This window comes from Vidua macroura, chromosome 2, assembly GCF_024509145.1.
Source record: "Vidua macroura isolate BioBank_ID:100142 chromosome 2, ASM2450914v1, whole genome shotgun sequence".
NCBI classification, from domain to species: domain Eukaryota; kingdom Metazoa; phylum Chordata; class Aves; order Passeriformes; family Viduidae; genus Vidua; species Vidua macroura.
Window position 1 is genome coordinate 49,223,137 of NC_071572.1, and position 288,358 is coordinate 49,511,494.

At 38.2% G+C, this 288,358-nt stretch overlaps 6 protein-coding genes across 27 annotated transcripts; 4 read left to right on the top strand and 2 right to left on the bottom strand.

Moving 5' to 3' along the window:
• The first annotated feature begins 23,261 nt into the window (after positions 1-23,261).
• MYCBP2 (MYC binding protein 2) lies at positions 23,262-196,984 on the top strand. 17 transcript variants are annotated; one of them, XM_054001515.1, is made up of 85 exons: positions 23,262-23,316; positions 46,856-46,931; positions 54,686-54,901; positions 59,712-59,865; positions 61,146-61,342; positions 61,564-61,806; positions 62,071-62,142; positions 63,960-64,056; positions 68,326-68,399; positions 69,547-69,685; positions 70,281-70,357; positions 71,877-72,081; positions 72,990-73,154; positions 73,851-74,009; positions 74,471-74,675; positions 75,365-75,510; positions 76,234-76,335; positions 85,491-85,598; positions 93,464-93,583; positions 94,229-94,310; positions 100,110-100,227; positions 102,091-102,295; positions 102,648-102,801; positions 105,759-105,931; positions 107,019-107,144; positions 107,240-107,367; positions 108,978-109,069; positions 109,937-110,071; positions 110,153-110,236; positions 111,533-111,629; positions 112,430-112,622; positions 113,255-113,529; positions 114,498-114,719; positions 116,372-116,563; positions 117,410-117,616; positions 118,340-118,471; positions 119,008-119,186; positions 119,792-119,934; positions 120,707-120,807; positions 121,978-122,196; positions 123,303-123,528; positions 123,830-123,948; positions 125,232-125,319; positions 128,287-128,339; positions 129,017-129,189; positions 129,427-129,571; positions 131,438-131,650; positions 134,050-134,105; positions 134,522-134,637; positions 136,721-136,818; positions 140,703-140,819; positions 141,586-141,726; positions 147,646-147,720; positions 149,644-149,868; positions 150,795-150,927; positions 153,617-153,742; positions 157,082-157,267; positions 166,723-168,366; positions 169,270-169,439; positions 170,162-170,406; positions 171,076-171,243; positions 172,909-173,066; positions 173,481-173,680; positions 173,961-174,110; positions 175,250-175,410; positions 175,999-176,155; positions 176,775-176,999; positions 177,624-177,689; positions 178,894-179,133; positions 179,274-179,372; positions 179,974-180,054; positions 180,663-180,929; positions 182,279-182,562; positions 182,693-182,789; positions 184,607-184,726; positions 186,316-186,417; positions 188,082-188,210; positions 190,749-190,881; positions 191,110-191,213; positions 192,330-192,518; positions 193,023-193,130; positions 194,170-194,379; positions 194,958-195,065; positions 195,271-195,436; positions 196,197-196,984. In XM_054001515.1, the coding sequence occupies exons 1-85, from the start codon at positions 23,291-23,293 to the stop codon at positions 196,310-196,312; spliced, it is 14,025 nt and encodes a 4,674-aa protein (XP_053857490.1). In that variant the 5' UTR covers positions 23,262-23,290; the 3' UTR covers positions 196,313-196,984. The 17 variants fall into 17 exon arrangements, with proteins under 17 accessions (XP_053857490.1, XP_053857513.1, XP_053857521.1 ...); XM_054001538.1 differs by having other exon boundaries at positions 179,274-179,363; XM_054001546.1 differs by having other exon boundaries at positions 157,106-157,267.
• Positions 196,985-204,692: 7,708 nt separating this feature from the next.
• Positions 204,693-223,466, top strand: FBXL3 (F-box and leucine rich repeat protein 3). 3 transcript variants are annotated; one of them, XM_053972072.1, is made up of 5 exons: positions 204,693-206,234; positions 210,407-210,770; positions 212,842-212,964; positions 216,024-216,195; positions 221,037-223,466. In XM_053972072.1, exons 2-5 carry the CDS (start codon positions 210,408-210,410, stop codon positions 221,678-221,680), a joined length of 1,302 nt encoding a protein of 433 aa, XP_053828047.1. In that variant the 5' UTR covers positions 204,693-206,234; position 210,407; the 3' UTR covers positions 221,681-223,466. The 3 variants fall into 3 exon arrangements, with proteins under 3 accessions (XP_053828047.1, XP_053828049.1, XP_053828048.1); XM_053972074.1 differs by lacking the exon at positions 204,693-206,234 and adding an exon at positions 208,788-208,909; XM_053972073.1 differs by lacking the exons at positions 204,693-206,234; positions 212,842-212,964 and adding an exon at positions 208,870-208,909.
• A 3,127-nt stretch (positions 223,467-226,593) lies between these two features.
• Positions 226,594-235,677, bottom strand: CLN5 (CLN5 intracellular trafficking protein). 2 transcript variants are annotated; one of them, XM_053972075.1, is made up of 4 exons: positions 233,994-235,677; positions 230,926-231,091; positions 229,533-229,758; positions 226,594-227,770 (listed from the first exon to the last, which is right to left on the bottom strand). In XM_053972075.1, exons 1-4 carry the CDS (start codon positions 234,104-234,106, stop codon positions 227,259-227,261), a joined length of 1,017 nt encoding a protein of 338 aa, XP_053828050.1. In that variant the 5' UTR covers positions 234,107-235,677; the 3' UTR covers positions 226,594-227,258. The 2 variants fall into 2 exon arrangements, with proteins under 2 accessions (XP_053828050.1, XP_053828051.1); XM_053972076.1 differs by lacking the exon at positions 233,994-235,677 and adding an exon at positions 233,867-233,976.
• Positions 235,678-240,153: 4,476 nt separating this feature from the next.
• On the top strand, positions 240,154-246,091 carry LOC128804378 (glutamine amidotransferase-like class 1 domain-containing protein 3, mitochondrial). Of its 2 annotated transcripts, none has more exons than XM_053972078.1 (4): positions 240,154-240,328; positions 242,286-242,457; positions 244,697-244,901; positions 245,798-246,091. In XM_053972078.1, the coding sequence occupies exons 1-4, from the start codon at positions 240,221-240,223 to the stop codon at positions 245,988-245,990; spliced, it is 678 nt and encodes a 225-aa protein (XP_053828053.1). In that variant the 5' UTR covers positions 240,154-240,220; the 3' UTR covers positions 245,991-246,091. The 2 variants fall into 2 exon arrangements, with proteins under 2 accessions (XP_053828053.1, XP_053828054.1); XM_053972079.1 differs by lacking the exon at positions 245,798-246,091 and adding an exon at positions 245,400-245,755.
• ACOD1 (aconitate decarboxylase 1) lies at positions 245,619-254,195 on the bottom strand. Of its 2 annotated transcripts, XM_053972071.1 has the most exons (6): positions 254,147-254,195; positions 252,579-252,740; positions 251,401-251,490; positions 249,198-249,403; positions 247,721-248,662; positions 245,619-245,631 (listed from the first exon to the last, which is right to left on the bottom strand). In XM_053972071.1, the coding sequence occupies exons 1-6, from the start codon at positions 254,174-254,176 to the stop codon at positions 245,619-245,621; spliced, it is 1,443 nt and encodes a 480-aa protein (XP_053828046.1). In that variant the 5' UTR covers positions 254,177-254,195. The 2 variants fall into 2 exon arrangements, with proteins under 2 accessions (XP_053828046.1, XP_053828045.1); XM_053972070.1 differs by lacking the exon at positions 245,619-245,631 and having other exon boundaries at positions 247,708-248,662.
• A 27,252-nt stretch (positions 254,196-281,447) lies between these two features.
• Positions 281,448-286,133, top strand: KCTD12 (potassium channel tetramerization domain containing 12). The gene has a single exon (XM_053971104.1). It carries the CDS (start codon positions 281,673-281,675, stop codon positions 282,669-282,671), a length of 999 nt encoding a protein of 332 aa, XP_053827079.1. The 5' UTR covers positions 281,448-281,672; the 3' UTR covers positions 282,672-286,133.
• Positions 286,134-288,358: the final 2,225 nt, after the last annotated feature.

Here is a 288,358-nt window from a genome sequence, read left to right on the forward strand (position 1 = left end):
TGTAGCCTTCAAAATGCCAGGTACAGAGGAATAAATACTTTCTTTAACAGATTTGACCTGCTACCTACACTCTAATCTGGTGATTTACATTCAATTCTTTGAATTCTTTCTTTACCACCAACACCCCAAGGTACTTTTTGTAGTACTGCTGCCTCAGCAGCATGTATTGCTGCATGCATTTGTTCTATCTCAGATGCAGGACTTTGCATTTGCTTTTTGCTAAACTCCATGATGTTCATCTCATGAAAGTATTAAGTAGAATCATCCCAATACTGGCCCCTGATTGTGCTGGTTTTGTCTGGGGTGATCTTTGTTGTAGCTGATTTGGGTTTATGTTTTGGATTTCTGATGGAAACAGTGTTGATAACACAGGGATGTTTCAGTTTTTGCTGAGCAGTGCTTACAGAGTGTCAAGGTTTTTTCTGCTCCTCACCCCACAAACCAGTGAGGAGGCTGGGGGTGCACAAGTTGGGAGAGGACACAGTTGGGACAGCTGACCCCAGCTGACCAAAGGGATACCCCACACCATACAGTGTCATGCTTAGCATATAAAGCTAGGGGAAGGAGAAGGAAGGGGGGGATGTTTGGCATAATTGTGTCTTCCCAAGTCACCATAATGCATATTGGGGCCCTGCTTTCCTGGGGATGAATGCCTGCCTGCCCATGGGAGGTGGTGAATGCATTCCTTGTTGTGCTTTGCTTGCATGTGAAGTTTTTTCCTTTGTCTTTATCTCAATCCATGAGTTTTGTCACTTTTACCCTTCCAGTTCTCTCCAGAATCCCAGCACAGGGGGAAGTGAGTGAGCAGTTGCGTGGCACTGAGCTGCCAGCTGGGGTTAAATCACAATACTGAGGAATATCACTACCAGTTAGAGTTCAATTTGTTGACCACTACCCTAAAGCCTGTTTCAGACAGTTTTCTATCCAGTTTGTGCTCCATCCAGTCTGCATCTCCTCTTCTAGACAACACGTTTGTTATGGGATGCTATTGTCAAAGGCCTTGCTTGTTCCAAGGCAAATGACGCACACCACTCCCTCCAGCCTGTACAAAGAGTCACTAGCATCTAAGAAGGAAATCAGTCAAGCATACTTTGGCCTTGGTAAATCGATGCTGTCTGTTCCCAAACACATTCTTGTCACATGCTTGAAAACAATTTCCATGAGGTCTTTCTCTGTAATCCTCTGAGAGAGTGAAGGGAGACTGAGTGACCTATTGTTCACTTTATCATTTTTCCTGCCATTTTGAAAAGCATGTAACATCTACTTTTTCCCAGGCATCAGGGACCTCCTTCAATCACTATGAACATTCACATTTAACCAACAGTGGTCTCACAGTGGTAGCTGTTCTCTTCAATCTTTCCTCATAGTTAAACTTTTCCAACCCTCTTATAATCCTTTTGATTTTCTCTGAACCCTTTCCAGTTCATTTAAGTTTTAGAAGAACACACTGACCAACACAGGACATGGTGTTCCTACTATTACATACCACTACCATTTAAAATTAAGAGCATCATTGCATTGTTGTCAAATGCTCCATTTTTGATTTGTGATAGATTCCCACACTGACTAAGTGAAAAGCACTGAAGTCCAGTAAGGCAAAACAAAGACATTTCTGATTCATAATAAAAAGCTTATATTACCAGGCAATGCCTTTCTCTCGGGAGAGATTCAGGTTTCTAATATATTGAGTTCAGTGAGATTTCATAATTTATAGCACCCAACATGATCAGAATGATAAGATTCAGTGTCCTTGATCAAGAATTTTGTGACACAGAATTACTACAGATGAGCTAATAAAAATAATTCCATTGTTATATTAGACTCATTATATATGTCTGCCCTACCATAAAATGTGGAAATATTCTATTTCTTCCCCAAACTAGGTCGCAAATGTATTTTAGTAGCTGTTTCAGTTAGTTTTGCATTCAATGTTAAATGCTTATTCTGAACTTCAGAGTGTCTACATTTATTAAATACAAATTTTAAATGTTGAATGCAAAACAAAAAAAAGGAAGGAAGGAATTTATAATTCACTCTGAAGCTGACTGCTTCAGATGCTCATTTCACCATCTAATTAAAACATCATTTCAATTTCACACAGAAACATATTATCAGTTACAAGATACCTGGAAATAATTTGACTTGATGTTTATACAAGACAACTAAATAAGCAGACTGTCACACTCTGCAGGAAGGGAACATGAAATATTACCTGATCCAGCCTTTCATAGGAAAGGGAGCCTAGAATTTGTGGGAGGCAGACCAGCAGGGATGAACAGTGACTTGGCCTTGACTGAGTACACAGGAGGCATCAATCTGAGACCATGGGAAACAGGATGCTAAGGAGGGTAACATCTAGCTAACTTATGGAGAGATGCCTGGAATCATGGGAAAGGTTATGCTAATATGTTCATGCCAAATAAGGTGATGCTCTGATTTCTTGTTAGTGAATGGTTAGTTATGTTCTCCACATAAGGTAATGTTTGTAGTTCTTGTTGTTCATTGGTTCCCTGACCTCAGTATATATTGTCATGTTTTCCCCATTTTGAGGTCTTCGAAACAACCATATATTGTATGCAGCCTATCCCTTTATTTGTACATTATTAAAGTTTTACTTTCCAGGTTTACTTCATCGTTCCTGCTTCTTCGTCATCAACATTAGCTGATGATCTCACAGGCAGGGACATCATGAGTCCTTGTCGCCAAGGATCCATTGCCGCTCCCGGGGCTGGACCGGGCAGTGACAGATATTGTCTAGAATCCTGTCACATTGTATGTTGTAAAAAACCTCCTGTGATAAGGACTCTACTGCATCCCTGCGGAGATTGTTCCAGTGACTGACTGGTCTCATTGGAAACATTTCTTCCTTATATGAAAATGAAACCTCTCTGGGTGTTACTTGTACCCATTGCCCCTGGTCTTCTCCATGTGACTCTGTCCTCTTTGTAGCCACTCTTTAAGTACTGGAATACTATGATGAGGTCCCTCCTATGTCTTCTCTAGGGTGAAAAGACCTAATTCCTTCAATCTTTCCCAACAGGACAGGTTCTCCAGCCTTTTGATCATCTTCCTGGCCCTTCCTTGGACCCTCTCCAGCCTGTCTGCACCTTTCCTGAATGGTGAGTACCAGGCCTGGACACAGTACTCCAAGTGTGGCCTACGACATGCTGAATATAGTGGACGACCAGATCTTTATCTCTGCTAGTAAAGCTCTCATGGATGCAGCCCAGGACTTGATTTGCTTTTGTTGCTGCAGCTTGACTCATGTTCATATTGTTGTCCACCAGGACCCCCAGGTCTCTCACAGAAAGGTTGCTCCCAGCCACATAGATCCCAGCCTGCACTGAGTTTTTTGGTTATGTCATCCCAGGTGCAGGGCCTTGCACTTGCCTTCGTAAGACTTCATACAGTTCTTGCTGGCTCACTCTTCCTGCTTGTCTCTGTCTCTGACAAAAGGCTCTCCCTTCTGACAAGTCCACCTCACCATCCAGTTTGGCATCATCAGCAAACTTGGTGAGCATGTTTTCACTCTCTTCATCCACATAATTTATGAAGATGTTTACCAGTCTGGAGCCCAATATTGATCCCTAAGGGACCCTGCTGGTAAGCCTGGGTAAAAAGCATTGATCACCACCGTCTGAGTGCAGCCTGTCAGCCACTTTGCTACACATCTCACAGATCACACATCCAGTCTGTATCTTGCCAGTTTGCCTAGGAGAAAACAATGGGAAGCAGTGTCAAATGCTTTGTTGAAGTCCAGGCAAACAACATTCAATGCACTTCCCATGTCGACAGAAGATGTTATGTTCTTGTAGAAGGTGTTCAGGTTAATCTGGCGTGATTCACCTTTAGTAAATCTGTGCTGATTTTTCCCAGTCACCTGCTTCATTTGGAGGATAGTAGTTTCTGGGAGGACTAATCCCATTATTTTTCCAAAAATTGAAGTAAGACTAATGAGTGTGTAGTTTCCTAGGTCTTCACTTTGGCCCTTCTTATAGATGGGTTTGACAATGCATTTTAAAATGCTTACACGAAAATCAAACTTATACTGATAAATAAATGCTAATATTATTGATTCTTCCATGATTATGCTACTGCTAACTAGTTTTTCATTGAATTCTTCTCTGCCTCAAATATTAAATTTGGGGAATTAGGTTTTGACTGTGTTTAGAAATTGTTTTATGAGTATTTATGAAGAAATATCAGTGCTTTGAAAGCTATTAGAAAGTATAATCTACAGTGTATTTTAATGAGGTAATGTAAAATTCAGATATTAATACTTTCATGTTTACTTCTAAATAATTAATTTCTTAATGCACTATCAGATGCAAACCAAAATGATATTCAAATTGATCTTAATTTTCAATAAAATGATCTTTAGAATTTTCTTTATTTAAGATGTAGAAGCAAACTCTACAGTGGTTTATTCCTCCAACCTTCTATTCTTATACAATTTCAAAGGAAAACATATGAGAAAAAGTCGGAATCATATTTTACATTATAATGAAATGGACTCATACAAGATCACCACTTTTTATCTATTCTCCTTTTTGCAGGTGAGAGAAACTTGATATAGAACTGCCATCTGAAGGATTTTCTGCATTTTTGAAATATCATGGGTCCATGTCCTCCATAATGATATAAAAGCCCATGTAGAATTTTCAAAATGGTCTAATAGTTCAGAGTCTAAATGACTCTGAAAAATGTCAAACTTTAATTCTAAACAGAATTTCCAACTATATACCATCATATTTTATCTGTCTTTGATCAAACATCAAAAAGACCACTAGTATCATTTTCCTAGAAATTAGCAGGAACAAGGAATATTTTTTTCCTCTGACTATTCAACAAACAGCGAATTGGCAGTCGTTTTGCATAAGACTGGAAAGTCTACAGGTAGATCAGTTTCTGAGGCAATTTAAAAATATTAAAATAATTAAATTTTTTTTAAAAATTTGCCTTTTCTTTTCTTTTCTTTTCTTTTCTTTTCTTTTCTTTTCTTTTCTTTTCTTTTCTTTTCTTTTCTTTTCTTTTCTTTTCTTTTCTTTTCTTTTCTTTTCTTTTCTTTTCTTTTCTTTTCTTTTCTTTTCTTTTCTTTCTTTTCTTTTCTTTCCCTCCTTTTTTTCTTTCTTGTTTTTCACAGGGTGTTCTCCCTTTATATTAAGTAATTTTCAGCCATAGGTTTACAGTGGGAAGATTCAGGAGCAGAAGCACCAATCTCGATAGCCACTGAGTTAACAATTTGCACATACCCTTTCCTGTACAGCACAGAAATGTCTCTCTGACTTTGGCAAAGATGAGAAATAATAAAAAAAGCCCAGAAACTATTGCTACACAGCTGTCAAGAACATATTTGTGGCAAACACACATATCCTAGGCCTCTCTGTGTCACAGTGGTTTTTCATTACTTCGATATGAGATGGAAACAGGCCTGATGAGGAAGGTGGAGAGCAGCTGAGTTCCCATTTACACAATGGTTACTTCTTCCCTGATACATTTGTCTTTTTTAAAGTATTTTTCTCCTGAGATCACAATGAATTATCTGCATCATAAACCAATTTATTATCTTTTCTTTTTTTTTATTTCTGAACAATGACTCACAGTGGAACCTGAAAATTTAAATGATATTTTCTACTGCTTCATTATTCACAGCTATTCTTGGCCTTAATATTTAAAATTGTTAGTAATACTGTTTTCTTTGCTCGTGACCCAACTTTTTTTGGGTTGAAAACAAAAATATAACTATGGCTGTTTCTGGAAGCCTTTCCTGCCAGGGACTGAATGCACCAGTCTCAGGTAAGCAGTAAAAAATTGCATCTTTTTCAGACATTGGAGGGATTCCATTTCTTTGCTCTGTGAGAAAAAGTCAATATGTTATCACCATAGCAATGCTCACTCTGAGCGTAACAGTTTCTGTGAGGAAAGGAAATGCAGGCAGTGTTTTTTTGCAGACAGAAAAATATTTCAAATGGGTACCCTAAGAAATATATGCTTCATCCCTGTTCTTCATTATATTAACAAGGGAACAGCAGATTGTTGAAACTTCCCAGGGTGCTAAAATTCACTGAAATCTTGTGCATTATTGAAATACCTAAATATTATCATTGATACCTTTCTCCTTCATATATTTTGTTTCTTCTTTAACACAGATGGAGAGAAAAATATCTCCCAATGAATTCACTGAAGAACCTATTCTTTAGGAATTTTTGTGTTCTTTTGTACTGAATGGGAAAGACACAATTATTTTAGCAAAGACAACCATTTTCTTGATTCCACTACTATCCTCCAAAAGGGCAAAGACCTGCCATTTTACCTACGAACAAGTTTCCGTTTTGTGCCCTTGAAACTATGGAAAGGGAAAAGCCTTTTCAAAGGCAGCATTCCTTCATGAAATTTTCTCAAAAACACTCACTGCAATCTTTAGATGTTCTGTTTAATTAAAACTCACTAAAGTCTAAGGCATATTGTGCATGCAAATAGAAGTGGACTGTAATTAAGTAAAGTTTGTAATAAACACTCTACTCCCATTGCTCGTAATTATTTGGATTATGAAAACACTCTGAAAACATGTTGTTGTTAACTGCTAATATTGCAGCATCATCTGTGTTGTCTTTTCTAGTTATCAGACAATTTTCTTTGTAACTGTTGGCAAGTAGTATAGGATAGATACTACTCACCCAGTCTTCTATCTATTTTGAACCCAAGTTACGGAGTTCTGGACACAGTGTACAGCTTCACAATTGAAACAAAGACTGAAAAGGCTCTGATATTCTGTGACATTATGTAACTCATCACTATATAGTGAATTTTATGTGAGGAAGGCCAGAGCTTTTCGAGCTCTAAGAATGAGAGTTGAATTCCCAAAGCAACTGAGATCCACCAAAGTTCTCCTCACTTATTACCCAAGACATGAGACAAAGAGGAAGAAATCAAGAACTATCACAGCAAGGGAAATGATACATCATGGGATTTTGAGGCTTAAGCCATATATGCAAAACTCAAAGAATAAATTTTTAGTTAACTAAACTGTTTCAGTAGTTTAATATATTCTAGGAAAAAATTTGAAAAAAAACCCAACAAAATGGCATTTCTATTTCAAGACATGCATTTTCAGTGAAACATTCATTAAAGAAAATACAGAAAATATCCTATGACTTGAACTGTGGTATTCTGCCATACCAGAGGGTGCCTTACACCTTAGGCTTCAAAAGTAAATATCCTTCAGCTATTTTCATGTGGCTCTTGAGAAAAAGGAAGCTAAAGAAAAAAAGATAGATTTGAAGATGTCCAGTCTTTTGGTATATTCTCCCAGGAAGTTTTGGTTTACAGCTCTTTCAGCTAGAGGAGGTAATGGGATATGGGTCTCTCATTTCCTTGGCAACTGTGCTAATCATTAGGTTATTCTGTGAAAGAAAAACGTGAGTCCAGCAGAGTTCTCTATGGAAAAGACTGCTGGTGCCTACTTTCAAGTAAAAGCTTTCTCAGGTACTCTCTTCTGCTCTGTAAGTTTTCAGTCTGCTAAATACATTTTACTGTGAGTTGGTAAGATGATAAAGGAAACCACAAAAGCAGCCACAAAATATATATTATGCATTTGGCCTGGTCACTAACAGAAGAGTATTTAACACTGCTATTAACGGCATTTAAATAAATCTATTTAAACAATAACTTGGCCTATACTGTTCACCTACCTACAGGGGTGGGAAGCCAAGGGCAAATGGCACTAACCACCTTGAATCTGCACTGCTTAGTGCTGGCCCCTTGATGAACAGATATGTCTGATGTGGAGGCAATACCACACAGAGACAGTGACTGAGTTAACATTTAAGTACCATGCTCAAGATTATTGCAGCCCTCTTCTATTTCATCACAGATGTACGAGAACACACATAAGTTACTATCTATGTTTTCTCAAAGTTTTAAAAAATCTTACAAAGGCTCCAAAAGTATTTAGAGAAGAGTTAATGTTAGAAATTGTTTAGATTTTATTTTATTCCTTATCTTTTCTCTCTCTTTTTTTTTTTTTTTTTTTTTTTAGTTCTATTTTAAAACCAGCAGTCAGAGCCTTCTGGTTCATAAAAGTGCTTTGCAGTCAAAGGATGACCTTGTAACCGAATGCAGCTACTCCAAAGACAGGATCAGTTCAAATGTTCCCACAATGGTGAGCTAATGTAATAGAGATGTCATTTTCAACCTTTTCTACTTTTGGAAACTTAAACATTTTCCAGTAGTATATAGAACAATGTAAGCTCACTGGGAAATAATCATCCTACATTTCTTAATTACCTTGGGGTTTTTATTATTTAGAAGGAATTTACAGTCCTAGAAGTCTGTGTGCCATGGGTTAAAGCCCTTTATGCTGGACAAACATCTCATTCTGCAGTCCTGCCATGCAAAATTTTCATTTGTCTTTCTTTTCTATTTAAGTGAGAGGTCTTGATGTGATTTTTGGAATCAGTTGACCTCCTGTTTCCTAATTATTATTTTTTTGTGGAGAAGGTGCTTTCTCACAGCTTGTTTCCAGATAGTGGCTGAATGTCTTTTCTTTCCAAGGCAAATACTTCTCTAAACTCTGTAACAGGGAAGGCAACTGGCAGATGTGTGTACAAACACAGAAAATTAAAATTACACTGAAACCTATATTCACCTAGGCTCATTTCACCTTGAAAATATTCTGGTTTGCATTTGATTTAGTCTCAAGGTAACATAAAAATTAATTACATTTATTCTGAAAAGCAACTGAATAATGAGCCAGTGTGAGCTACATTGAACTACCTCATGAAATTTATACCATCATGTTCACTAGTTTTAAATCTAATGCAATCTTTAGCATAGCAATCTCTTCCCAGTCATCTTTTAAGAGCAAAAGCTGAGATTTTTCTATGGCTAAGGGATGTCACTTTTGCAAAGAAAAAAATGTAGTAGGCATAATAGAACATGAAATCTACCTGACAGCTCTCTCAGGAAACAAAGCTGTAGAGAAATGTAAAATATATGACCTGTTCTTAAAAACAAAAAAAAGTGACAAGAGTTGTTTATTTGTCTTTCTTGGAGGTAGTACCCAGGAATCCAGTCATGAGGAAGATACACTCAGCAGCAGTGAATTAATGAATCCCAAAGGGAAATGAGAAAAGCTCAAATTCCAAAGAACCTACCACCCTGAAAACTTGTCCTAAATAAGTTTATCTCCTAATGAAAAAAGGAAACTTGTAGGACATTTCCAATGTCCTTTTTATTATAGAACAGACTTTTAAAAAATATTACAACCTATTAACTTATAAAGATATTGAAATGCTATTTGGTTTCTAGAGTTTAGACAAAATCAGAAGTATAGAGTCAACATCTGACTCCTCACTAGAGAAAGAAAAGCTACCCACCATGCTTCTACCCACAATCTTCACACACCCTCTAAATTAATACCTGAGTTTAGGTTCAGGTTCTGAACAGAGCTAAGGCTGAACTAAACCACAGTGACTGGTCTCAGAAGGTGTTACTTTCACAGACATTGACATTAGCCTCCCCGCTGTTTCCCATTTATGTTCTTATGAAGAAATAGCAATTTGCTCCCAGCTGTCTTCCAGATATCTGGTGCTACTTCTGCCTTCCATGTGGGGTGCAAAGAACAAGCACATTGCAAAACAACACTATTTTTAGTAGTCTTCTGTAGTCTCTTTGCTCTTAACATTACGTGTAGCACTCCTTGCCCTCCTGTTTGAAATGCCCATATAGTCTGACAGCTCTCTCTAATTGAATGTGCAGTGGTACACACAATACTTGGTATGCTTCCAGGAACCCTCCTAATACTGCTTATTAGTCTTGTTATTAATGTCTTAATTGCACTTGTTAATTTCAGGAAAGAGAGCAGTTATTTTGGACAAGAGTTTACATCTTCAGCAAAAATATTTTACCAATTTTTTTTGCACTTAATATCTAAACACTCATTCAGCAAGTATTCTCCCATGGGAACAACCTCTGATTCACAAATAGACCAGGTGCCCTTCTCCATTAACCTTCTGTGATAATGTGCTATTCCTATCTCTGCAGCAACAGCCTGTAAGAGAAACTCCTTTGGAAAGCTCTATGTAGCTGTGGACAGAAAAGCTTTTTAAAGATTTCTAAAGCTCTAACACAGTCTTTCTTGTTTATTACTTTCCTGAAACCATCCAGGTCAGTCAAAGAAGCAACAAGTGTGTAGGTAATACTAATTCTTTTACTAAGAGGTTAGTTGTGTACTTTTCAAGTCTTTCAGCAGGACGTCCCTTAAGATATGGATAGATTTAAAAATTTCAGAGAGATAGTTTGAACTTTATCCCTGAGCTGAGCTCCACACTGTTTGTCTGGGTTAAAGAGCAATGCAGATAATTGCCAAGCCAGGAAGGAGCTGGCTTGCAGCAGTTGCAAGATGCATGGCTTGCACTGAGCTTCCTGACTCAGCAGGCAAGGTGCATCCACATGACCAAACACATGCATCCACATGACCAAATTCAACCTTAAGTTCTGTGGGTATATGGAATGAGAAGACAGTGGTTCCCTCTTCTTTGCACTCCTGGACAATTGTTGCATAATTTGGCTGTGGTAAAAGAGATAGATTGACATTTTATCAGACTGACATTTTCAGCCCACTAAATGGAAAAAAAATCTTGAGTAAACTGCTTTTGGATTACTAAATCCCGTCCTGAGCTGTGCTGAAGTGACTAGTTTCACACAGACCCTGCAGTTTCAGAAACACTATGTTAAACTTGCCTGGGACTAGACAAAGGGATTCCCCACAAAGGACTATCATGAGATAATTTTTAACTGACCCAAATTCATTAAAGCAGTCTGTTCTGTATCTTCATTGCCAAATTGCAGTTTTCTCCCAATTATGGAGCAACCTGCACAGAATAAGGTTCATAGATGCACTCACAATATTAAATCCTCTTATCTCACAGTCTTCCATCATCTTTCAGATAAGAGTTGCAGCAAGAATCACGTGAAGTGTGGTTTTCTCAATGCCAACAACTCAGCACTCCTTCAGCTTCCCTATCTCTGATGTATGCTGAGTGATCCGCTAGCTGTGGAAAGAGTTTCCAGATGTTGTCTATGACAGAATTCTGCATATCATGTCCACTGACTTGAGATCCATCTGGAATATGTTAACTTCAGTGGTCAACAAGGGTCTGATTCACCTCTACAAAGGCACCAAAGGTGCAAGTCTCTCATAGGACTTATGTCATACCTGCAGATCCTCTGTATTGAATAACAAAGACATCCTGAACTCTCTAGGACATCTCAAGTGATGCTCATCAGTTATGTTGGGCAACAACTCTGCCCTTCTGCTATGAGACCATTCACTCCTAGCAAAGACTGTCAGTTCTTTCAGTACTTTTGCAACAGAAGGGATTGTGTCCAGTCAGATCTTGAGCCAGTAGCACCTCAGGTTTTCACTTACAACATTTAAATTAATATTAAAACTTAAAACATAACAAAATTGTGGAGAATATATTATGAACAGAATATAGGACAGTATGAGGAGCCAAAAACATTCATGGTTTTATGGTTTTGCTGTTTCCTCTCATGCATCTTACAGGGGGGCACGGCTAGATGAACTCATCCTCTCCCCTCCAAATGGAGCAACAGTCAAAAATGGTGCTAAGGAGAATCTGGTCCTTACATCTCTATATGAGACTACAGAGTCCAGACCACAAGCGTTTTAGTGACATAGATGAATAATTTTATATAAAGTCATACATATACAAAAGTATATATATATATATATATATATATATATATATTTATATATATATATAGATTAGATATAGATATAAGGTATGAGAAGCTGGATACAGTTGCAAGAAGTGCAACTTCTTGTGTATTTAAGCTAGAATTCCCCATGTATATCACTGATTTTGAAGAACAGATTCATCATGCAAATTTCCTCATCAACTCAAACTCTGACGGGAAAGAGAAGTCTTCTTTCATGGGAAATATTCAAGCAAGATGACTTTTGTTGTGATACTAATTAAAAGGCCTCTCTTATCAAAGATTTTATCTTGCTAGTGTTGAAACCAAGCTAAGGTCCTGTAGCTTGAATGGCACTGTAAAAGTCTATGAATTTTTTGTATCTATTACCAGGCTTCCAATTTATGCCATCATGGCTTCTGTTTAAAGATATGGAAGAAGAGAGAAGACTCAAGTACAATCCATAGCACCTCCAGATGGCAAAAGCTAGCTGTCCTTGCAGCTGAGTCAGCCAGTGAAAGCTGAGTCAAGGCAATTACATTCCCAATACTAGATCTTTTGGTCATTTGCCTAAAATTAGTTTGGAAAAATTTGGACTCCAAAATGTTTCAACACACTGGCTGATTAAACTACTGCTGACTCTCACAGAATGAACTGTAATTTGCAGAGCAGAAAGCAGAGTTAGGAAAAGCAGAAATACCTCTATTTCTTCCACATAAGTAAACCAAATAATCAGATGAAGCACAGTTTCAAGTTCGGCAGTCCTCCTAACAGTTTTGCTATCACCATCAATCTTAAAATTAGGATGTCAAGTTTTTTTGTTTTTTTTTAAACATAATTGCTTTCAGTTTTGCCCAAAGAAGATGAGTTAATCACGTTTGCAACTATATTTCTTTGGTTAATTGTATGAGACTGATTGGCTGCTCTCTCTTTAATTTGCTGGTATTCTTAACATTTTACTGATCCATTTCTCTGCCTGTTCTTAATCGTTATTTCTTATGGCGTGTCCTTGGTTCTTGTTACTGCCTGATAAATTGCAAGGCATGTTTTCATAGTTTCTAAAAAAATTCCTGCATGTCAGAATTTTTGAGCACTCTCTGTGTGGTTGATAGACAAATAAGTCATCTCTTATTCCCTATGCTTTTGTAAACAAGAACGGGAGAGGGATGAAGAGTAGAAATTTGTTTTTCTCCTGAGGCTACCTTCCCAGAGTGTAGCGATGGCTGATCACTTCTTTCCAGGACCAATGTTTAAAGCTCAAAAATTTTGGCTGTCAGTTCCAACATTGACTACTCATTGACTCAGTCAACGCTTGTTTCTTTGTTGCATTCAGTTTGGACTACTCACTGCAGGATTCTTAGAGGATATTATAGGTTTCATTCAGTGGAAATCAAAAAGCAATCTTAAATTTATTTAACTACTAGAATCAAAGTTCCAGCCTGATTGCTTGTTTACCTCTAAAATGCCCTAGCAGAAAGCATAGCTTCATGCTAATAAACAAATTATGGAGAAACATATTTCTTAAGAGAAATATGTTTCTCTCCTCTTCATACATTTTAGACTTCCTAAACTACCAAACATACTAAATTTTATGGCATATCTAAAACATTAGATTATCTGCTATTAGCTACACTCATTTAAACTGGATTTGTATTAGCTTTTATTACCAAGTCCCCATAGATAATTTACTAATATAACTTAACTTCAATCCTGGCTGCTTTCAAAAACAAAGCACTAAGCATCCAAGACATTCCAATTTCATAAAGATATAGCTTTCATTTTCTTACTAGACATTGAGTAAGATTTTAAAATAACAACTAGTGCCCTTTTGCTAGAAAACTTTTATTTATCAGCATACATATAATTCAGTTAATTTTATTCAAATAAAGTAAATTTCTTATACTTAAATTTTAACTCATTTCACTTCTCCAAAGTCAGATAGCCTTTGGCAGCTTCATCATAAATTTTATACAAAAATGTTGCTAATGAAAAAAATCAATTAATTAGGCCTTGAATTTTTAAAAGTTATTCCTACACTGTTGTTTAATGTTAGGGAAAAATTGACTCCAGGAGAGGGCTTACCTTATCTATGCATATATCTAAAAATTGCATGGGACTAGATGCCCAACAGCCTCCTATAAACATGAAAACTGAGGTTCGGATTCACACAATAATAAATTAAATACTAGCTTTTCTATTTTTGTCAGAACATAGCAGAAGTAAAACTCTGGATATTCATGAGGTAAAAAAGACCTAGCAGAAACAAACTGTAAATTTTAAAAGCAAAGAAAACCTGTTCCAGAACTTACTAAAACTGGGAAAAGTTAGAGGAGCAGCTGACACAGCACCTTAAGCACCAGTCAAAAGGAGTTCCTATGAAAAAAAGAAACCAAACCAAAAAACCAGAAAAACCAAGAACCACAAACCAAAACAGGAAAAAAAAAACAAAAAAAAAACAAAAAAACAACAACCCAAAATATACCTTGTTTCAGTGCAATGAGAAAATTAACTAGATGAGCTGCAGCCAAAAGCATTCCAACAACTAAAGTCTCAGGACTACAGTGGGATATAGCTTTAGCTAAAGGCGACTTGGTGTGGAAAATAAAATGACAGTAGCTGATTGGCAAAACTCTCGAACTCTGAAAAACAATTTTTTCCATTGTCAAGGTCAAGGAATGAGATTAGTAAGGCCTGTTGGAATACTTTTGGTAAAAAAGAATATGAGTTTAGGGGCTAAAGAGGATAAATATATTTTGAATTTACTTTCTCTTAAAACAGAATACAGCTATAGTCAAAGGTAAATGGCATTCAATGCTCACCTGTAATCAAAGCAAATTACTTTCTAACACATTTTAGAAAGATTTGCACCATAAGACATATCTGCTTTCTTATTTTGCTGCTTTACATTGCATTAAGATGAGTAAAGGAACTGGAAAACACATCCATAACTGCCTGATTTAAGGTTTTATGTGCTTTTTATCTTTTTCAAGCTCTAATTAAAATATGGTGGGCACATCTGAAGGGCAATTCTTTCCACCATAAAAACAAGCAGAGTGAAGTGCTATTTGGAGATACTCATGTCTTTTCATTTACAATGGAAAGAGCTTGTCTAGTGTAGGCAACACACCTAATACACACATAGGTGGTTAAAATTAGGGTATCCTGTCTGAAGGATATTATTAGCTGCTTGTGACAGACTGAGATATGTACTTTGTTAGATTTTAAACCAGATCGGTGCGAGATGCCTAACCTTTAGATGACTACTATTAAGTAAAGTAAGTTTTCCCTTTTTATGGCAAGAATGACTATTCTAAAGAAGGGGTTATAGGTCATCATTCCAAGGTGTGACTGTTGCAAGCAGAAAATAATTGAAACTGTCATCAAAATGTAACTAACTAAATCTATATCACAATTCATTGCTTTAAAATAATTATTCCAATTGCTGTTTTGAATGGAGTGAGGTGTTAAGAAGGTTGTCAGGTTGTCCTAGGTTCAACAGTTACACATGGTGCTTCCAGATGTCTGAGCACTACACTGCAAGCAGTCCTAGTCTCACAACACCTGTAAATTGGGTCTGGAAGAAAGTGGTGGGAATAGTACACCCACATGCAACTATTTATTTTGTATGTTGCTCCAAATGCCCATACCTATATGGACTTATACAAATATAGGACTCACAAAGCTGATGATTGATTTCTGGATAAAGCCTCACTGAATATTATTCTGGGATTTCTGTTCCTTGGGTGTTTTTAATTTTTGAGTTAGTAAATGTGTTATACCAGTTTTAAAAAAGGAGAACATTCAAAATTAAAAATTAAATAAATCAGCTAAGAATCCACCTGCTCTATAAGCACCCAGTAGTCAGTCAATCATAAAATAAGTTCTAATATTCATTCTAGTTTTCTGCTCTGTAGACTATAAAAATGTAAGGTATGTAAACAGATACAGATGTAATCCAAAGAGATAAGTCTCTACTAAAAAAAGCACAGCAGCTCCTTTCCTGATGTCTAATGATTTCTACAAGACAGAATATTAGCCTGGCATTAAATTTATATAACAAGTATGCAATTTGGTGAACACTCTTTCCACAAAATATTTGATTCCTACTGCACCATCAGAACAATAATGTAGTTTGTTTACACTGTTGCTACTTTGAAAGTTGCTATTTTTAAAACCTTAAATTTTGTGACCTCATAGATGTCCATGTCAATGCTTGCTGATGAGTCAGTTGTTTCTAAATACTACTTTAATGTCTTCATGAAACATACAAAATACATATATGAATAGTGGTTTTGATATACTGACAAATAAACAGTATTGTAAGAACCTGCATTTCTTCACTGGCTCTTGGGCCATGGACAGTGGATAGGGTCAGGTGTAATCCTTGCTCCATCTTTGTATTGCAACTTGAAGGGTGTTTCTATCCAAGCTTTTTTATGGCAATTTAAACTCATTTAGGAGTACTTTTACTCAGTGCAATGGCAGAAGGAATAGGTGGTGAGCAGATGAAGGAAAGAAAGGTGAGAGGTGGTGTGTGAACTGAAGGCTAGCAGGAGGATTTTGTCTGCTTGGCAACTGAATGAACTGCACAGCACTTTTTTTGAGTTTGTAAAATAAAGCCTGTCTGTTTAACAGCAGTAGTAGTACAGAGCTGGAAGCTGTCACAGCTAGGCTACTTTTGTGGTCTTGTTTATTTAAAAAAAAAGAAAAAAAAAGAAAAAAAAAAAAAGAAAAAAAGAAAAACAAAAAAAGTGTAACAGAATTAATAATAATACAATTATTATTGTACAATAATAATAATAACAATAATGGTAATGAAAAGGAGACAGAGAGAAATAAATCCCAAAAGGGACAAGTCATGTACAATACAATTGCTCACCATCTGCTGACCAATGCCCAGCCCATCCTTGAACAGTGACCAGCAGCTCCTGGCCAGCTCCCCCAGTTCATATACTGATCATGCTGTTCTGAGCATGGAATATCCCCTTGGACTGTTTGGGTCAGCTGTCCGGACTATGCTCCTCCCAGCTTCTTGTGCACCTGCTCATTGGCAAAACATGAGACACTGAAAGGTCCTTGACTTTGGGTAAACATCACTCAGGAACTCAAACATTAATGTGCTATCAACATTATTCTCATACTGAATTCAAAACTGTACCAGCTACCAAGAAGACAATTAACTCTATCCCAGCTGAAACCAGGACGTTGTGCCACTACTCTGGTGTGGCTTACTTTTTCTTGGTTGTCATAACTCTGGTTACTCTAGTACCATTTATTCCTTGGGAATTTTTTTATCCATTTTCAGGAATTTTAGGTTTTCCTTTGATGTGTTACCCCTCTTTCGGTAAATTTCTTGATTTTTCTATCTTTAGGTGGAAATCAGAGCAGATGGGAGAGCAACAAGTGAGGAAGCCATTTGACCTAGTCTTACCAGGTCAGTCACAAGTGTTCAGGACAAAGACCCAATTCTCAATGTTACTAAAGCATGCTACTAAACTGTATGATAAACTTCAATACATCAAAATACATACTTTCAGATGCAGAGTCTAGCACAGGAAACAGTAGAGATGTAGACTCTCCCACAAATAATGGCCAAATATGTTTTGCCCAAGTGCTTTGAAAATCTAAAAACTTCAAAATGTAAGGAAAATAATAAACTGTGTGTTGGGTGCTTGCCTCTTGGTCTGACTGTTTAATATATAGAAATACTAGAAATACTATAGAAATACTCCTAGAAATACTGGAAACAGTGCTTGTTCTCAGGACCAGTTGAAATGGAAAGTTCCTTTTGGCTGCCTTACTGATACAAATTTGTAAAAAAATTACCTGTTAAGGGACTAATGTAGTAGTCCCTAGTAATTATAAGATTACAGGAAAAAGAAATCCCACAGGGAATAATGTGGCTAGTGCAGCAACAGGTATATGCACATACCTCAGAGTTCAGTAAATCCAATGTGATGATTCATGTGTAGAAATTTTCTGGGTGTTTTAATTCAAGAGCTGAGAAAGTTTACTGAGGTGTTAATTTAACTGAACCCCTAGACTCTGCATTTAATAAACAACACAAAGCCTGAAAGGTATTCATGTAGTTTACAGTTGCTCAAAAAAACTGTTTTAAGTGACTTACAGTTACTAAAACTATGCCCATGGATAACTGTGTGAAGTTTTAAGCAGTTGCATCCTAGACTGTTTTTTTTTTCTTTCCTGTGATCACAGCACCATCCCTTTAGTTTCTTAGCTAGACTTCCAAAGCTTTCACTGACAATGTGCTTGTTCTAAATATATCCCCAGCATTCTGCTCTGAGCCTGGAATTTGAATTTAAAATTGACCTGCTTTATCCATTTGAGACGACTCAATAAAATTATTTTGGTCTTGTGTGGAAATAAGGAAATAGGAAAAAAAAATAGAAATATAATCTGATTCCATTTTTGGTTTGGGGATACCCAAGATTATTGCTTGCAGATTAACATGTTCAAACTGCTAGGGGATTTTTTCCCCTGACAAACTAATTTAGTTTACAATAGATTTCAGGTGTTCGCTGTCTTGTAAAGGATGCAGGATTTATTGTTTCTCACGTACATTGCATCATTTCAGGTAGAAGACTCATCTTGATAATCCAAGTGGATTTTTGCAGTCTTGTGTTTCTATGATAGAACTTTTCAATGGCTTTACATCCTAGTCTTTGTTTCTTCATCCTATATGACAATCCAGTAAACATTATTCCATACGTTATATTCAAGAAGACTTGAAATTTCCAGGTTTCAGAACAGTTTCAGCCCAGGGTCCACTTTCAAAGCTTTCTGACATACAGATTTGAATGTCAAGCCATACTAGCCCTTCCTTTTGATCTATATTATATTTTCAAAGCAATAATACATTATAAAACAGTGCTAGTATGTATTTTTGTGGGTTTTTAATACTTTTGTTTGTTTTTTGACTTTTTGCCACTTCATTCACAAACTTCAGTACTGTTGGCTAAAAAGTTCTGCATAAATTTTCTTGCTCTTCAGGGTGATTGAAGATAATATCCTAGTAATATTTCTTCAACTGTGTTTGTCTTCATATAGTGCCTAGCTGGTTCAGACATTTTTGTATGTATATATATATATATTCTGGATTTCTGTATAAGGGGAAATCTGATGGAATACTGTTAAATAATAATTACTGAAATTTTGAAAGGAAAAAGTTATTCATTAATACTCTCTTTTACTTCAGTGTGTACCTATTTTTATTCAGATTAATGCCAATTATATTACTATGGCAGCAGTAAGTTGTTGGGTTTTCTTTGTTGGTCTCCCCACCTAAAAGAAGTAATTTTCTTAACTGAAGAGCTTATATATTTGTCAGCATTAAACTCTAAGCTTTTACTCCACACTATTTTTTTTTTGGTGCATACTAAATAAATTTTAAACAAAGCATTTAAAGGAAAAGACAGGGCTTTTCTAAGGTGGAAATAAAGTCTAAATATTGGCACAATAAGTAATATAAAGACAAAAGTGGGTTCAAGTGTGCGTGGAAGTACCTTTTGACTGTCCAACTCTGGTATTTGTGACAGCTGGCATAAAAAATGAAGTGGCATTTGTTTGTTTGATTGCTTTTCTTTAGTATGTCTCTACAATTTAGAATGGAAAAACTTGACTTGAAAAAAAAACCATGACAATGCAAATAAATTTGGTGAGTTGCATTTTAAAAATTATTTTTATTTTTTAAATATGTGCATTTTGTTTTCCTTCATTTGTTCTGCGTACCAAAAGTATGCATAACATAAGTTAGTGACACTGGGTAAGCATAACTTAGTGACACTATTTGACCTGGTAAACAAATGTATAGCAAGGAATAAGTGCCTCCATTGTAGCATGGAGAAAAAAGCCTTGTCTCCAATATGGAGGCAGTACAGTTCCTGTCCTGTGCTTTCTATCAGTAAAGAGCTCGTTATAACAGAAAAACACATGACAAGAATTGTGCTGTGAAATTTTGTGGTTTTGGTGCTTGTATGTGTGTATGTCCCCAAAAATAATGAAGCCTCAAAATAAATGCTGACAACTTAAATAATGATAGATTTCCATTACAGAGTAATAATGCCAAAACAGATGCCAGCTTGGTGGAACTATGTGGTGAAAAATGGTCCTTTTAACTAATCATGTTAACAGCCTCACATCTTGACAGCAACATAAGCTTAATGATTAAAAGATTATTTTTTTTTTTTAAATTACTGATTTAAGTCCTATTTCTGGAGCAAATGTGTTGGTAAGAGCTAGTTCCTTCAGGCAAACAAAGAATTCTAACATCACCTGACTGTAGTAAAATACAAGTTTTACTGCAGAAGTACTAAATTCTATGGTTCATAACTTCCTGGCTTCAATGTGATATGTAAACTGCCTAGTTTACAAATTTTAAAGTTGTCTAACTCTAGGTTCACTGCTTGCTCGTGAAAAAATTACTACTCTGGTTTACATAGTATTTTGAAAGCTTAAAAAAAAAGAGCCCAGAAATACAATCTAATAGTGTAAGAGTTAGGTTATGAAATCATGGAACTTTCCACTTTACATTCTGTCATGCAGGATACGGGAATTACCTGGTGGAAATTCTAGGTCTGCTGTGTTGAAACTCACATTTGTACAATGTTGATCCATGTGAGCCATAACAGTGAATAAGATAGACTGTCAGATTCTGATTCTTGATGACATGTAAACAATTTGTTCTGCTAAAACTTACCTATAAAGGTGCCAAGTGAATGAACACAACTGCTGTAAGCCCCACCTTAAAGTAAAAGGGAGAGGCCGATGGACAAAGCACTTCTTTCTGTGTCAGCAGGAAGATGTTTGCAAACAGGAAAAGAGCTGAGTGCTGTCAGAAGTAAGACATATTCTGCACAAAGTAGCTTTGCTCAGTGGACTGAGTTTGTTCTGATGGTATAATAAATCCATCTTTAAAACATGTACTGCTAGACCTCTGCAGCCACAGAAAGCAAAGGGCTAATCTGGTGCAAACAGTCTCCAAAATTACACTATCCCTAAAGGGAAAAACAAAATAAAAACAAAAAAAAAAACCCAAAAAAACAAAACAAAACAAAACAAAAAAAAAAAAAAAAAAAAAAAAAAAAAGAAACAAACAACAGAAAACACCACCAACCAAGAAGCAAGAAAATAGATTTGAACTGGTAATGATTTTATCCCAGAACTGCAGAACACACATTATGCTAACTACAAGAGTATAGTCAATATATCAGATCTAGCATAAGGTTGGACCAAATGAAATGTGTACTTCTGAATGTTCTTACATGGCACAGTAGTGATATTGTTGTTCAGAATCAGTGTCAGAATATGAAACAAGAGTACCACAGTCCAAATAAATAACTAAATAAAGGAAAAAGAAAAGATGGCTTCCTTGGAGGACAAAGCAAGAAGTGAAAATATGGCTGTGAATGAGGACTGAACACCCACCTCCCACTTTGTGCCATTAAGAGTCTCACAAGTTTGTATTGTATTTTGAGTGAAGAGAGATTAGAGATGGACTAGAAGAAGATACAGTGTTATCCTGGCCTGGCAAATCCTGGTTACCTTGTCAAACTCCATTGCTCATCACAAACTGCAGCTTATGGAAGGTGCATTCTGCACTCCAGGCACTTTGCAAGATTCACCCAAATTGAAAAACACTTGAGATAAAAACAGATGTGGAGTAGAAGTTGCAGTTTGCAAATAATGCTCACCCCACTGTGAGTGGCTCTGTAAACACAAGCCCAGACAAATTCTAGAGTTTGCAGCAATATGCAAGAATTGCAATAAATTGCATCACTTTCATAAAAGTTTGCCAGAACTTATTGCCCATGCAGTAAGATGGCTACAGTGGCAATGGTGCAGAATAATTTTGAGATGAGACAGAATGTTATATCAGAACACAATCTTTTTGTTGGACACTGTGTGTTTGGTGAAGGAAAAATCACTATTTGGATATAAAGTAACAGCTTACAATAAAACAAAAATATGAGTTAAAGGGGGTGGATTAGCCATTTTTGCTTTATTCATGTTTGTTTTCTCTGTGTGTGTTTGTTTATTTGAGGTGCATTTGTTTTCTTGCTTATTTGGGTTTTTTTTTTGGTTTTTTTTTTTTTTTGGTTTTTTTTTTTGTTTTGTTTTGTTTTGTTTTGTTTTTTTTTTGTTTGTTTCTTTGTTTTTATGGATCTTGCCTGTAGGAATGATTCTAGGTAATTCCTAGAAGGGAGCTAGAAAGACTTATCACTGATTCTAATAGGGAATGTGCTTTGGTGGTGCTTAACACCATAAGACATGGTACTTGTTTTCTCATGGCTCCTTTTAATCACTGCTGGAGTGTTATTTTCCTTTTCTTTTTTTTTTTTTTCCTCCCACCCACTACAGTATAAGAATTATAATTGAAAGCTTTTTATGTAGTTAATGCTTTAAATATTTCTGGAATGGTCTCTAGTTGTGTCTAAATGCATCATAAGGTAGCCTTTCTTCAGTGGCAGCACTACTCTGGCTGAGTACCTGAACAGTTATCTTTGTGAAAACCTGCATGAATTTACTGGTTTCAACATCTCTAGTTCTCTGTTATAAAAAAGTACCTGAAATTTAGCTTGAAGCTTAAGCATTCATGGGCATCACACAAGCTTAAGAAAGATGGCAATTGCATAGTTCTGTTATATTTGCTATTATTTGATCTCAGGCACATGTTGTGCTTCTGGTTGTCCTGAGCAGGTCAAGAGGCTTCATGATCCTTATGGGTTGCATCCATTCCAGGTATTCCGTGACTCCTTGATTATGCAGAAATTGTTTGCAAAAATATTTATCTGTAGTTACAAACAGGGGAATTCCAGGCTTTGTTTAGGGTCTTTTTTTGAATGTAGAATTATAAATAAGAAAATATGTCAGTACATACCTTCTTTGGATGACAGCTTTCTGCAGACTGTGATCCAAACCACATTTGGCATGAAGGCTTTTTTAAATTATTTATTACATATTCTGGCCTATACACTTTAAGTTTGCAACTGTATAAAGTGGTAGAAAGCGTGGCAAAACTGCAGGACTACAACTCCAACAGATAAAAAGCTATAACGTAAGTGACCTGATGATAAGAAAGCGCCTGCTGCCATGCCTCCCTTATCCTCTAAAAGCTGCTAAGTTGTCCTGAAGATAGTGAAGGCAGCTTAAGGAAAATTTTGCCTGATGTGGCAACTCGATTTAGCGGACTCTGCCTCAAGTCAGGGAGGATATTGCTCCTGGGAAAAGATCCTTCCTAGGTTGCAGTACATAGCACAGAAACAAGGTGTGAGGCATTGGACACCTCAATAAAATACGATGGACAGACACTCTACAAATACCCGAAAGGAGGTTGAAATCAACTGGCACTAGGGTCAGAACAACAGTCTTAAGTCTTAAACTGCGCCAGGGGAGGTTTAGGTTGTATATTAGGGGAATTTGTTCACAAAAAGGGTGAGCAGACATTGGAACGGACTGCCCGGGGAGGTGGTGGAGTCACCGTCGCTGGAGGTCTGTAGCGAAAGACTGGGCATTAATGCCATGGTGTAATTGACAGGGAGACGGTTCGGTCATGCGTTGGGCTCGACGATGTCTGAGGTATTTTCCAACCCAACTGATCCTGTGATACGCACTCCCAACAGGGCGCAGAAGCAGCTCCGTGCGAATACCCGCCTCCCGGGCCCACGCAGCCCGACCTCGCTCGGGCGTGACCGCGGGGATGGGAGACTGTCCCCTCGGCCACACTCGGTGCTCCAACCCCGCGGTGCTCCAGCCGCACGCAGCAGGTGCCCCCTCCAGCCCGCCTATCCCGGATTTCCCGGGGACCGCGCGGAGCGGGCGGGGCAGCGCATGCGCCCGGCGGCCGCGCTGCCCGCGGGAGGGAGGCGGGGCCGGGGCGGCCGTGCGGGGAGAGGGCGGCGGCAGCGCCGAGCACAAACTCCGGAGGGGAAGCGGTACCGCCGGCCTCCGCCCCCCACCCCCACACACACACCCTGTAGCGGGAAGGGGGAAGCAAGCAGCCCGGCCCCCCCCGCCCCCCCAAGTCCCAGCGGTGCACGGTCCTTCCCGGGACTTGGTGGCGGCGGGCGCTGTGCCCGGGGCGGAAGGCGAGCGGCGGGTAGCTGGGGCCTGGAGCCGCCGCTGGAGGAGGGGAAGAGCGGGGTGTTCCCGCAGCGCGGGTGGATGCGCAGCCTGAAGGGCGGCTCCTGCGGCGCCTCCTGCGGCCTCGCCATGGCCGGGCCCCGACGGTGAAGGCAGCGGGAGCCGCCTGTGTCCGCGCCGCGCCAGGAGGCGGCGCCGCCGCAAGCAGGGGGCGGGCGGGGAGGGGGATGAGCAGCGCCGCAGCCGCCGCCGCCTCTGCGGGAGCCGCCACCGCCTGCACCGGGGCCGAACGCGGCTACTCCTTCTCCTCCGGCGGCGCCGCTCCGGCTATGGGGCCCGAGGAGGGCTCGGCCGGCGGGCTGGGAGCCCTGCCCGCGCCGCCGCTGGGCTGCCGGAGCCGCTACCAGCTGCTGCTCTCCGGGAAGGCCCTGGCCGACAGATACCGGAGGATTTACACGGCGGCGCTGAGCGACCGTGAGCTGGGGAGCCACCCGGGCAGGTAACGCGCGCCGCGCTGGGCCAGACGCGCAGCCCCCACCACCCCTCCCATCGCCGGCTGGGAGCGGCCCGGCGCGTGCACCTTCCTCCCTCCCGGCAGCCGCCCTCCTCATCCTCTTCCCCGCCCCCGTGCCGGGCAGCGCGGGTGTCCCCGCTGCCATGTGGCCGCGCCGCCGCGCCCCGGGGGACGGACGGAGGGAAGGGGCGGTGATGTAACCCGGCGGCTGCCCAGGTGCCGCCCGGGCCCCGCCGCTCGTTTGGCCGGCGATACCGCGCAGATGGCGCTGCCTCCCCCTCTCCCGGGGCCCTCCGGGGCAGAGTTACCTGTGCCCGCCCCAGTGTGCGGCCCAGCTCCCTCGAGGGGATGGAGAATTCAAGTGCTGGGACCCCGGGCAGATGTCGCTCCGGCCAGGCTTGCCGGAACGGGCTGAATCCCGTGGTCTCTCCCGCGACAGGCTCCGCAGGGCACCCGCGGCTCCCGCTGGCCGTGTTACCCGAGCGAGAGACCGTGGCGCTCCTTCCATGTACAGGGGCTGCCTTTAGCTACCCTGCCTTATTTTTCCTCCTCCTCTTCAGGTCATGTTCCCCCTTTGCCACCGCCGTGTAGGCGGCCTCGGTGTCTGGACGGAGGCAGCGCCTTGCAGGGGGGAGCCGGGGCGTTGCGGGGTGCGGTGTGGCCCCAGCTGGTTCCCGAGCACCCCTCCCCCGGCGATGATGCCCCTCAGGGCTCCCATTCCCGGCCGTGCCAGCCGGCTCTGGGGCCGCAGCAGGGTGCCTGTTGCTCCTCCGGCCGGGAATGCCGCCCTGCCTTGCTCCCGGGCGGGGAGGGGGCTGCGGGCTGTAGCGGTGCGGAGCCGCGGGGGACGAGAGTGGAGGCCTCCCTTACCCCGCAGCCCCCGGCCCTGCCTGGGCGGACCCTCCCGGCCCTGCAGGCCGTGGCGGGGTGCTCGGTCTCGCTGTGTGAAGGGCTCCCCCGTGGTGCCCGGGCGCTCCCCATTGTTTCCCTCCGGAGGTCGCTGAGGATGTGGATGATATGAAACCGGCACCTTCCTGTGTTCTCAGCCTGGGTTGCTCCTGAGGCTGTGATGTGGGTGGCCGGGTCGTATGGAGAGCTTTGAGTCACCGCTGTGTCAAGTTTGCAAACGGTTGTAAAGCACGAGGAGGTTGCCTGCTTGGCTTCTTCAGGTTTTTGTCGGACTTGACAGCAGGGTTTACCCCCCACCCCCCTCACCCCAGAAAGCTGTGTCTAGGAATGAAATTAATGTAAGACACATACCTTTCCCAATTTGTTTATGGTAAATGCTGGAAACGTGGACTGATAATATGGGTACTTGACATCTTTGCAACTACTGGCTTCTTTTCAGTGTATGATAGGGGAACTGTAGTTCTTCTTTCCCCCATGAAGACCAGCAAGTGTTTTCTTACTCCACATATTCCTTAGTCCAGTGCTTATACTTTTTCCATTAAATCTCTTCCTGCTTTTGAGCTTTGTATCATTTAATCCCGGGATTGCGAGTGCTAAGTGTAAGGATACTACTAAATGCAAGGAAGTCAGCAGTGCAATGCTCCTCAGTGCTCAAATACCTGTCTGAATTTTGCCCAAAGGGGTCTGTATTTTTTAAAGCTGTAGTTTTGCATTAGTCGTGTCCTCCATCTCTTTTGGTTTCAGGATGATTCAACTGCTGTCCCTTATACTTAAAATTGTAGAAAATACTAGCTTTAGGTGGGTGTAAATGTTAATGCTTCTTTTAATTAATGTTTTTGAGGTCAAGTCAAAGAAGACATATTCCTTGTACAGAGTAAACAGGTTATATTAAGCTTTGGCAAGTAAATGGCAGGTAGTTAATACTGGTGAATACAGCCAATGTGTATTGGACTTTGAGAGGAGGAATATTTAGTAATTATCTAGTTTCCTGCTATCACTACCCCCACTATCTTATGTGGCAGACTGTGGCAGACTGATGGCAGCCAAGATACTGCTTGTGGTCTCCACCTTTTCTCCATATTCGTGTCAAAATACTGCAAAATACTTCAGCTGCCTGGTAGACTTAAACAGAAATGGCTTTTCTTCAAAAATATGCCTTTTTACGAAACTAAAACAAATTCCAAATATTTTCTAAAGAGAGCTTTAAATTTAAGTGTGGCTGCATCTAGTTGCTATGGTAGAAAACAGTGCTAGATAAATTAAATGGAGCTTAAGATAATATAGGTTATGACATAAGTCCTAACTTGATTTTTATATCTATGGAAAATCTGAAGCCTCTTAATCAGTAAGATTGTCAACAAGAGTGTTTGTGACTAGAAAAATTACTTGAAGTAGCTGAAAAAAAGCTAAACTAATTGGCTTATCAACAGTAATAAAATTCTTGTTGTGTTTCAAGAAGACTAATGTGAAGAACGATAGTGCAACCTATTTGCCATAAGTTGATGTGGAATTTTTGCTTCAAGTCTGCAAAATTATACTCTGCACTTCATGGGCCATGACCAATGCCTGTCTCAGTAAGTGCTTCTATTCCAAACCTAACTTTAATGTTTATGAAGAACTGGCAAGCAGTATGAAAATGCTTTTGTATAGACAAGGAGTTCAAACGTTGTGGAGATTATCTGAAAGTCACAAGATTAGTATCACATTTACAAGGTGTTTGTGCTGACTGTCATCAGAAGGGATGAATATCACGTGTTGAGTAGGATGCAGTAATTGGCTGTGAAGCAGAACCAGCAGTGCTTTGCATTTCCTCCCGTGATATGGGCTGTAGAGTCATGAACACTGGTCTCCACAGGAGATGGGTTGGTCAGTGTGCTTGCTCCCCTTGCCATGCTGACATAATACTTCTATAGTGTCTTGCAGTAACAGATTAGAGACTCACTCTGGGTTAAAATTAACTTGGCAAAACTGGTTTGTTGTAATCCGGACTAATTCCCTGATCTGGCTCACCTTGTGATTGCACTTGTGACAGCATGAGGTGAAGGGTTACACAAAGATTTTTGTGTACAGAGAGGCAGGAGCAAGAAACTTATTTTTGTCACTCGTATCAGCCTAATAATTTTATGAAAGGAAACAGAAAAAAAGTATCTAATTCTGCAATGTAACATGCCATTATCTTTGTGGAGATAAGTGTTAAGGATCTGCTGCAGTACTACGAGCAATGGGAAATATAGTTGTCAATTCAAGATTGGTTTGGAAGAAAAATCTGCTCTGAGCATGCCTCAGTTTATAGTCTCTGCTTTGTAGCCACTGAAGTATTTGAAAATAACTGCATAATGTCTGTCTAGTGTAACCATTGAAGTGTGTAAAACACTAGTAGGAAGTATTGACCTCTTCAGAGGGCAACTAAAAATCCATGTTAAACTGTTGTCTTGTATGCTGGGTTCTGGGTGGACAAAACTGCAAGTGGGTACTGGTTTTAGTGCTGTACCAAAGCTCTGTATTTGCAAAGTAAGGGATTTCTGATTTTCACATTTTTGCTGTCTTCAAATGCACTTTTTCTGTAGTATTAATTAATCTTAACAAACATCCCTATCCATCTGAATTGCTGCTATTATTGCTTGTGCATCTTGGGGTTTTTTTCCCTGAGTTGCCAGTCCCTTTACTGTCCTTTCACCTATTTATGTACTACCAGAATTATCAGTTAGGCTCAGCATGTTCTTTGAGACTTCTTGTCAAATATGGATAGCTATATAAATTCATAATGGCTTTAGTGCGACCTGTTTTGTAGTGGAAATGTTCACTACATTATTTGGACTAATTTGAAATTGTTATATTATAATGGCAATGTACTCTAAAATGACAGTAAGTTCACACTCATGCCAAAATGACCATTACTTTGTTTGTAAAGTTGCCTCTTGGATCCTTCAAAGAAAGAAAGCTTCTCTTCGTGTTGTGAACTCTAGTGTTGTGGTCTCACTGAGGCCAGGAAAATTTCAATGATGATGGGAATGTAAGATTTCTCATATTAACCAGAAATTATATGGCTGTTTTTAATAGCTATTTTGGCTGAAGAAGAGCCAGCCAACTTTATTTCATGTTGATGGTTTCAGCTGGATGAATACAGCAAATTTTGAAAGCAGGCCACTCATTCACACTTGTAATTGTAAATTATACATCCTCTGGATATTAGGTCAGTCTTTAGGCTTTTAAAATTGACAGTCTTCCCTTATACCCTTACTTATACTCAGTAAAGCAGTGCTTATTTGGAATGTTTCAAGTATATATACTTGAACATTTAGTGCAGAAATATTACTGGAGCTTCAGCTTTGCCTTGCAAGGATTTAAAGATTTTGTGTAAACTATTTTTAAGTAAATTTTACTATATGAGTTTGTGTTAATTTGATTGTTGGTACACAAAAAAAGCCTTAATTTCTTCAGATCTAAAGCCTTTACAAAAGCTCTTAGCTTTTTTGGTTTGGGACTTGTTGCTCTTTTAATATGGAATAATAATTGCAAAGAGTTAGGAAGCATTTATTTAGTTAAAAAAATAAATGTTATGTATACAAAGACTAGTAAAATGGTAGTGGTGTTACATTACCTACTACATTTTCCTGCTTATTCCTGTGCAAAGGTTTGCTCCATAGGTCCTTTGCAACTGAAATATTCTAGTCTAGTTTGTTTTCTGTTTTTCAGTTCTTATGTTTTGTAGGTATATTTTTACAAAACAAAGTTCAAATCTTGTGCAAACTAAAACTGTTTAATTGGGAAATTGATGTGCTGTTGAGTCTTAGATTAAGCTGTCCATTAGAAGACCTGATGAGAGTTGCTGTCTGCCCTATGCTTTTTAGCTGCAGTGTAGTAATGTTTTAATACTGTATTGCCCTATTGGTTAATGGGGATTAGCAAATTACTAAAATAGTGTATTTTTACTTATTTACCTTATATTCTGTTAAGGAAAACAGTTTTATGTAGTAGTTTTTTTAAAAACCTCAAGTCATCTCTTAGTCTAACGTGGTTGTATTTGTTCAGTGTTGGTGTAGGAAACATAATAGAAGCTGGAAAGACCCCAATAATATTACATTGAGAGGCTTAAGATGGGCATCTTCTTTGTGTATATTTATAAAAATTAATTGTCATAATTTAGATACGTAACAGGACAATTAAAACACAAATCCATGGTTTGCGGTGGTTTTTTTGGATCTTGTATTTTTTAGTTTAGATTGAGAGGACATGCTAGTTAAAGTTTCAGTTTGTTACACAATCTGCTCTGGCACACTGATGGTTTGTTGGGTAGCAAGTTGAGGCAGTTAAGGTTGGGCTGGAGCAAAATAATAAGTTACCATTCCTCACTGCTAGCCATGTTAAATGTAGTAAATGTGTTTTCTGCATACTTAAAAACTTGATGTTGAATTTGTTTTTCTGCTATGTTAACTATCAGCTGTCAGGGTTTAGTTTTGGTTTTCCTCCCATATTATGATCTTCCTTCTGGCCAAAATATTTTGAAGATTTTTTTTTTTTTTTTAGTAATTTTTCCTCCTGACATATGACTATGTATGTTTTGCCAAACCCATGATTTAAAGATAAAGACTATTTATGTCTTTATAGAAAGCACATGGGATGTATGAATAACACAGTTTTTGGTACTTCATGCAAACTGTTTTCCTAATCCTTCATTCCCTTTGAAAACTTGATCTTTTGCAGCATTATTTGAACACATGGTTACATTTTTATCTTTTTCTTTCTTACCTTGCTTGCTGTGAACACAGCTTTGTGCTCAGGTGCTAAGTGGAATAGTACTCCTATAATTAACTTTATGTTATAAATACATTTTAAAGCTGATCTATTCCTTTGGTTTTTCACAGTCAGTTCCTACCATTGTGCCCCTTCGAAGGATGAGTACTAGAAATTAACACAGGATAATAGGCTCCTTATGCTGTAAGTGACAGCATTAAGGCAGATGGTTTCTGTACTTTTAGGTTTAGTGTTTCATATGTATCAAAGCATATTGATAAGCTTTTTATGATTTTTTTTAGTTATAGCTATATACTATGATATAGCATGTTATAGCTCATTCCCTTCAGACTGATGAATGTGTTGATGAACTTAATTAGATGGACTTAAGCTGAATGATAGTTATTTCTTTGCATCTAGTATATCTATGACTACTTGGGCCTGAGAAAATTTTTGTTGTTATTAGTGTAATAAATCTAAATTTATGCCTGTTGTACACATTATAAAAAAATAAACTGAGTTTCCTTGTCCCCACTTGAAACTGGAGATGTGTGGTTAGATTACTGCTGTTCCTTGCTTTCATTTTCTTCCCTTAACTGTTTTAGGCTTGTGTTCCAAGCATTACTGTCATATGTAATGGGCTTTAAACTCTTGGAAAATGCTTTATAGTTGCTATGAAAGGGTGTATGTGGTGCAACCTCAGTGGGCAGCTGAGCACTGCATGGCTCCTTGGTTATTTCCCCCTGTAGTGGGGTGGGGGACAGCTGGAAGGATAAAAGTGGGAAAACTCAGGGGCTGAGGTAAAGACTGTTAATGTAGGTAAAGCAAAAGCTTTGTACAAGCAAAGCAAAACAAGGAATTAATTCCTTCCTTACCATCACCAGGCTGATACTCAGCCATCTCCAGGAAAGCAAGGCTTCATCATTCCCAGTAACTTGGGAAGACAAACACCGTAACTCTGAATGTATTGTCCCCCCACTTCTTTCTTTCTCCCTGTTTTATATACTGAGCATGATGTCATATGGTAGGGAATAACCTTTTCGTCAGTTGGATTCAGCTGTCCCAGTTATATCCCCTCCCATCTTCTTTTACAGCCCCACCTTACTTGCTGGCAGGGCAGTGTGAGAAACTGGAAAGGCCTTGACCCTGTCTAAGTGTTAGTCAGCAACAGATAAAGCACAGGTGTGCTACCAACACTGTTCCTATCATAAATCCAAAATATACAAGCAAGACACAAGCTGCTTGGAAGAAAATTTTTATTGTAACCAAAGCCAGATAAGGTCAAAAAGTAGAAGTCTGTTGCTTGTAGTTTAAATTCACAGATGCCATGGTATTTAGATTATTTTGGCCATGATCTCTGTCAGTCTAGAAAAGTTTGTTGCTAAGAGGTTTAACCTCAATGGGATTAAAATGGAAGTCTCCCTCTTACTTCTCTACTGTGCTCCTTGTTGCACTTGGTAACATTGCTCATCTTTTTTATTGCTGTATCTATACAGATCTGCAGCCAGTCATTTATGTTACACTGAGATGAGCTTGTTGTTAAATAAATACCTTATTCTATTTTTATTTTTTCATCCTCTTCTTTATTTTGTTTCACCATGTTACATTGTAGTCACTTGCGACTTTCCTATCTGATTTGGCCTTGCTTTTCTCTCCCACTAGCCAATGCATAATTCTTTCAAACAGATATGCTCATAGGTCTTCATTATGCTTGTATGTTTTCAGAGTAGTCATTCTATTCCTTTTCTCTTCAAACAGATTGATTCTCTATCCACTTTTATTTCTAGAATATACTGCTATACAGGGTAGACCACTGACAGCTATAAAACTGGTGAGTTTTCAATTGTTTGCACTTGGCAGTTGTCTTCTGCTATTTGTTGCAGACTAAGTTAGAATTTCTTTGGTTTGCTTTTGATAGTAATCACTTTAAAGATTTTACGCAGTCATTAACCACTAGTAATGGGCTTGTTCTTAATAAGTACAGATTTTTCTTGACTCCATGGAGCATATTTGCTAAATTAAAATTCTGCTGATATGATTCTGTGTAAGATAGCTTTGTATATACAGTTTAATTTTGGTGGTTGTGTTTAGATAGGAGAGTGACCAAAGGTGCAGATCTTGTCATCTTTGCTGTGGTTGAATGACTTTCCAAATGTAAAAAAAAACCAAAAAGTCGTAGAAATGTTTAAGGATAAATACTTTTGTCTGAATTGACTAACTTGAGGAATCAGAATTTCCTTGCATATGTTCTTGCAGATCTAATTTCATAGATAGCATTGAAGTGAATAATGAAAAATCAGATAATTACAGAAAAGAAACTCCAATTGTCAGTGGTTATACTGAGGAACATTTTCTTTGTGTGGAGAACACTTTGGAGGGATGCTTTCTTTTAAGTTACTTTTCTTTATCTGAGACAGACTTACGTTGTTTTGGAAACCTTTTCAGTTACAAAAGGGATCGGATACTATTTTGCACTTTTGTCATGGTCAAATGAAAATCAGTTTCATTTTACTTGTGTGGTTGGGTTTTAATTTCATTTTTAGAACCTGTAGTATTTGTTTCCATAATTATTGGAGAGGCCTTAGGATATTCCAGCAGCTGGAAAAGCAGCTCCTTTCTTAAGCCTCCAGAGTTTTGGCTTTCAGAAAAATGGTAGTTGTTAAGAAAGTTATTGTCATAGTGAAATAGTCCTCAGTTATGAAATTAAAATAACTATTAAAAATATGTGCAATTTCAGCTCACCAACAATAGCACATAAAAATCCCAACTGGAAAATCAATGAGTACGGTGACCTTTTTCTGTTCTGAGTTTTTTTAACCTTTTCAGGTGCCTTAGAAACCTGGAGTAAACCTGTCCTACTAGTCTGCCTGTGTTTTTCTCTAAGCCTGTGGTAAGGGGATTGCAGCTGATGTTCCTTACTCTGATTTACGGATTTAGGGGGCAGGATTTTGATGATTTTTCCATTTGTATATATACTGCTTAAGCCCTGACTTTCCTTTTATTATTGGCATGGATGAAAATTCACGTCAGAATGCTTGATTAATTATTTAAAAGAGATAGTATGTAAGCTGGTAATGGCTTGGAGAGCATACACGTGGCTCTTTGAATGACAGTTGACTTATTGTCCATTTCACTAAAAATGTTAAATTTTAGGCTTACTAAATAAAAATACCAATCATTTAAAATATTTGAGGTAATCTGATATAATATTGTCAGCAATCAAAAAATACTAAGCTTTTATTATTTAGGGAAAATATTGGTTGTGCTCTCAGTGCTGTTTTGAGGTCCACCTATCGAGCTGAACAGTTTCCCACGCTAATGATTCTCACAGCTTAAATTCCTTAAAAATCTGTAGGCCTTGGTGAAAAATAACTGTAGGCAATCTACAGATACCTTCCAGGCAGGGAGAGCAGTGGGTATGCTATACCTCAGCTAGAGTAAAGCTTTTGACACTGCCTCCCACAGCATGCACAGGCTGACAATGGGATGGGTTACATAAGTGGACAGTGAAGTAGATTGAGAACGGGCTGAGTGATTAGGCCTAGAGGTTTGCGATCTGTGACACGAAGGCCAGCTGGAGTAAAGTCATCAGTCATGTACCCTAGAAGCTGATACTGGGGCAAATGCTGTCTAGCATCTTCATTAATGACCTGGATGCTGAGACAGTGTCCCCCCCAGCAAGTTCTCAGATGGTACAAAAGAGAGTTCCTCATATACCACATGGTTGTGTTTGTGTTTTGAGGGATGTGGCCAGGCTGGAGATTTGGGCTGAGTGGAATTTTAAAGTGCAACAAGGGGAATTGCAGAATCATTCATCAGGGATGAAATAACACTGGGGAGCTGGCCAGGTGGGAGACAGCTCTGCAGAGAAGTAACTTGATGTACTGGTTGGCAACCATCTGTGTGCCAGTAATGCACTGCCATGGCAAAGGTGGCAGACAGCCTCCTGGGCTATGTTAGGAAGAGTGGTGTTGCCAGCTGGTTGAAGGAGGTGCTCTCTGCTCTCCCTGCTCTGGTGAGGGTGCGTCTGGAGTGTCCAGTTCTGGGCTTCCCAGTAGAGGAGAGCTATACTGCAAAGAGTTAAGTGCAGAATCATGTTGGTGATTAAGGATCTGGAGCTTTTCTTCAGTAAGGAAAGGCTTAGAGGGCTGGGACTATTACCCTGGAGAAGAGGAGGTTCAGGAGTGACTTTTTAATGCAGTGAGAGAATGAAGAAGGGAGAGTCAGTTGCTTCTCAGTATTGTCCCCCACCCTGACATGGCAGTGACGTGGCACAAATAAAAATTCACGAAATTCCAGTGCATTCCAAGAAAGCAATTCTTCACTATGAGAAAGGTCAAGCATCGTCAGGTGTTGTCCAGAGAGGTTTGTATCTCTTTGGTAGTACTAAAAGTGCAACTGCACGTGGTAGTGGGCAACTTACTTTCTCTGACACTGCTTGAGCAGGAAGTTTGACAGAATCAGACACAGAATCACAAAATGGTTGAGATTGGAAGTGACCTCTGAAGTTCATCTGGTCCACCTTCCTCAACAGGGCCATCTGGAGCCAGCTGCCAGATGGCTTTGAATATGGATGGAGACTCCACAGCCTTGCTTGCAACCTGTGCCAGTGCTCAGTCACCCTCACAGTAAAAAAAAAAAAGTTACCTTAACATGTCCCTTCTAACCTGAATGATGTGATTCTATAATCCTTAAGAAAATAGACCAGAAGGAGGTGGGATCAATATGAAGTTTATTTGTCCTCTGAGAGGATGTGTCACAGGGAGCAAACATGGTGCTGAACAATGAGGTCTTCCAGCAGAGCTGTGTTTTAACATGGTGGTTGTTGTGGTACTAGAAATAGAACTATTAAATAGTCTAGGTTGGAAAAGACCTTTAATATCACAGGGTTCCACTTCTAACCCAGCACTACCAAGTTGACTTCACCACTCAACTGTGTCCCTGAGTGCCACATCTACACACCTATTAAATACTTCTGGTGGTGGAGATTCTACCACTCCCAGGGCAGTGTGTTCCAGTTCCTGAAAACCCTTGTGCTGAATAATTTTCTCTCAGTACCCAATCTATACCTTCCCTGGTCCAACTTGAGGCCATTTCTTCTTGTGCTGTTGCTGGTTACTTGAGAAGAGACTGACCCCCACCTGATTACAACCTGTTTTCAGAGAGTTTTGTAGAGGGATAAGGTCTCCCCTGAGCCTTCCTTTTTCCAGGCTGAACAAACCTGAGGTGTCTCAGCCCTTCCTCATACGACTGAATACTTCAGACACATAAACAGCTTTTCTGCCTTTCTCTGGGCACACTCCAGCACTTTTTGGAGTGAGGAGTCCAAAACCGAACACAAGATGTGACCTTGACAGTGCATGTTACAGGGGGTGATCACTGCCCTGGCCTGCTGGCCACACTATTTCTGATACAGGCCAAGATGTCATTGGCCTTCTTGGCCACCTGGGCACTCTGCTGGCTCATGTTCAGTAGCTGTTAACCAGCACCCCCAGACCCTTTTCTGATTGGCAGCTTTCCAGCACTTCCCCAGCCTGTCGTGCTCCAAGTGGTTGTCAAGACCCAAGTGCAGGATTCAGCACTTGGCCTTGTTGAACCTCACACATCTGGCCTCAGCCTAGCAAAGAGTTCCCTCCCAAGCCATGAGCCACCAGTTTCTCAAAAAAAATGTTGTGAGAAACAGTGTCTAAAGGCTTTATAAAGGCCAGGTAGACAACATCCACAGCCTTTCCCACATCCACTAAGTGGGTCACCTGGTGATAAGTCCTGCTTGTGATCTCCTTCTGCTTTTCATAAACCCATGTTGGCAGCCCTGGTCACCTGGTTGTCCTGTATGTGCCATGTGATGGTACTCAGTATGATCTGCTCCATGACCTTCCCCAGCACTGAGGTCAGGCTCACAGGGCTGTAGTTCCCTGAATTCTCCTTCCAGAATTTCTTGTAATTGGGTGACACATTCACTGACTTTCAGTTAGGCAGAGCTGCTGGCAAATGATGATGGAAGGTGGTTCAGTGAGCATTTCTGCCAGCTCCTGCAGTACTATTTGGTGGATCCCACTGAGCCTGTAGACTTGTGTGTGTCTAAGTGGTGTAGCAAGTCACTGATCATTTCCCCTTGGATGACGAGAACACAGCTGGACTGAGACAGAAGGGATTAAGTGCCTCCACATTCCACGTCCGTTACAGGATGGAGGTTGTCCTAGCCCTTCTTTTTGTTGTAAACATATTTTTAGAAACATGTATCAGATCTTCATGCTATATAGCTTGATATGAGTAAAGGGAATATGAGAAGAACTGAAAAGGTCCACTTGCAGTTTCAGATAAGACAAAGCAGCATATTTGTCCAACCATTCTTGTAGGAGGAACTGCATGGTAACAAAATCCAAATGTAAGTAATTTATTATTTAGAGTATTTTTGAATGTAAGGTGTTTTTTGTGTTGAAGTCATGCTGGGTGTTGTCTAGTGGCAAGTTAGTCCCCAGTTTGGAAATGGTACTACAAAAATCTTAGCTTTTCTCTTTGCAGGCTTCCACTTTTTTTTTTTTTTTTTTTCTTTTGGGACCAAATGTCATATTCAAATTGTAACAACAGGCAAAAATATGACTTGTGAGCCAACTGTCTTGCAACTGAGCTACTTTGGCTGTGATTTTGGCAGAAGCAGTATCCTATTTTCCTATCCTGCTTGCAACTGTGCAAAGAGGAAGGGAGGGTCAAGCAGCTGCTTCATGGAGGTATTTTTCATGAAGTATTTTACAAAGCAATAGTTCTCTTTTCAAAGATACTCTAAAATCCAGGGATACAAACCAGGTTTTGCAAAAAGCATATTTTTCCTCAGGTGTTCTGTAGATTTTGTTGCCAAATTGAAGTGAAAAGATTTAGTGTATTTATTTCTTCAGAAATCAATATTCTTGGGTTTTTCTATTTGTGATTTGTAAAATTTTGGTTCAGTTTGTGATATAAGTATATGATATAGTATATACTTGGTGCATGTTTATTTTATAACGCTTGCCAATACTTAGTTTGGCATTACACCAAGAGTTTATATATTTGTATGATAGGTATTTGTGTGCCAGGTTTCAGTTTATATGTATGTATTTTGTTCCCTGTCAACTGTTTTATGGCCAGTTCTTTTGGAAACTGGATAGGTATTACTGTAGGTGATATGAAAAATGACACATTAAAAAGCTCTCGTAGCTGTTGTTTGTAAGCAGACATTTTGTTTATCAAGACAAGAGCAGATTGGAGGTTTTGAGTGATGTTTATTTTCCTTCTTTATTCTTGCAACCTACTGACACTGTTCCTCCCCATGGTTGAAAGTGTCCTGGATGTTCCAGCAGTAGATTGATGGATAACTGTGTTGGCTACTTAGTTCTCAGTGGAAGGTATCTGCAAGGAAGGAAAGTTAACCATGGAAAGCTTTAGGAAAGTTCAGTTGCAGGATGCTTCAACAACCCCTAAATGTCATGGAACATTTGCTGGGTCCTCTTGACTTGAACCACTTTGACACTAATTGGTGGATTTGTGTTGGTGTGAGTTAGATGGAGAAACACAAAATTGAGGACAGAATCAGATGTTTGGTGTAGGCTGGGCCTAATATTAGAGCCATTTTCTGAGCATCTCCCATTTTACAGTTAAAGATGCAATGCTAAAGCACATACCTTAAAGTGATGCATTCTGTATGCCAGCTTTGTAGAAGGTGGATAGCATTTTGTTTAGGTGAGTTATTTACTTTGGGTTACTTTATGGGGCTTTTTGTAAGGCTGTTTCTCATTACAGATGGTAGAATTCTTGGCAGCCAAAGTAACAGTGCTGAGATTACATTGACATAGAAGAAATCAAAGTATTTTATTTGCAAGAGCACAGTACATACCTTAATATGGGAGATGTTGTATGTAGAGGCTCTTAAAAGAAGTAGTTGCTCTCAAAAAAAAGTAACCGTCCAGTTCATAGAAATAAAGAGTGCTGAACACTGAAGCTTAGGTACATGTGGAGTGGTACCAAAGTAGGGCATATGCAAGCACTAACTCCGATATGTTTTACAGCAAGGTTTGTTGGTTGCATTTTGTCACATGGTACCTCTTCATCTCCTTGCCAACATGCAGCCTCTGTGTAGTTTTATTGATACTCAGTTCTCTGGTCATAAAACCTCTTCTCTGTCTATAGGTTAGGCCATTGAAGTTCTGTCCACTTCCTTTGTTCTGCTTCTTATCATTGTCAACTCCTTCATGTGAGCAGTTGCTTGTATGTTCCAAACTTCTCTTGAACAACTTTTCTTTGTTTCCCTTTGGCTGTTTGTCAGATGCTTCTCAGTTATTGACAGCAAGTCAGGATGTCTTTTAAAGTAAGATAGTCCCACAATTTTGAGATCTACTCAGATCTTCTGAGCAGCCTTGATAACTGTTTTTTTCTTTAGTATCCCTTTTCCTTTGTTTTGAAGCTCTTATAGTTGAACTTATATGGCGATGAGATGAATGTATCGTAAGTTTCTTGCTGACAAGTGAACTGATACTTTTTAGCTATAGTTGTCTGTGTTTGTTATTAAGTTGCCTTGAAGCTAGACTACAAATTTAGGAGCTATTTTGGAGCGATTCAGAGGATGGAGTAAATGGCTTGGGAAATATGGAAGTCCAGCAGAGGCTGCAGTTGCTTTTAAGTGGTATTGTTCTTTGTGTGATCAAGTGTCAGCTAGATTACTTGTTTACAGAAGAGAAGGGGAAAAAAGCTTAAAAATGCACATTGTTGTACTTCGTCAGAAGAATACCTTCTGGTTTTCTGTACAACAGGGAAGTCTGATGCAGATCTGATGTATCTTATTATAACAGATCAATGAGTATATCAGAGCTTTCACTCCAGCCTTGGGCCTGCACGAGGAAGCATGCAGTCAAGAAGTGGGCCCATGGGAATCTCATAAGATTTATCAAGGCCAAGTGCAATGTGCTTCACCTGGGTTAGGGCAGCCCTCTCTATTAACACAGGCTGGGGGATGAACAGATGGAGTAGCCCCCCACCAAGAGGGATTTGGGAGTGCTGGTGGGTGAGAGGCTGGACATGATCCAGGTAAATCCCCATTACAGGAAGGAACGGACTTGTGGGAGCCCAAGGGAGGGCCCCCAAGATGCCTAGAGGGATGGAGCACCTCTCCCATGAGGAAAGGCTGAGAGATTTGGGATTATTCAGCCTGCAAAAGGAAAGGCTTTGGAGTGACTTCATTGGGGCCTATCAGGCATTTTATAATTCTATGATTTTCAAGCAAGTGCAAGTAAGAAAAGCAACATCTGTTACTCCTGTTGTGTCATTGTCTAGACTATATCCTTCCTCAACTAGAATTTTTAGGTGTGTTGCCTTCAGCCTGATGATTTGGCTGCCTCTGTTCTAGATAGAACAACTGTAAAGTAGATTTAAAACTACACAGGAGCCCACCCTGGAGAGATGCTGTGGAATGGCTGTCAAGGGGGAAACCTGTGAGAACAGGTAATAGCTGTTGTTCTGCATCTGGCTCTGTCCTAGGTCCTGATCTGTATAGTCTCTCTCTGACAATTTCAGAGTTGGAATTGAGATTGTAGATGAAAAAGTTAACAGAGGATGCAAAACTGTAGAAGATTAGATATACTTAAGACTGTAAATGTTTAGCTTCAGAAAATCCCACTACCAAACCAGTAAGCAAAAATGTAAAACCAGCAATGAATAAAAAGTACCTCATAAGAGATTATACATATTCTGTAAAATTATAAAGTGATTGTGATTCAGAAGTAGCCATGCTACTGCTGTAGTGTTGCAAAATTTTATTTAAAATTATGGAGAGATTATTTTGTGTAGGAAACCTGAAGTAATTCTTGACCTTTTCTTTGTATTGCAGGATTGTAAGACTCCTTTTTTTTTTCCACTTCATTTTTTTTTCCTCACTGTTTGCTGAAAAAGGACTGGTTACTATGAGAGAATAGTGAAATTAGATAGTAGTGAGGTAAATGAGCTATGACTTAGGCACTGAGCTGAGACTGCTTAATTGTCAGAAGACTCATTTTTCCTCAGACCTGAAAAAAATCAAGCAGATGGTGGAAAAAGAGAAAAATAAACTGAGTTTTCTGTAATAAAGATATGAAAAATAGCATTTAATTGCCATAAAGACAATTTAGAAAAGACCTCAAAAAGAATTCTCTAGTAGGATTTCATAGGACATGGTTGGGAGTGTGATCATTGGCATATTTCTCCAGGGAAAAGATGTTTGGAACGCGGTGGAATTTAGCTAGAATCATAGAATATGCTGTGTTGGAAGGAAAGCACAAGGATCAGTGTCCACCTCCTGGCCCTGCACAGGACCACCCCCAGAGTCACACCATTTGCCGGAGAGCATTGTCCAAACACTCCTTGAACTGTCAGGCTTGGTGCTGTGACCACTTCCCTGGGGAGCCTGTTTCAGTGCTCAGGCACCCTTTTGGATGAACCACATTTTCCTGATAGCCAGCTTAAACTTTCCCTCACTCAGCTTCATGCCATCTCCTCAAGTCCTGTCCTGGTCACCAGAGTGAATAGATGTGAACCAGCCCCTCCTCTTCCCCTCATGAGGAAGTTGTAACTGCATTGAGGTCTCCCCTCAGTCTCCTCCAGGCTGAACAGTGACCTCAGCTGCTCCTCAAGCGGCTTCACCTCCAGACCCTTCACCATCCTTGTGGCCCTCCTTTGGATGCTAACAGCTTAATGTCTTTCTTACATTGTGGTGCCCAAACCTGCACACAGCACTTGAGGTGAGACTGCCTCAGTGCAGGGCAGAGTGGGACAATCCCCTCCCTTGCCTGGGTGGTGATGCTGTGCCTGATGCACCCCAGGACACGGTTGACCCTCCTGGCTGCCAAGGCACTGCTGGCTCACAATTAGCCTGTCATTGACCAGGACCCTCAATTCTATGATAGACCAGGAAATAGAAATGCTGATCTTTTGGGGTTCTTTCCAGACACTCTTTTTACTGATTCTAGAGTACCTTCCATTTGACAAGTTATGTTTTAGTTTTCCAGGTGACATGCCATGTGCACAGGCTTTCTTTTAAAAAGTCTTTTGAAAGGTCCTGTATAGTGCCTGTGTTGTTTCATCTACACAGAGAAGCTCTTGATTGTTGTGTGTAAGCATGTTCTCTGTTCCCTTCTTAATGTACCTGTGGGTGTTGGTTATAGCCAAGAAAGTGTGGATCAATTCAAGTGACTGGATTGTCTTAATGCAGGCGTATATTTTAAGTGTGATAAAGTAGTTTTCATCCCTCATTCTCTTGTTAGCTTTATGTACTATTGTAGGTTTGATTATGCTGACTAATTCCCATAGAAATTGCTCTTATGCCTGATTTTGATGTCTGTTTGCTGATCCAGATGGTGAACAGATGAGAAGCTCAGTATGTCTCTACTTGGAAGCATAATCAGAAACATGGCATGGCACCAGGAAAAATGCAAAACTCAGAATAAGAAAAAATACACTCTTTACACAACACAGAAGCATGTGTATTGTACAGTAAAATTTTACTTTGTTTTAGAAGCAAATGGTGAAGATCACAGAATAGTTGAAATTAGAAGGGGCTTCTGGAGACTATTGAGCACTCAAAGTAGGGTCAACCAAAGCAGGTTGCTCTGAACATTGTCCAATTGTATTTTCAGTATCTTAAAGGAAGGAGAATGTGTAGCCTCTCAGGGCAACCTGTTCCAGTCTTTGACCATTTTTACAGTTCTTAGGTGTAATTGGAACTTCCTGTTTTTTTTTTTTTTCCCTCCATTCTCTCTTGGCCTGTCACTGGATATTGCTTAGAAGAGTATGTTTCCATCATCTTTGCTCTCTCCTGTCAGATGGAGGTGGAGATATTCATGTGGAGGCTATTCCACCCCCATCCTCTCAGGTTTTCTAAAAAATCTCTGCTTGCTTGGTTTCTCCTCATATGACAGAACCTGCAGTTCTTTAAGCATCTTAGTGACCTTTCTCAGGACTCACCCCAGTCAACAAGTGTGTTGTTCTTGGGCACTCAGAGCTGGCGGTGATATTCTAGATACAGTATTGCAAGTTGTGTGTAGAGCATGAGTCAAATCCCCCAAGCGGCTGGCCTTGGAGAGCTCTTCTGCACCCTTTTCTCTCCTGAGAACTGTAACCAGTGGATTTGTCAAAGACTCATGAGCAACAGGCTGTTCTTGACTGATGAAGTCTGCTCTTAGGAAGTCTAGGGTTGTGATCCTGCTTTTGTCTTGCTTCCTTCTTTCAGGTTACTGAACTTTACCTGCACTGCCACTGCATCCAGTAAAATGATGCTGTGATGAAGCACCCTCAAACTTGATGATGAGTAGTAGTGATGAGTGATAATAAGTTGCTGTTGTGGTGTCCTTGACAATCTGACCTTGGTGTTTCACTTTGGGATGTTCAGAAGCAAATGCTTCCTGCATCTTGTCTAACCAAGCTGATCACCAGCAGCAGTAGTTCACCTAATGGAGGAAACAAAAGAATTGTTTGATACCACAAACCTGACTGTTTCATTTTCAGTATTTACTGAGTGGCTGCTGCCTGGTAAGCAAATTTCCACAAGCCTTTGAATCCTTAAGCTGACTGTGTTCAGTAAGTACTTATGGAAACAGAGTAACAGAGATATACTTTTCATTTATCTGAACACAGCAACTCTTGGCTAGGCCTGTCCTGTCAACAGTATACTTCTTCCCAAAAATGGGTAACCCTTAAACCAGAGCAAGCAAGTTTAGACAAATGCACTGAGTTAAAGTCACTTGGAAGTCTTAAAAAATTGAGCATGTGTTAGCATGTGGTTTACTAAACTCATAAATTTTTCAAAAGTGTATTCAAAGATTCAACAGCAGAATGACTGTGTCTAATACTGTACTACCTACCATAGTCTTTGGTACCATGTTTCAGAAGCAAAGATTTTAGGTCAGACAGACATAAAGGCGGCTTTTGTTGTTCCTTTTCTGCTTCAGCAGCAGAGATGGAATAATATTTTTCCACTCATTATACACGCACTTTCTATAACATAGTCTAGAAGATCTTATGCAGGTGTAATGCTAATATAATGTTAGTCCATGTTGAGTAATTCAGTAACAGCATTGAGGGGAGGAACACACACTCAACATGTAAAGCTTCCCTCTTAAATTTAAGTTTATCAATTACAGCTCAAGACTGTTGCACCTTGAGGGAAGATGCACTGTTTGCATTTCTTCATCTCTTTTAAACAGAATAAGAGCAGTGGTATAGAGACAACTGAACAATGTTCTCCTAATAAGGCATAAAATTGTCCAAGTATTAGCTATTGGTACATCTGGTTTAGAACAAATAAATGAAAGCATGCTTTTACTCCTCCTACTAGAGATGCTACAAGTTTGATTAGAAGTTGTAATCATGTCATTTAAACAGCTGTTTCACCTATATTAAATTGTCAAGCAACTGGTTATAGTCCACCTTCCCCTTTCCCCTCCTTTTTTTTATTTCTGCCTGTGATTTGATGTAATTATTTCATATCCCAGGTTTGAAGATTTTTGGTATTTATTTTATTCTCAACAGATTTTTTCTGTAAAGGCTGTAAAAGCACCATTCGCTCTTTCTTTGTGTCCATTTGTCGCAAGTATTTTTTTGTCAAGGTGTCTTTATGTTTTGTGCTCATTTGATTTGCACTTGCTTTGTGGTCCAGTTCAAAACTTAGTTGCCAGTATTTTGAAGCAGTTTGCAGAAAGCCTGCCTGAGATTTGCTGAAAATGAGTGTTTGTTTTCTGTGAGCTATCAGTGGAAGCTGATTGTCAGGGCAGAGTACCAAGATTTTACAAATGACAGCTAGCAGCAGCTTACAATTGTTAACCAGCAATATGATTAATAATTTAGCTGAAAAATCCAGCTGAGCCATATCAGATCTTGTTAATCTTCAGGTAGCAGAGGAGTTGTGGTTATAATTAACACATGGTTTCCAACAGGAAATTACTCATAATCTGCTTAGCATTGTTTTCCATTAATATATTTGCCCATGTTTTTCTGCATATTAAAACATCTTAGTGTTTTGGTATATGGTTTTACTGTCTCTTTTCTGAATATTAAAACATCTTAGTGTTATGGTATATAACAGTAGAACTGTGAACAATCATATGTATCTTTGTTACATGCAGATACATTATGCATACATTAGTCTTAGTTGTAGTTATTGTAGGTTGCTCAGAACTATTTATAAAATTAGTGTGATGAGGTATTTTTATTAATTAATTGCTTACATAGTTCTGAAGATTTGTTTGGACATGGAAGTAAGTATACCTCCCAACTCTGTGAGGTTTCATTTTTAGAAAATATAGGGACATAATTGTGGATTTGTACTGTGGCATTTCTATCCCAAACTGTTTCCATGTAAAATTATTCAAGCCCAAAACTTGCTGAAGATAAAGACTGCCACAGTGGAGCAGTAAGACTGTGCTGCTGTTTGCAGCATCTTTAATGGTTGTTGTATGAATGAGGGAGATCTTAGCACCATCAGTAAACCCATTGCTGATCTTTCCTGTTTGCTAATTTGAAAAAACATTGTGTAAGTGTCATGACAAATGAAGGTAATCTGCCAAATGGCAGAGGCTTTGTTACTGTGGAAATGAGCCCAATCTTGGGAGGGAAAAGGTTTAATTTGGGGTTTTTTCAGACGTATGTGTAAACTCGAAGAAATACTTGCAAAAATTACGGGGACTGGTCTGGTGAAATATTTACAAGATGAAAAAGTGTTTTTAGTGTTTGCAGAGTGTAACAAATTTGGAGAATTTTCAAGGATTTTGGCAGGAAGGATTAAATTTGAAATGTCTTGACAACTTGAGTTAATATCTTTTAAAAGAAAAAGAAAAAAGCTATGCTTATCAAGTTGTCTGTGGTAAGTGCAAATCATACTCTTTTTAAAAGGTATAATTATTAGCACAGATAGAAAAAGTGTATTGGAAACTCAATTTCAAGGTTTGCAGGGAAATGTTTTCATGCTATTCTGCAATAAGTAGGTCTGTTATGCCATATTGCTGTGGAGCTGCCAAATAATACCTGGAATGCAGTTAAAATGTGACCTTGGAGGTATATGAGACATTCTTCTTCCTCTTCCTAAAAGCAAACAACAAGTACTGTTTTCAGCTTTGGTCAACACGGTTTACATGTGGTATGGACTGAGAGAGCCCAGAAGATACTGTCATCAGGACTTTTAAACTGAAAGTTAGAGTGCAAGTTTCATAAAAAGTCATTAGGTCCAGAGCAGAAGATTGAGTAGCTACAGAATGGAACGGTTGCACTGTTCTTCAGGTTTGACAGCAGAATAAGAATTAACTGCATTAAATGCTAATAAGAAAATGTGTCTAATTAAAGAAAAACTAAATAGTGAGTTAGACTATGGAGTTTGATTGCTGAAATTTGTGGAGTAAAGGTTATGTGAAGTTTTTTTTTTTCCTTCTTAAATAGCTTATATACTGTTACCTATTAAAACTTTACTGTTGGGGGAACCTTGAGCAGTCATCTCCATTCTCTTTGTAAGCTTTAACTTTCTGGGGATTCTGAGGGAATTCCTGCTCACTGAATAAGTTCTTTTAACTCCACGATAATGGTGTTTGTTCCTTATAAGCAAAGTGGTGAGCTGGTTTGTTTCTGCAGGAAGTGTCTTGAGGAACATACCTTCCTCTTAATATATGTCAAGAGGGGGAAAGCGGTGAAAATTCTAGGAGGCAGCTTTCTTGGCATACTCTGCAGGAATTCTTTGAGCTTGTATTCTCACTGCTGTTTGTTGGTCAGGCTTCAGTTTTTCTAGCTTTCAACTACTGGACCATGAGGCTTCTATATTCTTGCAGTCTGAATGCTGTACACGACAGTAACCACTATGCTTTTAGAACCTCAACATTTTTATTTAGAACAAAGTTGTTTGAATAAAATATTAGGATTCTTCTGATTCTCAATCTGTTACTGAAAATGTAACTTCTCACTGCCTGTGATTTTCAGATATAATAGTTTATTTTTCAATTAATCTGAACTGTAAACTATTTGAGTAAAGTTTGTGGTACAGAGGAATGTTAGTAGTTTTGCTTGAAATCCTATAAGCTGTATGCTGCGCAGGTAACATATGACACTTTTCCCTTTTTTTTTGGAGGACTTACAACCTGAAAAACCAGTAGGTTAAAAAGCATGCATTTTAGAGTAATCTCAGTGGTGGTGACCGAACAAGCGTGTATGCATATGATGTCTTTCTTGTATGATATATATATATTTTTTCCCCTGGGTAATAAAATGGAGGAGTGAGTGTGGTAGGAATGAGGTGTGGGCAGGAGAGGATTAAATGAGCTTAGAGAAGTGTGTGTTAGCTAGATCTGTAATGTAAAGGGATGGACATTAAGTCTATAAAGTGAGGGTGAAAAAAGTCCAAACAAGAGGTAAAGAAACTGCAGTTTCTTCCATCAGCTGAATCTTCTGCTAAATGATACATTTTTAAAGCTTACTTTTTGTCTTGGAAGGCTTGAATCTTTGTGTGATCAAGACTTCACAAATCAGTGTTCTGTACTAACAGATTGTTTTACTGAGAATTGTCAATAATTCTAGCTTCTAGCATTGCTCTGGCACTACGAACTTGTAATAGAAACAATAGGGCAAGCCAATAGAAAGCTCAGGGACTTGTTTCTCTCCTAGCATATATTCTGCTTAAATTTATGAGAGTAAAGACCCACAATTCAGTGGAACATTAGGAAAGCATAATTTTAAGTGCATTGTATTCTGATTTATACTCTGAAATTCTACCTGCAATTATTTCCTTTGCCTATGAGAAAAAAAAAATTAGAGCACCTCTGACAATTTTTCCCTCTGTGCTTTTTACCATTGAGTATGGAAGGGAGTTTATTTTGTTCTCATTGCTTTTTTTCTCTTTTTCAGAAGTAAGAAACTTTTTAGCAAGAAAAAGTTGAAAAGAAAACAGAAGACTAAATTGAAAGTAAAAACACGCAACAAGGTAAGCCTTTAACTAACCTGACAAAGTTCTGGCTCAAAAATGACAGTACCTTCAGCTGAGAGAAATGCAAGAACACCAAAGCGTGACTAACAATGTGTTTCTTTAGAGGAGTTAATAGTAGACCAGTATTGTCTGTTTACTGTATCCTGTGTGACTGTGATACCAATTTTAACCTTATTCAATTGCTTTTGGTACTAATGTTCAACAGGAAATAGTATGAACAGTGGTTTTAGTTCTCCAGTTCCTAAATCCTAAATGTAGCTAAACATATTGGTCTCAGAGGTAAATTTTGAGATCTGTCTAGCAAGCAGAGACCAGTGCTGCAAAGATTTGGCCATATTGGCTAAAGGAGAAAGGGAGCATTCTAGCGACTCCAAAGTTACCTCTGAAAATGACTCCATAATGGAAAATGTAATAAGTGACACCTAAGTGTTTCTATTAATGTTTTCTCCCCATGTAACTCCTGCCTTCAATCACTGTAAATGCATGGGAACCATACAGTGAACTTAATAAAATGTTTACATCTTTACTCTTTAGAGAGAATAAATTTATGCAGAAGCAGTGCTATTTTAAAATACTGCTGTGCTGCATTCTTTCTCTATTAGAGAGCTATTATTTCTCTATTTAAGGTACAGTCTTGGAGGGATTTTCATGAAGGCTTACTGCAGGCATGAAGGCTTGTAGTCAGTAAAGAGCTCATTTTTGGAATGGTTCTGAAGGACAGAACCACTGAAACATCCAGTGAAAACACTTTCTAGTCAGCTGAATGTCCTTATAATACAAATGCACTGTAGAACCACTTGGCCATCTTATCCCTATTTGCCAAACCTTGTGTAGTTACTGTATCTCAAGACAGATGGCTTTGGGAGGGTGAAGCAAACCCTCTATCTATTCATTTGGTATTGACTTTTTGGAGACATACCAGATTATTCTGCTTATCTCAAGTAGTGCAGCTTCAGATTATGGTATAGAAAAAGCTTATCTTCATTTCTGTTCTCAGCACTGTACAGTAAAATATTTGTGGTCCAAACTGAATTTCTCGCTATAAGAAGTTTTGGCTCTGTCTTCTCCATGACTTTATCAACCCACTGTCAGCAAAGAAAACCAAGTTAGAGATTTGAAGAAATATCACAGAATGTAGTTAGTTTGCGTGTTCTGTCTGGTGACAGAAACTTGTGCTTTTGAAATAAGATAACTCTTTGTCTTTGATCATTGTTACACTATAAAGGGACCCTTGTCTATCTGGTTAGTGGGGCTCTAGTTTTACTGCCAAGTAGAAAGCTAAATACAGAATGGCTGTTCACAAGCTTAGCAGTTGAATGTAATTCTTAAATTTAGTTTTGTTGGATAAATGGAGTGGAAGGATCCTTGGCTAAGACAATGTGAACATACTAAAGGCTTAGTTCTTGTGAGTAGTTATGGATATGGCACTAACTGATAATCTCCTCACCTCCTCCCTATGGAAGGTTGTTCTCAAGATTTTTCTTGGGTTTAAGTAATGGGTTTAAGTAATTTTCTATTTAAGGCATTGAGATTTATATCTCTGAAAATCATAATGGGTTTTTGTATGTCTTTTACTGATGCTATTATTCTGGACAGTGTCTGAGGCAGACCACGGCTGACCATTAGAACATTGGTCTTCATTCTGAGTGACTTGGGTATAGAAAGGCACTCCAGTTTATTTCAGCGTGATAGCAAAAAATTGTGTATTTACTGAAAAATGTAGCAGAGAAGGGAAAGCTAAAACCAGCTTCATAACTTGAGATTATGAAACTGACAAAGTGGGGTGGTTTTGTTTATTGGTGTTTTTGTAGTGGTTTTTTTGTGGGAGATTTTTTTGGTTTTGTTTTTTTTATATACTTTTCAATTCATCCCAATGCTGCTATGGCAGAATCAGCACAGAGATTATTTTTGCACTGGAATGTCTGAAAATGGATGTGTCTATTGTCAGGAAAGTGTGAGCTTCCATTTGGAAGCTTTAAAATCAAGCAGATTGAAAAGTCTTTCACTACTGGACATTCTGAACATTAGAGTTTCTGTGCATTAGTTTATTTTTTGGAGAAACAGGGTTTTTTAGTCTGAACAGTAATGGAAGCTTTCTCTTAATATACTTAGTAGAGACAGAGAGGACCTTAAATCAAGAATAACATGAAGGAACCCAAAAAAATTGTTATTTATATCCTGTGCTTACTAAAAATGATTGAGTAATGGAAGAGGAGATAACTTTAGAAGAGAAGTAATTGTTGAGCAACTGGAAGAAAATTATTTCCACCATTTAAGCATTAAATGTTAGAACATTTTAGGTATAAAACTAGTTGGTGTTTAAACAGCTCAGTAGTTTGAGCCTTATTCTGTTTCTAAGCTGGGCCATACTATGATTACTGGTCTTTGAACCATCACTAATTTTTGGGATTGTGGTTTAGTATCTATTTTTAAATGGAGGTATAAAGGTTTTCTGTGTGGTGCAGTCTGCTTTGGCTTTAGAATTTCACTGTTGACATAAGTGACTTTTACATAGAAAACAAGTGTCTAATTGTTAGACATGGGTGTAGCACCTTGGATTCCAGTCCCTACCTGCCTCTTCCCCCTGTTTTTTTTTTCTTTTGGCAAAGAATATTGCCAGAAAATTGTAAGGCCATGTTACTTTTACTTTTCCCAACTCTACGAATATTGCTGCTAACCCCCCCCCTCCCCCCTTGAGACACCCTGGATATTTTCCACCTTTGCTGTTAATTCATGCAAGTGCTGCTTAGGACACTTGGATTGAGAGAGACTTACACAGAAAACCACAGTTCACCATCTTTTGTTTTCATAATGTTATTTGAAGAATACCAAAAAATTGGAGTCCACCAAACACAGCTTGTACTGGAAATGATTGACATCTACCTGTTTAGTTTATGCAGAAGTTTTAAGCTATGACTTTTTTAGCTTTTTACAAATGGGAGGAATAAAACTTTAAGGGGGAGGTTCATGTAGCAGACAAATTCATTTTAAGCTAATTAATAGATGTATAAAACAGATTGACTAGGATGAATATTGTCTCACTAGAAACACATGTAGGTTCTCAAATAGGCCAGATCTCAAATAATTTGGCATTGTTTTCAATGGCTTTTGTATTATTTGCTCTTTCAACCTCAAGAGGGCATCCCTTTCTAAGAGATCTTTTGACTGTCTGAAGAAAAATTGGGTGAGCTTCTCTTCTCAGTGTTACACTGAGATCAGATGGTTATTATAACCTGACCCATCTTGAACAGCAAATTAACTTTCCTCTTCTAGATCATAGTCTATTTCCATCATATTTAAGAATAAACCATTACTGCAGTATTCTGATTCAAGAGGAAGAAAACAAATAGGTTAGAAAATAAGCTGTGTATGGGTTTCATGTTTAGGGAAAACAGTTTCTTTATGTGTGAGGCGTGTAAAGGAGACCAGAGGGTTTTGGTTTTTCCCACTCCTTTCCTTGAGTGTAACAGAACATTACAAAAGGCTGACTGAGAAGAGCAATTAGGAGTAGGTTGCTCTTATCTTTTGAACCAAGCCTGTGCTGTTCACCTCTCCTACATAATTCATTCTTTCAGTTAGCAGGGCCTATATGTTTACAAGGACAAGCCAGGCATCAAGGCGTGAGCATCTGCACTTAGATCTCTCTGTCATAAGAGTCTTACCTTTCAGAAAATAAAAAGTAACACACAAGAAATAAAATCTTCACATATTAAAACTGTCTTCACCAATCATGGATATGTAAGTTTTACAATGTATGTTTCACCGTGTATCTTCATTTAATAAGGTGAACATTTAATTTTTGGTGACACACCAAGTGAAATAGCAAAGATGAAGATTCAGAACATCCCACTGTTGCTCATATGAAAACTACTGAATCAAACAGCATAATCCTGTTTTCCAGTCTAAGCCCTTCTTTTTGACACTGGTAGCAATTTCATTTCCCAAGAAACCAGATGCTTTAGGAGGAAAGCTAGTATAGAAGCTATCATCTCATCTTCTGCTTAGGCACTCTGGGAGCTGAGTTTGTAGTCAAATTTAATGAGCGCTTTGGATTGCAATATTCCAGCAGCCATTAAAAATTGGACATTCAGAGGCAGAGAAAGCGATTGCTGCTCTTCGCCTTATTCACAAGTGTCACATGAATCTTGGTACTCTTAACACTATGACAACAAGGTGTAAGGCATTGTTTCTTTCTGAAATAATTTATCCTATAGCTCAAGAGCAGTCTGTTTGGATTATTAATTCTAGATCTGTGCAAAATTAGTATATTGCTTTAGTGAGTTCTTAGAAGTTTATTAAAATTTTGGTTTAATGTTCTGCTGTTTTGGCAATGTAGATGTGTTTTGTGCCAACTTGAAATGCAGTATCATTAAGAGAATTGTAAGTTAAAGTAGACTTTATTAATTTGATAAAAGAATTAGTAAGTGAGGTTCTGTAGGTACAGGTATTGGTTAGATTTTCTTATTGATCTATTTGACCTCAAAATTTTGAGTCCACAGCAAGATTGTACAGGTGGTATCATGAGTCTCATAATATTGGAGAAGTTTTTATGACTGTGTAAAATGTATTGATTAGCTGCAGAAAAGTAAACTTTCAGGTGATGATGGGATGAACTTAAATCCCAGTTTTCTGACTTGTTCAGTGTATCTGACCTTAGTGAAGCTAGGAATCTTATCTGGAAATGAAGAATACTTGTTTCATATGGAAAAAACTTCTGATGTCTGTTTTGAATACTTTCCTCTACCACTGTTGAAGAAAAGAAAAAACAACAAAATAAGCTGTTCACTGAATGAGCATTTGTATTAGAGGGGCAGGAAGTTTTACTGTTTTTTTTTGTTGTTGTTGTCAGCCCCGTTCTTGCCTTATGTAAAGGAGATCTAAGAATGTGATGTTTGTACAACCTGCTTATTATATACAACCACTTTTGAACAGATGTTTGTTTGGAAGACCTAACAACTATAAGTATTAAACCCCTTAGACTTAGGCAAATCCATCACAAATCACATCAGTGTTTTTTACCTTATGATGAAGTTTCTTGAGGATGTTGTGCTTTACTGAAGTCTCAGTAGGAGATAAGTGTATGCAAGTATTGCTTATGCACTTTTGTAGAAAACAAAACACCGAATGCAGAGATAGAATAGTTAAAGTTCTTACTGGTTAATAGTTATGAAGTATTGGGAATAAGGAGTTTATTTCTGAAAATTAGTCAGCTTGTTATTAATAGGCAAGAAAACACATTGATTTTATCTTGCACTGTAATGTCTAAAATTATCTGTGCTGGTTTAACAGTTTGGCCAATCTGTTTCAAATGAGATTATATGAGCTACAGAACTTAGCCTCTTCTGGATCAAAGACTTAGCTGAGCTGACAAGAAAGAATTAGAATGGAAACTCTTCACAGAAGTTACAATTACAATATGTGATATTAACTAGATAAGTGAAATTTCAGATAAATATCTGGAGCCTCTGAAATATCTTTCTCTTCCTGTAACTGTCAGTAAAAAACTTTAGTAAACTAAGTTTACTGAGGAATTTAACCTGTGCCATTCAACTGAGCTAGCTTTAAAGCTGAAAGGTTGTGCTGTGTATTTGCCATTACAGGAGCTGCAAAAACTTTTGGGGTAATGTGTGTGGATACTTGATGAACAGAAGAGTTACATCTTGTAACAATCCAGTTTTCTGGTGTCAAACTTCAAAGTATGTAGGAGCTCATTATCAGTGGGGTCAATCCAAATTTATTTTGATACAATTTGATGCTGGAATAACATATGATGTTGTACCTTGCCTTCTTTCACTGATTAATATTGTGGGGTTTTTAACCGGAGCTTTACTGTTTCAAAGATACTAATATTGAACAAGGACTAAACTTTGTTGTCTTTCAATCCCTAATGGCAGAAGTTCTGTTGAGCTAAAAAAAACCTGCCAAACTTGAGTATGCGTGTAGGGAACTTTTCCCAGCCTTTTCTTTTTCCTCCTTCATTATCTTGATATTTTTGTGTTTACTGCTACCACTGATGTAGGTGAGAAAAAGTAACACACTTTTGAAAAAATAGGTTGCATAGTAAAGCATTGTTTCTTAATGTTCTAGCTTGCAGTAACTTTAGTAATAATGGAAAGGAAGGATAGGCAAATATATACCAGTACAGTCAGAATAATATTATAGTAAAAAATGGGGAATATGTGAACGATGAAATATTTTAAAACAATTTTGAACTTTTTTGTTACGTTTTGTAACATACGGTATTAGAAGGTCTAGCTTAGAGTCTTGTGTTATTTCTGGTATTAATAAGAATGTATGTGCAGATAAAAGTGTTTTTGATGTAGACAATTGTGGCAACCATATTGTAGAAAAATAAATCACCCCATTAAAATGTTACCCACTTCACTGGTTCTCAAATCTTTTATCTCTCCTCTGCTAGTTTAATGTTCTCTTTCTCATCACTGCTCTCAGTGATGTTTCACATCACTGTAGTATAATTCACTGCGTAATTTCATGCCAGATGAATGTGGCAATGCACAGTATTAATACTCTATAAATAAAACAAAGAAAAAAGACAAAAAGCCTTCATTCTCACTGTGCCCTTCCTCCCCTTATCCCTCAAGAATACAAGAAAGAAATAAAAAATGACCTTTGAAGTTAGTCATGACCCTGAGTCTCTCTGGCCTAATAACCCCCCACATTTTGCCTTGCATGGTCACGCATATTTGTCCTGCACTCTTAATCTGGGCGTTCTCTCCTTACATGGTCCTTGTGCCCTCTGTCTGCGGCAAGCTGTTACAGAGAATTGTTTCCTCCCATATGCCTGAAATCCAGTTTTCAAAGCCTGTGCTGATACCAGCCTGGTCTTTGCTACTACAGAACCAAGTAGAAGATGTAATCCTGTCTGGGAATTAATTGTTGTGGAGTTTTGTTTTCTCAAGTCAGTCATACCTCCTCTCCCATCTTAAAAATATTTTTTTAAAAATGTTTTCTCTTATTATTTTTCCAAGTGACAGCCTTATGAAGGCTCCTTTGTGTCTTGGCCAAGGCTGACAGTAATACACCAGTAGTAGGTACCAAGGTGGGCCATGGTAGTGGTAGTTTCTCAGAACAATTTCCCAGCTCATACTTTGTGGTTCAGGGCTTCTGAAAACAGAATGGTGTCCTGTTAAGCCATAGGCCTTGATTTCTTTATTTAGTATTTAGTCCATTCGATTATTATTCTCAAAACTATTATCTGCAGTATCCTGACAGGAGTTTTTAAACTTGTCATCAGTTTTCATGTAATGACAAAATAAGTGGGTTTCCTTAATTTCTAGTATGTGTTTAACAAACATCTTAATTTTTTAGTATTTCCCAGCAGGTTAAAACAAATAACTAGAATGACAAGGCATGCATTTAAAAATTCAATTATAATTAAAACCTCTAAACCAGACTGCTGTTGAGGAGATAAAACTTGATTCTGCTATTCTTACTGCTGTAGCACAGGTTTGGACCATTCTGTAGCCTAAGCTGCTGTCATGTTTAGTCCCAGTGTTCTCATCAGGGTATAAGAGGTAGAGGCTAAAGCTAGACAGAATCTATTGAAATGTCTTCCTCTTCTCCCTTTCTTCCCTGCCTGAAATAAACCTGGTACTTCAGCAGGAAAGTTGTCTCTAGTTTGGAAATAATTTGATCTGTCAAAATTGAGACTATTGAGATTATTTATATTTAGCAAAGCTTGAAACTTTATTAAACTAATAAACTAAATTAAAACCCATCTTGTTTTTCAGACTGAAAACCTAGAGAGTACAATAACCATACCAGATATCAGATTACATAGCAATCCTTCAGCTTTTAATGTTTACTGCAATGTCCGCCATTGTGTGTTGGAGTGGCAGAAAAAGGAAGCGTCTGTGTCTTTGGCCTCAAAGAACAGTGTCCAGAGTGGGGATTCGGACAGTGATGAAGAAGAGGAGCCCAAAGAGCCACCTATTAAACTTCCAAAGGCAAGTAACTGATACCACTTAAAAGTGTGCCATGAATGTCATTTAAGGCTGGTATGTTCTTTTTGGAGATTAAAAAGCAGCAGTATAAGCCAGCTACTTAAAACACTGCTGTAGTTTTATTTGTAGTCCATGTAGTTCAGAATCACTTGATGAAATAGGATGATCTATGTACCTGTCCAAATTAAAGTCAATTAAGCATCAGGTAAACACTCAAGTTGCACTCCTTTAAAAGTGTTGGTACCTGAACACCCATAGCCTCGAAATCTCGTAAATAAGGCAGCTCTGTGGGGCTACCAGCTCATAATGGTAAAGGGTGCTTTTTTTTTTTTTTGCTTTACCCTCCAAAAAGAATAAGTCTAATAATGGAAATAATTTGGTGGAATGGTTCCTAAAATGTTTTGCCAGGTATGCATGTAATTGCAGTAACTCTCAATTATTCTTTCATTTTTTTGGCTTTAATGCCCTTAGTGGTACTGACAGCTCCAGATTCTAATGCATGTTAAGATTTTGACGCTATAGTTGAACAGTTAGTGGTTTTTTTTTATTGATTGCTTCTGTGCTTATAGTAGGATTAATGGTAGAAAGTCAGAAATAAAGGACTTAATGATTTTTTTCTTATTTTTTTCCAGTTTGTTTGTTCACCTGTTTTTTACTATGTATTGCAAAACCATGCATTTAGTTTTGTTCATTGCTACCTTATCAATGCTATGGATCGTGCTTTGTTTTGTTGTTCTTCTAAATCTAAAAGGCATATTCAGGTTAACTTCCCTTGTTTATATTTGGTCTGAAACCAATACAAATGCTGAATTAAAAAAAGGTGGTTGCAGCTGTAGCTCTGTAGAATGTTTGAGTGGCTTAGAAACTTATGATTTTATAGATGATTGCATTTAGATGTTGTTATCTGAGGGGCAAAGTTGGAACTCCGGAGAATAGTGGTGGCGAATTGCAGAGAAGCATAACCAAGTCAGCCAATTGAAATTTCACAGTTGATGATTGCAGACTATGTGGTCACTAGAAGTAGGGTCAGCATTGTTGATGAACTGCTTCTGAGTACTCGTGGATTGTATCAAATGAATCAGCAAGTGCTTGTAGATGCTTAATTTTAAGTAAAAGGCAATGTAGCTATTAGCATTTATGGAGAGTGGAATGACATTTTAAAACTTGAAATTAAAAGAGGGTCCAAGAAGGATGAGATATATCGGTGATACGGATAGAAGATTTGCATGTGGAAACCAAAACATTGGTATTGGACAGTTTATTACAAAGATGGTAGCTTAGAAAAAATGATAGGGAAACTGTATATAACAAACTTCTCTCAAAATAGAAAAATATTGAGATATTTTTTACATTCAGTACAGCAAATAAAAAATATGTGAAAATCAGTATGTTTTCACACTGCTAATTTTTAGTAAAGAATCTATGAAATTTGAGAATTTTTGGTTCAAAAATATGTTTAGATGCTTGATACAACCTCAGTATTTTTCATAACTATCTAGGTAATACAGGGCTGTTTAGGTCACTTGGAGGTACACAACTGGGCTTGGATTCATGCTTTTGAAAAAAAAACATCTGCTTGGAACTGTCTCACATGTAGTAAAACTTCTAGGGACTGACTGTAAATGTCTTGGTATCCTGGATACAGGTGTCTGTCTCATGATAATGAACAGTATTGTGTTGGGCTTAGTTTGTTAACTGTAAAGAAGAAAGTAAATTACTATCAGAAATTCATAATTGTTTATTAAAAAGAATACTGAGGTATTTTGAATTTGACAGTGAGATGAAAGATTAAAAAAAAGTGTGGCTAGGTTTTGTGCTTTTACAGATTCTCCAGAGTATAGTCCTTGGTGTGTTGGTGGTTTTTTAGCTATTGAGAGTAAGTTGAAAACATTCTACATTTTTGTAGCTTAAGGTGACTTTGAGTGTTCTATTGAAGTATCTTTCTTTCAGATCTTAAACTTGAGGAAGTCAGGTTTGTTAGAGCCTTTAAGTAGAATGTATTTTGGAATCGGAAGTTGTCCTATATGATTTCTATAATAAGATTGAGAATAGTTGTTTTTAACATTAAGACACAGACTTTGCTGCTCTTCAGATACTGGCACAACAAAAAATGTGTGTTTTGGCTGTGTTCAGATAGTTTAGTAACTTGCTTTGATAGCTTTATATTTTTGATTTCTCAGGAAATACTTGTATGTCTGACATACTTATTTGCTACCTTATTTATTTAGTATCTTAGCTAATGATGAGGAATACTCTCTACCTAAAATGAAGTAGGTTCAGTTCTGTTGATAAGACTTTTAATTTGCAGAGTAAAGAAGAGGTATTTCCCATACTGTTCACCCTCACCCCCCCGGCCCCCCCAAATTTTAAACTTGAGGCTGAGTAATGAATGATCCACAAAAGTTCTGTACTAAAAGTGACGAATACTGGATTAAAGTGATTAAGGTGGAATTAACTGACTTAAATATTCTTTGTTCCTGCACTGACATACATTTTGTTAATAAGCTTAAGCAAAAATTTAAATTTTTAAGTTGCAACAAAAAATAAAAGACAAATAATTACTTTCTTTAGAGACTGACTTTAAGTCTTCTAAAATTCATTAGGAAAATGTTACCGTGGTAAAGGTTCTTCTTTTTTGTGTATCTATATAATATAAATTAACTCAGATTAGTGTGTAATTTTAATTATAGAAATGTGAGCATTTGGGATAATGCTTACAATGGGAGGAAACATAAAGGAAATAAAACAAGAGAACAGATAAGACATCAAGATGAAATAGGAGAGGTTTTAGGAATTAATTAGGAGTCACAATGTCTGCATCCAGGCTAGAATTTTGGGTACCTTTTGTTAAGCAGTCTTAAACTTTTGATCTGAAGTCTCAAAGGTGTTGCAAAGGGAACAGGAGAATGGTTGCACAGAGAACATGAGTAAGAGCAGTCAGGCTGTGACAAGCTGAGGCAGAGCAGTGCTTGTTTTGGCTCAAAAGCCCTTCAGAGAGCAGTGAGAACAAGCTTCAGATATCTTGAAAAGAACTATTTGCTTATTCTGTCCTCCAGAGCACAGTTTGGAGGAGAGAGATACACATATATATATATATATATATATATATATATATACACACAGACACACATATCTACATATATATACATGCACACATATATATACACACAAGATAGACATATGTGAGGTATGATCTATATATATGTGTGTATATATATGTGTTAAACATATGTAGTATGTGTGTACATATTACATATGTGTGTCTGTGTATGTATATATGTGTATAGATCTATATATTTGTGAGTAGATCTATTTTATGTAGCCTACCCAGACTCTTGATCTCAGTTATTTAAAAACTAACCCAAAACCTATGCAGAATTGACAGCATCCCAGCAGAACTCTGTTACTGATGCCTACTGTAGTGGAAGTTCACCAAACATTTTCCACTGTCTTATGTTCTACTTTCTCTAGCTGCCTCTGTCAGCTCCTAGATGAGGTCTTCTGAGTGAAGGTTGTGAAGAATAAACTTAGTTTTTCTCAAAGACACTATAACTGAACAGGAAGAGCATTTCTAAAAATGTACTTACAATGTATTTTGTTTTTTAGCCTTTAGGATGGTGGTGGGGTTTAGATCCTGGAAAAAACATCATGCCATTATTATGTTGACAGTTTTTTTCACTGTAGATTCCATGCATGTGTTTTCCTCCTACTCCATTGCCAATGTGAAATGTAAGGTGTAATTAGTAGGAAAATTCCTGTTGTGCTTTGAAGACTTGACTTGGTTATGTTTTTATCCTTCCTTCAAGAATAAAATAGATGGTTAAATAACTTCTGAAGGATGGGAATCAAATTACAGGTCAGCAAAGATGGTTACAAGCCATGCAGTAGAACGTAGAGTTGACTGCCAGAATATATATGTTTTAAGCATGGGTGGCAGTTGCATTAACAATGTTATTTATTTTCACATTTGTCTTTTTCCTTAGATTTTACTCAGGGGTGAGTCTCTGTTATACACTCTGTGGTGGCTCTCCTCCTGACCAAAACACATAGTGAAGTTTTTAAGATACAGTTGCTTATTTGTAATGTGCTAACCCTCCTCTCTTTTCTTTCATCTTCATCATTATTAAATACAGAGTTTGAGAAGGAAGTGCAAGGGAGCAGTCAGTGGAGAGAAGCACAACTGTAATCTCAGAATAGTCAGGAATTCTAAAAGGGAAAATTAGAGATGTCTAGAACAGGGCTTTTAAACATGTTCTATTAAATGGCTTAATGCATGTCTGTGATGAGTACATATGAAGTTTTAGTGATTAGCAATTAATCTGTTTTTGTCACAATATAAAAAATAATCTCAGAGGCTTTTAAGGGGAAAGTTCTAGAGCTGCCAGTATCAGCTGTCAAACGTATTGTTATTCAGGATGTGAAGCCAGGTTGCAAGACCATTCTAGTTTCCTGGCTCACGTTAATGAGCAAGGAAAAAGAAGACTGTCAAAGTGTGAACTGGATGGAAATTAGAAGGGCTATAGAGGTATAGTTTGCCTCTTATTGTGTGAAAATTTTTAAGCTTCCTTATTCTTTCAAGAAATTTACTCTGCTTAGATATGCTCTTTCATGTGGTGGCTACTTACGTGTAATATTTGCTGGTATAGTTGTATTGGTGGATTCTTGATTTTGATTCTGGTTTAACACTGTATTTTATATTACGACTTTTTATTTGAGTAATTGTCTTGTTCAGTGAACACTGGTATATACTTTTTTGATGAAGATCTAAAAATATTATATTGGCATCTGTTCTGAAAAATCTGTATTTCTTTAGATCATTGAAGTTGGATTGTGTGAAGTCTTTGAATTGATAAAGGAGACAAGATTTTCTCATCCATCCTTGTGTCTCAGGAGCTTACAAGCCCTACTTAATGTGCTCCAAGGTCAGCAACCAGAAGGCCTGCAATCAGAGCCTCCTGAAGTCCTAGGTAATATCTCATCTTTTACTGTATTTTAATTAACATACATCTGTTATTGTGTTGGACAGAAGAAAATGGTTCTTGGCAAGTATTTGTGAGATAGTAACATGCTTATTCTCAACTGACGGACTGTTCTGGCATGTTAACTCCTTAGAGTGCGTGTATGCAGTACTTCCTCACTGAAACAAAGTAATAAACATCTCAGACTAAAAAATTGGATTTCACTTTCTTACTGAAACATAAAATACTTGGTCTTATTGGAAATAATACAGTTTTAGGGTTAATTTCTCTTGTAATCTGCTGTTGTGGTCTATAGCTTAGATGTTTAATTTTGTAATTTATGTGGAGCTGCTAATCAGTGTCAAAATTCTTGGTTTTATTTTCTCTGGCCATCCAAAAGCTTCCCTGAAAATTAATTTTCTTTTTAATGATATTGAAAATAAAAGTTGAACTTCTGATGCCTTTGAGAGCATGACTGACTATATCCTTTAAGTTAAAATCCCATTATCTTTTGTGTTTATAGAACTGCAGAGAAGTCTGTAGGCTGTAGCCTACTCAGCCTACTCAGGCTGTAGCCTGATTTCTTTAAAGACTTTTTAAAAATTGTCTTTAGACTTCATGTATTTTTTCATGTTTTATGACTTAACACTATTACATTTCCAAAGATTGTAATTTGCTACAGAAAACTTATTTTGTATTGATACATGGAGTATTAAGAAGCTACAAAGAAGACTTTTTGATTACTGCCGTAGCGATTAATTGTATCAGTGCTCAAGAAAAATTAGATGGATTTCTGTTCACACCTGGATTGTTACAGAAGTTCAGCCACCAGACAGAGTTTGGAAAGAGGCTTATCAAAATAATTTTCAAGCCTCGATTTGAAATGCTTGTTTCTATGAAGTGGATTGTGCTTCAACATGGGTAATGGTCATAAAGAGTAGACAAGTGATCTGCACATCATCTCAGTGATGGGGTAGACTGAATAGTGTCTACTATAATAACACTTTCTGGCCCATTTCCTGTTAATGTGTTCCACTGTGACAGAAGGACTTGTAGTTTTTCTTCTTCAGCCATGGTGATTATCCAGACTTGATGTTTTCTGGCTGAAAAGAAGAAAAGTTAAGGATAATTCAGGTTAATTTAAGATGCTTTTCTGTCTGAAATTAGCTCTAAACATAATAGATGAGGAAAGATACAATGTGTTTTCCTGTTTTAATTTCCCATTGATACTTTAATTGTTTTGTATGAGCTTGTGACTGATCTGTGTAATGACTGTGTTCTATCTGCAGAATCCCTGTTCCAGCTGCTTTTGGAAATAACTGTCCGTAGCACAGGAATGAATGACAGTACAGGACAGTCCTTGACAGCACTTTCCTGCGCTTGCCTCTTCAGTTTGGTAGCTGCCTGGGGAGAGACAGGAAGGACGTTACAAGCAATCTCTGCAATCCTCACCAATAATGGCAGCCATGCTTGTCAGACTATTCAGGTCTTGTATTAAAACTTCTCTGTTTCTGGGAATTTATATAAATGAGTACCTCTCATGAGTTCTGAGAAGATGTATTGTTTTCCTGTTACCTTTTCCCCCCACTTGCTATTTTTGAGATGAGTTGGTATTTCTTTGTCTCTCTTGAGCTGGAGTTAGAACAGAAAATGTAACATGTAAAAAAATTGTCATCTCTTTCACTCACTATTTCTTTTATTGTTTAGGTGCCAACCATTTTAAACTCTCTTCAGCGGAGTGTACAGGCAGTTCTGGTGGGCAAAATCCAAATCCAGGACTGGTTCAGTAATGGGATAAAGAAGGCAGCTTTGATGCACAAATGGCCATTGAAAGAAATATCTGTAGATGAAGATGACCAGTGCCTACTTCAGAGTGATGGTTTTTTCCTCTATCTCTTATGTAAAGATGGACTTTACAAAATTGGCTCTGGATATAGCGGGACAGTGAGGGTAATGTGGCTGCTTCTTGTCTGATGAATGATACTTAGCATTTTAACTTCTATGATGTCCTATATCCATGGACAATCTTACATAGGTTACTAATCATCAGTTCTATTACAGTTTGTGTAATTTTTTCTGATTATTTCTGTGACAATTTGACAACATTTTCTTAGAATTTTCACTTGGCAGTATGTTTGAAGGAAGATGCTGAATGATTGTGATGAGTTTTCACTCTGGTATTTGTTAAATGATTGAAGTTTTTTTGCTTTTCAGGGCCATATATACAATTCTACATCCCGCATCAAAAACAGAAAAGAAAAAAAGTCTTGGTTAGGTTATGCTCAGGTAGGTGAATACTTAAAATACAAAATGTGTGGCCCTCCTCATCCCTTATGAGTAGTTTAAGTAGACCCTGGCTTAGAGTAAGCTTACATGGATATTTTATCATTCCTTTGGCTTTTTTTATAAAAAGCAAAATTTTTGATACTGGCTTCTAAATTATGGAGAATGATGGACGTGTGGTTGTACTGGCCTGTGGAAAGGAATAATGGAGCGTCTTTGCTTTGTGTTGTCACTGTAAAAACTTTTGCAAAATATGATGGTTTAGCACATTAGTTTATGAACTGTACAGTCAGTTGATGTGTGTTTCTAAGTGCATGTCAGTGGATGTAAAAAAGTGCTGTTGCAATAAACATGTAAAAATATTTGAAATACCTGTTTATGAAAATAAATTGATGTTAAAACATCTGCACTAAAATAAGGAAAGGCTGTTTTGGTTGGGAAGGATTGACCATGTGTAAACAATACATAGAGATAATTGTTGGTATTGTCTTTACAGAGTTAATTATATTTCTATGGTTTGTGTTTTTTAGAGTTAGTTTCTGGAATATCAACCACTCTTTCTTACACCTTTATTATTCATTATAAAAAAACCCTCAAAACATAAAAATATTTCAGAGAACAATTAATTTACTGAATTTATTGTGTATTTACTATTAACTGAGTCATCTCATTGTACCAGAGTGGTTTTTAGTACACTCCATGCCACGCTTTTGAGATGAAATTGTTCATTACAAATATATGTTCTTTTATTGCAGTTATTGTGTTTTGTGTAAACACAAATACATGAGATCTAGTTTTATTTAATGTAAAAGCAGATCACCAAAAGGTACAGTGGCACAAAACAAATAGGTGTGGATGTATTCATTCTGGAGCCTGTTTTATCAGTTTGGGAAGGAACAGGATTCATATGGTTTCATTATATAGTGTTACATGTTTGAACATTCTCTACATAATTATAAATATGTGATGCTTTTTGAGTGCTTGTACAGGTGTGTGTACTCACACAGTGTCTGTAGCCAAAGGCACTGCAGTTTGGATAAGTGTCATTCTGTGGCTATACTTATAGAAAGGCGTGTAACCTGCACTTATTGCTAGTTATGTGTCCATAAGAGGTAAGAGTGTCCTTAGTGTCATTTCCCTTCAGGTGCATGGTCAACTTAAATTCAGGTGATTTTTCTTACTTCATCATATTAGTTACTTTTAGATGGAAGCTTTTCTATCTACTTTAATGCTCTTTGCTTAATTTATGTGGGCTGGTTTTCCTCATTTTGTCAAGATTTTTTTATCCAGTAGTTTCAATGGAAGAAAACGTCTTAGTGTAGGAGTCAAAGTAGTTAATTAATACTTTTTTTATTCTAGGTTTTAATGCATGTATTAATATGCATTAATGATTGCTCCTCTATATAGGACAACATTATCTGTAGCCTTCCTGGTATTCCTGTGACTATTCTGTTGATTTGAAAAATGGATACAGAAACACAGTTTTTTACTGTGGCTGCGGCTTTTAAGTCTAATTGTATATGTATATAAATAACAGAATGAATATGTGGGGCTTCAAAAGTTACATACAAGCTTCAGCATGCTAATCTATAGCATGTAGAAAGTGGAGGAAGGGAGTCAAATTTCCATTTTTTAATATGGAATTTAGTTATAATTTGCATTAGTAGAAAAAAGATCATCATTTGATGTGTAAAAGGCTTCCAATATTTTAAAGCAATATCTAAAATAATCATTGCATTTTTTCCCATTTAACATCTATTAATGTATTTAAGAGTATTTTCATACCTCCACTTTTTTTTTTTTTTTTTTGTTCTTACTAGGGCTATTTATTATACAGAGATGCGAATAATCACAGTATGACAGCCATAAGAATAAACCCTGAAACTTTGGAACAAGACGGTACAGTTGCTTTGCCAGGTGAGAACCTCCAGATGAGAGAAATGTGGTCTAGTTGGTTTTTACATCTTAGTATTTTCAGGCAAGCAGAAGAGAAACTGAGAGATTTTGAGGTCACAAATAGATTGCTTTATGACTTTGCTTCACATCAGACCAGCTTCAGTATTTCACTTAAAGGCCTTGCATCTTACTCCAGTTGCTGGAAGAATATTGCAACATTTTAGAATATGTGAACATCTTAATTTAAAGACTACAAGAGCTTAAATTCCTTCCTAAAATTTTTTTCTTTCTCCTTTGAACTTTGAATGTTTGGCTCATGTGTGACTTCATTTCCAGGATTTCTTACATGTAGGCAATTATAAACTATGAACAAAACCATTTTTTTTTATTAATAGGATAAAAATATATCCAAAAAGCAAAGGCAACTAATGAACACTGATGGACCATGCTTCTGATGTTTATATTGGTGGTGGATTTTGGCTTATTTGTTTGGGGAACTTTTTTTCAGTTTTGAGGGGTTTTGGGTGGGGTTTGTTTGTTTTGTGGGGGTCGTTTGTTTTCATTTTGTTGTCTTTTTTCTGAGGAGCCTCGTAACTTCAGTCTGTTTAGAGAATAAGGATGTTCCTGGAACATGCTTTAATGGCTTCTAGTGAAATACATCTGTTCTTAGCTACACAGATAAATAGCAGAAGGACACAAGAATATTTTTAATCGGACAATGACAGGCTTATTTTGTAGATCAGAAGATAGATTTTGTTTCATTCTGACATAAATGAGAAACCACTGAAGCCTCAGGAAAGTTCTCTAGGATTTTTGTCTTTAAAATGCAAACAGCATTTTTTTAAACAGGTTCTGAATGTTGAATCTAGTCCAGCAACCTTCTGCACATCCTTAAAGTATGGATGACTTTTTAAGCTGCTCTTGCTCTTTGTGGGGCTGTATGAGATATTTCAGTGCGAGCACATTCAAGGACCTGAAAAACTGCCTTTCTGAGTGGTTTTTCAGCATTGTTCACCTTAGGGCAGCTCCTTACACAGTAGGGTTCATTGATGTCTTTAATTATGTTACTATTTGTAAACAAACCAGTGTTCTTCATGCAAGTCTTGAGAGAGATATGAGCACATTTAAAGTCTACCCTTTGGAGCTGTTAGCTTGTTTTTGCAAATCTCAGTGACAAGTGTCGTTCTGCAAGACTGCCTTGTATTTATACTGTAAAAAAGAACAGATTAAATGCGTGTGCCTTCTCAACAAATTGCAAAAGCAAATCTGAATGGGAATACCCTTTCAGAAATTTCTCAAACTATCTGCACAGTTGCATTTTGTGTGGTTTGGGATGGTGTTAAAGTAGATGTTAGATGTTCTTTGTAACTCCAGTCCTTTGTATTTCAGTCCTTGAACTTTGCTGTTTTGCTTTGTGCACTTCTACACATTTATTAAAGTGTGTTATTGTGAGAAGATATGATCTTGTTCTTTTGCCTAGGATAAATTCCAGGGGTTCCACTTCTGGTTATTTTCCTTTCCCCTTAGAAAAAATGAAATGAAGGTAGGAGGAAGGTGTCTGACCTGAGGAAAACTGAGTAGGTACTTAACTCTGAATAGTAGTGGCTGCCCCACTGCTATCTTATGGTGACGTACCAGTTGTTCTAGTCCTGAAAAGCCATGCTGGATAGAACTAGAAGCCAGTGACCTTGCCAACAGCTGAACACAGCAAATATTTGCTCCTATTTGGGATGATATTCAGACATGGCTCTATCTCTTATTAATTAATCTATCTCTTTCAAATTAATCTCTTTCAAATGCCTGGGCTGGTGATAGTGCATTAAAAAAAAGTTTTAGAATTTATTCATACAAATGATGCCTAGGAGGTTAGGAGATGTGATTAGAAGTTGATCCTAGGTAGAACTCACAAGACCTTAGAAAAATCAGAGAACAATGGAACATTATTTTCTCCTTTCTCAGACAGTAGGATCCAGCAGCTTCTTGAAACCATAAACTTCTATTTTTGAAGGGCAGTCTTTCCACTCTGAAAGATGATCTTGCAAATCCAGCCTTATATCTGGAACTACCAGGCTATGTGTCACCATTCTTGTGTCTAAGGCCTTTGCCAAGATTTATACACTGTACCTGAGTTGTGTATGTTTTTATCTGACTGTGTATCAGTCCATGTATCATAAAAGAATGTCTGAATTCCGTGAGAATTTACTAGGTGACTAGACCTTAATTTACAGAGGTTTTCATCTTTGCCATTTCTTTCAACAGTGGTGCTCACTGCATACCTTAAAACAGTTTCTGTTTTCAGATGGAGAAATTGAAGTCACATTGTATATGGTTTTACTGTTCTTTGAAATTGCAAATTAGTATCTTAGGCTCAGGACTGTTCCCTTAGTGCAGAAAGTGCTGCTAACTGGGGGTAACCTGGATGACCTCAAGGCCTGCATTTTTAGCAGGTGCAGAATGCTCAAGATGAATGTCAAAGGTGATGCTTCACAGTCATCTTCCTTTGAAGCCTCTGAGGAGGCTGTGATTAACAGATGTCTGTAGTTATGTGATTTTAGTGAAATATAAACCCTTTCTCTTATAGCAATCTCCAGACAGAAAGCTTGGTTATCCTCACCCCTGTAAATATATAGTAATATACAAAGATTGGATAAGATTTAGGATTGATCGGACAAGTTCCTTCCTAGCTAGGAGACTATACTAGTTTTCCAAATGCTCCATTTGCCTTCCATTTTTTAGTCTTCCCAATGATTTGATTTTTAATACTGGGCCTGCTTGTTAGCTAAGCAAGTGCTAATTTTTAGGAAGTCTTCTGGAGAGCATGTATTAAAAAACCCCCAAAATATCCCTGTTCCAGATTTCCTCCTTGAACAGATCTACCAAGCACAGGAGCAACCCCCAGAAATGTTTACCAGGAGATTCACCTTTCTTGGAGTGACTCAAGCAATAGGCTAAACAGTGCAATGTGGACCCACTGGTGGGCAGAATGTGCTGTTTCCTTGGCTGTTCTGCTTGTGTGAGCATGTAATTTTCAGTCATTCAAGGAAACTTCATGCATACCAGCTTCCTGTAACCTTTGGAGAAACGTGATTTAGATTTGTTTTGGAACTTCCCATCCAGTTACTGATACTTCTTTTATCACCAACATGACTTTGCAGCATAGAGAATTAGTAGTATGGACTGCCTTTGGTTGTTAAAACTGAGATTGTTTTTGCCAGAGCAGTATTTCAAACTTCAGTGTTTCTGCTGCCATTCTCCATCATGCTTGCTGCATACCTTCTGTGATTCATACCTGGTTGTGCTCTAAGGGAAAGGAAGGTTGTTGTTGTCTATTTTTGGTATTTTGCTTCCAGATGTGAAAGTTACAGAAGGCTTTCTAATGCATATTCTATTCCTGGTAAGGCACTGTATTGGACTGGACAGTGTATCAGGAAAAAGTAAACAATAGGTTTCTATGGGGTGTTTTCAGCTGTATTGTTTTTAATGCTTTGGCTAGGTAGCAAAAAAAACAGTGAACTTGCTGATTATGCTAGAAGGACATTATCTGTGCTTCATGTAGCGTTACATTTATTTGATAAAATGTTAATACTGGATCTTTGTTCGGATTATGAAGCAAATATTTGGAGTGTAAAGTGGCTGTCCTGTAATATTTTTGGAAGAGATCTTTTTCCTGTGTGTAATCAATGAGACAAACACAAGCCATATGGTATCAATCTCTTTGCCAGTAGCTCCATCAACAGTGCAAACCCCCCCTAGATTTTCAGTTAATAGTTTGGTGAAATTCATAAATTGTGAAAAAATGAGATAAATAATGAGAACCATGATTCATTTACTTCTGTAGGTTTTATATGCTGGACTGAGGAAATGTTTCTTTGAAGATAATGTCCAAAGACAAAAAAGTCTTTGGGAAAGGAGAAAGATTTAATAGTCCTGGAAAATTTGAATTTGTGTTGTAATAGTTTGAAATATGCTTCACAGGTGATTACCTGTGAAAGGCAAATGCTTTTTTTTTTTTTTTTTGCAGTTACAATTTGGGGTGTAACCACTCACATTTCATACAGTGGAAAGTGATGTAATAACTGTTACAGGAACTAAGGAGAATTACATGGTTTTGGTGAGACAGGACATCTTAGTGTAAAATAACACATTATAAGAATGGTATTATTTCACTTGAGATAAAATAGAACTCTCATGCTCTGATTGGAGTGAGAATGAATTAGACAGAAGCAGAGATTAGTGTGTGTATGCATGCTAATATAAACTGATGCAGTGCACTTCATTTTTCTCTCACAGATTGTCATACTGAAGGGCAGAATATCCTTTTCACGGATGGAGAATATATTAATCAAATAGCAGCATCTAGAGATGTAAGTTTTACAAATGATGGGTAAACTATTTTTCTCTCAACTGAGTTTTATTTTACAATATTTATAGCTTCCTTTTTGCTTTGTGTTTGGCTTTTTCTTCACTAACACAATTAAGGAAGAAATCCATGCAACTAGAAATAATGGGGAACGTTCGTATTATTGCATAAAGATGCAGTATTTTGGTATTAATTCACAAAACTTTGATTTGTGATTGATTTGTTTATTTTTCAGGTAAGTTTTAAGAAAAACTCCATTGCTCTTTCAGGAAAAAAAAATCTTATATGTTGAATAATGTCTTTTTAACATGTTCTACAGGTTCTTTTTGGGATAAGTTTTGTAGAGCTTAAAGATAATTTTTTTTCTTGATTTAATTTCCTGTAATTGCTTTGGAACTTATTGGTGCATTTCAGACAGTTTTATTAGAAGAGATAGGAAATATACCACATACCAGTTGATTTTTGTGTGAAAATTGCCTGTTGGGCAAAGCTGTAGAAGCTCAAAGAAGTGCTCCTACTGGGGACAAAACCGTAGTGGTAGTTGCATTTTTTTTTTTCAGCAGACAGTTACAATGCTTTTAGTTCTGGTGGGGTTTTTGGTAGTGAGAAATCCGTAAAATAGGGATGGGGTGAAACTGGGTTGTCAACAGATGCTAAACATCAACTGTAGAAAAACCAGGGTTAACCCATTCCCCTCCTAACAGAATCAACTGTTGTTTTTTTTTTTAACATGGCGAGATGAAGATACTCTGCACTTCTAAACAGAAAATTGTTCTAGCTACTCTTTACAGCAGTCACTCTGCATGCAGAATTTTGGGTTCTGAATCAGGAGAAATTCAGGGCTTAAACATAGGTGCAAATAGTTACAAGAGTAACATTTCTACAGCAGTTCACTATTTTTACAGTGTTCATAGCATTTTCATAGAACTCAATATATGTTTAAGGAGTCAGATACTTACTTCAGCTTGTCCTGATGGCCAATTTATTCTTTTCTCCTCTATAGTAAATGTTATGTTATAATAAATGTTACTTTATCAATGTGTCCTCTGACATTTACTCTGAAATAGTACTATGTTGATGCACTTAGGACTTGAAAAGCAAAATAATTCATTTCTTTTACAGTATAAAGTGGATTTTTGTATTTATTGCAGGATGGCTTTGTAGTGCGAATATTTGCCACGAGTACTGAGCCAGTATTGCAACAAGAACTGCAGCTTAAGCTTGCAAGAAAATGCTTACATGCCTGTGGCATCTCATTGTTTGATCTGGAGAAAGATTTGCACATTATCAGTAAGTTCTCTTCTTTGAAGGTTAATAACAAAGCTGGTAATTCAAACAGTAGAGCTGAAACACTGTGCTTTCCTTTGGCTCTACTATGTGCAGGAAGGTATAGCTCCAGAATAAACACATGGAGAGGGGTTTGAAGCCATTCAAGCATTACTTGACTCAGAGTCAAATCCATATACCCATTCTGTCTCTAGTACTGTTCATGGTTTTCCAGTATTTTCTGTCAGTTATATAATAAAATTGTTTGAAGCTTGGACTTTATAAAACATAGAAGCTGTGGAACTCCATGCTGTGGGTCAAAGTTAGCAAGTTACAAGGACCACTGACTGGATTAAAGGGAGAGAATTACATTGAAAAATACATTTGCATCAGAATCTGAGGTGAAGAATTGTTAGTATCTATGAAGGTATTTTGAAAAAATATCACTTGGCCTTTACTTTGGGATGTTTTTGCTCTATTGAGCTTGCTTTTGGCTCTATTAGAACAACAAAAAAAGCATATTTGGCTCTATGGACCACCTCCAGCAGAGGTGGATAGGTGACTGGTCTGTGAAGCTGCCTGGTTAAACTGTTCAGTTAACACAATCTTACTTGCACAGGTACAGGGTTTGATGAGGAATCAGCTGTCCTTGGTGCTGGGAGAGAGTTTGCACTGATGAAAACTGCTAGTGGAAAGGTACTGAAAATATTCTGTAGTAAATAGCAAATTGCGCCAATAGATTTCTGTTTTTTAATTTAATCATTATTTTCCATAATTACTTTTTGCCTTTTCAGTATGTTAAAATGTATGTCTATAACAGTATTCAAATATATTTTTCAGAGCCTGCTTTAAAACATAAAAGGCAAATAGTTGTTTAAAAGCATAAACAGATAGTTGGAACCCCTTAGAAATACATGACTTGAATTTATAGGAATTTCTAAAGTCAGTCTTGCAATGAAGGGCTTTGTTTAAATTTGGGAAACAAAACTGTCTTCTGTATACAAATGATGTATTAGCACCTTTGCAAATTTCACCACCTCATAACTTTCCACAGTCTGACCACAGTAATTTATTTAAATCCCATCCTGATATTTTTTTCTGATCTTTTAGAAAATTATTGATTCCCTTATGCAAATTCTTCAATTGATTTCTTTGAACCTATTCTTAATGATTTGATATGTTGTTCTGTTCAGTGGAGACTTTTTGAGGCATTTGCCATAATCATGGAAATTTAGAAATAATACTGTCACTGACTCTTTACATTACTTACTGTGGTTCTATTTCAGTGCGAAAGACTAATGCTATTTATCTTGTAGAAACATAGTTCTTAATTACATGTTCAAAATTGTATTTCTTTGTTGGAATGAAGGCCTTGCTCTGCTGCTGTCACAACAGTGAGATTGTTGAAAATGTTAGAGTAAATATTTTTAAAGAAAATTTAATGGTGTGTACCAGAATTTGATCAAATAGAACTCTTCAGCATTGAGGGAGACAGAGTAACTTTATCATTCAACTAACAAAAGTGCCTGTTCAGTATAAAATCAACAAATTTTCTGGGTTTGGTCTATAAAGTTGTCTGTTAAGGTAGGAAATACAGTATGTAAGGCAATGTAAAATGGCTTCATATATGCCCCAGAGGTTGACATACCAGTTTTACAGAGCTGTTGAGTTGCATGTTTCTAAAGGAAACTTTTTATTTCATGTCAGTATTTTTCTGTTTGTTCACGTGAAATATCCTACTCTGTTATTTATGTAGTCAGTGGCTACTGTGCATTTACTAAACATGTTTTACAAATGTGTTGAAGCATATTAAAATATGTAGTAATGTTATTTTAAATTGATTTTATTATTATAATACCATCTTGTTATTACACAGACCAGACATTTTTGTAAGGTGTTTTAAATGCTTCCTCTGAGTACTTTCTATGGTTCTTTCTTGTGTGTTCAACTCATCTAGCCAAACAATTATATATGAAAACTCACTCAGTGGCTCAGTAGAAAGCACATTTCAAAACAATCTAATCTAAGAATCTAATCAGAATGTTTCCCCCATTAAGTCAAAATTGATGGGTTTGGGACAGAGATACTGTAATGGCATAAACAAAGTCAAGAAGAGTGCAGTGTGCTTTGAAATGAAAGGAATTAAAAACAATGCAACTTCGAGAATTATGTAAGCTTGAAGTGCTGTGGCATAACTAAAACGTTTTTCTCCTAGATTTATTATACTGGCAAATATCAGAGCCTTGGAATCAAACAAGGTGGCCCTTCAGCTGGCAAATGGGTTGAACTCCCAATCACAAAATCTCCAAAGATTATTCAATTTTCTGTTGGACATGATGGCTCACATGCCTTACTCGTTGCTGAAGATGGAAGCATATTCTTCACAGGTTCTGCTAGTAAAGGAGAGGATGGTGAATCAAGTATGTATCATTGCTTGCTTGACCAGTGGTTGGTAAAAGCCTCTTAAAGAGTTTTTAATTTGAAAATAAGAGTTTCAGCATTTTCCAGGAACATGTAAGCATGCCGTTTGTGCTGGAGATTATGCTGGCCACAAGTCCTTAAAAACAGTGCCAAAAGCTCTCCCAGCTACAGAATCCGATCTGTGTTTTACCACAGTTTGGGTTATGTGGTGGAAGTACTATTTTAGACTTGTCCCATGAAAAGACAGCAGTAAATTTGGTCAGGAGGCCATGCTGTCTGCTCGGGATTTTGAAAAACTGTGGAGCCAAACTTTTGCCTCTTTGCTTTTGTTTTATTGAGCCTTGGAAATGGGTGTTTTGCTGGCTGGTGGAGGTGCATTGATGAGAACTTGTAGAAGCAGATCTTCTGTGCTTGATCAAGCAGGATTCTTCAGACATTAAAGAAGACAGATTAATTTGATCTTTGGACTGACAAATGCCTCATCAATAGAAAATTAACACATTTCCTAGTCTTGATTTCTGTAGGTTGAAATAGACTTTGTAAGACAATTGAAGAGATCTTTAAGTGTCCTGAAGCTGTGATCTGCTGTAATATTGAATTAAATACTTCACTTTAGGAAACAAATGGTAGATGATGATGTGGTAGATTAATAAGAATAATTGAAGTGATTTGAAATACTTGAAGAATCATTTCTAAAAGATACTGATCTAATCATGTCTTGGCTTGCCATTGAATTTTTTGAGAAGAACCAGTATAATGCAATTAAAATTAGACCAGGAGATTGTACATATAGTTAGTTGTTTGTTTGGGTTTTTTTCATTAGTGGTCTGAAAACTAGTGATTATGCCTGTGATGGTTTGGGGATTTTTTTGGTAGATTTACTTTTAATTTATTTCTTTATTTAAAGCTAAAAGCAGACGGCAATCAAAACCATATAAGCCTAAAAAAATTATTAAAATGGAAGGAAAGATCGTCATATCTACAGCATGCAATAATGGAAGCAGTTCTGTAATTTCCAAAGATGGAGAACTCTACATGTTTGGAAAAGATGCCATTTACTCTGATAGTACAAGTAAGTTAATATTGGTCTTTTAAATTATTTTTCAACTGAAGTAATTGAAATTAATATGAAAGTTTTTAGCTCATGAAAATATTGTTTGTGTGTTTCTTACCTTCCTAATGTATTTCTGACATTCTGGTGATTCAGACAAATATGACAGAAGAATTGAAAAAGATAGTTTCCAAAAGTTCTGTAAAATAATTTAGCATCAATGGTGACAAATATCCAAAGTAATTCTTCCACTAAGGACAAGAAAAAAAAATTAACTTGTGTTAATCTGACATAAGAATGCCACATAGGAAAAAGTCACAGAAATAAGATGTGCTTTGGTATGAACAAAGGCTGCTGGAAACTAGGCCTTGTGTGCTTCTCTGCTCATAAAGTAGCAGGGGATCCTGTACACCACAGTTAAAGTAAAATATTAATGAAATAAATTCTAATGGCTTTATGACTCCTTCAGAATTCTTTTTCAAAACAAGTGATTTGCAGCATTTTTAGGTTTGCTTTTGGCTTTTCATTTTTTGCAGGACAAGTGGCCTAGGCCTAGTTCTCCTTTCACTTTTTATTCTAGCACTTGTTTTTTATATCTGTTTTTCTGTCTTGCTGTAAATTTTTATATTGTCCATATCCACTAACAGTTTTGTTACATCGAGTTTACTTCTTAGCTAGAAAGTGCAATTTTTCACTCAAGTGTTTTATGTCTTGCAGGTTTAGTAACAGACTTGAAAGGCCATTTTGTGACTCAAGTAGCCATGGGCAAAGCTCACACCTGTGTGTTAATGAAGAATGGAGAAGTTTGGACCTTTGGCGTAAATAATAAAGGACAGTGTGGACGAGACACAGGCTCTATGAGCCAGGGAGGAAAAGGTATGGGACCTTCAGGGCTTTTTTTCCCTTTTCATTTGCATGCTGGCAAATATCAGAAGTGAAAAAAAATTAAACATTTTGTTGTAAAATGTAATTCCAACACTAAAGCTTGAATACATGCAACATGATGTAAAAAATCAAGCATGTCCATGCACAGAGATTTCAAAAAAGTCACTATGCTGGCTGAGCAGGCAAATCAGGCATTCCTAGTCATTCCTTTTAAAACCTGATCTGTGAGTGCTCTTCAGAGCTTCAGCAGTTCATAGACACATGGAATAGTTGGAGGTGGAAGTGATCTTTTAAAGGTTATTTAGTGCAACCCCCGGCAATGAGCAGGGACATCTTCAACTAGATCAGGTTGCTCAGAGCCCTGTCCAACCTGTCCTTACCTCTGTGGATAACCAGAACCCTCTCTGTTGGCCTCAGAAAGCAAGTACTTCTTATTTCAATATCTTAATTAGGTTTTGGAGTTGAAAACATGGCAACAGCAATGGATGAAGATCTGGAAGAGGAACTGGATGAAAAAGATGAGAAGTCCATGATGTGTCCTCCAGGCATGCATAAATGGAAGCTGGAGCAGTGTATGGTGTGCACTGTATGTGGAGATTGCACAGGCTATGGGGCCAGCTGTGTTAGTAGTGGGCGTCCTGATAGAGTTCCTGGAGGGTAAGCACACGTGGGAATGTGGGTGGTACAGTGAGATGGATGGCTAAAGCACTTTCTGAATGTGAACTGAGTTAAAGTTTCTAAAGTAAATTTATAGCTAAATATGTAGTAGTACATGCTATTAAAATCAGAAATGGCTTTACATTTCTGTAAATAGCTTGTGATTGCAGGAGATTTAGTTTTACAAACTGGTTTTTGTGCTTTAGCATGTAGTTCTTTACTAGAAGCTGTTGGATGTGAACACCAATATAATTTCTGTCTCTTGACAGAGCTGCTGGCTCAGGATAACTTTTCTTCATCCTGTGATGGATGCTTATCTTGCTATTCAAGTTGCCTTTATCTGTTACTTCTTATTTGAGCTGCAGAGGGCCACTGCATCATGATTACTATTTCTTCAGCATTTTGTGTGCTCATTGTTTCCTTGTTCATGTTTTCATATGGTGTACATTAAATTGAAGAAAGAAAATTAATTCTGAGAAGTCAATTCATTGGAAGGTCAGTGTATGGTCCTGGCACCGTGCAGCAGCGGCTAGGATTTAAACCAGCTGTCCTTCCTGTCTATCTCAGGAAAACTTGCATGCCACAGACAGAACAAAGTAATAATCTTTTTAATTAATCATTTTAATTACGAAGGCATCAGTAAAGCATAAAAATAAAAGATAGTGACAAAGCAATTCTGTTTCCTGCAGAATCTGTGGCTGTGGCTCAGGTGAGTCAGGCTGTGCTGTGTGTGGCTGCTGCAAGGCATGTGCTAGAGAACTGGATGGCCAGGAAGCAAGGCAAAGAGGAATCCTTGATGCTGTAAAAGAGATGATACCTTTAGATCTCTTGCTGGGTAAGTAATATGAAATTAGCAAAAAGACTTTCAATTCTCATTTTTACTGCACCTCTTTTTTCCCCTATTGTTGTCCAGTACATTTGTTTACACACTTTGTTACAGGATAGTTTTAGTGTAATATTGTTAAAATGGTGCTTAATAGTCAGATTTATTTATTGGTGATACAGCAAATTGGGATCATTCTGTTAAGTGAACTGTTCTAAGATTACCCTTACTACAGTCACCTGTGCCACTTATGACCTGTGCAATTACGATACTAATGTTGATACTACAAAGTTCTTCTTGTCATTTTGATATCCTGAAAAGTTTTCTATAATGTTTTTATCAGGATTTAAGCATTCTTAAGCTAAAACATGGCTAATTTGTGTAAAACCTCTTAAAAATATAAACAATTGTAGACTTGGTTTAATAATACCGTCTGAAACTTTTTAGGGGAGAATGGAGATAACCATGACAACACATAACTACATATATGTATCTGCCTCAATACTACTTAGTGATGTAGGAATAGTCAGATTCATGAAAACCAGGAAATTAGGAGATAAAGCTTAGAACTCCTCCAAATTTACTCAAATCCTTTTTATTTATTGTCAGGGCCATGTAAAAAGCAGTTAGTAAATAGATTTTCAGTTTTCATTTACTTTACTTCTTTTAGGCTTTATTGCCACCGCAACAATTTTAAAGATAATTTTACATATTTTATTTTCTTAATCTATGTAGCTGTCCCTGTTCCCGGAGTTAATATTGAAGAACACCTTCAGCTACGACAAGAAGAAAAGCGGCAGCGTGTAATCAGGAGACATAGATTGGAAGAAGGAAGAGGTGAGTGACTTACTGAGAAGGGCCTTGAATAGCTTAAGAAACTTCTGAGTCTGTTTTCTAAGAATGAAGAGTCTTCCTCCAGTGAGCCTGTACAGTGATCAAACTCAATCAGGTCCTAAGTAGGCAGTATGTAGCATGCTTTTAGAAAATGGTGGAAAATCTATGTGTTTAACGAAGTCTACACATAAGAATCAGAATTTTAATGATAAAAGGAGCATTTTGTATCACTTCCACAGATGAGTTTTTATTTTTTTGCTGTTTCCTAGTTGAATGATTGTTTTTTAAAACGTAGATCCTAAAACATATGTAGATGAAGAAAGGACTACAAGCCTGTCTCATGCTATTTACCTATTATATGAATTATCTAATTACTGTAATAAATTGTTCCATTTCTGTTGTGTAATGGTAGGCAGAATTGTCTTTTATAAAATGAACTTTTCTGTATTTGCATAACCTGAGACTACTGACACAGACTGAATTAAAAAACAAAACACCACTGCAACATTTGAAAATTTTCTTATGTTTTATCTACCTCATTGTTGATTTTCCACACAAGGAATAATCTACCTAACTTTTCACGTTCACTTAGAACGGTTCACGTTCTAAGATACCTCAGTGTCTTGTTAAATTAAATATGAGAAATTTAGACTGATGCAAACTGTAATATTTTTGTAAAGCATAATGATGTTGTTGCTAAGATTATTGTGTGTTGAGAAGAGAAATAACTTACTGGGATATATAGTCTTTCAAGTTACTGTAGTTTTAGTAAATACAACTTTGATTCTTCTCTTATTAATTAGATACTGGGTTTTTTTGAATACAAAATAATTCAAATTATTTCCTAGACTGTGCCAGTGATTCTTGTGATGTGAATTGTGTCTTTATTTCACTTGCATTAAGAAATTGCTGGTTTTAACCACAAATAAGGAGCAACCAGAAAGAGAAAGCTTGTAGTTGCGTATGTATATGGAAGAGGATGGAATGTTTATTTTTCTTTGCATCTTTGTGGCTAATTTTAGCTGTGAGGTAAGGAGAGGAAGCCTTTGTTTAGGACATGTCAGAGCTGCTGCATGCCACTGGCAAATGTTGGGTGCAGCTAAAAATTTTTTATTGAACCCGAATTAAATGCCCAGGCATTATTGAAAGGTACTGCTGTTCAGCCCATCAGTGATGAGAGAGCTGGGAGGTAAATTTCAGTTAAAGAGTGGCAGAGAAAAATTTACATTTGCTTCTATTTCTGTAGCTAGAAGTAGAACCAGAGCAGCTTCTCTCTTCTGTATGCCATCTGTTTCAAAAAGCAAAAAAAAAGATCACTTGCACAGTAGCTTGAATGTACTGTTATGGTTGGTTTTACTGGTGTATGGGAGAAAGGAGGTTGTAGCCAGGTGGGGATTGGTCTCTTTTCCCAGGCAACCAGTGACAGGACAGGAGGACACAGTCTTACTCTGCTCTAGGGGAGGTTTAGACTGGATATTTGGAAGAAGTTCTTCACAGAAGGGGTGCTTGGGAATTGGAATGGGCTGCCCAGGGAGGTGGTGGAGTCACTATCCCTGGAGGTGTTTAAAGGGAAGACTGGATGTGGCACTTAGTACTATGGTGCAGTTGACATGGGGGTGTTTGATCATAGGTTGGACTCGATCTCTAAGGTCTTCTCCAACCTAGTTGATCCTGTATAGGACTGTAGCTAAAAAGATAGTGTTGTCCAGCTTGTTGCACACATTTGTGTTACATTCTCTATCTAAAAAGCATTGAAATCCCATACCTATGTGGTTGTGGGAGGTAGTGGGTATGCCAGTCTGGAAGGGCTGGAGATTAGTCTCCTGTTTTGGTTCAGAATGACTTCTTGTGAAAAAGCTGGGAACAGTGTTTCACAGATACTTAGCATCTTGTTTTATATAATCAGGTATGAATATTTGATTTGATAATCTTTATTTGCATAATCCGATTAAAGAGCTTTTTTGCTTCTCCATCCAAATGCTGCAGTTTTTCATTAATGAGTTGCTGCAAAGAGTAGCACCATTCTTGACAACTCTTATCATGCTACTCTTTTCATGTGAGAACGAGAACATTTAAATAATCTAGACTTTTTGTGCAAAAGGTTCTGCAGTCTGATAAAATATAGTTATAACAATGTTTAAAGAACTGGCAGGTTACTTGTTACTTAGCTTTCCCAAGAGTTCTAGTATTTGTGCATATGTAGCTGAACAAATCCATGCTAATGAAATAGCTGTTTGGAGATTCAAAGAGAACTTTTGACCTTTCAATTTTCTGAAAACACGGCTTAGTTAAAGGCTGGACCAGCTCTTTAGGCCTTTCTTTAAGATACACAGTGTTTAGTTTGACAGGATTCTGATTTCTGGGTTATTCAGTATGTTAATGTGTGTCTTTTGTTCTTTTATAAGAAACAAAGCATGCATAGTTTATGATGGTATAAGAATAGAATCCATCACTGAATGTTGCTGCAACTCTTTAGTTCCAATTAGTGACCTTTATTCAATACAAATATTTTCAGTAAATCTTGAATGTCTTGTAGACAAGAGGACTGTGAAAGCTTTAAAAATACAGGAATATTTAATTCCTAAAACAGTCATACAAATAAAACAAAAAATCACAAAGAAACCTCTCACCCATTTGCCCACTGAATGTGTTGAAATAGGAATAAAGTTTGGAGAGAGGTGTAAGAGCAAAAGTGCTGGGATTATACTGATTTTTAAGTTGCCTAGTTGTTTGAGCTTCTTTACTAAAGCTCCAGATGTAGTCCTATTACAGTGACTTCTGATATAAAAATATGTTCTTGAGGTCCACTTGAATTAAGAGCAAAAGTGATAGTTATGTCTGCAGGTGTGACAATCATTTAATTCCTTCTCAAGATCAGTTGTAGTGTCTTATATTGAAGAAAATAAGAATGGTTATCTTTATTTGCATTTATCTGAAAATTTGAATGTTCTGGGTAGATGTAGTTGTTGTTAATAGCTGCAATAGCAATGACATGGTTCAAAATTACTGTCACAAGCAATTGTCACTTCTCACACATGATCCAAGTAGCCTGCCACTGTTGTAAGGGACCTGTATACATGCTGCACAGCAACAGCACACTAAGTAACTTCAGAAATTTTAAGTGCTTATGCTGAAGATTTCTTTGTTTTTTACGTTGAAATGAGGCACAAACTATAGTTTGTGATGGAATTGTAAGCAGCTAATAATTTTTATGTTTTGAATTAGTTATTTATGTTGCTGTATTCAAGAAAGAAGTTCTGCTTTAGCGGAAAAAAATAAATCCTTTAAATTAATAGTGGGTAAAAATAATAGTGGTGTTTGTTTGGGAAATCAACTATTTAAAATAATATTATAGTTCTTTGCTCTTTTCTGCACACAAGTGACTGTGACAAGCAGTGAAGAGGGGGCTCAAAATCAATTCCACATTTTTGAATTGGGTGTATGACCTTCTGAGAAATAAAGCCAGCTGTATTCATCACAACTTCTATGCTAAATCATAATATCTCAACAAAATTATTGATGGAATTGTCTCAGCTCTTCACTGTTCTTCTGGTGAGAAGTGAAGGAGCTGATTTTTCCAAATAGTGAAGTGGTTTTTTCTTTTCAAGCTGGTTTGGGGCTTGATGAGTGTAATGAGAGATGAATATGGAAATAATTGCACTTCATTATTTTCTGTGGCAGTGAGGAAGTTTTGTATGTTAGAATGTTCAGAACATGGTTAATTATTTTTCCTGTCCTGTGAAACTATTTTTTTCATCATGGGGGCAGTAAATTGCCTTAATGGATTACAGAAATCTGTGGGCCACATGCACAATTAATGTAATGAACCTAAGACTAGAATTTTCTGAGGAAGGTAATCTTGAAAGCCGTTCATGAGACTTTCTGCTTTTTCAGATTGGTATTTGAAGTAGTAGAAGTTGGAATAGTCAAAGATTTCACTTTATCACTTGAAGATAATTCAGGGTTTTTTTCAGAAGATGATGAGAATGTTAAAATAGCTTTTTAAACTATATTTAACTAATAAGCTAAAAAATACAGAAATGGTTCTCAATAGCGATAATAAATGGTCTCATGCTTCACTGGTATTTTACTGCTACATTTTCTCAGCCTATGATGTAAAAACCTCTAGGTGATCATTACTGAGATGCAGATTTGGTGTGTTATTAAGTGAGGTTTAACTTTTGATGCCCTTACAGAAGAGGAAAATTAATTTTCATCAGTCCTATGCTACTTGCAACAACAAAGAACCCACAGAAAATTGATTATTTTAGTCCAAGCTGCTCTGTTTTAAGACAATATAATCTGAAGCTGCCTTGATTTGGGCAGTTTTTCATTTTCCTGAAGTGTAACTGATTCAGTTACTTCAGTGATTAGTTTTACCATGGTAGGCTAAGTATCATATAAATCTGTTTAACATCTGCACAGGCCACTCAGAGCTTGGAATCTGTTTGTCTGTTCATTGCTCAACATGTACCTAAATACCCTGCAGAAGTATCTGTACAAGTCCAATATTAAGTGCAATACTACTTATTAGATAATTGTCCAACTTCTTTTTATAGTTTTAATTAAATGTTTATTTTGATGCTTTCAGGATTACTTTTGTTTCAATGTTATTTAAACAAACCAAAACTGCTCAAAACCCCCTACATTTTCACTTGAAATGATATTGAACTCACACATGACTTTTTAAGAATGCTTTCAATAGAAAGCTGCAGGCTTTTCCCCCTAATGACCATCAGGTATTGTTCTATGAAGTTATATTGTTGCACTTGTGTCTGTGATTCCTTTCTGAAAGAGCTAATTATTGTTATTAAAACTGATGTTTAAAGTAAAAATATTTATATTGTAGTATCAGAAGTCAGATTTGTAGTAGACAGCATGACGCAGTTCTGGTTAATATTTGCTGTTTTAATTTACTTTGCGTATTTATATGTGGAAATGCATCTTTTATGTTTATTTAACAATACATATGAAGTCAAGTATTCAGAAGGAGGAAAGGGTCAAAATTAAGATGATCATAAACCTTACTTCCATCTCATTCTCTTATTACTCCCACATTGCCCTGCATGCTTGTGTTGGCTAGTGTGCATCTCTTTTTCCCCTTTAAAAGGCCTTAATTTTTCTTCTACACCTGATTTACAATTTAAATGTTGCTTTAAGACTACAGGAGGAGACATGTATCCTGTCTTTATTTTCAATGTTTTGAACAAAAGAAGCAAACTGCAATTAACCTTAGTGCCTGCACATGACATTCTCCATGAATGTTTTTGCCTTAATGGTAAATTGCTAGTCATAGCTGGAAAAATACAGGTTTTTTTACATGCACCATAATTATTAGCCCTGCCTCATAAGAATATTAAATTTTGTTTCATTTAAGGCTTTATAGGTGGGACATTATCTCACTATAATGTTTTCTGCTTCTAGTGGAACTGAAGTGTGAACCATTTGTCTCTAATTCCATTTTTTGAAATACTTTTCTTCAAAATTTTCAGCCTGTTGAGCTATTAAGATGACTCATTCCATATATTAGGGTTTTATCTTCCTGTTTTATTACTAAAAAAAACAACAAAAACACACCCCCACAAAAATTGCTTGGTCTCTTTCAAGAAGCCAAAAATAGGTTTTTACAACAGAGGGGTATGATCCAACCTAGGACTCAGCTCTGCAGCCTGAATTTATACCACTTTTCTGTATGTATGTATCATCATGTACTATTTTTTCAAGTAGCCTGCTGTGTTCAGTGCACTGGTGCAGAAGTCAGCATTTGAGATGATTGATTTCAGTCTCCTGTGATCACAGCTTGCCAAATAGCATTTGTTTAGGATGAAGTACTAGAAGAAATCAAAGTATGTGTTACATAAAATCAAATATTAAACTTCGATAATTGTCTAAAAGCTTAGATGACCAAGAATACCAAAGCACGTTAAGTGCATTTATGATGAAATAATTGTATACATTTTTCTGAAGTATACTGCATTATTTAATAAACACATTCTATTTGGAGAAAATGAAATTATTTCTGTGGTTAAATAGATTTTTTTAATGCTTTGAATTCCCTGCGAAACAATGTCCATTTTGAAAAGTCTGGACCAAGGAAGAAAAGCTAGTCTTGACATTTCAGCTAGGACTGTTCAGCATCTCAGCTCAGCTATGGAAAAACAGTCTGTGAAGGGAGAGAGCGAATGTCATTTGGCATCATACACTAGCTGATTTAAAATAGCTCTGTAGTCTACCAGTGATTCCTCTTTGCTTATCTCTGTCACTTGATCTTCTGAAGTAGAGACTAGTAATAAATTGTTATTCCCCATGCAGATCTATCTTAAAGGCTTCTGATACAGTTTTCGAAATAAAACTCTGCGGGCATTTTTTAACAAATGAAAGGAAGTATCTAATGCATGACTAGATTGTTCCACCAGAATATTCTCAGCACCTAACTTCGCTCCCTTTGTACAGGCAACCTCAGATGTAAGCAGAAAGCAAATCACAGTCTTTATGACTTGGTGTAGTGTTTTGTTGCCTGTGTTATTTTGGAGCAAGAGGGAGGTACTTAGCACCTTGCCAGCAGATGACCAAGGCAGACATCACAATGCAATTAAAATGTAGATTTCTATTTCATTTTTGTAGTTTCCTATTCTATTATGATCATTTTACAGATTTAGCATGCACAAAAAGCCAAAGAAGATAACAAACATGTGTTGCATGGATTTGGGTACAGATTACTATGAAATGGCCATCTATTGCATTTGAGTTTATTTTGGATTCATGTTCTTTACACAGTGGTGAATGTAGTGTGTGTAAGAATATCCAGAAGCAAGGATAAATCCTGCATTGGTCAGAAGGTTAGATTGTCACAGAATTGTCATGTTGACCAGGAGAGTGTGATTCAGATAAGTAGTTTGGAAACTATTGGCAGCTGAGTACTAGTGCCATGCTGCAGCTGACAGCCTCTTATACTTACTAAACATCCTCTGTCTTACAAATCTCTTGTAGTTCTTTTGCTCACCCTACTGCACTTACTTCTGTCCTCCTGAAATTCTCTTTTGTTATCTTTGCTCTTAGCACTAAAATGCCAAAGGCTGCCTTCAGGGCTGTATCTTGTTCCTGCACTGTTAGTTGTGCAAGTGTGTTTTGGAACTTCAGAATGTTTGCCTAAGTTATCTAGAGATCATTCAGCCACCCACAAATATTTTAGATCTACACTCTTCAAGCCACACTCTTTGCAGTCCTTGCACCTGTTTTTGCAACTTTGCTAATCTTTCACTTGTGTCATGTTGTCCTGTCCATTCTCTATTTCTTCAGATTGTAATTTCATTAGAAACTTTCCAGTAAGTAAGTCCCACTACTTTTGCCTTATTTTCTCATGTTCTTCATTCACCTTTCCTCTGTATCATTTGTCCTTCAGACATTTTTAGCTTTCGTAATCTGCTTGTCAATAATCTCTTCGCCCCTTTGCCTTTTCTTGGTGTGCCTCAGGATACTCCTCACTATATCGCCTCACTTGGTAAGAAGCAAAATGTAGTGTAATTTTTTGTGTAAGTCAAAACTCTGGAAAGTAGAATATTAAACATAGCATGTGGTTTGGCAGAAAGTAGTGTTTACCAAAAATGTATCTATTAAATGGAAGTTTGATTCAGAGGAGACTGAAAAGGGGGAGCACAACAGCAGGACAATTGAAGGAAGAATCTGCAAGATGAAGGTAAATCAAAAGCAAATTATGATCCTTGATTAGGAGAAGGATCTCTGAAATTAGCAAGAGGATCTATTCTGGAATAGAGTCCAGATAAATACAGTAGACCAAAAATAATAATTCTATGCTGTGTACCAAAAGAAACATCACTTAGGAAGTTTTGGGCCATTATATTATCTAACACATGTATGAACCTCTAAGCTAGACAGTAGTGTATTTTTAAAACATTTTTCATTTTGTTTTTTAAGTGAATACTAAAATTTGGGAGCTTCTCTGTATGAAGAAAATTTCTTCATCTGAAGGTTCTAAAGCTATATAGTTTTGGCCGAACTTCTGTTTAAATGTTTATCCATGCTGTTCAGTATTAGTGAAGGAGGTGATGGTTTAAAGTTGACAGCAGAAAAACTGAGGCAATGGGCATTACTGTCTTCTTAATAAAGTTCAACTAAGGAATGGGCATATCAATGAATTTGCAGAAAAAGGAGGAATATTTTTATTCTATGTTTTGCATAAGTGGTTTATAACACAACAGCCTGGTTTGGGGTGCTTTTGTTTACTTTTCATGGAGGGGCTGGATTTGAGAACCTGTGGAACTGAATGTCACCTGGCAGAAAAAGTTGCTTCTGATTCATGGTTTCCATTGAATGTGAGACTTCTGAAAGGACAAGAAGTGTCCAAAAAATTCTTGATGACATGCTTAACCTATAAAACAGGAGAAATACAGATTTAAGAAACAAATTCCTTGTCCATGGCCTGCTTACACTCAGCCTCAATTACACATAGTACCTCACTGCCTAAGTCTAGATTTTTAAAAAGGAAAAGCAGTCTGAAAAAAAATTTAAATGCATGTATCATTGCTTTCTTTAAATCAAATCTTTTCTTGAGGACCTTTAAATAGATTGAAAAATATTTTCAAAATAAATGGATTTCAAAGTTACTAAGTAGATAAGAAAAGAGTCATATGATTTGAATAACTTTCTTCATGAAACATGGCACTTTTTTTTTAAAAGTTGTAACTCTGCATCTTAAGTGTAGTAATTGCAAACAAGTTTATGGTGGTGGTTTTTAAATTTAGCATTTGTATTATGATCTTGTTCCAAATCAGTATTTTGACTGTTGTATTGTAGGATTTAAGCCATGATAATTATTCTTTTTGTCTTTTAAAGGCAATAATAAGTATTTGCTGTCAAATTTTACTCTAGTGTGAGTATGTTATATTTCCATTGCTTTCAGTACAGTTGCATACATAGAAATTCAGGTAAAACTATCACTATGGAATATTTATTGGTTTTTCACATAAGTTATCAAGAAATGGCAACTTTCTTGTATTTTAAGGTCTTTTGAATTTAAGAAAACAAGATTATAATTATTATTCTTTTTGTTTTTTCATTGCTTTTAATTTGAATTTTGTTTAACATACTGTTTCCATTTTGTGAGCTTTCCTATGCATGTGCAAAATGTTTCTCCTCAGGCCCCCTTGTAATTCCTGGTCCTATTTTTATGAACCATCGAGAACAGGCTCTAGCCAGAATCAGACTCTCTCCAGCACCGCTAAAGCATAAACGGGACAAGCACAAAGGTATTTGGTCTTCCTTATTGACTAGGGTGGAAATAAGCCCAGCCTCCCAGTCACTTCTTCCAGATGCTGCATCTGTCTTTTCAAGAACTGCTCAAAATGAGTTCTGCCTTTGCTTCCTGTTAGTATCTTGTTACCTGAGGAGAAAGAAAACACATTTAAATGTTGACCTTTCTTTAGAAGTGTAAATGTTCATTAGTCCACATCACCTTTGTTTTTCTTTCCCTTTTTTTTCGTGAAATACGCATTGCCTTTCTGTGTGTCTTCTCTCATTTCTAATGCTGTCTCATTCTTGAAGTTCTTTATTCTTACTGTAGGAAACTTTACATGTTACTGGTTCAAGACAGTTGCACTGCATTTGTGTTTTTTGTCCTTTGTGTCCTTTGGGGTGTTTACTTAAACGTATCAGTTCCAGGCTTGATAATTCTGGCATAAACCTTTTCATAGGTGTATTATCTTTCAACAAGCCCTTTTTAGGAGTGAAATATTTGAAATAGTGTAAACATTACTTTTTGCTAACTTTGAATGGGGAGAATACAAATCAAAATACACCTTTTTCTCTGCAATGTTCTTGAACTAAATGTTTTTTATAGAGTACAGGTATGGAGGTGTCTTGATATTTCAGACATTTTTGTATGTCTGGCAAGCCAATTCATTATATCTTCAGTTTCTAAGTGTGTCATTTTTTCAGATATAAATGACTTACATGTTTCTTAGAAAGTTGTAGTGTATTACTAACTGAACTTACAGAAGTTGAGCTGTCTCAAATCTGATCATAGTTTGTATATATCTGTGTATTGATGTGTCTGTACATACATTATTTATATATAGAAGATACATATGTAAAATGGAGGTTACAGACCTGGTCAAAGTAAGTATGAAGTTCCTAAAAGCGGTGAACCCAGAATGCTTCAACTCTTTTCTAAAGAATAGCTAAATACTAAGAGAGTTAGTATGGCATTTCAGTTGAATTAGTGGAAGTTACTGATTGTATTTGGCATGTATGCAAACAAACTGTGTATCAGTTTGAAGCCTTACAGGATAAAGTTTCAGTGTGTGGAGGTGATGGGTTTACTGAATTATGAACATACTGGATTGTGAAATCATCTTAGGTTTACTTTACAGAAATGAAAGCAAAATCTGATACTTTGAATCTGCATAACATTCAGTCTTTTTGGAAGGCATATTATCTGAGCTTTAAGTCTTGATAGATTTAGTAGAATAATCTATCATAATCTCACTGGAGAGATTGCCTGCTGAAAGAGAACATACTGAATTTAAGTGTTGTTACATGAGTGACAATTTGCTGGTAGCCATTATTCTTGAGCTGGATACTACTGCTAGTTGTTCTGCAAACCCTTGACTCCACAGGCAAAAGCATAAAGAAATATGCTTGTCCTGCCTACATCTGTGCTTTTTTGGCACGTTAGTCGTTGGAACTCATTTCAGATCAAGTATCTCCTTAAACGAGGTGTATTCATTAGTGTCAGTTTGAGGCGTATGTTGTCTCTTGGAGTAGTAAGAACAGTATAAAGGTCTGTGTTGTGCTGGAAGACTTTGGTCAGATGTGCCCTATAGAACTGAACATTTCTTCTTCTTTAAGGAAGGCTATATGGAAGGAAATACTCTGTTTATTTTAATTCTTTGTGTCTTATGGTAAACAGATAAGAAGGTTTTCAGGTAAACTTTTAGACCCTTCTCTGCCTCAGAAGACTGCCTTTCAAAAGACAGCCATAAATTTAACTAGGAACTAGAAATACCCCTTAACTTCTCAAAGAGATTCCAAGGGCAAAAGGAAAACTGGTGAAGTGGGTTGTTATCCAAGTAACAGGCAAGGTGAGAATTGTGAAAAAGATAATGTATATTTTTTTATCTTAGAAGGCATGCCTCTCTTCTTGAGGAAGAATGTAAGAGCAATAATAGAGCAGAGATAAAAGGACATTATCACATTGAAATAGCAAGTTCTTTTATTTTTTAACATAATGCTTTCCCAACTGTCCTACTTTTTTCAGATGTTTCTGCTATAGTAGTCTTCTTCACAGCAACCAGACCTTCAAGATCTTTGGCAAAAAATGTTTAGTTCGGCTAGTAGTACTGATAAGGCCAGTACTAAACTTGCTGGTTGCCACTTCTCTGCTTGCAGCTGCAGAACTTATCTTGATAATGATATTTAAAATGGAATGTGGACAGCTTCCTTAGGACTTCTTCAGACAATTATTGTCTAATATAAGAAGTGTATTTGATATGTACTTGTACATATTGTCAAACCATGGAGTCATGGAATAGTTTGGATTGGAAGGGACCTTAAAGATCATCCAGTCCCACCCCCCTAGACATGGATAGGGACACCTTGCATTAGATCAGATTGCTCAAAGCCCCATCCAGCTTGGCCTAGAATACTTCTGGGGGAGTGGCATCTTCGATTTGTCAGGACAGCATGTTGCAGTGCTTCATCACCCTCAGAGTAAAGAATTTTTTCATAATAATCTGCATGTCTGTCACTTGTGGAATTTGTCTATTTGGTTGTCCAGTTGAAAGCTCCTTCAGTTTCATTGAAACAGCAGGTTTTTTAGAAATCTTGCCATTGTCATTTAGTCTCTTCATATTTATAGGGTCTGCGTATCAAGATCATTGTTACTGCAAAAAACTGCATAATTAAGCATATCCTTCCTGTATTCTGTGTCTTTCACAATTTTTAATAGAAGGGATTAGGTATGACATTTTTGGTATTCATGGAGTAGTTTGGCACTAAGAAGAAAAATGAGCTTGTGCTTCATCCTTATTCTGTAATGAGGCAGTGAGTTTCCAGTCTACATCTCCAATCCCTGTGGATTCCCCTAACTGTGCATCTGAGTAAAAAGTGATGCCTAGAGAGGATACCTAGAACAGAGGCTAGACAGTGTTAAAGGAATAAAGTAGATATTTATTGAAAAGGCCTTCAAAGGATACGCCTTGGGCAGCACAAGAGCACAGCCGTGGCTTCACCCAAGATGGACCCAAGATAGACGCAAGATGGATGACCAGTCACAACTTTTATATGTTTTGGTCCATTTCCGTATTGGGGTTAATTGTCCAGTTACAGCTTCAGGTCATGAAGTCCCATCCTCCCAGATTACTCTCCTCAGTTGGCTCCTGTATATACATTTTGGGTCTGAAGCTGCAATGGTGTCCTTGGTTCTCAGGCTGGAAAAGGATTGTTTTGTCTAACTGAACTGTGAAGAGAACTTGTTAACACTTAATATGAAGTTCAGAGTTATATACTAATGCAGTACAGAATCTGGAAAATATGAAAATTAAAACCTAAGGCATCAAAAGGATTAATGAAAGTCTGTGAAATTTTCTCAACTGCAGAAATGAACTGAGTAGAAATAAAAATAAAGTAAGTTTCTTGACTCAGCTAAGATTCAGCAGTTTGAATGCCACCTTTTTCCTGTATTTGGAAGTAGTGGTAAATGTTCTAAGGAATATGAAACAAATACTCTCAAAACAATTAAGACTAGATGAAACTGAACCTGCATGGATGGAACAAGATATAGTTCAACCATTTTGCAAATACCAAGACAAAATTACTAGATGTTCAAGAAAACTTACTTGGAATTTACTTTTTAACTTTTTGGCCGTCTAAGATACCATATGAAGGGCAGAATAGTTTGAAGCATTCATTGAAGTGAAACAGCTGACAATGAAAAACCTACATCTGAGTTTATAATTAGAATGTGAGTTTATTATCACTTTATTCTACATGTTTTGCACTTGTGACTCTGCATATTGTGTTTCACCAATAAGCTTGAGTAAGCTCTGTAGCAACCTTTAAAGAATCCAACAGACTTATATTTTGTCATAGGATGGATGATTTTCACAACTGGAGTATATTCCTTTTCCCCCTGCACTGTAGCTATGAAATTGGTTACAGAAGATTCAGCTGCAGCCTGGGGTAGACAGCCAAGAAGATGCAGGCACAGGCTGATTAGTTCAAGTCATGTTGTATGTAAAATCTGTAAATTACGGCACTCAGGACATTCTGTGAGGGTTGGACATCACAGAGACTGACCAGTAACTTGACCAATATGCTTTATTTGGGTAATTGCTACTGAACAGATCCAAGATTTGTTGGCATGTGACATGGACTGAAGAGACAGTTAATGTAAGAATTTTTAATATGCAGTCATATTCCATTAATACTTTTCATCTGTGGGGTATTGAACATCTTTAGAAGTGCTTTTTCTCTCCTCCAAAGATGGGTGGTAAGAGAGAAATGGAATACCACCACCATATTGCTGTTGGAGAACACTAACAAAATGCTTTTCCTCTGGTCTGGGCCAAGCAAGGGTCCACCATATCTTTCTGTAACAATGCTGGGTTTGGGTTTTTTGCCAGAAGAAGTCTCATTTAAAGCTCATTATTTCACTTGCTATTGGGACTGAATGAGCTTTTCCTTTGTTCCTGGAAAGCAGTGGTTTTTGTGGCAGCAATATGAGCCAAGAGAACTTCTAAGCACATTTAATGGAGGAGGAAAATTGTCTTCAGAAGTTAAGAATTTTCTGAGTGGTAGTGGGGATTGGTTGGTTGTATTTGCAGTTCTCTCTTTTTCCTTCCCCAACTTTGAGATATTGGAGATGAAAACCCATCATTGTGAAGTTGTTCATGGAGCACACCCCTCTATATTGAGAGCAGAAAGTACTTTTCCTTGGAATTTTCTTCTCTCTCAGACAGATGAAGTCAAAGGTGCTGTTCAGTGGTACTCCATTTGGATAACACTGGAGGTACTATCTTGCTCTGCTTAAAGGTTCCAATGCATCCAACAAGAAGAGTCTCTGCTTCAGTAGGCTTTTTATGCTTCCCTTTCAGGAACAGTTATTTTGATATTACTTTTAATGAAATGAAAAAGTGCACAATTGTTTGAAGGAAAACAAATGTGTACCTCCCTATTTACAGATGTTCCCTGAGACATGCAAATAAGCTTTCAGTCACTTTTGACTCACATTTTTTAAAAAAACTTTGACTGCTCGAAAGTAATGGAAGGAAAGAGGATGACCCAATTTATTTGCAGCCTTATTTCTAAGTGTAACTTCTCCTAGCCAATGCTGCTCGAAAAATATGATATATATGATATATCTAGATATATCGGCCATGTAATGGAGTAGCAGGTAAACACTGTAGTCCAGAAATATTGCTTTAAAAGTAAGCAATGATATAGTGATACTCTATTTGGCTTTGTGTATTTTGATCAAAAGACATTTTTTTTTCTTAAACAAGTCTAGCTGTTTTAGTTGCAAAGGTTTTGTACTTAACCAGACATAAATTATCAAGTGCTTATGAAGTTCTGAAGATCCAAACAATTCAAAACTCTTGAGACAGTTACTAACCATGCAAAGAAGGCTGACAGGAATTCCATTTTCAGTTTAAAAATTTCACACTTGAGCAAAGTAAGATATGTATGAAAGACAGTTGATTCTATTCCTGCATTCTTAGATCCTTAGAGAAATTAGCTTTGGAAATTGAAAACACCAACTTTGTGAAACGTTATCCTTTAAAATAAACTTATTTCTCAGATACATAATAGCAGAACTTGTGAAGGTACTTGTCTCTGCATCTTGCACACTAATATTTAGTATTTCCTCAAGGGAAGTACTGTGTTATGCTTTCATTTACAACTTTGGAGAAAATGGGGCTATATCTAGAATCAGGTTTTATTTAATGGTAGTATCACATTTATCAGCTGAGAAAACAGGAATCCCCAACTTTTTATTAGTGGTTTTTAAGCCCTTTAGAGCAGGGTGTTTTTCTTACAGTGATGCAGACATGCACATGTGCCTCTAAGTTTCTGCAGATCACTTGAAACACTGCTGTTACATGACCAGAAGACACCCACTGCTGCAATTTGCTCATGTGACTGCACAGGTGATGTGGTTGCTGTATGCCCAGTGTGTTTCATTGGAAGTGTATGCAGCCAGGACACATTCTTACTGGACATGTGTATTTCTCACAGATGATTATTCAAGTGCATTTACACAGTGAGAGAGCTCATATTTTTCATTATTCAGCAGTGTCTGAGGGAGGAGGAGATACAGGGGCCATAGGCAGACTTCCAGAATACTCAGCTGCTTTTCTGCTCCTGTCTGAAAAACTTGTATGAAATTGGGAAGCCGTAAGCAGACTGCTTGCTGAATAAATAATTTTGGTGGCAGTATCAGCTGCTAGAAACACCTCCTGATTACTTTGGCACATAGAGTTCAATGCAAAAGTAGGCATAAAAAGTTGAAAGCATAAAAAATTTGAGAGGTTATTAAAACTTGACTAAAATACTTCGAGCTGCTTAAGGCAGAACTACAGGACTAAGAGGAAAACTGTAATTTTGAGGGGGTTGTTGTTCAACGATAATTCTGTCTCCTTATATTTGCTTTTGTTACCAATACAAAAAAAAAAAGCTGCACACAGACCTTCAGAAACACTTCTAATTTGTGTGTAGTCTGGTAGTACAAAACCTTAAAAATGCCATGGCAATTCTGAGAGACAAGTTCTTTTAACCACGTCTCCATTTCACACGTATCCAGCATGTAGTGCATGTTTCAAAGGGATCCTTTACCTATGCTTTTAAGCCTAATTCTTCTAAACCATTAGTACCTATACACACGGTTCTTTACAGATGTGAACTACATACAGATTCATGCAATTTCTATACTCAAGTCATCAGTAGAAAATAGCTTTATTCTTAGAACAGTAAGATTTTTAAAAACTGCTATATAATAAAAGTGTGAAATGACTTTACTGTATCAACAGTTTCTCTGCAATAAAAAGAAAAATTTGAGCAATATGTAGAAAAGTAGAATTATATTTCAAAAAATTTCTAAGTCTGTAATTACAATGCTTCACAGAGGGAATAATGAAGTCTTGAAGTTCAGACTTCCACTGATGATTATTCAGGAAAACATGTTGAAATTATAAGTATAGGTCTAAATTAACAATACCTTGAATTCTTTGAGAGGCAACTTGTTTCCCTGTATCAGTTTTGTAAATAGAGCAGTATTCAGACTTAGCACAGAGAGAGTGTGCAGTCTTCTATGCGCAGTTATTTCTCGCTTCATCTATTTCTGTCATTCCTCTATGCTAGATAGAGAGTGACTAAAGTTTAATAGATGATGGAAACATTCTAAGTTCTGGAGAAGATGGTAGCTTGCAAGAAATTTAGGAATAACACGTTGCACTTCTTTGCTTTTGTTCAATGTGAAGGCAGCTTGAATTTAGGAATCAATAATGCATTTCATATTTACTAAACACATACACGCTTACTAAAGGAAATCATAGAAATGTTGTCTAAAAGTGCATGGAAGCAGACAGGAAACAGACATGCTCTTGGTGAGCTGTCTGCATTGTTAGAAATGAGCTGTGTAAGTAATTGTCAGCTACTTAAAACATGGGCTCTGTGGCTGAATTGGAGGCAAGTAAACTCCTTAATGAGTAGTAACTGGAAAAGGTAGACTAGGTTATGCCTTGTTGAGGTTAACTGCAGTGTTGCCTACTTGCTAGTGCTACCTTACTGAAGAGTGAAAGTGATGGCTTTTAAGCAAAGCTTCTGAAGTTTGAATTTTCTGTTTCGGTGGTTCTTTTTGTCTGCTCCTTGGGAAGCTTCTACTTTAGAGGATATTTTCCAATGTGTTCCTTTATAGAACATTGTTTCAAAATAGAGTTTCTGTCATCTTCCACATCTGCTTTGATGCCACATTTTGAGCTCTTTTACTACTCTGTGAGTTCTCTCTTCTACCTTAAAAGTGGTGGAGTGGGGAGTTATTTACTGTTCTTATTCTATTCATTCTTCTAATATAACTTTATTAGAATGCATAGTACATAATGGTAAGTTTTGTTTATAGATGGAAGTGGAGAAAGAGGTGAGAAGGATGCCAGCAAAATCACAACGTATCCACCAGGAGCTGTCCGCTTTGACTGTGAGCTGCGAGCTGTACAAGTCAGTTGTGGATTTCACCATTCAGGTAAAAACAAATAAATCAATGTTAATTATAATAGAGATTTTTTTTAACGTTGTCATGTGTCTTCACTGCTTTGTGTTCAATTTTTAAAATGGATGTATGCAGGAGTGCTTAAAGTTGAAAACATGGCAGGGTCATTTTGTCAAATCTCAAAGAATCACACCATGTGCCTAAGAGCATTGTCCAAATGCTTCCTGAACTCTGTCAGGCTTCTGTGACCACTTCTGTGGAGCTTACTGCAATGTCCAGCTACCCTCTGGGTGAAGAGCCTTTTCCTAATATCCAGCCTAAACCTTCCCTGATATGTTTTATGCCATTTTATTACAGCATAAAGTAACATCACCACCCAAATCCTCACATCACCTCCCTAATTCCAGTAATGAAAGGCAACTCACTGTCCTTCAGCAGTGAAAAGGGCTATAAGTATCATATACTGAGTTACATCAGAGCTTGTAAGCAATTTTGGAGTCAATTTAAAACATATGCATGGCAGAGCTCTACTCCTGCATAGAGGTGCTAGTTGTTATGGGTTGTGGAATCTGATCTGGATCTCTTGGGAATCATAAACTGCTACTCAGAAGGGTAACTAGGACTGGTGCAGTATCATGTCATGTGTGTATGTCAGAAAGATATTTTGTTGTTTTTCAGTGGTTTTGATGGAGAATGGTGATGTTTACACATTTGGATATGGGCAGCATGGTCAACTTGGACACGGTGATGTTAATTCCAGGTAAGCTGGTAATCAAAGGATGTGATTGTGTATGCTGTACTGCTGCATAGGAAATGGTTATATTTCTGGTTCTCTGTCCTAGCAAGAGTGAAAATTCAAATATAGACCAAATAAAGTTGAAGAGCTCTTGTTCTACACTTAACTCCCTATAACCCCCTGAATACTGATGCAATAACAGTGCTCTTGTACTGCATAAGTAATTTCTTTAATGCATGAAAGCTTCTGTGCATAGTTACTAGCATTGCTTTAATAATAGTTTAAAAGACTTCTGTCTCTTTAATTCTCCCTGCATCTATGAGAATTACATTGAAGTCTCATTAAGATTTCATTATTTCTGTAAAATACTACATATGCGATAATTCAAGTAGTATGATATTCTAAACCTAGATAAACATGTTCCTGTTAAATCAGTGATAAGAGTTCACAGAATATTCACAGAATCACAGAATGTGGCAGGGACCTACAAGGACTGTGTCCAACTCTTAAGTGAATGGCCTGTGTGGGGATCAAACCCACAACCTTGGTGTTACTAGCACTGTGCTCTGACCAACTGAGCTAATATCAATTCAGTTATGATGAAGTCTCATTTGTTGCTCATCAGTTATCTCCCAAATGAAGTCCCTAAGCTTTGGTCTTAGCTGCATTTTGTAGTCACTTGTTTTGGGTGTTGTCAGAAGAGTGATGTGTGCTTTCTTTGTGGTCAATGGAAATAGAGAAATCAACAGAGCATGGAGAGGTATTTGACTAACCAGCCACTGCTTACAGGCTTTAGGTGTGGTGTGCTTAGTAGCTCTGTAAACCTGATCTCCATTGACTACAGTGAGAGCATAGATAATTAAATATAATGTCTTTAATGTGAAGCTTAATCTCGCCCTTAGTATCTCATGCTTAGAGTCACATCTTTTCATTGAAGTAAATAAAAAAACATTGTCCTGCCATAAAAGGAAATGTGGTTTAGGTCTTTGGACGTGTACATATGCCATATAATGCACAAAATGGGGGTTTCTGTAGTAGGAATCTTTGAGACTTTGTGTATGTCCAGTAATGCTCAGTATCCTTATGTAAAAGGCATACAGAACAGAGCATCCATGACCTGTCTTCAGTTCTTTCATTTCTCTTGTAGCAATCAGGTGAAAATTACTGACCATCTATCCTCCTAATCTCTTTGGAGACTTCAAAAACCTTTCTTTTGTCAAGTTCCTGAAGAAGTCTTCATCATCTTAAAACTTGCATTGGATTCACTAAGCCAAAGGGGGAGAGGGAAGAAAGAAAGTATACTGGAAATACTGCCTTGTATTGGCTGCTGTGCCTCATAGTCTCTGAACTGCTACCCCTACTCAGTTTGCATTAGACTGGTGAACACAATCTGGGTTTCTGTCTATGATAGAGTCATATTGCAGACAAGTACTTTGTTTTTTCTTCCTGGAAATTCTTGGGTATTTGTTCCAAGGAGCAATGTCTTAAACTAGCAATTCAAGTGGCTGTTAGAAAAAGGCCAGTTTCTTTCTTAAAGACTGAAGAGGTACATATAGCAGTGACATTTGTACTGGTAACTTAATTTTACCTATTTCTAACTTTGATTAAATCACTTGGCTTTTCAGAAGGCTTTGGAGATACCTGTTGTATTTGTCAGTATTTCAGGTGGTAAACCCTACATCTGTTACTTATTTAGATATAAACTGAATGAAGACCAGTAGTAGTTCCAAATGAGATCCTAAAGGAGAATATGAAAATTCTTGTGCTGAAGGACAGTGCTTGACCAGAAGTAGAATCTGAGGAGGTGCAAGTGACTTGGCACAGACCTTTGTATCATTCTACATCAGACCTAGAAAGTGTCAGAAAAAAGCCTTGAAGAAATTTGGAGTATGTCCTATGCATGAGAACTGGCTATAGTGCTATATTACTATTTAGCACCATCATTCAAATTATAATTTCTTCATTGATGTACTTCTTTTTCCAGCTTTAAGTAGAGATCTCTCCTCTGTCCTCACAGTAAGGGATTCAGAGAAGGAAACAGGGAATCCTTATGCAGAGTTCCACCTCAGTTGGGACGCAGTGGTGCTCAGATGGCCAGCTCCTGCCAGGTCAGTGGTATGTCAGTCATGCAGTGTGTCACATTGCCTGTATTGACCTCAGGAAGAGCATCATCTTCTGAATTCAGGAACTGATACTGTACTGTATTTCTGAGAGAGAAGAGAGAGGAGAAAAAAAGTAATATTTAGGCATCCTTTCAGAGACTATTGACTTGCAGTGTAAAGATTTAGCAGTGAGACTATATTTTTACAAGTCTTGAAAATGTTCAAGTATTTTAAATTCTGAACACCCGATCAGACATGCCTTTCTCCTTAATTAAGGGGATTCTAGACTCTTCTGTTAGAATATTGTAAACATCACAAATTCTTCACCTACATCAGTAGGAATGAGGTAGATTACATGCCCTATCAGTAAGCTGGAACCATTAAATTAGCCTGTGTAGGCTTTTTGTTGTAACATCCACAGTGGCAGATGTTGATAAGCTATTCACTACATGAAAGATTTGTCAGTCTGTGCTTATATTCTCCTCAAATTAGCTGCTGGTGAATAGAAACTCAGTGGAAGCAAGAAATTCTTTGCAGTATCTAGTCTTGGTGAAAAATAGCATGTATTGTGCTCAGGTAAGCAAAGGCATGTTTGTTGCTGATGCTTCCTTCAAGAAGCTGGAAGTTAAAACTCCAGGATCTTTCTGTTACTGTTCAAAATTTGTCTGCGTTTTTTTTTCTACAAATTCTTGACTTCAGCACTTCAGTAGCAAGTACATGACCTGACAGTCAAGCTCCAGAAATGGAATGACTGAAGTGATACAGTATGGATAGGATTTTCCTTCCAAAGGTTCAACAGTAACATAAACCAAAACTGATCAGACCTTCCATAGATGTTCAGTTATACTTGAAGATAAAGAATAAGACTATAGTCTTCTAGCAACTCCAGGGAAAAAAAAAAGGTGTTCCATTATCTGTTTGTTAGGACCATGTTTCTAGGTGTATTTTCTGATTATTTTACTCCAGTGGTGGAGTGCAGGTCATATTTACATGTTTTCACCACATTTCTTATAAAACAGAGTCACTTCTAAAATATAAAAATCTCCATTTTCTTTGTAATAAAGTTGTCCAACTCTGCTTGCAATGGACAGAAGTTTCTACTTATTTCCTCTTACCCACTACACAGTAACAGCTCCCAGTGAACCGTGTTTCCAGCACCAAGGTCAGCTGCCCCAAGTGACGTGTTTTGGGAGCTGGCAGGCAGCTGTTGTGTGCATAAGTACCATGGACAGCGATTGTTCGAACAGGTCATGCATGGTGAATTTTCAAAGACTACAACTGCTCTGAGAAATGCTTACCCTTTGGGATGGAAGAGGGTTTCCATGTGGACAGCCAGAATGCATCTGGACCTTCTTCAGGATCCTAAGTTAGCTGCATGTTCATCTCCTCAATTATTCAGTAATTGTTACTTTTTCCCAAAGGATCTCAGGTTACTTTCTCTATAGCTGAGGTTGTTCTTTTGTGATTGACCAAATATTCTGTGACTTTGACACCAGCATGTCTTTCCACTCCATCCCAGAAAATTAGTCCTTGCTTTCTTTGATTCAGATGGAGAAACTTTGGTTGTTAAAACTTTGTCCAGAGTCTCTCAGACTCTTCAGTGTCTATTCTGAGTTTTCCTGTGTTGAGTTTCAGGGGGATAGGGAAATACTCAGTAGTATCACAGGTTTTAAATACCATGTGCACTAGTCAAACTGTCTACTGTATTTTTTGAAGTCCCTCTTTCTTTTATGAAGTGAAAACTAATTTATTGCAATTCATGTTTATTTTATGATGTAGTTAAGTATCTTACAGTTTTTTTCTGTTCATTTCTAAATGAACCGATAGACTATAGCTGGCCATTCCAAAAGTTGGGTGATCTTAATGAAAAAGCTGTTTAAGTGGGTAATGTATTTCATCTCTCTGCATTAGTAGCTTATTTGATTTTGTTCTGCTGTTGCCAAGAGGCTATCAAACACTGCATTCATATAAAATTGCTGATAGATTCAATTGGAAGAACAGAAAGATAAATAGTTATGGCGATAATAGCTTTATTTTTAAGCATTAGAAGATTAAATATTCACTGCTTTTTTTTTAACAAAGATGTGATCGATAATTCCATGCCTACAGCTATCATAATTTTGAGTGCTTTTGGATTAGTTTCTGGTTACATTTTATTTATGTTTTGTTGCCTTTTTGAGTTTCCTTAAAGTTAATGAGAGACAAATGTAAAGATTTTTTGAAATTTCATCACTGGTGCTGCTAAACTATGCTCTGTATCTGTGTATAATCATAATTATGTCCAAATCCATGTGCCTATAGACCAAGATAAGTGCCTAAATTTGAGTGTCATGTTGTACATCCTCTACTTAATTTTCTTCTGCCCTTCAGTCCCTACATCTCCACTAGTCACCCACTGAAAGCTGCATTTACCACCAAATACTTCTTCTGTATACCTGTGTTCATCCTTCCTCAGGTCATCAACCTATCTTCATGCTACATTCCTCTGTTCCACATTTTCATATGTTTACATCTTCCTATCTACTCTTTTTCTGCTGAACATGATGCTTCACTTTCCTCATACTTTCTTGACTTCTATGCAATTCAGCCAAAACCAGAACTTTAACATGAACCATCTTTTAGCACATCAGCTGCTAAACAATCACTGGGTAACTATGGACTGGCCTTTTTTTATTCCAGTATAAAGCAACCTGTTCTTATTTTAGATTACTGTGCTTTTGAAAGGCTGTGTTTAAAAGTAAATTCACATAGTGCTGTCATCCTCTGTATAACTCTGAACCCAGTTTCCAACATAAAATTATGTGGGAATAACTTGTTCTTCAAATTCAGTATTTAACTCCACAGGAAATATTAAGTCTAGGTAGACATTCATTATAGGATTCAAAGTCTTGTAGGTTTCTATTATCTTTGTTGGTATTGAAATAAAAATTTTAGTGTCTCACACTTTTTATCTTTTGTGCTCTTTCTATTTCAAGTCTTCAGTTGATGTTTTCTTTCTTTGCATCTTGAACACCATGTCATTTTTTCCTCTTCATTTTTACTGAAATGGAAAGTTTGTTTTCTTATATCTGTCTATATTTGGGAGAGAAATGAATTAGACCTTTTCATATCTCTCTGGAAAAGAGTTTGTACAGGTCTATTCTTTATTGAGTCTGAGTTTCATGGGAGAGGAGCTGATGAAGAGAAGTAGACCTTTATTTCTTTTATAATTCCCTAGCCATTGATCTTGAGAGCGCTGTAGCAATATTGCTTCTGGTAACTGTACTGGCATATCAGCCGTATAAGGCTTTGATTGTTTCCAGGGTTTTTTTAAGTACCTAAGTAGAGTTCTCTGAACATATTTTACTGCTACATTTCATTGCAATATATTTTGTATTCATACAAAAATACACACATGTATATGTTATTGTATCTACACATCTGTAATTCTAGAATTATATATTAAATTAATAATTCTCATTCTCTGCTAATTTCTGAGTTTAACTGAAGAGAGGGTCCTTAATCTGTTTCCCTGTAACAGAAGGGCATAAACTTAACTATCTGGTGCAGTCTTTCAAACCTCTGTTGGTTTAATATGTAAGATGTTTCTTGGCTCTAACTTTCTGTAGTATGTGAATCTACTGAATATATTTCATGGCAATTGAAATACTTACAATATTAATGTATGTTTGAAATGCTGTGTGACCATGTATTGACATAGAATTAATTTATTTTTATCTAGGGGATGTCCCACTTTGGTGCAAGCATTACCAGGTCCTAGTACACAAGTTACTGCTGGGAGCAACCACACAGCTATTCTCTTAATGGATGGCCAGGTTTTCACATTTGGAAGTTTCTCAGTAAGGCAATGTTACTTGCTTATGGGAATAAGCTAGTAGTTCGTGTGTTGTTCAGAGACCTTTCAAGACTGCTTACACTTGTTCTTACAGAACTGTGCATGACTTCTGCATGTCTTCAGCACCTGCTGTGTTTTAAAATGTAGCCTTAAATATTGTTCTGGTTAGAAAAGCATAATGCCAGGAATTCTTGGGTTTTTTTATATTTTAATGAAGATGGTGATTTAAAACAGTGTTATTTTATAAGGTGCACCAGTTTTCTCAAACTCCTACTGTTTCAAGCTTGGTTCCAAGTAATTGTTGCCTATTCTATTACCTGTCTCCATTTGATAGAGAAAAATGTCCTGGGTTCTTCCATAGAAACAGCAATGAGTTGCAGAAGTTCTGCTTACACTTGAGGGGAGGGGTTATTGCTCAGTACAACACAGCTCAACTCCAGTAGTCTTCTTTCATTTTCACATGGTGTATATTTCCCTATGTCCATGTGGAATCCATTCCTATATTCACTAAACAAGCATTTAAACATTGTTTACTTCTCTCTGTGCCTCCCTGTGTTTGCAAAGATGCCCCTTGTAGCGTATAACTATTGAGTTATTTTTACATGCTTTAAAAACTACGTACTGCTAAACACAACAAAAGAGAAATTTCAACTTTTCAAATCTTTTTACCAAAAAAAAAAAATTAAAAAGTGAAGAGTGAAATTTTGGAAGTAGAAAGTCATATCCTGAATTAAAAGTGAGTAATATTTTGTTGTTTTTCACACTTTAAGCAAAAGCTTTGGTGTCTGTGTTCTTGTCAAAACTGAACACAGTTCAGTGGACATGTAAAGGTTTAAGCTTTGCTGTCTTGCAGTGAAACTTGGCCCCTGAAAAACCAAGTTCACCCTTGGAAATAGGGTATGTAAAAGCTTGTCAGTTGACTGACGCTTTTTTCCCCTTTCTCTAAAAGAAAAAAATAAGTTTAGGCCATATTTAGACCACTTGATTTTTGTGTCTGGTTTTAGTATTGTAGTACTGGACGGTTTGCTGAAAGCTTCATAAAGTCAAGACAAAATCAAAACAAAGCATGATACTTGAAAATATCTTCACCAAGTTTGCTTACTTATGTTGTTATGAAGAAAGATGAGTAATGTGCTGAACAGAAGACATTTGCTGTATATACATTTTCTATTTCTCTAATCATTTTGACTTCATTGACATGCAGTGCATTTTCTGTGCCTGAGGGAGGTAGATGTAGCATGAGCAGGTTTCTGGCAACAGTTTTCTACATACTTAGGTGCAGTATAAGTGTTGGTCCATCTCAGTAACTAGTTGTACATTGAGGTAAGGCCCTAGATCTCCAGATAAGTGTTCATGAGCATGTCCTTGCTGAGGCACTGTTTTTAGCTCAAGTTAGATATGCTAATCAATTTCTAGGTACTTTAAGAGGTATTTCCTCTATAAAACTTAGTCTGTATAAGTTCAGAATTGAATGAAACGTGGACTGTCTATCTGAATATATATGAATCTATTCCTTGTTTAGCACTGACATTAATCAGATATTAAACATTGTAGGAAAATAATGCTTTTATATTTTATTCTGAGTATGGAGAGGAGGGTTATCCATCATAGAGAGTTTGAGTTACTGTATTTAACAAAAACTTCACTCAAAAACCTATCAGAAAAGGGAGGAGTATATCTGTCAGCAACTTGTTCCTTGCAGTTAGATGTGTAACGCTTCACTTTGGAGCAGCCACTGTGTTTTGAAGGTAGCTTTGTGGTAAATTCTCTTCTAGCTTACCAGTTTTGTGTGATAGAACAATTGAAGTAATTTATCCATCTTTGAGACTGTTACTGTCAGTTACTGATTCTTACATTCTTTCTACAGAAAGGTCAGCTTGGCAGACCCATTCTGGATATGCCCTACTGGAATGCAAAACCAGCACCTATGCCTAACATAGGCTCCAAATATGGGCGCAAAGCTACGTGGATTGGAGCGAGTGGAGACCAGACTTTTCTCCGGATTGACGAAGCTCTCATTAATTCTCATGTGCTTGCTACATCAGAGATATTTGCAAGCAGGCATATAATAGGCAAGAACTCTTCTACATTATTTTAAATGCTTAGAGAAGTACTGGAGAAGAAAGGGGATTCAGTTGTGTAAACAATAGAGGAGCAACAAGTCAAAAACATGGATGGAGGGAATGAAAATATTTTTGCCTTCTAGTTTTACTGCATATTATGATCCTTTCTTTAGAAAGGTGTTTTTTATTAAAAATAATAATGCAAAAGTCTAACCTTCACTTGCATTTAAATCCTACCACCATTTATTTTTTTGCTGCAGCAATATATCTGTTCTTCCCTACTGTATAACATGGCATTTTCTAAGCATGAAGCATTAATGAGTGGTGTCTTCCTGTTTGCTCTTCTTGCTCCCTCATCTAGGTTTGGTACCAGCTTCAATATCAGAGCCTCCTCCTTTTAAATGCCTTCTGATAAACAAAGTAGATGGCAGTTGCAAAACATTCAATGATTCTGAGCAGGAAGACCTTCAAGGTTCTGGTGTGTGTCTGGATCCTGTCTATGATGTTATTTGGAGGCAAGTGTGGATTATAGCTATTAAAATAGTAATATATAAATCCTTTTTAAAATACTTTGCAAGGTTGGAGATTTGATTATACTTATTTTCCATGTAAATGTAAAACAATTTTTTTGTGGAGTTGTGTTTTTTTGTGGAGTTGTGTTTGTATGTGTGTTCAAAATGGTTTATCCCTCTGTACACCCCTTGTGTCCTTTTTGTTCATCCCAGGTTTTCCCATCAGCACCTGTGTGTCCATCAATCCCAAAAACCCTGACTCATGCCCCTGACCCCTCCCAGGTGACTTGTCCACCCTTCCCCTTTGTCTGGAGGCTTCTGCTGGGGTCACTGGGTGACTGGACAATGGCCTGGAGTCCCTCCCCTCCTCCCTCCTAAGTGGATACCCCGGGTGTCCTTCCCTCGGAGGGCCCCTCCCAGGTCTTCTCCCATTGCCTGATCGGGTTTCCCCGCCCACCCTATATCAGGGCCTGTTCGAGGCCCAGAGCTCACTCTCTTCTGGGACCTGTTCGAGTGCTGTTGGCCTCTGGGGCTCTCCTGGGAGTCACAATAAATCTTGGACCTATCCCCAGAAGAGTGTCACCTCCTTCCTTGCCAGTGGGATCAGCAGTGTCCTCGGACCCACGAAGGCACTCTCTAAAGCCCAGCTGGGTTCAGCAGGGAGTGCCTCTTGCTGCCCTATCGCTCCGAAAAGAGCTAGCTGGGGCTAGCAAGAGATCTGCTCTTGCGAAGGTGGGACAAGACGCGGCAATTTTTATTCTTCTGTAAATATTTTTCAGGTTTTTGGATAGTTTGTTCAAGTAAGCCCAAAACAAGCATCTTCTCTTGCCTCCATTTTTAATTTTTTTTTTTTTTTGCGTCATTCTCATTCGAGTCTCATAATATTTTGGGGGTTCAAATCTGTTTTGTTTCTTTACTCTCTTAAATCCCTTTCCTCTATCTATTTAACACTTGACTGTATAACTTCCTTGCCATATTCAGCTGCCATATGTGTGTGTCTTAAATTGTTGTTCTTCTATCAGGCATTAGTGTTTAAGACCACTAGAGAATGGGTGGAGCAATGGTATTCTTTTAAGTTCTGGGAGGTCAAAAGAAAGGCGTTCATTTAGATGGCACAGACATTCAGACGAATTGTATTTATTTCAGTCTTTGGAGTGTAGTCTTTGAGCAAGTGTAGATAATGAGCCTTTGTTCCAACATGGAATCATAACATCCAATTCTTCTATAATTCTTCTTCTATATGTTAGCTGGGATTTGGAGAGAAATCTGAACATCCATTTGAGTTCAAGAGCGTAATGATATTTAAATTGTTTGAACACAAAACAAGTTAGAGTGATGCAGGGAACCAGCTAGCTAACATTCATCTGGAAAAGATGGTATCTCATAGGATCCTGTCTTTAAAAGCTACTTGTATCTTACTTTGGATGTTTTCATCCAGAATTGAGATTCAAATACTTAACAGCCAATTAACATTGAAGCATGTGTTTGCCAGGCACGTTTCTGTATGACATTGGAAGTACCTTAGCTGGTTGTAATTGTGCATTTTGCACATCTGCAGGATTGTTTGAATCTCACTGGTACAGTTCTTACTTGAAGTATGCTGAGATTAGAAATAAGAGTAGCACCCATATCCCTTAGAGTTCTATATTTTCAGCATGTTTAAATCCACTGAAAGAGTCAATTCGTGAAATAAACCAGTTATCAATGGCCATGGCAATGCAGCAAGTTTCAGGGGAGGCATGGTAATGATACTCAACTTGAAGACAATAAAATGGTTATTCAGCTTGAGGAAGTACAAAGTCACATGTTAGATATTATGGGTAAACATGAATTGAGATATTTTACTGTCTTGTAGTATTTTGGGGACTGTAGAACTAAATCCAGAGTTTAAATACTTAACTGACGAGTGGATTTTCTGAGACTGTGCAGATTTATTTCTCTGTTATATCCATTCTTCTTCAATACAAAATACTAAATCAGTCTGAAGAAGAGACATGTTAATAAATATGCCTATGAGTAGTTAAATACTTGGCGTATTATGATTTCTGGACATTGTGATTCATGCCTATATAAGTGATGAATTCAGTTTCTTGTACAGAGACAACATTCTGATAATGTGCAGCTTAAACATTTCTTCAAAGGTTTGTGACTTAATCTCTTAGTGAAATTCAAGTGGATGTGGGATGTCACATGTGTGTATAAATTTGAGCATTGCTAATTTGTTAAATCCTGAATACATATGGTGCCCTTAAATATTTTTAGCTAAAACTATTTCTTTCTCCATTAGATTTTTAAAAGTGTACCAAGTGAAAATTCCTTTTATGCTTCTTCAGAACACTCCCATAGACTTATGTCTTCTTACTGTTTTTTCCTCTTGCGTAGTGGTTTCAAAGATTTCATCTTCTTTTTTCTATGTGTTAATCTATATTATAGAAAGTCTTGTATTCCCTTGTTTATGCTGCCCTTTTTTATAATCCCTTAAAAACTCATGAGGTGATGTTACCCATTTAAAAAAGCCCGAACAAAATACATTGGATTCCTCAGGACTTTTTTTCTCTTATTTGAAATTAAGCCTTTTAATTTTGCTCGGCATCTTTAAATTTTTTGAGCACATCTGCCATTCTGTTTAGTAGTTTTTTGCTAGTTACTTCACACTTCTTAATAGATAATACTGTTTAAACATTTGTTGGTTTTGAGAAATGTCGTAATATTTTCTAAAATTTCTGAACCCATAATATGACTTTTTGACTTAAGGTATAATAATGTTTTTGTATCTTTTCATTTGCTGGACTGTTAACCTAGTAAAGTTTTCATGTATTTGCAATAGTGATGCTCAGTTTCAAGAGTTGATACCAGCAGATCTACATTTTACATTAAATATCTTAAAAATGTAATTGTTGGTAATGGTCTGTATTTTTTGAGTAGATTAAAGGTTTTGTTCATTCTTTCTCTTGCTCTAGGTTTCGCCCAAATGCCAGGGAACTGTGGAGTTACAATGCAGTAGTTGCTGATTCCAGGCTTCCCTCAGCTCCAGATATGCAATCCCGGTGTAGTATTTTGAGTCCAGAACTTGCTCTGCCAACAGGTTCCAAAGCTCTAACCACCAGATCTCATGCAGCTTTGCATATTCTAGGTATACATTTATAGTTCATGAGTCAGAACCTTAGATGAAATAAAGGAACATAACTTAATGTATAAACAAATTGTAATCTAAAAACTTCCTGACTTTTTCAGTTGAAATTTTACTTTGTAGTCTTTCACCATTGCTCTTGACTTTTATAATTTGGCTGATGTAGTTATCTTCTGCCATCTTAATGATGTTAGAGGATTTTAGAGTTCTGGTGAAACTTGTTAGATACCTACATAATAAAATAAGAGACCTTCCTAGATGATATTCTTTGAAAGTCTGTGGAATAAAGTCAGTGCTTGTAACCTGGAATCTCAAAAAAAAGAACTCAAACCTAAAAAAAGTTATCTTCAAGAAGTTATTTTTATTTTAAAGTAAATGCAGTATATTAAATCTTGTCCATTTTGTATAATGAGTCACTAAGAGAAATATTATTTCCTTTTGTAGTTTCTTTGTAGTCTAAAGATGCAAAACTTAAGTGTTTTCATGTATAGTGTGTTCATGTATAAACTGGCAATATGCAACATAACCAGCTGCTTCAAAGCACAGCTTTGTAAGTTATTTTAACTCACTTGTCCAGTGATAAGTCATCTGTTCCTTGACCTGCTTACTTTATTGTGTGCTAGAGATGTGATAATTTTCAACTCGAACAGTACTATTTTGTGTCTGTATCGAAGTAAGGCATATTAAGTACTTATGTATATGATACAAAACACCTTTTGTGAAGACTTTATTATCTGCTCATGATTTGGTTCCTACTTCAACTTTTTTTGGGTAATATTTTAAGTGTAAAAAAGAAAAAAATGTTACTGGCAATTTATTTGCCATTGGAAAAGTTTCAAAGTAGGTTTAATCACATTTGTTTGTTATTCTGGATCATAAATGAAGTTTATGTTCTTTAGCAAGCCTTGAAATTCTGCAGCAATGACCCTTTTCCTAATCAAAAGTGTAGAGCTACTTGGTAGCATATGTGTGGTGTAGGGACAAAACAGTTAGATGGCTTTGATTTTCTTAACTAGTATTCATTTCCATTTTTATAATTATAATCAACAATGAGAGAATTTGATTTCTTTTTGGTTTTGCTTTCTTTTAGGTTGCCTGGATACTTTGGCTGCTATGCAGGACTTAAAAATGGGTGTTGCAAATACAGAAGAAGAAACTCAAGCTGTAATGAAAGTTTATTCTAAAGAAGACTATAGTGTTGTTAATAGATTTGAAAGTATGTAGACACTAAAATTTCATAGCATAAGCTGATTGGCTTGTAGAACAACAGACTAAGATTAATTTCATTTCTGTTGGGATTTTTTTCTGCAGGTCATGGAGGAGGCTGGGGTTATTCAGCCCACTCAGTCGAAGCCATCCGTTTCTGTGCTGATACAGATATATTGCTAGGTGGTCTTGGTCTTTTTGGTGGTAGAGGTGAATACACTGCTAAAATAAAGGTAGGAGTTTTTGTTTTGTTTTAAGAAATATTATGTCTTAAAATCACAACTTCCAGTAATGCTATCTTAAACCATGATTAGTTTTATTTCTTGATGAATTTCTTGATGTGTGGAAAGCATTATACAGGTACAGTGGACGAAGTAGAGAGCTGAGAATTATTACCATTCTTTTAATGAATTGGCCCATTCTTACCTTCACTAAGTGCTGTGCCATCTTAGAGATATCTTGGGCAGTTATTTTAGAGGTCTGAATGGTTCTGTGATCTATTTACACAAAGCTCCAAGGTCCACCAGCAGAAAATTGGTGTTGTGGGCTTCAGGTTAAAATCGCATCCTGTGTGATGCATGAGGAGCTGTTCTCAAAAGCAGAAAAAGAGTCCTTATCAGGAGCCATTGCTTTCCACTTCCCCTGCCACTTCTTTCTCAAACTGCTGTCTGGATAGCTTCTGGGCTGGGATTCTTCAGCTGAGAGCAAATGGCACCAAATACAATTAACTCTGTGCCAAATGTAGGCATGATTACAGGTGGAGCAAGTGTGCTGATTATTCTAAAATAAATAAATCTGGCTTTGGATAAATAAACCTCACAGAAACACACACTGGTGTCAGAGCTCTGGTTTTGGGTAAGTGTTCTCTGCTCCTATACTTATTAAAGATTTTGGTAAAAGATGTTATAGCTGAGATATTTGTTAGATGTTTGTATTTGTATATTCAGACCTTGTTATTGTTGTTACTTATCATTTAGTGGATTATTGTATTTTCTACTACTATTTTCAGATGAATAGGTATTGAGGTTTGTTCTAGGGAAATAGATGACACACTTAGCAGTAACATTAGCTTAAGTCAACAGGAAATCCAAAATAAGTAGTTGCACTTTATTCTAGTTTAACATAATGACTGAAAATTGCAAATAACTAAGTACAGCCAAGAAACTTAATATTAGTCACACCTTTTAAATACCAGAGATACTAACGTTATGATATTTCATATCTTACATTATATTTTCAATTCATTTAGGATTAGCTTATATCCAAGATGAGATCTGCCAGTCCTGCCAGAAGTGGGCTCTGTATTAAATAGGTAGTTGCAAGACATAGACATGTATTGTGGTCCTTTTTCAAAATCATCAAACCATAGAAATTATTTTTAAGTAAGAAAACAAAGTTCTCTTAAGTATCATGTTTTGTCCCGGTCACCAACTGTTTATAAACAACTGACTGTCTCTGCTGAACTGTCAAACTGTCCCTTTCCAGAGAAGCTGAGTATATCTTATGCTTATACAGTGCATTTCAGTCGGTGATGGAAAACCTGCAACTTCTGCCCAACTTGGCCATTTTTAGATGCTCTTCTTTTGTCTTGTTTGCAAGATTTAGGGAGTTTCTCCACTTAAAAATATATCTGGACATAAGGCTGATAAGTCAGTGTCAATTGCTATTTCTTAGCAGTTATTGTCTGACTTCCAAATGTGGTTTTGCCTGTCAGTGACACTAAGTAGTAGTTATTTTTGGGAAGGAAGAGTAGTATACAATTTCCAGAATGCCAGACAAGAAAACGTCATATTATGAGGTTTCTAACACCTAAGACATAATTCTCTTTTTCTTATTTCACCAGTTGTTTGAATTGGGTCCAGATGGGGGAGACCATGAGACAGATGGAGACCTCCTTGCTGAGACAGATGTCTTAGCATATGATTGTGCTGCCAGGTAAGATGTTTAGCTTGCCTACTTATACCTGTTTCTTGATCATTATTTTTACTTCCCTGTACACATTTTAGTATCACTTTAATATCAACAGAGATGGTCTACATCATTGGAATTTTGTAGCAAGTGATGTAAAAGACTTGACATGTGTAGGGAAATAGTAAAACACCAAATGTGTTCCCAAACCATTATGGTATTTAAATTTAAAAAAGAAAAATAATCAAATGCTTGCTCTTGTATAAATCCCAGTCACATCCAGTCTTCCTATGTTGAGACCACAAGACAAAATATTGCAGCAGCTCTTTTGTGCATATGGTTGGCTTTAGCCATGTTGTAGCTTCTTTTTCATTCCCTGTAATGAAGTAATTTAAATTTTAAATGATATGTGATTAATTCTTTCAGGTTTAAATCTTATATATCAATCCCCTAAATATATATTCTATTAATTTCTTTAGTACTTATTGTAATTACTAAGAATTTATGTATAAGTTCTTGTCATTTGCAAACATTTTCTGAAATCAGTATTATATAGTACTTTATAATTAATACTTTGCTTGCAGTATTATATATTAAATGTAATTGGGTTTATGTATGTTAATTTAGCTTAATGTCTTCTTACTCTGTTTGGCATTGATATGATTGTTCACAATTCAAGATCAAGTGTGACTCAGGCAATCGTAGGTCCTTCTGAATTACTATTTTTTATTTACTATAGTATTTTGGATTAAAAACTATAGAGTTTTGAATATAAATAGATACAATTTAATACCATTATTTCTCAATTTCTTATAATAATTAGAGTGCAATTTGTTAAAAGTTAATATAGAAAATAATTAGCAGCTAACGTTTTCCAAAATTTACTTTTCACAGAGAGAAATATGCAATGATGTTTGATGAGCCAGTACTCCTGCAAGCTGGCTGGTGGTATGTTGCCTGGGCAAGAGTGTCAGGACCTAGCAGTGATTGTGGATCTCATGGACAGGCCTCTATTACTACAGATGATGGGTATATTTTTTTCTATCCTTTTTATTGAAAACTAAGAGCTCTAATAAGACTTGAATAATAACTAGGTTATTTGTCTTTCAGTGTTGTATTTCAGTTTAAAAGTTCCAAGAAATCAAATAATGGTACAGATGTGAATGCAGGGCAGATTCCACAATTACTATACAGGTAATACTTGAACCTCTGGAGAAATTTACTGACATGGTTTGTTTTTTTGTTTGTTTGTTTCTTTTTTTAAAGAGAAATATTAAATTCATTATCACTGTGTTTCATGAAAATATTATTGTATTAAGCAAAGTAAATTGGTATCTGAAAATGTGGGGAAAACTTAGTGCCTTTGAGAAAAGTAATGAAATTATACCCACATTTATTTCCTTGCTATTTTTCTTGCAGTCATCCTGCATGAGTCTTGAGATGTTCATTTACATCCCTAGTATCTCACAATTTCATATAACATGAGTAATATTTTTTGCTAGTTGGAAAGTGCTCTATTTGGTCACTTTCCGTTTAGGAACTGTATACTCTTGATCAGATGATGTTAATGAAACAAAGCCAAAATCTACAATGCTTTACAATAGGTTACCATAAGCTTATCATTACCTTGATAAATGTTATGTATTTTAATAATCAGGAACTCTTTCACTATGTTGATAGTATATATTACAGATGTCTTCAGATAGATACATGACATAATTTTTATATTTTGTGTGTGTATAGAATTCCCCTGGCCTCCATGCTGAATCTGAAACTTAGATTTTTTTTTTTTTTTTTTTTAATATCAGTTCTCTTGCTGTGTCCTTTCTAAGAATGTCCTTTTCAAGATTCCTCTGCAGAACAGTTCTTCCATTAAGCTTTCTGTCCATAGATGCCCTGTACTTCTAGGTGAAGGTTTCATTTTGATGTATATGAAGTCCTGGCATGACAAATTCATTATTTAGGTGATTTCTGTAGATAGATGGCTGTAGCCAAAAGGCAAACAAACCTTGAGACCTCTGGAGACCAATGAGTGGCACAAAAGGGAAGATTCTGTACTGATAGATGCTGTCTGTATTTTTAACCTCCACATATATTTCCTTTCACAAAACTGGTGTTCTTTTAAGGAATAACATTTCTAGTCTTGATGTCATCTAAGGAAATACAGTAGATACTTGTAATAATTGCATGTAATTAAATCTCAACTTCATTTTCAGTTGTCACAGTACTACTAGTTGGACAGAATTCAAGATACTTGGTTACTGGTCTAGAATGATTAGGAAACTAGAAAAAGTTGTGTTGAAACTGGCCTTTTTTTTTTTTTTTTGAGAATTAAAACTTTTTCACTTTGGTTCTTTTCCCCACTCGAACAGTAGAAACAGTAAAAATTACAAAAAGTTAAAAACCAAAACAAAACACCAAACCCAACCCAAAACTCTACTAAAAGTAAAAACTGGAGATTTCAAGTAAGTTCTGAAATTGTTCTTCCAGGTTGCCAACAAGTGATGGCAGTGCATCCAAAGGAAAACAGCAAACTAGTGAACCCGTACATATTTTAAAGAGATCTTTTGCCAGAACTGTCTCAGTGGTGAGTACTATCAAGAATCTTCTGTGTTTCCTGAAAATTAATAGGTGATTAGGAAACTGAAAGATGTAGATGTGGAAACAGTGATTGTTTTGTGCTTGCTTTCTCAAGCACAAGTTAGGTACACTGATGGAATATCTTATTTTTTTACTTTTTCTGAAGATTTCATTTTGATGTTCAACACCAAATACTTTTCTTTTGCTTTCTGAGGTACAGCTTCATGAAATTATTTACCACATACAGTAATAATAGTAGAAACAAAACTTTAGATCCTCAGATTTTTTTGTGAACTATCATGTGATTCTGTTTAGCTTTCAAGTACTGTAAATGTCATATAGTGGCCATGGTCTTGCAGATCATAACTGTTTAAGAACAAAGTGAAGACAGCCCTGATAATACTTTATGACAAGAATATATTATGTCAAAAATCAGTGTTGCACTGTTCTGTAGATAAATCAAGTAAAGTTTACTGAAAACTCTCCATTACAGGTGAATACATTTGTTCTTAAATAACTCAGAGGCTTTTACACGTACTACACATAATATTCTAATATAGCTTATAGGTAGATTTTATTATGGTATTACAGTGAAGTGTCCCTTGCATTCTCAGTGGATTTTTTTTTTATTCTTAAGCAAATTAGAATCTGGGTGTTGCATGGTAGATGTGTATAGACATAAATGTGTTTTCATAATAAACATAGATATAGATGCAATTCGCTTTTCGTCTAATATTGATGCAGAACAGTCATTTCTTAGTTTTTAACACTAATTCTGTCTTTGGTATCCTTCATACCCTGAAATAGGAATGCTTTGAATCTTTACTGAGCATTCTTCACTGGAGTTGGACAACACTGGTGCTGGGAGTTGAAGAACTTCGTGGGCTGAAGGGTTTCCAATACACTGCTACTCTCCTGGATTTAGAAAGGTTGCGTTTTGTGGGCACTTGCTGCCTGAGATTGCTGAGGGTCTACACCTGTGAAATATATCCAATATCAGGTATTCCTCTCAGTTCACTTGTTTTGTATTTATTAGCAAATGACCTACAGGGCATTTATGGTTTGATCTAAGTATTCATGTAGGATATGATATAAAATAGATTTGCTCACACAGATTGTTTTATTGAGCAATTAAAAGACTTGTTGTCAGAAACAGGAAATTTTCAATTGTCTGATAACTAAGTATCCTAGTACCACATGTTTACACTGTAACCTGTGTATTTTAAAGTTAATTTCCTGTTTGACTGGTCAGTTGAGCTGTTTTGGACTATTTGTATCTTCTTTTTTCCATTTCTCTATATTGTGCTTGCTGTGGCGGTAAGCACAGTGTGAATTTGAAAGATTGTGTTTTTCATGCCTGTACTTTAACAGTGCTCATCAAAACACTGTATATATTATATGTATGTAAGTATATATTATAAAAGATCAGAAAAGTAGGAGTTTTTAATGCTCAGGTTTCTTTGATAGAGTTTAACACCCTTTCACTGTTTTACTTTTGGAATTAATGTCTCTGATTGTAGATTCAACAATATTGCAAAATTCCCAGTTTTTCTATTTGCATTTAAAATGTGCATTCTAACATGAAAATACTTCATTATTGTACATTTAATGCTTCTTTGTGTAATCTTCTAGCTACAGCTAAGGCAGTTGTAGAAGAAACCAGCAAACTAGCAGATTGCATTGGAAAAACTAGGACCTTGCTGAGAAAAATTTTATCTGAAGGAGTTGACCATTGCATGGTGAAGCTGGACAATGATCCACAAGGATATCTTAGTCAGCCTCTCAGTCTATTAGAAGCCGTTCTTCAGGAATGCCATAATACATTTACAGCTTGCTTCCATTCATTCTATCCAACACCAGCTCTCCAGTGGGCATGTCTTTGTGACTTGCTGAACTGTTTGGACCAGGTATATTAAAATGGCACAAGTAACTATAACAGCTTAGCTTGTCCTATTGCTCAAGTTGAAGCCAAGTAATACTTAAAACTGTTACTAATTTTTTGCATTTGTCCTGATTTGCGACTTGAGTTCTGTTGTGTTTTGTATTGTTTTTTTAATGTGATTGGGTATTGGATTTGTCTCTGGTTCTGTTTGTTTGGGGTGTTCTCTAAATGTAGTTCAATAAGAGCCTAGGAACTTAGTCTTCTTTAGCTTTTAAGATTCTCTGTGGGACAGTGAAGAAAATTTGTGGTGCTGGTAACTGTCAGCACCTGCTTTTTCAGTGTTGAGGCCGTGCCTTTATATGTGCTTACTCTTGCTGCATGTTGCCTAAGAGCATCCATGTAGTATTTTTTATCACTAATACTTGAGTAATTTCTCATTATTAAACACTACAGCAGTGCTCTGATTCAGCCAAGTACATGAGAAACAGATGGATATACTATTCTATAATCAACAACTTTCTTCTTTTGCTTATTGTGAATTAGCATCCCACATCTAAACAGTGTAGTTGGTTGCTTGCATCGCTTGTGGTAAGATGCAAACATTTAGCATATTCAACAAACCTTTCATATACAATTTCATTTAGCATATACAATTTCAAGGAAGAATCTGTTCTTTAATGTAGTAATCTAATTAAGTTGTTTAATTATAATTGTTAATTATAAGAAAAGCCTTGTCTTCAAAGGATACCATAATTTTAAAAGTAATATTAGACAGGTTTATTTTAAAATATACCAACCAAGAAATTTTAATTGCTCCAGTTTTGAAGATCTGAATTCAAGCTTAGGAGGGAAGGTAAAGTAAAATTCATAGAAAAGCTTTCTCTAAATTATTTTTATTAATTACAATAAAGCTGGAAAGTTCTTTTCAAAAGTAGTTTCCCTGTTGTTTCATTGCAGTGGTGCCATTCTGTTAATTTATTTTTATGTCTTTAGGATATCCAGGAAGCAAACTTCAAGACCTCCAGCAGTCGGCTCCTTGCAGCTGTCATGTCTGCTCTGTGCCACACTTCAGTGAAGCTGACCTCCATCTTTCCCATTGCTTATGACGGAGAGGCCTTGCTGCGCTCCATGGTTAAACAAGTCAGCACTGAGAACGACTCTGCTCTGGCCCATCGCTTTCCTCTTCTGGTTGCACACATGGAAAAGCTTAGTCAGGTTAGGATGTATTCTAAAAGTTTAATGATTTCTTTTACTTTGCAACAAAAAGCTCTTACATACCTGCAGGTTTTTGCTTGATAAAGATGTAAATGAATTTACCTAAGTGTTTTCCTTTTAAAAGGCTTAGTTCAGAAATTTATTATTTTGTGCAATTTTCAACTTTTTGTCTGAAATATTCCAGCTATTTCCTTTTTGGAGAATGTCTAAGCAGAATGGTTCTTATCTTGGAATATTAAATTGGAAGAAATATCCTTTGGAGTAGTATTCTGTTGCACAGTGTTTTCTGCAGCAGTTTTTCAGTTTTTTCATGTGATCACAAGGAGGAATATGTGGATTGATTTGGTGTTTTGAGGAAGAGTCAACACAACTTTAGTAATAAAAAGTCATGTCCCAAACTGGAGTTTTTAAGGGGGCCAATAAAGGAATCCTAGTTCCTAGTGTTCTAGCAAAGGTTATTAAACAATTTCCTAATCAAGGGCTGTATTGTTGCAGTTCTGATATTTTAGAATTGATTTACAGAAATGAGAAATAAGACAAAATATAAATAATAACTAAAGTAATAAAATATAATAATAAGGGAAATGGGACTACTAAACAGTATTCTTCCATTTGGATGACAACAGGGGTATGAAATTATGAATTATGCAAGAAAGGTAAATAAAGGATAGTTGTAGAATCTATCATTACCAGAAATTTAGAGCAAAAGATAAGGTCAGAAGTTTTCTACTCTTCATAAAATACACAGTTGAGCTGGGGGACATACACCTGTAGGCCATTATTGTGCTAAAAGCTTTCATGGTGTGCTTGGAAAGCACCTCTACAAATTAATGAAGGAAAAAACCACCAGGCACTACTAAATGCAAATATAATATTTGTGTCTTGGATACAGCAGCCTCCTAACTGTAAAAGATGGAAAAGTGTTCTGTACAGGTTTGCTTTGTCTGATTGTCTTCCATATTTGTTCACTACTTGGATTTTTTTTGGCATACAAAGTGAGAAAGATAAACCTTGGAGTTTCATCAGTTGAACTGATTTCAGTTTTCTTGTCGAAAGCAGTGGATGTCACTGCTAGGCAGAAGACACAATAGATGCCTAAGCTTAGATCTGTTTCATAGTCTTCATTCAGCAAAGAAAAACTGTGTTTATAATCATCCCACCACTGGTTTTGTCTTACCTCTTTACATAGAAGATTCATTCTGCTAACACCAAAGCAATAAAGCTTCCAAGTTTCTTTTTTAGACACTGCATAAGAAAATTACATGAACAGTTTCAAAGGTAGCTATATATCCACTGTGTTTTAATGTAAGCTTTTAAAGCCCATAGGTTTTATGGCTGTATAGTATATTAAGAAGAGACCTCTCCTGGGAAGGATATCTGTATCTGGTACCTTTACAATGCAATAAAAGACTTGTCACCACCTCATACAGGAAATTAAGGCTATCAATCAATTCTTTTGACAAAGGAATACATACTGTGATAGCTTTGAGAATTTTAATTTTTTTCCACTTTCTAGAACATTTCTTATCTTCATGAAGTGACAGATATTTCAGTTACCTAATACCTATAATATGTGAAAGTTTGTGTTTTGTTTTGTTTTTTTTTTTTTCAAGTAACCGTGTCATTTGTCATTGTTTCTGTTCACACTGCAGAGTGAAGAAAATGTTTCAGGGATGACAAGCTTTCGGGAAGTGCTGGAAAAGATGCTGGTCATTGTTATTTTACCAGTACGAAACAGCCTTAGAAGAGAAAATGAACTTTTCTCTTCACATCTAGTTTCTAATACCTGTGGGTTGCTTGCTAGTATTGTGAGTGAACTTACGGCATCAGCATTAGGATCTGAGGTAAAACTCCTATAAAATAATTTTTAGAAGTCTTTCAGGACAAACGTACTATGAACGTGATACAGGCTGGGATGGGTATTTTATAGGTGTGCAGATCTTAGAGATTCTGGAATTCTGTTTTGAGTAGTACAGATGCTTTGCATAAATTTAAAAGCATATATTCACTGTATTAGGGAAGTATTGTTGATAATTAGCTACTTCATTAGTGCTACAGAATACTGCAGATTGTTTAAAAAATGGCAATTTTTTTGAGTACTTTGCTTTTTGCCTGCATATTTGTGTACACGTACAATCCTTTCAGGAGGCTATAACTTCGTTAAGTGACAGAAAAGTATTTTACTTTGTTAAAGGTGTGTCACTGTCTCTGTGCTATCAACAGGCTTTTCTCATAGATAGAATCAAGTTCTTGATAACATCTTGATTCAAGGTGTTTTTACCATTATGTAACATCTGTTTCTACCCTCTCTTCATCTTGATTGTACCTAAGGCAGAAATATCTCACCTTTACCTAAGGCAGAAATACCTAACCTTTCTTTTAGTACAGCTAATCTGTATTTTTTGCAAATTCATACTATAAAAAAATATATATTTAAATACTTTAAAAAACCAAGTTGGATTCTTGATTATTCCTAGTTAATTTCTAATTATGAGAAATACTGTCTTTTTTCTTTTAGTCAGTATTAACTGGAAGGCTAAGTAGCAGCATCTTGTATGGTTTATGAGTTGACTTTTAAAATCTACCCAGTTGAAAAATCTGATGATTTAATTCACTAAATTGTGCTTTATTAAAGTTGTCTAGCATTTAGCAGTGAATATTTTCTGACAACTGTATATAACTTTCTACAGGTTGATGGACTGAATTCTCTCCATTCTGTCAAATCCACTCCAAACCGATTTACTAAAACAAGTCAGGGAAGAAGCTGGAATACTGGAAATGGATCCCCTGATGCAATATGTTTCTCTGTTGACAAACCTGGTGTAGTTGTAGTAGGATTTTCTGTTTACGGTGGAGGAGGAATTCATGAGTATGAGTTGGAGGTATTAGTTGATGATGTAAGTACCGCATTTGAACAAAAGTAACCACAGAGGGTTTTTTTAGAGTATGTTTTACAGTGTGATATTTTCATATTTATATTCCGACTAGACTTCCAGTAAAACAGTGCAGTGGTAATAGGGTTTTTTGCTTATGGTGAAGATTTTTGTATTACCACAAGCTTGTTACCATATCTAGTAGGGTCCTTATCTTGGTTATTGTCTTGAACTTTTCCTTTATTACAAGTAATATTTCAAGTGGGGGCTTTTCACTTTCTGGAGCTAAATGTGAATTAGTACCAGTTACCTCTCTGTAAACCATGAATGAAAGTAAGAAATGATTTAATAACCAAAAATTGAAGAAAAGGGTAATGTCCTAGCAGCATGATCACACTCTACGTGCAGATGTTTCATGTGCTGTTGATGTATTCTCTTAGAAGCAGCATAAAACTGTGTTGTGGGTTCTTGTAATGAAGCAAAACTACTGTTCTTTTGCGCACAGTTGTTCACTATAACTAATTATTCTGATCTCTTCCAAAGACAAGCATAGGTTACTATGGGAAATTAACCTTTGCTCAGTAATTTCCTCTTCAGGGGAAAGGCTTTACTGTTGACTCTGAACAGGTTTTTCATCTTTTTGTTTGTAATGTAAAAATTTATGCAATGAAACATAAGTTGCACAATTGCATGTGTCATGTATTTACATTATAAATGTATTAAAATGACTTTGCTTCTTTGAATCAGAGTGATCATACTGGAGATGCAACTCATTCTCATAGATGGACATCTTTAGAATTGGTTAAAGGAACTTACACCACAGATGATTCGCCTAGTGACATAGCTGAAATCAGACTTGACAAAGTTGTGCCACTGAAGGTAAATAAAATAAAAGCACATCTGTAGGTTTCATACAACTTCTTTAGATAACAAAATTGAAATGGTCAGTGTAAATTGTTTGGGTATTTGGATGCACATTCACAAGTTGATCTTGATGTGTTCTTCGTAAAGTCTTGACTTCAGCCTATAAATTAAAAGTTCCAAATCCTGTTAGCTAGAAGAAATTAGATCCCAGTTTTTATAAGTGCATATGATAGATTATAGTTGCCTAGTAATTTTAGAATATTTTTGAAAGTGCAACCTTTTTTGTGCAACTTGATAGTTAATTTTCTTGGATACCTGCTTGCTCTTAAAGTAATTAGTAGTAATTTAAGTTATGGTCCATAGTTTGGGAACATGGAACAGCTCTGATTTTTGTTAAATGCTGGATCTTTTTTTGTTTCGTTTCATTTGTAGAGTGCTTTGAGGGACTTTTCAGACTGTCCAGTATTAATGTAAAATAATAACTTTCATATACCATGAAGCCATTACATACTTGTTTTATACTGCAACCAGTTTTTGCTCTTCTTTCTAAGGAAAATGTAAAATACGCAGTTCGTTTGAGGAATTACGGAAGCCGCACTGCTAATGGAGATGGTGGAATGACCACGGTTCAGTGTCCGGATGGTGTAACATTTACGTTCAGTACGTGTAGTCTGAGCAGTAATGGCACCAACCAAACACGAGGACAAATCCCACAGATTCTTTATTACAGGTTTGTGTGTTGTAGTGATTCATTTCTAAGAAAAGTGAACGAAACCATCACAGTGCTATTACAACACATCTATTTTTAAGAAGTAATAGAAATAAATGCATCCAGAGTGTGTTTGTGATGCATCTGCCAATCTTGTTTTTTGATTTGACAAATAATGTGATGGTTGACTTCTTACACGATCCATTGTTTACTACCTTAGAGCTCTAAATATGAGGAACTCGTAAGATGCACAACTTCTTTTTCATTACTGAAATTATGTCCTTTGCTTTTCTCTAGATTATGTCCTTTGCTTTTCTGAAATTAAAGAAATTGTTATTTCTCTTTAATTTTATATAATTTATATATATATATATACACATACATATATATAATCTAGAGAAAAGAAACATTGCAGAAAAATGTTTTTTATGCTTTTTGCCAAACAAAATTCTTGCAAAGGACTAACATTGAGACATTTCCTCCAAAATATCCTTCATGGTTTCTTTGTGGTTTTTTATTGCTTTATCAAAAATCCTTTTGCTTATTCTACGCAAAAAATTAGCCAGTAATTTTTTTAAATGTAATTTTGTATTTGTGAACTTACTTTAACTTAATCCGCTATCCAGGAGCGAGTATGATGGTGATCTGCAGTCACAGCTGTTGAACAAAGCTAATGAAGAGGACAAAAACTGTAGCAGGGCTCTTTCTGTTGTGAGTGCTGTTGTACGAGCAGCCAAAGACTTGTTGCACAGAGCTCTTGCTGTAGATGGTAAGGCTTGAGAAAATTTACTTTACTTTTCAAAATTTTTTACTTTGCTAACAAGCCATGATAGTGGAATATGACTTGAGTACAAGAGCTGTGATGTTTCTCTTTTGCTTTCCAAAGAATATTTTTCTAACCTTTCATTCCTGTAGGTATCAAACTGTGAGTAACTTGTGTCATTGAGTTATGCTTGTGATAGCATAGTCAGATACTTTGTATAAATTTGCTCATCAATTTAGCAAGTATCATATTAAAGCTGGTAATATTCTTTATTTCCTAAAGATGTTTTATGACTGATTAGGTGCAGATTTCCTCAGTGTTTAGCACAGAGGTTGTAATCAGTAGGACTAGTTATGTAATTAATATATAAGCACTTAAACTCCCCTTTTTGAGAAATATAGATATCAGCCATCATTGCCAAAATGTCCAGTATATTACATAGTGCTATAAAACTCATTTTGAAGGGCTGGGAGGACTGTTGTGCTTTTATATTGTAGAAAATATGAACACAGCTTCACAAAATGGCAAAGAATGCAATAAAATAATCCTCTAAGAGAAGGACATTTTTCAACAGAGAACTATATATAACAATATATTTATCTTGGGTGGACTTGGCAGACTCAGAATTCAACAGTGCTAAATAAAGAAAACAGTTTGAAGTAAAAATAGTCTAGGAAATAGAAGTTTAACTCACAAGGGACAAACCAAAAAAATATGATGTGCTTTGAACCATAGCATGTTTATTAATAATACCTCTGTTCTAATTATCTTTATTTAGCTGAAGACATTCCAGAATTACTCAGCTCTTCCAGTCTGTTTTCAATGCTGCTTCCCCTCATCATAGCCTACATAGGACCAGTAGCAGCAGCTATTCCCAAGGTATGCTCCTCAAAAGAAATTACATCCTCAAGAAATGTATGAATGTTATGCAAGGAAAAGGTTTACTGTGAAAGTTTCAACATCTTGATTTCTTACTATTTTGTGAATTAGTGGTTTATATTTGATAACATGTGTCATGAATCTCCCATGAGTCAAGAACTTAAAAAACATATAATGATCTTTTTATTAACTTCAATTGAAAACATGATAAAAAAATACCTTAAGGGAGCAGAGAAATATGACAGGCTTTAGTAGTAGGGAAAGATAAGGAATGAGGAGAATGTAATTTACAACTCATTGATGAACATTGGTGGGATGAAGTGGTTTGTTTATGTTATATAAATTTTATTTTGGCAGTAAAGAGCAAAAACATTTGCTCATTAAATTAAGATAATTTCTGTCAAACTTAGAGTTTGAAAGATATCAACTATAAATAAGAGAACATTTCTTTCCAGTGCCATGGCATTGCTTGCATGTGCCTGGTCTGGGACACTCTTGACATCCGTTACTAGATCTGCAAATGTCAATAATCCTTAGCTAGTAGACACCATTGCCTTTTATTGCTTTTTCATGAGCTCTGTGATGTTTTCTGCCTTTATTTTAAAGGGGGAGGAAATAGAACTGACCACTTAAAATCTTGTCATGAAAGACAGTGCGAGACTTTAGCTATTTTGTTTCCTCATGGAACTGAGATTTGAAACAACCAAGTACTTTGCTGTAGAAGTGTTCATCTGCTTAGAAAATGTAGTGAAGATTACAGGGAACAGTGCAATGCTTAAGGTTTCATACATTAAAATATGTTGAATATTTGAAAAATCCCCTAATATTGGTATGGTCATAAAGTATAACTGAATTTTGACTTTAGTATGATACGTACTTTCTGTGAACTTGTGCTTACTGTTTGTTAATATTCAAGGTTTCAGTAGAAGCTATTTTAGGGAAAGGATGCCACAATTATATACAGATTCCTGTTTCAGCTTTGGTAGTCTCCAAGAGGAGATTGATTTTTCTGTCAGGATTGTGAAGATGCAGAATTGCAGAATGACTGAATGAATTGTTATTAATGATATTCTGAGAATGTTCAACCACTGAAGAGAAATGGAAGTATTAGAGTATTGTTTTCACCAAGTTATAATACTTTGTAATAACACATGTAGTGTTATGTTACAGGTTGCTGTTGAGGTCTTTGGCCTGGTACAACAGCTACTTCCTTCTGTGGCAGTTCTGAATCAGAAATATGCCCCTCCAGCTTTTAACCCAAATCAGTCTACAGACAGCACCACTGGAAACCAGCCAGAGCAAGGGCTTTCAGCTTGTACTACCTCCAATCACTATGCTGTGGTAGAAAGTGAGCATCCCTATAAACCTGCCTCTGTTACACACTATAAGGTGAGCACCATTTCTAAGTGCACATGCTGCTTCTTAAAAGCTCTACACATGAGTTTTCTTGAGTCAGCATTTGCTATCTGAAAAATTGTTGCCATGGATGATAATTAATATTGTCTAATATAGAAGACAGTTCCTTATATTATTGCTGTACTGCTTTCTGGACAAAACTCTACATCAAGTATAGTGGAAAATAGTGAAGTTTTAGCTCCCTAAGTTAGGTACCTGCTCTAAGTCCCTAAATTTGCATAGTCTTTGATTTTTCTGCTGTTATACAGAATTTCTTTGCTCTAACTCTAGAAGTTGTACAAGTTCAGTCTTTATTATAGAGTATATAATCATATATCAGACTTTGTTTTCTAATGCTAAAACAATGTTTTGTAAGAATACATAAAGTCAGTTCTAGTCAAATTAACATCCAGAATTTGCAAACATATAATCAAGAGCCTGAACAGGACATGAATTATTATTCTGCTGTTCCAGTGCTTGTCCTGAGAGACAGCAGGACATCCACTGCAGAAAATATAGTTACCATGTGATCATGCAGATACAATAATGCTTGCTTTTGTCCTAAAAGTTTATGGAGCATGTCTAAAGCCTTGGGTTTAGTAGTTACTACATTTGAATTTCTGTAGCTATATGCTGTTGTACTGCAGGCCACATTCACGAGTGGGATTCAGCTGCTCTGTATTTTCTGGGATTGCACAAAACAGGTATTCATATGTTTGTTGAAGTTTGAGTTTGAAAAAGGTATCTGAGAGTTCAATGTTTGTAGTATTCTGTGGTTGTTTTGTTTAATGAACCTGTACAGAATTGTTAAAAACAATCACAAGCGGTGCCAGTGCAAATACTTAAACAGAATATTAAGTTATAACACAAGATTCTAATTGAGTAAATTGCAAAACATTTCAGGTGTACATAAATTTCAAGGAATAAATTAGGTTAATGTTAATTAAAAGAACAGCAAAACAATTGTGCAGAATTACATAATTAAATCATTTCTTAGACTAAATTAGAGTTAAGGCCAAATGGAAATGAAGAAGTAAATGTGGGGAAAAAACCCAAGAACCCCAAAGCTTGGACATAATTAACCTATTGCTTTGTTTTAGGTGACTTTTCCTGAATGTGTCAGGTGGATAACAATAGAGTTTGACACTCAGTGTGGCACTGCTCAGTCAGAGGATGTTCTTCGTTTACTAATTCCTGTCAGAATTGCACAGAGCCTGGGATTTGGACCAAAGCATACCTCTGTTCATGAGAACCTTAATTCGTGGATTGAACTGAAAAAGTTCTCTGGATCTTCAGGATGGCCTACCATGGTGTTAGTACTGCCAGGTAATACATAGATACTGATGCAATTACTAGTAATGTGAGTTACTACAGTAATTAAAGGAAGTTTGATTTTTCTGCAGAATTATCTTGGCAAACAAAGTTAAAGAAGGGTCTTTATCCAAGCTGGCATGTTAATTATGTCTATAGAATGTTTCTTGCTTGAAGTATTGATCTGCTTCTTTTCCCATGGTTTTAATTAATATTTTACATATAAAGGCTGGGTTTCATATATACTTACATAAAAAAAATCACAAGAAGAGGAGGAATATATTACTCAATTAATTTATCCTTTTACTTCTCTAAGGGAATGAAGCGCTTTTTTCTCTGGAGACTGCATCAGACTATGTGAAAGATGAAAAAGCTTGTTTTTATGGTTTCAAATGTTATGCAATTGGATATGAATTTAGTCCAGGAAGTGATGAGGTAAGGGAAAAAGTGAGATAGTTATAATTGCTTCACCTAATAAATCACCTAATATATTTTTTGATGGTAAAAAAATTCGTATTTCCACTTATGGCTAAGTTATGTTAGCAAAAAAAAATTAGGTTAATTTTATATAAGTAGTAGCTTTTTTTTTGTTAAGGGCATTATTAATTTGGAATTCTTTAATCAGGATACTATTGAAATAGCTTTTTGTGTGGTTTGTGGCACTCTGCAAAAACGTTGTGTGGTTTTATCTTCTATGTCAGTGGGATATAAGATTTCCTGAAATTCTGGCCTACTCTTGCATCAGAGATCCAAGATGTGGGGCTTTTCACTGTCACTGCCTATTGAATGACATACTTGCATTATTTTCCAGTGCTCACTTACACCAGAACTCTCAGACTCCTTGGAAATGCTGTGTGCATTTAGGCTACCTCAGGTTTTACCCAGTGGTCTCCTCATTTTGCCTTAAGGACATGAATAATTTCCACCACTGTTCATTGCAAAGGGAAGATTAAATTTCTTCATGTCCTTGAACCACTTCTTTCTTTTGGCTTATTTTAAGAGATTACTGAAAACACTTAACATGTTTTATACTACATCCAGAAAAATAAGTCTTCCCTTATCCTGGGAGTCTTTGGGCCTGTTGATTCTTGTGGACTTCACAAAGTCTGCATCTTGCTTACACTACAACCCTCACAGAAGATTTACATCATCTTATTCCTGGATTTTGCTCAAGCTAAATCATGTCTTCAGATTTCCAGAAAGTCAAGTTCTTTGGAATTTCTTTACATATCAGATAAGAAAACATACCATAAGATTATTATCTATGGTAGTCCCACTGGCTTTCAGCAAAATCAAATTTATAATTTCTACAGATTATCTAATTAGCCTGTGTTTGAATAGAAATAGCTTTTGGTTAAGCAAAAAACCCCATGTAGATTCATATGTCATTGTTTTTCTTTAAAGCATTTACAAACAAAGCTGCTGGCATGTTTTAAATGCTCAGTGCTAAAACATGCTAGCCAATACCTTAAGTCTGTCACCTAAACAGTAGTTATACGTAATTGTTTTCAAACATACCTTTTTATTCTAAAAATTTTGGTACGCTGTCCTATGTCACAGAAGAACATGGCAGTAGCTGCATGACAAGAAATACATTGCTGAGAAGCTTCAAATACTCGGACATACAGTATTTCTTAAGATAAAACATTGTCAGGATAATGTGTTTATTGTCCTTTTTTCTGAGACACTAATTTTGTTTTAATTTTTTTTATTTTAAGGGTATTATTCAGCTGGAGAAAGAACTGGCAAATTTAGGAGGATCCTGTGCAGCAGCTTTGATGAAGAAAGATTTAGCACTTCCTGTTGGTAAGAACATACTTCATTGTTTCATCATTGTCCATGTTTTCTGAATTAATAGTACATTTAAATCTTACTGTTGCTTTTAATTTGAGTCTTGAAACTGAATTAATCAAACAATTAAAGCTGGCAGTATTTTCTGCTTACCTTTTTCCCTTTGTGTGCATATGGGGAGGAGGGAGACCCGGTCATTTAAATTTGAATGAACTCACCCCATCCACCAGTAGAGTATGACTGTATGAACTGTGTCCCACAGTTTCCTCGTGGTACTTCATAAATGTGCAGGTATCATCTTCGTATTTTTCTTTCACTGTTTTTTTTCTCCCCATGCTCCACACCACTCTGTATGAAAAAATACCTGTAACATTGAATTGCAAAATTTAAAATTACTGTTTTCAAGTTGAAAGTGACCACTTCATCTGTAGATCTTATCGCTAAAAATATTTCTACTACGGCTTTTTTTTTTTTTTACAATTACAAAAGAAATCACATACTTTTACAGCAGAGGCTGCAAATAGAGGTTTATAGTAACCCAAGTGCAATTGAAAATATAAGGAAAAATGAGTTTGTGGAAATAATGGCTATGGAGATGGAATTAGAACTTCTAATGATGCAGCCATATTATGAGTAATATAACTTCTCTTAAATAGCATCAACATATAGGAAAAACACGCTCGTAATATATAATAGTATATCTCTGTAATCATTTTAATTTAGGAGCACAAATCAAAGCTCAGATACTGTTATGGAAGCATGGATTAATGAGCGGGAGAGCACTGATCAGTGTGGAGTTATAATCACACAATCTACTTTGTATTTTTAATCCAGTATTTTGCTTGTGTATTTGGATTATTTAGAAAATTTCTTACTTTGTTGTAAGGAGACACTTCAATTGCACTAGTAGATATTTATTTCACTCTCCAAAGTACAGGCAATTCTACAGGTTAAATTGTACCTTCATCTCTTACTCCTCAAGCTCCTTAGTTTTGTTGACTTCTCTTAGTTTTGCTGTTCTTCTATGCAACAACAGCAACAAAAAGACTGAAATCCTCATAACTTAATCTCCCGTATTTTACAATACTTTGTACTTCTCTCTTGGGAGCTTTTTATGTTTGTTCTGTTAAAATGCCTAAAATAAAGTGGGTGGCACGTAGACTGACTTTATGCTGTCCCATAGAAATTTGAAATAAAATATGCAGTTAAGCTATCTATGCAGTCACAGCCATGTGTGAAAGTGGTTCTGTATGATCTGCAAGAGAGGAGGGATAGGTGCATTGCCTCTAAGGAGTTTCCCTGATGACTGATCTAATGGCAAATGATTTGTCTGACTGTTTATCTAACATCAGCTCAAGAACTTCAGCCAAGTCTGTTAAGGTTGCTGGCACGTTTACAGTGCTTATATAAGTGTATTGTTGCTCTCCAAGACCACTGGACCCTCTGAGTAAACAAAACTGGGGAATTATAGTCAACAGTGGTAGTATTTGCAAATTGAAAATACTGTGCAGCCTTTTAAAATGGTTTTCAGTTGTGTGTAATTTTGCTTTGAGTGTTTTGCCTGATGTCTCAGAAGAACACTGTGGCAGAGAAAGTGGTAAAGCTGTGGTTTTCTAGAGCAACACTTAAATGCCTTAGTATCAGACTTTTTTTTTTCTCTGCATCCTAGGTTATTTATCTTCTGTCTTTTGCTGCAAGTGTAATGGCTCTTTAATATTGTCATTCCTAATCTGCAGAGCCCTGTCATCTTACATGTGGAAGAGTGTCCCTTAAAAAAAAACTACACAGAATAATAGAATCAATAATCATATAAAAGCCTTTCTTGTAATGCATACACACAGGAAGGCCCTTTTTAGTAGACTTTTCATACTTTGTTATAATTTCTACAGTTTTACTTTTTAGTAATTGTTGTAGTCGGTGTATTCATTGTGCAAGTAGTCAAATATTTGTGGGAGTATTCCTCTAGAAATATTAAGAATAAAAGTGCTTTGAAGGACCTGACAAGGTTAAACCTATTTTGCTGCAAAGGAAGATGGACCAGAAAGTGATTTCTTCACATAGGAGGAAAAGTATCTTTGAGAGTTACACCCAAATACTGTTCCAAGTTACCATGTTCAAAAGGTTGTTCTTCCTTCTTGCCAGTTCAAGATGTAAATTTGAGATACTTCTTTCCAAGAGAGATCTGGTCTGTGACCAAGATCTGACTTAAACAGCAGCATGTAGTTGGTTTATATATTTTTTATTATTGCATTCTTAATTGTATCAAATCTGGTAGTAGTTTATTTTTGAGGGTAGTTTTTATGTGTCTTTATTTCTTTGAATTTTAAAAATTACCTTGGGACTTGATTTTCTTATTTCTTTCTTCTGACTAGTAGAATTGCCTGAAATGTTTTTAAAAGAGAGTTGAAATATAGTAACCTTATCTGTTTCACTCCTCTGTTAAAAGACTGTGTTTGGCAATTCTGGTCATCCTGGAATCGTCAGACTTTGGAGTTGGATTTGTGAGAAAGAACTACTGTGTAATACTATGTATTTGAGCTTTGTGTTTTAGGAGGAATCATAATTTATGAAATTGTGCAGAGTTTATCTGGTTTTCAAATAATTTTACAAAGGTAGGCTCTTAAAAGGGAGCAGCTGTTGCATACTTAGAGATACTGTTTCCCATAAGCCATCTTGACCTCTCAAAATCTCTTGGAAAGTATCTAGTCACATCCAAAGACTTGCCATACATAGTGCCTTGGAGATAAAACGATAAGCACCAAATTTTTGTTCTATGTTACTTACGTTGTTCATTTGTCTGTGCACTGAACTACACAATACTGCATGTTTACTATGTTATTTGAAAATGTTAATATTTCTGCTGATTGAACAGTATGATACATCATTATGCAGACTGGAAATTTGTAATATAAAAGGCTTCACAAAAGAGAATTGAATCTCATATTCTGTAATATGTAGATAATATAACTTATATTTTTCCAGCAGGTAGTGAGTTTGAAGAGGATCTTGAGATACTTGAAGAGGCTGCCTTACAGGTATGCTGCAGCTTTTTATCCTTTGCAATGTACTTAAGCACATAATTGCATTGAGACTGGCTGCTACAGAACACAGTAAATTGTAAGGCTTTTAAAGTAGAATGGAATCCAGCTTATTATGTAACAGTTCAAGAAAATAATACAGAATTTTAGTATTTAAATGAAGTAATTTTTAATAATGAATCTGCTTGGAAAAATACATGCAATGTCACACAGAACATTAGATGACCAAGTATTTGAAAATATCTGTTTGGCTGAAGTTGCAGTACTTGGCAAGTTTTAAATGTTACCAAAATCAGTCTTTTACATATCTTTGTAATTAGAGAAATAAAATCACTTTTTCAGCTGAGAAGTGATGTTAATCAAGTCCTAAATAATAGGATTGCAGTTGTTCTGGTTTGCTGATGGCCTTTTGTTGAGCACAATGGGAGTTAATGCTGAGTCTCCCTCAACTCAAGGTCATTTAACGTCTTTTGGCATAAAGTATTGTTAAATAGACTGAGATGGCTTTTTTTAAACCTTTTATTAGGGTAAAGTTTATTCTTCTTGAACCATTTTTTAAATGCTCAAAGTGTTTTTACCAATTGTGTCGCATTATGGGAAAATGAGAACATATTACTGAAAAGCTGTTCTATGTCTCTTTTCACCCCCAACCTCTGCCAAAAAAAACCAAAAAGGTGTGCAAAGCTCACTCAGGCATTCTTGGGAAAGGCTTGGCACTATCTCACTCACCAACCATTTTGGAAGCTCTCGAGGGAAGTCTTCCCCTGCAGGTACAAAGCAATGAGCAGTCATTTCTGGAAGATTTCATTGCTTGTGTACCAGGATCAAGTGGTGGACGACTTGCAAGGTAAAACTGCACTGTTGCATGTCCTTTTAACTGGCTGTAGAACTGTCATAGTTATGTAAAGTATTAGTTAAATAAAATTATTTGGCTATATTGTTTTCATTAATACATTAGTTAAAACCATGTAGGCATTCAGATTTTGTGTCTTTTCTTAGCTCTATGTCACATTTGTACAGTGTAAGAATTTGTCTTTTGGAGACTGTAAGAGATTTTAATGTTAGGTGCTTTTCTTTGCTGTAGGTGGCTGCAGCCAGATTCATATGCTGATCCTCAAAAAACATCATTGCTTTTGAATAAGGATGACATCCGATGTGGTTGGCCAACTGTTATTACAGTACAAACAAAAGACCAGTACGGGGAAGTTGTTCATGTTCCTAATATGAAGGTAATAATTATAATCTTAGCTGTTCTGCCTAAGCATGCTGTCTTTTAGTTTTTATTGTAGGTATTCCACAGAATACTCTTGTTATAGTACAGAAAGTGGCATTCAGAAGTTCATTGTAGTCAGACTTTCTCACATCTAAATCCACAAACCTGCTAAATTCTGTATTATGCCAGCACCATTTCATGAAATTAATAACTTGCCTGGAATGACAGGAAAATGTCAGTTCATTTGCCTGTAATGAACTACACATGTGTAGTTGCATAAATAATCGGTCATAAGTGAGGTTTGATGGTGATGATGTATTAAAGTGACAAGAATCCATTTTTTAATTTGTAAGCCAGGAAAGAGTATTATAAACCATAGACTTTGTGATGGGAAAAAATAATCAGAAGCACATTGATGGACTACCTTATGGTTACTTTATTTTAGACTAGAACAATACTCTTACCTTTTCTGTTTCTAATACTTGGAAGTTCCTGTAGTCCTTGCAGTTAATAAGGATAATTGGCAAGGGCTGGTGTTCCTGTGCTTGCCTTCAGCCTCATCAGTTAACCACTGTTTTTCAGTACTGGAAAGGAGGTGCTCTTGACAGCTTCAGGTAGAGTTAGAAGAATTTTGTGCATTTTGGGGTAAAACCTATGTGGAGTGTATGAAAGTGGGCTGCTTGATTTGAAGTAGTAAAGCAATGCAAACAAAACAGACACAAAATGGTTTTCATATAGTTCTAATAAATTAGGTTTCTTCTGTGTTTTAAAGCCCACTACTACTGTGGAGTGGTTGGTTTGGTTAAAGCCCAAGTGTAGATGAAATACTTTTTACAAAGGCATGATTCCTGTGAGAAAAGCTCTCAAATTTGTTCTTTGTATATGATGTAATAATTGAGTTTTCTTGCAGTGAGCTATAAACCTAGTAACGAACAGCAGTTCTACAACAGTAACACAAGAATCAGCTTAGTGACAAACACTGCTTGAGTGAAACTTATGTGATTACTGACTTAAATTAGTGACAGAACAAGTGGAAGACTCTCTGTAGTGATTTTCTCCCATCAGTCAGGAAAAGCATATGTCAAAATATGATCAAAATTATTGCTGGTTTTATTATTTAATTACTGTTCACAAATATATTAAAGTGACAAAAACCTTAATTCAATCATTCTTCTGGACTCATTCAGTGTGCAATGCAGTGATGTAACTTTTGGTAAATTAAATCAAATTATGGTAAAACTGTGTGTGAAAACTGCAGTATTTAAACACCTGCACATTATTGCAGATTTCAGGTAGTCTGTCTGTCTTTCTCAGAAAATTGAGTACTGCTAGCTGTTACCTGCACTAATGGAGATCCATGCTACCTCTGGGGAAAAAAGTCAGTTAAAACATGCATTGAAGAGCATGATATAAATGTGCAGTGCTGGTTGTGAGGTGGCAGAGCCAGCCAGGATCCAATCTAACCATTGCTGATCTAGTGGTCATGATGTTCCTCTCTAAAATCTGTGCACTCACTTGGAAGGCTCTTTCCCTTTGTTTCACTTTTCTGTTCTGGGAAAACTTCCCTAGGCATACCAGACTGTGAGCTGCTTCCCAGGGAGTGCTGTGGAACTGGCAGAAATGTCACCAGCTTGTGCTGATGGTGTGCCGAGTCAGTTGGGTGCTTCTCCCCTGCCCATTGGCATCTTCCCAAGACGCTGTGCTTGGCTTTACAGATTAAGTGTAGATGTGTTGGGTTTTGACACAGCTGGATTTACAGGGAGTGCTCTAAGCACTTTGTCACTGCACTGCATCAAATTTAAAAGAATGTGTGTATGTGTTTTCTCACTAAAATGTGTGTTTTCTCACTAAATCATATTCCCTCTTCCACATCTTATTACAGGTGGAAGTCAAAGCTATTCCTGTTTCTCAGAAAAAAACATCTTTGCAACAAGAACAAGTTAAAAAAGTGCAGCGGATACCAGGCAGTCCTGCAACAGCTGTTTCCCCTAGCAGTGATATGACCTTTGGAGGACTTCCTTCACCAAAGCTTGATTCCTCCTATGAGCCAATGATAGTAAAAGAAGCTCGGTATATTGCTATTACAATGATGAAGGTAAGTTACTGCAATTTTGCCAATGTAACTGCGGATTTCAGCATTCAAAGTGTGTAAAGGTATGCAGCAGAGAAGGAAAAATGTATATTTACTTTCAGTCCCAATCTGAAAATATATTCAATGCAAATTAATTTAATTAATATTAGTTCAGCAATAAACTAAATACATCAAAAGGGCCAATTGCTTAAACTCTAAAGCAGTTAGATTGGATTAACATAAAAAGGAAAGTTGTCTTTGATTTTGTTTAAACAGATGAACAAATTAATCAGTCATTCAGGAGAAATAAAAACAGATACTAAAATGGTGAAGGGAAAGTTAAACTACTATATTTATTAATATGGAGTTGGAGTGTTCCAGTGAATACATACTTTAAACTAGAACAGGTGAAATAGTAAAACAGGAAAAAATAAGAGCTCAGCATAGTAAAAAAAGGCATGCAAATGATTTATATATCAATGCATATGTATTAAGCAGCATCTGATGAAATGAGCCACTGTTAAATCCATCAGCTCAGACACTTAGCCAGGAACAGTTTTTAAAGAAGTGAAAACTGAGCAGCTAGTGTTGATTTGATTGAGTATATTAGAGCACATGCAGTAAATTTACATATGTGTACCATACTGACCCAGTTAAGAGATGTGACATGTTGTGTACAACAAGCAGTTGCACAGCTTAATGAGACAGGATTAGCCAGGATGGTAGAGAAGGATAATACTTGGCATAATCAGTATGGATTGGTTGTGGAGGCAGAACCAGCAAACTGGTACCTTTTTAGAGGCAAAGGATAGTGCTCCAGTACCTGTGTGTAAATAGTGCAGCTGGGTACTGAATAGCTGGGTACTCTAATAGATCAATGAAAGAACTATTAAATCAATGTAGTGTATAACAAGTGGTTTAAGGACATGCTAAATCATGTGCATATCAAGGTGTGATTTTGGCGTTTTTGTTTGGGCTACTACAAACACCACTTCTTGATTTGATGCTTCTTTTAAAAGTGACTTGAGGGGAGGCAAAAATACATTATTTATTCCAAGTTAGGGCTTAGATGATATTTCTGATAGCCACTGTCAACAGATACCTGCTGCTGCTTTTCCAGTGATAGGTGTCAAATCTGTTCACACAACTCTTAGGGTGGTATATCTTGTAATGTATGAGATGCTTTGGCGTAAATTATGGTGGTGCAAGTGTAAGGTATTCAAAAACTCTTCTGTAGGTTTGATGGAGTGAGGAATGCTTAATATCAGCTAGTTAATGTGTAATCATTTTTTAATTGAAATAAGGCTAAGGGAAAATGAAAGGATTCATTTGAAATCCTCTTAGAAGATAATAACATTATGAACCTTCATAAAGATGAAAGTAAAAAGACACCAAGGTTAAATTTAAAAAGCATCTCTCTTGTTGAAACATGCTTGATTTCTGTATTTAGTGCTTTTCCAGAGAATCTTCCTTTCAAGTTAAGTCCTTTCCATCCAAAACTTTATGAATTCAAGGCATTGTCAATATTCTGTTCTATTTCCCTGCCTGCATTATTAAGCACACTCATTTCAGTGTAAAATGCAGACATCTCCTGATATTTTCATTTTGCATCAGCCTGCACATTGTATCAGTAATTGATACAAATACTTATAAAATGTCACTCCATAAAAATATATATATAATACATTATGACATGTTTGGGGGACTGATACCCAAAACTATATCTTTATACAGGGGACCCAAAATGACTGATGTGCATATATGTTCAAAGGTCCTTATCCTACCTTTTGTTGGTTTTAACAGGGGAATCTCATAACTCAGCAACTCTTGCAGCCCAGAGGGATTCTTGGTGAGGGACTTCGTGCACTTCTAGGACTAGCTCTGTTTTCTTAGGGGGTTTTTCAGAGCAATGATTTCACAAGATGCAATGGAAGTGAACCAGGTCTTTTTTGTAGTGGAAGTCAATGGAAGTATCACCTCAGTGTTCAGGGAATTTCATCTTCAGTTGGAGTTGAAAGAAAAAGGATGTGAAATTTCATTGATGAAGCCCCTGGGCTGGTTTGCAGGTTTTACCTGCAACTTACTTGCTTTCTTATCTTCAGATGGTCTTCAGTGCACTGTCTGGATTCAAAAGGGTTTTATATAAGTCACATTTGAAGAGATTGGAAGACTTAGAAGGTTTTTGTTAGTAGTAGCAGTCTTCCTTATCTAAATAATGGCTGTTTGATGAGACAGTGAAAATACGCTTTCATGTGTGCATTTATATATTTCTGTGTTTTGAAATTTGTTTCTGATTCCCTGATTGATGCTTCAGGGGTGTGTAAAGTTAGATTGATGTGTTCTTTAAGAAAATGCTCTGCTTTCTGTTATTCAAGACAGTGGTGTAGCTGTTGGTTTTATTGTTGAATTTAACCTCTTTATAGGCATACGAAAATTATTCTTTTGAAGAACTACGTTTTGCTTCACCAACACCAAAGAGGTAAACATTAAAAAATTTATTTTGATTAGGGACTTAAATTAACATGTCCTGACACTTCTGCTTATGCTTAGACTCCCAAGTGTGACTGACAGGTAATCGTGTCTGAAGGTAGAAACACTGAAGTCAAGTATTATGTTTTCTTACATGTACATTTATTTAAAATCCTTTTTTCTTAATTGTTCTAATGTTGTTTCTTTATTTGTATTAGCTACTCCCTGAATGTGTTCTTTTATCATTTGGTATAAATAAATGTAGAATAGAGGATTTTATTTTCATGGGAAATAATAGGAGGTTAATACATTGGGAAAGGGAAAAATTGTATTTAGGTGATCTGCTAGAAAAAGAGTAGTTTCCAAACAAAATATGATACTAATCATTATATTTTAATTGATTGATTTTGTTTTGTTTATGCCTAGACCCAGTGAAAATATGTTGATCAGAGTCAATAATGATGGTACATACTGTGCAAACTGGACTCCTGGAGCTGTTGGTCTCTATACCATTCATGTTACTATAGATGGCATTGAAATAGGTACTTAATTTTCACTATATTTAAGCATACATTTATATTATTTCCACTTATGTATACTAACACATTTTTGTCTTGATGCTCATAAGATTTAATTTATAGTTCATAGCAAAACTTAGTAGCCAAGTTTCCATTCAGAAGCCTTCTAGTTAAATCATTTTTTGTCAGAAGAAAAAGCCCCACACTCTGAAATAGGAATATATGTTGCAAATCATGTATTTACAGTGTGGTTAGACTACCAGATTAACAGTGTCTCTTATTCTCAACTCTCTGTTTAAAGAAGAATGTCTTGTTTCAGCTGAGTGTGACAGAGAAGTATAGTTAAAGGGAAAAAAATCCCAGCCCAACACTGAAGAACCTAAGGAAAGGCAAAATTGTTCCTGACAATGCTGAAATGCATACTGTCATTTGTTCTGGAAAATTGAGGAGGTGTGGTCTTAACTGAGACTCTGCCTAAACTCTTAATTATTTGTACTAATTTTTAAATGCTTTTGGTTCATTCCTTGCTGGAAATCTTTTAGTTATCTTGCCAGTCTTGGGGACTGCTCTATGAGATACTATAGCATGTAGTGGAAAGAGCCCCCTTCCAAAAATGCTCTGTATCTTGAAAGCTCTCATGTCAGCCTTACTGGTGATACGGTGAAGATGCTAGTAGAAACACTGAAAGTGTTGTAGCTGGACCCACATCTGATAAGAGGGTTTGAGTGAGTTCACGAGCACCAGCAGTTCCTCTTTCCCAGTACTGACTAGCACCTTTAGTAAACACATAGTGATACTCATAAAGGCAAGTACACATAATTCACATAGAAATGGAATGAGATTTGGTTTTATGTGTTAACTTACAGAAGATAAGATGTATAAAGTATTATTATTAATGGTCATCTCTATTCCTCAAACAGAGGAACATTTGCCTTCATAGGAGCCTGTGATACACTCAGTTGTATTTTTTCCAGTGTGTCATCTCTGGAGCAAATTTTACATTGTAGTTTCAACAACTGCTTTTATACTTTTACACAGGTTCTACCATCCTCAAGCATTGTGTAGGGTAAAGTTTTAAAAGTAATAAATATAACTTTTAATCTTCACTATTAAATAGGTATGAGTATACTCTTAATACTTAGGTATGCCATTTTTCTGCAATGGAACTTTCTGACTCAATCATATTAGACTATGCCCTCTGAAGCTTTGATGTACTTATGCTTGACCCATAATTCTGTTAACTTTTGACTGCTTAAGTACTGGTAACAGTTTCTCTTTCTTTCAAACCTTTTATGTTCTTAATGCTTGTAGATTGCTTCTGTTACTGCCATGCTTGTTTAAAAGGATATTAGTGAAACCAACAGTTTCATTGTTATGTCCAGGTGCTTCTTTTCAAGATGTTGTTCTTCAGACTGTCACTCTGTAAAATGAAACAAAAAACACAAAAGTATCTACTGTTGCCGTTTGTTTTTAACAGTGATTGCTGAGGCAATTCTTTAAAGGTTATTATTTGAGGTTATATTCATCTATTACCTAAATTTTTGTCTTTCTTCACATGTATTTACATGTATTTTTCCTCACAAACAAGAATGTCACTCTCCTGTGCCTTCATGTTTTATAACAGCATTGGTAATTAAATATGCCAATTTTTTTACATTATAGGCCTTTTCTGGTTGTATAATGTGGCTTTTCAGGCTCTTATAGCTATCTCACATATAGCAATTAGCTTCTGTAGCAGTACAACATTGCATAAGCTACTGCCTCTCCAGAAACTTTCACTTGCACCTCTCAAACATCAGACTCTGTGTTGACTGTTCCTTGAAACATTACCCTACAGACACTATTAAGATTCAAAATTACCTGGTAGTGCTTTGTACGTACTCTGTGACAGATGTCTAACAACAGGTCTGTAAATTTCCACATATGAAAAGAGAAATGTTCAAAAATTAATACCTCGCACCATGAAGCAACTGCAAGTGTGGATTTTGGCAGACAGATAAGTGGTTATTTTGTTTACTCTAAATTGTACCACAGATAAATTGTAGTTACTGTTTAACTGATATATCCCCTTATATTTTTTTTAAACTTAGTCTTTGTTTGCTTATAGATGCTGGACTAGAAGTGAAAGTAAAAGATCCTCCAAAAGGAATGATACCTCCTGGAACCCAACTTATTAAACCAAAAGCAGAGCCTCAGCCAAACAAGGTTTGGAGAACTGAAAAAAAAAAGCCCCAAAACAGATACTTATGTTTGGGTGGGACTTGTTTGTTGTTTAATGTATAGTTTATCAGATAATAGTGCTGCAGACTTAAGGATATTTGCAGATCACTTTAACATGCTGAATGGAATGAAATTAATATACTGGATAAAATGAAACAAATTCATTTTCTTCTTGTACATTATTTCATAAAACTGATGGAAACTCTATGGAAACTGTCTTTACCTTGGCTTGTCACACAAGGTATATCACATATCACAGCTATTTTTAAAGCCACAGACAAAATTTTGCACTATTATTAGTTCTATTTCTTATATATTGTACTACAAAAATAATTGTGCATGAAATTTTGCAAAGATTTTGTTTGTTTTGTCATGAGCATCTTCAGTATAAATTCCATAACCAGTTTCTTTAGTATATTTTCCTTGCTTAGAGAATGGCATGATTATGTTTTTAAAGGTGTCTTTTCTTTAGCTTTTGACATCCCCATTTCACCTTATCATTCCACCCTGAAGGATGTTAAAGTAGACACACTAAAGCAAGTAAGCTGAAATGGGCAGCAGTGGTATAAGGCAGATGCCCAGATGAAGGAGATACCTTGCACTTCCTCTTAGATGCAAAGGAAGGGATATTAAAGGATGTGGTGGTGATTTTTTTTTTTTTTCCTGACAACTTCTTGCCTACGCAGTGTATCCTAATTTTTTTTTCTAGACTTCAGGATAAGCCAGAGACAATGACTTTGTTGTATGGTTCTCCAGTCTCTAAAATGCATCCAACATCTGCTTCTACTGCTAACGAGATTTTTTTCCCTGAAGCCATAACTCAAATTAAAAATAATAAATGTACTTTTCGCTTCAGTGCAACATTTACCCCTCACTCTCTTTTTTTATTTTTTCCCCAAGAAGCTTCTTTTAGACTTTCTCCCTTCTCTTGGAAGGAAGACTGCCTGGCTAGTTCATTATCTTAATTAGAACTCCAAATTCCTACTGAGAGAGATTTATCTCAAGCAACTTCATTATACCTCCACCCAAGCTGATTATCATATGTGTTGTTTTGCTGTCCCAAAGTTGAGAGAATCTAGTTTTATATGAGATAAATTGCTGAACAGAAGTTCTGTTTTTCTTTTCAGTTATTACAGTGGAAATTGGGGTGACTTGTTCATACATGATAACTGTGTTGTCAAGGAAGAGTCAAAGTACTTGACAGAAGTCAGTTCTCTGGTGTTCTGAGATGTTATGTAGTGTTTAATCCTCTCCTGGTGTTGTTCAGTGTGCATGTCTCATTTCTTGTTCCAAGTTTTAGTCTCTTTGAAAAAGGAGCCATCTTTGTCCTGTACCTAGTGTCTGTAGAGCCTGCTGAAAAGTTAAACTAGACCTTTCATGGTAAATCATTTAATCAATCATCTTTCTTCTGTGTCATAATAAATCACATAAAAAATCAGGATAATTCTTGGTGTATCGACAGCAGTATTGTAAGTAATACATCAAGGTAATAATTGCACTGTCCTCCATGTTTCTGAAGCCAAGAATGTAGATTAGACATGTATCATCATGTTTTGCTGATTAAAAGGGCATAGTTGAGCTCTAAATGCTGCTCCATCATCTTTGTCAGCCTGTTGTAACCAAAGGACACTAACAGTGCATTCTCAGTGGTGATCTGTTCTCAGCTAGAAGCACCAAAATATTTTCATTGAGGCACTGGAACATTCTTGTTTTGTAGCCAAATCTTACTTAAATTGCAAGCTGAAAATGGGTGCTGTGTTATGATTTTATACGTGTATTCTTCATTCTCTGGTTTTTGAAGTCAGATGAAACATCTGAAGGAGACTATGATAGTGATCTGTATTCAGCCTGGGGTATATGACCCATAAGAATTGCAGCCTCCTAATAGGTTAAATTAACTAACTTGCAGGAAACTTGATTCCACATCCTATTGAGGAAAACATTATTTTTCAAGCTATGTAATGTAATTCAGAGTAGTTGGAACCAACTAGAAGGAAAAGGTCTTAATTTAGCTGAATTTGAAGGTGCAAGACTGGTACCAGAATGATTGGTCAGTAACATGTTTTGATGGTTTCTACCATCCTGACACAACAAATAGCTAGCAAAACCAAAAAACAACCACCTAACCCAAAAGCTCTGGGCTGGGGGTAGTTTTTCCTCTCCCCCTTGCAAAGGTTGCTTTATGCGGTGTGACATGCACCTCTTTGCAGATTTGTCAAATAAAAAGCACAGCAATACAGCTCTTGAAAACTCCTGTACACTGTAGGGATGATGTGCATCCTAATTCCTAAGCCTTTAAAGTCTTAGTCAGTTCTTTACTTGGAATCCAACTGGTGTATGCTCCATGGAAGAACTGCCTATGGAGGTGCTACAGAAATATTCCTAGCAAATAGGCGCTGTATCAGAAAGAAGATACAGACAATAAAGTTTTTCATCATGGTCAGAAATGAGCATAAGAGAACTCCTGATCTGTTTTTTATTGTATTATCTGTCAGTGGATCTGGTCCTTAAGCAATCTCTAGTTATAGGTTGAAGTTTTTTATTAACTGATTAGGTTAGCTGTTGCAAAGGGGAAGAAGGGTCTTTCCAGCCTGTGCCTACTCAAAATCTGGAATGTGAGTTTTTTCTCTAAATTAAAGTTTTTAATCCAAGTTCTAGCAAACTCTCATAATGATTTTCTGAAGTAACATGATGCAAGGACCCCTAATTTGCAAGACTTTGTTTTTGGCTTGTCTGTGTTTAGAATGCTGTCAGCAGTGATTCAGCTTTATCCTTTTACAAGGACCTTGAAAGTCTTAGTTTTGTCTGTTGTGAGAATCTTAAGTATTATGAGTAAGAAGACTGTTAATAAACAAAACCTTGCACATTTTGGAATAATTTACATGCTTCTGGTTTTGGGGTTTTGTTGGTTTTGTATTTTGTTTTTTAAATTATCCTCAGAATAAATAGAATTTCTTAAATAATTTCATTAGGGAAAAACATTCATACACTTAGCTCTTACCATTCATTATATATCACTGAGTTTATTCCTTACACATCGTTCTGTGCTTTATGTTGTTATAGTTTAAGTCCATATTTTCGTTGGTATTTTTATCACTTTTACCTGTGGAGTTTGAAAATAACCTTCCAAGAAAGTGGTTTTGTACCATATGAATACCATATCTCTGGCTTTAAGAGATCAATAGGATGGCTTACATTTGTTCTCCATGGGACAGGTGCCTGATAATGTTTGAATGGCAAAAAAACATCATAGTGAATAACAAGTGGGAGATTTTGGGGTGCTGTAGTAAGTCCAGCTAATAGCAAGGAGTCTCTGCTCTAACCTTCCTGTGGGCAAAAAAAAAGAAGAAACTATTGAAATAGCGATTTGAAGGATAAAGAAGTAGAAAGATTATTTTATTTTAAAATGGCTAGTTAAAATATTTAGCTAAGGAAAATAACCACATTATGGTTAAAAAGCTGATTAAAGAGAATACTACAGTAGCACAACTGAGAAATGGTAATCCCAGGCGATCAGCTAAAAGAAATAATAAATTTGAAAATGCAAATCTGGTGAAATTTTCAGCAGCAAATGAAACCTGTGTGTTAAAAAAATCAGAAGCTTGTACTGATTATTTTAGGGTATAACAGAAATATTTCCAAATCAATGCATGCTTACATGATATTTTTTGGAACATATTAATTTTTTTGATTATAGTAAAAAAATGAAGTTATAAACGGCAGCCATGGGAAACTAGCAACAAACTGTAACTCTTAAGACTGCTGTCTTGTCACTTGCATTTCAGAATCTGTTAAACCTATTTCTTTTTACTCTGAGAGCTCTGTTCCAATTTTTTTTCTTCCTTACTGTCTTTCTTTGCTTCTCTTAGGTTCGCAAATTTGTGGCCAAGGACAGTGCAGGGCTTCGTATCCGTAGCCACCCTTCCCTTCAGAGTGAGCAAATAGGCATAGTGAAAGTCAATGGATCCATCACTTTCATTGATGAGGTAATCCATAAGACATTTCTATTGAAAATTGGGCAAAGATGTAAAGGTAATTAATGCAAATAATGGGTTTTTTTCCATGTTTAGATGTTGACATATACAACTTAAGACCATAAATTGCAAAAATCTAAATTTACTCATTTAGTTTTTCAAGCTGTCATTTCCTTTAATTTGCTTACTTCAAAACCTGTGTAACAAACATTTGAGACTGATAAAAGGAAAGAAAATTCCCAGAGTTCATCTTACAATAATACCTCTTAAGATTTAGCTTTTCACTACTTACTATTTCAACTCTACACAAAAATTCAGATGCAAATGTCCTTTTCATTAGATCTGTTACTTAGAGATCTGAAAGATCACTACTAGTGTGTTAGACTGCTGTGCATGTATTTTTCTTACAATATAACTTTGTATGTAAGGAATATTTTTGCAATTTACCAAGTCATACAAGCAATGGAAAAATGGGAAGTGGGGAATTTATAAAGCTTATTAAGGCTTGTCTTTCTTTCCTCTTTTATTTCAAAGCAATTCTTATTACTTCATGATCCGATTTAAATTTGTCTTCACACCTTCACTTATAAAAAGTTCCCCAATTGCTTTGGAATTCTGATTTTGTCAGTATTCCTCTTTACCTCTGCTTGTGTTGTATCGGCATTGTAAGAATCATTGCTTCTTTGCTGCTATTGTCTGCCTGAAGTCTGTTAATCCCTGCTAGCTACAGAACAGTTACAGGAGGGCATGGCTCGTTCTTGTTGCTTGTTTCCCATAGATCCACAATGATGATGGTGTTTGGCTGAGGCTGAATGATGAAACAATAAAGAAGTATGTTCCAAACATGAATGGTTACACTGAAGCCTGGTGTCTGTCTTTTAACCAACATCTTGGCAAGAGCCTTCTGGTACCTGTTGACGTAAGTAAAAGGTGCCTTTGAAAAATATCCAAAAGTACACTCTATCCTCATTACAAGACTTTCTTTAATTAAGGCTGCAAAAAGTCCTGAGGTAAACGATATTTTAATTATTAAATACAACCTTATATGTGTTTGCATTTTGGAGGGCTGCTGTGTAATGAGGGTGGAGTGTAGAAAGGTATGAGGCTTTTTATATTGAAGCCTCTTCTCCTAGAAGAGAAACAGAAGTGCAGGGACTGCTGTAATAAAAGCAAAATAGTATTAGATTGTGGTCTACACCAAGTGTTTCTTATGCTGGATAGCATTGTCTGTGAAGTGGTCCACTGGTGCCCTGATTTCAGAAGAGGCTTGCAGCCTAGAGTGAATCAGTGTAATTGTTGCTTTTTAAAAAAAACCAACCAACCCAAAAGTTCTTTAGACTCTAGGTTTTGTAGATGTCTTTTGTGAGTTTTATACCTGAATCTTTAAGTTATCACTTCATTAGCTAATCAAAGATCCCAGAGCTTCAAGACAAACATTGAATTTATAATAAGAGTAAATATCATTTATTTGAATAACTTTAATGGTGCTCATCATCACTACAATTAAAGGCTACACCTTTTCTGGAAACCAATTACACTTTTTTGAAAAATGTGAAAGACGAAAAAGCTCTTAGCTAAACCAGTGTTTCTCAAAAGATTCATGAAAGCGCAGGCCTTTCTAGCTCATCTGTTTTCGTGCATTCCCCTGAGTGGGCAGTACCTTGTTTTCTTCTGGGCAGAATGTGAGAGTCAGATCTAATTGATACTGTTATTTAGATTGATTTGTCATCTTATCTGAGTAATCTGCTGCTGCAATTGAAGATAGTTGAGAAATATTTCATTAAATTAAACACTGTGACCAGTAATACTATGCTGTTCATATTTTTGGTTATAGAAGAACTGAGATATCCCCGGTTCCAGTGAAGTTGGGCTATTTGCTAGGAGCTAAATCTGGAAATTTATAATACCCTGTGACTGTTCTGCCAAACACTGTTACATGATGTGAATAGGTCTTCTTGTTTACAAATTATTTGTTGATATATTTCTATTTGTAGATTTCTTTCAATAGAATCCTTGTTTGGGAAATCATTTTAATTTTGGAGTTGGGAAGCAGATTATTTCTGTACTCAGAAATCAGTCATGCAAATATGCCTGTGATCAGTGGTTTTCTAGAATGTTGTAGAATATATGAAAACATGGAAAAAATTAAGCTTTGTTTAAAATTTTGCCTGTATTTTTTGCTTCAAAATTCGTTGCCATTAGAAAATTGCTATATTATACTTCCATGAAATATTAATAGTTCTGTGCAATAATTGAATTTTACCAGTTCACTCATGGTAAAAGTGAATTCATCTTGACTAAGTAACTAACTTCAGTTAATATTGTATGTTTAGACAGGTATTACAGTAGATTTTTCTTAGTTGTGTGGTTCTTTGTGGTTTTTTTAGTTTAGCTATCTTCAGTATCTTTTTACTTGTTTCAGGGAATATTTTTGAGTTGAGCAGTTGTCTGTGATTAACAAGAACTTGAATTTAGGACTTGGCATATTTCATAAAACTCTGCTATACGTGTAGTTGTAGGGAAGAGCATATGCTGTGCTCCTTGAGAGAAGCCTGGAAAAAAATGTCTGCCGTGAATAACTGAACATTCAATCTTGACAAAATAATTTTGAGAATTCAAATTTCATGTGAATAAGGAGGTCAGGTACAATCAAATGTGAAAAACAACATTCAGTTTTCAAACATTTCATTCTCTGTGTTCTTTCAGATGAAAGATTCCCTCTTGGTTTTGGGGGTTGTTAGACACTCTTGTGAATTACTTTTCTTACCATTTAGACTGTTATGAGCTGTTAAGATATGCTTAATTTTCTTTTAGGTAGCCAATCACATGTCTTGACTGACACAAGTTTAAAGTCACATGCATTCTTAGCTTCTGTTCTGTAAGTGGCAGCCACCATAGCAAAAGGGTTATGAGAGCAACTCTTACAACAATGCAGGCATGTGCAAGAAATGTGTTTTGAGCTACTTTCAGAAAAGTTTCCTTGCACGGCTCTCATTTTCAGATTTTTAAGAGGACTTAGCATGTCCTGAAATTATTTCATTTCATTATGACAGTATATAAGCAGTGGGATTTGTTGGCTTGATTTATAATAATAAGAGGAAAAAGGAAAAAAATAGTTCTCTAACATGTTATTTCTTAAAGGTGACAAAACATAAGGTTCAGAGGCTGACTTTTGAATGCCTTAAGTCTTTACAGCATGCTAGTCTAGCATATACTTATTTCTTACTGGGTACTTCCTTTGCACAGATACTGCTTTCTTGGTAGGAAGTTTTAAAATCTTTTTATGGTGATTACTAGGTTGAAAATATTTCAAATTATACCTTTTTTTCTCTGAATTGTCCAAAAAAAAGGACTGTTTGTAAGTTGTCAAACTTGATTTTTGCAGGCTTCTAGAGATGAAGGACTTGTGTCAAAAAGGATATTCAATTAAGTAATAAATGCTAAAGTTTTGTTATATTAAATTATGATATAATTCATACCTGCTCAATCCTGTTGATTTGGGTAGCTGAATGACACGATGAGCAGAATGCAGTAGAAGAAATTGTGATTGTGTGAGATTTTTTGGACCCAAGCTGTTCAACCAGCTTTGGCTTAAAAGGAAGACTGGAGAAAGTCTCTTGTGTGACTGAAAATGCAAAGGGAAAATCAAATGCCTGAGCTAGGCCATATTCCCTGTTCAAATAGATGGTCATATTACTTCTGTTAGACCCCATTTTCTATTCAGCTCTGTTGAGTGGGCAGACTTGTCATCTCCAATTACATTGCTTTCTCGTGTTTGAATATACAGGCTTTTTGTAATCAATCCCTTAAGTAAATAAAATTTCTCAGTACATTTTGTAAAATATGTAAAAACTTATTAAAAAAAGTTTTAGTTATTCTGTTTCTTCACTGTATTATGGAACAGTGAGCAGATGAAAAACAGTAGAGGTTCTTGGCAGTGTTAATTGTGACCTCTTTTCATCTTGATGTATATTTTGTATCTTCATTTTATGTATGTTTATTAGCATTAACTAGGTATTTTATGATAAAGCAAATACTGAATATTGTGGATCTCATAAATGCACTTTCTGTATTTTTATTAGAGCTATTATATTTGAAGATAAATTATCATAGGAAAGGAGAGATCCACAGTAGTTGCCACTGTTTTATTTATTTGAGCTGTGGCAATTTACCTTCTTAGAAAGCCCTCAACTCCTCTTCTGTTGCTCTTGTCCTTTCACTAGGAACTGTTTTACAGCCCCTAATCTAAAACTGTGCATCCAATCCATTGTAGATAATTATGAGATTGTGAATGTAATAGATTGCGGGTTTTGAATAAGCTGTTTCCATCTCTGGTAGTTTTGGTTTTATGGTATTCAGGTATCTGTTTTTGAAAAACTACTTGTAAAATTCCTTATGCAGACAGTTATTTATTCATGCTTACACATAGTGCTTGGTAGAAAGGAACATGATACAAAATAGTGCACACTAGGAAGAAATAGAAAATCATCTTGGTCAGACTCTGGAACTTGTCTTTTTAAAAATCACATTCTATGTTCTCCCTACTTCATTTTAAATTTAAATTTTTATAAGAAGGAATACTTACCCTGATGTCTAGCTACAATATTACATTCCCCAGCCACCACAAGCAATCAAGGACTGTGAAACTGCAAATTTTTCAAATCATTATTGCAATGGAAGAAAGAATCAAAATTAGTATGTAGGCTCTAGTGCTTGATCACAGAACCTCAGAAAGCTCAATGTTCTGTGGAAATACTGAAGGACATTGACAAAAATTTCTACCATTTTAAGCATGATGGAAAGCAATTGAAGAGTAAGACTGTGTTGGATAAAATGTCAAGATGGCTGTTTAAGATAAGCCTTAGTTTTGAAAAATAACAACTGAGGTTTTAAATGCTTCCTAATGGACCAATAATTTTTTGTGGCAAAACAAATTAATTTTTTTAATCTCTGAAACTTTGAATTTATTGGGAAAAGTATGAGTTTCTAAAATTGGTTTTAGATCTTGGAAGGTGAAGTCTTGAAGGAAAGTATTAACTAAATCTACAGATGATAGCATAAGGGCTAAATTCAAAGCTTCTATCTGGTAGTTTCTTCAAAATGAGAACTTAGTTCTCAAATAGATGCCTGATCTATTCATCTAAACTGGTGTAGTGTTATAATAGGCAGGAAGATCTCAAGTTCACAGAGCAAAGGAGAGTTTCTAGTTTGATCTTTTTGATGTTTCTAAGCCAGCATGGTCCCACTTCACTGCTGTTGGTTTCCCTTGTGTGTTTTATACATAGAGCTCTATGATGTGGAAAAATAGATCTTTGAAATTATACCTAAACATTTTAGGTATGGACAGTCCATGTTTCTCAGGGGAAGTCCATCAGAAAAAAGGAGATATGCTGCAAAATAATAGAGTGAGACAGGTGAGGTAGATTGGATGCCTATGAAGTACACTCATTAGGCACGTGTAGGGTTTTTATAGTTGCCATAGTTTTATGCCAAGTTGATAAACCTTTACTATGCTAATCTTCCTATCTGAGACACTCCCCACCTTCCCAGTGCCCCAGAGTATATAGCACTAGTGCATGGCTACCTCCTTCAGTTCTGGGTAAAGGTACTCAATTCTAAAGAAATGCTGCTGTTGTGACAATTTTCCTCTCTTTGTCAAAATGACAGATCATTTGTATTATTGAAACTTAATGTTTGCAAGCAGTATATAGTAGATGACTTGCTTCTATCATGTGATAAAAGTGTAGATTTGCTTACTTTTAACGTGTTAGTGCTTTTTCAAGGAATACAGATGAAGCGTGCCAAGGGTGTTTTGTACTTGTTTCTGCCTGAAAGGATTTGCTGTCTTAGCTACTGTTAAATTTTAATGTAGCGGCTGAGCAGGGATTTCATTTCGTTCCCATACCAGAATGGGACAGGAAATTAGATTTTGATATTTTGGTTCATATAGATGAAATGGGTGCTTTGTCAAAGGGATTCCATATAAATACGATTATTACTACTGCTATATGTATACTATTCTTTCATTTGGCAGAAACTGTGAAAATTTCTTTGAAATGAGTAAGATGCTGTCTTCACTGTTTTGTGGGAGGTAAAATTAGGCAGAACAGCAGTGTGTATTTCTATAGTGTGGGCAATTGGTTATAAAATTAGTGATGTCTCTCTGGCAGCTATATTTGGTTTACAGTTATTCATTACAAACTAGTCAATGCATTGTATGTTTTACAAAACTAATGGAATCTTAGCAATTCTTCTCCATATAGCCCTGAAATTTTTGGCTCCGGTAAAAATTACAGTTTTGATGTGCAAACTGGTGAAATCATTCTGTGCAAGTGAACTCCTTTCACCAACAGCAAGCTTAGCCCTTCTGCATCTCTTGGTTCTGACTGGGTGACTAAAATTCTTTGTGCATTTGTCCTGCACTGGTTGAAATCATCTTTCAGAACAGGAGACCGTCTCGCTAGAAAACTGGTTTGTGATGGGACCAGCTACTGTTCCTTTGTAACAGAAATATGAGATTTTTCTGTGTCTGAAGTCTCAAGCTTTGTAAGAGATGTCTGGCTCTTAATTTCAGTAAATGGCATGACACACTACATCCATTTTGAGCTTTTGACATACTAAACTGTTTCTGTGTAATGGATGATTTGCCATGGTGAGCAATGGACTCAGGTGACTTGATTAGGAAAACAAAACTTTCCCCTTTTGCAAAACATTCTACCAGTAAATTTACTTGAGGAGAAACTTTGCATTATACTACCTTGAGCTTCTTCCTCCAATATTTCTTTGTTCCCATTTCTTTGTTGATATATGTCTCTTTTTTTCAAACTTTGTTGCTCAGAATGTCTTTAATGCTAGCCAAGGAGTAAGGGATTTGGACTTTTTTTCATGGACTTCCAAAGCTTTACCCCCTAAGGTGAGTTAAATTACAGGAACAGTCACACTGTATCTCATGTTTTCAGAATGCACCTTATGACTCAACTTTATGCTAAATATTCTTTGAAGTCTGTTTTACTGTGAATTATTTTTATAGGAAATAGCAGATTTGCATTCAGTGCTGTATCTGTGTCTCTTTCTTCAAAAATGAGAAAAAAATACCAGGGCAGATTATTTTTATTAATTCATGAGTTGCACTCTCATTTTTTAACAAACCAAATCAGAAATTCAGAGAGGTGGCCTAGTAACATAACAAAGCCTTTCATTCTCCCTTAGAGCAGAATCTACTGGTAAATATTTTTCTGTTATTGGAGGCTCCACATAAAGTTGAGGCATCTAATAAGACAATATTTGTATGAGTAAGCCACCACACAGACATTTAATACTCTGATGATTCTTAATGGGTTTTTTTAAATTATTTAATTCTAGGAACATGTTATGTGCAGTTAACCTGTTTAAATTGATTGTAGAAGTGTTTGTCTGAATAACACTTCTGTAGTGTTTTGAGATGGATTTTTTTTGTGTGTGAACTTTGTAATGAAGATGATAATGTGTTGTACATTTTGGTTTAGAGATTTTAAAACTTGTTTGTCCACTGGTTGTTTTTTCCCAGAATAGCAGACTTTATTATGTTAAGACCTAAACTATGTTTAAATTGTCTCTTTTTTTTCTCAAACCAGTTTACCTCAGCTTGCATTAACTTGCTTTGTAAGTTACATATTTACATAATAGCATCATTTTTGTATAAAGGCTTCTTGAAAAAAACTGCTGTATTAGTCTGGACGCAGTGCACAGACTTCCATACCAAAAAAAGCTGAAAACATGGTAATTAAAGAGATCCGAGGAAATTTGCATTCATTTAAAAGTGAAGAACATAACCAGAAGTTTGATTTAAATCTGACCAAGAAAGTATTCTTTCTCACAGCAGGAAGTGAACTCCTGGAAGGTGTTTTTGTAGCAGATTGTCAAGGCAGAAAGTATCAGCATATTCAGAAGAAATGAAATTTTGAGAAATCAGATTGATAAATAGACAGTAAAGAAAACAGGATATACCCTGTAATATCCATAATAAAAAGGTTTTAAATGTTATTGGTATATAAGGGACAGACTACTAGTAAAGATTTTTGTGCTGCTTCTAAAGAGCATCTCCTGTTGCTGAACACAGTAGTTTGAATGAGGTGAACCACTGGCTTCATCCAGAAGGACATTATGTAGTTTGTAACTTTCAGATGTTCCTTTAAAAATACCTATGACTTTGAGTATAATGGAACTTGCTCCTGCTTCTTACTTGCATTCTTCTGAAATAAATGCACATTTATTACTCCCATCCCTCATGTTTTTTTGTACAAAAGCCTTTCAGTTAAGCTGTTACTGGCTGAAAAATCTATGCTAATTTTTCTCTTCTTTTAGTAACTACTACTTTTTTTAGTAAGAAATTCAAAGTGTTTTCTTACTTCAGGTTTGGATATATATTTCATCAGCAAATAGTACAAAATAATATTGAATTCCCTTTTCATAGCCCCAGACTTTAATAAAATTTCACAAATAGAGCAGGAGGAATGAATGTGTGTCCTGAGAAATGTCAGTGAGGATGAAGGTTTAGTGAAAGCAGTTAGTTTAAATAATGTGTATCTGATGTTAGATATGAGCTATTATTTTTATATAAATGGTTACATTTATACCACTTTTGCTTGAGGAGTAAGGTCAGGAGTAATTCAGTTTATGCAATTTAGTAGTAGTTAGTTGCTCAGCACTGCACACTAAAATTAGCAACATAACTAGGATCTCCTTTAGCTTTGACATTCACCTTTTGTAATCTTGAAGTAAGTAGTTCTCAGTAGTTTAAAGGTGGTATTAATAGGTTTTATTCTGTTCTGTTTTGCTTTTTTTTTTAATTTCTCAGGAATCTAGGTCTAATGCAGATGATTTTTTCAAAGACCTAAATTCACACTGCCCACAGGAAGCAGTGATGCAAGAACAAGACATGCCATTCCTTCGAGGTGGACCTGGAGTGTACAAGGTAGTGAAGACTGGCCCATCAGGTCACAACATCAGAAGCTGCCCTAACCTTAGAGGTATCCCAATTGGAATGTTAGTTCTGGGAAACAAAGTCAAGGCAGTGGGCGAGGTATGGATCCTTGTAGCTTCAGTTCATGTCTTCATAGATACCAGTATATAACAGTAGTAACCACAGCAAAAGAATCTGCCTCTGTCCAGGTTTGCTTTTCCCCTCCTCATGCTACATACTGGCCTTTGAACTTGGTTTATGCTAGCAGTACTAATGCAGTCGTGTCTCTTGCCTTTTTGCATTGATTTTGGAATAATTGGAATAATGTTAAAAATGCACTGCAGTCACTTGTGCTTGCTTATGTATTTCTGTTACTGTATTCCTTACAAAATTGTTTCTTGATCTAGTTTTTTGTCCTATTCTTTGAAAGAATTCTGTTTCATGATAAAATGTTTTCCTAGGACCTAACCATTTAACAAATTCCTGTTTCTCTTTACTGATTGTATTAATCTGTTTAGTTGCTGAACTATTGTTATTGTTCTGGGTTGTCCAGTTGTGGTGTTTTATGGTTAAGAAGGGCTTAAGGATGAAGTGTGTCATGCTATTTCCTAAATATAATATCAGGAACAAAATTAATACTCGTAAAAACCTTTCATGTATATCTTGGTATTATAATTCTCCTGTTGCCACCATCGATTAGTAGGTATATCCTGGTGACTATTTCCCTCAATTGTTTATTTAGGCTTATGTGGATTTTCTGAAGTTGTGGTGTTGGTGTTTTGCCTCTTCTGAGCATAAATAGGTCTAAAATCTTTGGAATTACTCCTAAATTTAAATATACCATAAATAGGTTTGGTACTTCAGTCTGCCTCAGTCTGTGGCCTTAATTTAAGAAACTGTCGTTTTTGGTCTTTTTTTTTAACATTTACTTTGTAATAGAAAGATTGAAATTTAATGTGTTTTCCAGATACCATAAGTAGTTGCTGAATTGTACTACTGAATTATTTGAGAAGTCAATAAATTCTGCTTTTTTATGTGTGCATCAGGTGACTAATTCAGAAGGTACGTGGGTGCAAATGGATAAGAACAGCATGGTAGAGTTCTGTGAAAGTGATGAAGGCGAGGCATGGTCATTAGCTAGAGACAGAGGTGGAAACCAGTACCTTCGACATGAAGATGGCAAGTGGTTGTTTTCTTTTATTTTTTAAAATTAACTTAAGCAATCTAAACAGGAGAAATGAAGGAGTATCTGAGTTTTGAGCGGGTATAACATTAGGTTATGTATTTTCATTTGAGTTACGTTGCACGGTCAGACTTAAAAGTTGTTTATAAATATTCTTTAAATGATTAAAAAAAAAAACGGTCAAAGTATTTCCATATTATTTCTTCTGTACCAGTTATGGTTATGGACAATAATTTTAACCATCTTTTTTTCTTTTAGCTCTGGGGTTGATTTTTAAGCATCTATTTTCCAAAAGGTGTCTTTATGAAAGCCTTTGACCTCAGCAGTCATGTTCTGCTTGTGTTTTTAGGTCACACTTATTGTCAGCCTCTTATTTGTTCATTCTAACAGACTGCCATTTTTCTGGTTTTGACATTTGGTGCTGAAATTCATTTCACACATAGATACTCTAACAATTATCACATTACTGTATTAGAACAAAGCAATTCCTTGCTAATACATAAGTATTTTCTGTAGACTGTTGTGGCTCGACTTGCAGGTTTAAAACCTTCTGCAAACTAGGAAAATAGCCGAGAGTTCTTCATTAAATATATAAATGTCTATGTAATACTTCAAACACTCCTTTAGAAGTCATAGCTTTTCTAATTTTAATTGTGTCTGATAATGTCAAGTTCTGATGTGCTCAAAGAGCCCAAGTAGATTCCATAAACTAAATAATTGTGAATTGGAACAGTACCTTATTGTTGAAAGCACAGGTATTCAATAATAGGGTTGATAAATTAATTGTTTTATATTTTTATACAGGGTTGTTTGCTTTTCCAGTAGAAAATAATTTATCTGAAATTAATACATTAAGCAGTGTGCAAAAATTTCCATTCCAGAGTGCTTATTTTGAGAAATACATTTAAGTAACTTGACAGTATTTTGCATTTTTAAGTAGTCTTTTCATCTTCAGTATTTGACATATCATTTCATCTTAAATTTCTCAAAGTATATGTGTGCTCTAAGAAAGAATTCACAAATCAGGAAGAATTTAAACAAGACCCTTGTTTGAAGGTGTGTCTTTGGATTCTTGATGCTTGGGCACTGTTACTGAAGGACATCTTGTTATATAGCATTGCTCTCATAGAAAAACAGAAATGCAAGCTCCAGGCTTTGAGGACAAAACTCTGTAGTGGGATTTCTGCAATACAGCTCACAGAAATACCATCTTAGAAACTTTCTGATGTGAATCCTGTGCCTCAGTATACCAGTTGTTAATCTTTTCTAGATGAGTATTTTTACAGGTAGGGTAATGATGAATGTGTCTTGTGCATCTAGCTAAAGCAGTTTAAGCAGTTACCAGTGCAATTACTGAAAATTACAATTTTCAACCTGTTCTAGGTTCCTAGTTCACCTCAGTGCCATGTAAAATTTCATGCACTTAAGCTGTATCTGAAAGTTATTTTAAACTGATTGTTTTTATTTGCAATGAAATTATTTAAAAATAATTTATCATCAGTTTCAATGCTTTTACTAGAGGGAAATAACAAGGATCTGCAGGTGGTCTAGCTAGATTTGCAAATGTCCATTGTTTTAATCCATGAATAGCACCATGTTTCACATTACACTCACATTTTCATTATTTAATAAAATTATAATTAAATTCCCATAATGAGGTAGGGTTTCTGTCAGAGACAAGGTAGAAGTCTGAATAGCTAGGTCTGTAGCCAGGTACCCAGTTAAAGTACTACAGCAAGATCTAGAGTAGCCTCTGATTGAAAAAATTCTAGATCCTTTCTTTTATAAACTGACTTTAAGTTTCCAGCTTTCTCCCTCATCATTTGTTTTTAACTTGAATATGTTATATGAAGTTTGTACTCTGAAATGCAGTTTTGTCCTGAAATGCAATTTTTTAAGAATTGCTTTTTGAAGAGTTGTGATTTTTTTTTTTTTATTTAATCCATGTTATTGTTAGTACAATGACAAGAAAAAAAAATTCAAGGTACCAGCTCAAGCTTTTAAACCTGCATTTGGGGTATTTCTTCTGAATGCTTTCATATATATCATCAGTTGGAATGGTATTTTTGACCATGTTAAGTCAGTAATTTCTCTGTAAATCTAAATAGTCAAGTGGATTCTGTCTCATTTATTTTAATTCTACTGTAGTTTTAAATATTATTAAATACTTCAGATTGGTTTGGGCTAGAGGTTTCTTTAGTGTCATACAGAAAGTAAAATTATAGTACTCATTTACAGATACAAATAAATCTGTCAGGAAAAAATGTCTTGTGTTCCATGAACTATCGGGGGTAACCACAATTAAATGTTTATTGGCTCTGAGTTTGTCGCTCTGAAAACCATCCTTTCTCCACCTTGCTGTGTCAAAGGGATTTTAACAATTGCTGTCCAAAGAATAAACTCTGCTGAATGATTTTACTGGAAAAAAACAAGTATCAAATAATGGCATAGCTGGCAATGACTGTCAAACAAAAACCAGTCTGCATAGTATTAAGTCCTCTGTCTTAATATTTTTAGAGCATGAGTTCTGAAGAACAGATGTGGGTTTTTTGGAAGAGTATTTAGTCAAGAGGAAGAGTGCTATCAGTGGAAATAAATATCACCCTTTTGCTTTGTGACTCATCTTTCTGATGTAAAGCCGTTACTCAGAGGTCTAACCCTGAAGTGATGTGGTGTTTTTTACAGAGCAAGTCCTTCTAGATCAAAATGTGCAGACTCCTCCCCCAAGTCCTTTTTCAATACAAGCTTTCAGTAAGGGGACAAGCTGTAGTAATGGACAAGGGTTTGATTATGGCCTTGGAAATAACAAAGGTATGTTTTTAAACTCATATTTTTTTTAAATTGTGTTTATCTTAACTTCGCATATATTTTATTACTCATTTTCTGCTTTTTGAGGCACCACAGGCCCTCTCCAAAGCAGTAGTATAATGAATTGCAAAGTGCTAAAACTGCTTTTTTCTCTGCTTTAGTTTCACTCAGTCTAAGTATTCTGTATGAAAAGGATCAATGAAGATTTGGAAGTTAGTTTTGGATTTCTGCAGTGATAGGCACAAAACTGAAATGCTGAAATGAAAAATACATGTAAAACAATATTAGAAAACTATTTTATTTAGAAAGCACATGTTTTGAAAAGTCCAGAAACATTTGTCATGTCTTGACAATTTTTAAGTGCCTTTAATGAGTTGACAAGATAAAACATGCCATTTAAAATTTGCTGTGAAATTTAAAAAGTTGTAAAACTGAAGTTGCCTTTCAATCACATGGATAGCAGTTACAATTGCTGGGAAATAAATAAAATCTAGTTTATTTTACTGATATAAAATAATTGTTTTCTTTTAATCAGGATTTATTTTGTTGGCAAGATCTAAACACATATGTAAAAGCCATCAAAACGAACTCAAATGTCTTCTGTTCATTTCTTTGTTAGTTCTAGCAGATTTAATAATACAGAAGGGACTTTCCTTGAAGTTCTTGAGAAATGTTCCTGAAACATGGAGCTCTGTCATTGTATTCTTACATTGTTATAGCCTATGCCACTACAAATAGGGGCCTAAGGTGTGCAATGTGTTTTTTAGCACCAGCATGTATTTCTTCATGGTATCCTAAATAAAATAACTTGAAACTTAATTTAAAGGAGAGAAGATTAGGAAAATAATTATTCCTAAATAGTCTAGTCTGTTAATGTTACAACATTAAATAGTTCTATATAATTTCACAGTGGTTTACCGTGTAGAGAGTGGTTCATACTTGTCTATGCATTGTTATAGGAAACCCTCTTTTTTGGACAAAGGCTGAATAAGTTGAAGCATTTTCCTTTTGTTTTATAGAGCCTTTTAAACCTTCTTTATCAGTTCATCCATACTCATTTCAGAGTAAAGGTGGAATCACAAAAGTGGAAGTATCTTAGATGTGAGGCAGTATTACAGCTTGTCTCTCAATGTCAATAGTAATAGTGTGTAATAGTGCAGAAATATTATCTGTTGTTTTTTCTGAAGAAGCATATTAAGACAACATTTTTTTTCTTCTGTGTTGTCCAAAGATAAAATCCTAGAGATGAATATGCTATGTTAACAGGCATCCCGATTTCTGAAGACATTGTGATTCTCTTTACTACATCTTAAGCACTTTCAAAGGTGTTTCTTTGGGATAATACAGTTACAAAACATTTGGAAGCTACTCCTGGCATTGAATTCCATACTATTTTATATGCATTATTTTCTCAATACACCCTCAGGCTGTGATGTTTAGAGTGAACGAACAACTCAGCTACACGACTTCAGTTTGTGTACTGTATGTCCTTCTGAATTACCCACGAGTGGAGAGTTGTTGGCAACTATATTGAAAGAATAATGGTCTTGCTTTCCCAAAAATAGAATTCTTCAGCTGTACCATTACTTTGTATGCAGTCTTTCTGCATTCTGAGATCTAAGAAGCTCTGAGTTCTGTAAAAAATAAAAAATGGAAGGCACAGGCACAATCTCTTAGGGGAATTTCTGAAGGAAGCGCTTCTTTTGGAGGGGCTTGTTTGTTAAAAGTACTTCCATAGGAATGCCCTAGTTTTGATGAAAATTCAGCCCCATCCAAGAGTGTTTCAAAATGACTGATCAAATGTAAAGATCCCCGGAACAGGTGTGTAGTTCTACAGTAGGTAACAGAGTTTCCTACTGTAAAACTGTTAATTTTAGGTTTACAGTATTACCTGCAAGAAAGAAGATTTGACTCCCACAAAGAATCTGTTTGATTCTCTCTTCCAGCTTTCTATGTTAGAGGCAAGTTTTTAATATTCCTCATGATTGGCCCTACCCACCTCCATATCTGATTATTGTAGGCAGATGACTTTCAACTTCTTCTCAGGTATCCTTCCCTTTAAAATAATCACTCCTTTTAGGAATTAGGCACGTTACATTTAAGAATAATAGTTTCAGACATGTAAATCACAGAATGGCTGGGGTTGGAAGGGACCTTAGAGATCACCTAGGTCCAAATCCCCCTAGGCCAGGTTCAATCACTTCTACGTTTTTAAGGTAGGAATGATTGCTGCTGAAGTACAGATTCGAGTAGTTTTTAGGTATGCTACTTCCAAAACAGTGAAATAAAATTGATTCATTGATTCCTGTAAATGTTTTTTTTTAGAAGGGCATTCCAGCTGTTTTCTAGTATTTTTGTGTTCTTACTTTTTAACCCAAAATATCAAGAAAATAAATTCAACTTAGGAGTTCTTAGGTAATACTGGGTTTGATACATCTTCTGGTCTTTCTCTAATTCCTTAAAAAAATAACTGATAATAATCCGAAAATGTTGTAAATTCTGTTAGCTACTAAAATTCTTTACTAGGTTTTCTACAATGCTGTCAAAGTCATAGGAATTTGCAGAATAAAGTGACATTGTTAGGATTTGTCTGGTGATGGTTCAAATTAAGAATTTGAGAGAATCTCAGGTGTCTCCTATCTCATATTTCTAAGTATACTTCAAGTTACAACATGGTGTGGCCTTCTTACTGAGGCATCATGTATTTCTAATGCTCACATAGTTTGTTTGAAAATTGGCATTCAGAAATTAAAACACTTGATTTTAACATGCTAGTTTGTTGAAGGCCTACATTTGCCTCACAGCAAATGTAGGTAATTCTTCAGAAAACCAGTTCTAGTTCTTAAGTGGTACTTGTGGATTTTTTAAATTATTTTCAATCTGACCTCGAAAAACAGCATAACAGAATAGTTTTAAAAAATTTGCAAAAATGAGCAAATATTTACCAAAGCATTGGCACAGAAATACATTTGCCAAAGCCTAATTACATGTTAGTTTTCCCTTCTCATCAGTTTTTCTAATGTTTTTTCTGCATGAACTGTTGCATGTATGTATTACTGTAAATGCTAGGGATTTTTTTTTTCCTTTGGCTGCTCTTCATTTTTTAGCAAGGCAAATATAAATCTCTATTTTGAAATGTTTACAATAATTGCAGTAAAATATCCATGAGCCTTAAAAAACAGTAATTTTATTGCTATGCATGGAGTGAGATTTTTATGTTTAGCCACAACCAGAGTTGTATGTGGCTAAATGAGATGTATGAGCTTTCTCTATTATCATCATTTAAACCTTGAGTACCATTTTACTCTGCCTTTCTGAAGAATGACAGGTAACAGGTTGTAGTTTTGACTGTTTTGCCCACTACAGGTGACCAACTGAGTGCCATACTGAATTCCATTCAGTCACGGCCAAATCTCCCAGCTCCTTCCATCTTTGATCAAGCTGCAAAACCTCCCTCTTCCCTTGTCCACAGTCCATTTGTGTTCGGACAACCCCTTTCCTTCCAGCAGCCTCAGCCACAGCTTCAGAGTAAGTTTGTCAGCCTTACCTGCCTCATCAGTCCATTTCTGCAGCTCTGACATTGCTGTTTTCAGTTGCTTACCAGCTACTAATCATCCCACAGTGCACCTTTCTGGTTTTGTTTTTTTTAAGTTTTTCATGGTTCAGAAGCATGTGAGGTAATGCTCCCAAAGAAGTATACTTGTTCAACTTTAATTTTTATATTGACAGTATTTTGGGTTTGTATGTGTTCTTCACTGTAGACAAGTCATGAAAGTATATTTCCAGTATTTTATGCAACTCTGGTTATAAATAAGGTAAATATTTCATACAGTACAAAAGGTTGATAATTCTTCAAAAATGCACTGCAGTAAGTACATAGATATTAACTTCCCTTACTTTCTAAATTTCTATTTTTGTCATTGCTCCTAACTTTAGGGATGTAGCTGGGTAGTGGGAATAACTTGGCACTACTCATAAGAAATGTTTTGTTGGTTTTCTGTGGGCTGTTCATAGGATTGACATTATAATGAAAGCTGGCTCATTTGAGGTGAATACCAGCTAACCTGAATACTGATGGGACAACCGGAAACTGTTTTTATTAGTGAAAACTAAAAGCTCAGCATTCATGATGGGTAGCTGATAGTGCACTAAATTCTCTCTTACGTGCAGAACAGTTACAGCACAGGTCACAGGAATACTCCTTTATGCCTGACTCCCACAAACTGTCTCTCTGAGGTGCCTCAGCTCTTTCTTGTTGACCCTGTCAGTCAGTTCAGTGTCTGTGTATATGCAGTCCTCATCTCTCCAGCTCAGCTTCAGTGACAGTGAAGTCCTTCATGTGAGAGCTAGATTAAGATTTCTAATTTACTTTTATGAGGATTGTCAGAAATATTTTGACTGCGATCTTTAGCTCTGCTGGACTTACACCAACGTCCTGAAAGCAGAATATTCCAAACTCCAGTCAGATAAAACAGCTGACTGCCAGTGACATCAGCACACCCTCACTGAGAATTTGTCAAATATTTATTCTTTCCCACCACTTTTAGGTTTTTTTCCTGTTGTTCAGAGAGGTAAAATCAGTTACTCATCTTTGAATCGAACATAACCCTAATTGTCTTATTTCAAATTTCAGAGTATTTGTCCTTTAGCATTTAGACCTATATTGTATGAAAACAAAAGCATCATTTTTGACTGCCCAACAAGGTCTTGCTCAATGGATTTCTCTGTCCAAGATGTGTAGATAAACTGTTTTCAGTAAGGTACATCCATGTTTTGTGTCTTAATAAGGATCCAATTCAAATTTAAGCCTTTTTTTTTTGTCAGGTAGGGGGGGAGCATTGGTGGTCTGCCAAATAAAAAAATGATGAAACTGGAAAACTTTTTTTTTTTTTAAATTTGTGTCTGATTTGGGATCTTAGCTTAGTACAAGGTCTCAACCAATTTGGTGATTTACTCTTCCAGAAGGGAAAAAATTGTCAACCTCAACTGGTGTACTGGTCACTGACTGTGATTTGATACAAAGACTTTTTTTTTTTTAAACAGTTTATTATCCAGTGTCAGGTTTGATGCAGATAATGTAAATTATTAATAAAGGAGAGAAATATTAGCATTTTTGTTTTCACAAAATTTAAGAATAATATGGGAGATTTCTTGTTTAAATTTCCTTAGACTTTTGCAAACCTGTTCATCCTCCATTTGCAAGTTCATCCGAATTGAGCATACAGTCAGGGATGCCATATAGCCAGGGAAGACTATATTAATATACTTGTTCATTTAATAGTTTTATGCAGTTATATTAAAACTGTAACAGAAACTAATTTTAAGTATACAATTTTAATTAATTGCTTATAAATCACTTTATAGCCTCCTGTTACCAAACATGTAATTAAAAGTCAAATCCACTCCACTAAACAACATATCTTAAGAGTCCATATCAAGTCAACTGAATTTTTGCCCTAAACATGCTTCGTTTTAGTTTCCAATTATGTGCTCCAGTCTTAAGTGCTTCCTGCAGTAAAGTTAGATTTTAAAATTCAAATGAATGTTTATAGTCAATATACTGTTTTATTAAATGGACTAATGATAGTCTAATAGTTGAAAGAAGTTGTGCCAGCCTAGATTTCCCTGTCTGCAGATGTTATATACTAAATACCAATCTTGATTGCAAGTCAGCCTAAATAGTTCAGTCTACTGTTTACATTTTCTGTTCTTCCTCAGATATCTCTACCCTTGGGGGGAAATTTGGTTTGGCATAATTCTGAGGAAAGCAAGGATCCTGCTGAATGCCCTCTAGAATTATTTCCTTAATTCAGATTTTTATAATAGGAAGATAAATCTTGATCTGATATAAACATACTTTGTGCTGATGACAGATTATAGTTTTCCTTAGAAGTGTTTGCAGGTAGCTGGTTTTTCATGAGATTTTTCTGTCCTTGAGATTTGGTTTGCAAATTCACTTAAGAGAGAAAGAAGCATCTTGTCACAACCTTTTATCCTTCAACAGTGTGTCTTGTTATTTTATTTCAAAAATACTACAGTTTAGAACAGTCACCTTCTGAGATATGATGCTTGAAGAAACAGAAAGTGTCTCTGTTACTCCTTTCACATCATAAATGAGTAACAACAGCACTCTGTTATATCAAAGAATTTGTTGCGGAAGGGATATTAGAAAAAACAAAATGGAAACTCTGATACTCAGTTTTGTGTTATTTGCAAGAACTCTGTGAAGGGCTGATTGTTCTGTCATGCTTAATTCCTTTGTTAATTTTCAGACATAGTTATACAAGAGATTGTTTTCTTTTTCACAGAGACAGACAAAATTAAGGTACTCTTGCCATTTATTTTAGTTCTTTGTCAGTCTTGTGTGCAACTGAAATTTCAGAAAAGGTAGAAGAGCTGGCAAAACCTACCTTCGAGTACAGGAACAGCTGTATTGACTTGGAGCCTCAGTAAGACTTTTTTTTTTTCCAGTAAGATCCTAAGTTTATGTATGTTTCTTCCTTGGATATTTGACCAAAACAGGCTGTAATTACTGCAGCCTGCTTATGCTTGCTTCTGAGAAGCTTTTAAGATCTCAGTAACATATTTGCTTGTGACTGCAAATTCCCATACCCACAAGGTATTACTGGTTGCTTGATTTATTTGTCAATGAACTTTGTTATAAGCATAGAAGACTCAAATTTCTGTCTGAGTTCTGAGTGTAGGGGAAGTGTGGAAGCCTAGAGGGTCATGGAAGATCTTATTTCTCAACTTTCAGCAATATGTGCTAGGTCATAAATCTCCTTAGATGTGGCAAGTGCAGATAACAGGATCTTGGCATGTTGTCCAGCATCAGTTACCAAAATTTGATGATTGGCTGTTAAGCTCTGAAGTTAAGGAGGGAAGTGTGAGACTTTGCAGTCACCAGTGTTAGACCTTTATGCCATGTTTACTCACCCCTGAGTTGATACTGCAAATGAGGAATGGATTTCTGGGCTAAAAAGCTTTGGACCCCCATGACTTACGTTATGTTAACCTTCCTCCAATGCAGCTCTGGCAGCTTGCTTCAGGTACTGCTTTGCGGTCTAGGCAGAAGCTGCAGTGCTGAGCTGCTGTTCAATACAGTGTCCTGTCAGGCTGCTTCCTTTCCAGTCCATGCTGCAGAGCTGCAGTCCAACCATCCATCCTCAGCTCCTGCCATTCTTGTCACAACTTCCTCCATACATCCTTTATTGTGTGATCAGTTTCTTTTTGGTCTTGTTCCTTTCTTATCTAGGTGCTGGTGGAATTGCATTTAGAACCACAGTGCTTCTCTCTGCATTTTCTAAAACTAGAGGAGGCACAAAAGACCAGCACACATATGGAGCACATAAGATGTGCTTCTTAGTAGTGTTTGTAGTAAATTGAGAGGAGAGAATCTTCTCAGCCAGGCATGGTGATCTCTTCTGTGTGTGATTAATCATCAGTTAAACCAATGACAACTGGTCTAATTGGTTTTTTTAGATGCTGAATATTGCCAAGGCATCATTCCTGAAAATATCAGCTAAATTAAATGGTGTCATAACCTAGGCTTTTCAGGTTCTATAGGCAAGGGTACATATGAAACATACATTTGGCTAGGTCAATCCAAAACCATCCTCGGAGGGCTGGTATGGTAAAGGTTGGAGGAAGAGTACAAATTGTGTCAGGTGGTTTTTTAGAACTAATTTCCTCATAGCATATCTTCAAAAGTTGTAGTTAAAATTAGAAGAGCATAGAATTTTTTTTTTTATCTACCTTTCCAGCACAGGAGCACTTCTTTTAGTTAATAGACTTAAGTAGCTCAAGTGTTAGTGTTCCAAACCCCACCACTGGTATAGAATATTGCTAATATTTTTCTCATTATACCATATTTCAGCTTTTGCTTTTAATTCATTCACTCATACCCCTACTTTAACCATACTAAATACATTTTTCTTTTTTAATATTCAAGCTTTTTTTAAGTTCAGTGCATTCTTTTATTAATGGAAAAATCTAAACAAGTCCTAGTCCTGCTGTTAGTATGGCATTTGGCATTTTCAGGAGGTGAAGAAGGATATGTTGATTGCAGTGCTTGAGGAAATTCAGCTAACAGCATGCTGTTTCCATGTCAGTAAAAGTGAGTGAAAAAAGAATACATTGCTTTTAAGAGGCATCCATTGCTTAGGCAGCACAGCAAAGGCAGGTCAGTGCTTTCCTTCATCATGATGCAGAAAAGCACTGGCATTTCAGAAGGAACTTGGAACTTAACTCCATTTTCCAGTGACATTTTACATGACTGTTACAGGGTTTGTTTAAAGGAGACTCACATGAACCAGTTAGTGGTATGTCTTGCTTCCTAGGTTTCCTCAGAGGAAGTAGGCACAGCGCTTAAAAGACAGCATCCTGCCATAGAAATTGAATTGCCTCTTATGTCTCCATATTGGGTAGCTTTTCAAGCTGGAGCTGTTTCCATGTTGAAGGAAAGAGGGTGACTAAAGGCATGCATTTGAATGGTTCATGAGACAGCCTTGCCTGCCTTGTATTTCAAGTCTTGGTAGTCTTTGAGGATGTTTCAGTAAGAGGGAGTCCTGATCAAAATGTTGGTCCCTGAGGCTGTCCACGTATGTATATCCTGGATATACATACATTGTCATACTGTTGGACCCACAGTCTCCTGAAATCATTCAGTACTAGGTTACAGTATTATAAAATGTTAGTGTTCTCAGAGACAGAGTGAAAGAATGAAGTATAAATGTACATTCGTGAAAGTGGATTTTGTAAATATTTTCCTTTAATTATTCATAGAGTGGGATGCTGGTATATCAAATCGACATTTTTAGGTGTGCTACTACTGCTGTTTTGTGCTTCTAGGGTTTGTCTGCCTTTTACCTTTAAAAATTGACTGAGTGACATCCTGTTGCTCAGAAGCTATATAGCTGTTATTGGATCTCTCCAAATCATTTGTAGATAAAAATGGTGTTAAATCTGTGTTAATACAGTGTTGAGAAATTAAGGATTAATTTCTTTTTTAAAGAATGAAATTCTTACTTCGAATGTATGAACACCTTCTCATTTTAGGGTTTCTAGAGCCATTGCTCATTGCATGAGCAGGTATTGCAATAAGGTATTGCAAGCCTGCATAAGATAGCAGGCTTGGTAAGTTGATGTGTGCAAGTTAGTAAATGTATTACCAGAACAAAAACATGTCTTAAACAGTGTAGGAATTGAAATAATTTATTTTAAATACAACTGCCTTACTCCATTTGTACAAAAGGATGTATCTAAAACAGTATCTTCTAATATACACATTCTCTTTACAGTTATTACTTCAGTAAGAATTTTGTTGGTTTTTTTTTTCCCCAAAGGAAGGAATAGGACTTAAAATGAAAACCAGGAAAAAATTAAAAATTGACTTATAGCCTGAAATGAAAAGTCCCTGTTATTTCTCTCCAAGATTCATTTTTGTAGAGTTGTACTTCTAACAGGTTTGGTGTCAGTAGACTCTACTGAAATTATCTTGGATGGCATCAGAATTTTCCTTAAATCAAAATTATTTTTAAGAGCTGATACAGGTTGTTTTTTTTTTTTTTTTTAATCTATGTACTGTTTGGTAGGCATTCATCTACTGCTAGTTATGTTTCTTGTATTGAGGAAGTCCCACATTACGTAAATGAAGTTTTTCAAAATATTACATTATTGAGGTGCAATCACTTTTGAAAACAGAGTTTTGGTGTTTTCATGTATTTTTTTTTCATTCTTTCCAGTGATTAACAAGACTCCAAAACTAAATTAGATGTTCTCTAATTTTCACTAAAGAATATGTAAATTGATCATCTGGAAGGCCATATTGAAGTCCTAAATGATTAATTTTGAATTTACAGATTAAATGTTAACATCTCAAACACAGGTTCAGTTCGAAACTAGACACTGCTGGTTTTTATAATAAGTCATAAATGTCATCAGCTATCCCCCATATATTACATTTTTAGATCCTAGAAACTAAGATTGAAATTGCAGCTTTTTTAGATCAAGGAAGCTGATCTACTACATTCTACTACAAGCTACTGTCTGTCATTTATAACTAATGTAGGAATCTAAACACTCAATACATTACAAAGAAGATGCATATCATTTGAAATGCTTGTTTTTATCTTTGCTGCTTTTCCATTGAATCTGTGCTGCTTCTGTGCAACTGTTTTCCACTGTAGAAACTCCATCCTGCTGCCTTGCTTCTCGTGAGCGTATTTACAAAACTAGTGATGTAGCTGGGCCTGCCTCTGCTATTTCATCTCTCTCTCACAAACTGAAGGGTGGGTATGCATGCCAACATAGCAAGGTTATTCAGATTTTTTACTTGCAAATTGTTTTGGGTTTGTTTTTCTTTCTCCTTCTATTCATTTTCATTTCATTCGTATAAGAAAATAATGTTTTGAAAGTGAATATTGTGGGAGCTCATCTGATGTAATCATTCAGTGTTGCCTTCCTGAGTTGCAGCAACTTCATGATACACAATCTAGCTGTCTCTGCTTTGTAGAATGGAGAGTGACTGTTAGTCTAATTACAGCTGTTTTCAAACAATAGGCAAACAAATTATATAAGGAGGAACAGTAAATAAAATCTGGGAATTTCCTTTTGCGTACAGACAGAGCAGCTTGCTGCTTTATGCAGTTTTTCCTTTGGGAGATTTTTCTTTTTGTGCTGATACTCTTTAATGCTGCTCAGGATTATTTTTCTCTATATGTGCAAATCCAAACCCTTAAAAAAAAAAAAAAAAAGGATACTTTTGTTGTTGGAAGCCATTGTTAGGCTATACCTTTCATAAGCAGTTTTGTTCTGGAATGTTTTCCTCATTGGTATTTGCTAATCATGCATGTACTTTAAATTTGATACTTTGCTGAATGGCTTCAAGTGTTATATGTCCTTTAAAATGATTGTCATCTTTTCACTTTTTTTTTTTTTTTTCATTTATGAGGCATTCTGTAAAACCTTCAATCTAAAGTATTTTCTCATCTGGCAGACTGGGAAAAATGTGTATAAAAGTAATTCCAATTTGCATTTCAGAATTTATCACAAAATAAGCATCTCAGAATAGCTAATCAGTAAAACTGGGGAATAACTAAGCTGGAGCAGTTGAAATGCTTGGACTGATATTTCCATATTTTAGCAAGAATAGTCATTTTATAAACCACAATGTACCATGTTATTTCTTCCCTTCCTATTCCACCTTCCCCCTTCCAAGTGAAAAACAATTCTAGAACTTGTAAAAAAAAGACAGATTAGACTCTCAAAATTGATTAGGATGATAAATACTTGCAATATTCTCATTATATTCTGTTGCTTACATTTGATGTATTATTCTTGAATATAGACACAATATTTCTTATCTGCTCAGAAAAGTATTAACTTCTGCCATATCTTGGGAAGGCTGAAAAAGATTCTAACTTTCAGGCGTGTTAAATATTCCAGTATAACTCATTACCTTCACTATTTTCCTGTTGTTAATTTTATTGTAAGGTATTTAAATATGGAAGTAACAAATAAATAATACATTTTTGTAACCTGAAGAAGCATTTTGGTTGCTAAATTTTGCTCAACTTTCTTCTAAATTTTTCTTGGTTGTTTCTTATATTAGGAGAGATAATAGTAGGAAAAAATTGCATCTATGAATTTTCTAGGGTAGAGGTAAGGGTTGATGATTGAGAACTGCATGAAGTTGCTTCAGATCCCATAATGCATAAGAAAATAGATACTGATTTCACATCTTCTAATATTGAAGGTACTAGATAAAAGGTGACTGTCTATCCTATTCCCCTTAGAAATCAGGGCTTAAATTTGCCAATACTCTCTGATTAATTGAAAATGTATTTTTTAACAAATACTTGCTTTCTCAAAAATATGCTCAGATAAATGCAAATAAGCTTTTAATATCTAGAAAAGTTAAATATCCCTAAGTACTGTGTCCTAATTCTGCAGGCTTACTAGAGAAACACTTCTTGTGTTTGACTAATGAAAACCCATTCAAATAAAAATTATTTAACTCTGCATTCAAGATTTTGCAGTAAGGATTTATGGAGAGACAGCTGTATTAACTGCTGCATTGCTTGCCAGTAATTTCCATATTGCTTGGATTAATTTTCAAAATACAGTTTTACAAGAGAGACTTGGTTCACAGAGGTATCAGAAGCAAATTGCCTTAATGAGCTGCTTTTTGCATATACTTGTTTTGTATGTACTTGTACTAAGCTACCTGTAGTTCTTACAGTCTTAAAGTTCTGTAGATTAATATATGTACAAAGTCAATGTGTTAGTGCATCGAAGTAGGAGGACATCGTTGACCAGAGTTGGCCATTTAACTTAGTGGTTGAAAAAAGTGGGTTTGTTGTTTTGGAGGGGGGTTTAAGTGTTTTGCTAGCAGAACATGGGGTAGATTTTGGACTTTAAAAAGTAGATTCCATAGATTATCCATTTGAGTAATTTTGAGCATATTTGCGGGCCTCTTGCCCAATTTGCTTTACTAACAGTGTTTACTTCCTACGATTCCTGGCTTTTGAGCATTGAAGAAAATAAATCTGGCAATATATTTGATCTCTGTGCAAGTCTCCTGTTGCAGTCAGCCTGTCACACATTAAGATAATAGATAAATAGTCCCTGGTTTCTGTTGCAACTGTGGTAAACTTAGTTAACTCCTGGAGTTTCACCTAAGGGTGTAAATTGGGCTTCCTTTACTAGTGTTTGGTAGAAAGAGTGAACTGTGCCTTTGATACCTCCATAGTACTGTTTTCTCTGTCAAAACTTTCTAACACTTGTTTCTGTGTATCTTTGGGAACAGAAATGTATCAAAAGTATTCTAGGGGAAAAAGATCCCTTCATGTTTCCTTTCATTTTAATGTGAACAGAAGCATGTATTTGATACTTACATTGTGTTCAGGTCTTCAGTCTTTGTTTTGTACTATTAAGGGTGTCACTGTCAACATGTAACAATTCAATTATGAAATATTATACAGGTGACCGAATGAATTTCACAGGAGCTGCTAGACCGATTTCTCCAGCAGGAAAATCAGACATGGCATCAAAGCACAGAGCTGACTGCAGGTCACCCAAGCTTGATGTGCGAATGAACAGAGCTGCTGCCGAGCAGAAGAAGCCCAGAAATACTGATGGCTTATCAGCCAGCGAGTGCCTGATGCTGAAATCAGACGCCGCAAAGTTGCGCTCAGACTCGCACAGCAGGTCTTTGTCACCAAATCATAACACTTTGCAAACACTAAAAACTGATGGAAGAACAACTCCTGGTCTGAGAGCTGAATCTCCAGGGCCAGGAACCCGATCATCTTCTCCAAAGACAAAGACACTTACAGGCATTAGATCTGGTGCTAGTTCTCCACGATCCTCGTCACCCAGTGACAAAACTCTACCTCAGAAACCTTCATCCCCTGTAAAAACAAAGCTTGATCCTCCTCGAGAACGCTCCAAATCAGATTCTTACACATTAGATCCAGACACCCTTCGCAAAAAGAAAGTGCCACTAACAGAACCCTTAAGGGGGAGGTCCACCTCACCCAAACCAAAAAATACTGCAAAAGATGGAAAACCTGCACCAGAAACTGAAAACAGAGCTCCTTCCCCTCATGTCGTACAAGAAAATCTTCACAGTGAGGTAGTTGAAGTCTGTACTTCGAGTACTTTAAAGACTGACAGCATTACAGATACCACCTGTGAAGACAACACTGAATTCAGAAGTGTGGACGATAGTTCTAATAAAGTTCATTTCAGCATTGGAAAAGCACCACTGAAGGATGAGCAAGACATGAGAGCATCTCCAAAAGTGAGCCGTAAATGTGCTGGCAGGCACACAAGACCCAAAAAGGAAAAATCTAACTTCCTTTTCAAAGGAGATGGATCAAAGCCCATAGAGCCTGCCAAGCAAGCAATGTCACCTTCTGTTGCAGAATGTGCTCGAGCTGTATTTGCTGCATTTCTTTGGCATGAAGGAATAGTTCATGATGCCATGGCGTGCTCATCTTTTTTGAAGTTTAATCCGGAACTGTCCAAAGAACATGCACCCATACGAAGCAGTCTTACTCAACAACCTGCAGATGAAAAAGAAACCAAGTTGAAAAATAGACATTCATTGGAAATATCATCTGCTCTTAATATGTTCAACATCTCACCTCACGGACCAGATATATCTAAAATGGGTAGCATCAATAAAAACAAAGTCCTCTCAATGTTAAAAGAACCACCTCTGCATGAAAAGTGTGAGGATGGAAAAACTGAAAGTACCTCCTTTGAAACATCCGGTCATCACACAATGAAATCCAAGTCTCCTCTTCCATTAACACTGCAGCACTTAGTAGCTTTCTGGGAAGATATTTCTTTAGCAACTATTAAGGCAGCTTCCCAAAACATGATTTTTCCAAGTCCTGGTTCTTGTGCAGTGTTAAAGAAGAAGGAAAGTGACAAAGATAACAAGAAAACCAAAAAGGAGAAAAAGAAAAAAGAAAAGGTTGAGGCTAGGCCAAGGGGAAATCTTTTTGGTGAGATGGCCCAGCTTGCAGTGGGAGGACCTGAAAAAGATACCATCTGTGAGTTGTGTGGAGAATCCCACCCATATCCAGTGACTTACCACATGAGACAAGCTCATCCAGGTAAGACTCCATGTTTTTAATTCCCATGTCCATCCATAAAGTATATTTCACACACGTGCTTTGGTGTTAGTTGCTGTTACGAAAGTGTCAGGCTATGCTTTCTATTATATACACTAAAATAAAAGTTATACTTGCATACAGATCAGTTGCACATCATTGTGTATAATTTTAAGTAGTTAGGGATCTGAAGTTTCTAAGTTGTTTGAAACAAGGTCAAAATAATGCTCTGACTTTACAGTAGCCCTTCAGAAACATGCCATGTTTTACATGTTAGGATTTAAAACTGTGCTGAGAAGATTGAAAATAAAAAATGAGATTGGTTGGAGTTTCTGCATTGACAGAAGTTTTCTGTTACTGTCCTACTGTCAAGAGTAGGAAACTTGTCTGCTGTGTCAGTACTGGGTATCAGTGACTTAATATTTTTGAAATACTTGTTGGTCTGTACTTTTTTTTAGCTCTGTGCAAAGTTAAAGTCCTGAATCTTTCTGAGAAACTCTAATCAGCAAAAGAATACCCTCCATTCTCTCTTAAGCTTGTTAGCTAGGAGGTGAGATTTTTGTGTTTGTTAAATTACAGATACTGTTGGCTAACTTAAAATACTGACTTTAACCATAACTTAGCTCTCTGAACAGGGAGCTGTTCATGCTTCAGACAAGTTCTTTACAAAACTTGAAAACTGCATTTCTAGTGCATTTGTATTCTTTAGACACTGGTGGGACATGTGGACAAGAATGGGCAAGAACCTTGTTTTGTAACCAATTCAGACATACAGAAAAGTAGAAAATCAAGCCAGGAAAAGACAAGCATCTTCCTTTCTCCCCTCTTCATCCCTCTTTTACAGCAATAAATAATAGAATAAAAACTGCTTTTGAAATCAGTTGTTCTCACCTTTCCCCCATGTAGGTTGTGGGCGCTATGCAGGTGGCCAAGGTTACAACAGCATTGGGCACTTCTGTGGAGGATGGGCTGGGAATTGTGGCGATGGTGGCATTGGAGGGAGCACGTGGTATTTGGTGTGTGATCGATGCAGAGAAAAGTATCTCCGTGAAAAGCAAGCAGCAGCAAGAGAGAAGGTATTTTCAGCTCATACCTTTAACTTTCTATCTGCTTAATAGTGCTGTGTTCACAACTTGAAAAGTTTCCGAAGAAATTTGGAATTTCATAATTTGGGAATATCATCTTATCCTCATTGTTAGGTTTAAGATCATGAAATACAAACTTCACTGGCTTCTGACAGGTTTTCTTCCCTTCAGATTATAGTGCTCTCAAATTTGTAAAGTAATTGTATTTTTTATCCCAGTATAACCACAGGATTGAATGTAATAATTTTGTTAAGTATCTGTCAGTTTATTTCATTCTGAATGGTTTTATTTGTTTGGTAAAATGAATGCTGTTTTAACCTCACGTTTATAGTTTCTTTAATGATCCAGATCTTTGCATACAAGATGCCACTAGAGTAGTTTTTAATGGGAATAGTACAAAAGGTGTTTTTCTTGTACTGGTTTTCAAGGACTAATTGCAAAATCTTGCTCAAAGTACGCAAATACGTTTATGTTAATAATGCTAATTTAACTTTATTTTTTAAACTAAAGTTTTTGAAACTTTTTGCACACAAAACTAATCCTGAGGCAAATGTCTAAACTATCAGATGTTCATTAAATGTTTACAAAGAATAGAAATGTGTTTTGTCATAGAAGGTATTTTGCAACAGGTAGAATTAAGCAGCTATATTATGAGCTGGGTTGTCAGGTTTTCCTGTGGTGAATTTAATTATGCCGTATTTAAATTTATCTAGATTAAACAATCTAGGAGAAAACCAATGCAAGTTAAGACACCTCGTGCCTTGCCAACTATGGAAGCTCATCAAGTGATTAAAGCCAATGCACTGTATTTACTGTCGCTGAGTAGTGCTGCTGAGCCCAGTATCCTCTGCTATAACCCTGCAAAAGCATTCCAATCTCAACTTCCCAGTCTCAAAGAAGGAATTTCTGAAGACTTTCCTATTAAAATGCCATGTCTCTATCTACAGACATTAGCAAGGTAATTAAAGGACATGTATGAATATTGATTTTAACATTCATCTATGTAGAGTATTGGATAAAAATGCATGTGTAAACTAAACTAAAGCTTACATAGAAAAAGACATATTTTCCTAATTCTTCATTATCATTTTTTCTTCTGTTTTGATCCATGATCTTGTTCAGTCTTTTAGATGGTATTTTCTCCTAGAGTAGTATGCCCTAAGTAGCTCTCAGATGCTAAATATTTTATAACAGTTCCGTTTCTGTCCAAAGAATTCAGAATTTCCCAAAGAGTTTAACTTGGTGTGTTAGTAGCAGACATATGTGCTACTTTTTTCTCTTCACAGTTAAAATTAGTAAAAAGGAAACCAGAAACTTGTGCTTTCTTGGTAATTCTAAGTAAATTTCACTGTAGTGTCTCATGTATGTTGGGTAGACTTCTGGACCTAAAATACATTCTGGAAATACCTGATGAAAATACTAGAAGATAGAAAAGGGTAATCCCCACTACGTGTTGTTGAGAATGCCATTGTATCTTCCATGAACACTTCAAAGTCACAACCAGCTTAAAAGCGTTAATAGGTGAAGACTATGTGAATGGCACTGGCTGACAAAGTGTTTGTGTGCATATGTGTGTTTCGGCAAGTTTTAATCTTTAATCCTAATTTTAAAATCTCATTTCATGTAGGCATCATCATGAAAATTTTGTTGGGTACCAGGATGACAACCTATTCCAGGATGAAATGAGATACTTGCGTTCAACTTCAGTACCTGCACCATACATCTCCGTTACTCCTGACGCAAGCCCAAATGTCTTCGAAGAGCCAGAGAGTAACATGAAATCTATGCCCCCAAGGTACTTCCTTGTAATTCTAGGTACTACATACAAAAGTTAAAGCAGTAGCATAAAAAAGGAAAACATTGCTGCAGTTAAGAAGCTAAAGTATTAGATCAGTTTCTGAAATGGCAGCATAAAAGCTAAAGCATATTAAGCTGTAGTTAGGAAATTTTCAGTGAATCATAGCATATCAGGTATATTTTCAACTGTTAGCAGTGAAATATGTTTGAATATGTAAATATGCAAGGAATATACAAATCTGAACTGAAACTTTTTACTGTACTTCAATTACTTCTCTCTAGAAAGATGCTGGGTTTACAACCCAAATACAAAAAAAATGTGTTCAGTTAATAAGGACTCTTAGCATACAGGGAAATTTATCCATAGCCTCTACTTCAGGCCTGCTTATTTCCCCATAGAGAAAAATTCTCCAGAATCTACAGGACTGAAAAAGTGATCTAAAGATCAATAATCCAAGGACTGTAACTGTTGCAAACTCTTTGAAAATATAGCAGGTTTTTTTTACTCTGTATCTGTTCTTTACCATAACTGATTGAGTGCAGATTAATGAGCTTTTTGAAAGGGAGTATCTGTTCTCCTTTCAGGATTTTATTCTGAAGGAATAAATCAGGAAGGAATTGATCAGGAGGAAATTTCATTACATTACACTTTTCAAAGCAGACGTTGCTGCTTTGTTCTGTGGGACATATAAATGTCACTGAAGAAATGACAATGCTGTCTAGGACCAAAAGTGCTAGATGGTTACTGTCAGGTTAAGCCACTTTCTTGTCATGTTATGTTTGCTGTGATCTAATTCAAGCAGGTGTAAAAATTTTTGTTTCACCAGGGAAAAAATGGTTCTTACTACTAATAATAGTCCAGAATCTACTTAGATGCTCCGTGTTTTCAGATGTCAGTAATTCCTCATATTATAGTGAGGATGTAATGCAGAGAAAATTTGCTTTTAATTTGTTTCTATTTCAACTTGTTGTATTTCATACTGACTGCACAAATAGTTTATTGGAATACTACAATCTATAATGTAGTCTTTTCAGAAATAGAACTTTTCTAACAAAACTCCTTAAGAGTGCATCGTATTGGTATATTCCTTTATTAAAACTGTGGACACCATGGTCTCCTGAGGCCTATAGGGACAGCATAAGCTGGGAGTTCTTCTGCAGACTGTAAGAAGTCCACTGAAGGTAAGGAGTAAAACATGTCAGAGGTATAGCTGTAGCAATTCAAATTTGACTTTAAGGCTAATGATGTTAGAAACTATTACTTCACATAAAGTTCAAAATTTCAGTTGGCTTGCATATTAAAAATTCACTTCATAGATGTTTTCACATGCATTCTCAGGAGAAGTTTGGTCTGAAACTTCAAATTAGGCATGATCTGAATGTTTGTATTTCTCTAAAAGAAATACCTAAATTCTTGGAACTCATCATGTTCATCATTACGTTTGTTTATAAAGCACTTGCATGCTTTTCTCCATGTGTAATTCTAATATGTGCTCCTTCTTTTCCAGTATTTAAACAGATCTTAGGTACATAAGACAAAGTTTCATGCAGTAGTAACATTGTGATTATGAAATGCATGTATCCTTATTAATTATTAGTGTGTAGTTCAGATACACTCTGTATACTTGTTAATGGGTGTATTACTTCACTGATTTCTTCGTAGTTTGGAAACCAGTCCAATCACAGATACTGATCTTGCAAAGCGCACAGTCTTCCAAAGATCATACTCAGTTGTTGCATCAGAATATGACAAACAGCACTCAATTTTGCCAGCACGTGTAAAAGCAATCCCCAGGAGACGAGTCAACAGTGGAGATGCAGGTAAGAGCACAGACATCAGAAGCAGGGAAGAATTATTCAAGGACTTGCAATTCTTCTTGGAAAGTGTAGACAAATATATATTTTATAAATACTTGTAGTGACTTTTTAGTTATAAAACAAAATACCAGTAAATATTAGGTGTTTGGTAATTGGCACAGAATTAGCCTAAAATTGGATTAGGATTTGCTGTAATTCTAAAATCTGTGGTGAATCTTCTGTGCCTGATTTAAAAGTTAAAGGTGGTATTTTCTTTCTCAGTTGAAGCATCATTTTTCCATGTTGCTTTTTTAATGTGGTTTTCTCTCAAAAAAAAAAAAATCTAAAAGTGCTTTGTTGCTATTCATTTTTACTGTGGCTATAAAATTGAAATGCACAAGGAATCTAATGTATGCATATTTTTATGCTTTTGAATAGAAGTGGGGTCCTCTCTCCTGAGACATCCATCTCCTGAACTTTCTCGGTTAATCTCCGCCCACAGCTCTCTTTCCAAAGGAGAGAGAAATTTCCAGTGGCCAGTACTGGCATTTGTAATCCAGCATCACGATCTGGAAGGACTTGAAATAGCAATGAAACAAGCCTTACGGAAATCTGCTTGCAGAGTCTTTGCCATGGAGGTATTCATGTACTGATGGCTCTTGTGTGATTAAAATAAGGTGGTCATAAATTCTGCCTTGGAAATTTTTTTTAAGATTATGCCATGTTCACTGTAATATAATAGTCATTTTTATAAACTTGTTTCAGCTACAGAGCAATAACATCTTACTTGAAGACTTTTGCATTATTATTTGCCTGTCCAAATCATCGGTGCACCTCCTGCAATAAATGGTTTAGGAAATGGTTTTACTCCAGGTTTGCTTAACCAGTTGGTAACTCCTTGTATGTAATTTGTTTTAGGCCTTCAACTGGCTTCTTTGTAATGTCATTCAAACAACTTCTCTTCATGATATTTTATGGCATTTTGTGGCCTCCCTTACTCCTGCACCTGTAGAGCCTGAAGAAGAAGAGGATGAAGAAAATAAATCAAATAAAGAAAATGCAGAACAAGTAAGTGAGGTTCTGCTGATTTTGTATGCAAATTAGAAATACTTCTATTTGAAAAACAAAATTCCTTCATCCTCCCTCTGTGAAACAAAACCTTAAATTGTACTTGAATTCATTTTGTAGACATAGATTAATTTTTCTTCTGAATCGTCGCTTTCTATGTGCTGATGAATCACGAGGTCTTCTAAAGCATTACTTCTTAGTATTCTTGGGAAATAGGAAAGCGCAAAAAGCGCAAGCACATTGCTAATCCATTAAAAATAATTTTGCAGGATGAGCTTTTTATTAGCTAATAATAAAAAGTTTTTTATTTCTCCTTTGCCCTGTGACAAGAGAGAAGAGAAAATATTTTTTAGAAAAGCTTTGTGGTTTGATTTACTATGTCTTTCCATGTTCTAAGAAAAGTCCATAGTTAATTATAAAATTGCATAGTTAATTTAAATACTGCTGTGTATGTGTTTATATATAAATAAGTAAATATTTGTGCACTGGGTATACTTAATTTAGTGATTTAAGAAAATCTATAGTTCTGAAAATGTAGAATGCAAAATGGTATAGTCTAACATCTCATACTTCCAAAAGATAGCTTCATATAACCTCTTCTAGACTTAGCTCTGATTCAAAACATTATCATGTCCACAATTAATAGCTCAAAAAAATTATGCTAGTGTTGTCAGTAAGTCAGAATAATCTTTATCACTTCATATCTAATCCATTTTTGAAAGTAGTTGTTCTGAAATTAGTCTTTTCAGCAGTGTAACCTGGTACACTGCTTTTCTGATACTGACACACCTAAACTAAGAATTATTATTTTCACAGCTCTAATGAAATGCAGCAACTGATAACATCAGCTTAGTTATCGAGTTTGCTATGGGTGGATTTTGCTGCTCAGATAAAGTTGGTTTCAACTGCTGGAATATGTTATTTATTTCTGGTTTGTTTCTTTGTTTTCAAATTATTGCTGTATAATGTTTCACATCTTTAAATAATGAGAAATATGTGGCAGTATACAATACACTTCCCAAATTCCCTGTTTAAGGCTCATGTGTAACTTACTGTAAAAATTCTCTGACAGAATTTGTTTACTTAATCTTTTGTCTCAGAAAGTCTGTTAATAACACACAAATTGCTTTGCTGTGTAGGAAAAAGACACACGAGTGTGTGAACACCCTCTGTCGGATATAGTGATCGCTGGGGAGGCTGCTCACCCCTTACCCCACACTTTCCATCGCCTTCTTCAGACAATCTCCGATCTTATGATGTCTCTTCCCAGCGGTAGTGCATTACAGCAAATGGCCTTAAGGTAAGCACAAATCCAGAAAATTCTTGAAAAGGCTGGAAATGTTGTAAAATTACAGGTTAAAAGATTTTGCAATGTAAATAGAAAACTTGAACACTTTGTGTGAGAACAAGCACATCTATCCTTACCACTAGGAAGCAGATACATAAAAGACACTTAAATGTTTATACATATAAGTTGTATAAAAGAATTTGTAGAGAGGAATGTACTTTCATTTAAATTCTATACTGTGTCCACTATGAAAAAGAAAACATCTAACAGAGTAATATGGAAGGATCTGTGTGTATGTGCATGGCTTTGTAGTTCCCTTTGCTCAGAAATCTGTCACCTGGATACTGTCTTCAAACTTTGAGATTTTCTCTGTGTATTTGTCTCAAAGACATAAAATGAATAATAATGGTTACATTTACTATTAAAATTCTAAGAGAAGTTTATTCCTGCTTTCTTCAAAATGGTGCACTAGAAACACTTGAGATCCTGCAAAATTTGAAGTTAAACTTTGAGAAACAAAAACTTGATTAATAGTTTCATGAGTAAGTGATGTTTTTTGCCAACATTCAAAATTTCTAAGTCAACTAAATGTGTTTTCAGGTGCTGGAGTCTTAAATTTAAACAATCTGATCACCAGTTCCTGCACCAGAGCAATGTTTTTCATCATATCAACAATATTTTGTCTAAATCTGATGATGGAGATAGTGAAGAGAGTTTTAGCATCAGCATTCAGTCTGGTTTTGAAGTCATGAATCAGGTAAGTATTACAGCTCTGGCTCAGAAGTAGAGATCATTTGTGAACAGTCTGTACTTCTGATGATGATTCTCTTTAAAAATTAAAAGATTCCTTATTGCAGTGCCATATTTCCTTGAACATATCTCAGTTTAGGATCTTGTCCCTGCTACTTAGGCTCTCATATTTAGTTTTAGAGATTCAAATATTGACCCTTAGCCTGTATATCACCCAAACCTAAGTTTTGGAGCAGTGCTTGTGCATGCTTGTTTGTAAGTGAAGTTTTTGGGGAATGTCATGGAGTTGGTTAAATTTTAAATATTGTGTACTTTCAGTTATTCTTTGCTTACGTCTTTTTCATTCTGTTATTCCAAGGAGCATGAATTAATACTTCTGTTTAATATTTTTAAAGTGTTTTCTTCCATTTACTAATATATTTAGGCATTTGCTAATATATTCAGTTCTTAGCTATTAATGTTTCCTTTGGCTTAAAGGAATGAATAATTTGAATCAATAAAGGACAAATTTCTTGGAGAGCACATTCATCAAAACAGAAATGTATGTGTGGTTTTAAAAATTGTAAATCATGACTGTATTTGAGCTTACTCTTAAGTATTTTAAAAATTCCCATTTGTTTTCACAGGAACTGTGTATAGTAGTTTGTCTGAAAGACCTAACCAGCATTGTTGACATTAAAACATCAAGCCGACCTGCCATGATTGGTAGTTTAACAGATGGGTCTACAGAAACGTTCTGGGAGTCAGGAGATGAGGACAAAAACAAAACTAAAAACATCACAATCAACTGTGTAAAAGGAATCAATGCACGTTATGTTTGTGTTCATGTAGACAATTCCAGAGATCTTGGGGTAAGAGGAAAATAAAACTCTCTCTCGTTGCTCTCATTGAAGGTGCATAGTCCAAGCTGTATGTGTTTATCAGTGAAGAAGCACTATTTTCTCTGTCAGTTGGTAAATCTAATGCAGAAGTTCACATTTCAAAGTGAAGTTTCTAAGTCCTGTGATTTAGAAAGCAGGAACTGTTATGATCAGACCAATCTCTCTGAATTTGCAGTTGCATAAAACTGAAACTGGGAAATAATTCCTAGTGGCATGTTCTATTTCAGACGCATTTTCAATCATTTAATTATTTTAAGTTACTTTTCTTGTTCACGGTTTCTGTGGAAGCATTGAAATTAGGAGCTTTGGAAATTTGGAAAATCCAAATTTTCCAGACTTTCTACATTCTTTTTTATTGATCTGTACAGTAATGTTACTAATATATCTGTATTTCAACTACAGCTTTTAATACAAAGAGCAGACTGTGTCAGAGAGCTGTATTTTAGAATTCTTTGTCCTTGCTTTTGATTACAGGGGTTTTTTTTGTAATGAAGCAATTTTTCTCTTTTATGTATGTACTCTTTTAATACAGAAGAAGTAGTCAGAACTGTCTCAGTTGAAGTGTTTCATTCTTATTTTGCTTGTTTGTTGCAGAACAAAGTGACCTCCATGACCTTCCTAACTGGCAAGGCAGTAGAAGATCTCTGCAGAATAAAGCAGGTAAACATTTTAACAGTTGACATAGAAAAATTGCTCTCATTTTTTGTGCACATATGAGAGATTTTTCTGAGCAAGTAGTTTCCATTTCTTACAGTAGATAAATTACTTTGCAAATATCAGATGTCATAATAAGCCTTGGAAAATACTGTATTATTAATGACAGAATTCAGTTATATATACTGACTGTTGACCAAGCTTTTACTCTTCTACTGAAACAGAACAGGGTTATGTAAAATGTTCCTTAGATTAATTTAGTTTTGATTACTGCATGGTAACTTATCCTTTCAGCTGGAGAAGGTTTCCCAAAAAAACTCCCAGAATACAGGCCAGAACTGATTCAGCCTTGCTTCCTCCTTGCTCTGACATTTTCCCAACAGCTTTTTACTTTCCAGCACACCCACATACCGTGTCCTGTCTCATGGTATTAAAAAAAAAAAGTTAGCATTGTCTGCTGTAGCACAGTTCAATGCAGACACTGAGAATTACTGTAGAAATGGGAAAGAATTTGATTATAAATGAGCCCGTGGGTAGGAGAGAGGGCTCACTTGGCTCAGGGCTTGAGCTTCTCTGAGTAGTGATGTGAGGCGCCGCAGCCTATCAGTGCTTGGTTTCCAGTAGTGACACTGCAGTTTCATATGAAATATATGATTCCATATAGTATTATTTATGGGGTTTTTTTTAAACAGTACTTTTTTTAAAATACACTTAATACACTTCATCTCCCTTTTTTACAGTTAAATCCTGCATGTCTTGGTGTAAGGGTAGCAAATCCTGACCTCCACAGAGTAACAATTTCTTTGGCAGGGGTTTGTGTGAATGAAGATGAAATAATGTATGAAATGATAATTGTGTGTTACATTTTCAGTTAAATTATAGAGGCTATTTTCTTCTTTTTTCATAAAAACAGTGACCAAATATTAGTTTTAAGAGTTGTTTCTTTAATATATGAACTTTTGCTTTGAGGATTAAAGAAATAGGTAGGCCACTATTTCTAATCAGCTTTAAAACAGATAAAACAGAAATGTCTATATGTCACTTTTTAATCTGAACTCAGAAGGTTGAATGTTCTTATAATTAAACATAAGTCTTACTACATAGGTTGGGATTTTCATTACAAGCACAGTAGTTGTTCTAGTGATATATATCATGATAAGTGACTTTTTGTTTGATGATCAGTTTCCAACTTTATATTCCCCTTTAATAGGTAGACTTGGATTCAAGACATATCGGCTGGGTAACAAGTGAGCTTCCTGGGGGTGATAATCACATTATCAAAATTGAATTGAAGGGTCCGGAGAACACACTAAGAGTTCGACAAGTAAAAATTCTTGGCTGGAAGGATGGTGAAAGCATTAAAATAGCAGGCCAGATTTCTGCAAGTGTGGCTCAACAAAGAAACTGTGAATCTGAGACACTGCGAGTATTCAGACTTATAACATCCCAGGTGGGATTTTAATGATGTGTTATACAGTGAAAGTTACTATGAATTGTCTACTTTCAATGCTTTACGTTTTAATGGAAAATGTAACATCTGCACAAGTTTATCTTTGAGATACACTATCATTATCATTGTCTTTCTTCCAGGTATTTGGGAAACTTATCTCTGGAGATGCTGAGCCAACCCCAGAACAAGAAGAAAAAGCACTGTTGTCATCCCCAGAAGGAGAAGAAAAAGTACACAATGTATTTATTTGTATTCTATCAATACTACTTTGCTGAAGATAATTATCCAGGATGATTTTCAGTATTTGTTCCATGGTGCTTAATTTTTGGATCAACACAGAAGTAAAACGTCACAATTGCTTATTTTTAATATATCATAGTGTATTTTTACTAGTAAACCATAGTGTCTTTTTCTTAAGTAAATGATAACTGAGGCATATGCATTTAATGGAAGCACCATAGTAATGGTGATGCAAATGATGCCTACAATTACAGAAATACTTAACACCTGTAGTAATGGTCAGCCTGAAAGTCCTGGCCATTATCTTTTGCCTCAAGAGAGGCTCTCCTAATATGTAGAGAAAAAGTATGTAGAAACTGCACTCCACTTGTTTTGCCTATTATTTCATTTGATGCTTCAATTCTTCTTACAAAGAGAAAGTTAATACATTGAAAAGATACTTATTAAGCATAGTTAAATTGATCTTGATTATATATCTTCCTGTGAAAAAAGCTACTAACTTACAAAAAAGTTTGTTGATACATTCCATGTTAATTGCTGCAGTAATTAGGAAGTGTTCTTGAAACTTGTGATCTAATATTAAATATGCTTTTTATGAAGGCAACATCAGATGCAGACCTGAAGGAGCACATGGTAGGGATCATATTCAGCCGGAGCAAACTGACAAATTTGCAGAAACAGGTTTGTTCCTTTCGAAATTATTTGAGGATTAAATATTAGTATCTTGTAATAAAAAAGCTCAATTTCAGTGAATATTGCTGTGAAGATTTTTGCAACAGTAGAGCTGTTGATTAATTTTGAAATTTTTTAGTTTAGTAAGTTAAGCAGAATCTACTCTTCTGTCACTCATCTTAGCAAACATAGTAGTCTCCTAAAAATGCTTTTTTACCATGTTATTGTTCCTAAAATTTTTCTAAGCTTTCTGATTATTAAACTGAACAAGAGACTATTTTAATAAGTACTTTTTATTTGTGTGTGTTGAGTAAATGTATTTCTTAGAGGGTTTATGTGGAGTGGATTTTTTGGCCTGAATTCTATGCAAAAAGTAAATTAAAAGGCAGGCTCTGAAATAAAATAAAAAATAATTTCAATTAAATTTTCCAGAACGATGATGAGCAAATTCAGCATTTTATTCTTCATTTGAATTTTTGCTAAAAAGTAATTTAAATACAGGCCAAATTTCACAGGTTTCCTATTTTAGCCATAGTTGTGAAGGTACCTAAACCGCAACATTTTGCACTTGCTAAAAGTTTTTAAGAGCTGCTGTGCGTTTGGCTTCTGTTTGGCAGGTGTGTGCCCACATCGTGCAGGCCATACGGATGGAGGCGACGCGCGTGCGCGAGGAGTGGGAGCACGCCATCTCCAGCAAGGAGAACGCCAACTCGCAGCCCAGCGACGAGGACGCCTCCTCGGACGCCTACTGCTTTGAGCTGCTCTCCATGGTCCTGGCGCTCAGCGGCTCCAACGTGGGCCGCCAGTACCTGGCCCAGCAGCTCACTCTGCTCCAGGACCTCTTCTCCCTGCTACACACGGCTTCTCCCAGGGTGCAGAGGCAGGTCAGTGCTGACCGCTCCTCCACTGTCTTGGTGTTGCAGGAAAAGTGTCTTCGGAATCCTAAAATCATGTGCTTGAAAAAAGTATGGAATTTCTTTTGGGAATTGAAGTGCCAGGTTTTAGGGTGCTTGTTTTTTTTAATGATTAGAGCGTGGTAGAAGTGTCTGTCAGATGAACAGCACAGTGGTTTTCAGTATTTCCTGTTATGTGAATATAATGCCCATGTAGCCTGTGTAGGCAAGATGAGAAGTTTTTAATTACCAGAGTCGGTTATGGCATGAGTCCTTAGTGTCTGTGTCTTACGCTCAGGCTCTAAGTGTAGTAGTGTGGAGCTAGACAGCTCCTTTCTACTCTTGGTATCCTCAAGATGAGTTTTAATCTGTTTCTTTCTGAATTCGAGTGTTGTCCAAGTATATGTAGTTATATGCACATAATGTATAACCACATATATAGATGTTTAATAATGTTTATAATATATAAACATATAAATATTTGCATTAGTGCAGTTAATGCACTGTTTTGTTGCTAGGTGCTGTGCCTTCTTCAGGTGGATTTTAAGTTTCTTTGCAGAAGCTTTTGTCTCATACTCTTTATTCTTCCTTTTACAATTTTTGAGCTCAACTTGCTTGGAGGCAGATACTTAGTAGTTGTGATACATTGCAGATATGCAATAGCTTTTCAAGAGATCATTGAGGGCTTGCAAAATTACATATGAAATATTAAGTCCTTAAGCTTTCATCAGCTTTCATGCTGATTTGGACCAAACTTTTCATAATATGTGCAATTTCAACCCAGTTTCACCAGTTGGCAAGGTTATATCATTTCAAGACAACTCTTGTTGGGTCCAGAGCTATTGACACAGCAAAAATTCCCAGTTAGACTATCAAAAGGAAAAACAAAGGCACCGGAAAAGAGTATTATAATTCTCTGTACCTCAGGCAAGTAGTTTGTTTTCAGAAGTCTAAAGTGTCTCTCACAGTTCTACCACAGTTTCTGACATCTCAATAATGCATGTGAAGTGGCTACCATGCAAGCAAATCAAAGTTGTACAAACAACTGTATCACTCTTACCCTAAGTCCAGTGCCAAACATAATTTTGTTAGTATGTGGCGACTAAGTATTGTTTGAGTGAGATCAGGTTTAGACTCTTTGGCCTTGTCTTGCTGCTTACATTAATAAACACTTCATCATAAGATAGAAATACTCAGAATTTCTTACAGGAGTAATTAAGCACAGCTATGAGATTGACTCCTTCCAACTGAAAAGGTAGAAGAAGAAGAATTCTGTGATTTTGCTTGAAAACTCCAGTTGTCTTGGTAAGAACTGTGGTGTTTTGGTTTTTTTTCTCCAGGTAACATCATTACTGAGGCGTGTTTTGCCCGAGGTAACCCCCAGTCGCCTGGCAAGTATTATAGGGGTGAAGTCTCTGCCACCAGCAGATATAAGTGATATAATTCACTCAACAGAAAAAGGAGATTGGAACAAACTAGGTATCTTGGACATGTTTTTGGGATGCATTGCCAAAGCTCTCACTGTACAGCTAAAAGCCAAAGGAACTACTATCACAGGGACAGCTGGCACTACTGCAGGCAAAGGAGTTACTACAGTCACACTTCCAATGATCTTCAATTCCAGGTTTGTTTAAAAATATGTAACAAAGTACAACCTACTGTATGCTGAGTATGTACACTATTTCTTTGTGCTGGATTTTGACAAATACTAACAATTTGAGTTTATTTCATCTATTACCATTTATCCTTTGCAGCTATATTCGGCGAGGTGAAAGTCATTGGTGGATGAAGGGGTCAACACCTACCCAGATTTCAGAGATCATCATTAAGCTCATTAAAGACATGGCAGCAGTGAGTTTCTATCCTTTAATGTGGATGATACTTTAATAATTTCTAATAATGAAAAATACGTTTTTTTATTACTTTTGTTACAGTTAGAATCAGATTGAGCTGTTAAATGTGAATTGGTCTCAAGAAAAAAAACCCATACCGTTTTCTAGATAGAGTCTAGGGTTAAAAGCAGTAGCAACTGAGTTCTGATTCTGCAAAACAGAAATCTAGTTTTGAAATAAGCTTTTTAAAAAGTTGCTTATACTAGAAATGTAAGAGATAAACAATAATTGTGGGTCATTTTCTAACATTATTAACTTCAAAGTTTAATTTTTAAATCTTGAGCACTCAGAACTTCAACTGAAAAGCAAAACTGATCTGTGAAGTAAAATAACAGCATTGTTTTCATGTAACTGTAGACTTACTGTATGGATTGTCTGGTTGAGATTGACTTCTTTCAGTCACTGAAATCTACACTTATAGTTACTTATTACTTTATTTATCTGGGCTTAAATTTTCCATAGTTCTGTTTCAGACATTTTTTTGGCAGAAAAACTGATGAACAGTGAATCAGATATTTCCCAGAAACAATATTGGCAAAAGAAAAAAAGGTTCTGTATATGTTTCTGGAAAAGGAATTTAGTTAGGAGGTTGTTTTTGTTTTCCTTAATTTTGCACCTATTTCACTGAGATGCTCTAAATGACCCAGATTTTCCTCTGTGAATACCCTTTGAAAAGTTTTTCAGTATCTTCAGAGTAGAAGTCCTATTTTCTAAACCATTCACTGTTTTAAGGAGGTTCCTTCTTAAAGTTGCTGAAGCTGGATGGGAGTCCTCTCTGTTGGTTCTGACTACAAGATTTTAGAATCTCATAATTGATAAGAGTTACAATTAAAGTCTGTTTGTGTTGGAAAACGTTTTTTGAAGCTTTTTAGAGTTGCTAATTATCAGCAGGGTGGCATCGGTCTAACTATCCTCTTCATAAGAGTTACAAATGTGATTCCTTTCACATTACATTTTCACCATTTGCAATGTGTAGGTACCTGTATCTGAGTTAGTCACTATAGCTTTCTTTTTAGAGTCCAGTGAATCTCAATTATGTCTCACTTTTAGCATGAAATTTAGAACTTTACAGATTGCAGTAAGAATTGAAGGATGCAGCAGCCTCTGAATCAGAAACTCGAGGGTATAAGTCAGTGCCATAGGCTCAGAATGTTAAAGATTGGAAAGTGTGCTGTGGTTCTGATGTTTGCTGTGTACTCCTCTTTATTTCTTTCTAATACAGGAACTGTGGAGTCTATTCAGGAGGCTGAGCTAGGCATGTGAAGCTAATTTTTCTAGGAACCCACTATCATCTGTGTGCTAGTCACAGTCACTTATTCATGCTCCAGCTCTGCATCTTTATTTCTCCAGAAGGGGTGGGGGGCACTTTAGGAAAAGGACTTTCCGTTCTTCAAATCATATGCCCTCTACTGTTCCAAGTTAATTATTCCAGTAGTTGTTCAGAGACAACCTCAATAAGTCACCTCAGTATCTGAGGGCTAATTTTTACCAGATCTATCTGATTTGAAAATCAAGGCCAGGTTGGATGGGACTTTGAGGAACCTGGTGGAAGGTGTCCATACCCATGGCAAAGGGTTGGAGCTAGGTGATCTTGAAGATCGCATCCAACATAAATAATTCAGTGAAAACACCTAATTTATCAGTCATCCCTGATTTCATCTTTTTCTGTTCTAACTTGAGATATTAACCTAATGTTTTGTAGCTGTTCTAATTACAATTTTAGTTGCTCTTAATATTAATAAAAGCTGTAATAAATTTGAGTTTCCTCTTTAACAGGGTCATCTGTCAGAAGCTTGGTCACGTGTGACAAAGAATGCTATTGCTGAAACCATCATAGCTCTGACCAAAATGGAAGAAGAGTACAGATCACCCGTGAGGTGCATTGCAACAACCAGAGTAAGAACTTCACCAAACTTAGGATTAGTTCATTGCAAATGTGCAGTAGGAGCCCATTCAAGAACCTTTTTGTATGTCAGAAATACACAAGCCAAAACTGAATTAGAATTAAATGTGCATCTTGGGAATCTCAGAAATAATGAAGAATAAATGCGATGCCTATATGCATTTGGGGGTTTAGTCTTTAAATAATTCTGCTTGAAGTTTGTCATACTTGCCTTACACTAAATCTGAGATTGTCTGTGTGGAAAATTGCACAATATGTATCAGCTGTCTTCTTTCAGCTCTCTAAGCAATTATTATAAGTGGTTTGACTTCTAGGTAATCAGCTGCCACATCTCAAGGCTATTATGAAAACACTCTAACAGGTGTTCTCTAGCAATTAAGCTAAGCTTCAGTTGTGTTTGTCTCAAAAATATTTACTGAGCCCTTTATTACTGACATGGTGAAACCTGGTAGTTTTCTTTTCTTGGTCTTTACTTTGTCTATGAATCTTTTATAGAAACTAAGGTCTACTTTAACCCTAACAGATTACTTGAAATACCAAGAAAAGCATATTGGTAAATCATTACATTCCCGCTGTCATAGGGAGCACAGATTTTAGCTTCTCAAGCTTAATAATTACATGTAAATGTAAAAAAAAAAAAAAAGCTTGCAGTAGTTTCAAGCATTTGCCACTCATGTTGTTTTCCATCTTAAAAGGCTGTACCAGTCATTCTTTTCATATTTTTATTACTCATATAGTCTCTGCTTTCTGGAGGTCACAGTCTTAGATAACCACTGGCTTCTGCTGTTATCATATTAGCTAAATCTGGTCTTAGGGGAGCCCTGAATGTCAGCCCAGCCACTCCTGTGACTGAAGGTAGTTCTGTCATGGAGATGTGGGGTTTTGGGGGAGAGTCCTGTAAAGTTTCTCAACAAAAACACTTTTACTCAAATCAAACGTTTGATTAAAGATTGCTCCAAAAAGCAGCTGTCAAGTGCCTTTCAGTTTTGTTTGCACAGACAAATTATCCTCATGTAGCTCATCTGCTCAGGATTTCCCTGTAGTCAGTGGAGAAAAGAGGAAAATTTCCTTTGACTAATTAGCTCAGAACCCTTTTCTAGGTAGTGCCAATTGCCCTGTGCAGTGAGGAGGGAACAGGGATACTAGTCTCACTGAGCTCAACTTTTTGGGTGGTTGTTTTTGGGGTTGATTTTATTTTTATTAGTCTGTGTCCTTCAATGTCTTCTTCCCCAAAGCCTGCAATGTTTGGGTCAACGTGCAAGTCTGTATTTGTCATATTTCTTCGTAACGTGCTTTGGTTGATCTTTCTCTGCTTTTTCTTTCTTATGTGCTGACTACTGTATTTATAATCATAGAGTGACATACCTGAAAGAAACAAGGTAGTTCCCAAAAGCTAAATAAGCTTTATTGTGTTCTTAACTTATTTTGGAAAATAAACTTGCATTGTGTGAGCAGGCTTAAGCTAACAACAATAGAGTTTGCAGGTAATGGTGACATTCTTATCTGACAAAGTTTATCTCTTCAATATTTGGTTGGATTTTAATATGTCTAAGACATTTAATTCTACCTTGCCTTTCAATAGCTGTGGCTGGCCTTAGCATCCCTCTGTGTACTTGATCAGGATCATGTTGATAGACTATCCTCAGGAAGATGGATGGGAAAGGACGGGCAACAAAAACAGATGGTGAGACTGAAAATCATTTTTTTTTTGTTTATTTTGATATATTCACTCATCAGAGAATTTAGAATAGTGATAGAGAATAGTAAAATTGGCTTTTCTTCCATCCCAGTGGGGATTGTATATATGTTTGAAATATTTGTATTCTAGATAAGCATAGCTTATAAAACAGAAATTCCAACTTAAAACCATAATGTTGCAATTTTGCCAGTATTCAGGATGAAACAAGGCCTTCCTAACACCTGTGGCATGAGTTTTTTAGAAAAGTGACTCAGTTTGTAAAGCACACTCTATCAGAGCTTTTTCTTTCTGCCTTAATCCCTGTCACGAAATAAAATAGATTTTTGTGTTACTCAATAACTTCTACTCTGTAATTTAGCTTCCTCTTCCCCATATCACTAGAGAGTCATTACCCCAGGGAGAAACTCCTTCTAACTGTATTTAGTAAAACTACCTTTGACTCAGAGGATTTATAAATTTGATAGGGAATCTGATTCTGTCTGGCCATTTCAGTTGACAAAATGCTTGTACTTTCAGTATGACAAAAAGCTTGTGATTTTTTTTAATACCATTTTACAAAGAGCACAGTAATGAAGCTGGTCTCTGTAAATCTTGGTTAGGTGGATCCCTGTGGGAAGCAAAGGAAGGATTTGCAATAGCAACCAAGCATAGTTAGAGCAAAGAAGCATCCAAAGCAGTTTAGTGTAGGTAGAAACAGAATACAGGAGGCATAGAGCTGCAGCAGCAGCAAGGAATAAAACTCTGCTGAGACAGAAGCAAACACAGAGGTTTCTGAGGTGATTAAGGAAGCTAAAGGTCTTGGAAGTGTCAGAGGATCAACCAAGACATTGTTAAGCAGGTATTCAAGCTGCTGAACCCAGCCTGAAATTCCCCAATCCTGTTCCACGTTAGGATATTCAAATGTTGAGGTGAACTGTGTGTCTCCCTACCAGAACTGCTTTGAGAGAACTCTGTTATAAGTTGCATGAGAGTATCATAGAAACCATGTGTTATGGTATTACAGTGGAAACTTGTTCTCAGAGATGTGCATAGTCAAAATCAGTTGTTGAAGTCTTTTTGTGGGGATATTTTGAATTGCAAAACAGAACCTTGCTGAATTTAAAAAAAAATAATAATTCTATCAGTAGACCAACTTAATTTTATGATGGATTTTTGTTACTTCAACCACACTGTCTCTGAGGTATGGACGACCTACAGCTTTGTTTAGATGTTTGAAAAGAGTAAACATACCATATCAAAGTAATGAAGGGTAAATATCATGCCTGTTGACTGACCTGAGTACTCATATCTCTGAACTTTTCTGTTAACATGCCCATAACCCCTTGTTATCACATAAACCTCTTCTCAGACTAGTTGAAAGTGATGTCTCAACTGTATTGTTGAAAAACACATTTTTGGTGCATCACAATACAAGATGAAGAGTATCAGAAAAACTGGTGTCAGAAATTGAGGGGGTTTGTGTCAAGGAATAATTGTTTAAATACTGATTATTTTCAAGATAGCATTAATAGTCCAAACAAGCTCTTTATCGACTTTTGTAAATTGGAGGGGAGGTGTGGGGTGTGTGACTGAGGGGAGAATAAAAACAGATGCTGAAAGGAAGTGAAGGACTTAATAAAGAGGAATTATTTCTTTTTTATTTTTCTCAGCCAATGTGTGATAACCATGATGATGGTGAAACTGCTGCAATCATTTTATGTAATGTCTGTGGGAATTTGTGCACAGACTGTGACCGATTCCTTCATCTCCATCGGCGAACAAAAACTCACCAGAGACAGGTGGAGTATACATGGCCTCCTGTTGTGTGCACTGCATCATTGTGTGCATATTTATATAAATAAAATATAACCAAAAGGTAGTAACAAATACTGAATCTGAAAAGGGCGTTTTATTTTATTTTTGAGATGGGACAGATGTGTTTCCAGTTAATGCTCTTCAGTTGTTTTTGGTTACATTCTCTTGTCCTTTATCTTTTACAAAGATTAGAAAATCTTGCAGCAGTTCCTAATTCTAGTTCTTATGCTACATCAGCTTATTCTCTCTTGTTTTTCTCTCTTGCTTTGGAACACTTTTTTACTAGAATTTAGAAGCCTCACAGACTTTCTTAAGTATATGTTGGTTCTTTATTCCTGTTAAATTTTATCTTCTTTACTACTTCTATCATAGGAGTCAGTGCTTGTCAACCCCTTCATTTCTAATGTATGTGTATTCCTTTTTAATATCCAGGAAGATGATTTGACAGCAAATATTCCTACTAGTTCCCCTATGAGTTTTCTCTTACTTTTCAATATTCCTGTAGCTTTCACTGTGTTTTAAAACACAAATATGTTTTCAAACATAAATATGTTACCCTATCCATAAGCTTGAAAATTTCCTGACTTCTTTTGGGTTTATATTTAGGATTGAAACTTTGACTAGATATGAGTTTTTATAACTTTCTGTGTACTCTGCTAATTATTATTCTTCTGTGATATTCTTTTATCCTTTTCATCTCTAAATTTGAAACTACATTTTCTTTGGATTTTTTCTTTGTGTCGTTGAAATTAATGTTGAAGATTCCTTTACCTCTAGAATTATTCAACATTTCCTCTTTCCTGCTTCTGTTCCTCATTTATGGTTCGTTGTGATCCTTTATTTTCCCCTTCCCCTCTGACTACTTACATTTGTACAAGGATTAAAGTAATAAATGTCATTGATAAGGTTACTTCAGTGGAACTCAGTCCTCTTCTCCCTTTCCTACAATACATCTATATTGACTTTTTAGTTATGTTCAGAATGGGCTTTTAAAGAAGATGATCATGTCTCCTTAAAGTACAATGTTTTCTGTTATTGAGCAGCCTTGGAGTGCATGAACTGAATTGGTTTTGTTTGCTTTTAGGTGAAACTAAAAGCAAATCAAAATATAGATGCAGAGACACATTGCTAATGGTCGTTCAGTGCAAGGGATCAGCTGGTCTAGAGCATGTGTGATGTAAACATCAGACCTTTGGTACTGAGTTTCACTCTCCGGTGAAACACTCCTCTCTGATGCCACAGCATTTGCAGAGTAGTCTCAGCCTGGCACTGCCATGTGTGTCTATTATCTTCTATTTCTTAGCCAGAGTCTTTGCAATCCCCTTTGAAATTTTCCTGTTTCATCATCCTAAGAAGATCATTTTATGTCTACTCTTCTGTCATGGCACAGCACAGTCTAGTCTCATTCATTTTTCTGATTTCTCCTATATAGCCTGTTCAGATTACAGTTGATAAAAAGTAAGTTCTTATCTCATAGAAAACCTCACATTTTTCCTTTTATCTGTCCAAAGTAGCTACTTACCAGATTTTCCTATTTACTTCTAAAAGCATGTTTAAACTTCTGCTCTTTATTCACCACTTTTACCTTTACATCTCACATGTTAAGCCTCTCAAATTCAATTTCAATTCTGTCATGTTCCCTCTGTCCTGTTTTCTGTTTGCTTCATGTTCTTTGTCCAACTTCAGTCATACATACCTCTTCAATGTATTTTCTGTCCCCTCAAGAAAGGACAGCCTGTAAGTTACTCAGATGTGCTTATATGAATACTTTGTGAAGCAGTTAGGGGTTTTTTTTCTGATTCTAGTAAAAACTAGAGTGAGTTGTATACATCCATACCTGGGGAAATTCGAACTTTCCTTGCATTACAGGTGAAACAAATGCAAACAGAACTGCCTTCAAAGCTTGGGGAAGAAGCAAAAGAAGAGACTGCATGAAATTCCCTAAGGATCTCTTGCAGTTTTTTTTTATTTTGCAAAAACTTATTTTCCTCATTGTAGCCAAAAGTATCCACTGTGTATTTGTATGAAAGTCAAAAATATTAATATTACATGTTTCTGTAATTGTTACTCTACCGTACTTATTATTAAGACCTTAATTCTCAATGTTGCTTTGATAAACTACTAGCATGGTTATATGAAGATATTTCTGATGTTATCTTGTGCTTTTAATATTCTGTGGCCTACTGAATGTGTTGGGTAGAAGTCCAAGCTCTGTATTAATTAAATCAGAAAAAAAAAGTGCAACTCTATTCTTAGCATTGCTGCACTATTGTTTCTCTGCCATGTTAGATCAAGAGTTAATTTTATTCATTTTTACTTCTAAAAACATAAAACCTTTATCCTGCATATCTGCAATATGTACAAGTTATGGAACGTATAAAAGAAAAACAGCTTGCGGTAGACAATCTCACAGAATCTGTAAAATGCCGGGTGTAAACCCAAAGAGAGAGGGCAACAAAAATAAGAGACATGTCCATGCTCTAATTAAACATGCTATTTAGTATGTTTGGTTAACTTGACAGGTCTTCAAAGAAGAAGAAGAAGCTATCAAAGTTGATCTCCACGAGGGCTGTGGTAGGACCAAACTTTTCTGGCTGATGGCATTAGCAGATTCTAAAACTATGAAGGCTATGGTGGAGTTTAGAGAACAGACAGGTAAAACACAACTGTTACTACTTGCTCTTTATCCTGATTATTATGATTTTCACCTGCTTTAGGGCAATGCTTTTAAATATTTGTTAATAAAAGTAAAATAGTTTAGCTGCATAAGAATTGTTTGATTACTGATTGTTTTCTGTGAATGCTGCTTTGATGTCTGATAGAGTATCAGTCCTTTGTGTTTCATTAGAACATTTGTAGCCTTGTTCTCTCTTGCGGCTGTAGGCAAACCGACCACCAGCAGTTCTGAAGCATGTCGGTTCTGTGGATGTAGGAGTGGAACAGAATTATCAGCAGTGGGAAGTGTTTGTTCTGATACAGACTGCCAGGTGTGTATTAGCAAGTATCAGTCATCATTAATTACATAAATAGAAGAGATCATAGGATGAAATGGGCTTCTGATTTTGAGCAAGCTTTGTTTATCCCTGTAGTCCATTTTAAATCAGATTTCTCGTATGAAAAGGTTCTAGAGTTGAATATTATCATTCAAATACTTCTGAGTTTCTAAATGTTTATTTTAATTACAGACTACAAACACTAATAGTCAACTTACATTCTGGGTAGTTTCATTATTATCTTCAAAAGTACCTCAAGTTTTCACAACAGCCTTGCAATTATAAAGTAAAATACACCCTGTCAGTATAAAGTCAAATGTACTGGAAAGCTCGAGAAAAAGAGTTTGCTCAACAGCCTGTGTATTATGTGAGTGTAGAACATTTAAGACTTGGCCAGGTTTATCATCTGTATCCACATATCCTGAGTGTTTCTCTGCCCTACAGTGGGTGCAATTGCTAGAGGGCCAAATCATAACCAGTTTCTTACTTTGCCTTACTTATTTCTGTCTAAGTGAAGCAAATTGGTCATCTTTTTTTCTCTCTCAGCATATGAAGACAATGTTACTTAAATTCAGTTCAATTTGTTGCTAGCTTCTGCATAACTTTTATAAGTTTTCTGTTTAGTAGGGATGGGAATTAGAGGTGGTTAAAAATCCATTTCCATGTAAAATCACTTTATGCTGATTAATGATTAGCTTATAATGTATTTTTAAGAGTGAGTTACTTGAAACTTCTCCAAAATCTGCAGCTATCTTAAAGGCTGTTAATAAAGGATCAGCAATGTTTATGCAGGAATCGCTCAATATATAAAAAGCACACAGAGGATCAAAGTTAGGATCAAATAGTTCTCTTTCTATTGAAAGTTTCAAATTATGGTTTCATTAAGCCGTTTGCATTCAGGAGCAGTGCAGGTAAACAAAGGAAATGTTGTTATTTCAAGTACACAACTTTCAGTTTTTCCCAAGTTCCTGAGGCAGCAGCAGACAATATAAACCATGATTCTTCCATCTCAGTTTATTGCACGGACCAGCAGTCCTTCAAAAAGCGACACTGTCAGAACACTCAGTGAAGGGGAAGAGATGATTAACTCTCTACTTTAAATTTGTTTAGGAGTATGCTAAGATTGCCTGTAGCAAGACACACCCCTGCGGTCACCCCTGCGGAGGCGTTAAGAACGAAGAGCACTGTTTGCCGTGCCTGCATGGCTGTGATAAAAACGCTACAACTCTTAAACAAGATGCTGATGACATGTGCATGATCTGCTTTACTGAAGCACTTTCAGCAGCACCAGCTATCCAGGTTTTTTGTTTGTTTGTTTCCCCTTTTAAGAGATTACTATTATGATTGTAACATGTAGTATGAAGGAGGAAGTGAAAATATAAAGTCTTTCGAATTATGCCCTTCAAAATTTGAAAACAGACACCATAACAATAGTTAAGCTATTTGAAACACTTTCTTTTTGTCTGGCATTCTATTTCAAGAAAGCAGATTGGATCAATTTAGTTTGGTATGTCTAGTTTATTAAAATATATGGTATTTTATAAAGGAGTAAAACAATTGAGGTAATTAGTTGATATAATTTCACGTGTATTTTATATATCTGTAGGTCATCTTGGAGTGGTTATGATTTTAATGCCCATTTTATGTTCTTTCTTGTTGTTAAGACGAAAATATGGGTCTTCTAGGATTTTAAATAAATTAATATTGCAATTGATATATCTTGCCACTTAAAAGCAGATAACTGCTTCTACTTTAGTGGTTAATGTAACTTCAATATTCACTTACACTTATTCTTTTCTAAAGCTGGACTGCAGCCATGTTTTCCATTTGCAATGCTGTCAACGAGTACTAGAAAACAGATGGCTTGGCCCAAGGATAACTTTTGGGTTTATGTCCTGCCCAATTTGCAAGGTATGTGCCTGCCAAAGTCAAGCAACTTACCTGATACTTTTCTTGGTTTTATTGGTAGGTTTTGTTTTTTTTTTTTTGTTTTGGTGGGGGTGTTTTGTTTTGTTTTGTTAATATTGTATTGCTTGTTACTGTATAAATGAGTTATACATGACTTGTTTTCTTAATTCCACATGTTGCTATAGAAAGACTAGCAGTGATGCATCTTTTTACTTTCTCCTACTGTTCCCTGAGGTGTCCTCTTAAAAAGAAGGCATAGTCCAGACATTGTCTTAATATTGTTTCATTCTTACCAACATCAGCTTGCAAATTCCCAGGATTTGGTGATAGTGGGGAGGGGAAGAAGTAATCTTAAAGCACACAATTTGAAGCAGGAATTCTCCATTTTACTAACCACTTTTAAAGTTGCTTTGCTTTTCAGTGTGAGGGCAGAGCCAAAGAATACATGTACTTAGTTCAGCTAAGTTACTAACAATTCCTCTTGTACTCAATAAATTTAAATTGCTGTAAGCAAAAGCACATAATAGCTGCTGGAAAGAAGAGCACCTTAGCCCACTCTAGGAAGTTGAAATTTGGGAATGGTCAGCTATTCTGCATGCTATGGTTCTTCTGTCATGTTGTGTTGTGGTAATTAATGGCAGTAGCTCGTAGTCACCAATTGATAAAGAACTGCCATAGAGGACTGTCAGTCATTATGCTTACTTGCTGAGCAGTAAGCCAAAAAGGACCAAAATTACAGAAAATACACAATGGCACTATTCCTGTGCTGTGGTGAATATTACATATACTCTTCACCACCTCCCTGGCTGTTAGTCTGTTTGAAGGGTTGATGTTCCCATATCCCAACTGGCTATAGAAAAAGCGTTCATGGGTATTATTTTTACAGCAAATAGAGTACATTCTATATCAGCTGTTTTTTGAAATGTCCATTGCCCAGGCCTTTATGACATCTATCGTGCTATTTGTGCCTGACTAAAACACAAATTATCATAGCTGTTGGGATAAAGATGCAAGATACTTAATCAGCATTTTTTTATTTCAGAACAAAATCAATCACACAGTATTAAAGGATTTGCTTGATCCAATCAAAGAACTCTATGAAGATGTAAGGAGAAAAGCACTAATGAGATTGGAGTATGAAGGGCTGCACAAGAGTGAGGCCATCACAACGCCAGGTGTTAGATTTTATAATGACCCAGCTGGCTATGCTATGAACAGATATGCTTATTATGTTTGCTACAAGTGCAAAAAGGTATGGTGTTATTTATTAAATGTATGTTGCCATTTCAAAAGTAATTTCTTGAAACAGAACCTATGTTTAATACATTGTGTATGGAGCAGAAAGGCAGGAAAAGATGTTGTTTATAAAATCATAATTTAAAAAATCGAGTGTTGGGCTAATGAGATGTACATAGTATCTTAGCTAGTAAAGCTCAAATGTGTATACAGAGCAGCTCAGAAACCAAAAGCACCTTGAGTCAATGGCCACTTAAAAGAAGGTGCAGTACCTATTCACCTCAAGCTGCTACTTAATTCTGACATAGGGTTCATAGAGCATCCAAATGCTGTTCCAAAAGCCTTACAGTCGCTGGCATAGAGCTGGGTATGTTGTAGTTTTTGGTCTTGTTCTTCCTGAGACTGAGGGACGTTTTCTGAGTGCCTCAAAACCACATACCTACAGAGCTGAGAGAGCTCAGAATAGTGGAGGCCACTGAAATGGCAGTCATTTGTCATATTCCCCTTACAAACAGAATTGGTTAAGCTGAAAATAATAGTTAAAAGAATAATTGTCTCTGGTTTAACATCCAGTCATTTCTGTATGCAATTAAGGCATATTTTGGTGGTGAAGCTCGTTGTGATGCTGAGGCTGGACAAGGAGATGACTACGATCCAAGAGAACTTATTTGTGGTGCCTGCTCTGATGTTTCAAGGGCTCAGGTGGGTAAATAACTTCTATTCATGTTTTTATTTCATTCTGAAACCTTGAGTACCTGAGCTATACAATAATTCACAGTCATTTGTAATAACATGTATTGTACAATATTGTATACTATTCATATGTTCTATGGAATGTAGAAGTGAGTTGTTGGGATTGTTAGAACATGTCTACTTCACTGACTGGTGTTTGCTTTCCTTTCTTCAGATGTGTCCCAAACATGGTACAGATTTCTTGGAGTACAAATGCCGCTACTGCTGTTCAGTTGCTGTTTTTTTCTGTTTCGGGACAACGCATTTTTGCAATGCTTGCCATGATGATTTCCAAAGAATGACAAGCATCCCTAAAGAAGAGCTCCCACACTGTCCTGCAGGTAGGACTTCGACAAAGCAAATTTACCATGCTGAATTCTGAAATAAGCTACAAGTTCTAATTGATATTAGCTTTTCTTGGTGATATTTTTTTTTTAATTTTCTGGCAATGTCATTGCATTGATCATTTAAACATTAGCCACTTTTATAGAGAAAGACATGGCAATTTCCCTATATCAGGTCAGACTCCAGATGTAGAATGATGTGTAAAATGGTATATTGATAAAATTAACACATTAAATAAGTGATGTATGTGTACCTAGGTAGCCATTATCTGCAAACTGTTACACCAATGCCTTAATTACTAAGTTCATGTACTGTATATTGGTTTTATATTAGAAAATGATTGGCGGTTAAAAGTGCAATCTTTTTGTTAAGCTATCTACATAAAATAAGTAAACAAATAAATTACAATTCCTGCCATAACCCTATAATTATTGTTTACTGCAGAATGTAACTCATTATTCAGTTTTTCTCTTGGCTTGTGCAAATTTCTTGCACAGTATTCATGAGATAAAACTTCTTTAAGTGACTGTCTGTAAGCATCTTGCCTTGTTTAATTTGAATTTGATTGGTTTCAATTACATGGTAGTTTGATCTTTTTTCTTTTTCTTCAAATACCAATTCAACATTTGAACAAGATGTATTACCTTCACTTAGTTTGGGTTTCTTTTGAGGAAATGTAATATATGTTTGTTTACATTATCTGCAAGCATTAATCTATTCTTTTCTTTTTTTCCCTTGTCCTTACATTCACTGTAGGTCCCAAAGGTAAACAACTTGAAGGAACAGAATGTCCACTTCATGTTGTCCATCCACCCACTGGTGAAGAATTTGCTCTGGGTTGTGGGGTTTGCAGAAATGCACACACTTTTTAGAATAGCATTTTTTTTAACCAGAGCAAAACAGGTGCCCTCATCCCTCAAGTGTCCTGAAAACAAAATCCAGCTGGGGTGAGGATGGGACCATTCCATAACCCAGGTAAAAGGAACAATTTACAGTGCAAGAAGGATGCCAAATACCATGTACATAATTCTTGCTGTGAGATATTGACATTTTTTGAACCGAGACATCAAAATTTGTGAGGTGTTTGCATGTGGCCATTACAGTCATTGGCTAGGAAACATTGGACATTTACAAATAAACAATTGTTATTAAAGGATCTGTGTGTCTGTGGACTATGAATGATGCTGGCTTTCAGGAGAAAGAAAAGAATATTGATTATTGTATACTGACTTTTTGTAATCTTGTACAATTGTAATGCATCACAAGTGGGGATGAGAAAGAGGAATATTCTGGTTTATTTCCTAGACTGTTATAAAAAAAAATGTGTTAGGAAGGCATAAATGTAACAAGTATCACCCTGTACATAAAGGTATCAATGTTTGTCCTGTATAAGAAATATTAAATTACAACAGCAGTTTCATTTAAACTTCTGGGTTATGTTTGAGCCTGAAATTTTAATGAAGTGCAATACTGAGTGTGCCTCATATCTTGCAGCTGTAAACATAATGGAATGTACATGTCAATAAAGCCACTGTACATTTTTATACAGTGAAAGTCTAACAAATGTGTAAGCCTCCATTTTCAGAAACACTCTTAAAACAGAGTGGGAGAGGGGGGAGGGAAGGAGAAGAAGAGAGGTGTCCTATAATTATTTCAGCAGACTCTTGAAGAGTAGGAAAGTTTTCTGGGTAAACTGGTGGTTGTGGAAGTACTAAGGACATGAAAAGCACTGCTCCATTTCTCAACAGAAAATTTGGATAAGTGTTCTAGCATTCATATGAAGAATTGTATTTCCATTTCAATTACCAACAGTGTTTTAAAATACAGAAAAAGACTGCATTTAAAATTATTTTTGATCAGTTTTATTTTACTGAAGACTCCTAATCACTCCCACTTTTAGGACAAACAGCTTTTTTGAATTTCAAAATGTTCATTTTATAAGAGTCCTAAGTCCTCTGCACCTGCATAATGAATGCAGAATATAACTTCAAGTCAAAACTTCTCTCTGTAAGATTTTCTCTTCAGATTTTTTTTTCTTAGGTGCATTCCACTCCCTTTCTAGCATTTCTGTCTTGAATCTGATGAAAAGTATGTTACTGCCTTTTACATTTAAGATATTGGTAGATGGCATCCACACCAGACAATCTTGATGAGACTGGAACCATGGGATCCATCTTACCTAACTTCAGACATCTGTAACCACCGAACCACAGAAAGGTTGGCATTGGGAGAGACTTCTAGAGATCATCGTGTCCAACCCCCCTGCTAAAACAGGTTCACCTAGAGCAGCATATGTATATCTGCACTTTGAAATAGTTCTGAATAGTTCACACACTTGTGAAGTACAATTGATCTTATTCACTGTAGCTCTGCTGAGGGGTCAGGACAGGCTGGATCAGTGGGCTGAGGCTAATTGTTCAACAGGGCCAAGTGCTGGATCCTGCACTTGGGTCACAGCAACCCCATGCAGTGGTACAGGCTGGGGGAAGAGAGGCTGGAAAGCTGCCCAGCAGCAAAGGACCTGAGGGTGCTGGTCAATAGCAACTGAACATGAGACAGCATGTGCCCAGGTGGCTGAGAAAGCCAGTGGCCTCTGTCATGTGTCAAAAACAGTGTGGCCAACAGAGCCAGGGATGTGATTGTCCTTGTACTGGGTGTCTGACCCATTGTCATTTTTAGAAAATTGGAGTGTAGCACCGTCCTTACAAATTAATTCTATTTTTTATTTTTTTCAGCCTTCTCTTTAATTTCAGATTAATATGAGTATTAATTTAGGAAATTGAGATTACGGTGTGGAAAGGACATGACACTGTTCATGTTTATTTAAAATTTATAGAGTGAGGGATAGGCAGTACTGTGGAAATGTTTCTCTCACACACAGCTGACCCTCCCCTATCACCACTCCAGGGAGGCAGCACGGCCACGTGTGAGCATCAGACTCTTGCACAGAGCTCAGCTCCTCACGTAATGGCTGAACCTTGGACACGCTGCTCCCACGCTGTCTCAGACATTCACGTCACCACATCCCCCCATGCCGATCTCTGACGGTGATTATAGCAGATGCCAGCACAGACTGCTAATCAGATCAGTCCACAATAAGATTGCTGTATGCCTTTCCAGCAGTCTCACATGTTTTTCTGTCAGCTGTCGATCCACTGCCCACGCAATGGAAATAGTCAGTTTTTGTTTGTACCACCCTGTTTGCTGCAGCCCATCACACTCAGCTAATTTATACCAAACAGCTCCTGGCCAAGGCGAGGCCTCAGTGCTCGAACTTGGATCGTTAGTTTAAAAATAACTTAAACTTTTATGGGTGTATCCACCCAATGAACACAATGTGAACAGTAAAAGTTAATAAGACACAGCTGATTAACATGTCATCATCAGGGCCAAATAAGCTTGGTCCTTACAAAACAGGTTTTGCTAATTCTATCATGTTTTTAGGCTCATGTTTCACCTAGACAGAGGTTAGCTAGGGAGCTTCAGGCCCACCCATTCAGGATAGAACTCAGGGCTTTTCCACAGCCCTTGTTAAGCCATGCCACACATTGCAGGTGCCGGAGTGCAGCGGTTGTAGGGCAGAGGCCTTGTTCCTCAGCCCAAGGTGCACTGGAAGGGCTGTGTTGTCACAGCCCCCACTCTCGCTGATAGGGTGTGGTAGTGAGCTTGTGCTGCCAAACATTTCAGGATCTGGCTCTTCATCAGGTATTCCTACAGATATGCAGCCAAATACAGAACAACACACTGATTACACAGCAGCCAGATGCAATGGGAACTGTGATTATTATTGATAATCACCCAAAGATGTCCCCTGCCAGCTGGTCCAGGGAGTTTTCTCAGGTAATACCCACCTCTGCAGTCTCTTGGGATTCAGGAGATGCTCTCTGATCTTGCCTCAGTGTTACAAGCTGTGGGCTGCTCGTTGAAATACAATCTCTTTGGATGCACCAAGTTTCTGTGCACTTGAAAGGGGATTTGGACACTGAAACCTTGGATGGGTACTTGAGGCAGTGCTTTGGGTCATCCACTGAGCAGTACACACAGTGTCCTTTCCTATACTCCCACTCATTTCTGCATCCCTGGTGATTCAAGAATCCTTAGCCCATGTTAGGGCTCAGCTAATCTAGTATTTCCACCTCCCTGTCAGTTCATTCAGTAATGTTCCTTTCCTGAATGTGACTCTGTATACATCCTCCCCTGCACAGTTTAACTATTCTGCTCACTCAGCTGCCCTGCCCTGGGTTCCCACTCCACCCAGCCCCATTCCTAGGTATCACCTCTGCCATGTACTCTGCCAGAACAGCCATTAGAGGAAGGAAGGATGGCATTGAGTATGCTGGCACACAAAGGGAATGCATACTCCACCGTGGCCATGTGGGCAGCAGTGTCACATCACTTTAAGCTAGAGATTCAGGTGGTTTGGTGTGAATGGGGTGTGATCTACTAGCAGTAACTCACCATTCTAATGCCAATTCCTAACAAAGATACTTGGAAACCTGGCTGGGGGACCAGAACAACAGCTTTTTAAAAGCATTTGCCTGAGAGCAGATTGTATCAGTGGACTCTGTCATGGAGCAGTAATTGCAATGGGATGATCCAAGCTACAGTTCCCTACAGATTTTGCTTTAATGGACATAACATATGTAAGATGATACACTGGGTTTGCACGTGTCTGTCTCCCTTTCCTCCAATACAAACAGAATCTGAGCAACAACATTCCAGTAGTTACTCATAAGATTGTTGTGTCTATTTCTACATCATTGGGTTTTTCCATACTCCTAGTGGGTTGTGGAATGGCCTAGGTGCATAAATCTTTATTTCCCTCCTGATGGAGGCTGGGCACAACTATGTACCTCCCACCAAGCAAATCCTAAATTTTGGCACACCCTGACTGAATTTGACGTTTCCCATGAATAGGTGCCCACTGGCAGGAATTTGGATCTGTTCATCCAGCACTCTCATACGTTCAAGGTACTGGTGAATAACTTCTGGGTTTTGCCTCCAGTGCTAGGATACAAGACTTAGAAACAAGCCATGTTTGAAAACCAGCTTTAGGGTGCCCTTGCAGGACACATTTCACATGGACACATAAGGTACCCTCCTTCCGTGCCTTGGTACCAAGGCCAATCCTAATACAAATGCCAGCCCCTTCTTAGCAATAAGTCTGTTTGGGAATTTTTACCACTGTGGCTTGCTAATCATATTAGCTCCTCACCAACTGTCAGAGTCAGTGGAACTGATTTGCAAGGAGCTACACAGAGCACAGAGAAAACTCCTGTAAACCAAAGAACTCCTCTACCAGGATGCTGTCAGACCAACCTATCAATAAGCTGGCACTGCCCTTTCCAGCAGCATCGCTCTGCCCATGGCTCACACCGTGGCAAAGATGAGGTGCTGTCTGGGCTGCTGGGCACAGCTGAGCCCACTCTGCCTGTTTGTATGGCAGCCCTAGCTAAGGCCATGCCACAAGAGTCCCTTGTCAGAGGGGCTCCAGCAAACAGCAGCTTTTACTGTATTACCTAACAAAATAGAGTGGTACAACAGCTTTTACCCATGAAGCAACCATGGGAACCATTCATCTGGAAAGAATTACTAGAGCCTCTAGAGACAAAAACAATATTTAGACAGTGAGGAACCTTTTTTAAAATAGTTATCTCCAGCTTCTACTGAACCATGAGCAACAACATCAGGTAATCATCCTGTTGCAGGCAACACCCTATCCTGCTGCTGCTCATCCTTAGTTTTATCTTTTTATTTTTCTGTGGCCATGAGGCCTTAAATGGAGGCACACTGGTTTAAAGACCATTTTATTTGCAGCTACTGAAAAAAAAAAAAAAAAAAAAAAAAAAAAAAAAAAAAAAGAAAAAGAAAATAAGTTGAGTTACAGCTCCTGTTCTGTAAGGTCTTGCTTGTGATCGATAGAATATACTTATTTACTTATTTTACTAGTCCATAATACCACATTCTAACAGTATAAGAAAGTCTCTCACCACAGAAAATCTTCCACATTGAGAAAATAAAACCAGGAAATTTCCCTAATGATATCCATTACTGAAAAACATTCACTTCTTTTGGCATTGATAATGTAATGAATAGGTTCAGCTTTCCTCTGCATTTTCTTTCTCAGCACAATCTGCTGAGAATGAAGACTGTCACAGACATTCCAGACCAGGTCTTTCAGCCACTGTTCATAACATTAATATTCTCCTATTTTTCAGAATTTCTGTTTTCATTAAATCAGAGTGAGCTACTCAAGCCTGACATACTTCCATCATAGCTGGCTCTGGTCTGCTATGGTTATTTAATTCTCTTCCAACTGCTTCTGTGATTTTCCCCTTTGCATTCTTATCCTAGCCAAATGCAAGCCAGGCTTATCAGGGTGGAGCACAGCTCCTTGCTTCAGAGCTACTTGAATATGGCCAGAAAATCAGCACAGTGGACTTTCAGTGCTAAAAGGTGCAGCATTTACAATCAAGACCTGGCATTTGAATGTTGCCGTGGCTTCATCAGGCAGGCAGTCTGCTAGCTGAAATGAGGTGCTGTGTACAACCTCAGCTGGAGGTGGTGAGATCCCCTGTTAGACACTGAGATTTTACTTGGGTTTTATGCGTGTGGGCTGTTCTTCATCTTCACATGGTAACAGTGAGGTGCTTCAGAGAGCTGCTTCACATCTCTGAGTGATTCTCCCATCAGAAAAACTGAAACTTCAGAGAGCTTCTCCTTCTCTTTTGGAAAAATAAAAGGTTACAATGCAGCTTCCTCAACACCTCACAGTCTCATTTTTGCATAGCAGGGTTCAGCCCAGGCCATGGCCTTTTTCTGTTACTACTGAAAGTATACACTAAAACAAAACAAAACAAAACAAAAATTAAAATATTCCTCTCTCAATACCCCATCTGCTGTTAGTTAAGTGATTAGTGTAAGGCAGAGAGACTACTGAATGCAGACACACCTGATAGTCCAAGTTACTGACTAAAGCTCCAAAGTGCCCAGCCACCACTGGTAACAACATGGCAACAACACAGACCAGCCCAGACCTGTGGACGTTCTTTGAACCTTTACTGCTTGGCCCCTTCTTAACCTGCTGCCACCTATCTCAGTGCCAGCTACCTGTGTCCAAGAGCTCTGCAGGGCTTTGTCTGCCAGCTAAACCAGAGCCAGCCCTGGGGGGTCATCAGGAGCCCACACCACCAGCTGCCTGCAGGTTTTCTTTCATTCAGCTCTGATAAACTGCCCAGTTCTTGTGCTTTGCCCACAGACACCACAGACATTTTTGTCAGTGCTCTGCACCATGTCCAGAGCCTGGATCAGCCCCAAGGACGGAGCTGCAGCTGCCTTTCTTGCTGATTTTAGCTGCTATGTCCCCAAACAGTGTCATGCTGGGAGTGCTTTCTGCACTTGTTCTCCTCTCCTACACACACAAAGGGTGCCTAAAACTTACACAAGCGGCGACAACAAAGCAAAGGGCACAGGCAGTGAGCCAAACTTTGTTTACTCCGAAGATAAGGCAGAAAATTGTAACTGCTTGGCACTGTAAGAAGTCCCTCCCAGTAAGTCAATACAGTGAAACTCAGATAATGCAAGGGTTTTAAATTAGTGTTACCTTAAAAATAATGAAATTGCAGCTGTTATATCTCCCAAGACTTCTACACAAACTCAGAAAATATTTTTTATGGTCAAAAGATTTTTTTTTCTGCAGACATCAGAACTTGATCAGAGCATAAATCTTGATGAAAAAATATTTTTACTGACTTCACATGACATGGCTCAGTTACATCACATCATAATGCATGTAATGTTGCCTTAAAACACTAAGAGAGGTGTTACAGATTCATATTATATGATTGGCTTTTTACAAACATTAAAATGAATACTATATGTGTTATGTTAGAAATTTATGCTGTATTAATGTCTTTTAAGTAGTGCTGTATTAATCTCTTTGAAGTGATGTGGTAAATATAGTTTTTAGGCTATAGCATAATATTAAAATAGAAACTATGTGACACTTTAGATATTTTTTGTATCTTTAGATACAAAAGAAACTTTTTGTAACTAGTGCAAGAAATGGACAAGATAATCAAGAAATTCTTTGCATTATCCTATTTGGATAGAGACAACAGCAACAAGACACTAAGATTTCAAAAAAAGAATTATTGCCTCCTTATCGGGAATGCTCAGACTTTGAGGAACCAAGAAGGTCGGTTTACAAGATGGGGGGGAGGGAAGCTAAAATTTAACAGAAGCACCCTACTTTGAAAAGAAGGTTTGAGTCACGTATGAGATATATGAATATGCAACAGGCTATTGCTTTTAAGGGGTAATCCTTTGTTAGCAAGATGTGCTTTGGGGCAGAGCAAAGCACCTGGACATCCATAATTCTTTGCTTTTTATTGTCTTTTATTGTCCTAACTTTGATTGTCCAAAATCTTATTATTATTTTTATTACTATTTTATTACTATTAAACTTCTAAAATTTTAACACAAGTGAATGGCATTTTTCATGAGAGATGACCAGGAGAAGCAGCAGCTGCTTGCTCTGTATTTGTTGATAAAAAATAGATCCTTCTCCCCACAGACTGGGCCCACGTCTAGTTCCAACCTTTGCAGTCAGTCTTTGTCTCCCACATCTCCAGCAGTTTGCAAGTTACGTACTTGCAAATAAGACTTGTCTTTACTAGAAACTGCTGTTATCTTCCCACCATTAGAAACCAACTCTGAACTGGAACACAAGGGCTGAAAAAGGAATTCCTAAGCAGTGGGAATGGAAGACACAGAACATATCCAGATGGGGATGGCAAAACAGTTATTGCAGGTTTCTTGACAGTATTGGCTTCATTCATAAACGCATCTCATTACCTACCAAGGTTTATACAGCTGTCTCATATAACTGAGCAAATTATACAATCACATATTTGCTATTTGTCTAAGATACTCATTAATCTGCTCAAGGTAAGGTGGTAACTCACCTCATATTTCCAGGATTTTGTTTCATTTCCTGAAAAGCTCAAGACTGGATGTAGATTCATAAATACAGAACTGTAATGGCTCAGCTTTAGTAAACAGCTCGAGACATTCTGAAATGGAGAAAAAGATATTATTTTCTCACAGAAACTCAAATTAAAAATTTACGTTTCTCACTGAAAAACAATTCTGTTTCTGGACAAGTCTTTTTTTTTTCCCCACAAGAATCTCAAGGAACTAGATTAAAAAAAAAATTAACAGACTTAAAGTATGCAAGGAAATGTATTTCTATAAAGTATGTCTTAAAGATCTCAGGGATGGTGACATTTGAATGACCACTGAAGAATTTTCAAAGCAATTTCAAGAGTGGGACAAGCACAGGATCACAAGCGCTGTTTCCAAGAAATTAAATGACAGGAATTGGGATTACAACAATTTGAGCAGTAACTTATTTACTATAGCTTGCAATAAATGAATAATTAAGTTTTGTGAATCTCAACAACTGTAAAGAGTTTGGACACATACAGGGCTGAAAAATGAGTTGTATTGGAGTATACCACATGCACAAAGGACACATGATGTCAAGGTATTTGCAGCCCATGGGAATGTCACACATCACTTTGTCCTCTCTGCCTGGCAAAATCCTAAGCACATCATTCCCAGTGCCTGCCAGTCCTAGGACACATTGGTGGTTTGCTTTCCCTCTTACATCTATTCCTAAGGCCAGCCTCACACGGGGCGTTCAGATCACAGAACATAACCAGCTGTACTGGTGCTGAAGATCCAGCTCCATTGCTGGTAATATTCAGCGTGCCCAGGGGGCCAAGAAGGCCAACGACAACACACTGTCAGCACTGGTGTGGCCAGCAGGACCAGGGCAGTGATTGTCCCCCTGTACTCGGCACTGGTGAGGCCACACCTCGAGTGCTGTGTCCAGTTCTGGGCCCCCCACTACAATAAAGAAATTGAGGGGCTGGAGTGTGTTCAGAGAAGGGCAACGGCACTGGTGAAGTGCTTGGAACACAAGTCCTGTGAGGAGCAGCCGAAGGAGCTGGTGGTGTTTAGCCTGAAGAAAAGGGAGGGTCGGGGGAACCTTGTCACTTTCTACATCTCCTGAAAGGAGCGTGTAGTGAGGTCGGGGTCGGCATCTTCACCCAGGTAACCAGTGACAGGAAAAGATGACATAGTCATAAAATGCGCCAGGGAAGGTTCAAGCTGGACATTAGGAGAAATTTCTTAATAGAAAGGGTGACTAAGCAGTGGAATGGGCCGCCCAGGGAAGTGGCGGAGTCACTGTCCGTGGAGACATTTAAGAACAGACTGGACGCGGCACTGAGGAGGCACTGAGTGCCATGGCGTAGCTGACATGGAGGCGTTCGATTATAGGCCGGACTCGATGATCTCGGAGGACTTTTCCAACCCAACTGATTCTGGGATTAGCCCCGGCAGGTCTCTAGACTTCACTGGTCCCTTCCTGCCCGAGGCAAGACGCACCCAACCCCGAGCCGCAGCGCAGACGGGCGGGAGGAGGAGCTGGCGCCGTCCCTGGCTCCGAGGCGCCGCGGGCGGGTGCGCTGAGGGGAGGTGGGGCCGCCGCCTCCCCGCCCGCCGCCATTTTGGCTGTTTCGCGTCGCTTCCGCCGCTGGAAGTAAACAGAGAGCGAGGCAGGGAAGGAGTGGAGCAGCGACGCGGGCAGGACGGGACAGACCGGACGGTCGGGCAGCAGAGGCGGCGCTGGGGTCGGCTTTGGCGGAGAGAGCTGATGTGGCCGGAGCGGAGGCGCCAGCGCGGCCCGAGCCCCGGTTAATGCGAAGCGCAGCAGGGAGCCGCCAGGTGATGGGGCGGGAAGGGGCGGGCGGCGGCGCAGCGGCACCAGCCGCGGGGTCCCAGGCCCCAGGAGCGGGCTCCGAGCAGCGGGCGCGGCGGAGCTCGGGGCCTGCCGGGCTGTGGGAGCCCCGGGCCGGGGCTGGGCCTGAAGGAGCCGACCCTGAGGGGAGCCTTCTCCGGGAGTAGCGAGCGATCCTTAAATCCTCCGTGGTCCACCGTGTTTGGGGGTCGCTGCCTCGCAGCTTTCCCGTGATAGCGGTAGTAAATGGTGAAACCCTCGCTGTGTCCAGCGGACCAGGTTATTTGCGGCAGGGAGGGGTTGGGTTCTTGTCCAGGTCGCCCCCTCTTTCAACCCGTGCTCCCCTTCAGCGCATTCCTGGTGTTCCTAGAACAGCGGGGGTGAGGCACAGCGAGCTCGGTTGGGCAGGCTTTTGGGAAAGCGTTATCAGTCGGCTGCAAACAGCTCTGCACAGTTTGTTTTGTTTGGTTTTGGTTGTGGGCTTTTTTGTGGGTTTTTTTTTTTTTTTTTTTTTTTTTTTTTTAAACTGACATTGTGTTCTGGCTGCACCTTACTCGGCAATAAAAACAATGTTAAGCACGTGCTTTGCTCCTCCTCCTCCTGCTCGATGACTGAGCTGTGTGATTAGGGTCGGACGTGACTACTGCAAACAAGATAGCGTGGGTTGCGCCCAGGTGCGGAGTTCAGAAACAAGTCCTTATAATAGGTGGAGAAATTTACTTGGCAAAATCTTAGGAGTCAGGCAGGCACCCGACTTTCACCCATCTCTTTGCCCTAGTAGAGTTGGGTGTTTTTGTTGCTTTGGTTTTTGGGGTTTATTTTCCTTTCTCTGGCAAGATCTTAGCTTCTAAAGCAAAGTTGGTTATAGCAGCAGTTTGAAAAACGATGCGTGTGTGTCCTTGGTGTGCCAGAGAGAGTTAAAAGAGAGATTGATGGTTCATGCGTTTCTAAGAACTGATAAGCAATCACTCCTTGAAAAGTAGGTTTTACTCGTACAGTAATTTGCTAGTATGGAATTTTGCATCCACGTCTTCCTTGTTGAAAAGTTGGCCTTGGGTTTCAAGTGGTCAGATCTTTAAATTACTGAATACATAAAGCAAAGTGAATTGAACTTCTAATTGCATTGCCTATTCCTATGTTAAATATCCAGAAAGGTTTACTCTCTTAAGTATCTTTTTAAAAGTAAATACATTTTCAGATAGCTCTGTAAACTTCTGCAGGCAAACATGCATTCTTTAAATTTCTTATTTGTTTTATTGTTGGCATGTGAAGAGGTTGGAAGCAGTTACATTTTAAAAAAAACTATTCTGATACTTTAAGTTCTGAAATGAAAATTAGATTAACAAATTGGTTAAAAATTAGATGACAAAATAGTCACACAGTTCTTAAAATAATATTTTTCAGTCTTGAGCTTAGGCACTTTTTTCCTGTTTGGAAAAAGTTTGCCTAAGAAATACTTTTGGAAGGTTTCAGAAATCTTAATCTTGACATGTTTAATTACAAGATGTCAGGAACAAAAACGTTGTCTGTAAAGGCGTGTTTTTTCCCCATCTCTTGCTTTAAGTCATGGCATTTAGAACATGTAACTTCTTATTTTATTGGAAGAAGAAAACATCATCAGTATACCTCTAAGTGATGGCTGTGTTGTCTTTTTATTTTTTAAGTCGGCTGTTAACAAAAATGTGGGACAGTATCCCACAGCTTCCATGAGTAGGTTTTGGTCTGTAACCAGCACATATTAACTTCAGTTAGCTCAGAGGTATACATTGAGAGCTGTCGATGATCTGGTCCACTCCTGTCAGCACATCCCAGAGGCCTTTTTTCCAGAAGAAAAATGAATACAGTTTTATCAGTGGCAGCTCCCTCCTGGTCTTCTCTGAAAGGGAGACAAATAAGAGGGGAAAAAAATACCCCAAACACTACATTAATGCAGTGATAAAAGTAGCCTGCCTAGCTGGAACATTTATGCAGATTTACTGCCCTACTAGCAAAAGATGAGACAGGATCTCTGTAAAGGAGGACTTGGAGAGCTCAGTCTAACAGTATCTTGTGTAGCTTTTTACAGATGGCTTTGGAAAGATGTGGACATCAAACAGGCAAGCCTGAATTTGCAATTTAATAGCTTGCCTGTGGTGAATGCTGGTTATAACCTAGTTGTTTGCAGTATCTGTTTAGCCTGAAGCTTAAACCAATGTTGCATTTCAGACTAGCTTATTATAAATATTGTTCTTATACTATGCTGAGTTATTATCTCTAACAGAAACACAACAGGCTTGCAGTGGATTTGCCAATTAAGTCTTGATTAATTTTAAGTTGAATTCCATTTTCATGGTTGCAAAATCCAATTCCTTTGTATTTTTGTTAGTTGCAGATGGTTCTGAGTCACTGTTCTGTTTTCTTGCTTTTCTTCGCTGATGAAGTGGCTCAGCAACAGAACTCTTGTCTCTGGCAGAAAGCTTGTTCCAGCGCAGGAATTGTGTTCTGCATAGTCCCATAGATGGGAGCTGAATCACGGAAAACAGTTCTCAGGAAGCAAGTAGAGATTTTTGCCCAGTACTGTTTTCATCCTCTGCTTGCCTCCAAGTGTGCTGGGAGTGAAAATAGGAGTTGAACTAAGTCGAGACAAATTTTCTTCATTGGTCTTTCGTGACTGTATGTTCAGGTTTGTCTGCATCATCTTATGAGTGGCTTTAGACCTTAAGTGATAGCTTGCTTCTGTCATGTGAGTAGCTAGGATTAGAGCCTTTTAAAGATAGGTAGGGAGGTGCTGGCTTTGAGAAAATAATCTGTGATGCATTGGATTATGAACAGTATATTTTTTAGCTGGCATTTTGTTTTAGTAAGTACTTCCAGACTTAGTTGCAGTACATAGCAGGGAAACATAACTTTTCAAATCCCAAGAGGGATCTGGGTATGTGACAATCCTAGACATGTAATTATACTTGAATGTTAAACCAGGATGATTTTGCTGTGTGTGAAGTCCTTGTTTATCTTCTAGAAATCAGAGAGGCTGGGGTGCTTTATGTGTCAGGCTCACCCTGCCCTCGGATTCTCTCAGCTCTTTAGAGACTGGAATTGAGCACATTGTAGTTGAGTATGAGGTAGCAGGTAGCAGAGCCCTTTAGGACATGATGTGCATCACAGTGAGGCTTTTAAAAATAGATTATCAGATGCCAAGTTCAATTGTAAGATGGCATGTACAAAAGAACATGTTTGGATTAAAACTCAGTGAGCCCTGGATGTATTTCAGATACATGTAGCGGTAAGGGATCTTTCCTCTCCAATAACGTAATGTAAGGTAGAAATTGTTTAAGTGACGTAATTATGGAAAAAGCATATGCTACAACCTTTTGCTTCAGGCTTGCTGAATTTAATACAATTTTGAAGAAATTTTTCTGGCCCTTCTCTAATTTTTTTTTTGTGGGTTGAAACTTCCAGACTGTTACTGGAAATCTTCTGTTAATGCCTGTTTACTAGTTAGTTGGAAAAATGAAAGCACACCAATGGACTTGATGAACTATATTTTCAAGGATACTGATTTAAAACAGATGCCTATTAAAGTAATGTATTTTAAATAAATGAATTTAAAAAAGAAAATATTCTTTCTCTCTGAGAAAAAAAAAATTTGGTCTGATACAACATCTGCTATATGCAGTACTTGCAAGCATGCATACAGTAATTATTTACTTCCTTGCCTGATTTTTATCTCCACAGTTTCAAGTGTTGTTCCTAATAAATAGGACTGGGGCAGGAATATTTATGTCAGTGTTCAAAAAATTGTTTAGAAGATTATCCTTCCATTAGTAGAACAGTAGAGTAATGATCAACAACACAGTAAAACAGATTAGGTTCAAAGTGTTCTCAAACACACAAATGAAACACTGAAAGGAGAGTGACCGTTATAAATGGGCTGGCACTGTTAATGATTAAAGAAGTAATATTAGAGATATCAGTTTAGACAATATTGTCATTTCTGGACTGCCATTTTGGTTTGTTACTTGGATTTTTTTCCTTTATATATGGCAGGGAAAAAAAACCCTCCCAAGGTGTTGTTGCATAAAATACCCTTTTTCAACTCCACAGTTTTCTATTAATATTGTTCTCAGCTCTTTTACATTTACAAAATAAATAATTTTTTTTTATTTTATTACTTCTATAGAATGAAACGAGGAAGGAAAACTAATGAGGCCAACAGCAGTTCATCTGAAGGCACAGCTGAGAAGGAATCCAAGAGACATAAGATTGTAGAGAAGAAAACTACAGTTGTGCAGAGTCCTGACTGGGCAAACCTGCTCCAAGACATTATCCTGCAGGTGTTCCAGTACTTGCCACTTCTGGATCGTGCTCATGCATCCCAGGTCTGCAGGAGCTGGAACCAGGTGTTTCATATGCCTGATCTCTGGAGGTGCTTTGAGTTTGAATTGAATCAACCAGCCACGTCAAACCTGAGGACTACACACCCTGAACTAATCAAGCAAATAATAAAGAGGCATTCCAATCACCTGCAGTATGTTAGCTTCAAGGTAGTGTATTTTATAGGCTTTTTAAAAGTAACTTCTATTCTGTAAGGAATAGAGCAGCTGTCAGTGTGGTAGCTGACAGCCTTGTTTCTAGGCTTAATATAGGGCAGCAATGGATTCTCTAAATGGACATGGAGGTTACCTCCCAATTAATTTGTTTGGGTATATTTTCAGGACCAAAACTTGAAATAACAGTATTGAACATACCTTTTCATTATCTTATTTCTCTTAGATGGGATTTTTTTTGGCTGGTGGTGTGGTTTGTTTGGGGTTTTTTGTTTGTTTTTGTGGGTTCTTTGTTGGTTTGTCTTTTGGGGGTTTTTGTGAGTTTTTTGGTTGGTTTTGGCTTTTTTGGTTTTTTGAGTTTTTTCGTAGCAGTTTAGCTGCTTAACATTCTGCTTCATGAAGTGGACAGAAATGGTTCTGATGCAGCTGCATGTGTGGGTTAGTGCCTCAGAATTAAGTTCAATCAGGATGCCTAAGTTGAGTATTTCCCCATTTCACATCGTGTAGGTAGTTGGCTCTAATACTCACGATTAGAAAACATCTAATGCACAGAGAGTAACTTCAGTACTACTAGTCATCAACTAGCAATTTTAATATTAAATTGTATGGGATTGTGTACTCAGTGCAACTGCTTTTCAGGGGACTGAAAAAGTACATGCGATTTACATAGGTGCATGTACTGATTGTGCCTGGCTGAGAATTACCATTTGATGAGAATTGGTTCTGTTCACTTTGTGGAATTATTTTCAGCACATGAAAACCTTTAATGTGGGCTTACATATCAGTGTGTCTTGGAAGAATGCTGTGAATCTCATGGCTGCATATGCATCAGCTATGTGAGAAATTTGGAAAGGAAATGTGTTCTGCAGCAAGTTCAGCGTAATTGTTTCTGAGTTCAGGCAGTTCTAATGCTGGGATCATCGGCATGTGAGGAGCTGAGTCACCTCTGCCTGATCACATGTATTGCTACTACTTGCTTGCAATACTAGATACAAACTGTTACTACGTGGTTTGCAGAGCTTTTATCAGCGTCCAAATAAAGAAAACCTAGGGCTGTAGTGGAGTGACCTCCCAGTGTCTTATCTCCTGTCTATGTTGCTTTACACCCAAAGAATTTTGGGTGCCCTTTGCTTGTAGGGTGATCTATCATTTCTTTCATGTGTCACTTCAGTTGTCCTTGTGCTGCAGAATACACAAGGAAGTGGGTGTAACACTCACTGGTCCTCTGTAAAGGCTGAAAACAAGAGGGGTGTTTTCTGTAGGCAAAGAAAGATGAGTCTGTTGAAAATCATGGTTTTTCAGCTTGCATTTGAGGAGAAAATGAACATTCATTGGACTTAATCTGTTGCTGCCAAGGTAGCATGGCTTACAGTGGAGTTAAATTTGATCCTGTGATCAAGCTTTATACTGTTCTGTAGATTTCCAAAGCTGTCATGGCTGCTGTACATAAGGGGTTATTCAGAAAGCACACCTGAATGTCAGGGGAAGTCCCCTGGAGACACACTAAGTGATTTGGTTGGGCAGCAAGCTGACTAATGAAGGTTTTGGGATTTGTGTTGGTTTGCTTGGTTTTTTTAGAGTATCCATATAATCTGTTGTGGTTTTAATGGTGAAGGGCCAGTCACTCATGTTCATATGATAATGCACTTAATTCTACAGCAGCTCAATTTTATGAACTGAGCCACTGTAAAAAGAAGTGGCTTTTGCACATAGTAAAGGATTTATAGGATTCTTGCATTTTGGTAAGGAGGAATGTAAAGAGGAAGCGGAATAGGCTCTGGACCTTCCACTTCCTTGTTTTTTGATGTGTAATGAGTATCTTGGAACAAACTGTTTAGCTAACCCCTCACCATGCTATATTTTACCAAAGTGTTTAGAAGAGTAGTAAATTTATAGCAAATAGTCTTGGATTTTTGATTCATACATTTTGGGGGAATAAAGAATAACATTGATGGATTCACAATGAGGTTTTTTTTTTTAACATCACATTTCAGAAGGTAAAGTGAAAAAAAAGGTTGAAGAGTGTATTTGCAGTGCATTCTGAACACAAAATTCGTTTTGTTTTAAGGTGGACAGTAGCAAGGAATCTGCAGAAGCAGCTTGTGATATTTTATCACAGCTTGTGAATTGCTCTCTGAAAACACTTGGGCTAATTTCAACTGCCCGGCCAAGCTTCATGGATTTACCAAAGGTATTTTATTATGTATATTTTCTATTGCAAAATATTGCAGTGTTTCATACAGTACTTCTGTAACTTTATGAGAAGTTCTATTGTAGGAATATGAATCTTGGAAAAAGAAAAGTTTATTAGTGGTCTGGCCTTTAATAAAGGGAGGAGCTGATACGTACAGTGATGGATATATGAAGTTCCATTCAGTCTCTGAATCATATGAGAGCGTAGGCCTGACCTTGTTCTTTCAAGTTGTCCTGTCTGTTGACCTCAATGTAGTGCTGAGCAGCGTGGTGCAAGTTAAGAGACTAGACAGTTCAGGTCTGTGTAATTGTGTTGTGGGATTTGTTTAGGAGACAGTTAAAATCAAATGAGTAGTGGAGTTGTATCCATGTGGACTTGTCATAGGGCTTACACAATCTCTTCAGAAAGAAGCAGGATCATGATTTGCAGGGCTTCACATCAGGCAGTCAAGCATTAGCATACTTGGTGAAGTGCACTTTATTTCTCAAATTTTCAGATTTCAGATATTTACCTTGCATGTTTACCAAAAATCAGATCTTGTTAGAAAGCATTTAATCTGGATGACAAATCTCTTACATGTGCTTCTAGAGAAGCATTCCTGCTAGTGAGGTGGAAGTGTCCTGCTCCCTAAGGAGCAGGGGAGTGGTTGTGAAGGGCCAGATACAAACAGATTATTAGCTAGATGTCAGTGGTGTCATGGCTGGTGATGGCAGTAAGGACAAGGAAGAACTAGAGACAGCCTCAGGAAATGAAGTAGGCTGCAGGTAAGGTTAGCTACAGAAGGGTTATCAATTATTATCCTTGAAGTGGTCACTGCCATATCATGTAGCTCTCTTGAATATGTATTTTTAATCCACCATAATTTTCAAAGAGGCTTTTCAGATATTTAACTAGTTTTGCACTGATTTTTTTTTCCTTTTCTGATGTTCTTCGAGGTGTGATGATAAGAAAACCTGAATGTAGTGAAAACAATCCACAGTGTGTTAAAAATACTTTGTCCTTTCAGCACTTTGTTACTCTTCTTTATTGATCTGAATGCTGCTTTAGATCTCTTTGTTTTCACTGGAGGGATACATTAGGGTCATGTCCAGCTTGTCGAGTAATTACTTGTAATTGTTCATGCTATGTTCTTATTCAGCTTTAAGGCTTATAAAGCACAGGCTTCCTTTTTTTATTCTCAATAAGGAGAATTCACATTTATCCTTTAAAAAAATAGATTCAAAATAAGCACAAATTAGATCTAAGGATAATTTGCCTTTCAGTGCTTACGTCTTCAATAGTTTTGTCACTTGCATAAGGGACAACTAGTGAAACTGAAGAATTGAATTTGGCCATGACTGAATTCTTGTGGGAACTGTTAGTGACAGTTCCATTAGATGAAAAGCAGAAAAAGATTAATTAATTTGGAAAATGGTTAATACTTTGCTGTGGTTTTGGATTTTTTTTTTGTGTGATGGTGGTTTTTATTTTTATCAGACTGTGTAAGAAGTCTGAACTACTTGGCATTATCTTCATCAGTGCTCTCTTGTTATCAAGTGACTTGACATGTGGGAAATATCTCTAACTTATATTTAGAGTTGTGTTGCCTGTCTTGTCACTAAGTACATTCTAGGTGAGTAAAATCTTTTAAAGAATCATACTACAGACTACAGATGTGGCAATACTGAAAAGACCAGTATTGGTCTTCTACATGTTGGGATATTGCCTGTTTCCTGTTAGGTCTTCATACTAGAAGGTTCAACTTACCTTTTTAATAACTGTGGTAAACTTCCTTTGCCTTTCTATTTAACAGCCTTCTTTTTCTAAATGCAGAGAAAAAAAAGACAGTACTAACATTCTCATAATACAGAGTTGAAATAATATTAAACCATCTTTTCTTCTGTACATCACACATATAAGAAGCATACTGTCAGGATAGTTGGAGTGGTCCCTAAAGCCAAAGTGCGTAAAGATTCCGAGTTGAACTTCCTGTTTCCATTTGCATGAACTGACTTAGAAAGTTTGTGTAAATGTGAAAGCAGTAAGTCTACTCTAAATCTAATTGTGTGGCAGTTTTATCAAAAATCACAAATATATCACCTAAGAATGAACAAATATTGTTGCCAGGCCTTCTCCCATATAACTGTGTTCAGAATATATGCCTGTGGCTCAGAGTGAAATATGCTTGAAATTCAAGTAGCAGGTCAGTTTTTTAAAAAGATACTTAAGGTAGCGTATGGAGAAAATACTTTTTTAAAGTCTTGTATTTGGTCAATCTTGTAAGAAATCATTAAGAAGATGAACTAACTATTCACATCATACCACCAGTGGTTTTTACAATCACTGCTGTATCTGCTCCTTAGTCTGTGTTTCTCAAGTTCAGGTTCCCAGGGATCTGTCTTTAATGATAAGTTTCAGTGGTTATGCAAAAATGCTGAGCACTTGTCCTACTTTATCTGTGCTGCTTATTCAGTAATTAATTGATTTCCTGTTTCTTGGCTCTGTTTGGACCACTCCAGTTAACTTTCTAAGAAATCTGTCCAAACCCTAAATACTCCTGTGTGGGTGGTAGGCAGGCAGTACAGTAATTTGGCTTTGGATACAAACACTCCTGACTGTTTTTGCATCTCAGCAATGCAGCACAACTTGCCATGTGGGAATTCCTCTTCTAGAAGATGCTTCTTTTAGAGTGTGACTTGCCTCATCTGTTCAAAGGACATTAAAAAAAATCCTCAAAATTAGGGCTTCTGGACTTTCCTTTGCTTGTGGTCTTTCTGTAGATTTAAATTTGTGCAGTGGATTGTCCAGGATCAGGTTCTTGATTAACATCTAATGTTACGTGGCCTGATTTGCCCAATTCATAAATGGATAGAAAAATTTATTACACGTCCTCTACTCAAAAATGTAAAAAATGTCAGTTTTAGTATTATTTTTAAATTATGCAATATCAAAATAATGCTTTATCAACAAATGCTGTCAAGAAGTAAAAGCTAGGACTGCTGTGCACAGTGTGAAACCATTGGAATTTTTACTGAAAGACATCCTACTCTTTCATTTAAACTTCCTTTTTTTTTCAGTCTCACTTTATTTCTGCACTGACAGTGGTGTTTGTGAACTCCAAATCCCTCTCTTCACTTAAGATTGATGACACACCTGTAGATGATCCATCTCTCAAGGTTCTGGTGGCTAACAACAGCGACACGCTCAAACTGTTGAAAATGAGCAGCTGTCCTCATGTTTCTCCAGCTGGTAAGCTACTGTGGTTTTGAGGTTAGCCTGTTTGTGATTTTTTGGTTGGTTGGTTGGGATTTTTTAATGCATGCATTAAACTCTGTCTGAAACCAGTACACCTCTGAAAACATAGGGGTGGGGTAAGAGGGGTGATGAATATGCTATTACTGGCAACTGTCCCTGAATAAAGTACTTTCAGCTGGTGGTCGATCCATCTATCCTACCACTTCCCAGCGACTACTGGGCTAATGATAAAATAGCGCATGTCTGTTGTGGGCAAATAGTGAACCTCATGTGGAACTTAATGAGACTGTATCAAATTGATTGTGCTCTATTTGTGCAATGACAAATATTCCAATATAATTAAGCTTTTTTGGGATATGAGTTTCTTTTCCATACTTCGTTATGTGTGGGTTTTGACTGTTGACATGCCTTGGATTAGGAAGATGCTGATTTAGTCATTCTGAAAGAAAGTCATTGCCGGAGAAAAACTGCAGGCAGCATCAAAAAGCGGAGATGAGACTGAGCTGTGCAAAACTTCTACAGTCACCAAGTGTACTTCTCAAACACTCTTAAATGTGTCTGTAAGAAGAATGAAGCCAGCTCATACCAGAATGAAATCACTCAAGATTGTTGAAGTCACAGAATTAACATTTGTGGTAGACTTAGGCAACACACAGCAAGTTTAGGATTTATTCACAGACCATCAGCTTAACACTTACAGTTTTTCACTGAGAAAGGGAAGAGGAATTGTAATGAAATGCTGGCAACTTAGTATGATTCCTCTTCTGAGGATGAGTAGAAACTATAGAACCATAACACCATAACTTTCTCCATGCGAATACATTGCAGCTGCAAATGCTAGATTTATTATCTGTCAAATTCACCAGCAGGATTCCTACAAGGGGAAAGGGGAAAGCAGTACTATTGCAGAGGGCGTGTTATTGTGGTGATAACAAACAAAACAAACTTAATACCTTTTGCAAGTGTAGCTCTCAGACAAAGCCTCATGTTTGGTTTTGTATAAAGAAGTCCTGAAAATGCGAGACTGATGTTTTGCAGCAGCCTGGTCCAGCAAAGTGTTCACAGAATTAACTGTAATATTGCCTCCTCCAAAGCTTTCTAGTTGTAGATGGGGGTTGTTTAAATTGGCTTGAGGGACTGGCTTTTGCAGCTTAAAATTGTTTTTTGAGAATCCTTGTGTCTGAGAAGTGCAAGAGCTGTAACATGTCTGTCAAGAGGAAAAGGCTTCAGCAGTAATTTGTAGCTAGGCAGAGAGAGTTGTTTCCTTGGGCTTGGATTGAAGAGTAACCTGTCAGATCTAGCAGACTGTGCTGGTTTGTGGATATAATCCTTGCTAGAAGGCTTCATTGGAACATCATACACTTGATAATTTGGAAGGAGACATGAGTGTGTTCTGATTGATGTATCTTGCATGGTTGTAAGTTGAAGGAACGATGGGTAAGAAATGGTCATGCCTGTTTAAGGAGCACAACTGTTATTGTCCTTCATGGAGGATGAATAGATTGGGGTAAGATGCACTAGTAACCAAACCAGGGAGTGCTGAGCAAACAGTAGGAGAGTTTAACTGCTTAATTCAGATATGGGTGTGCTTTGAGATGGAGAAAAAAGTGGAGGCACTGGGTTTGCATGACTGTTCTGTGGGGCAGTGAGGGGGCTGCAGGAGTGGTTTCTGTGAAAACTGCCAGAAGCTTCCCCATGTCCACCAGAGCCAAGGCCAAGCACATCAGTGACTGGTAGGGCCTTTGGGATAACCTGTTTAAAAACGGGGAAAAGGTACTGCAGGAGAGCAATTGCAGCTGGAGATAGGAGTGAGAATACATGGGAGAAGCAGCTCTGCAGACACAAAGGTCAGTGAAGAAGGAGGAGCAGGAGCTGATCCAGGTGCCGGAACTGAGATTCCCCTGCAGCCCATGGTGCAGCCATGGTGAGGCAGCTGTGCCCCTGCAGCCCATGGAGGGCCTCATGTTGGAACAGGGGGATGCCTGAAGGAGGCTGTGACCCTGTGGGAAGCCCATGCTGGAAGAGTCTCTTGGAAGCACATGTTGAGAGAGGAGCCCCATGCTGGAGCAGGTTTGATGGCAGGAATTGACCCTGTGTGGAACATTGGAGTCTGTTCCTGAAGGACTGCATGCCATGGAAGAGACTTCATGCTGGAGCAGTTTGTGAAGAACTGCAGTCTGAGAAGGACTCCCACTGGAAAGTTCATGGGGGACTGCTCCCATGTGAGAGATTCCATGCTAGAGCCAGGAAAGAGTGTGGGGGTGGTCTCCCCCTGAGGAGGAAGGCATGGCAGAGACAATGTCTGAAGAACTGACTACAGCAGCCCCCATTCCCTGTCCCCTTGTGTGCTGGGAGGGAAGAAGGTAAAGAAAATCATGAGGAAGTTAAGCCTGGGAAGAAGAACAAAGGAGTGAGAGGAAGGTGTGTTAAGATTCAATTTTATTCCTCATTAACCTACTCTGATTCAATTGATAATATATTAATTTCCCCAGGTTGAGTCTGTTTTGCCCATGATGGTAATTGGTGAGTGATCTCTCTTTGTCACCCTTATCTTCACTCTTGAGTTTTTAATTGTATTCTCTGTCCCCTGCCCAGCTGGGGAAGGGAGTGACTGCACAGCTTTGGTGGGCACCTGGTGTCCAGGGAGGGACAACCCATCAAGTGAAACAAAGAAAGAAGCTGGTATGTGGATAGCTGGCTTCAAGAGCAGGCAGGCTGCAAAAAGGAGACTCTTGAAGGAAAATGTGACCTGGATTTTTGTTTTTGTAATGGGGATATTATTAGCAGGCTTCTATAAATGTGGAAAAACTTTATTGAACCAAAAGGACTGTGAGTTACAAAACTAATTACTTACAGATGCAGTTAAGATGTCTTCAGATTGGAGGAGAGGGGAATGTTCATTACTAGGTCAGTTCTCAAGAAATTTTTAGTGAAGGACAGAAAAGAGTAATGAAAGTAGAGCAAGAGAGACTCCACTACTGCAGGGATAAAGAAAAAAGATTGATATCAAACAGTGAATTGCTCTAAGTTACTGTACAAAGATAAAGAGGCACGTTTGAGTTTGGGCTGGAGAAACAGAGGCAGTGATGTATTTCTAATTTTGTGAGCTTTTCTGAAGTTACTTCTGTTTGTTGTTCTCACTCTGAAATACTAACTGTTGGAACAGAGGGAATGGAAAATGTTCCTGTAAAAGTGATATTTGTGTTGTGGCATGGGGTAGGAGGGCTGCTTCTCTTGGAGTGGGAGTTGGGAAGCAAAGCAGGTATCAGATGTGCCTTCATCAGGGACATCATGGGTCAGGGATTTTTTTTTTGATGCAACTCCATGCAGTAAGATGAGAGAGCAGAGCCGTTTACCTCTCAGTGACACAAAGGTGTAGGCAGTGCCTAGGGGTGTTCTGTGAAGTACATGGGCTCCAGGCAGGCCCTCTAGTAGCTGTCTGCACTGCAGTCATTGCCAACTCTGTATGTAGGATGCATAATGGCATTGGCAGACCATGCATATCCAGTTCCAGACCCATAAAAATCACAGTAAGATGAACCCCAGCTCTTCCCTTTTTGCATTGTACTGGTCCATAATGTACCCCTAAAGTTAACAAAGATTTGTGGAAGGATTGCAGCCAGGACAACAAGCTTTGTCGAGATGAGAAGATGTATATGGATCTTGAAACTGCCTAAAATACTTTGTATTTCAACAGACCTTGGTATTCTGAAGCAGCATGTCTGAGTTTCCTTAGAGAGTGATCATAGTGACCCTTCCGATTCATGCAATGTTTTTGCAGTGACTTTTTTTTTTAAGAAAGTGTTTCTATGCTCAGTATAGACTTCTCTTAAATTTAATAGCTGCTCTTTAAAATAACTGCTGTTTTCTGAATTTCTTCCTGTTGCTTCAGAACTACAGTGTATTGAGCTCAGGTTTTTCAGTTCCATGTTAAATGCTATGTTCTCATCCCTTCTCTTAATGGAAAGGCCGTATCCTACATTTCAAGCAGTTTTCTGGGTCACATGAAATGCAGAGGACTGAATGCTGTTCTTTGTGCTTTTTATTTTTTTTCAGTACTGCTACCAGTATAATACCATCGCTTGTATCTACAAATAGTGTGAGTGGAAACCTTAGGCTGACCCGGATTCTCTTTTTAATATTTTTGTCTTCTGTGAGCTGCTGATTATATTGAATCATTAAAGAGAATCTGAAAACTGCTGTTTTAGAAATTACTGCTCCATATTTCTACTATTTTGCCTCTTTTTTTGCTGTAGCTTTTCCAAATTTAAGCATTTATACTTTCCTAGAAAAAACAAATACTGACAGCAGCAGCCTCTCTATTGAATTAAAATCTAACATTCATGTTACTTTTGCTTTACATTTGCTTTCTTCAGATGACAAATTTCTTTCTGTTCCTTTGTCAGCTACAGAGCGCTCAGCAGTTCTTCTACAGCTGGTTAAGGAAATACTTTTATCATGAGTGAGGACCTTTTACAAAAATGAGGTTGAGTGTATGTGGTCTTACAACAGGGCAGAACAGTCAGAATATCCGATTTATATATTTGTCACTTCTGTTTATGTGTTTGTTCACTTCTTTATGATTCCCAGCAAAATAGAGTGTGTGTCTGTCTCACATGTAGGTACAAAGAAGTCACAAGATCCTGCTTGTGAAAAAGACTAACGTTCCGGTTGTCCAAGTTTGATTTGGTTTTGATTTAAGGTCTTGGTTGGACGTTTGAAATAGGTGCCCATAGCACCCTCCTGACACACATAAACAAATTCCCTCCTGTTTTGTGTTCAGTCATCAGTGCCTTTATCTGTGTAACCCCTTGCATTGTGTTGTCTTCTCACAGGTATCCTTTGTGTGGCTGACCAGTGCCATGGCTTGCGTGAGCTGGCGCTGAACTACCACCTGCTGAGTGATGAGCTCCTGCTCGCTCTGTCTTCAGAGAAACACGTCAGGTTAGAACACTTGCGCATTGATGTGGTTAGTGAAAATCCTGGACAGACTCAGTTCCACACGATTCAGAAGAGCAGCTGGGACGCTTTCATCAAGCATTCTCCTAAAGTAAATTTAGTCATGTACTTTTTCTTGTATGAGGAGGAGTTTGACCCGTTCTTTCGTTACGAGATACCCGTCACTCACCTTTACTTCGGAAGGTCAGTCAGCAAGGATGTGCTCGGCCGCGTTGGGATGACGTGCCCACGGTTGGTTGAACTGGTGGTGTGTGCCAACGGATTGCGGCCGCTGGACGAGGAGCTGATCTGCATTGCGGAGCGGTGCAAGTACCTGTCGGCCGTGGGCCTCGGAGAATGTGAAGTCTCTTGCAGTGCCTTTGTGGAGTTTGTGAAGATGTGTGGCGGTCGCCTCTCTCAGCTCTCTATTATGGAGGAAGTTTTGATTCCTGATCAGAAATACAGTTTAGAGCAGATCCATTGGGAGGTTTCAAAGCATCTTGGTAGAGTTTGGTTCCCAGACATGATGCCCACTTGGTAAAGTCCTTAAAAGACTCCAGGGCAAATGGAGTAGCACCTTAAACCCAAGCTTACCATATTGCAATTTCCTGTATAAGCTTATTTAATAATATAGATTTTGCTGCAAATTAATTAACGGTTTGATTAGAAAATTAATTTTTCTTTAAAAAATTGTTTTGGAACTTGAGAACCAAAAGAGTTCACAGCTCCAAAACCTGTTTTCATCCAAACAAAATTCAGGATTTTGTTTTAGATTTATTCTTTGTCATTAAAGGTGACCTCAGATATTTTTGGAAATAAAAATTATTTAATATATTGAAATGCACTTGCAAAATACCAGTTTTGATATGCTGTTTTTCTTTGATTTAGATTAGTAGTATTGGATACAATCATATTTGATCTTAAAAAGCCAAGCAAAACCCTACCAAAATTGCATGCTTTTGTTGCAGACTGTAGCATTTCTAAATCCAGTCACCTCGATGACAAGATGATTATAAGAAGTGTTTAGGAGCCTGTGAAATACACACATTCAGTTAAGTCATAAAGGCAAGAGCAATACACAATAATAAGTTTAGACAACTATAGTAGAAAGTTTACCACCTTATTCAACAGATTATTAGATCCATCTAAAATGTATTTAGAGCGCTAACAACCAGTAGTGTGAGCTACCAAAAGCGGTGTGGGGTTTTTTCCACACTCTATGCATTTTAATGTAGTTTGCTTATGGGGTCTCAGATCTGCATCTAAACCTGTTTTAAGGTATTTTTTTGTCTAGCTCAGGAAGCGAAAGCATTCTGGGGAAAAATGTAGATACATTGTATTTAAAACCACACTGGATTTAATGAGCTTTTCTTGCACATTAACCGGTTTGGCAACATATGGTGAGATGGAATAATGTATGGTTTGTGAAATGAACCCAGCAATGTTACTCTGATGACATAGATGTGAGCAGTGTGAGGTGAGAAAGGTAAAATTTGAATGTTGACCAAGAACCTTTTCACAAAACCTTAGACCTTTTGGCTGCTTTCAGTTTGACAGAAATGACATTGGAACAGTTGCTTAAGCTGTATAAACTAACTGTATACTGTAAATCTGTTTCAGAAATGTTTATGTATAAAGTGGATGTTTGATAGATGATAATTTTTGTATACCTTTAATTCAGCTAGTTCAGTCATTTCATAATATTTAACAATTCAAAAGGAGTAGACTTGGTGAAGTAGAACAATAGGCAAGAATTTGTTTTGAACATTTGATAAATCAGTTTTATTAAAGAAAGTTTCTAGTTTGTAAGTGGTGTAGGCAAGACACTGGCTGTGATCTGGATGTGGTTTGTGACTTCATTTCTTACTGCCAACAGTTATTTTCTCTTTGAGGTTGCTGATGGTAACACTGAAGTGTTGCCCAGACAGCTGCATGTTTGAGAGATGTGGTCAGCCCTCAGCAAGGCAGAGCTGCCCCCACAGGCTGGGTTGAGCTTAGCTGGTGGCTGCTTCTCACTGGCGCTGTACAGCTCCTTCTGGTAATGAGTAGATTTCCTTCATCTCTGATTTCAGTCATGTTTATCCGAATGTATAATTTAGTGTAATACACTTATGAGTGTATTTAAGTTCATAACTATTTTTTGAGCAAACAATGCTCAGCAGACTGGACATCTTTATAGAGGAGTTGTATGTTTCTGTAGAGCTTTGATTTTAAAATTGCATTTTATGAAATATGCGGTTTTTGTATTAGAATTTGTTAAATTAATGTAATACTATAATTTGCTTTTATTTGTACAAAAGGTGTCAATATATTTAGTCTGTAAAAGTAAAAAAGCTCTGCGTCTTTTATAACCCGACTCTCAGAACTGACTATATGAGAAAGATGGAGTAACACTTGTAGTCTGGTGAATAGGATTTAGTTTTCACTAAATTAATGTGAAATAATACCATTAGTAATGGAGCCAAAACCTCTCTGGACCTTGACTGCAGGTGTCCTGATGCTGCAAGGTAAGTCACCAACATGTTGGTAGTGGGAATAACTGAAAGGCAAGGAACAACCTCAGTACCAGATCCCACTCCTGGAAGTCACACCTTGAAAACCCAGCGTTCTGCTGCTCAGAGAGAGGCCTCTGTCAGACCCCGGTGTGAGGAATGTATTAGGAGCTGAAGATGGCAGGGTTGGCTGTAGCAGAACTGGTTCCCCAGCAAGGTAACTGGCCAGCTTCGAGAAGGCTGTTGTTGCACCAACTTCAAAAAGTCCTTCCTAAATGCAACACCACATTATACTGGTTATTAAGATGTTCAGCACAAGAAAACTGCTTAAAAGCAGTTGTCTCTTCCATGGGAGAGCAGTTCTTCCAGCAGTTTTTATACATTGAATCAATTACTGCAACCATCATTCAAATAATCCAACTATAATATAAACGTGACAAGCAAGCCTACAGTGCTTTTTGAGCAAATTCTGTATGTCTTCTTTTGCCTTCCAGATGTAAATACATAAAAATCATGGCACGAGACCACCACAGACTCACAAAGTTCACTAGATACTTGAACATGAGTGTCATACAGGTATCATTTTCCCCGAGTTCACATTTATTCCTTATTTTCAGAAAACAAAACTCAAGTGTTGGCTTGGTTGTCCAGCTTTGGGTAGGAGTTAATGTGTGCAGTGACTAATCTTACCTCTGAATCCAAGTGGTTAAAGGTTAAGATATTGAAGGCAGCAGCTCTCCTAATCCAGAACATCTGGGGTTGGATTTGTGAGGGGGAAGGCAGAGAGCATTGTACTGGTGACTTTCATCATACAGTGCTTTGAGAAACAGGAGCAGCACACTCCATTTGACCTTGATGGATGATGAGCTAAGATCTGCTTTGCTGGAGAACCCTCCTGGAATGAAGTGTTGCTTACAACCCCAAGCAGCCCACAAGGTGTGGCAATGCAGCAGTTTTGCACAAGACCAGTGTGCAGACTTGGAAATCATTGTAGTACAGAATGATTGTATGTTTCTACCCTCAAGTGCAATGTGCATAAGAGCAGGGAGCAGAACCAAGCACAGTCTGAAGTGATGAACAAGTCCTGTATTCAAAAAAGACTCAGAGTGATACAATGTCAGGCTTATCCTTGAGCCTGGCAGTTTGGACGGTCCCCTGGTTCCTACTGGTGGGCAGGTGCTAATACCACCAGGCTGTGAGTGAAATGAGGTGAGATCCTACCTACTTCTACTCCCTGTGTGACTTTCAGGAGGAGGCCATCCTTAAGTGTTTGAGGTAAACAGGTGGTTTTCAGTCACAAGCAGATCATCAGGTGCACAGAAGCTGTTTGTGACATCTACTGCTTCCTCTTTAAGTTTTAGTGTAATTTATATGGATCTATTCTGGGCTTCTCTAAACTTTGCAGAATTAGCCTTTTATCACCTCTCTGGTTTTTTTGGATCTAACTCTGTAGGCCTAACTCAAGGATTGTGGATTCTACCTACAAGAGAGCACTGCACTCAACAACTTCAGTTCATTCTGGTGCAGTGATTCCAGTTTAACTGCAACAACAGCATCTCTTTCAGGACTGCAGTTTGTACTGGTGGAGCTTATTCCCACTGTGCGTTCAGTCTGAACAATTAACATACAACCCCACCCAGTTGAGAGAAGTAAAGAAAGTGAGAGCTCTCTCATAAATACTGGCCTCAGAAGGAACTCATGTATGTTATGTAAAGGGCAACTCCTACATTGACAATTGGTACCTTTAAAGTGAGGATAGTGTTCAAAGTGTGAAACAGACACACGTGGCTGCATGGAGGAATCACCACATCATTGGCAATGTGATCTATGAGCCTGGTTCTGTGAACCTATTTCCCCTTCAGAGCTTTAAACAGTGGTTTTTGTGTTGAGGCTTTTTCCTGGGAAGACAAATGTGGGTTTAACAACATTGAGGGTTTCAAAAACAAAAAATCATGCGTCAATGAGAATTTAACTTCTGCAGATCGGCTTGCTGTAGCCCCTTTGACTTCCCTAGAGCCTCCTGATTACCTTCCTGGTGGTACTGTGTGGTGCTTGATTGCTGGCTGGGGTGAAACCATGACAGTATCTTAATCCAAAGCTGAGCTCAGTCACAAGGGCCTGTGACTTTGGCTAAAAAGACTTATGTCTTTCAGTCTGTGGTAAAAGATGAAGTTTCATGAAACAATGGAAGTAGCAGCTTGAAGAGAGGTGTGCTCATCCTCTCATTCTTCTCCCATTATCTCTCATGCTCATCCCGTTACATGATAATGCAATTCAACTAATTAATTTTAGTGACTTTCTGAATACAAGGGTAATTTTCTGCCACTCTTATTATTTGAATCCAAGCACTGTGTACTCTCGTCTCTACAGCAGGGTATTAGCTTGGCTCAAGCCAAATGAAACTGCGGAATTGCATTCCTGTGTTCCTGCTTGGCCACAAAACAGCAATAACCTCTGCAGGAGCACTTTTCATCCCACAGCTAGTTAAAAAAAAAAACAAAAAACATCCAAGCAAGCAGTGAACACTTGGAGATGATTACATTGCTGCAGCTGTGGTTTTTCAATGTGCAGGCACCTCAGTAGTTTCCAAAAAGCCAGTGTTCCTCTGGCTTTGGTCTCTTGGGATTAAAAGGAACTAAGTAGTTGCCAAAGTACTCTAAGTTGAGCCTGGAACAGGACTCAAGGACAGCACAGCTAGCAAAGCACCACTACTGCAAATATGACTGACAGCAAGAAGCTGCAGTCATATTTTAGAGACAGCTCTGTGACAAGCATGGATTTTTAACTCCAATGTTGATGCCCCAACAAGCTGTCATTACTTCTTTCATATTACGATTTCTATGCTTTTTTTAAAAAATTGAAAGGAATATACACAAGTTCTATGCAACTGGCCCAACTGAAGCCTCAAGTAGACTTCAAGATAGTAGACTGGTAGAACACTACAGTTATGCATGAGTCGACATCAAGGCAGGCAGTTTGGCTTTTATCTCTGCCACAAAACACATGAAACTGAAGAAGAGCCATCTGTATTGTGTTTACAGTGCAGCTGAAGGAAGAAAAGTGGTGAAAAAGCATCACCCTTGCCATCCTCCAGTACATTCACTGCCCCAGAATATCAGAGAATAGTTCATAGGTCCCAGCTGTACAAACCAAAGAACTACAGGAACATCAGTGTAAGGCACATGTTGAAGGAACTGGACACATCCAAACATTCATGTTGAGTGAATTAGTCCTTGTCACTTGTGTCCCACCTCTGCCGGTGGCCAGGTGCCATCTGCTGCCATGTGGCCATGCATGTGAAGAGTACCTGAGCCAAGAGCAAGCAGCTGCCTCCCCCTTCCCCCTCTGGCACTGCAGAGCTCAGCCAGAGGAGCCACTGCAGTCTCCCTTCAGGCAGCAGGAGGCCAGGGTTACACAGGTCAGAGATGCTGAAGTGCTCATGAATGTGCTACATAGGTAGTTAAGAAAACAAATGCAGAGTCTTTCACCTGGTACAGCAAAGCCTTCCCAACACATTTTTTTACAGTCAGCAGTGAAACATACAACCCTTTAAAACCATCATGGTAGCACTCCAAAATCCTTCAGAATATTTTGCCATAGAGGCAAGTTTTGTTCTTCAGTAGGCAGTCATACACCACAGGATGCTTTGCTTCCAACAGGCAAAGGGACTTCTTCATAAACTATTTTGAGATAAGGGGACTTCATAGGTAAAAACCAGTATTCCAAGTTGTAGAAGAGGTAAAACTGATGATTCAAGATAACATGATCAATTATTTTGAAAAGATCCACAAAAAACTCTCTGACACTCTGATGAGGTTTAAATGGATTGTAAAAGTCTCTTATAGCTGCTGCCAGTGTCTTGTTTCCTTGTGGTCCAAAAATAGATGTTTCATTCCCCAAATAAATAGGTTCTCCACTGAATAAAATTATGCTTGTGTAGTTTGTTTGTATCTTCTTAAATACAGCTCCTAAGTCAGCTAGCTTCTGGTACGTTCTCAGTATAAACTTGGAGCACTCATAAGAGTCAAACCACACTGTTGACTTTCTGTCAGGACTTGCTTGAACTGTCCAGGTCTCATAGTAAATGCCAGTCTCATTGTCATATTTTACCCATTGTGCCATTTCATTAAACATGGTTCCTGTAAGAGATGAAGTATTGCAGAGATGAGGTAACAAATGCAGGATTCACCTGCCTCCCCTGCAAATGTTTACCTACACTACCTCACCATACACAGACACAAGGCTTAGGTCGGAGGGGCAAGGGATAACCCACTGAATAAACTACATTTACAAGTAGGTTATTTAAACTGTAATTCCTTTTTCTGCTACTATACCAGAAAATCTGAACACCAGAGAACCATGACACTTCTCATTTTGCATTATCCATGCAGACAAATAGGGCAGAGGTAGTACAGTCTACAAGAGATGCTGACAAAATGCTCACCAGACCAACAGACATTTTTGCACTTCAAGTTTTAATTAAATTAAAAGATTCAGAGCAGAAATTTTCACGTCTCTTCACAAAAGAGACGCAGACTGAGACACCCTGCTGATTTAGCAGCTCCACAGCTGGCAAAGCTCAATTGAGCCAAATTATGGGTGGGATATAAGACCTAAGACTAAGATGGGATGCTTTCTGTCAGCTCTCTGAAGGGAGCAAGTTCAGCTCATGATGCTGCTCATCTGCACTTGCATCCACTCACCCTCTTTGACTAGAAATCTGACAGTTATTGTGAAATTCAGGCAACTGAAAACTCTCAGAAATGCTACCTCCTTGAAAGTTTCATGGAAATGGAAAGCAAGAGAGGCGAGGAGGACTGTAATGCCTCCACAAGGTGCCAGTGCAGCCTCACCTTTCTTGGGCATCAAATAATCCACAGAGAGGAAGCATGACAAGTTCCCCAGCTGTATGAAAAATTTTAACTTGGTCTTCATACAAAAGAATCCAACCATATCAGGCATCAAATACTTCAGTCATGAACTACAAACTCACAGGAAAGCAGCTCCACTTTACTTCCTTGTTTAAAGAACTGCCTAGAAGTTCTTAGCAGCACTGGATAGATTATGCAGAGACTGAGGCCAGCAAAGCTGCTAAGGATGGAAGTGGGCACACATAAAGCACCATGTCACAAGAGCTGTAAGCTGCTGATGTAGTGTCTTGCACACTACATCAACTTCAGAAACTAAGTGGTTTTGGTCACACAAAATTTAACTCTCCAATTCCTCAGTGAACTTTTTTTGTAAGTCATTCACTCTATTGCTAGAGCAATCAATCAGATTTATTTGAATGACCTGTTTATTTTAGTATTGCAATGATCAGTATACACCAGGCAACTCTTCTGGTCACCACCTATGTATTTTGAAGCGTAAGGCCTAGGTTTGTTCTACAACATAGGACAGAAACCTATTACTGGGGACATTTTCACAGTTTTTAGGACACATAATGAGGGGGACAGGAATAGAGATTAATATTTTTATATCTTTGAGACTGTTTCTAAATATGCCTTATTTGTTTGCTCAATAATGAACATGTTTTCAACAGTTTTTCTATCTCAGCAGTCATCTGCCACTTCACAATAGAAGATTTTGTTTTGGTGAAGCCATGTTAAAAGAGTTCATAATGACTCTGTTTAAGCTGTTTTGCTATTTTTACACTCAAGAGACTCAAGTGTTTTTGTACAGCAACACCAAATGACTCTCACTTAACAACTCTCCAGTGTGAATTGTTCAAATGGCAACAGCCTCATGCCACTTTCTGTATTCAAGACAGTGCTTGAAATTAGAATCATTGACTAATGCTGCAAATAACCTATGGAACATAAATTAAAATATAGTGTTTTACAAAAGACAAGGCTGACTCTATATTTTGTATTAACATTATCCAAAGCATCTAAAATCTACCTGATATTGTGGTCACAAGAACTAAAGTTCCATTTGCCTTCCAGTGTGCATCATCTATTCCTTCATAAAAGCAGGCAGCTCCCTGGTTACACCAGAATGGTGCCTCCATGCCAGGCCGCAAATGTGGAAATGTGCAGTTCCCAAGCTGGAAGAGCTCATACCACTCCATTGTGTAGTTTTTGCCTGTTAGAGAGCTCTTGAAACCCACAGCATCATGCATAATTTTCTGGAAAATAAAAAAACAAAATAACAAAACCACCAAAACTTTGATTTAATAACAACTTCAGCTTGACCTGTACAGAAGTTAAGATGCTCAGAAGCTGTTCTGTGACAGGGTGAGAAAAGGGGAGGGAGTTCCTACAACATATCTTGGATTCAGTAACACTGAAGCACAATACACCAGATTGCATGACACACATACTTTTATTCAAGGCATCATGCTGTCTCAGTGGTTGTCTATCCATCCATTGTAAATTCTGTCACTTGGGGGCAAATACTCAGTGGGAGCTCATCATCAAGACTCAAGCTGACTTTTGAATCTTTAACTTCATGGGGTTATCAGAGAAATAAAGAGCAGAACCAAGTTACCAAAACCAGATCTTGCTAATGAATGCCATAAAACTAATGATAGAAATACTTAATTTAAAAGCTGTATAGTAAAAACATAAATCCAAACTTAGTTAACAACTGAGATAACAATATTTGAATCTATTTCCATTTTTGACTCTTTGTGCTTGGTTTTGATTCACTAACATTTCTTTATTAATTAAGAATCATGCTTTGAAGATGAATTTTGCTACTGCTATAACTATAAATATTACTAAAGCTAGGACTTCATGTTTGCATGACTCCATGAATGGAGACTTCAATTCCATACTGATCATAACACTCAAGAAAGAAGTGTAAAAGCAACCAACTTCTCATGATCCACCGTTCTGACCAGCTGGCTGCCTCTCCTGATAGATACCAACGTCCAAGCAAATATGTCAGCTTTTAACAGGAGAAAAATTAATACACTAAGCAACTATTTTATCTGATGTAAGGGGACAAATAAAAGTATTTTCTTGATGTGGTGATAGCACAGAAGAAAAGACATCCAAGACATAATGGTGTGTGTATACAAAGCACTCATTATGCAGCTAGATGGGGAAACATGTTCAAACCCAGCAACAATGCTGTTTATGCTCTTGTCTTTAGCTGAACTGAATCCTGTACATTTTGTTTGAAACTTAGTGCTCTTTGAGTATCTTCCCTACAGATAGCCTAGCTCTAATTGTGTGGTCTAATAGTCTTCCATACAAGCATATCCCAACCTTACAGCTCCCATTCTTAACATCTGCTGTTAAATTCAGCTGAATTTGTCACTCTAACTTTGTTAAAAACATCACCTTACCAAATGTCCTAGTAGGTCCCCGTACTTGAATTCCCATACTGGAGCCTGTAATCGATACACTTCAATGACATCCTCTTCTTTCATAACTGGAATGGCAGAGCCAGTGGGACAGAAGGTGTAACGAGCTTGGCAGTAAGGATCGGTTTTTGGACGGTAATCAAAGCGCCTGTGTTGAGAAAGAGAAGCACATGGAATGACAAGCACAGCTTTGCAGCTGGAGTAACCGTCATGGCTTCCTGAGGGGGACAGCGTACGTGTCCAGCACGCCCAAAGACAGATTCTGTGACCCAGACACTGCAACAGTTGGAGTATTCAAGATCATAAGGCTGCTGGGGTGCACATATGCAGAATCAGGACTTTGGGACTTAAGGCTCACAAATGGAAGTCATGTTGTACTGATCTTGAAGGAGTGGAAATAGTGCAGATTACAATGGGTGACATTCTCACAACATCACTCACAAAGATGCTGAGCAAAGGATAGTTTCAGATCTGCCTCAAAAACATTCTCTTGGCAATTTATTTACCTGGGGATTGACCACTTTGTCCTTGCTGTTCTATAGTAAGAGGTTCCCAGATGCAGCTATTTTGACTCTACAATATTGCCAAGACCAGAAAAAAATTAATCCCTCTATGCTAATTTAGACAAAGAGGTCTAAGAACATAGCTGGGATCATTGTTTCTATTCCATTCCCATTAAACCTCAAAAATTGAAGACCCAATCCACTTCCTGTTATCACTATGTTCAAACAACAAAGAATGTTTTTGACAAGTGTATGGGGGGGGTTGTGGCCAGGTTTTGGTAACAGGGTGGCTACAGGGGTGGTTTCTGTGAGAAGCTGCCAGAAGGTTGCCCCATGTCAGGCAAAGCCCATGCCAGCCAGCTCCAGGATGGACCCTGCACTGGGCAGGGCTGAGACAATCAGGAATGACATCAACACCTTTGTGATAACAGATTTAAGAAGTTAAAAAAAGTTACTGCACCAATGTAATTGTGGCCAGAGAAGAACAGAGTTAGAATATGTGAGAGGCACAGTCCTGCAGACACCAGAGTCAGTGAAGAAGAAGGAGCAGGAGCTGCTCCAAGAGCTGGAGCTGAGATTCCCCTGCAGCCTGTGGAACAAACCCACTTAAAGAACGCTTTGACCCCACAGAGCAGGCTGCAGACCTATGGAGGGAAGAGCCTGTGCTGGAACAGGCTTCCTGGTAGGACTTGTGACCCTCTGGGGGACCCATGTTGGAGCAGACTGTGCCTGAAGGACTGCATGGAAGAGTGACCCATGCTGGAGCAGTTAATGAAGATCTGTTGCCTGTGGATGGACTCAGGTTGGAGAAGTTCATGGAAAACTGTCTCTTGTGGAAGGCACCCCAAGCTGGAGCAGAGGAAGGACTCCTCTCCCTGAGCAGCGGCAGAAACAGCATCTGATGAAAAGAGCCTGACCCCCATTCCTCATCTCCCTGCACCACTAGGGGAAGGAGACAGAACCTGGGAAGGAGAGAGGGGTGGGCCAAAGGTGTTTTTAAGATTTATTCTACTTCTTATTATTCTGCTCTGATTTTGTTAGCAATACATTCAATTAATATCCCAAAGCTGAGTCTGTTTTGCCTTGTGATGGTATTTGGTAAGTGATCTCTCCCTGTCCTTATCTCAACTCATGAACCCTCAAAATACCTCGCTGTATTTTCCTTCTCCTGTCCACTTGTGGAGGGGAGTGATGGAGTTATTTGGTGGGCACTTGGCATCCAACCAGGATCAACCCACCGCAACAAGCTTTCCTGTTCCAAGTTCCTTTAGAGTCACTCCTGTATTTCACTTAAAACAAGGCTCCTATATTCCTGTTACCATGACAAATTGGCATAGACAGCTTGTCCAGATCTTGTCTGGTTAGCCTGAGAGTCTAACACACTCAGTTGCCCAGGGCTAGTGACACAAATACCCCAGCCATGAGATGACTCAAGGACACAGGACTTCCTGAGCAATACTAAAGCCAGCAGCTCAGCTGAGGCATCGCTGATTTTCCCTGTGGACTTCTTCCCAAGGCTTGCTGGGAACTCCAGTCTGCCTTTATTTTGTCTGGGGGAAGGGGCGGGGGAGGAGGAAGGGGAAAGAAAAGAAAAAGAAGGGAAAAAGAATCCCCTAACGAGTCTGTCTGGAAAAAAAAACACACAGAAACCAAAACTTAGGCCAACCACACATTCAAGTCCTATTTCTAGCTTGCACATCTTGCATTTTCAATTACCCCTTGCACTGCACCTTGCATGTGACAAGAAGGTAATAAGCACATTAAGAAACATTGAACCCCCCACATTTCTGAGCATCTCACACCAACAGGATTGTTCTCCAAATTTGACCATCCCAAGACCCAGTCTTGTAACTCCTGAACCTGCTGGAAAATCCCAAGAATTCATGACTGCAAGATCAGCTCCTTCAGGCATCATCTGACGCAAATTTAACTGCTGGGAATTATGCAATAGGCTCTCAAAATTTCAGGTGTGTATTATTAAGCTGCAGTTAAACATTGATAATTACTCCCTTTACAAACAGCAAACCCGCACAAAATACACAATCAAGCGTAGTGCTTCTTCTGAAGGGGCTCATTTCCTCGGCACAGCCAAATCTATCGCTATTTTCTGGCCACAACGTGCAGTCTCCTTGCTGTCCCCGACACCACCAGGAATTCTGGAGCTGAGGCAGCTCTGGAGCAGCGAACGGGATTTTGTACCGTTTCATTTGTCACGAAGCATGACGTTAAGTGAAATTTACAAGGCAAAAAAAACGTACCCCGATTTCCTCACCACCACCTTTTCTGCGGGCATTAAGGAACGTGTTTAAATGCGGGCAGTCATTCCCAGGGAACCAATCTCTCCCGCTGCTGAGACCAAACGCAGCTCACGGCCTGGCATGGCACTACGGCTCCCTTGGCGAGCCAAACACGCCAAATACCTTGCCAATGATCAACACCCCGAGACTAAAAAGGGGAAGCTTCCCACGGCCTCTTTAGTCTAATGCACAGAGAAGCAGAAGCAGCGCAGCGCTGGCAGGCCCGCCGAGGCCCTCCGGCGGCACTCACCTGTAGGGCACCGGCCACCGCCGCGAGCGGAGCTCCCCCGAGACGCGCGGCCCCCACGGCCCCAGGAGCAGCAGCACCGGCAGCAGCAGCCGGGAGCAGCCAGCGGCGCCCATGGCGGAGCCGGGCCCGGAGCTGTGGGGGAAGCGGCGGGCCCGGAGGAGGCCGGGCGGGAAGGGGCCGCCCCCGCGCCCGCCCACGAGGCCGGGGAGGCCGGCGGCGCCCGCCGAGCCCGGGCTGCAGGCAGGGGCCTGACCGAGCGGGGCTGCTTTTCCTCCTCCTCCTCCTCCCGACGGAAACCCGCCGTGTGCCGAATCATCCCTGAGAAAGTCACCCGGCCGAACTGCGACTGAGTTTTCTGGAGGTCCGAGTCACACACGTCGTTATCGTTTAGCTGGAGCGGGGGTTGTCTGTCGTTTAACGCGTTGCTCTGGAGATGCGTCAGGACTGGTGAGGGTCTGGAGCACAAGTCCTGCGAGGATCAGCTGAGGGAACTGGGCGCATTTAGCCTAGGAAAAAGGAGGCTCATGGGGAGCCACATCACTTTCTACAGCTCCCTGAAAGGAAGTTGTAGGTCGGGGTCAGTCTCTTGTCCCCAGTAACCAGTGACAAAATGAGAGGACTTAGTTTTAAGCAACACCAGGGGAGATTTAGGTTTGACATCAGGAAGAATTTCGTGACAGTAGTGGTGATTAGATATTGGAATGGACTGCCCAGGGCGGTGGTGGAGTTACTGTCCCTGAAGGTATTTAAGAAGAGACTGGATGCAGCACTGAGGAGGCACTGAGTGCCATGGTGTAGTTGACGTGGGATGTTCAATCATAGGTTGGACTCTGTGATCTCAGAGTCTTTTCCAACCTAATTGGTCCTGTGATTCTGTAAAAAGCACATTAAGTGCCCATCCTCACACCCAGAACCTACTGAGGGGGTGACCTCTGGGCCCCGGGATGATGACGAGGCCTCCCCAAATGGCAGAGAGGCTTTTGCACTGATAAACCCTGTAACCCTGAGCCTCTTCAGACTGCCCAGAAGTCTTGTCTGAAACTTTTCAGGGCTTCAAGCTAAGTGTGTGTATCTGTCACCCATTTCAGAGCGCTTTTTCAAATCGTAACACTTTACATTACAGGAATCATACAGAAGTTTATTCTCTCATCTTTATGGTAATGGTGAGAACTATCTTGCAGATGAACTAAGAGAAACTGTGAAGAGAGGTTTGCCAGCAGCATCACTGCAAAAAACACAGCTTTTTCCAGTTCTGCAGAGTTCAAAACTGGCTACGCTGGCATCAGAGTCCAGAAGGCTAAATTCAGTAGTTGGCATCCAGAGTGAAGACACTGGTGTATGCTGCTCACTGGGTAAATAATAACTGTGCTGTGGACTTTTGACTGTCGGGAGCCAGAAAAGTATCCCCGCTCATTTCATGTGAGCCCCTAAAGAACAATCAGTTCTCTAGTCAGCACTATGCTAGGCTATATATTCAAACAAAATTGCAGGTGGAAAACCCTGCATCCTTCATAAAAATGCAGGATAGGCTGCTGAATATCACTTTCAGTAATGCTGGGGGTACTAAAGATGTTCAGAAAACCTTAAAACTTTTAATTTCAGCAACATTTCCTTATCTCACTTCTCTGTTGTCTGATTCTATAGTGTTTATTTTTAAAATCCATGCCATTCAACACTATACATTAATTAAATGCATGCTTACATAACAAATACATACTTATATTTCCAAATCTCTTTTTAATCTCATGCATGTTAATTTTGTCTGATTTATAAAATCTCTGGGTTTATTTGTTAGAAAAGAAAGTGTGCCAGTAATCATGCATGTTTCATAGCTTGAGTGTAGTACAATATACCAGCTCTTTAATCTGTTCAAAAAGATATTTGCTTGGAATATAGCCATAATTCCTACTGTTAGAGATTTAGATGTGTAACTCTGGAAGTGCTTTATGAAATGAAGGAAGGCTAATTTATCCCTTCTTTGAAACCAGGATGCAAGGAAGTGAAATGGCATAATGAAGGTGCCATAACTGCTTGCTAGCCAAACTTGAAATGCAATATGAACAGATCCTTAGTCCTGACTCAGCATATGTTTGCGGTGTAGATTATTAAATCTCCACTATGTAGATGCTGAAGGGGTTGAATGTTTTTTTTTTAATTTTAATAGCATTTTTATATCTTACTTCATCACATCCTGCAAGAAACTTTGGCAGCAAGGTACCTTTTTTTTTCATGCAACCTAAGTTATGTTGTGAACATAGGAAATAAACCACTAATGCATTTATGAATAAATATACTTGAGCTAAAAAACCATTGTCTAGTTTATTATGCAGAAGCATGTCAAATTCCCAATTATAAACCCACAGAGCTGATCTGCATTTTTGTCCAGTAACAGGCTTTGAGTAAATACTGAAACTGGCTACAAAGATGAAATTCTAGACCTGACAGGATTCCTAAATTTTTCTCATTTCCCAGAGTACTTTCTTTTTTGATTAGTGAAAACTGAACATTTTCCTGAAACAACAAAGACTCTTGATAATTTCCCATTATAAATCAGTATCTTCTCCATCTTTACCCTTGACATGAACAGGATGGAATTGACTGAGAGAAAAGGGAAAACAAATCCTGCTGCTTCAGTCAGCAGTTGTGGGTTTGAACAGATAGTTTGGCTTTGAACCTGTACTTGAGTCATCACACTGTAAGTCACAGCAGAGAGGCTGTTGCACCTGAAGTAACAGCCCCTGTCTCACAAAAATGGACTGCTCTGGATGGTGCTTACACCACAACTGCACATCTCCCAGCCTATGCATACATTGGCAATGTGCCATTCAGCAGGAAAGTCACAGTTATATATGTGGATCACAGCAGATAAAGCTACACATCTGGCAGCTTTACTGATCACAGGGTTTTTTCCCCCACTCACACTGGCATATGTTAGCTACTGAGTCAACCAGACGCATACTGAGAAATACAAATATTACCTGAAGTCATGCTGAAACTGCTCTGAAAGACAGGCGTTCATCAGTCAGAGGCACAATCTCTGCCTTTGAGGGGTAAGAAAGGAATTTTGAGAAAAAGATCCAGAAACAGGGCTCCTGTGCACCTACACTTTACTACATAGCCTGAGATGCCACCTGAGCTGTGAGCTGGGCTGGGAGAAAGCCATGTCTTTTTCTACAGGAGTGAGGAATGACTGGGCTTTGTAAGATACTGCTAAGAGTTCCCCTCAGGATCTCCTTGACCCTGGCAGCTAGGATGAGAACTGTGCTCAGGACAGATGTGCAGTTCCGTAAAATTTGGGATTACAAGGCAGCTCCTCCTTTGTCTGCCAGCTTAGGGGACAGGTGATGGAAATTATTTATTTCCAAGCTGGAATTCTAGGGTGGGGGGGGAGGGTCTGCTGAAGCCTGAGAGATAGGATGAGGGTTGGGATAAGGATGCAGAGGAAGTTCATAATGAGTTTTAAACTGAGATGAACCCTCTGGGATTTGCTGCAGGGTAGGGATAAGTGAATTGACGAGTCAGCTGAGTGCCTGTGAAATACAAAGAGCTGTCCAAGTCAAATTTAAGTTAACAGCTGTTGTCAGGCAACTAAGGCACCTCAAAGCAGGATTTCCACCAGAAAAAACATATTTCTTAAATCCTGGGCAGCAGGAAAAAGGCTGGGGTCTAGGGCAGAGCTGTAATTCAACCCCTTGAAGTCTGGAGGGGACGGTACCTGCTCTCTTCCCTTCAGGATGTGGAGCTGGTTGCTCAAGGTCTGATAAAAACTTGTGAGGAAATCCAGAAACTGCTTCTGCTCTGTTGAGACACCTCAGAAGGTGCTCCCTGCTCCTTTCCTGGCAAGCTGCTTTTAAGCCAAAGCTCCTGCCTCCCACCTGAGTTACACTGCAGCCACACCTGAATCCAGCTGTGTAGCCCACTGATGGAGACCCAGTGCACTGGTCATTCCAGCATAACCTTGCATTTGCCTCACCACCATGGATTTTTCTAGTGAGCAGACACTTGGTGGAACCTCACTGCTATTCAGTTTCTGAAAGGGAACAGGCACATAGTAGTGGCTGGATCCAGCAGCAGCCCCAGATACAGCAGGGTAGAGGCTGGGATTACACTACTTGTGCCAAGGTCAGTTCACAGGATGTGCAGGAAGAGCGACCCACACATCAGGACAACAGGAAACGGGACACACCTGCAGCACAGCTCAGGTGATATCTGGGTGCCCAGGCCTAAGTGCCCATGGATTTGTGGCTGGAGGGTGTGTGGGTGGAGGCCACAGCAGAGGCTGGCCAGGGTAATTATAGGGCTACTAGTGCACTGAGGGCTTTGACCACAGCTTCTTCTCCCAACAAGGTGTGACCTCTCACCTTGCAAACATCTGTCTTCAGAGCTGTACTCCTTGTGAAATGCTCTTGTTTTCGTGGGCCCAGGATGGAGAAGAGTCCTCTTAGGGCTACTTTGGGGTGACAGAGACCTAGGGCAAGAACATGTCATAAACTGGGATGAAAACATAGACCTAAGACACGGAGGGCCATGACAAGGTCACACAGCAGGGCAGGGATATGGCACGAACAAGTTGGAGCTAGATCAGGGAACAGAGTTGGCACAGAGATGTGACATACAGAACCTGAAGTGGGATAGGACTATTGTATCCCAATCAAGTCCATCCAGGGAAAAGGACCACCTATAATGTGAATCTGAGATCCATTTAAAAGACAGGGCCAGAAACAAGACAGGAGATGAGGTTACTGACAATTCAAGTCCAGGATCCATCCAGAAAGACTAGCCAGTAAGTCAGGTCAGAAAGGAGCAGGGAATTGCAGTCCTGAAAGTGCTCACTTCCCTAGCTCTAACATTAACCCTGGCCCTAACTCACAGCAGAGTTTAGGACTACACCCATTTCTCCAAACATGCATTGAGCTTAAACTCCTTCCAGGCAGAAGCCTTCTCCTAGCTCTCAAGCATAAAGATGATTCCAGCTCTGCAGACTCTCAGTGGAGCTATGCTGTAGTCCTGCTCAATCCTAAGAGGCAGAGTGTGGGCTGTGGTGTAGACTGAGCTGAAGTTTAACACCTGTTAGGAGTAAACATTGCCCAGCAGACAGGAGTCTGCCCTTCGGCAGGGAATTTTCCTATCCTGGCCCTGTCCTGTTCCAGAATCTCCCTGTCCATCATGCCACACAGACTGCCAACCAATCAGTATTCAACTGAATGCATTTTGCTGCAGGAAAAGGCTCTGCTTTCAAATGTCGTTTTTGTTCTGGCCAGACTGCTCACTCTCGTGTCCTCTGCAGAAAACCCATACTCCAAATTTTTGGAAGACACTGTAATTTTTCTACAAGATGCAATTTTTCAGTCCTCTGGTCCAGTAGAAGAGTAAGCTTTCATTATTAAACACAAGCTTCTTCTTATTATAAGAGAGGCAGCTCATGAAAAACGAAGGACCAAGAGCTAGAGATCTTACTAAAATTCAATGCAGCTGATCCCTGGTGTGGCATTTGTGTGCAGTTCTAAGGAGGAGACAAGGGATGCATTCTTTCCCTTTTGGTTCACTAAAGCAATGCCCTAAGGGACTAAGCTGGGAGTAGGTCAAGGAAGAAAGTTTGGTTTGCTAAAATACCTCAGTTTTCCCTGATAAAGTGCAGCAGCTCCTTGAAACCCGGCATGAGGTTAAGGGAGAAAAAGGACTAGGTGGGGTCACTGAAACGGAACAGCATCAGGACCCAGCAGTACCGCGGCCCCTTACCAAACTCCATTTTTTTTCTTTGGCTTTCAAAGCAATTTGGAAGCCGATTTCTTTACACAATTATAGCCCTACGCACAAAACAAACCCACCTCACAGGCACCCCCCTGAGGCTCTGCGAGGCTCGGCAAATTTGGGACTAGCGACAGGAACGCGCGCGTTCTACAACACACCGAAGGTCACCGTGCGGCACCCGCCCGTCACAGCCCCGCTGCGGGGCGCGGGCCAGGCCAGGCGTGAGGCCGAAAATACGTCTGAGCCTGTTTTGTTTAAAACTAGAGGCACATGCCATTTGTTTTCCAGATTTCCTCTTTTATTTTCCGCCCCGCCCGCCCGTACGCTGGCAGAAGATGGAGACAGCGGCAGATCCCGGCGGCGCAGGCGCGGCAGGAGGAGGGGGAAGAGGAGGAGGAGAGGGGGCGGGGACAGTGGTGCCAGGCCCGGGCCCGCCGCCTGGCGCAGCTCCTTCCCGGGCCTGAGGGGCGGCTGCCATGGGCAAGCGGGTGGCGCTGGTGCTCGCCGGCTGTGGCGTCTTCGATGGCAGCGAGATTCACGAGGCGTCGGCGGCGCTGGTGCACCTGAGCCGCAGCGGCGCGGAGGTAGCGGAGGGTGGTGGGGTGTGGGGGTGTGTCTGTGTGTGTGTATGTGTCTGTGTCTGTGTGTGTGTGTATGTGTCTGTGTGTGTGTGTGTCTGTCTGTCTGTGTGTGCGTGTGTCTGTCTGTGTGTGCGTGTGGCCCGTCGTGCGGTGTGCGACACAGCAGCCGAGAGTTCCCCTCTCTGTGGGACCGGAGCCCCTCTCGGTTTGCGGTGCTCCCTGCGCCGCCACTGCACCCTACAAAGCCCGTTCAGCCATAACCTCTCTCTTTATGTTGCCCTCTCCCCTGATTTACTCATCCCCGCCCAAAGACCTGCCTGGCTCCTTGACAGGAGTTCAGGTCGCACAGGCAGCTGGAGGCAAGACTGAAAAGGGGTCTCATTAATACAACTAAATTATTACACTAAAAGTCATGCCTGCAGGTCATAGAGAACCCTGCCCGGGTGAGGACCGTTCCCCTGAGCACGTGTAGAAGTTAACTGAGATACAAAACTTGCATGGCAATGACTAGCCAATCATAACAGAGGGGCTGCACTTGGAGAGGTCTCTGAATGGCATAAAAAGTCCAGTGGGTGTGCTTGATTTGTGGAATACCACTGAACACCCAGGCTTGCACGACTCTGAAATAAATAATCTGTGTCTCTCTTGAGTGTTTAGTTATTTGCTTGTCACACACCAGGTAATGAATCCAGTTTTGTGGGCAACAGTGCCAGACTTTTTAGTGGTGCCCAGTGACAGGGTGAGGAGCAATGGCTATAAACTAAACCACAAGGAGTTTCATGTTAACATCAGGAGGAACTTCTTTACATTGAAGGTGGCAGAGCATGAGAACAGGCTGCCCAGGGAGGTCATGGAGTCTCCATCTGTGGACATATCCAAAACCTACCTGGATGCATTCTTGTGTAGCCTGTTCTAGGTAACCCTGCCTGGTCAGGGGGGTTGGACTGGATCATCTCCAGAAATCCCTTCCAGCCCTAGCAATTTTGTGATCCTGTGAAGCTGGGAACAAGGAGGAGCTGGAGACCTGTCCCTTCTTCTCTGGCCACAGGGAGCTGAATATGGGTTAAAATGCTTTGTCTTCTTTCTTTCTGATTGCTTTTGCAGCCGTCACTGGGGTTCACCTGCTTGTTTTCTGCTCACTTTTTCCAGGCTCTCTTTGGTAAGGTGGGACTTGTCAGAGAATCCTGGGCCAGGATGTAGTGGTGTGCTTTGGTCCCATCTGTGGCTTCAGATGGCAGAAGCTGGTCACTGTCTGTGTGTAGCCACACTCAGGTGTCTGATAGTAGCAGCAGCATTCTCATATTTAGCACAAAATTGTCATCTCTGAGAAGTTTGCAAAGGAAGCTTCAAAACAGACACAGGAAAACAGCCCCTGTGGTACACCTGTCACAGAGCTTTATATTCTGATGCAGTGTCCTCCTTTTGTTTCTAACCAAAATTGGTTCTCCTGTGTTTTGGTCTTCCTTTCTGCTGCTGGTGTTTTAGGACAGCTGGTAACTCTAATGTTTGCTCTAGAAATGCTTGTAAAAATTGCATCTTTAACTTTCTTATGTCAAACTTTTTTAGCATTTTCATCCCATAACAGTTAAGAGCAATATTTCTTCAAAGTCAGCTGTATGTCCAATTGGGCTGCTAGTATAAATTGTGGTGTCCTTGTAAATTGTGTTTGTCCTTGGCATTATCTGCCCTGGCAAAATCAGTTAGCTTGATGTTGGCATAAGAATACTCTCCTGTCAAAATGCTGCAGGAATAGGATGGGAACAATGCCTGTGTTTACCCATCCTAATATATCACATGTTGCTTTAGGTATTTAATGTGCTAGATTCATACTGTGGAATTTGCTTAACTTGGATAAGAGGCTTCAGGGACAAAACCTGTTTTCATTGAATGATCTTTATTGTGACAAATATGTATGAGTTTTGTTTACATTCATTCAGAATTGCTTCTGCTCTCTTCCTAGGTGAAGATATTTGCCCCAAATATTGAGCAAAGGGATGTAGTCAATCACCTAAAAGGAAGTCCAGCAGAAGAGAAGAGAAATGTGTTAATTGAAAGTGCCAGGTTGGCAAGGGGAAACATTCAGGATTTGGCTGAACTAAAAGCTAGTGAATTTGATGCTGTCATTTTCCCTGGTAGGTATCACAAAATCACACAATACTCTGTGTTGGAAGGCCCACAAGGATCATTGAGTCCAACTCTTAAGTGAATGGCCCACACAGGGGTTGAACCCACAACCTTGGTATTATTAGCACCATGCTCTGACCAGCTGAGCTCATCTTTCAAAAGAAAATGATTTGTGATTTTTAAACTCAGTACATTTATTGATTCATTGTTCATTAAGTTAAAATGCCAGAGTGTTCTTTTGGTATTAAGTTATGCATCCCACCGTTCCTTCTTACTGCAGGTTGTGAAAACTTCACTACTTACTTGTGGACAAGAACCCTGACCAGAGTACAAAAATTGGATCAGAACTCAGTTACATGGCAATGCCTTAATTTCAGGGCCTCTGAAAATGTTGGCAGAATAGCAGGTTGCCAGATAGATTATGTTCCATGTCAGATGGGAGTACATTCTGTTTAATTATGTATCTACTCAGCTGCTGATCAAGTTGTACTAAACATGTTTATGGATAATTTTTTACTTAGAGATCACAAAATTTCATTCCAGACAGAGGTAATTGTAATCACTTTTAGAAATGAAGAAGCCAGAGCATCACGAGGAAATTGTGACTTGCTGAAGATCGCTTTCCAGAATATTCAGTACTGTTTGACGCTGTTGAGCCAGGGACGGGCGAAATGACTCGCACGATTTCAGAAGGCAAAATGAGCGTTTATTCAAGAGCACTTCTCTCTTTTATAGAGAACATCGTGAACATTAGTTCCATTGGTGTTAGAGTAAAAACATTTCACTTGATTGGTACACTGGTCTTAGGTCAGTGTGGTAGAACATACCTATAAACAGTATGAACAGAAAGCAAGATAATAGATTGTTTACATTCCTCCTGGACTTTTTCCAGGCTTAGCCTGGCAGAAATCTTTCTCTTTTTCTCTCTGACTGAACTGAGAATATCCACACTGTTAACTACTGCCTTCATGACTGGGCCTAAGTGTTAATTTTGAGGTTTTCATACTCTTGTAAGGCCAGCAGAGGGAGTGTGTGTATAACACAGAGAAACAATTCTGCCTGCACTTTAAGTGAGTCACTGATCAGGAGCAAGTAGAGAATCACAGATGTTTTGCACATTAATTTCATGCTGTTATAACCCAGGCTCAGGGGGATTGCTGTAATAACTGTTAGAGGGAAATAAACCCTATTTAGTTTGAAAATTAAAATCTTACCTCAGAGATTTCAGATAACACTTGAAAGTGAGCAAACCAGGAAAGGGAAAAATATTAAAAATGCAAAGCTTCTTGATGTTGTCTGTTGAAGTACTTGTGGAAATTTCTTTATACTTATTGGACAAAAGTTGATGCTATGCACATTCCATGTGGAATAACCTCACTTTGATTATTCTGGTGGTTATAAATCCAGCAGACAAAGGAGCTGTAAAATACAATCTGCTTATACAATTAAATGAAGATTAAATGTACCTAAAGGATTGTTAAAACTAATTTCTAGAAAGACAAATCAGCACTATTTTTAATAGGAAATTATGTTATAATTTACAAGTTTTTGTCTTAGAATACCATACGTTATAATGTCCATTTTGCATAAAATCCCCTGTGTTTTTTTATTGTGTTAATGGCTTTTTTTGAAGTTGAAAAGTAGTTCTAGGGAAGAAGAAAAGCTCGTCTATAATTGTTTAAGCATCAAAGTAAAACTTGAGAGTTCATTAATATAGAGGGTCAAATCACTGTTTGCATTACTCCCATGAATTCCATACTTGTGCTTTTAACTAATACTGGTCTTCTGGTCCCTCTTCCTTATTGAGTGCACGACAGGTGGTACAGCTGTTCTAGTGACTAGCAGACAAACGTGAGGTTTCCTGTTTGTCTATTTGTTGCTTTTTGAAACAAGGTTAAACCTTCTGGCCTATGTATAACCTACATGGTATAAAAAAGTGCACAGTTAAACTTTTAACATTGTAAACCCATCATTTACAGGTTACAGTGGCATTGTAAGGCTTTCAGTACAGTTACTTAACAGTCCCACGGATATCAAGATTATGTTTTAAAAAAGAACTTCTGTTTGGTGTGTGCTGTTACCAAATTTAATAGCTTTTAGCAGTGCCTTATATTTGAGCTTTTTGGTTTTGATTTGTGGTGGTTTTTTTTTTTTTTTTTTTTTGGTTTTTTTTTTTTGTTTTTTTTTTTTTTTTTTTTTGGTTTTTTTTTTTTTGTTTTTTGTTTTTTTGTTTTTTTTTTTTCTTAGGTGGTTTTGGTGTAGCAAAGAATCTGTGTTCCTGGGCTGTAGATGGCAAGAACTGTACTGTCAACGAGCACGTGAACTCCACACTCCAGGCCTTCCACAGTGCTAAAAAGCCCATTGGTTTGTGCTGTATATCACCAGTTCTGGCAGCCAAAGTCTTTCCTGGTTGTGAGGTTACAGTTGGTCAGGATAAAAACGTAGATGGAAGGTAAGAAGGAAATGAATGGAGATGATTTGCATCGGAATTATGATTAGGAAGTGGACAGGCTTCTGTGCAAAAGTCTCTTCGGTACCAGTAAACCTGGGGGAACTTAGTTACTTTTAAGAAAAATTAGTGATAATTTTCACTAGAATAATAGTAATAGGCACAGAACTCTCGGGGCAGACAGAATGAATCCATGAGGTCGGGTGACTTGTGATGCTACAACCAGATATACACTGATCTGTGATGTCATGGAATTGTTTAGGTTGGAAAAGTCCTCTAGGATGAGTGAGCCCAACTGTTAACTCAGGGATTTTTAAAAAAGTTTTTCTGGTGGTAGTGGTTTGGGGCCACTTTAGGGGAGGGAGTGAGAACAGGGCATGGCAGAAATCAGTACTGCTTCAAGAGCTGTCAACTCCCAATAAAACTTCTGAATTAAATTTAACAGCAGCCGTAGTGGGGGATTTTGTTCAGAACAGATTGCATCTGTTCCTTCCTTATCAGAAAGGAAAAACCAAAATCTCTAGAGATTCCAGAGGAGCACCTTACATGGAGGTGTTGGAAAAGGTTGCAACTTCAGCTGGCTTCTCTCAAGCTTCTAAAGATCAGTTATGGCTGCACTTGGTATCATCTTCCAAACTTAGGTAAAGATTGTTAAAAACTCTTGTAGCTTCTTACATATTGTAGCTCCATATTTCAGACCTTGTTTTCAAAGGTATTAGATCACTTGATGTGTCTGTAGGGGATAGGAAAATCTGATAGTAGCAGCCTCTTTAACTCCCTTGTCATCATCAGTTAAAGAGTCACATAGATATTATTATAGTTCTCTCATTCAAATTATGTGTGCAGAATTTTATGGCTGTATCATTGCTTTATATTAATTAAAGTCTTTTTATTTACAGATTTCCTGATGCTGAAACGGCATCTGCTATAGCAGAGCTTGGATGTAAGCACATTTGCAAAAATGTAAATGAATCCCACGTGGATAAAGCCAATAAAATAGTTACTACCTGTGCTTTCATGTGCAAGGCTCCTCTGCATGAAATCTTTGATGGAATTGGAACAATGGTACAAGAAGTCCTGAAGCTTGCCTGACTAGAAGCGTACAGACTTCTCCAAGGAAATCAGTGTAGCTAAGCATAAACATTTAGCTTCCTTAGATTGAACTAATAAAATAATGCAACTGCTAAACTTCACAGTTCCTGGTTTGTTTGGTGTGGTGGGGTGTTTTTTAATGTTTTATACATCAGATGGTTACTGCTGAATTTAACCTATTTATTTCTTTTTAAAAATAGAAACCATATATTGAAGGTGATGGGGGGAGTTCCTTTGTTTTTGTTTTAGTTTGGTTTTTTTTTTAATGAATCCAAATGTATTCAGTCTTAAAAAGACTGAATGGGCAATGGGGTTTTATCACATTATTAATGGTTATCAATAATTCATATTTGCTGTTACCCAGCTGCAATTACAAGTGAAGTAGCTGTAAATGAGTCTGTTTACCATCATTATAGGTGAATAATTCAATTCTGATTTCTAATTAGAAGGGAAAAATAAAAGAATGTGGTTATTTGGGTTCTTTTTTCCCCTTTAAAGTCTTTAAGCAAGTATTACTTATGGACTTCTGAAATTTTACAGAGCCCCTAGGTAAACCAAATTTATAAACCAAGATGCAGCACAAATGAATGCATTGCATGTGGAAAATACACAAGTTTTGTGCTAATAAATGAAGTAATTTCCGATTTATTTAGTAAAATGAATTAGATTTATTTTGTAATTTTTTTTGGCATACATTGTTTAGTGTCTTGAGGAGGACAATTTTATATGTGTTAGAGAACATGGTTTGGTCTTATAAATGTGGACAAAGGGTTAGCATCTTCCCTTAGAAGCTCAATGTGGCAAGGCCCTATACTCCTGGAGGAGCAAAAAATTCCCAGAATTGATTATCTGGGTTCACTGTGGACACTGAGTTGTCTCACAGGTGTTCACAGGTCTCTCTCACTCCTGTTCTGTGTAGTGTAGCCCACACTGCTGGACCTGAAGTAATCTAAACTGATGTCATCTGCTCAGTGTCTCATATAACTGGGGCAGGAATAAAACAGGAACAGACCTGTAGCACAGAGGAGCCGACAGGTGGAATTGGGAAATAATGCCTTTATGATGAGGCGTGTGGAGCTGTCCCTCATGCTCAGCACTCGTGTGATCAGGCTGGGCCCGGGCCTTTGCTGCCTCAGTGCAAGAGCAATGGCTACAGTGACACCTGACATGCTACAGAGTATTGAGTGCTACCCCTCCCTACATGTGCTCTGTTTATTTTAGCACAAATGTCAACGCTCAGGCATAACAGGTTCCTTCTACAAGGAGGTTGTAGAGATAAATCTACAGAAATAATTATGAAAAGGTTTTCATTCTCTGTACTTCTAACCGTGATGATTTTCAAGGACACAGCACTTCCATACTCTTCCAGAATTTGGATTTCCTGTATGGAGTTATTTAGGAGAAGCAGAACACAGATTTTTGGCAGAGGAGCGGGGAGATTTTTGTGCTGTGGGCAAGCAGTGAGTGCTCTGCCTCTAAAGGTACAAAGATAGCTGGAGTCGACTGTGCCCACCAGAGGATCTTCTGTTTGGCCTGGCTAAGCTGGGCACATAAACACCAAATTATTTAGTCAAAACCCACAATATTGGACTGAATATAGTTCTTGTGTTATGGGAGTCTTACTTAGAAATGCTTGAGTCACTAATTTTGTCACTAAGAGTTTGTCCTGAATTTTGCATTGGCTTTGTGAAGAGCATGTAGCTGTTGGCTGGAGCACTCAAAGGAAGAGCAGCTTCCCTGGAAGCGCTCTAGGTGACTGTCCTGATAGAAATGTACTTAATACAGAACAGTCCTCTACTTTTTCCAGGTTGTACACAGTCTCTATAATGCCTTCCATGGCTTCTGTGGGCAGGATGCCAAGCACATTGGATTGAAACTTTTTCTCCAAGTCTTCCTTTTTCAGAGGTTTCCTCCAGTGCCCGTAGAAGGTAGTGCAGCAGTCGCTGATCGTGTTGCCGTCCTGAAGTGTGACACTCACTTCGCAGTAAAGGCTGTCAAAGCTGGGGGTGTTGTCAGGAGGGTGCTCCAGCTGTGTTTTGCAGAGGAGCTCCCGCAAGGCTGGCCGGTGAATGTTCTCGCTGGCAAAGGACTGGACTGACATGCTGCCGTCCAGCAAAGTGGAGCATGCAACAAACTGGAAGGAGTGTCGTGCTTCATGCTCTGAGGCTGGGCTGGGTCTGTTCACATATCTGACCTCAGGGACTTTGAGAATGACTTTCTCAATTTTATCAAGGGGAAGCAAGTTCTCACTGCTCTGCACAAGCTTCCTCCTAACAGAAGATGCTGCATCAGCCACCCAGTGTGTTGCAAGATGAGCAGGAAAGCGTTTGATGGCCACATCTTGCTGGTCCAAGAGCCAGGGGTAGGACTGCAAGGTTGGCAGGGTCTGTGGGTTGTAATCTGTATAAAACACACCCATCCCTGACTCCATGTCCAAGATCTGTTTGTTCCCTTGAAGGCCGTGTAAAGCTAAGCAAGCTGCTTCCAGTCCATGCTTGGCAGCATTCCCAACATGGAGGGGCTTTATTTGGGTTGCTGCATTAGCCAGTGGGGCACCTGCATAGGAGGCAGCAATAGCCAAGGCATTTTTACATTCCAGCTGGTCAAGAGCTAGCAGTTTAGCACAAGCTGCTGCACTCCCCATGGTACCAACCACAGCTGGTGGGTGAAACCTGAGAAAACAAAAGTATCTTCATTACCAGATTTCAAAAACTCACCCAAATTCACTCTCTACAAAAGCTTTTCATTCATTGCCATGGGAAATGGATTGGACCATAAAGAAATATACATTCAGCATTCATGTGTGGGCCTGAGAGTTACTTTTCCCCAGGAAAAAGTAAAACTGGAATAGTACTGCTTGTAGTAAGTCCTTCCCAGAAAGCAACTGAAACATTAGTGGTGCTCATAGTTTAAAGCAAATTTATAGTCAAATATAAAGTATTATTTAATTTATATATTATTATAAATCTATAAAAATTCAAAGTAGGGAGATCATTGCCTCATTGTGAATTGGTCAATGCTTTAAAAAAAAAATCTATTAGCTAAAGAGTTAGGAGTCAAATGAGCCTTCCCTAAATTTCCAGACAAACAGCTCGGGAAATACAAATACCCGTGCCACCTGTATGTTAACTGACATTTAATTATGCATATTAGCACTAATTAAAAACCACCTTCATTCCACTTTCTACTTTAAACATTTCTATGTACCTTCTTGGAATATTCCTGGCTTCTCTGGAGAAGTGCAGCAACCTGCCTTGCACTTCGATTCCCACATTGAAAGCTAAGAGCAGATCAAGACCTGAGATTTTTTTCTTCTGAGGAAAAGCCTCTGAGAGTGCAATCACTGCAGGGAGCACAGCCCCAGATGGGTGTGTGGCTGGATGCCAGGTGTCATCAAAGTCCATTGAGTGCACCTAATAGAAAGAGAAGCATTGGTATAGAAATAAACTCTGATTTTGCAAGGTTGCCTCAGTCAAATGAAACTACTGTAACTGGTATAAAAAAGTACCAAAGAACTAGATCTTCCTTAGAAAACAAAAATTTCAAAAGTCTTTTAAAGACCTTTATTCCCAACATGGCTGTCTGAGAAGTGACAATGCAGCAGAGGTCTTGCTTCAAAGGAGAATAATTTAATTCAATTTGTACCTGCCTGAAACCGGTGTGACAGTGATTCCTTTTTTCTGCAGTTGGCTTTTGCTACTTTAATTAGACTACTATAATTAAAGCAGCTGTTCTAGGTCCACCATGTGAACAGTGAGTTTTCTCTTTCCCTAAATCATAATGAAATATAAACACAATGAAATTACATCACCAGTGCTGCAACTAATGCTGCTATTAGGACTTGCACCATAAAAATCTAGCAGTTAAATACTACTAAATGGAATTTATATCATCAGAGCTATTTCTCTGCTGCAACCATCCACTGTCAACAGGCACAAGCCTGCAAACATACAGGAGGCTTTAGCCTGAATTTTCAGCACATTGAAACAAGACCTGTCACACAAGAAAACAGATTCTCTGGAGTTGCTGGGAGTAGGAGAAAGCTACAGTCTGAATGTGGAACGAGCTGCTTGGCTCAAGAGAGTATCCCAAGTGGTGCCTTCTCTTTTCCACATCCAGAACCTAGCTGCTCAGGAAGGTTTCAGGTGTTCCTAGCATGGCATATGGCTGCTGGTCTGGCAGCAGATGGTCCCCAACAGTGCAGTCAGTGTCTGTAATGTACTGCTTATTAGGCACATTCCTTCCTCCTGCAAAGTTTTGAGAACCCCCAAAGACCTGAGAGCATGAGGGACAGCATTTTTTTTATATAGTATAGTAAAACACCTCAAAAACGGAACTTCCGCATCTGTTCACTCATGTCTTAACTTCAAGGCAAGCTGTGAAAGTGGTCAGGCTCCCCAGCAGTCAGATTTTGCCCTGTAATACTGTGATTATGCATTTTTGAGGACTGTTTCTAAACAGATAGAAGAAAATGCAGTGTCTGCCTTGAAAACCTTTGATGCCATCTGGGAAGATGCCCTGCAGTGCAGGATAAGGAAAGTTGAGGCCCTGTAAGCTGTGTTTCTGGTGTATTCAGTAAGTGCTTAAACTGACCTATGACCAAGATATAAACTGATCATATATATGCTAACAGCCAGATCTGAATATCATAAGGGCTGCTAGGAGCTGAGTGGTACCAGATCTCATTTCCAAGGTAATTTTCTCTACATTGGAAATGAGCTGTTAAATTGGACCTCTGATATTGTTGTCACACTAATTTAAATAGGCTTAATATTACTATTTCCTTGGTTGGTCACCTTTCCTAGTTTTGCATAATTGCCAAATTTGTCTACCCCACCTCTTGTGCATCTTTCAATTTCAAACGCCTCAATCTGAATTTAGACAAATGTCTGGGGAATCAGTTATTGCTTTAATGACAAAGTGCATGTCCAAAATATATCACTGGCTTTTGGAAACTGCATAATTGAAGATGAAGTTGCCTTGTGATATTATGTCTGTATGTATCTATATGTGCATCTGTGTTTTTCTGTAACTGTACTTTGCCAGTTGGCACAAAATTCAGATCCCAGTGAAAAGAGCTAGAGCTAGAGGGTGCCTTTTTAAACAGCTACAACAAGGCTATTGCCTTCCTACAAGGTTACCAGGTTGTAAGCTGTAGAGTTCTGACACTGGACAACAACCCCAGGTCCCACATTAAATGTAAGGGATGCTGTTGTGTTGGATCATACATATATTATACCTTAAGTTCAGACTCACTGGAAGGAAGTTGAAGCACATTAGGAGAATAGTCTAGAAAAGTTTTGTAGCAGGCTTCAGAATAAGCTACTATTTTTGGAACATTCTGTTCTCTATAGAGCAAGAATGACATCAATTTGTATGATTTCAGAGCAAATAAAAGAGCATCCCTTACAGCCACTCCATTCACAAAAGCTGCATACAGAGGAGGCAGTCGGAAATCCAAGTGGCCCCAGATGGTACTGGATAAATCTGAGCTGTAGATCTGAAACAAATTGACATAAATTAATTCAAAGTTCTGAACATAAGGATAAATGTGCATTGTATCTCTGATGTAACTCAGAGCAGACCATGTCCTCTGGGGACCTAACTGCTCCCTTTTATGAGAAAAATACGTTTCTTTCAGAAAGTCTGAAAAGAAGGTAAGTTTCCTGTTGGCTTATGTCCTGTTCCACCCAAACAGAGCTTGGGAGCAGACCAACACCACCCACGAGGCCACTCAGTACCTTCACACAACCTCTGGCCACTGATGTCCCTTCTCACCACCCATCGACAGAATCACAGAATCAGCTGGGTTGGAAAAAACCTCGGAGATCATCAAGTCCAACCTAAATGATGATGGGACTGTCATCATCTTGTTGGGGGAGATGTCTCATTAAAGGGTTTTGTTTTCTGTGTTTTTGTAAGACCCTGAGTAAACGATAGATGGCCTCCTGGTGCTGCAAACTGAATAAAAGGGCATAAACTACCCTGGTTTGGAAAGGGGAATTCTATGTGGGAAGAGACTAACTGGCACACAGAGCTCTGGAGGACAAGTCCACCCAGACAGGTCTGAACGATCAAACAGTGGGCTGAACTTCTCCTCATTGATGCACTCCTGTGCTGGGAAGGCTTCTTTTCAGGGTCAATTACTCCACTAGTTTGAGGAGAGCAAGACTAGAGGAGAAGCTAATGGCGAGTGCACCTCAGACAATTATGTTTTACTGCAAGTAACCCACTGCTAACTCCCCTTCTCTTTAACAGTTCCTTGATTTGAAAGGCTGGTGATAAGTGATGCTTACTTTGTTGATGTTTTTAATAAGATATCATAGGTGAAAGAAAGGAAGAGGTTCTTAGTTGGCTGTGTTTGTAGAGGGGGATCTTAGCATACAGAGTGATACACAGACTTTTGCCCATCCAGAGTGAAAAGTAATTTGAGCACTGAAGTTTCACTGTCTCCAGTGGGAAGAACACAATTTCTCTCCATCTGTGAAAGAATTTCACCATGGCAAAATTTCCTTTTCATTGCCCAAGTTTTCCCTTACTTTCTTAAAGCTAAACCTTAGTGTGTGCTATGAATGCCAGACAGCTTACCTTGCTGTACTGTGCCACTTTGTGGCAGACCTCGGTGCTGGTACCCAGAAGCCCCACTCCAAGAGTATCCAGAATCATTTGCTTACTTCTCTGAATTACTTGATCTGTCAACTGATTTGCATTCAAACCATGAATCACCTTGGCAAAATTTCCTGTAACTGTCTGGGAAGGGAAAAAATAAAGAAAAAGAAGAAGTAGATATTTCTCTATATTTAAAACAAACACTCTATTATCTTCCTCTTTTTTTTTTTTTTTTTTTTTTTTTCCTTTTCTTTCCTCTTTTTTTTTCCTTTCAGTTTTTGGGCTACTGTCTAGCACACTGGCCATTTCTGCCCCTGCTTACATGAATTGCATCAGCAAAACCATGGTTTGAATTCTTCCTCTTTTTATTCCCAGAAATGTCACAGTGTTATTTATATTTTACTTATGCTTTCATCATTATCCTTTTCTGTTCTGTATTTCTTCTACTTTCTCCCTGAGCCCTTGGGAGTATGCACTGCAGGTGCTATAACTATGCAATATTATCTCTATCATCTCTATCTCATCCCCATTTCATCTCTAATGACTATTCACACACACACATCCACCCCAAATAGGAGTAAAAACATCTGTCTTTCCCATGGCACCTACTTGTTGCTATTGAAATCAGTGAGAGAGTAGCATTTCAAGCCAATGCACCCACTACCACACAAGAAGGCAAAATTTAATCTCCCTGACTGGCAGCCTTATTATCCCAAATCTTGCTGAGCTTGGAGCTCAGTAGGAAGCAGGAGTTGGCAGCACTACCTTGCACATATTGCTCATAGCTCCCAGCTCCCATTGAATTCACTCTCAGCAGCAGTCCCAGCTTTTCTCCAAGACAAGATCTTGCCTCTTTGAAAAGCAGTGGCTCCTTGTTCCTGGATCCTGCTGATCTGGGAATGATATATATTTATTTTCCTCTCCTATTGAGCAATGACCCATTATGCAAATTCAACCTGCTTCTTGGCTGTGAGCTGCTGTTAGTACCTGTATTAGAAAATGGTCTAAAACTTCCCTTCCTGGGCCATTAGAAATGTCCCAGTGCAGAGGTACACATTATTTACAACCAATCTATACACACAGTTTCTTTTTTTATATGGGCAGTAATGAATATTTTCTCTCTCTTTGGAAATTATCTCCTTTCATTTTCCCTCTTCATTCCCCTTCCTTTACTCCCCTGCACATACCCACACAGTGTTGGTATTGCTCTTTGGCCTTCATTTTGCTGAGGTAAGCAAACCAAACTGTGTTCCTCTACAATATGGACTCACCCCTACTATGCTCGTATATTTTCATTGCGTTGTTCACACTGCATTCCTCTTTCTCTAGCAATGGTGACCAGAATTGTACCCACTATTACATACAAGTTCTCACTCACACTTGCAGTGAAGCATTATGATTATCTTGAGGAAGCACTTACAAGCAGTTTAAAGCAGGTGAACCATTTATCCCATTGTATGGTGGTCACCAACTGCAACATTTGGAGTGAGGATACGAAAGCTTAAATAGAGAATCGCATCTTACAGTGCAAGGAAACAATACAGTACCTTTGCCCACATCTTGAAGGGGTGATGCATGTCCCAGAGAGATGCAGCAAATGAGTGGTGGTCAGTGAGCAGGGGAACTCACTCTCTCACTATTTATATGTGTCTATCTGAGGTGGGGGAAGGAATATTAGGCCTTTCCACTTATGCATCTTGTCCTGCCCATTTCCTCTTCTGCTTGTAAATGTTCTTTTTGCTTCACTTTCAACTTTTCTCTGACTAATTGCACTATAAACCTCTGGGACACATGTGATAGGAAGTAATGTTTACATGTTGTGCAAATGAATACATTCATTACCAGAGAGAAACTGATTCATTTGGTAGCATGGAGAGCTGTGTAGAACCACAGTAATACATGGATAGCTCTACTGGTTGGGAAAGTCCAGTACTAGACTAGAAGATGGCAAAGGTTGTTTTAGCTTAAACAACCTGGGGTTTTTTTTGTTGGTTTGTTTTTTTTTTTTTTCCCTTCTTTTGCTATATGTCTCCTCTCTAACACATACAATTCAGACTTGGGAAATGCATGCCATAAGAGTTTCAGACCATAAACTGGATTAAGGCAGTTCTTAGCACTTAGCAGTGTTTTAACAGCATGAATCACTTGTGTTAGCAATAGATAGTGAGTGAGAAATCCCTGCCTAGCCCATCAGGAAGGGAGCAGACCCCACAGGAGCATGACTAGGGGGCACTGAATAATTCTGAAGTAAATAAGTAATGATGTCTGAAGCATGGGAATCACCTGGGTTAGGGAACAAAGCATCAGATATCGGAATTGCAGCCTTGTACTTCCACGATAAGTGCTGCCTAAAACAGTCTAGGAACCTCAGCCCTTTACTGAGAATAGCTCCAAATAATTTTGTAAAATTATCAAAAATAATTTTGTAAAATAATCAAAATCCTTATCAAACGTCTGAGTGCTTTCAAGTAGATAACAGCATGGGACTAGAGGTGAAGCTAAACATCATTTTGAGTGGTTCTAACCACTACTGAAACGTCCTGTTTCAGGCTGTGTCCTTCCCCCCTCTCCTGTCCCTGGGTACATGGTCCTTCTCCTCCCTGGGCCAGCCCTGATGCTGAGCAGACGCATTTCTGAACTGGCCCAGCCTGTCTCCAGATTTAGCTCTGTGATTCTCAGCAGTCAGGCATAACTGAGTTTCATTCCCTAGGAAATGCAAAATTAAATCTTGCAGCACAAGCAGAGGGAGGGAGGAGTAGGGCTAGCAGTATTCTGTGAAATTTTGGGAGAGTATGGACAGGTAACATGAGAGAAGAGGGAATCAGCTTTCCCCAGCAAGCTCTAAGTAAGATATTTGCCTATTTTGCCTGTGCTTTTAGCCAGTTCTGCTTTTGGGTATCATCTGCTGGTGCATAACTTGATGCTGAAAATTGCACTGGGCAACAAAGGGCCTGAAATGATAGAAGCAGTGATGAGTCAGTTCATGGATACAGCCAAAGAGCCCGAGGCCCAGGACTCCTAAAACCCAGCCCTACAATCAGAAACATAATTTTGTACAGGCTAACCTGCATCAAGTGAAGGTTCCATTTAAACCCTTGTCCTGTCTTTCTTTTAAATAAGAGCAGCTGTTCAGCATAGCTTCTGAACCTATTGCCACACATTTCTCTACGGGTATGACAGTTTCCTCACCCATGTAGGTATAACTTGCATAAAACATCCCAGCACATGTCCTAGGTCCTGGGTTTGTTTTGCCAAATCCTGTGCCAAACCCCACAGGGACAGAAACCAGAATGTGCATCTGTGCTTCTTCCTTGCCCCTTGTATTTCCACACTGAGGAAAACCTCAGAGGTTGCCTGAAGAATTACCTTTGGTGCTGATAAAATCCAACCAACATAATGGGATTGCTTAGGTTGACAAGGTTGGCAGTGGTTAGAAAGGTTAATAGAAGTTAATTTATTGGGCTGATAAAGGGGAAGATTTTGTTAACTTTCAGTTTTGTTCTTTCAGCTCATTCTTCTCTCAGAAAATTGGAAGAAATATTTAAATTTCAGAACCATACAATCACATATTGGCTGCAGTTGGAAGGGACCCCCAGAGACCATCTTGTCCAACCTCTAACAAGTCCACCCAGAGCAGTCTGGGTCCAGTTAGGTTCTGAATATCTCTGAGGACAGAGACTCCATAGCTCCCCTGGGCAACCACAAAAAAATTACATATTAAATAAAAGATATTCAAAACCCTAAAGTCCATCCTCTTTTCCCATTACCTTTGGGATATCATTAATAACCCTCTTCTGTTTCTCATTTCTTTCTCCTCCTCAAGTGAGATAGAAGTCCCACTGCCTTAATCCCATGATGAGACTCCAAAGTGAATTCAGATGGGACCCAGAACTTGTGATGTGGTTTACAGTGTGCTGTGCAGTCACATGCTGCTAGCTGATCTCAGATATGTGGTCACTTCCTTCTGTGATCCTGCTGTGATCCTGACTGCAGGATGCACTGTCCCATGCATTGCAATAATAACATTACTAATATTTATGGACTGAGATATCACGAGAAAATGACTTTTTGTTTAAAAAAGAATGAAGTGAAACCTTTGCTTGGGAAACCAAATTCCAAACTGTGGTCTGCAGACCTCAGGCTCAGGTGTACAGTGTAGACTGTGAGGAAAAAGAAAGCAATATGATTATCGCTGCAGGGGGAAGAGGCATCTATACAAAGTCCTGTACCTCCACAGCAGAATTCCTAGGGGTCTAAACAGAAGAAGGTTGGAAATCAGTGACTGAGAGTTTGGTACAGCCTGTCCACCCTGACAAAGGGAATCTGCAGCTTTCCTCTTCTTTGACACAATACTCATGGTTCAGCAATTTGGGCAGACAATTTGTTAACTAGCAAGCGTGGTGGAAAGACAAAATGTGTTCATATAAATGCCATTTGCAGCGTTGCTTACAGCTACAGTAATGAGCTGTGTTGATTACAGAACAAGGCTTTAGAAAACCAGTGCCCCACAGAGTCTATTTTCTCCTGCTGACATCACATTTTTAAGCTGCTTTTTTCCTTCTTTTGCCTCCAGTTATTTTAGGCTAAACTCTGCCCACACCTGCAAGCTGTATGTTTGCAACTGAAAGCAATTTTGGCTCTAGCCTTATGCATCTTTTGTTCCAAGGAAATATTAAAAATTATGACAAAATACGGAGTCTAGGCTTCCTTTTCTCCAAGCCAGCTTTTAAGAAGTGACTTTGTTCATGGCCTGTGCTTAGATGAGAAAACAGGAGACAGGTGCCAGTGTGTTGTGTTTACAGAGACTGCTGTTGCTGGCAGTCTGAAAACAACTTACAAGTTCAGAACTTGCTCCTTTTCCCTCTACTGGGATATTTAATTACAGTGAAAAGTTGAGAATCTTAGCAATAACACACAGCAAATGCTGTGTGTAGCAATGTAGGCAATGATTGCATCACGAGCTGTATCATCCTGGAAATTTCTAGCCTACATTAGTTCTCTTATTCACTTACTTGCACAACTAGTGGCAATGGCAGTGAAATCTCTGAGAAGTTATCACCCTTGTTTGTTTCTTTCAAAGTTCCCACAGCAAATCTTGGAAGTTCCCGCCCATGTTCTGGTAAAGGTTGCTAGGAGTCAATGTGCTGGTCAGTGCACTGCATTACATTGCCCTTCTTGTCTTCCTAAATTAGCAGTGCTATTCCTAAAGGCAAGACCTCAAGGTTCATTCTAACTTGTAATGTAGATGCTGGTTTGCTTAAATGAGCTGTAAGATAGAGGCACCAGACATACCTGGGATATTCCCTTAGGATCATGTTCAAGACAGCATCATTTATGGAGTAGTGTGAAGAGGCCTGGTCTATAACAATATGAGAAGACACCACAGCTCCATGAAATTCCTGTTGATCCAATGCGCATTTTAGGTCTCACCAGTGCTACAAGCTTTATCTTTTTACTAGTGCCAGCACTTAGTTTTACCCTGTCTTCTGCAGCACCCTCAGGCTCTACTGCAACACTGTGGATCACATGGAGTCCTTTGGTGGAAGGACTAGGGAATTAGTCTGGGGGTGTTTTGGTGACGGGGCTCACCCCCAGATTGGGGTGACCCCGGGAGGTGGTAAAGTTTCTCTTCTAACCCGGGCCTTCAAAGAAAGACTCAGTAGTCTTCAGTTTTCCAGTCTCAAGGTAGTTTATTGTATGTTATCTAAAAGATTTTCTTCCTGAACTGCTGTGGTCCATTCAGCAGGTCAGACAAAGGCACACACACACACACTGACACTGTCTCTGACACCCTCTGACTGCCCAGGGGGCTGGTGCCATCTTTATATCATACGTTATGTGTTCAATGTTTATAGTTTTTCCCCAATGCCTATTACCTATATTGAACAGTGACTTTCTACTCTAAACCAATCTGTGAGTGCCAACATCACCAAGTACCTGGAGGTTAGGAAGGAGAAAGAAGGAGGACAGGGCACACCCAAATCCCTCCATCATAGAACTTCTGACCCCCATGTACAAAACTTAGACCCCTCTGTACAAGGCCTAGAACCCCCCTGTACAGCACTCAAAAATTCTTCTTTTCACTTTGTGACTACTTCTATTATAATATCTAAACTTTTGTGATTTCTTGTTCTTCCTGCAAGGTTGGTAAATTGTTCCATGGATCAAATTCAAAGTCACAGGGGTTTCCAGCTGCCTGCCAGGGTCTCAAATGCTTCTGATCTGGACCCGGAACATGCAAGAGTGTCTGAGGGACACTTTGGGTTCTGACACTTTGGGGGGTCTTTAGTTTATGACACCTTCTAAGATAGGACAGCTGCATCTCATGTAGCTGAGCCAGTTATGCCCCATCAGAAGAGATAAATACCTTCAGGCCTACGTGTAAATGTGACCTTCCCCAAGGTGGGGGGTTTTACACCTAAGTCAGAGGTGTAAGGGAGGACAATTGGCATGATAAAAAACACCATCCCCTCTCTGCAGGGCCTGCTTCTTATCGACCTTCTATCTTATCTGGCTCAAACCCCAGAATCTCCGGTGGTGGGTGTTCTCCCCCTCTGTCTAATTTGGATCAGAGGTTTTGCCACCAAATACCCCAAAACTCATCTCCTCCCCTTGGTGGGTGCAATCCCTGTCCCAGCACAGCACCTTGCTCCTCTGCAAATGGCCAAATGTTTGAGCCATTAACCATTAATGCCTCTCACAATGATCTCCAGTATGAATAATAGCAGTGGGTGTGGGAGATCACATATGTTTTGTGTACCTGCTGTTTCCATAACTACTTTTTGGTTTTGGCAGCCTGTGGCAGCCTGCAGCACACACTGCTCTCTTAATCAAAGAGCAGCTCATGATGTCTATATTATGTGTCCAAAATACAGCCAGATGTCATTACATGACTTGTGCTATTTGGGGAGATGATAAAACTTGACTAGCATAAATTCAGAGTTTGATAAGCAGAAACCAAACTAGTGAGAGCACATGTGAGGGATGTGGCAGTTTTAATTAAATTAAAATTACCACTAAATTACCAGAACTCCAGTGGTGCAAATGAGGCATTAGCCACTGTGCTAGGCTGTGCATCATACACAGAAAGGTACCAAGCAAATTGATGCTCCTGATCGCTTCAGAGTTAGGCCAGATGTCAGGACATAATGGGTCCCAGCAAGGCCATGTGGTGGTCCAGTGGAGAGATACAGTATCAAGATCTAGTATACAACAAGCTTAACCATTGATTAAGGGATAAAAGAGCCTCTCCGCATCTCTACTTGTTCTCAGGGATTTGGAATCCCTAAGAAATTATCCAAGACTCATTACAAACTTTTGTATCCACTGAAAGGGCTAAAATAACACCTATAGAATAGACAGCAAAACCAAATGAAAAATAAAGCAGCATTCTTCAAACAGAAACAGGTTTTGGGACAAAAAAAAAAAAAAAAAAAAAAAAAAAATCACCTAATTTTGTGGGAGTCCATTGTTTACCTGGCAGCAGCTGCAGAAGGCTTGAGACAGGTGCTGGAAGATGCTGTGTGAGTTAACAGAATTGTTCCCCTACCTTTCAGAGCAGATGCTTTCTCTCTTGCTCTCAGCTTTGTCCCTCCCAAACACGGCCTCTCCTGGAAGGATTTAAACGATGAGCTATGTTACAAAATCCACAGAGCACTTGTTGCTAATGGAGTGCCCATTCTTCAAGCTCTTGCCATGAGTTAATTTCCACCCCTCCCTCCTAGCTGCTGGACAGAAACACCTGTTCAGACATCCTGCTTTCACTGAGATCCCTGAGGCAGCCTGGGTATCTCGTGAGTGACAAGTATGTTCCTGCTCTTTTGGAGCACTCCAACAACTGCAAAAAAAGCTTTCTCGTCATCTGTGGTTGTACCCAGCTAGATTATGCATTTTCCACCCTGATATACTTCCAAAAGTGCCAAGAAATATTGCAAAACAGCCTGAATTTATACTTTAAAATGCAGCAGTCTTTGATTTATGGTGCAATTATAAAACATGTCATGGTAGTTATTAGCTCTGAGATTGAGTATCACATATTTCAGACTGTAAAACATACTGAGGAATTTCTAGCTGTGATTGTGTGTTCACCTCTAAAGAGGAAATGGGCTTAATTACACCAACATTTATAAAAGGGAGAAATAACAGCCAAAATGGAAGAAAGGTTAAATTTGAACACAAGAGCTGTGAATACATAAAACATTTATATTATTACACTTGTAATTGAGCATCTAAGCAGAAACTAATGATTTGATTTAAATTGGTCCTTTTTGCATAAGTAGCATTTGAAGAATTTTGGGGTTTAGAATTTATAATGACACTATTTTTTCCCCTATGATTACTCATCTTCAGCATAGTAGATTCAACCAGATGCAAGAAGAATTAAAAATCAAGAAAAATAACTACTTTCACAAAATGAGAGGAATGATCAACCATGTTGATGCTTCAGTCTTGGCAGGATTTAAAACTATTCACCTAAAAATGAAACCTACTGTCAGATGTAAAGGACAGTATTTTATTTACCTTTTCCCTCCCTGCAATAGTTGGAAGATGTCCCTCCTTGTATGGCCTTGAATTATTGCAGGAGCACTAGGGTTAGCTGTAAGGGAAATAATGTGATGTTCGAGTCTTGCATTTATTTATTGAAAAAGATCAATATCTTCAGTGAGAATAGATGGTGGTAGTGGTACCACCAGCTGACACAGCTTATCCTTCTGACTTTGGTAACTTATTTGCATGGCACAATGGCATCACTATGACTTTGGGGTCCATATAATATGGAAACAAACCATTCTTATTTTTCTTTTCCACAATCAGAAGATTTTTCTATTTCTGCAATCTGGCTATTTCCATTCTTTATCAAATTGGGCAGTTCTGAAGCCTATTTTGAAGTCTATGTTTTCTTTGGGCATTTATTTTCCTTTTTCTTTCCATGATTTGGTATGGTATTTTATAACCATAGGACGGGTGGCTGGGGGAGTCCAAAAAGACAGGAGGTATATTTTTTTTCCCCATTGAATTAAATGAATCTCAAATGAAGGAGCAGTGAAATGTTATGGCCCATCCTGCCAGCACAATTGCAGTGGGGTATAAATCACCTTGCCACCAGCGATCCACAAGGTGGAGCTAATGCAATTCTGTTTCACCATAAAAGACAAGAAGGAAGCTGCCTTTGGCAGCAACTTATAGGAGATAGTTTGGTGTCCATGTTGCCCGTGAAAGAAAAAATAAATCTGAGTGGTTTTTAGCCCAATCCACCCATTGCTGCTTTGTGCTTCTGTTGTGTTCAGCTGCTGCTGCCAAAGAAGGGTTCCTAATGAGGAAGGGAATGGCTGATGGAGAGAAGTAGATTTTCCCCACAGCTTCCTGCTGTCTCACCCTACTACCCTTGGCAACAGGACTCTGCCCCACCTGCCCAGCCCAGCCAAGCCCTGCACTGCCCCTTTTCTTCCTGTTTTAGCAAGGGCCAGGCATGTTTCCCCATGCTTGTCTACTCTGTGCAGATTTGGGAAGTCTCTCCAGTCAAAGTCATTTAGTGAAGACAGATGGTGACAGTGAAGGAGGAGAGAAAAGAGAAGATATATGACTGTGTGGGAATAAAATGTGACATGTCTCACAAGGACACTGGAAAAGCACATTTTTGTGGGGCAGGGAAAGAAGAGGAAGAAAGGAAAGGAGGGGAAAGAAAGCCCAAGCCCTTAAATATTCCCATCCAGTAAGGTCCTCTAGGCCCCATGATTACTCATAGGTCTTCTCTTCCCAGGCCCCAGAAGCATTCCTGTGTTCTGACAGAGTAAGATGTGTGGTGAGCTTGCTCACTGAATCCAGTCTCCCTTCCTCCCTCCCTCCCTCCCTCCCTCCCTCCCTTCCTCCCTCCCTTCCTCCCTCCCTCCCTTCCTTCCTTCCTCCCTCCCTCCCTCCCTCCCTCCCTCCCTCCCTCCCTCCCTCCCTCCCTCCCTTCCTTCCTTCCTTCCTTCCTTCCTTCCTTCCTTCCTTCCTTCCTTCCTTCCTTCCTTCCTTCCTTCCTTCCTTCCTTCCTTCCTTCCTTCCTTCCTTCCTTCCTTCCTTCCTTCCTTCCTTCCTTCCTTCCTTCCTTCCTTCCTTCCTTCCTTCCTTCCTTCCTTCCTTCCTTCCTTCCTTCCTTCCTTCCTTCCTTCCTTCCTTCCTTCCTTCCTTCCTTCCTTCCTTCCTGCCTTCCTGCCTTCCTGCCTTCCTTCCTTCCTGCCTTCCTTCCTTCCTGCCTTCCTGCCTTCCTGCCTTCCTGCCTTCCTGCCTTCCTTCCTGCCTTCCTTCCTGCCTTCCTTCCTTCCTTCCTTCCTTCCTTCCTTCCTTCCTTCCTTCCTTCCTTCCTTCCTTCCTTCCTTCCTTCCTTCCTTCCTTCCTTCCTTCCTTCCTTCCTTCCTTCCTTCCTTCCTTCCTTCCTTCCTTCCTTCCTTCCTGCCTTCCTGCCTTCCTGCCTTCCTGCCTTCCTTCCTGCCTTCCTTCCTTCCTTCCTTCCTTCCTTCCTTCCTTCCTTCCTTCCTTCCTTCCTTCCTTCCTGCCTTCCTTCCTGCCTTCCTTCCTGCCTTCCTTCCTGCCTTCCTGCCTTCCTGCCTTCCTGCCTTCCTGCCTTCCTTCCTGCCTTCCTGCCTTCCTGCCTGCCTTCCTGCCTGCCTTCCTGCCTGCCTTCCTGCCTTCCTGCCTTCCTGCCTTCCTGCCTGCCTTCCTGCCTTCCTGCCTCCCTCCCTCCCTCCCTCCCTCCCTCCCTCCCGAAATTCCTGTACGGCTATGGAAAGATGGGCTTCAAAAGCTCAGAGTTCTCACAAGAGGGTGGGTAGCACATGAAGGTGAGTGGGATTCCTTCCTCCATGTCACTACACCACAAAGAAGCCTGCAGTGGAGAGAACTTGCCCAAAGATCCCACATAATCCCTGAGCCTGCAGGGCAGTGTATCCAGAGTCTTTCCATAGGCTTCTGTCGCTCCTGTACTCTGAGAAACACACGAGAGCCTTCACAGGGAGGATAGGAAAGCCTGGCAATCCTTAGTTTCAGGTCAGGCATTTCGGAACGTTTCTGAACAATCTGGCTCATTTCAGACTGGATCTGATTACAAATGACAGAGCAACACACAGGTTACCAAAGCCTGTGGTGGGATACATGTCAGTGATGGAGCCATCATTGGTGCACCCTTCTTTACAGTGTGGGTTTCATCCACAACACACTCTAGCACAAACTCCAACCTCACTGTTTTTAACAATCAGTAAGATTTATAAGGCTGCATATATTTGGGATTTTTACTGGTTTAACTTTGCTGTTGCTGTATCCTCAGGCTTCCCATTTTTCCAGTGATAACAGTGAGAAACTATTAGAGTAAAAATTTAAATTCTCAGTTGACTACATGGCTTCAGGTGGTGATGGCTTTAAAAGAAAAAAAAGCTAGATCATGTGTTGAGAGAAATATATGAATGTAAATCAGGAGTTAATCTATACTGGGAAATATACATTATTTATAAAAATCGAAATTTATAAATATCTAAAAGAATACAGCAAATCTTAACATCTTATTCCTTTAGAGTGCCACGAAATTATACTTGCATGAAGCCATTAACCCCAAAAGAGTTCTGATTACAGGAAAGACTGAGAATCTGTCATATGCCTACTCTCAATGTAGGTCAGTACACACAGAGCAAAACGTAAGGAAACTTGAGGAAAATTATCTATCCCACCTAGAGAAACTCTTGCTTGAGGTTCTTCTGGAATTTAGATGATGTCTTAAGTTAAAACTGAACATGACAAGATGGCCACATGAGCAGTGACCACATAGGGAAAGGCACAGATCGGAATGACTGCACTGAATTTAAGGAATCCGTACTTCTTAAATTGAAAAAGCTTGGAACAGGGTGACACACTTGTGTTTATCCATCCATCTTGTAAGAACAATTATTACACAGGCAGGAAAAGTCATGGTAACAGCACACACAAATAGGGCAAGGAAAATTGGGCAGAAGAGCATATAAGGAACAACTGATCTCTTTTATGCTTGTGATGGTCAGCTCACTCATAACTGAATCATACATTTAAAATATTCTTTGGATAGAGAAATACATTAAATATACCATTTATGAAAAAGATTCAGAAAAATGAAAATTATTCAGAGGAGCCTAAGAACAATAACAGCCTTAGAAAGCACGGTCTGTGAAAGAGGCGTGAGGAGGTTTATTTATTCTAGAAAAGGGAAGCTATTCCATTTCACATCACAGCTAAGCCAGTCCAACCACTGGCACTTGTCTGATGCCCTCCCTAGGGCTTAATCCAGTAAATAAAATCACCAGGAAACACATTTTATTATTTATTTGAATGCTTCTCCACTTTATCCTATGAACTGATTCATCACAATCACATGAGGGTTGGCTGAATGGGAAAAAATGTAGGGTGGTTCCTTTTGCAGCATCTGACCTTCAGATTGGCATAGCTTTAATGTGGAAGTGTTCTTCTGCACATGATGCAGAAATACAGTCTGTATATTTTAGAAGTGAAGAGTGTTGAGCAACTTTGCTTTACCTGCTAAGAAAGAAAAAAAAAGGAATCTGTTAAATATGTATCAGATTCTTGACTGATGTGAAACCCCTTTAAAACAGGAAGGGTATTAAAATTTTGAACATAAGAATATTGTGGAATTTCTTTTACTGGAATCATTACCAATGTATTACCCCAATCTGCCAGGATTAGTTCAAGGTTTCTTATCCTGCTTTGGTGCAGATGTGTATTTTGAGAATGATCTCTTGAGATTCATTCTATTCCTTCTTTTTTCTAACTTCACAATTTGCCAAGTTCACCCATCCTGCCTGAGTTAGCTCTAACTGAAATCAATAGTACTTGGAAAAATGGTTTTAACAAGAACAGTGCCAGATTCTAATATTGCTGTTTGACTTATATTTTGTTGAAGACCAGAGAAGTATCTGTGAAGATGCTGTTCATGGACACATTACCAGACACACCGCTCATGACCTGCTTCGCATTCTGAAAACTTCCTAGGCTGGCATAGCTGGTCTCTAAATACACCACAAAAATAAGCCCATAAGAACAAGTCACACATCAGAGGTGATTTCCAGGTTAAAGGTTTGTACTGCAAATGGGATTGCAGCACTTGCTAGTAGCTGCTGAAGCACAATGGAGATCCAATTGCAAATAGGGGAAGCAGGGTCACCAGCAGGGAGATGTGTATGCTGAGATACACAATTTCATTAATATATCAGAAGAAGAGTATAGCAAACAGTAAAGCTTTGTTGAAATATAACTGGCGTTCTCATTTAAAATACAGTAGTGTAGAAATGGGAAATTGGAGATAAAATGAGGAAGAGAGGTGCTGTATTAGGGACTTTTTTTCCCCTTTGGAAATCTTCTCCAGAAATCACAGACTGCAGGATCAATACACACAGATTTGGAAAATACTGAAATGCACTTAACCTTCTGTCTCCCCAGAGTCAGTAAATGTCATTAATGATGTTCTCTAACAAAGTGTTTTGTGGACAAAATAAATGGTGCAGCTTTCTTATACAAAATTCTCTACTCTACTTTACTGCAAGTAAGTTCTGGGAAAAGAAAAAGTAGAGGCATTTATTAAGAAAATATTACAATCACTTTAATTAAGGAAACATTATTCAAAGAACTAGACAAAACTAGTTCGAATGCAGCAAGTCTGTGGATTCATCTAGACTTTCTGGGGGAGGGATCAAGCTAAGGACTATGCTTTACCAAGTATCTTTTCAAGTCTTTGGAAGTCCTGTAAAATGGAGAGGATCAATACTAATGTAGGGAGAGCAAATAAACCCTTCAAAGACATCTGAGCACAGGAGTTGCTGTGCAACCACGCCCACCCTGCGAAGCTGGGCAGCCTCACATGGGAACCACCACTGTGGGACATTAAGCTGCCATCCACGGTTTGAGGAGCAAGCAGCTTTCTTCTTTGACAAGTCCTGCAGCCTTTGAAGCTGGGATCTGCTTGTTCTAAAGGGACTGATTAAAGAGGGAGAGGAAGCTTCAAAAGACCTCACTGCCTCTGTGAGCTATCTAGTCAGAGGGCTGCACTGACAACCTCTTGTGATATGTACCATAGTTTATTTTTTAACTTGTTCCTCATTCTGCCCTTTAACATTAGCATCTTCTTTCCATTTGTATGTAAGAACACTGAAGCTTGCAGAAACATCATAAAATGAACAGCTCCTCTACTTCAGATGGGACTCTCCCATATTTTTCCCCATGTATTTTCTGGTCAGAAGTTTTGTTGTGATTCACCAGGGTGATACATGACTGTGAGTATTAAATAATAATTCAGTGGGAAGGATAGTAATAACTGACACATGGAACAAGAAAGGACAAAATATGGTTAACAGTTGGACTCAATAATTATCTTAGTAACTATTCTGTGATTCCCTGAAAATGCTAGCAAAATTCTGAAGGTGGGTCTGTAATTCCTCCAGACCTCTGTATATGTGTGCTCATTTAATTTAATTTCACTCATGTAATGCTGATCTGTGCCAATACTGTCAGTTTACCCCATTGCCAGATGCAGGACAATGGACAAATCATTTCACCTTTCTCTGTCCTGGCAGTGAACATTGGGTCAGCATATTCTGTTTATTTCCTTCTCCCACTTCTGTCTGCCCTTGCCTTTCTCAGCTAATTCACCAAATTATCCAAGCCCTTTCTGAAAAAAGCATTTCACAAGACACCCGTACTAACAGGAATAAATTTTAGAGATTATCTCAGAGGAGAACTTCCAAATGTTTCCACTTTGACTGATATGTCTTTTCAGAGAGGCCAAGGATTTTCTTAATTTTGGTGACACTGCATCAAATAACTCAGATGTCCCATTTGAGGAATTCAGATTACAAACAAAACCAGATCCATATTTATGTAATAAAGAAGCTGACAGAAATGCTTTGGTGATTATGGAGACATCTAGTTTAACATGTCTTGAAAATGTTGACCTCAGTGATTCACATCTCATCCTTTCAAAGAAAAATTCTTTACTTCACTTATTTTCTCAGTTTATAGTTATGCTTTTAATCTTACTTCCTGTGACCTAATTCATACTTTATGTGAGTCCTCTTGGGATAACAGAGATCACAGAACACATTTCTTGTTTTCATTTGTTCTACTCTTGTCTCGGTTGTTAAAAATATGGTGGGAAAAAGGAAAGGAGAATTAAAAAAAAGAAGGACAATGCCACTTGATCACACTCATCATGAAGGCCTGGTCTTGTGGCTTACTCTCATCACGCATTTGCAACAAGTCATTCCTTTCCCCATCACTCTCCAACAAGCAGTGGCTGTCACTCTGTCCCTGCTCCTCCTCCAGTCCTGCCCCCACTCTCTGCAGGTAGCAGATGTCCTATTTGGTATGTCTGTGCTGATAAACAGCAGAGCATGAGGTGGTGAGCACTGGTTTTGGACCCCTGGTTATCCACATTGCCCAAAATTTAATTCTGTGTTTTGGGTCATGGACCACTTTAGTTCTCTGTCTGCAAGACAACCTGCTCCTGAGCCATCAGCAGACTGGCATGAGCCAGCTGGTCTCACGTTGTCGCCCTGATTTTCAAGAGTTTTCTAAAGCCTTCTGAGTTTACATTCTTGTAGGGAACTTTCCCACACAACTTTCTGTAAACAACCTATTGTTTTGCATTCTTTCATAGAGGCGGAGAAATTTGATGTATAGGTAGTTTGTCCAGTGTTGTTGGAGAGGTGGCACGTTCACCCTCCAATCCACTGGCACCTTTTGAGAACTATAAAAGACTGGAGTCAGAGAAAATAAATGAGTCTCTTCATCGTGACCAAAGCTGTGGTGCGTCGTTTTTCCTTGTGTCATGTGGTGACATCACGTGACCTTGGAGCCATGGCCTGCAAGCAGAGTTTGCAGACACAGAGGAGACAAAGGCATGGCCAGACATCCCATCTACTGCCTTCCTGACCAACCCTTAGGTATGTGGTGAAGCCTCATTGCAGGAGTGTTTGCTCCTGTCACTGACACTGCTGAGAAACTCTAGAGATGAGTGGCAACTGTGCCTGCCAGAGGATGCTGCCAACAAAATCAGTAAAGATATACAGTTCAATCATTTTTAGGCAAATGAATCTTGGGTTAAATTTAAAAGCACAGAAAAGTCACTTGTACTCCTTCTATATACCTTTACTCCTTGCTACATAAACTGGAGCAAACTCTATATGTGTGACTTGGAGGAGTTTCACGTGGAGAAAGAAGGCTACAGTCTGGAGGGTAAGTTCACACCACCCTGATGAGGCCAGTTGGCACTGCCCATAGGCAGAAGTGCCTTTGTTTGCAGGAACCTGAACTATTAAACACTCTTCATGAAATGGCTTCTTCCAGCTGTGCTGCTGCAGTGCCTTAAAAACAGAGAGCAGAGACCGCACTGCCACCTGCTGCTCCTAGGGACGTGGCTCTCATGCTCACCAAGGGCATCAAAGCTTTCCTTTAGAATGCCAGAATATTCTGAGCTGGAAGGGACCCACAAAGATCACTGAGTCCAAGTCTTAAAGCTTGGATGCTAAAAGTTGGTATGTACTGTAAAAATACATTTACCGTAAATGTAAAAAAAAATTAAAATTTATGGTTGAAAATTGTTTACCATAAAATTAAATACCAACTTTGATCTTTGTAAAGCACCAGGTAATAACATAAGCTACCATTACGGTCCTGTCACAGTTCTAAAAAGAAAGCAAGCTGCCTTGCCACCCTCTTTTGCAGCTCAGTCAAATGCTTTGATGCTGCTGTCTTTGGCTAGTTCAGTTCTGTTGTCACGCTGTTGTCTTTGGCTAGCTAGCTCAGTTAGGTTAGGAATTTACTGAAACTGCAGGCAGTTAACCTCTCACCAGACTAAGGCTTTATATTAACAATGCTGTCCTTAAGGAAAGGCATGATGGCAACAGAGAAGAGGGATAGTGGTAAGAACAATATGCAAGAAAAATATGGTAAACTCCTATTGAAATACATGACCTAAAAGTGTTAGTGCATGTATTTACTCTTCTTCTACATCACCTGTCCTATACAGCTGAAATTATTAGCCTGAGTCCTACCCACGTTGTCTTTGATAAACACTATCAGAACTGCACTTAAAGCAACACTATTTTAAGGTCATATTAGAAACTATCACAATATTTGTAGTACTAAAATGGTACATTATTGGTAAAAGATAGTAGCTACTGCAATTGCTATAAAGTTTTGTGGAAATGGGGCACTGATGTTTGTGGCTGGTAAGAGGTGTGGTTCCTAGAAATAAATTCAGTCACAACAGACTGGAATAGTGAAGGATATCTAAGGGTTACTATAAAGTCAGTACTAATGAAACTGTACGGAGATTTTAACAGCCAGGCCTGTGCCCCTGAAGCTTTTGATGACACTTTAATAAAGAATTAGATTAGAATCTGTGATTTAACTATTAAGTTGCAAAAGTTGCTAGAAACTGACAAAGGGTGATGATTTTTTCTTACAACAATGGCTATGTAAATTTTAAAGTAACTGTACTATTTCAGAAATTAAATGTCAGCTCTTCCCCCAGAAAGCATTTAGATGAAATACAGAAGTGCATAAGGAAAGACATGCATGCTGTGCAGTCAGTCACTCATCCTGGCAAAAGCTGCAGGGAAATGCAGCCACCAAGTTGAGAGAGGCCAACATTTCAACTTCTATATTTACATTTGCAATGTTGATTTCACTGGGAGAGAGTTGTTTCCTGGCTTTTGGAACACCACTTTTTTTCTGCTAGATTCTAAAGAAAACTGCTTTTCATATTAAAAACAGTGCTTGGAACACGGTGTGGCGTTAACACCTGCTCATGCTTTGTCTTGCAGTGCTTTGAATCAGGATCATCCTTGCTTATCGAGTCAAGCTGTCAGCTGCTTCACTACGAGGTGTGTGAACACCACTCTGTAAGCCCATTCTTCTTCCCTATTAGACTCCTTGCTCATGAATCATTCACATCCCTCAACCTGAACCCTGCTTTGCTGCTGCCTTCAGTAATTTTTATTTATGCCTGGAAACTCTTTGGGATGTCAAAAAGGAGCCGACTGAAACAAATGCATTCCAATGTATTTCTTTCCTCCTGCAGGGCAAATTCAGGCAAGTTAGCTTCCAGCACTGGCAGCTTGAACAAGAGTGGAGCAAAGGAATATTTCCGCAGCCAGATACGATTCTCAAGTGTGAGAAAAGGACTAATACAGCATTACCTACTGGGCAGCCAGGTGCCTAGTATTTCCCAACTGAAGTGAATTTAACTGGGTCCTCGTTAGGATGCATCAGGCTAGTAGGTTTGTGAATGAAAACACTGTGAACATACTCAGAGTCCTTTCTAAGGAAAACTACTAGGAATCTTAACAGAAATATTGAACCTGATATTCCCAGACTACTTAGAATGCACAGCACACAAAATACTACTACTACTTCCAATAATCAAGAAATCATTTAATATAACTAGGGGAGATATATATATATAGCTACTATGAAGTTCAACCTAAGTAAAGATGGAAAGTAGAAGTTAAGAAAAAATATATGGGGTAAATTTGTACATATTCTCTTAGCCACACTGTGTTAGCAGCCAAAACATGTTCAGGCTTCATATGCATTTAACAGTATATTGTTTCTCACTCTGATACAGCAACCTGAAAAACTATAAGCATAACTACGGTCTTCCTAGCTCAGGTGATAGATGTTTGTGCTTCAGGGGTAGGGATTAATGCATTAAATTAGTTATGCTTTCCTGGGCAGCAATTTGCCAGAAGAAGTGTGGATGGATTTGCGATTTGCATAACAAGGTTTGAAATAGTCACAGCTGAGGAAAATAGAACAGAATATTTCAGTCGGATGGGATCTACAATGATCACCTAGTCCAAGACTTAGGCAAACAGCTCCAATTAATCTAAGTGTAAATTGTGTGGCTAAGACCACTAATAAGCTTTGTGTCTTCAACCAAGAATCTTTAGAATGTCATAAATTTTCTTATACATCCTTGTATTTTGTGCTCTGAGTAAGCTGAATGCTATATAGAAGAAAAATTGCTTAAATTCTACAAGAACACTCAAAATAAGATGTAGGTATGCTGAATGGAACAAACCAGGTGTTAGCTTAATCTGGTGTGGTCTGAGATAAGGTTTAAATGCCCAATAAGCTTACTGACAATACCTAGCTGAGGTTAGTAAACGAAATTTTATTCTTCACAGAGGAAGCACAGTATTAGCAAAACTATTTTTGCTTAATGTATGGGGGAAAAGAAAAGGTTTATGTAGAAGAATAAATTACATGAAACAGAGAGAAACTACCTGAGCAGATGTTACAGTCAGTTTTACAACATATCAGTCACTATAGAATGTATAGATGAGATTACCTTGATGTTTCCTAGCCTGTATATCAAATACATACTGCTGGAATGTACCCAGCTCACTTCCGAAGAGCTCCCGTGGGTAGTATGATTACTCACACAAAATATAGTTAAACATATTTTTCCTCCCTATAGCTACCAGAAGAGCCTCTCCATTCCATTCATCTGCTCCTCCAGTCCATCCTACTCTTGAGCCCTGTTCTGGATGTGTGACATGTAGCTAACTTGGCACTGTTGAGAATGTGACCTCTTGTACCTGCAAAGATGCCAACTCTTAGGGTCATAGGTAAGCACCTTCTTTGCCTTCACTAACATTTTCTTTCTACTACAAAGCAAAAAAAAAAAAAAACCAAACAGCTGTGTTGAATATATTCATTGGGGATGATGGAAAAAGAAACAACACAGTAAAAGGATGAAGGTAGAGGTTTCTTGGAAAAAATAATCAGAACCTCCCCTACGAGTATGTGCTTTCCTGTGTTCAGCTGGTAGTGATCCAAACATCATCTTTGTCCACTAGAAATCAAAGAGAGCCACATCAGCCTTGACCTGGGGACAGAGGCTGAGAGGTTAAGAAGAGACATCACTTAGGTAGGTTATTGATGAGTATTTTCAAATCACTCCACTATCAAACAGGTTTGAATAATCACATTTATTGTCAGTATTATATATCTCAGTATTGTACGCAGTTATTGTACTCCCCATAAACACTGAAAAGATGTGCCTGAGGGCTTATAAAATACAGAAATAATAATTCCATACTTCTTTTGCTTTTCCTTAGCTATATATTTAGTTTCTTCCTTTCTCCTCTTCCCTCTTAACAATCCTTATACTTGGCAGTTTTAATTTTTTTCCTCTTTCAGACTGTCAGTCACAACCAGTATCTTGACTTAAAAAGAGATTTTCTTATTTCAGAAGCCTTTTACTGTCACTATGACTGGAGGCTTTATGCTTATCTCCCGCTTCTCAGATAAGCTTCCCCTTCACTAAGATCCACCCTATAATCTCAACCTATTTATATGTGATTTAACCTCCTTGAGATGAATAGATTTTTTCTGCTTGTTTTATTTGAAGGGATTTTATTTAAGGGATTCAGTTCTGATACAATCTAGACTCTTGGCATTCAATTAAAAAATACAAACATTAATGAAGAAAGATTTCCATTTTCTGAGAAAGGCATTTTAGCAAGAACTATACATACACAACAGTCATGAAAAATTAAGAGGTGAAAACAAATAAACAATTTGCTTTGCATGGGCATAACACTTTCCAAGCTAGCAAAACTTTGGGGCAACTGCTGTTGTCATGTTGCTGACACGGGAAACATAATTCCTCTGCTTAGTTCATAAGCAATTAATAAACAATTTTTTTCAACAGCTTGCAGTATGCAAAAAGAAGAGAGCCTCTTAAAAATCTAATTCCTATATTCTCAAGGGCTTGAAGACTCTGGAGGCTGCTGGAATTAACTGGCTGTGATTTTCTGTAAATCCAGATGTTTGCTTCATTAAAACTTCATGAAGTCTAAATACACTCTTCATTCCATTTATCTCTTACATGTCTCTCAAACAGTTATTTGGTTGATATATTTATTTTTAGTGATAATGTATTATTTGCATTTACAAACATGGATCATACATAGATGGTATCTTACAGGAAGTCCCTACAAAGCAGAGTAGTAATCCCTCTATTCAAGTGTTAACACTTGGAACAGGAAAGCACATTCAGAATTTTCTAGACACATTAATTGAATTCTATTTGGGCCTCTCCAAGAGGCTAAGAGCAAAATGAATGCAATGAACTTTTCTAAGAAAGAAGACAAGCTTGTCAAACTCACCTTAAAGCAAATAGAAGTAACCCTTAGTCTTTCTTTACAGGTAAGAAACAGATGCTTTTCATTACTTTGGGCAATAACATCTCATTAGCACAGCACATCAGCAAGATGGGAAACATCAGCCATGCCTGATTAAGTTGATTCCAAATTTCTTCAACCTTGGCTCAGTCCAAAGCAAAAATCAGGTTGGTTTATGCAGTGGATAACAGGTAGGAGAAGTTCTGGAAACACTGCTAAGGATAAGGGCTGAAGGAAATGTTCTGGCAAACTCAATTTGGGCCCTAACAGAAGGCTGTCTGCTATCCCACCCTCTAGGCAGAGATTTTTGGCAGTTTAGGAGTGAATAATTTCCCCTGTCAAGTAACAGAAATGTATTCTCTGTGACACATTATTTTACATAGCAGGTCAGGAAGGGTATCAGTGAATAGTAGATCCACATCCCTTTCTGGCATGGGGTGAACAGCTGAGATACACTGCCTGCAGGAGCTAAGAGTATGTAATTACAGCCTTAGCTCACAGATGTCCTCACTGGCATGAACTCTAGTTACAGCCATTGGTGACATGTACTTTGGCAAGGTCTTGACAGAATGGATATTTTCCAGGATGTCTGGAGCAGCTAAGAGCTTGTGGAGCTGCATTCACCATGTAGGAGGCTCTGAGGCCAAAGGAGGAGAAACAAGTTTGAGTATGCTAATATAGAAGGTTCTTTCTCTTTATGTGTATAGACATAGTTTTTAATCTTCACTTCTGTGGAAGTGAATAGCAATTCTCTAATGAGATTTCATTAATTTCATTTCAGCCTTTGTTGAGAGATAATGGAATCTGGTGGAGAGACACTTAACTGTGAAGCACAGTGGAAAGCTGGAACCACCTCTACTCAAAGCATCCTTCCCGACTGATACCCTGGGGGGGCAGGAGCAAGCAGGGGACCATTAAACACTGCACAAGCCTTGTGGACATTCCTTGACAGTTCATTCCTTGACAGTTTAATACCATTCATTAATTTATATGGGGTGTGAAACCAGCAGGGCTTGACAGCAGTAAGGTCAATTCTGCCAGCAGGGATACAAACTTGGGTCTCAGCAGAGGAAAAAACTAAACTAGTGCAAACATGTTTTTCTCAGGTAGTCAAGCAAGGTACCTAAGGTAGTAAAAAAATAATTTACCAACTTATCTATAGTAGAGTGCCTGCTGTGAGCTTTCACTACCCTTTATACCTTTGCAGATGCTGTAAGCACCCCTGCTAAGGTTTTGATATTTCTTCTATTAAACATAACAGGAATTTTAAATTGTTTTCAACAGAAAAAGATGCCAAGAAAACAAAGCAGCACATTCAATTTCTGAGTCTGTTGAAATGAATGACTGCATTTCATTGGCTTATTTTAATCTAACGTAAAGAGCTAATGTTGGTTAAGCACAGCTTGCACTGGTACATAGTGGAAGAAAGCAAAAGCAAATGCATTAATTACTGTTCACTGACCACAGTTACGATTTTGAAACATGCTCGATTAGTGAACAGTATACCTCCAAATTACAGCTAAAGTGAATACAAGAATTTGAAGCACACAATCATCAATGTCATTATTATTATCTATTCAACTTTTGAGGGATCACTCTTTCAAAAAGAATAATTTTATCAATACATTTTTAATTCCTTTTTTTTTAAAACACATTTTTTGTAAGGAAAGGGTGTATGTAAGAGCTGAAAATTAAAAAAAAAATTGATTAAAAGGCATTTTCCCTTGGATAGAATTCCTACCCAGGAATGATACCATCCTTGTGATTAACTTCTCAGAAAAACAGACTTAGGAACAGCCCTTAACTTGCTCCAATGCAAATCAATGCTCTTTAGATTGTATCCAAAAGCAGAAAAAAATGTGCTTCTACCTCTTTAAAACCTATCTGACACCTGTCCAACCCTACAGGAAGGCAGGATGGTAAGAAGGGGGAGTAGAGGTTGCTTTTTAAATCCTAATTAGCTAGATAATGAGTTGTTTCTTCCCTATTAGGAGAGCTCTTTTGCTGAATCCTCACACTGTTAAGTTCTAAGAGACAGCTTGAGGCTCTTGACTCACACTGATGGTAATGTAGAAGATGGATGTAGTTTCCACTGGTGTTTTGCAGAAGCCTGGTTGTCTTTCTGTTGTTGTTGTGGTAGAAGCCAGGTCAGATGGTATTTATTCACAGATAGGAGAATTGCTGAGAGAAGATTTGAAGACATGACTGAAATTGAAATGTTTCACAGAGATATGGAAGATTACTTCCAGAGTGCCCAGGCTCACAGAAAGAACTCTGATTTAAAGCTGCTCCATAGGGGTTGTGAGTAATTTAGCATAGGAGAAAAGCCTCACATGTTGTGCATATAAAATACCACACCACTGCATGTTTTAAAATGACACAGCTGTCCACTGCTCCTTTGGTATCAGACAGGGCTGTAACTTCCTTATAATTAACCAAAACAGGAGATCAATTATCACATTTTCCTAGATATCATCTAAGAAGAAGCAGCTGGGAGTATTTCCCCATTTGACATAAGGTGCACAGCCTCCTTTCTTGTGTTCTCCAAATTCAGTGATGCTCAAGATGTGTGTGGAAGATGTCCCCTTCAGTGCTCTTGCTTACCAAGGCAGAAACTACCTGCATGTCCCCATGAAATTGAGAGGGTACATTTTGTCTTCTAATTTTCACAAAGGTGCTTGAAGGAAATTAACACAGCTCTGACCTTCACTAATTGCTCACTTGATTATGTTTCTCAGTCACACTCTCTAGCTCTATATCGGCCAAGGACACAGAATACACTGCTAATGTCTGTCCTTCCCTCCCTCCCTCTTCTCCAGACTCTGCAGAGCATTGCCTTCACAAAATTATCCAAAGAAATGTCTGTAGCACCCTGGCAGGAGAAAAGTGCATGAGCCCTTAATGACTTTCTGAGGTCCCTTACAGCCTGTGTTATTCTGGTTCTTCAATATCTTTCGTGCTTGAATGTGCAGATTTCCACAGCAGCTGGATTTCCTAGAACATGCAGTTCCAGCTAAATGTACCCAGCCGTATATGCAAACACAGAGACAAAACAGTTTTATGAACAGATATTATCAGATGTAACTTCACAGATAACATTCATTACCATTCACATGAAATATTGAAATCTATGAATGTATGCATTTGTGTTCAATGAGATACAGCCTGTGAAACTGAGTTTGCAGAGAGAGCGCTGTCTTTAGAAGGAGTCGAATTCTTCTGTCATTAGGTGGAATAATGCATAATTCAAGTTTTTGGAAATACTACTTGGTATCACGAGCTTAATGCTGAGGCTGATAAGTTCACTCTGAACAATGATTCAGAAATGGGAAAGGTTTCAACCTAATAGTCATCCATTGACTGTCAAAGTCAAACCTATGGAACTGCACACATTTTAGAGAGAATATAAGTCCCAAAAAGCAAAGGATTTCTGACTCTTAGGCAATATACTCTGCTGTGTGACTACTAGACTCTTTTTCTCGCATTGTCTAAACAAGACAGTGAAGCTTAAATGAGTGTATTTGAACCTCCAGTTCAGATCACTAACTCTTTTTGACAATTTTATGCAGAAGGCTAAATATTTAACTGAACTCCGTATCAAAATTCAAGCAACGCAGTCATATGCAATTGTTTTTTTCTAAGCAGTATTATACCACTTCACACAGTGAAGACTGCTAGAAGAAATAATAAACCAACACTTTAGTTCAGAACAGGGATAAAATATGTTCTTGCTCTACTAAATTTCTCACGAAGAAGCTGAATACATAATAGTTTACATCTACCGAAAAAGTATCGTTTTCTCTTTATGTGCCTTGGGTCATGCTGGCAATACTTTGGAGCCCTTTGTATTTCTTAATTGCAATGTGGATTTAGTGCCACTAGGTGCTACCCTTCCTCCATTTGTGAAGAAAACTGTCCTCCCTGAATAAACCTGGATCATCCGTGGGTGTACCGCCCAAAATACAAAACAGGGGCCCATCGCGATGGAAGCATCTTTGTAAACAGGGTAACAACAAAAGCCTCCTCCGCACCCCCCCCAAACAAACAAACAAAAAGCCACAAAACCCCCCCAAATCAACTAAATCAATCCCCCCAAACCAATGTAAACTTCTCAAAATATTAAAAGAAAAACTGTTGTATCCTGACAGGTTAAGACAGTGTCCCTGTAGCTAGTTCTGATCAGCAGCTAATAGCAAACATTGAAATGTGACTGTCTTAACTGTAAGAGCTACTGCCCAGAAATGTCCCAATACTGCGCAGTCAGAGATACTCAACTACATATTTATTGTCATAAAGCCTTGCCTGTTCATTAGACCATATTTAATATTTACCACCCTTTATGGGGGCTGTATGCCTTAGAGGAGGCATTCTGTGGCAGCCTTTAATGTTACATGTACCAGTATTTCACTGTCTCCCACACAAAATAAGAATAAACCACTACGACTGTGTTATGCAACCCAGTGACTGACACATAAGTAAAAAATTGTTGATATATTTACCCATTGTAATACCCACAGACGAAGTCCAATCCTCCTCACTGAGACAAATGTTGCCAAATGAAAAGAGATGGGAAATGGAGAAGAAATTAGATGAACAGATTGTGAAAAGAGGAAAAATCTGTTGAAAGAAATTACAATAACCAAAGCCTTGCAGCCAGGCAAGGCATAAAGCAGCAGTAAGATGCCCACAGAATATAATTTCTTTGAAGAGATGTAACTTCAAAACAGTTGTTTCAGTGCTGGGCATGTTTTTAAGCCCAGAAAATGGCATCTATCTCAGAGACAAACACTACAAGCTGGGTCTTTGCCCAGGACTGTTGGACAGGCTGTATGAACAGTGTCTTGAGAAGGCTCCTTGCTCCCTTTTTGAAGGGAAGTCTGGAGTCAGTTTCACATTGACAGACAGAACACTACAGTGGGATGGACTGGTTTGTGCCCTTAAGAAGAGATCTGGGACAGTGGGCCAAATAATTTATTGTGTCAGCTGTGCTCCTCCCCACCCCTTTCATGTGCGTGGCTTTGGACATCACAGGGTGCTGCACAGGAGCACGGTGGGTCCTTATCACCTGACTTCCCATGAGACAGTAGGTAGGCAGAGGTAAAGCTCCAAGGAGGCAGTGGCTGAAGGAGCAGCATAACTTACTCATCTCTGAAGCTTGTGAAAATATGCCCTGGAAGAATCCATTAAGCTCAGGTTTTATGAAGTCTGGTCTCAAATCTAACAAAGCTCAATACAAACAGAAAGTTCAAGTCTAATGAATATGTTAGTGTTTTGGTTTTCTTTTCTTTTTTTCCCTTGATCTGCATTAATACTCACCTAATGACAGAAAAATGAAATAATTTTAATTAACAGATGAATTAAAGATCCCATTTTTTAACATGGGAGCATTTGTTAAGACTCACCTGCAAATTCTGCAAATTCTGCTATGAATAAGCGCCTGCTCAAGCATTATATGATCTCATCCTCTGGGTGCACAGTTTAATCACAGTGCTCTCAATAGGGAGCCCACACTAGGGAAGTGGAGTTTAAAATACGAATCTGTGGGAGGCTCTTGAGGTGGCTTCTTGCTAAGTATGGCCGGGAGCAGGGTGATGTGGGGGGAGATGCCACATTAAGAGACCAACTCCATAAAACTGTCACCAGCAAACCACCACGTGAAAATTTCATGTGCTTTTACTCTGGTGAATTGACCCTGAAATAGTATACAGAAAAAAACCAAATATTCTGTGTGTGGCAGTACATGTCACATTCCTTCTCCCTTTTTTCCTCTATCAACAAACTTAGCTGTTTAAATGGGTAGTAAAACAATTTAATTCAAGATTATTTCATTTTTCCCTCATCCTTCAGAACTGTTTTAACCTCTCTTCTACTTCTCTCCAAAAAAAACCAAACAAAAAACAACCAACCAAAACCAAACCAAACAAAAAATAAAGAAAAAAAAAGAAAGAAAATAGAAACAAGCTCTTGTAACAAAATGTCAGCAAACCATCAGATTAACCTACTTTGCCATTACACTCTCACAAATGAAAATATTTGGTGGTCAAAGTCCTGGTAACTGGATTTCCAACATGGAAAAAGTAGTGGTCCACATCTTTGTTACCATATTCTTAGTCTTGTTCAGATGAAACTCCTGTAAATTCCGAGTGTCCACTCTCCCCAGACCACCCTGTCTCCTTCCTTAGACCACAGTATCTCCCTGTCAGTTCTCCCTAGACACATTCTTTTCTACCACCCATTCCCTTTTCAAAACTTATGTTTCACAACTCCCCCTCTTCTTCCTCTTATTCTCTTGGGCAAACTTAACTTGCTTCTCGAGAACTAACTTTCCTTTCCTTCCTTTCTCACTTCTCAATTTTTGAAGGACTTCTACCCCCTGGCTCTGCATCTTTTGATTTCTACTTCACAGACCTCTGCAGTGGGGCACTTGCAAGTAAGGTAGTCCAGAGAGGGCTTCGTCCACCCCTACGAAAGGAGAGCACTGACCATTGTCTTCATACTCCTCAGCTGTCCTCCGAGCTGTTCTCTCGAAGAAGAAAGCACAAGTGAACTCCCACTGGAGAGCAACTGAATGCATCAAGGCAGCAGCTCTTTACTGTTGCTTGCAAAGAGACACAGAAGGCTAGCTTAAATTCAAGCAAAAGCCTGAAACAAATGCTTTCTACCAACGCATGTTAAATAGGTGCTTATGTTTCACGCAGATCCTGATGTACCTAATTAATCCTAATTAAATCTGAGCTGTAAGGGCACCCAAATACACAAATATGCACGCAGACACGAGGAGCCTGGCTGTCACGGTGAAGTGCCGCTTGTCAGGCAGCTGGAGGGGACCCCATCCGCGCCGAGGTGTCCCTCGCCACCAGGGTCTTCCCCCGGCCGGCGGGGCATCCCTTGCACGGCGCTCCCGGCGCCTCCCGACGGTGCGATCCGTCGCGTCTTCCTCCGGGAATGAGGATCGGCGGGGGTTTTACGGGGTCCTTCAGGGCGTTAAAAACCTGCGTAGTGATGGGGGTGTCTCGCAAAACCGGAACGGGCCGGGAGCCGCGTGAGGAGAGAGCGGGCAGCACCACAGGCTCGCGTTTTCTCCTGCGAAGGCGACAGGAGGGAGGGGACACGGTTATCTCGCCGGGGTTCTCATTTGGAGAGGGTTGGGACAAGCCTTAGGAAGATTAGCAGGGGTACAGCACATCGCCTTCGGCAGAGCAGCAGCGTCCCGCCGCTGGTCCGCTCCTGCACTTCGGGGCAAACAGAGGGCTTTTCCTGCCTGCGAAAAACGAGACGTCTCGGAGAATCCGAGGAGCGAGCCGGAGCCGAAGCCTCGCTCAGGGGGGCTGGGGAAGGCAGGGAGGTAGGCGGGACCCCCAAGGTTTTATCCCCGCTGGACACACACCGCGGTACTCGCCCACGGCGACCGGAGCCCGGCGGGCGCGCACCGGGCGGGGAGAGGCTCCCCACCGCAACCGGGGAAGGAGGACCAGGGCGGGCGGGGAACGGGGGACGGACGACGACGGGGGACCCTGCGTCAGTGCAGGGCCGTCCCCTTCTCCTCCCCGTGCGCTCGGCTCTGCCTCCCGCCAGCCTCCCACGCCTCCCGCGAGGTGCGGCCGCGCTACATAAACACGGCCCTGCCGCCGGTGCCGGGGCTCTCCGTTCGCAGCCCGACGGAGGAGTTTGTCCAGCAGCGGGCACAGGAGCGGCCGCGAGGAGCGCAGCGGCAGCGCAGCTCCGGCGCCAGACGGGGCGGGAGGCTCCGGCGGGCAGCAGCGGAGGGCTGCGCGCTCCCCCGAGGGCGGCGGCCCTGCCGTAGCCCAAGCGGCCGGAGGAAGAGGAGGAGGAAGGGCGTGGGCTCCGGCGGTCTCGCTCCGGTATGGCCCTGGCAGACAGCGCCCGCGGGCTGCCCAACGGCGGCGGCGTGTCGCCCGCGGCGGGGAGCGGGGCGCCGGGCAGCGGGGCGGCCGCAGCGGCGACGGGCGGCTGGTCTTCCTTCCCGGAGATCGTGGAGCTGAACGTGGGCGGGCAGGTGTACGTGACGCGGCGCTGCACCGTGGTCTCGGTCCGCGACTCGCTGCTCTGGCGCATGTTCTCGCAGCAGCAGCCCAGCGAGCTGCCCCGGGACAGCAAGGGTCGCTTCTTCCTCGACCGCGACGGCTTTCTCTTCCGCTACATCTTGGACTACCTGCGGGACCTGCAGCTGGTGCTGCCCGAGCACTTCCCCGAGCGCAGTCGCCTCCAACGGGAGGCTGAGTACTTCCAGCTGCCCGACCTGGCTCGGCGCCTGGCGCAGACTCGGGCGGTCGCCGCCCGCCCCGCCGTCCTGCACCGCGACGGCTCCATCTGCGCCGAGGAGCCGCCGCCGCCGCTCCTCGGCTACCTGGACGCCGAGCCGCTGGAAGGAGGCGGCGGTGCCGTGGCGTCCGCCCCGTCGCCCACCGCCAGCCGCAGCCCCTCGGGCGGGCCGCTGCTCACGCCCTCGCAGTCGCTGGACGGGGCGGGCGGGCGGCGCTCGGGCTACATCACCATCGGCTACCGGGGCTCCTACACCATCGGGCGGGAGGCGCAGGCTGATGCCAAATTCCGGCGGGTGGCCCGCATCACTGTCTGCGGCAAGACGGCGCTGGCCAAAGAGGTCTTCGGGGAGACCTTGAACGAGAGCCGCGACCCCGACCGCCCTCCCGAGCGCTACACTGCCCGCTACTACCTCAAGTTCAACTTCCTCGAGCAAGCCTTCGACCGACTCTCCGAGGCCGGCTTCCGCATGGCCGCCTGCTCCTCCACTGGCACCTGCGCGTTCGCTCCCGAGCAGGGCGGCCCCGCCGATGACAAGATCTGGACCAGCTACACCGAGTATGTTTTCTGCCGGGACTGAGCATCCGCCCAGCCCGTGGCGTGGGGACAAGACAGCCGGCCCTGCACACCCTCGCACCTACGGTCCCCTCGCATCCCGAAGGAAGGAGGATGTGAAGCGGGGCTGTGTCTCCCTGTGCTTTTCTCACCCCGGTGTCTGCCTCCATGCACAAGGCGGGCCAGCCCCGGCGCAGCCCCCACTCCTCTTGCAGCACCTCCTGACGGCCCCGGGGCAGGAGGTCACTGTGTTGTGCCTCGGCTATCATGTCACTGCTTGGCCACCACGTCCCTGATCAGCCACTATATCCTGGCTCCCACCTTCACCCTCCCTCCTGCATCTCCCAGTAGCTGTGTTGGTAGCAAGGAAGGAGAGAAATCTTGGGAACAGACAAATGCCGGTCCCACAAATGCATGCATGTGCCCCCAGTTTTTGTCCCTCTCCCCACACAGAGCTGAGGTATAGCTCTGGCAGGGTGGGACATTTAAAAAATCATCCAGTTAGGGGCTGAGAAACTTTAAAGTTGTTTTGAGCAACTTCTGTTAAAGATGGCATGAGAAATGCCTGTCTTTTCCCATCCCAATACCCTTATGAGGGAGTTTGCCTTGGTGGGCAGACTCCAAATGGTCCATTTTTAACTCCTCCCTTTCCCACCCATCTCAGTGATGCCTGTCTGTGAAGGACTGTCACATAGAAAGGAAGCCTGACTGTTAGGGGTTTGCACTGGCTCATAATTTACCTGTTGAGATGAGTAATTTTGCAGGAGGTGTGCATGTGACCCTTCACAACTGGTTGCTCCCATCTCCCCTCTTTGCTTCCCATGTCTCTGAACTCCTCTCTGTTAAGCTGGAGCAGGGCCTGCACAGCGAGCATGTAAGGCTGATGTGAAAGGACAGATTTGACAACCATTTGAACTATGAAGTGTACTCAGAGACATGTGTTTATTCCCTTGAGAGGTAAAACAGAGACACTTTGAAAAATTAAAGTGCTTGTGAATTGTAACTTCCATGGGTGGTCTGAAGTCCTTATAATTCTCTTGAAGTTACTGTCTATAATATGGACAGAAATCTCAATGCATATTTCCTTAAACACCCTCAAAATGATGGGAGTGAGGTGAAGCCAGGCTTGCCTGACTAAAGGTAGGGCCTGGGTCCTGGGAAGCTGAAATCATGTACATTGAATTAGTGTAGATGTACATTATAACTGTCAGCAAGAGCACCCTTGTTACTTTTTGTCATGTTAGTGCTGTAAAACTCTGAAGCCAACAGATGACAAAAATCCCTTTTTAAAGAGCCATTTCCTTAGTTTTCATAGCAGTATTATCTGGGCACTGACACTGCTAAGAGTCAGTGTCTTCTTAACAAATTTAATACTTCTTAGAAAGGATTGAGCCCTGTCCTCAGACAAACAAGGACGATGCCAACTTTCTTCAGGGGAAATTACTTATTCTGAGCTGTATTTTGTTACTGCTGAATAAGTCTTTCCCAGAGGAGGCAGTCAGAGTCTGCATTGGAACAGATCATCTGAACCGCAGGTTTTACGGAGATTCAGCAGCTCTTTCTAACAAATTCTTCAAGTCTGGAATATAAAAGCACTTCCCTTTAAAAACCTAAACTTGATTTAAGAATGTGTGCCTGTTCAGATTGTCACAGAAAAATATCCTAAATTTATCTGAAGTGTTGAAGAATTTAGCAGTACATATTAAAGGCTTGAAGTTATGTGTTTAAAACTCCTGAACAATAATTCTAGTTCTAGCTAGTTCTAGTTGTAACTCCGAATTTAGAAATACTGCTAGCACCTGTATTCTAACCAAAGAATTTCACAGTTGGGCTTTTTTAAAAAACCCTAATTCCTTTGGAAACAGCTATAGCTATATTTCTATCGAGTTTCAGTGCTCAGTCTCTGTTCACTTGGTCTTTCATTAAGTGCTTTCATTAAGTGCACAACTACATAAAACTGAAAATAATTTGCATCACCATGGCTTCTTTTTTCTAATATTAGCAAGGTTGTTTATCTATGTGATTGAAGATGTGCATATGAAAGCACTGGATATTGTCTATTTGTAGATAGTTGTATTATGGAGTATTTTTAAAAGGATAGAAACGTAGACCTGCCAAATTAGATGAGCAATAAGATAAAGTGAGAGGCCAATACACCTGAGGATGGCATGAAGTCTGTTTGTCCTATGCCTTACTCTGAGATGACTTATTTGTGCTTAACTTTTACCACAAGGGAAAAGACATTGATCACAGCTACTAGGTCTTTACAGTGCCCTTTGCAAGAGTAATGACTGTCTTTTTCTAGTTTCCGTTAAGTAACTCTGAAGTATGTTTTTTAAGATTTTGTATAAAATCAGTTTTCAGTAAAGTGTTCAAATTTGCTCTAGATAGCTTTCTTTTTTTAAGAATCTGGTAGCTTACTAAATCCATCATAGGAGCTATGAATAGGGGCAGTTTTAAATTGACCTTGTGGTTTAGTGTACATATATATACAGTATATTAACATTTTACACAAATCATTTAGTTTTTTTAATAATTTTAGTGCTACAGGATTTCATAATGTATCTACCTAAGCATTTTCACATTATGTTATGTACATAACATGGTAACGTTTTACTGGTTTCTTATACATGTTTCAATGGAAAAACTGACTATGAATATCATCAGCTTGTAGAACTGAAATTGATGACATATTTGCTTGAATGTGAATATTCTAGGTGGCTGAATGCATCTCTAAAACAAAGATTGCCTGTCTTTTGATTAATGGTTGCCTATCCCTTTCCTGGCAGATGACCCAGTAATTCTCACTTTTTACATAAAAATGGATGTAATATAAACAGGATTTTTTTTTTAGTCTTTGTGCTAAAAAATTTTAAGTGTTATTAGTGTTAAGAAATGGGCCTTTAATTTACTGATAACTCATTATCAGTATCGTCAGCAGGCTTAAAATGATGGTGCTGTAAATATAATAGTCATTTGATGCTTTGCCACAGAAGATGATACTTTTCTGAACCGTTACTTAGTAATGGCAGTAAACTTTTTAAAAGGAAAAATGCTCAAGGCAAAGTCAATGAGTTTTACTTGTCTGTTCTATTGAGAGCTTGAAGAATGGATAAACACAATGACTGCTGACTTGTTGACATGAAAACATACAAAAATATAAAGGCACAATACTGGAGCCCTGTCTACATTTTGTAGCTGTTGCTTTCATAGTTCGTGTACTTATGGATGAATGCAGTAGCATTTACAAGTGCTATTAAAAAATCCACAAGGGCAGTCTTTCTTTTAATTAGAAGTTAGGCATAGGTTCAGTGATGCATATCATGAAGGGTGATTTTGCATATGTTTGATAGGATGTTTATATTTTTATACATGTAGATAATGAGCCACTTATTCATTCTTATTTTCACATGTATAGCATTGAAAATAAAGATCCTCCTAGGACAAAGTTGCATACAAAATTAAATTTTTCTTCTTTAAATATTAACTCAGTTGTGTGGTTTATGCTGTCCTTTTTATTCTCTGTGCAGATGTTGTTAGCTTTGTTCTCCCACAGTATCATATTCGTAACTTCAGCAAAGACTCCAAACTAATGTGTAAAGCAGAAACACAAAATTATGTATTACAAAGACCTCTAGTAACACCTGTGGCAAGATAAACAGAAATGTATAGAATTCAGACTGCATAATTTCCTTTTAAGCATCACAGAGAATTTTTGTAGTACTGGTCAGTCAATCCTCAAGAAGAAACAGTGATTGAACAGCTTAATTTGAATAGCACTGAGTAATTGTTGAAGTCAAATGTTGATGTTTTTTATGAAGCCAGAGAATAATAAAATGGGATACAGTGCTCATTTAATGAAAGAAACATCAATACCTAAGGTAATACATGATCTGAGACAATTGCATCTGGAAATTTTAATTAGCTACCCTGTGGTATCTAGGAAACTCTTCTAAACTTGTGGTCAGCTTCATAGAAAATTAGTGGTTACTATAATCCATGTGTGATTTAATACATTTAATAGTTCTTTCTTGGGTATCATTCTTATACTACAAAGGAACCAGCTGAAGGAAGTTTAATCACTGGTTAATTTGACAGCTTGATAGTATTTGAGTGCTTTGTTATCATGCAATAATATAAGAAAGGAGGTCATTCAAAGAGCAACAAAACTTTGAGTCTGAAGGCTTAGGTCTCATTTTCTTTGTACTACTCCTTCTGCTCATCCCTGCCAATTTTATTCAATTTCTACTTGAAAAAGTAGGCATATTCCTTGATAGAGCCACCCTCTGCTAGGCTGATGGTTATGGCTGAATTTTGGCTTTGTCCCTCACTGAACTACAGATTTTCTTCTTCCTTTCCCTTACGCCACCATCAGTATTCATAGAATTTGTAAGAATGTAACAGCTGTGAGGTTTTTCAGTTCTTTTGATTGTGTTTAAATTACCCATCAACTCAGAAGTTAAGGGGGACAGATATCTACCCAAATGGACAATGCAAATGCCATGAGCCTTATTTCAGTAGGAAACAAGGCTGACAGAATACTGTGATTTATACCTGCCACTATCTATATAGTCTGAGTGTACTAAATCCCTATAGAGTGAGAAGGCAGGCAGTCACTCTTACTTTTGCAGCTCTGACCAGTCAGTCAAACTAATGGATATGCTAGAATGTCTTAAAAAATACTTACAGACGCCTAATTTCTGCAGCATTTCGAAGGGTGAATCAAAGTGTGCAGAAAAATACTTTCTGAAGATTTGATTTGCCTCAGGGCAGGGTTGTTTTTTGTTCTTTTTTTTTATTGTGAGAACTCTTCAATATAGTTTTCAATGAAATATTAGTGCTAATATGTTATTTATTTAGAAAGTACTTAGAAACTGAATGCTAATTTTGTTTTTCATTAAAATGAGCGGCATGTGTTTTTCCCCTGCTGCTAAACAAAACTCATATGTATGACTGCTGAAGTAGTAATGCCACCATTGCAAATAGTCTGTTGGAAATACGCAGCACAACTGCTGTGACAGTCAAAATCATAGCTGGTCAAATTATCACATTTCTTCCTCATTCTACTCTCCACTGTGCTCAAACTGGAATAAAATTAAACTGTGTTACACTTTTCTTCCTCTACAAGTTTTTTAGTGCACGCTATATGGAGCATTTGATACTTCTGTCAAAGTTGTTGGCAACTGTGAGTCAGGGATTCGAAGCAGGTCTGTTTCCTTGTGAGGAAATAAGGCCTAGGAAATATTCTTGCACAAAGTGGGAGTAGCTTCAAGCAATTTGGGAAAAAATTCTTGGTATCACAGGAAATCAAAGATATTTTTCTGTATAATCCAAGTAATACACTCACACATTATGCCCATCGTGCAAACCCAACCTGCCCTGGAAAGCTAAAGTCCTGGATGACATTTGCTTATTCTAGTTTTTATTTCATATCATCTGGATGAAAGCAATTCTTCAAAAATGCTCAGTGTTTAGCAGCTGGGAAATGACAATGTTAGCAGTACGCCTTGCTTTGAGTTACCATTTCAACATCCTTTTTGTTTCAACATAATGCAAAAGGTAGGGAAGTTCACATGGGAGCATATAGGAATCAGAATCATGGAATCACTAGGATTAGAATGCTTAGCTCCATGTAGCCTCTGACTTGCCTTTTGCAACTTAACAATTTTCTCAACATAGAATTTAAATAAGTGTAGATTCATTGAAGTTCAG

Bases quoted from the DNA above. Each gene is read 5' to 3' on its own strand.
- LOC128804378 (XM_053972078.1), top strand. From the start codon at position 240,221: ATGGGCAAGCGGGTGGCGCTGGTGCTCGCCGGCTGTGGCGTCTTCGAT. The intron at 240,329-242,285 runs GTAGCGGAGGGT...CTCTCTTCCTAG, and splicing joins TGAGCCGCAGCGGCGCGGAG to GTGAAGATATTTGCCCCAAA. The intron at 242,458-244,696 runs GTAGGTATCACA...TTTTTTTCTTAG, and splicing joins TGATGCTGTCATTTTCCCTG to GTGGTTTTGGTGTAGCAAAG.
- KCTD12 (XM_053971104.1), top strand. From the start codon at position 281,673: ATGGCCCTGGCAGACAGCGCCCGCGGGCTGCCCAACGGCGGCGGCGTG.
- CLN5 (XM_053972075.1), bottom strand. From the start codon at position 234,106: ATGGGCGCCGCTGGCTGCTCCCGGCTGCTGCTGCCGGTGCTGCTGCTC. The intron at 231,092-233,993 runs GTGAGTGCCGCC...TTCTCAACACAG, and splicing joins CGGTGGCCGGTGCCCTACAG to GCGCTTTGATTACCGTCCAA. The intron at 229,759-230,925 runs GTAAGGTGATGT...TTTATTTTCCAG, and splicing joins GGGACCTACTAGGACATTTG to AAAATTATGCATGATGCTGT.
- FBXL3 (XM_053972074.1), top strand. The intron at 210,771-212,841 runs GTAGTGTATTTT...TTTTGTTTTAAG, and splicing joins TGCAGTATGTTAGCTTCAAG to GTGGACAGTAGCAAGGAATC. The intron at 216,196-221,036 runs GTAAGCTACTGT...GTCTTCTCACAG, and splicing joins TCCTCATGTTTCTCCAGCTG to GTATCCTTTGTGTGGCTGAC.
- ACOD1 (XM_053972071.1), bottom strand. From the start codon at position 254,176: ATGCATCACCCCTTCAAGATGTGGGCAAAG. The intron at 252,741-254,146 runs GTACTGTATTGT...TTCCCTTCCCAG, and splicing joins CCTTCAAGATGTGGGCAAAG to ACAGTTACAGGAAATTTTGC. The intron at 248,663-249,197 runs GTACATAGAAAT...TTGTTTTCTCAG, and splicing joins GCCAGGAATATTCCAAGAAG to GTTTCACCCACCAGCTGTGG.
- MYCBP2 (XM_054001507.1), top strand. From the start codon at position 24,048: ATGAGCAGCGCCGCAGCCGCCGCCGCCTCTGCGGGAGCCGCCACCGCC. The intron at 169,440-170,161 runs GTATTTTCAGCT...AAATTTATCTAG, and splicing joins AAGCAGCAGCAAGAGAGAAG to ATTAAACAATCTAGGAGAAA. The intron at 176,156-176,774 runs GTAAGTATTACA...TTGTTTTCACAG, and splicing joins GTTTTGAAGTCATGAATCAG to GAACTGTGTATAGTAGTTTG.